At 29.3% G+C, this 248,473-nt stretch overlaps 7 protein-coding genes and 2 pseudogenes across 15 annotated transcripts; 3 read left to right on the top strand and 6 right to left on the bottom strand.

Moving 5' to 3' along the window:
• Positions 1-2,718: 2,718 nt before the first annotated feature.
• On the bottom strand, positions 2,719-4,757 carry LOC149056458 (uncharacterized; annotated as a pseudogene).
• Positions 4,758-34,223: 29,466 nt separating this feature from the next.
• Positions 34,224-146,850, bottom strand: LOC107165948 (lachesin-like). Of its 3 annotated transcripts, none has more exons than XM_089226675.1 (9): positions 146,832-146,850; positions 107,797-107,904; positions 82,333-82,442; positions 75,394-75,579; positions 73,908-74,100; positions 60,666-60,794; positions 46,221-46,340; positions 39,885-40,055; positions 34,224-36,118 (listed from the first exon to the last, which is right to left on the bottom strand). In XM_089226675.1, the coding sequence occupies exons 2-9, from the start codon at positions 107,834-107,836 to the stop codon at positions 35,859-35,861; spliced, it is 1,209 nt and encodes a 402-aa protein (XP_089082801.1). In that variant the 5' UTR covers positions 107,837-107,904; positions 146,832-146,850; the 3' UTR covers positions 34,224-35,858. The 3 variants fall into 3 exon arrangements, with proteins under 3 accessions (XP_089082801.1, XP_089082800.1, XP_089082799.1); XM_089226674.1 differs by lacking the exon at positions 146,832-146,850 and adding an exon at positions 129,100-129,236; XM_089226673.1 differs by lacking the exons at positions 107,797-107,904; positions 146,832-146,850 and adding an exon at positions 129,100-129,224.
• Positions 146,851-150,882: 4,032 nt separating this feature from the next.
• LOC107165956 (JIL-1 anchoring and stabilizing protein) lies at positions 150,883-157,506 on the bottom strand. The gene is made up of 4 exons (XM_015514414.2): positions 157,048-157,506; positions 155,876-156,553; positions 152,877-153,219; positions 150,883-152,197 (listed from the first exon to the last, which is right to left on the bottom strand). Exons 2-4 carry the CDS (start codon positions 156,539-156,541, stop codon positions 151,539-151,541), a joined length of 1,668 nt encoding a protein of 555 aa, XP_015369900.1. The 5' UTR covers positions 156,542-156,553; positions 157,048-157,506; the 3' UTR covers positions 150,883-151,538.
• Positions 157,507-160,292: 2,786 nt separating this feature from the next.
• Positions 160,293-167,505, top strand: LOC107165949 (lipase member H-B-like). Of its 2 annotated transcripts, XM_089225312.1 has the most exons (8): positions 160,293-160,446; positions 160,787-160,901; positions 163,283-163,437; positions 164,441-164,692; positions 164,765-164,788; positions 165,749-165,952; positions 166,478-166,634; positions 167,269-167,505. In XM_089225312.1, exons 1-8 carry the CDS (start codon positions 160,392-160,394, stop codon positions 167,324-167,326), a joined length of 1,020 nt encoding a protein of 339 aa, XP_089081438.1. In that variant the 5' UTR covers positions 160,293-160,391; the 3' UTR covers positions 167,327-167,505. The 2 variants fall into 2 exon arrangements, with proteins under 2 accessions (XP_089081438.1, XP_089081439.1); XM_089225313.1 differs by lacking the exon at positions 164,765-164,788.
• Positions 167,506-175,620: 8,115 nt separating this feature from the next.
• On the top strand, positions 175,621-182,185 carry LOC149056457 (lipase member H-B-like). The gene is made up of 7 exons (XM_089225310.1): positions 175,621-175,774; positions 176,097-176,220; positions 177,875-178,026; positions 179,023-179,274; positions 180,409-180,612; positions 181,159-181,315; positions 181,952-182,185. Exons 1-7 carry the CDS (start codon positions 175,720-175,722, stop codon positions 182,007-182,009), a joined length of 1,002 nt encoding a protein of 333 aa, XP_089081436.1. The 5' UTR covers positions 175,621-175,719; the 3' UTR covers positions 182,010-182,185.
• A 3,058-nt stretch (positions 182,186-185,243) lies between these two features.
• On the top strand, positions 185,244-194,834 carry LOC107165953 (lipoprotein lipase-like). 2 transcript variants are annotated; one of them, XM_089225308.1, is made up of 7 exons: positions 185,244-186,199; positions 187,536-187,662; positions 189,386-189,537; positions 190,183-190,434; positions 190,520-190,735; positions 192,594-192,750; positions 194,264-194,834. In XM_089225308.1, exons 1-7 carry the CDS (start codon positions 186,145-186,147, stop codon positions 194,340-194,342), a joined length of 1,038 nt encoding a protein of 345 aa, XP_089081434.1. In that variant the 5' UTR covers positions 185,244-186,144; the 3' UTR covers positions 194,343-194,834. The 2 variants fall into 2 exon arrangements, with proteins under 2 accessions (XP_089081434.1, XP_089081435.1); XM_089225309.1 differs by lacking the exon at positions 185,244-186,199 and having other exon boundaries at positions 187,535-187,666.
• A 1,854-nt stretch (positions 194,835-196,688) lies between these two features.
• On the bottom strand, positions 196,689-211,253 carry LOC107165955 (ATP-binding cassette subfamily G member 4-like). Of its 5 annotated transcripts, none has more exons than XM_089225304.1 (11): positions 211,101-211,253; positions 208,660-209,074; positions 204,322-204,439; positions 202,963-203,298; positions 201,695-201,936; positions 201,167-201,310; positions 200,928-201,061; positions 199,401-199,569; positions 198,580-198,680; positions 198,285-198,440; positions 196,689-197,214 (listed from the first exon to the last, which is right to left on the bottom strand). In XM_089225304.1, the coding sequence occupies exons 2-11, from the start codon at positions 208,826-208,828 to the stop codon at positions 196,873-196,875; spliced, it is 1,911 nt and encodes a 636-aa protein (XP_089081430.1). In that variant the 5' UTR covers positions 208,829-209,074; positions 211,101-211,253; the 3' UTR covers positions 196,689-196,872. The 5 variants fall into 5 exon arrangements, with proteins under 5 accessions (XP_089081430.1, XP_089081431.1, XP_089081429.1 ...); XM_089225305.1 differs by lacking the exon at positions 211,101-211,253 and adding an exon at positions 209,381-209,460; XM_089225303.1 differs by lacking the exon at positions 211,101-211,253 and having other exon boundaries at positions 208,660-209,463.
• Positions 211,254-213,782: 2,529 nt separating this feature from the next.
• LOC149056456 (uncharacterized) lies at positions 213,783-217,278 on the bottom strand (annotated as a pseudogene).
• Positions 217,279-217,431: 153 nt separating this feature from the next.
• LOC107165951 (ATP-binding cassette sub-family G member 1) lies at positions 217,432-244,534 on the bottom strand. Its single transcript, XM_089226373.1, has 10 exons — positions 243,837-244,534; positions 227,190-227,307; positions 223,825-224,160; positions 221,898-222,139; positions 221,262-221,396; positions 221,052-221,185; positions 220,281-220,449; positions 220,103-220,203; positions 218,894-219,049; positions 217,432-218,391 (listed from the first exon to the last, which is right to left on the bottom strand). Exons 1-10 carry the CDS (start codon positions 243,985-243,987, stop codon positions 218,050-218,052), a joined length of 1,884 nt encoding a protein of 627 aa, XP_089082499.1. The 5' UTR covers positions 243,988-244,534; the 3' UTR covers positions 217,432-218,049.
• Between the last annotated feature and the right edge of the window lie 3,939 nt (positions 244,535-248,473).

Below are 248,473 nucleotides of genomic sequence, written 5' to 3'. Positions count from 1 at the left end.
CAGGTATATAATAGTATACAATAGTACCTACACGTCAAAATAAAATATTTCTTAAGGTAGTAAAGCAATGAGAGATAGACACTCAATCCCCTCCCCCAACCCATCGACGCTATTGGTAAATCTATAGCGGCCAGTGTGCATAATAGCTGAATTACTCAGGCGTAAGCTATAGTTCTATTTACGAATAAATCGGTGACACGATCTGTGAGCACGTTGTAATTAATCGATTAATTAAATAAAATGAATATCGTTCATATACAATTTCGTGTCGTAGATAGTATTTACTATTTTATAGAACACGCACTACTGTCTGAGTAGAAAATCGGAATGGGGATTAATGAAACGGGATTAAACAACAGCTGCAGGTGTTAAAAAGGCTCGGAGGCATCACCAGACTATTGCAGTAGAGGAGAAAAATCAAAATACAAAGTGTATCTATAAACATCCTATTGTACACAGTATGTTTGAATTATGTGAAACGGAATAATGTGTCAATTTATTTTATATTATTATTGAAAAAACACGCAGTTTTTATTGAAGATATTATGATGAATTTTTTACTAATGTTCACAACGCTCCGAATGAAGCATTGTAAAAACTGTTTTGCAAATATAAACTATTGTATACGTACAGAAATGAACCCATCGTAAAAGTGTTTTTTTTTAGTCTTCGTTCATTTTTATGATCAAATCATTTATAGTTTAGTTCATATACATATTTATCTGAATACTTATCAGCATTAAAATTCTATGGATATAGTTTTTATTAAAACAAATTGTCAAATTGTTATTTATTTGTAGTTTCCTTTTTTTTTTTTTTACCAATTTTGATGACCCACACATTTTGTGTTTTAATTTTTGAAAATTGAACACAATGATTTATTAAAATCACATTTTGCCCGCAAGTGCATTTGGTTACAAGCATATTTGATTTTGAATTATTTATAAAAATTGAAAAAAAAAATATTTAGTTTATTCAAAAGAATAATGAATACGAAAGTCATCATCAATAAACAAAATTATCCTGTTTAACATGGCATTATGTTCAATTAAACGTAATAGTATAATCGTTTTTGAACACGGCGCTATGTATAGGCAAAATAGGTACTCATTATACAATAATATATTTTTGACACGACATTCAGCGGAAATCGATGGGTACGGTAACTGCCCGACCGATCGACATCAAAGCGCTATGGAGCAGTTGGGAGGGGTTTCCTCTAAACCATATTGATGTGTTTGGATTGGTGACGGTGGATGATGCGGAAAAGAACCAGTGGGTTTCCCGAATCCTCGACGACCGTCAATGACGTAGCGATCATATTATATACAGAGAAATTCATATTCCAGTCGATTCTTAATAAGTTTATGTGTAAGCCACACAAAGCCCGTTGGTTAGTGAAACCACCGAAGCCGAATTACGCGTATAATAATTCAATTAAACTGCCTTTTATCCTACCCACATGCATGTGCAGGTCGTGTATGGGAATTCTCAGCTTCCCCTGTTTGCATGACAATATGTCATAATATTATTATAATATTATTGTGTGAGCTACACTACTGTTTAAGACGCAGGCGTTAAGGTTGACAATACGGAAGTGTGCGATCTCATGACGACGTTGCCACCGCTGAATTCGTTGGGTAATATAAATTTTCGTAGACGTTCCGATCACTCTGTATATGGATAATGGTATAGACGAGACGGTATAACGATGCTGTGATATACAGCCCATTGTGTGTGTGTTCGATCCGGTCGAGTCGATGAAAAAAAGTTACCTAAGTAAGACGCAGCATTAATAATTTCAACTAACAATGATTTACGTTCCAGAATCTATTATTGATACTTTTGACTTTCCAAATTAAAGAATACGATGTAAATATTATAGAAAAATAAAATGTGTATTCGTGTTTATATTTGAGTATATATGTATATATATTTTTAAAATAGTTTATTGAGGCTTCAGCAACACAGGTTTTTAGCCTACTTTAATCAAATGTTAAACAAGTAAAAGAATATACAAGGTGTCCCGCGAGGATTTACCCATTGCGATATCTCCCGAAATAATGGTGGTATCGAAATTCTGGTATTTTAATAAGACTCACAGAGATAAGAACTACAATTATTTCATATTTTAATGTTTTGTTAAAAAAGTAAAAAATGTATTTTCTTATTTAATTATCTCCAAAAAAAATTAAAGATAGCCATTTTGTAGACTTTATTTTTTTTTTAATATTGACATTTCATAATTTTATTTTCATTATTTTTAGATTTTTAATATTTTTTCTAGTTTTGAAGAAATAAAATATGATTATAAATTTATAACTATTAGGAATACGGAAAATATTCTGCCGGCGGTATGGGAATGCGCGTGGCGCGGTGTGTCACATGTTTGATAAAATTACGGTGTTAAATAATTCGCAATTTTTCTCGAAACTAAAAAAAATATTAAAAATCGGGAAATAAATGAATATAACATTTTGAAACGTCAATATTTTCAGAAAAATAAACTGTAAAAAATTGCTATCTCTAGTTTTTTTGGAAATAATTAAAGAAGAAAATACATTTTTTTACTTTTTTACCAAAACATTAAAATATGAATTAATTGTAGTTTTTATCTCTGTGAGTCTTATTAAAAAATCAGAATTTCGATATCACCATTATTTCGGGAGATATCGCAATGGGTAAATCCTCACGAGACACCATAATTATTATTATTATTTACAATGGATATATATTAGTGCTTATATTATGGAAAAATGTACCGATTGCAGCTGTGTTCTCATCTTTGAAGGCTTAGTGAAGAGAAACAGGATTTCGAAATATCTTGCGCGCATCTGCGTATTTTGGGCAGGTGATAACAATGTGCTCAATCGTTAATGATGTGTTGCAAGTATCACATATTGGTGCTGGTCTTTTTTCTTTTTAGATATACATACATGGGTTAAGCGGAGATGACCTATTTTGACTCGAGTGACGGTTACTTCTTCTCTTCTTCTTGTGCCGGGAGGGTAAATGAATTTCTAAACGAATAATTTTGTATTTCTCGGTTTGTTAGTGAGGCGAATATTTTCCCGAAAAAGTTGCTATTCTTCAATTATTTTTCGATGGATTATGCCAAAGATTTCGAATGAGAAAGAAGAGTTGGTTTGGATGGATTGTGGAGGTGTAATGGCTTCGAGGGCTGATGTGTCTGCCTTTTCGTTTCCGGGTATCCCAATGTGTAAGGGAATCCACATGAAACATGTGATGGTGCTTATTTCAGGTATTGTTTTCTGAATGTGTTGGGTAAGTTCGTTTTTTTGTTAGGGGTTAGAGATGGCAGGAGGGCACTCAAGGAGTCACTGATGATTATGTGGGAGTTTGTTGAGTTTAAAGATGATATAATTGATAGTGCTTGGTAAACAGTATGAGTTTCAGCTATATATATACTTAAGGACTATGGTATTTGTTTGCAGTCAACATCGGGAATTTTTTTTACCAATATTATACTCGAGATTAGAGGTCTATAAATAATGCACTTTTACGAGATTGAGTGTTGTTTTTTTAACAATTTTCATAAACCAATCTATAAGTAATTATTCCAATAACATTTTGAGATGAAATAACAATTTGTTCAACCTAGTAATGTGTTATTATTAAAATGTAGGTAGGTAGGGACGTACATGAATTACTCGTTAACGCATAATTATGATATATTTAAATATCATTTTGTATTGTAGGGAATTCGTGTTAGTGTAGTTAAGCTCTAAGTCCCTATGTTAATTGTTTAGCTAGTTATCAAAAAATAAAACTATTGTGTTTATGAAAAAAGTGTGCGAACGATTCGGTGGCATTTTGCGTTGATAAAATTTTTTTTGATTATATAGAAGAGTGTCGGGTAAGGTGTTGTGTTGATTGCCTCTAATAGAATTTATTTTGTCCCATATAATATTTGAGTTTATTAAACATATAAAAATAAAATCAAATCAGAATGACAAAATATGCAGTTGTATGTTGTTTTTTGTATAATTTACATTCGAAATATTACAATGAACAAAAATAATATCGATACTATTATAATTTTTATAACGAAACATTAATGTTTAAAATTTAAATATTATTTGTGTTATTTACTAAAACAACTTATTTATAATTAATAGTTGTTTATTAGACATACAATACACTTAAGCATCAAATGATTATTGATGAGCGAATATCATACTTAAAATAAAATTTAAATACATTCAGTATTATCAGTATTATTAAACCCTGCACGTTAAAAATAATTTAACAAGTTAATAAGTTTGCAGTATCTCGTGTAGTATTAGGAATTTTTTTCAAGTTCTTACTTAAGTTCGTATTTTTTTATTTATTTTTTTGTCAGTGTAGTCTCAATATCCAAAATCGTATAAAACGGCATAATATATAATATGCCATTTCGCAGTTTAGAATGTTGAATGGTGAAGCTAAAATATATAGATATGTTTTTTTTTTAAATAGAAAGTACCTCGCCCGACCTCACATCCCCTTCACACTACATATTCTAGCCATCGCTGTTTACATACAACGTTGGTCCCATTCCATTCGTTCTCCTGTATGAAATATAATATAATATAATATGCGCGACCGCTAGAAAAAATACCGAAAAATCCGTATACCCACGTGTTCTTAGAATTTGACCGGACTTCGTTTCCGCAACGCCGGACAGAAACGATCGGTGTAGTCGATATGTGGTGATTGAAATATAATGTAATGCGTTTATAACAATATTACGTCATAATGTCACATATATATTTTATTATATACATTTTTTATTTATTATTGTGTTATTATATACGTAGTATGAATGGAGTGCAGTCGACCGGTGGCGGCACGGCGAGAAATGAAGTTTACACGGGTGAAGGGGTACTTAGGCGCACATTATATACGATCGTATAAACATATTATATTTCACGTGTGGTGCAATATTTTTATTTTTTTATTCCATTTCATTGACAACGTGTTACGTGCGTCGTGAAAAGATTTGACGATGCGTTTTATTTTGACGCGGTTGTGGTCCGTGTCGAAAACTATTCACTATAATTTTTATTTTTCTATTGAAAATTAAGACTTCGATAACTAAGTCATTAGCCCACAATTATATTTAGTTTTCATTTTAACACAATTAATTGATTATGGTCATTTGATTAGCTAAATTACAGTTTTGTGTTTGTACATTTTTTTTTTATGTTATTAACAATATATGTTTATAAATATTTATCTTACCTTGTTTTAATTTTTGGTATCGATATTGGTGGTTTTTAAAAAGTTGTTAATTTAATGAGCGTTATAATATTGCCCTTCTTCCATAGTTGAAGAGTGTTTGAGAATGATTCTTGCGGTTTAATGTCTGAACGCCGAGAGGTATTGCAGGCGGCTAGGTGTAGTCGGTACAACATTTGCTTATTTTAGATTTTTATTTCTTTATGTTTATTAGTGATTGGTATTGTATCCCAAAATAAGTATACTTATATATTTATTTAAGTTTTGTTGTTATCATGCAGGAGAAGTGATCGATTTGCTTAGTAGTGCGTCTACTTGTTCATTACCAAGACGATTCCTGTAGAAGAGAGACAACATCATAATCAAAATGCACATTGGCAGACGTTTTCAAGACGCCATATATGAAAATAACAAATTATTTTTGGTGTCGTCACGCTATTATACGTGATCGCCGTCGAGTCATTACTTTCATGATTATATTGTACTATAAAAATCGATTGACAATAATGTATTTATCATAAACAGCAGCAGCTGCAGCAACCGTCGTCGTCATCCTCGTCCGAACCAAACGAATAATTATGTGAAATCGTGTGATGATATACATATACTCATATTAATAATAATAATAATGAAGTTAATATATTATACATGTACGGTCGAACATAAAACGACATTATTCGCTATAGTTTTCGAGTTTATATTTTATTCGTGTGAAAGTTATTACACCAGACACAGAAACACACACATATATATATACAATAATATTATGTATTCGAACACGGTGGGCGTAGGTCGGTATAGGTATAGGTACGTTTCGCATAATATATAGTAGAATACGAGCTTTGATAATAATAATACGACACAACATACATAATATCGTGTGGATACGTCAAAACGTAATAATAACGATGATTAAAATAAAACATCAACAAATATATTTACATTCATGCACACGATAATAATAATACACGTTCATGTATACATAACAACTACAATACAACGGACGAGCGCCGTTCGTAATGGATATTACAAAATTACATCGGAACCTATAGTACCGCGAAAACGGTGTGTGACAAAATCAACTCGCCCCGTTTCCACGCCGTATATACACTATACAGCCACCACGGTGTATAACAATATTATTATTATTATTATTATATTGCTATATTATTATTATTATCTCCCTCAACGCAATATCATCGTAACCTCTCTACGGCTGCAGTGTTTTTAGTGGCATACCCGGAATTCTCTCCGGGACGTGCCGACGAGGAGCAGTTGTAGGTATATAGTTGTGTTGTATTCAAAATTATAGCTACGAATAAATCGCATTATTACGTATATAAATATACATCATATATACCTGGCGATTCCGTAATCAACGAATACCCGTTAGGTATTTGAAAAATTACAAATGTTTTTGAAATAAAAATTTACATGGTTTCTAGTCGTTAAAAAAATACAAATTATTAAAACATTACATTATACAACATCACTAGCTGGATAACGTAGTGTTGCCCGTTTATTGTAACAACCAGATATTAAAGTGTGTATTTTATAGTACCTATTTTAAAGACAAATTCTAAGAGACATTTCTTTTATCGAAGAAATCATAGATGTGATTATTCTGTCGCTCAAAAATTAAATTAAGTAACTGATTGTATTATTGTAACAATATCATACAATATGTAGCAACGTAATTTTAATGTCTCGTTATAATTTTTAAATTTAAATATTGAATTTATATCAAAATTTGAACCCCATTTCTCAACAAACAAAATAAATAATTGCATTTTACCACTGTACAATATTAAATAACATGTCCTGATTTTTATTTTTTTAAACGACAGTATATAGTTTTAATTTCATATTAAATAGCAGAACATTTTTCTAAGTATTTCGATATATAAAATTCAATTTAAGGACGGGTTCGTCATTCATGAGTTACAAGTATTTAAAGTTTAGATGAGCGGAGTGAAAAGGTACGTGCAGGTTACCTCGGAAAATGTTGGTCCACTACTAAACTATGGTCATCAAAACTTTAAATACTTTTTACTCATAAACTACTAATCCTGTAGTCCGTGACATGAAAAGTGGACCCTGACCGTCACGAATCTACCAATGGTTCACCTCAATGAACCCCAATCTCACGGCATGGCAACAGCCTTGAGGTGTGCGATAATAAAATATATATGTTGAGAACCCACGGCTAACGGGTAGTGTAAGCAGCGTGGGTCGTGGTACTCAATGGCCACTATTTTCATGTCGTGGACTATAAATTCGATTTTTATGCATCGAAATACTCAGAAATATTTTGTGCTTTTGACGATAAAATAAAAAATTCATGTTGTAATTCAAATAAAGTAAAAAACTATTGGTAAGTATAAAATATTTAAAAATTAATTTTTTTTATCATTATCGTCATTGCAATAAAGACTTAAAAACGTCATGCAAAAAATTAGTATTTTATTGAACATTATTAATATATGAATAATGAGCGTTTTACGTTTAAAGAATCACCTTTCATTTAATATACACATTACATGCACAATAAATTACACGACGGTGCGGTGTATCTCGAGAGCTTGTAAAACGTGATTCATAACGAAGCGTGACGGTGGTGCATTCGATAGTGTGAAACGATAACAATAATCATCAATATCCGATAATAAAGAAAAATACTAATGTCTGTTAAACGTATCCTGTTTCTGTATAAAAAAAAAAAAAAATGATAAAATAACAAATATTTAAATATTGTTTAATAAAATATTATATTAAAAATTATTTCATGGAAAAATAAACATTGAGTGGTTATATACTACGCATAATAATGCTTCAAGTATCAAAAAAAAAAATGTTTTTTCATACACAGCACGGAAGATAGAATTGAAATTATTCAACACAGAAAAATATCCCGTCAATATTATATATATTTTATTGTTTTATTTTATGTGATGTAATTTTTATTATTAGCCGCGTCGTCTTGATACGATTTTTTTTTTTGTTATGTAGTTCGACTTAAACGATCATTTGTTCTTTTCTTTTACATGACTCAGTGTCTCGCAACGCGTTTTACGTTCAGAGGAAAACGTTATATCACGGTTTCCCAGTACATGAAAAATATTTTAAAAATGTTCGAGTTGCAATTTAAAAACGTAAGAAACCTGAAGAATCTAATCTAATATAAATTAATGTGACGATTAGAAACTAATGGAATATACGAATAATTCGGATGATTTGATGACGACTGATATAAAATCGAAGTAGAATTTGATATAATTGTGTTCTCACACAGAGAACCGATAATGGTATAAAACGATCATTCAATTTATTATATTATATGTATACAATATCGTCAATTGTAATACACGCGACTGCTTACCGATACGTCATATTATATTTTGTGCATCGATTATTTCCGGTATTTTAGAGCGGATTTTCCTCCCTTGCCCATCACCCAAACAAAATCACCGATACACATTCCGCATATTGAAATGCGATCTGTTATCAGCAATCTGGTTCGTATCCACGTGAAGTGTTTTCTTTGAAAATGTTTTGCGCCAACTATCGAGTTACTTAGAGCCTATACATATTATATAGAGCCGATATTATACAGCTGTAATGAAAAAAAAACAAAAAAAAAAAACTTGCTCTCAGAATTTCGTTGAGAGGTCGAATGCTGCGTTGAATTGGATAAAATCGTGACACGGTCCGAATCGTAAAATTCACGTTAAAACGCGTGTCATCCATCGGACAAGACCTTTTGTGAACCATACCGTATCCATTAAAAACAAAAAAAAATAAAAATAAAACATGATATTCGAAGATCAAAGTAGGTATATACGCTCGTTTTCACTGTATATATAATAGTGTTCGCTTAGTTAAACAAATATTTGCACATCGAGTGCATGTAAATACGCTCGGTGGTCAAAGGGCGACAGCGATTTCGGTAGACCTATATACACAGTGTATACCTATAGTACCATCTACCTGTATATTGGTACTGCACATAGCCACATGACTGTACTACTGGACCATTCGAAGTCTCGCTTCGTTTGCCTCCGTAGGATATTATAATAATGTATTCCCGCGAGAATCACGTTTTGGGTAGGTACCGGATGAGCGGAGAATTTTTTTTTTTCAAATTCGAAAACGATTTATTGCCATTTCGAATAACACTCCGGACCGGAACTCAATGTGTTACGAATTTTGATCGGGTTTGGTGTTTTTTTTTTTTTTACTACAAAAAAAAAAATTAGAAGTGTACAGCTAGCGATTTATTGTTACTTATATTTTAACCTTTAATGGCGCACGTAGGCAATAGGCATACGCCGTATATGCCACGTTGGCTAGTTATTCTCCGTTAAAATAAAAATCTTTTAAAATTAAATTTCATTGATAAAATTTACTACGTATAATTACATCATAAATTATGAAAAAAAAAACGTTATTTAAAAAAGATGTACGACAGTTTAGTGGTTGTATGATGGTATTGACCATAATAAGATAGCTAGACTCACACGAGTGTGATAATAACTACAATTCACTAGATCATTTATAGAATATCACAATTAGTTTTGGTAAATAGCAATTATTAATCAGAAATCGAAATTAAGTCAGTAAGAACTTGACAGTATTATAGTTTATTGAATTTTCAGTTGTTTCATAGCCAAAACGTAAGAGAAAAAAATAATAATTACTAAAATGAGAGCTATATTACTTTCATCGAGTTTTATCGAGTTGATTATTGTCATCTGCAGCGGATCTCAAGAATAAAAGAATTCACGCTCTAATAGAGTTGTACTGTATTGTATTAATTTTCACGATTTTCACATTTCTCAATCATTTTTTGCAAAAAAAAATTTAAAAAAATTATAATATTATAATTAAAGCGAACAAGACGTATAGGCGTGAACGTCATAATATTATATCTATATACTATAAACGCGATAAAGAAAAATTCAAAATAACATCACTACCATATTATTACATAATATATTATGATACCACATTATTATATTTTATACGTATATACAGCCGATTCCCCCATATATTGGATTGGCGCAAAGGATGTGGAATTTTACGATTCGTTGTACAATACCCGCAAAATTCGTAATATCACGGGCACAGATGCCGAAGCGTGTTTTTTTCTTATGGTAAATACTTTTTTTTTATTAAAAAAAAAATAATATACATACATACCTACATATATTTGAAATAAAAATAAATAAACGATTAAATTCATAAACTATATGTATATATACCTATACGTACGATATACGCCATAACAATTCAAACTAATACAATAAAAGGTTTTTGTTTTTAATTTGAACAAAGACAGACATGCTGATTCGGTAGTAATATACAATATTATGATGTCGGTGACGGACGAAAGTATTACGATGTACATACGAAACTGCGTGCGGCGTACGTCACTTTTCACGGCCGTCTATCTGCGGGGTGGTTACGAATTCGAAAAAAAGCCACAAAACAAAAAGCACGAACAGATTGAAAAAAGTTTCGAGTTCTGATTGCATATTGACGTAGGTATAAATAACTTTTGCTAGACGGGTACGGTATTTTCCGTAAAGGGGTGAACATGGTCGTGAAATATTATGATCACAAAATGACGTGGAGTTTAGCGGGAAATCGTTTTCGTATAGGTACACGTAGCATAATATGTACGCTGCGCCAATAAGTTCCACTCGCAGTGCAAAATACTACGTCGACTAACACGGCCGTGTCCATAATGCCGTCGAAACGCACGTCATAATAATCATAATTATTTTAACCGTTATTGACTGATTTGGAGGGAAAAAATAGAAAGGGAATGCAAAAATATTTTACTATACTTATTATAATATATTATATTATTTTTTTATTTTATAAGATTTTGTGGCTTGGGGAGATGGGGTCAGAACGTCGCTCGTCGCGATACATTTTAGGATGCTCTGAGTAATGCGTCCTTTTATGAAACAGAGTATACATGTTTAATGTTTATATGTATTACGTTTAGTCTATAGCTAAAACGTGGGAATCGAATAATAATATAATTAGTGTCTGAAAATTTCATGGAATTTAAAAAAATGAAATATTTTTGTAGTTTTGGCTTGTAAAATATCAAATAATCTAAATAAATTAAATACCTCATTAGTCATTGACACACATTTTGTTCTCAGTTTCAATGTATAATGTAATAATACGTTGTATTTTTTTGCTATACCTATTATTTGATGTAAAAATGTAAAATAAATAAGGAATAGGTAGGTATCGTATATTGTATATGTACCATGAACGTGGTTACTTATATAGTTATATACTAAATACTTATATGTTAAAAATCGGATCATAGTTTTCTTGATCATGAATTTTTATGACATTTATTTGTATAGAAAACCAGTACTTAGGTATATATTATAAAGATCGTAGTTTTCTTACTAATAATAAACATGTAATTATATAATTAAATATAACAAAAAACATGATAAAAATATTAAATATAATAATTAATAAATATTAAAAAGAAACATTAAAGCCCTAATTTTTAGGAAACCAGTACTTAGGTATATTAGTATATATTATAAAGATCATAGTTTTTTTGCTAATGAACTTGAAATAATATAAATTATAATTACTGTAATAAAGTTATCTCCTAAATTGGCGGGAAGATAAAATTGATAATGCAGTAGGGCCAAATAGTGAAATAATTAATAAAAATCAAATATTTCACAACTTGGTGAAATATTTCTCATACTTCAAACACTAAATATAATATATTATATATGTATTTAAAAATATCACTCCAATAAGTTGTTATACAATGTGTAACGCGTATTTATTTATAATATAATATGATACTTATATACTTGTATGGATGGTGTTTTACAGACACCCAAAACACTCTCCCTTAACTGACTGCACCTCAGCAGAAGGCGCTTATTGTTTAAAAGTATATAATTTATTTTAATGATTATAATTTATAGTATACAATTGTATTATACTTAATACATTACATTTTAATAGTTAATAAAAATTTGATACAGAATTTTATTAGACATATGGGCAGATGATATGGTAAGTTAGAAAGTGTTATGCCTAAATAACATTGAATTGAATATTTAAATTGTCAACATTATATTGAAAAAACGAAGAAAATTACATAATGATATACGGAATTGAATATCGTTGTAAGATTATAATATATTTTAACCACTATTTATCATTATGTACAAAAATATACTAATAGTATCATCAAATGAAATGAATTTAACACACAATATGAACTATGGACCATAAAAGAGATAGAATTTTTAACGGGCTACGAAGTGCACGGGTTCAGCTAGTATATATATATATATATATATATATATATATATTACTATGTACTAATAATCAGAGCCGTGTCGTTAATATTTGGTGGCCAGGGTAAAATTAAAAATATTCGCCCTCTTAAAGTTTAAAATATTATTTAAAAAATTGTTGGCGCCCCTTTAAACGATGCCCCTAGTTCTCCCTCTCACGGTACGGCTCTGCTGATAATTATTCTTTATTCAATTGGCGACTGTCATTATTATCTGTTATTATTGTCATTATCAACGACAATAATAAGATTAGTTATGGAGAGAGTTGAACTTCATACATTTTACGATACCAATTATTGCAGCGTCGGTTCGGTTTTACACAGTTAAATACAAAAATATTATTATTATGATAATATGTACATTACTATCACATATAATATTGTAATGTGGGGTGAGACTTGGCTTTGCTTCGGCCGTTTTTCACGATGTCATATTATTATTATTGTGATATCGTTGTCGTCATATCTCGCACATATTACCTATATGGCCGTATATAGTAGTTAAAATATCATATATTCTGCCCCATCGGATCTATACGCCGAACGGCGGAGACGGAAATACGTTCGGAAATTGCATTGCAAGCGCCTGCATTATATATAGGTGTAATATTCGTATAATCATGACACATATAATTTAATAATATTGTGTGTATGCAGGGATGTGGGTGTACGCCGGTGGATGACCGTGGCGAGCCAGCGACAGCTCTCTGCGGACACACGTCAACGTCAACTCACACACGCACGCACCAGTGCATACACGCACACATGCACACTCGGCTTAGTTCCTATATGAATATAAGAGCGTGACTTACGATCAGATATACGACTCACGTTTATACGAGGTATACACGTCACAGGACTATATTGCTATATGTGCGCGCTCCGGTTCAGAATGAAATTACCATCGGCGTATTGCGTGTACGTACTCTCGTTTGTGCCGAAGCCCGGAGAGTGATTCCATATTACGTGGTAGGAGAGACGAATGCATACAAACTAAAGCACCATGAGAGAGTGAGAGTGATATGTGAGGGTGTGGAAGAGATTCTTGAGTCATATGGATGGAGATCTAGACGGAGATCGAGGTAGATCGAAAAGTAATGGACCAAACCTACGAGAGAATAATAATATTATTCGGCTGGATTATCGTCGATGGACGCGTTTTTTATACACCAAACTCAATAATACCTAACCCTTATTCACTACGCACTATATTCATCACTCGTTTATTAAAGCATAATTAGGATTATTTTTTTTTGCTTTTATGTCCTATTATTTAAACAGAGCCACGGAAAAATACACTCCCTCTCCTACCACATCTCTCAACATTATGTGGACTATTTAAAATGATTTAATCGTATAATGAGATTTTGACTAGGTATAGGCATTTAACTTCAGAAATATGTCCATGGGAGTACCTTTTCATTTAAATTGTATAGAGGAAAAATGATGACGATTTCCGAATGAAATATTTAAAATTTGAATTCATTTCAGGTCTTGAAATAAAAATAAAGGCTGCAAGCACGCTTTTGAACTGAAATGTTCAATATAGGTACCTAATTCTTGAATAGGCCGCTTTTAACTTTCAAAAGAGTGTAAAATTCGAAGGCAGATATAATAATGACTTGGGAATAATAACCCTAATAATGGTGTTGCACAATTATTATTATTATTATATTATTGTTATCTATTATTGTTTTTCATTTTATCGGACGACCGATCGGTTAGGTATATCGTTAGAGAGTGACGAGACGAAAAACATCGACATAAAATAATTGATCGTAAGTCGATGCTGCAGAAATGCCGTTATCATGTACCCGAAGGACGGTCGAGTTCACTCTGGAAACGGCCGGTCACTGCGAAAACGTCACAGCCATCGGCGCAAACACGCAGTCGCCGCCCATGAAATGTAATGTGTAACCGTATACCGGGTAAGCTTTACCACGATACCGTACGGTCGGTTTTGGACGTTCTCCAGGCAACGATTAACGTGCGCGTATTGTCTGCGACGCGCGCGAAACGATGTGTCTCGTTACTCCGCTCCTCTGCTTCGGACCAATATGCACACCCGTGTCGTGTACCCACACCCACAGGGCCTCATCGCGATTCCTAAATAATAATAATAATAATAATACAATGTCGCGAGGCGCGTCGTCGGAGATTCCGTGCGATTAAAATATTTTACGTACAAAGTGCGTACTATAATGCTATTATTATTATTATTATTACTATTATAACACGGGTTGACGGTTCGAAGATGTTTGTGAGGATTTTTGAACTTTGCGATGCTGATGACGATAATAATAAAATAATAAAACCGTTCGAACGTGGAATGGAGGGTTGGCGGCAGTTATTCATCAATTTGGCTTTGGAACATTTAACGTCGTCGTTTCGGCAGAGACTTTGGCAATGTCGCGCCGACCGCGGAGAGAACGCTTCTGTTGTCGCGGCGGCAGTCGTGCGCTGCTTAACCGTCTGGCACGGGCCCAAAGGAAATTGAATGAGTCTTGCGGTTTTCCGTACCCGATACAGTTGTTGTGTTCGGTTTGCCATTTTTTTTTTTTTTTTTTGAATAATAATAATTCTCGGCCGAGAAAATAGATAAGGCGCACCGCGGCCATATCAACGGAGGCGAATGTGAGTTATTGTCGTCCGCCCTACATAATATACGGTCGCCATAGATGGTTAGGGTGGCAGAGACGACACCACACCGAGCGGGCACGTTAGACCGCGAAATAAGTCGATTCCGATTTTATTGTAATATATTATTTGTATCGTGCGCAATATTGCTGTCACGGAGGTGCATATGGGCACCTGCGCGCGAATGAGGTTTACAGCTGTTGCGCGATCACCGAACGCGTCGTAATATCTTGCCTGATACAATGCGTATTTTTATTTATTCATTGTCACCTCGACGGTAATATTATGATGTACGAAACAAATTGTATACTAAATAAATTAACTCAGGACCATACAGAGATATTCATTAAGCTTGCTCGCCTCCATCGATAGTTATATCGTATTATATTTGAATTCTGATTTTTGAATTTTTAAGCACACTTATCGAAGATGAAATTTTTAAATTTCTAATAGTTTTCTACTACTTAAGGAATAAGGAGTGTCTTGTTACGACGCAATGAATGAATCAGGTAGTATTAAAGGATAATTAATAAAGTATAAACAAAAGAGTACAATTAGGTATTTATCGCACCTATACAATGTAAACACAAATGCAACAAACGTTTATATTCAGAGTTAGAATTAAAGTCAAAATCATCGAAACTGTTACAAAACCAATAAAAATCATAATATGGCTTTTTGTTTAGCGTGAAATGACTCATAGAAAGTAACTCATTGATCTGGTATAAAAAGGCAGAATCGACCAAAACTTTTCGAACCAATTTTTTTTTCAACTATTTTATGGAAAAAATATTATTCAACATTTATAACGATAAAAAAGATTATTACCTATAGTATTTACATCTAGAAGAAAATGTTTGTAGGCTTAATGGCTAGGTTAGTTTCATTGTGATTTATTTCCATTTCATTTTTATTATAATAATGGATAATACGAAATTTGTTTCCCAATCAAATTAATTATACAAATTAGTTCCCGATAAAAGGCTATAGTCATTATACTGCAACTATTCAAATTGGTTTCCGTGTGTGCTTGGAACTTACGATACGTCAAACATATATGTTGTAAATTTATACCATTGAATATTCTTCATTGCAATTAACCGTCAATTAATGAAAATGTGATACCATAATATGGACATTCATATATGTATAATATATTACATAATATGGAAATTTCGTATTGGTCATCGAAATGCCACACGAAATAAATAAATATAAGTATCAATAATTCACCGAGTACCACACGACACGACGTCTACTTGACGTTTTCGAACCTATAACCTGTAACACATAAAACACAAAAAAAATTCCTATTTTCAAGAAGAGAAAATTGTTTTTCCACGAATACAAAATATAATATATACTTTTCCATAGTGTTTTCGCAATCAGTAACCGTAACAATATATTCTCATAATTGTAATAACTACAATACTTTATACGTGCAAAACGGGTAGGCGCACGCGCGTGATTGACGGTTAGTACATTGTGTACGTATAATATGTTTGCTTGTGATTTAGTTTCATGACAACTATAAAATAATACTCTGTGGGTACTCAACATGATGCGCTAGTCCAATATTAACAACGCGACGTCTCTACATCGTATGACGCGGTGTTCAAAGGTAGCTGGTAGGTACTATATAGAATGACGCAATCGTATTCGAACTCGTCCATCAGGTCGGCCGAACAACGGCGGACGACACCTCTCGTATTTTCTTTGACCAGGACGCCGATTCATCACGGCTCTCATTTAGTTCACCGTCCTTAACATTTCCGTCACTAATCTTTCGGACCAGCAGGCAAATTTCGATTTTATGGCCTCCCGAACACATATATTATAATCGCAGCTGACGTGGCCTCATACGACGCTGTGCGAGTCTCGCTCACCGTTGCGGCCGATCGACGAGCTCAGTTGAACATTCAATCAAAACGGATTTCCCTGCAAACCCACAGAGAATCTCGTCTAAGTTATAACCCCCCCCCCCCCCCCCCCATTACCCTCGCACCCACCTCGTGTGAGAAACGAATCGACTTCGTCAACAAATTGTATCGCAGTGGTCTCTCGTAGTCCAATAGTACTCTCGCCCGAATGTTTATGTATATGTTTGTATTAGTTTGCGCGTGTCGAAATGGACGTTTACGTTTTTATTTTATTTTATTTTCGTATATTTTACCGTTGCCCATATCCATCTCTGTGGTGAGGAATAACGTGAATAAAAAAATTTATGTTTTTCGACGTTATAAAACGATGCGTCAATTATGATGCTAAATGTCGATTGTGTGGTAAAACAAGTCACCAGCTGTTTTACCACACAATCGACATTTAGCATCATAATTGACGCATCGTTTTATAACGTCGAAAAACATAAACCAAAAATAATTATCACAGTTATATAAAGAAATGAACGCTACACGTGTATATACGATCAATAATTATTATTCATTAGTCTTGTATTTTATGAGTTGTTAGATTGTGTTGTTCCGTTTCACATCACTAATAGTATAACACCATATCCCATTCCCCGTATGACGCGTCCAGTGAATGAGCACATAAATTTATTTTACAATTATTATTATAATCACTACCATCTGCTACACTATTTATTTTTTTCGTTTTTATTTCTTGTATGTTGTTAATTCATTAATTGTGCGTTTTATGATTCAATTGCTATCACTTCGTGGGTGGTGGGTGACTGCTATAGTAAGTTACACTGTATATAGTCGTGTCTTACTGTTATGTTTCATTGTTATTATGGCCGTTAAAAAATTATTATGACATAATGCCATCAGTAATCGCATCGTTCAGCATTATGGCGCTGATAATTAATATTCCTATCTTATTGTTTTTACTTAAAAATTAGAAAAATATAAAAGCGGTAAATGCTATATAATATGTAATTAAGATGAAGAAATAAATAAATATTTGTATTTTCATTGTGAAGTATTCTAGTTTAAATAGAATACTAAAACTGACTAATTATTGTTGACACATTTTTGCACAGTGACTTTAATAGATTTTTATTATTTCACTTTGCCTTATTCTGCAAAGTATATCTATTTATATACCTATATTAGATAATTAATTACATAACTAATAAGTCAAATAATATTATACTATTAGTATGGTCTTACTTATCGCAGATTCGTGGGTATTAACATAACGCTAGGTAGATTATTATTTTTTGAGTAAGTTCCGGAGTACAGCTGAAAATGTACAATTTTTATAGACACTTGTTTGTAGTACCATTTTATACTAATCCACATTGTTATTTTATTTTAAAATATCGATAAAATTTCAATAATTTTACGCCATACATCAGTCCATGGCATACCTACTGTAAACGCGGAATGATCAAATATTTGAATACGTCCATGTTAGGTACTACTTTTTGAACGCCAGCATCGATTATTATTTTCCAAATTAAATTTTTAGAAATTAATTTTATCAATATGTATTAGTGATATTTAACTACAGTTGAGTTATTCCTACATAGATTCACTTATACATAATATTGATAAAATTATTTTCTACAAATTTAATTGGGAAAATAATAATTGATGCTGGCGTTCAAAAAGTAGTACCTAATATAGACGGATTAAAATATTTGATCATTCCGCGTTTACAGTAGGTACGCCATGGACTGATGTATGGCTTAAAATTATTGCGATTGTATCGATATTTTAAAATAAAATAAGTAGGAATAATATTTAACTTTAGTTAAATATCTATATTATATGCTATATAAATTCGCTTCAAACAATTTAATGAGCTACCTATCCAGTTGTGAGTCGTGCATGATTACACGTAAATTACAGTTAGTAGTTGTTACGGTCATAAAATACATTTTAAATTTCTGTTCACCATTTGTCTTAGTTTTTTTTTTTTTGGTCTAGTTGCTGTGCTTGTATAAAAGTCGACATCCCTTCACATAATTTATACGCCTGTGGTTTAAACTGTTTAAAGTAATTTTATTCGTCTAATGTTATATTCGCATATGTATACATAATGCATATCAAGAGGATCCTATAACTTATATATTATATTTACTTTTCATGTTTTATATGTATATATATATACGATTGTCGTTTTGAAACGTCCACGTTTATAATATTAAAGTAAAAGTTGTATATTTCTCATGGTTATATACCTACAGATACTGTTATTTCATTTTATTTTATAACTTAGAGTTGAGATGTTTATTTATACATTAAAATGTAAAATATTGTCGTAGGCTGTGATTATTCATTCCAAACCTGCAGCTATTGATCTTGTCGCTATGATAATATAACATCTCCCCAAGGCATAACAAAACTAATAATTGGAATTGTCTGCGATCAATTTGATCAAAACCATAAACAATACAAATTTTTTTTTATGATTCCTGCAACGATGATATGCCCGTTGAGCGCACAGCTAACCAAACGCCTTTATATTCGATTATCCGAGCTTAAGATAGATAACCCGCTTTTCTCAAAAGATCAAGATAAAATAGTATATTATGTACAATAAAAAAACATTCATTATGCCAAAAGTCTTACAAACTTGAATATCCTGTATCACATTAGTTCATAAATATACACTATACATTATCCGCAGTAATTGGCACCAATTAAATTTAACAGGGGTTTTTTACTTTTACGATTATTTACATACGTAGTAATCTTTAAATAGTTCCATTGCTGTATGCAATTACAATAATGAAATTATGTAAATAATATGAATTACATATTGATATTTAATTAATATATTTTTCTGAGAGTTGAATACACAATAAACACGTCCAGAAAAGCTGCAATTGCATTTTAATATCTCAATAATGATACTCTTGGATTTGCGTAAAAAGCTTACATTTTCATTTAATGCAATTTATTATGTTCTTATACACTAATACACATTGCGTAATAACTATTAAAACTCATAAATCATCCAACTCCAATTAGGAAATTATTAATTTTAACTAGATCTGAAATGATTATTTAAGGAAGGTAAACTGCTAAGATATACTTTTGAAATATAAGGATTTGGTTATCATTTAAATTTGGATGCTTATTTAATGATTCTAAAAGTAAAATAACTATTTTAATCCTATATATTTGTTGAAAAATAGCGTACAAACTAATAAAATGTATAACAAGATGACTTAATAAGAAAAAAAACATTATTATGATTTTAATATATCTAGAAAAAAAAACTATGAAAATATCGTCAAAAGCAATCATCATGTATTTAAAAATAGATAATATAAAGTGGGCAAGTGGTTATAGGTTTGCTGTACAGTAGAGATGGAGAGTATGTCACTATAATGGATGTCTTAAATTTGAATACAATGACAGGTATCATTGTAAATGAAAAACGATTCTGGACAGAGATGATTTGTCAGTATAGGATATAGGTACGTATTATATTAGGTACCTATATTTAAATTATAATATATTTTTATACGCTCACAAAATGTTTTCCACATTGACTATGAGGTTATTTTTTCAAAGTTATTTGAAGAAAAAGTTATGGAGAACCTTGTGTTGAGTTTTTTAACCTTAGGTATAAATCACGATAGTTTTATGAACTTTAAACTTCATAATTCCATGCAAATTTTTGCGATTTTGACATATTTCGTAAACATTTGAATTTTAAATGCTTATGAACGGGAGTTATATATGTAATTAATACGAATTATAAAAAACCTCGTATTAAATATAAAAGATTTTTTGGATAGCCAAATTTCTTATATAAGTATTTCAACAAAAATGACTTAGAAAAATAGAAAATGACAATTGTCTATAAATAGCTTTAAAAAAGTCAAAATATTTTGAAAATTTAATCGTAAATAAATAATGCTAATATAAACATTTGGCGAAAATTACTAGTATGTACAATGATTCGTTTTTAAATTTACTACAAAATAAAAAAATCATTTTGACGAAAACTGATTATTCATAAAAAATTCCAGTTTTTTCGTTACTTTTTTAGAGTTTTTTCATGATGATGACGCTTTTGAAACTAGAAATAACTTAGAAAACTAGAATTTTTTTACTTTTTATAATTTTACTATAAATTTTTCTTTTCAAAAAGGGGCTGAAGTCAAAAATCAAAGCATTATTTCTACTCCAAAACACGATAACAGACACAAAAAAAAAAAAATAATAATAACATGTAACATTGTAAAATCAATTCATTTCTCACTTCGTTCAGAGTCTAAAACAAATTATACAAATGAAAATGTTATAAAGATGAAAATACAATTATATTTATTATTTTTTACATAATAGAAAAACATAATATATAAACAACATCTATATTGTGATTTCCATATTATTATTTTAAATGATTCAAAGTTAATATTGTAAATTATAATTTTTTTAAAAACAATTATAATAAATATATTCCGAAAATCTAGAAACCATCATCAATTCTATGAAAAAGTATAGCACATAAATTGTTTTTAGCGTACTTTTTTTGTCTTTAATGTTTTTTCTGAATTTTTATAAAAATACTTGTAACTATATCATTAAATTTGATTTCCTTGTAAGTTGCAACGAATAATAAAATGCTGGAAACCTTTGAATTCTCCAAACTACACTAAAAATTGTAATTTTAATGTGTTTGTAATGTACCTATAAAGTTTCTGACAGACAACAGTGATCTCATTGTGTTCTTTATTCAATGTTTATTTTTTATGTATATATAAAGCTAAAATATTGACATAATACATAATAATATGCTATATATTGCTTATAGAATCCGAGTTTTCAGTGTAATTTTTCTTCAACAGATGTTTCCACTGTATGATACGAAAAAATTAAATATTAAATCAAATAAATTACTATCAATGAATTATAATTACCTTTTGTATTATATTATGTTTGAATTTCGATCGTTAATAGTTTGCGATAATAAAAAAAAAGTTAAACCTACAAAAGTAATGCAAATAAAATAATATAAAGCATACAAAAATATTATTATAAAAAAGATTTGAACTTTAATAATCGGTGTTATTTTAATTTCTCATCAAAAATAAATGACTATATAGAACGTATATACATACATTGATGATTTTTTTTTGGGCAACTATATACTTTGGCCGAGATTTTTGTTATTTGTTTTATTTATCAAAAACCTACCACAGTTTTCAGTTATTTTTTCAGCCAAATTATCAATTTTACCATAAACTTAACACAGGAGAGTTTGTACTTTTTAATGATATGTGAATATGGTTTTATAACTTGATTTAACAAATATATCTAACCAATAGATTTTTTTTTCGTTCATGTTTACAGAGAAACGCATTTCAAAATGATATTATATCGCATTATACCTATATAATCAAAATACCTTCTCTCATGGATAAGTAAACACAGTATAGTTGCCTATATATACCGACTCGCTTTGTAGAATAATTGTGATTTTATTTTTTAATGTTGTCTGTGCCATAGATGTCGCTGAATTCTAAATTCAAAAGAGTTTTGTATAATATAATATATACATATTATTATTTAATTGGTTTGTATTGTATACGTGCGGTAATAACGATATGGGTTTTATATTTGCCATCACTTTCAATTGTATAATTTCACAAACGTAGTTAACGGTTATGGGTAAGTACTTTTAGTAGGTACCAATATTATTTCATCTTAAAGTCGGGTGACTAGAAAAATCGGATCGGGCCGACTTGCCAGCAGCATTGATCTTATTAAATTGAACATAACCGTCTATATGGGTCCGTATTGTAGTTTATATTTATTGTAGTATAATTTCAAATATCAATATCGCGTACGAAAATAATTGGATTTTCGATGTATCCTTATAACTATACGTCATAAACTATGAACGTCACTCAGAATTTAAACGACATAATGACATTATTATACGACATCGCAGTACGTGGCTTACGCGTCAATGAAATATTAAAGTCGCACAAAGTACGTTACGATTATCAAAATGATATGATAAGTTTGCCGACGCGCGTATGTCGTGTGCCGGAAGTGAGGTCATGCTCTCGGTTTCAGAAAAATGCACCGGTGCAGTGGCAGCGATATCGGTGTATCGCAGCAATAATTATTATACGTATAGTTCACGATATTAACTGCAGTTCCGTGGTCAGTGACGTATTTGTGGAGGGTGGCGAGAGGGGGCAATCGCCGCGGGCATCAAATTTTCAAGGGTCATCAAGTTTTTATTCGAAAAAGTGTTAATAATAATTTTAATAATGTTACATAATACGTTATTCGTGCTTACTGCCTCAATTATTATATAAATAATACTCAACCAATAATGCGGAATTTCAGAAATAAAAATTGGTTATTTATAAAGCTAAAAACACAATAGTGGTTGTAGTTGTAGCGATGACTTTATCTAAGATAATGTGATATGCATTGTACACTAATACACATAATGATATTATTTTACGAGAAATTCATTAAACTTGGTAGGGGAATATGCTGCTAATTGTTGTACACTTGGCACTGAATTTTTCAATTTTCCTCAAACTTTATGCACATTTGTTTTTGCATCTACCATATCGTTGTGAAATATTGAGTAACCGCCTGACTAAATCCATAAACAAAACAGTAAAAAGATTATCCGATACTCGATGGGCAGCTAGACACGAAACTTGTTTAAGTCTTTATCAAAACTGGAAAAATCTGAAATTAATGAATACGAAGTTGCCAAAAAAAGAAAAGATAAGTAGCGATGAGTCATGTCAATGCGATACATCATTTGAAGCTAGAGAATCATTTAAAATAAACACATATTTTGTCATAATATATTCATTACATTCAGGGTTGAGAAAACGTAAAAACTCATTTGATTATATTAATATTTAATACTACGTTCAGATTTTTTTCAAACATGTTTGATTTGCCAGTAACTGAAGTGAGAAGCAAAGCTACTAGATTACAGAGTCAATATCCTTATGATCTCGATGGATCATGTATAAATGAATGTATTAATTTTCATGGATACTTAAAAAGTTTTCCATTGGAAATGTATCATCATAATAAATTTTAGAATTGAGCAAAATCATCGAAGATCACAAAATATCAGATGTCTACTCATATATAGATATTGCGTTATGCATGTATTTATGCTGTCTGGTTTCTGATACTTCAGCTGAACGGTCATTTAGTGTTTTGAAAAGAGTGAAATAATACTTAAGATCTTCAATGAACGACAATCGCTTAAACAATTTGGCGATTTTAAGTATAGTATGTGAGATAACTAAATCAATTAGTTATAATAATGAGGTCATTGAAGATTTTTCTGTCCAAAAATCTCATCTTAAAATATAAAAGTTTATGTTTCTTTTTTTAAATTAAATATTTTAATGTATTTTATTTTATTTTGGCTTTTAGTATAACTATTACAACTCGACAATTATATTATATGTTTTAATGTATATTATGCTCTGTATTTTATTATGTTTTATACTTCTATAAATAGTTATAAATGTATGTATGATTTTGTTGTTATGTTGTTGTGTAATCTTGAAATATTTTTTTAATTATCTTAAAAAAAATGGTAAATAAGTGCTTAAATGTTTGAGGCAACAAATTATATGTACCAAGGGCATCAAATTTCTAAATACACCACTGTAAGTGGTGGCTGTGGATATTAGCATACAAATGCGTTTCGTCACCGCCATCGGTTAACCTCAACCGTACATCTATACGACGTTTATTATTATCATTATTACTACTAATACTGCAGGTACCACACGACAGTCGGTTCGAGTGGAAAACGAGGGACAATAGTTACCTGACTGGGTGAGGCCACCGCCTTGTGTAAACACTCGTACTTACGCGGATAAGTGATCTCGACTCCGAGTGCTCAGCCGATGGATGCCAAGTGTCTACCTCGATGTTCGGTGGTAATTTTTTAAATTTTTATTACGAATCGCGTTCGCAAGACGTGGACACCACAGCAGCACCGTCGCCGTCCAAAACAACATAATAATCTCTCTGCGACGACGAAAGGCGAACGACAGGAGATTTGAAGTGTAATAGAAGGTACTCACCTACATTATTTTAATTTTTTTCCATTGATACAGTTAAACACAATTTACATGCACAACTACCTCGACGCTGACTAAAACTGGGTCGTCCTCACGACCTTCTTGGTTAGCCATTCATCTGCTCAGTTAAAACTTTCAATTTCCATTATGTAAAACACAATTATCTACTATTATTTTATTATTATTATTACTATAATTGTATCACACATAATTTTTTACTACTATTATCTTCTTACTGTATAAAAACCATCGATTGTTACTATTATTTATTTTTTATTTTTTTTTATCATATTAAACAGTCAAAACTTAATAATATAAAACATGCATAGATGTAAATATCCTAGGCTAGGAACATCTTAAAAATAGTTTCAAAAGAAAGTTATTATTTAATATTTAACCTCTCTCTCTCTCCCTCCCTTTCAAACTAAAAAAAATCGATTCTATCATATTATAATGTAATTTTTTTAATATTATAATTATACTTATAAGTTATACGTTATGTATATCTATTATAAATAAATAAAATGAAGAATCGTATTCGTGCGTTGTATTAAGTTACACATACAATGCATCGTATACTGCAGTGAAATATTTATATAACGGACAACATAAGGGAATTAATACATGTGCCCACAATCATTAGCGTGACAGAGGGAGTGCTATGGGCCTTTACCACCAAAGGTTAAATTAGATGAAAATTAGCACCATAAAAAAATTGTTTAAAAAGTCAGGTCCAATCAAGTCACAAAAAACCTAGAGATTAAGCATCCGTTTGTTCAAATATATAGTTTTGCCGTTGTCCACAATTCGCAAGAGACTCCTTTTCCGTCAGAATTGAAAAGTGTCCGCTATTAAGGGGTGTCTATATACAGTGGTTTTGACATATATCTCAAATACTTATATAATATGATGTCTCAATATTTAATTTTTTTTTTTTATTGGTAACGAGATCAGTAAAAATGTTTACTGTTCAGACTTAAAACTCCCATTATATTATATGGTTGTCATAATTTTCGAGAGCTTTAAAATAATTCTTTGTTTTTTATTATGTCGTTGACAATAGTCTTACCTTACAATATATTATATTGATCTTTTCTCGCGGAAAACACTCATATAAACAAAATGAATATAATAATAATAAAAAAAATTTTAAATAAAAGTTATTATAATAATATAAACTGTTATAATATGCTTATAGCTTATGAATAATGTTGTCAAACAAAATTTTAATATATATGTTATGATGTTATGAAATGAGTATTAAATAGGCATTATAATATAACCACTAAAATTTGTAGGTAGATATGATAATTGATAACGTATAATAAAACAATGTCTTACCAGAATCAAAATTACAATAATTTGTATTGGGTGGCATTTCGTGAACATCAGATTAAATTCAAAAGGAAATTAAACTCATAATATCTGTGTTGGAATTGAAAAAAAATATGTATAATTTATTATATTAACGATCTTTCTAGGCCAGTACAGCCCGTTAATCGCTGATAATATGATTATAAATTTATAAATATGTATAAATACTCATACCACAATGTCATAGTTTTGCACATAAGGTCAGCAGGGTATGTTCTTACGGCCCCTTAACGGTTAAAATAGATTTGTAAGGACCGAATAGGTCCAAACTCGGTTACTGTATAATGCTCAATAAAAAATAATTTCGTTTTTCCATAAAGTGTATTGAATTACCAAGCTACATTATTATAAACGTTTAATATGACTTATAATATCTAGTTTAATTGATCGAAGGTCAGGAAAACTAACTAGATTTCTCGTGACCCATCATAACGATGATGTATCGATACTAATATAATCGGATTTCACCGTTCTCCCGGGTCATGCGAACCTATGAATCGTTTATATAAAAAATGAGCCAATTAAAATGATCTATGCACTTGACTTGAAATTTGCACACACTTATGCATAACGTCTTTAACTGCCGCAATGCACATGCTAAACTGAAGTCAATAAGTCAATTTATTATCAAACAAACTGGATTGTTTTTTTTAATAGTTAAAAGTGTTTTTTTGCCCATCATATGTTGCCGTTTATCAGTTTCTAAAATAAAATAGATTTACGGATACTTTGAATATATAAATGTGTATTCGTAACAGAGAGCTACTTTAATCCACTAAGCAAGTAATTAGCAGTCGATGCTATTCGTTGATAACATCATAAATGTATCATACCTTTTATGTTTTGTATAATTATTATAATGAAGAGCTTTAAATTAATTGTATCGGAAAATTGCTTATATAGGTTAACATCGAAAGCGGCGAAAAACATTATAATGTATATTTTATAAATACAGAAATAATAATAAAGGCAATAGATTGAGATCTAGCTATGCAATGTAAATGTGACCAACGATATGGTAAAGTTCAAACAAAAACTCTACTAAAATAATCGAAAAAATACGTTTCAAGCAGTCGATTTCCGAGATTCAAATGCGCACCAACAAAATGATTAAAACCAATATTTATATCAGGTATCTGATGTAGAATAGCGACATTTATATCTGCGTGTCGTCAAAAATAAAACAGTAATAACTAAGTTATTAGTTGCTGGGACCTCTTCTTATCACTGTCATCCCAAGTCCAAACAAAATCATATTAGTCTCATTCGTTGGCGATCACGGTAACGTCATATAACTATATAAGTACTATGGACTCTTTTAATTATTATTATTCTTTGTTAATAAAACCTTACCTTAATTTGTAATTTGTAATTTGTCATTAAATGTTATGTTATTTAAATATTTAAACGTTTTACTAACGATTTAATAATAGATGACTCTCATTCCATTCCAATCACCTAATGTCAAATTTAGCTACTCGAACAATTTCGGTCAATCCCCCAGGCGTTTGAAAAAAAATTGGTGTCGTGGTTTACTCAAAGAATAATCAAAAACAAAAAAAAAACAAATAGGTAATACTTACTGGATAGCTTTTTCCTCAAATGGTTTCATGTTATAAATTATCACTCATCATATATTTTTATTGTGCCCAAGGGCAACATTGTCATGATGTATATTTATTTTAAAACAAAAAAAAGTTAGCTCAATAGACCTTTAGGTTTGACATAGGTAATGTTAGTTGACTTTTGTTCCAAAAAAAAAAATTTAAATCGACAAAAAATTGTTTATAGATGGTGGTACATAACACATTTAAAAAATTAAATCATACAGAAATGTAAACTGTAATTGAAAACTTGAAAATATTCATCTTTTCAAATCATAATTAAAATTAAAACGGAAAACGTTTCATACGATCCACAGAAATTTTCTGCTAAATTGAAATATTTATTCAAAATCAAAATCAGACAACGAGCTTTTAGAAATACCTTTTTGACTGAAGATATCAACTCGTCAACTTTTGTAAATATTTTGATCGTTAAGTTTTTACAATTCGGTGAAATTCGTTTGATAAGCACGTTAAGTGGATTATTTTTGGGAAAAAAGCATTTAATTCTTTAACGGCTTTTACCTGGCGCGGCATAAGATAAAAAATAATAATACATTCTCATGCATATCTATATCGGGCCATAATATAATCATAAAATTATTAAAAACTCTTGTAACAGTTTGGTGGTTGCATTTTGCATTTATCTAATTGTTCACAGTTTAACAAAAAAAGCTTAGATTTACTGTAATTTAATTTTCCAATAGTAATATTTGCAATAAATCTACCATCTACATAGGTTGTCTCGTCGATTGATACCCATATGGATCCATCACCAATTTAATTTCTATAATAGACACAAGAGTTTCTTTGTTTTTAAATTGGTTGAATATAATTTTTTCTTAGAGTGCTCTCATCGGGAATCGATTGTGCAGTATATCTTTCCAAGGATGATTTTAAATTAGAATTTTTAAGTTTTGGTAGTGCAATGTCAGTTTTAATAAAAGCTCGACATAAATCGATATTGAATGTATCAGAAACTGAGGAAGACGTAGATGACAAAAAATGTTGTTAGAATATCAGCTTTATATTTTTGTTCTTTTTATTCTTATTAGTTTGTAAATGTTGTGTTACCTGAAATCGTTGTTTAATTGTTATTGATTTTCCACATGCAGCACAATATAAAATGTGACCGTCACTTTGTAAATGTTCATTTGGATATTCAGAAACATATTTTGTTGCTTTACAAGTTTTAGACGATCGTACTTTCGGCATTATTGGTAATTTACACGTAAATAACGAACAACGATCACAAATTGAACCCACGAAATTAAAACACGGCCCGTTCGTTAATATAACTATACTGACCCACTGTCAGTAGTTCAAATGCAAACATGTATTAATAAATCGTTATTTATCGTTTATTGAGCTCATAAATTTCGACATAATATTATATCTCCGTAGATTAAGTTTAATAATTAGTATTACTTTTTTACTATTCTGTACTTTGGAAACACGGGAAATGCGAAAAAAAATTGAAAAATACGATCGTATACAAAATAATTACTAATAAATAATAAAATATCGTAAATGAAAAAATTTCCGAAATGTGTAGGAAAAAATGGAATTATTGAGAAATATGCAAAAATATGTACTTATGGAAACATATGTAAAAACATTTAAAATAAAATATAGTTCATTTCATTGGAAATCTCTTGAAACACTTACCTAAATTATTTTATCAATTCACAGCAAAAATATATATTTACATGTTATATTATGTAAATCGGAACCGTAGTGACCACCAAAATACAACGAATTAACTTGCAGGGTTGAGATTAAGATTTAAATTAAATCGTCGAAAAGTGTGACTATAGTAATATCATAATAGTTTTAACAGGTAGAAATCATTAATCTTATTAAATATAATGTGCCATAAAAACACAATATCGTAATGGGCAAGAATACACGAACAATTTTCCAACGTTGTACTTCTCTGTGTTAAGGTTCGAAGTCTACCCGTTCATGAGTTACAATTTCTATGATAACTATATTTTTATAATGGGCTATATTATGTATTCAACTGATATTATTGTTATAACGATCTAAACTACATTAAAATATTGTTCGATTGAAAATTGTTTGTTAACTTTCTTTTCTATCTTTGATGGCATATAACAACATTATAATATTATATTATCGTTGCATTATATATTATAATATTAAAAAAATATAGTTTATATATTATATTATAGTTGTATAATTGTTCGACTTCGCCGGGTTGAAAATTAAACTTATGTTTCTATCGTCTGCGATTTTACTTCAATTGAAGATATATCATATCATAAAGCAATCGATAATACTAACTTGTGGCTTGGTGCGGCTCGGCATCTAGCTTCAGTCATTTATGTGCAGAACCGGTGACACTAGTCCCTGGATGGGTGATCGCCCAAGTTGTTAGTGGTAAATTCTTGCCACACACATGTATTAAGAATAAGCAAAAAAAAATAATGACCGGTTTTCTTCACCCATCAAAATATGTTTACCGATTATTATAAAAGAAACATTTCACTCAAAAATTTAACAAAATTTACTTTTAACTGTATGCATATTTTGAATCCTTTCGGATCTCGAGTTTTCGATAAGTCATATTTGATTTTCGATCACTCGAGAATTCGAGATAGCTTAGTACATAAACTGAGCTTTTGTCATGTACACACGACACGCCGAGAACTTGAGATGGCGTTTTTGACAATTAAGTTATTTTTATCCTTTTTTTTTCCCTCCCGTTCAAAAATAAAACAAGGAACGGGTGGGAAATGTTTAGCACAATACTGCCACTAAGTTATTTTTATCCTATAAAATTCAAAAATCAACTGATAATGCAAAACACCTGCAGTTCGAGGAGTTTTGTTGCGCGGCTTGTTGGCGAAACGACATAAACGTTACACGCGAAGTGTTAACGACGAGTAGATAAAAATAAATACAGTCCACGAGAGATGTACGGGTATTAAATTTAATAGTTTTCGACAACTTAAAGTTTTTTTTTTTTGTTTTCGGAAATATCACTTTACGGGTTTGCTCTACTGCTCTCGTTGCACTGACGATGTTATATGATCAATTTCCATAATTTTATAACGGTTTCAAAGACATCCTTGTTACAAGCGTCTAGAAGAGAAAATGTGTCGAACATAATGGAGATGTAATAATATTAATTCTTATTTCTCGAGCCTTTGATACTTTTTAATGGCAGTCTAATTGCGCAGTACACAATATTTTAAATATACTTATCAACACATTTTAACTTTAAAACATCAACAGTATTCACTCTGTATATTAAATTTTAAACCGTTATTGGACATCGAACAATATGCGCTAAGCAAGGAGATTCTCTCAACATCATAATACCTGCGCCTTACGTATAAATAGTATATATTATATATATATAAACATGATTTATAAAACAAACAATCACGTTCTGTATGATAATGGAATATTCTTGTGAGAGGCATAATGTTTATATATATATGTGTGTGCGTGTGTGTGTGTGGCGATACAGCGAACCACTCACGTAAATATAAATTGAATGCTTTATATTTTAAAGAGTTTGAAGCGTATTTTTATATATTAATATATAAGAAACAACAACAGCAGTCTGCGTATTAGTGGATTGTGCACAGTTTGGCGGGGATGGGCAAAAGTTTGGAGATCAGTATTATTCATTTTAAGTGTGGTGTTTATATGAGAATCACGTTTGTATGTTTTAGAAGATAATATCCCGTACTTAGGCTTTGAATTGAATATGTACCCACAATCGTGTGTGGAAAGCTTTTTCAGACACAACCCAATTGAAAATGTCAATGCTTTCACTCGGTAATCGTTCATTTGGTTTTATGGAAATTCCGAAGTCGTGCGTTTTAGAAAATCTCATTTAACAGTAAGCTCAGATTGTGACTGAATTTATGAGGGTTAAGCTCGTTTCATGGAATTCCGATGTATTATTTCGTGTGTCGAATTCACACTGATAATAACAGCAATAACAAAACAAATAAAAATAATATAATGCGAACAGTAACGAGGAGAACAGCATTTTGCCATTGTTATTATTATATAAGTTTGGTATAATCTAAATCTGACGTGTGTCGAGTAGACGATTAAACCTATTACAGTGTTGAATATAAGTATAATATTTTTTTTTCATAAGAGGTAATAATAATAATTACGAAACTATAATACTTAAAAAATAATGACAATAAACTGATTTTCAAAACATATTATTATATTCATTTATCTTTAATTAAATTTTTTTTCCAGCAAAAATATTTAATATCAAATTATAATTATTACCTAACGAAATGTGAGTGATAATGTTATTTTTAAAATTAAATTACAACGAAATTAATCAAATCCATGTTATTGTTCCATAATTTCAGGAATTTAAATCTATTTAAAATAAAAATTTTGATGTTTCAAGTTTTTTATGTCAATATAATAAAACATCGTATTCTTTTATATTTTTCCACAATAAGTGTACTGGCATATATTTCAATTATATAAAAAAAAAAAAATGCAAGATAAATTTGAAAATACTAGATTAAAATGTCATTAATAATATTATATTAGTGTGTGGTATTATTCATCATAGCAAACGAGAGTGTTTTAGTGCTTTCGTATTAAGCACTTTCGAAAAACAAGAATAGTTTAAAATTAAATGACACGATAATACCACAGTGGTCAAACATTAGTTTAAAAAGAGTACTTACTTCGGACGAAAATTATCTTTGAAATGCACAACCGGCGTCGGCTGTTTTCTACTGAGTACTAATACACGCCATATAGTATATAATGTCAGCATCGTCGTTGAAGATTCGCTTAAATAAAATTTTCCTAGAAAAACAATGATTAATAACGATAAGACGCGACGGGACGATTTAAAACAAATTGCGAACCACATTAAATCGAAACAAACAAGTCATCACATACGGTCGTCTATGGTAAAGGAAGGAATGCTCAATCAAGATTTCTCAGAGATAATTACACTTGGCAATTCTTATGAATAGGTTCGGGGTGATATTTTGGGGAAAATTGTTATCTCTAAAAGTTCAATTTAAAAGAAACGCGAAAATGTTAAATGTATCCTTACTATTGTAATGTACGTTTTTGTTATGCAGAGTTAAATTGCACTGTAGATTTGACAGTGAGGAGAAAATAATATCTCTCGCCCTTTTCACTTGATGCATTATATTTTTTTAAATGAAAAATAAACGTTTTATTATGCCACGTGTATTGTTAAATAAATTTGAACTTCTTAAGAGTACATTAAAAAAAAAACGCTAATACTATAGAAAGAAGCCAAGCTATAAATATCTTTTGATAATCATTGAAATATATTAATAAATTAATAATCAAATATGAATTAATTTTCCTAAATGTTAAATATTTAGAAAAATTAATTTTGTGTACAGCTCTGTAAAGGTCCGGCAAGAATTATTTTAGTGATTGGTTACAAAGATGCTTTTTTAATCATTTTAAAAGTCAATTGAAAACCGTATCAATAGACCATTTATATAATTTATAAGCCGGCAATAGCATAATAATATAATACCTTAACTTAAAGAGTGTTGGAGATTACCCGATACCTGTAATTTTACGATTCAGTATGTTACTTGACTGAAAATCGCCTCATATCATGACAAGAATATTTAAAAACCGATGAGGTTTTTATCATGCCCGCCGAAATGTATAGAGAAAAACGAGTGTCGAAGTCATAAAAGTGGAGAATATGGTCTTTAACACGACTATCTTATAGGTACACATTTATGCGTTTTGGCGCTGGTGGTTTTACAGATGACTATAATATTATAATAAAAAAAGTAACATCGTAGTTTTAATGAGTGCAACATAAATGCTTAATGAAAAGCAACCACCATTAGCTAACATTTTTAATTTTAACGTACATTTTATGGATGATTGGGTGGACTAGTCGTTTTGATGCTATAGTTTTAATGACACGATAACAAGGACTCCATAAATATAACAAAGATGTACAATTTATGGAAATTGTGTTATCTTATATTTTATTTTCAAACAACCGTATAATATCAATTATTTATCTTTTAAGTATTCATAATAATATATTCTATTTTTTAAGTTATAATTTATTTAATTAAACACATAATCATAATAATAATCATAATACAAATAATTATATTGATAATAATAGTTATATGTTATTATATTAATCATCATCTTAATAATGAGTATTCACAACAAATTGTTTAATATTACATAATAATATTATGTTATTGTTATTCATACCTGTGTAAGAGGAACAGGGAGTCTGGAGACCAGGATAACTGCATTAAGACTCTTGAGATATAGGTGCCTAAATTACATTATTGTTGTTAATATTAAAATAATAACGCCGGGTTGTGGGGGGGGGGGGGGGCAGGAAACAGCACCACAGCGTTTTTCGTTGTGGGGTCGGCAATATTTGGGGTCTTTCATAAAAATGCATAAAATGTAAAAAATAACTTTAAAATTTTTTGAATACCACGACATACGAAATGTGTTCAAAAAATATCCATAAAGACAAATGTGTAATTATTATTTGTATTTGAAACTTATGGACTGGATGGGTCGCCTTCAAAACAATATTGTCTTTTAGCTTCAATACAGGTCTTCTAACGCGGTCCTGAAATCCTTTGAAAAGGTCTTTGTGTTCCCGCTAAAGTTATAACAACTTTAATCTCTCTCATCACATCACGAACGGTCTCATTAACTTCTTCAAATCCTTAGCCTTTGAGGGTTGTTTTAAACTTGGAAATAATAAAAAGTTGTAATCATCGTCCAAGTCAGGTGAATATAGTGGGATTTTATAAAATTTTAGGTTGTAGGATTAACTTGATCTAATAAAAAGTTTAAGGATGACTTAAAGAATTATCTTCAAAATTCAAACATTTTCCATGGATTTTTTATTGATTTTTAGACATAAATAAATTCTTTCTCGTGTATCGTTTAATTATTATATTGTTGTATAATTTGTTCTGAAAATCGCGTTTTGTGCAATACGTCTAAGGGCCGGTTTGAGAAATTGATTTTAATTATTTATAAACTCACACACACAATCATGTCTTAATTATTTCGATATAAATAATTAGCCGACAGTAGCATACATCTTATATAACTAGGTAAATCTAGGTTTTGTCTTGATATATTTTAAGCACACTTCGTATACAAATTTATTTAGAATCAAAATATTGCAAGATTTCACGGTTTTGTTTTCTCGAAATTGAGAGCTTAAATTTTTAAACAGTCTAGTCTTGCACAGTGCCACATTTCTGCTGGTAGAGGTCTAAGTTTCGTTAATGGAAAATCGGTAGGAAATCTAGTAGGAAAGTCGGTATAAAATAGGTACAAGGTAGTAAGGCGGAAGATTTAACGCGAATCTGACAGATGCAAAATGTGGGTCTAAAAATAATAATAATTTTTAAAGTTTTATTATTTATTATAATATTATATATTTTATTATTATCGCGATCTCGTTGATCCTGATCGGTGACACCAACGCAATTGTAAAGTGTACTTGCGGCTTATTCGTATCAGTGTCGATGGACGCTGGTTAGGAAGAACCACGTGCACCACGCTCGTCTGGTAGTCGCTCATCACGCGCTTACCAGGCGAGAACCACGTGTCAGAGGTACTCAAAAGTCCGATAGAACGGTGGAACAAATCGGGTGGATGCACTTGGGCTGGGTGTGGGTGGATACGCATCCATGTGGTGTCTGTGCTTTGTCCGGTTCCTGTAGTCACCTACTCCATTTCCGCCAATTCCACCGCTTCCACCACCACCACCAGCACCATAGACATGGTGGGTCTCCGTGTATGATTCCGAATAGAGGTCTGACAGATCACCGATATCGTCCTCTTCATTCTCGTCCAAACCTCGGATCTCTGTGAACGAAAATAATATTCACGGTATTCGACGATTTATAACTCAAGTAAATATTATTCGAACCACCGAACCCAAACGATGTTTAGAGCCAATCACTATATTTTTTCGAGTGCAGTGTTGGCTGATAACCGAAATGTTTTTCCACTCATCGAGTATTAATATAAAAATAGTGTTAATTTGATTCTTTGAATCTATTAGTCTACGAAGTCTACGACACTATATATACGTCCCCCTAATATAAACAAAGCAATGCTTAACCCTTCTCTGCGCGGATATCACCATTGTGATTATTACTGTTCCTCTCTATACTTAATACTGAAAACGAATAATTGACACGTAATTTGGATTTCGAAAATGGCACAAAACAATACATCAAATACACTGGTTATAACGTACACCGTTACTTAACCTGCTAATTTAAAAAAAAAATACTAAGTGACTAAACTTAAAAAATAACTATATTCGGTAATATTTCTAGAAGTTACACTGGTTGTTGAAGATATATATGAAACCTCAATTTAATGTTTAAGTCTAAATTTTCCTTACACTTCTTATTATATTTTCTTTAAATCCTATTTAAGCCAATGTCTTTTGCTCTCAAGTCAAGTTGAGAACTAACCGTATTTCCTCAGTATTAGCTGTTATTTACCAATGAACAGTCGCACCGCGTATAGGCCCTAAGACCAAGTTGGTTGAACTTGTAGGTTTTCTACACGAATTGACAAACTGAATGTCGATGATTTATTTATTGGGGAAAAGAGGCTACGCTAAAATAATGATTAACCCTTAAATGCATGATTTTTTTAAATTAAAAAAAAAAAAATGTTTTTAAACTAAATTTGAGGTGTGGAATCTGGAAAAAATAATTAAAAAAATGTACAACAATTTTTTTTTGATAAAAAAATCATAATTTTATATTATTTATATTTTATATCATATTATTTGAGTTCTGGTAGTCAGTTCATTTATATTTTACAAGAAAAAATTATATTTAAGTTGTTCAATTTAATAATAATAATAAGGTAAATTTGACATTAATAATTTTAACATTAGAATATAATAATTTCGGTACCTCAGTAAGTGAATAATCTGAAGTGTTTCGGCACATGGCAAATAGGAACATTTTATTGTCGCAAATTACGTTGCTAGAAACTAATTTAAATGTTCTTTTCTGTTTTTTTCTTTATATAAAATACGAGATAGTAACTTGACCCACGGGAAACAGTCGGTCACATTGTTCTGAGACGACTACTCACAAGGTTACCGTATTTTGTGGATAATTGACAATACCGCCATTACGGCGGTTAGCTTGCGACAGCCAGAGTTAATTTTAGAAGAAAAATAAGTGAGAGGAGAAGAAAAATTGGACGCACGTCTTGCGACGTCTTAATTATCGTGTTTTACCAGGGAGGGACAGAATAATAATATATTACGAAATTACGGTGTTGCAGCAGAGTGGTGTTGTTGAAATCGCCGGACCGAGTAGACTTTGCCCAACAATGGGCCAGATCGGTGTCCTTAGCCCATCATGGCAGATTGGACATACGGTGTGTAAAGACGGAAAGTTTTTATGTCTGTAGATGATCACGAGGTTGTGTCATAGCGAACCGGAAACGTTGTTTAGCTGGCAGTGTATCTTTAAGAAAAACGTCTTGACCAGTGGAATGTAGGGAAAAAAAGTGAAAAGTCGTCGTCGTGACCGAGCTTGGCCTGTGGCGTAGGCGTAGGCTTCGGTATCGTTAGGTAAGGTTAGGGGTTGAGCAATGTCGTTGTAATGCAGTGGGGCTTTACAATAATTGGAGTTGGGAACGTTGTTCTGCTGGCGTACCACCGTCAGGCATGATGGACGCACCGACGGCCGTGGGTGGCGGTGACTGGACACCGAACACTGCAGGTTGTAGGGGACGGACAACAGTGATTACATAATGCTGTGATCGCTTATGCATTAACGTGCGATAACGATAACAATAAAATAATCACGATAGGCTCATTCGTATCGCAAATGGGGACAGGTAAGCTCATTGTAATAATATTGTTGAAAAATTCCATAATGTTACAATACATTATCACGTTATGCCAATAAATAAAAAATAGGACAGATAATATAAATAAAATACTTATAGATCTAAATATTCCAAATAAAATACCTACTCAGATAAGCAACTAATACCTATCCATATACATTATATATACATATCTCACACTTCCAAAATAACAGAAACAGACAAAAGCTTTATTTCAAATTTAAGAACTCTCTTTAAAACCATAGTTGTTATCACCACGTATTCATGATTTTTAACAAACTTTATTCTCTCCTTTTCTCCACTCTAGAATATTCTGGTGACAATGACCCTAACATCTATTTTAATAACAAAAACCATATCACACAAATTCACGATGAATTGCCGTCACTAGATATTTTTTCCTTAAACAATTTAACTGAATAAAAATAAATAATTAATAAATGCAATCACTTAATATATATATACTTTTTGTACCATATAATATTAAGTACATATTGTGGAATTTTAAAAATAAAAATATTTACACACATTAATAGCGTAAGAACTGACCACCATTAATTATGCAGTTACCTGCTAGTTAATTACTAATATCAGTTTTTATGGGCGTCACCCGAATGTGTCCCGTTTTCAAAATTGTACCTATTTAATTGCCGAAGTGCGCCCCTAGTGTTATCGCTCGCTAATATGTTTTTCGTAGAGCCCTGTGACTCCGTCTAACTGCACAATTCAATTCGTAACTTTTATTTACTTCAATCGGACTATACTTATTTTTAGAAATATAAATTTCAAATCTATACTTAATGAACCAGAAAAAATTACACTATATACGATGATAATATCAGAAAATTCAAAACGCAGATAATTGATTTTGTGTAGATGTAATTCACATCATTACAAAAATCAATCAAAAACTTTCACAAACATTTGCGATGTGATAATAAACATAAAAAAAAAAAAAAATACTAGAATATGAAATTCACAAAACTATTGAAAACAATGAAAACCATATTTTAACGTTTCAAAAGCGAAATCCCAAACGAGTTTTAAAAATGTAATCCAATATGTACCTGCTCGTAGTGCATCCAGGGAAATGTAGTTCGTTCATACTGAGACGCACGTGTTTGCGTGTATGATACAATATAAAAATAATTTTTAGTTTAGGACGCATTTGGTTCATACCTTTTTCTTTTAGACGTATCCTTAAAATTATACTGTATCATTTTAGGACGTACCTGGAAGATCCTCGTATTCTAATACGTCCTGGTACCTATAACTCGTTTTTTGGTCCCAAAGTATTGCACCACGAGGTCGGCTCGTCATTTTCGAAACGAAACTTGTATATAAATCTCATAAAATTATTAGTCATGGTTAAAATTTTAATAACACCCTGAATACGAAACGCGACTACATTATAACATCACATCGTATTATTTGACTAAAAAGCAACAGGAGAGATACGTCTAATAGATAGCAGTAGAGACGTCTCGATGGTATTTGATTAAATAAGATGCAGACGACCCAAAAGTTTTCGTGCAACAGGACGCTGGTCGTTTATTCATACGTTAATGCAGAAAAATGATTTTTTTTTTTTGTCATATCAGCGCTAACGGGTGAATTTCAGAGAATAGACAGTAAATACGTGTCCCACCCTACCTACACACCGCCAGACGAATATAAGTCCGTCAGCTATTCGCCGTTTCTATTTACTGACATCGTTTCTCTCTAGTCATAGACTACTTACCGTACAATCTGATGTTACTCTCCACTTCGCCGAGAGAATTCTTCGCTATGCATCTGTACGATCCTAAATCGTATTTCTCTACCGATCGAATGGTCAACACCATCTGGTCCTCGAATATAGACTTGATCGTGCTATTTGTCTGATATTTGTCACTAGTTATTACCATATCACCTACAGAAAAAAATTAATTAATCAATCCTTCGTCGATAAAAGTACCTATTTTATTACATTATTATGTTTTAATAATTTTTACGAATTTAATAATGATAAATATTTAATATTCGGCAATGGAAAAATTAAGACAAAACACACTATGTAATCAATATAAATACTTATTATTGATGGTTATAGATAATGATAATAAGTTTAGAAAATGGCAATCAAACAATAGGAAATCGAGGCTCCCGTTTCAATCGTACGGTCTGACTGAAGATTATATTATTTGTATAGCTAAACATAATATTAAGACGGTGCATTGTATAGGCAATTTAGTTGCATTACTGCGCCCATTTATGAAATCTGTTATAATACCACAACTGTTTTTTTCAGTAGACTCAAAATTTTTTTCCCGAGAGAATTTAAACGGTTAAACTTTTACTTTGGAAATATAAATATAAAATTAAGACAATTAATGTCAATATAATTCTATCGTTACATGCTTTTTTTAAAAGAGAGGGAATATGAAAAGTATAATCAGTACAACGGCTCATTAATGCTGTTTCCCACCTCTCTTCTTACGTGCACGTTGGCTCGATGCTTTTAAGCGTTCACAGTTTCAAAGCTATTTAAACGTAACTATATTATAATACCTAAACAACGGAGTCCAAGCACGATTACTACTCATTTTTTATTGCGCCTAAGAAATTGTTAAGAAAATCGTGGTGACGACAACGGCGGCTATGCAGCACAGGTCCCAAGACGATGTATTCCGCCGTCGTCACGATGGACGGAGAATATCACCGAAGCCATGTGGTGTATTGTGCGTTATTATAAACCACACCACAAAACTGTAATAAAACCAAACCAGATGCAAAAAGCGAACACGAGAAACATCCCGGGGGGGTTTTATTGTTTGTCGTATACAACAACATCCCGGCGTCGTTCGTCTGCAGTTTTGCTGTACTAGGATTATAATACCGCGCGTGACGGGGACCTCTTTGGACTTTCGACAAAAACCAACCCATCTACCCACCCACACCCACACACAAACACGCAAACATGCACGTAAGATAAGAATTACAAAATCCACACAATCAGAAGTACGCACATCTCTTGTTTTCCGGTCTACGACCACTGGTGTGGGTGTGATGTATCTTATAAATTAATAAAATATAGTATCAAACATATAAAATTATTCTACATATTATCGTATAATTTATATGCTGTACCGCAGTGAGGACGATACCCGATAACAAGTAAACTGTGTAGTGCACGAGACTTGATCACAGTGAGACACCTAGAAACGCGGCAGCGTTTATTTTTATAATACTATATATTCAGTCGAATACCGTCAAACACGCTCATTGTATTATGCAGTCGTAAGACACATTTCATTTGATTAAATTCGCTGCAAAATATATAAAAAATGTTTCGATCGACTACTGTGTTTATATCAAATGATGCAGCACAAAGACTTTTAAAAATACGTCACGTATGTATGTGTGTGTGCAACGTGGGCACGCAGTTGTTTATCGTATTTATTGTGCAGATGCGTATTTATGTTCATTTATATATATATGATATATCTTATATTATTAATATTTGAATGAATGTGTTGGAATTTGGAGTGCATTGAAAAATGTATATGTGTAGACTGCTATACATAATATTATGAAATATAATATTCAGTACAGCATTCATGTTAAGGAAAACAACTTTAAATGTTTAAAATATTTATAAGAAAAGTGAACTATTTTTAAACATTTGAGTGAACAAAGTTTACAACAGAAGTATTCGTATTAACACGATACTAAGAAAAATCGAAGAAATTTTTGCAAGGCTCATAGTTTATTATTGTATAATGTGTTATACTTATGAGCTGTAATTAAATTATAATTTTTTTTTTTAATGTATTATCTTCAATCGATTGTGTTTAATTTTTAATCAACAGGAACACAGTGAAATGTTGAGTTCGATAGCAAGCAGTTTTAGCATATTAAATGACTAAGTTAATAATTCATAGTAGGTATATTGACAAATTATAAATTGAGCAATGGTTTTCTCATTTTAATTGTATATAAAATAAAATTACAATATAAATTTAAAATATAAATCTAAAACTCTATCAAATTTAATTTTTAATAAAAACCATATAACACCAGAGTGTTGAATTAAAATTTAATTAAAATGGCAGTGATCAATATTGTTACTTGTTATTTGCATTTTATTGCGTTCGGTACATAGAGAATTTATTATAGAATGGCATTTTATTAGCTTTATCGTTATTTATTACATTTTGAGGTAATTAACTACTACATATTTAAAATTAAATAATACATTTTAATGGTTAAAGGTCGACCAATTTATCGGGACAGTAATATATAGATATATGTTAACACAATATTTAGTTCAAATACAGGGGTGAATAAACGCGTCAACAACTTCTTTTTAGTGCGCGGAGTATAAATAATGTGTTAGATAAGATAATAATATCGCATATATGTGTAATGGCATACGTTTATTGTATTATCTATGGCTAAATGCCAATTTCTAAAGGTTACCGATATTGTTCAGGACTTTAGGTATTTTGCACAAGGAATACGTTTGTGGTTCAACTATTCACCGGGAACAGATATATATGTATAGATATTCACGATATAATAACGGCCAAGAAATAACCAAAGTCTGAAATTCGTGTAAATTGTAAAATACTCCATAATCCCTACTAACATAGAGTTGTAGCTATTTGAAGCAGTGCATTGGTGTTTGATTTCATTATAAAAAAAAGTAGTGACGAGATAATGTCACAGCACGATCTGAATAGAGAATCCTTAATGAAAATCAATGTTTGACGGTACCAATAGCAAACCAAAATGTACTGTCATAATAATGACGCGACGTTCATAAGCAACTTAAAAATATGTATGAATAACTGAGTGATAATTAAGTATGTCGCCAAATGTAACATAAAACTCTCTATGACTATATTACAAGATAACAATAATGTTACCAATACTTATTGTCTTTAAGTGGTGTCGATATCATCAATAGCTATATAGAAATGTGTGAGTTGTAAATGTTAACTGTCTCATAAAATATTTTTTGTATAGTATAAAAAATATATAAACAAAGGATGATTCGAAAGTCAAGACATCCCAAAGTTTCACTGTTTCACTTCTTAAGTATATTATCTTTGTGAGGCCACAACATATAAATATATTTAAATCTCGTTATTTTCGCGTAAAGAAAACTGTAATTCGATGATTAACGCGGATAACTGTTGGAAAAACAACAGTTTTATGTCATAATATAGATTTACCGTCATAGTAGTAAAATCAAACTTTAAGTCTATTATAGGTATACAAGATAAAGTAATATTACCAACAATTTTGATTAAGTATTGTAGATGCCATCAAGCTATACATATATATTTTAGTATATTTAGATATGTTATAGAGTTTTTTACTGAGATGTTAACGGTCTTACTAAATACGTACTTTTAACAGTATTTTTAAATGTCCTATACTATTTCTATGAGGTCGTGATAAGTTAAAATATTTATACGCCGGTTTTTTAACGGTGTAAAAAGATTGTAATCTAATGGAATACATTGTTTATGGAAAAATCACTGTTAACTAAATATAATTATCATAATATTGAGTTGCCGCTGAGATAATTATAACGATGCGCTGGTCCACATAAAATTATATACCTATCGGCAGAATTATGTGTATCACAAACTGACAATAAAAGAGTGCTATACTCAGTGAAGACAAAACACGGAACATTTTTTTTTAAAACCTAATATTGACGTCCCGACTCTTAAAGTAATTTATATTATTTCACATATTTTTTTTTTATTTTTTATTTATTATTGTTACGATATTGTTATGATGCTACCGAACGAGTGCGAAGACGTCGGGTGGAAAATAAAAAGAAAAAACAATGGAGTCGGTATAGTAACCGACGTATCTCTCTTTTATCTCTCTTACTCCCACTCAAACTTGACTGAATCTGAAGCGACAAAAATATTAATAAAATATTCTTGGCTTCAATAATTAAACAGGGAGAGTCAGGCGGGCGTGAGCTTACTTAATATTCCTACGGCGGTGTGAGGTCGATTAAAAACATGACCGAGGGTATTTTGGCAAAGCCATAAATGAACTAGGGAAGGAGGACTGGTTTTTAGCCAAGAAGCTGTCATCGCCAGTCCCTTAACCACTTTCTCGGCCAAATAAATACAAATACAATAATATATATATAATAAATATATAAATATTAAAACAAACTTTCTCTTATTTGCCCAAAATTTTGTTCACAAGCTTCACTCTCTTATCCGCCACGACCATATAAAAACAAATCTGCGAAAAACTGATAAATCGATAAAAATAAAAAATAATAATTTATTTTATTTGAGTGGCTTATAAAAATACACAATCACCAGCTTTCGGCATTGCCAGCGGTATCAAAAAATATTCTGTGTTATTGTAATATAGAGATTTTTATTCATTATAAAACGCATTCATAATTTTAATACGGCAGTGAACTCCCCGCGGACGATGACACGAATAAAAACAATTCAAAATTCCATTTTATTAGCATAGCATTGGAATAAAAAAACTTTTTTTTTATGATGTTTAAATGCAGTCAAACTGTGATTAAAATACGCGAAAGAAAAAATATAATTTATAACTTTTAATTCGTAGTTTCGAAATAAAATCATAACTTTTAATTATTCCCGTATTAAGTGTTTGTAATTTATTGTTTACCATTACCTACTGTAATATTATAACATCAAGAATATCACCACAACAATTCTGCAATATTTAAGTAGGCATATTGTGATGCTTATTGAGCGGGCACTATTTATATTTCAACGAAACTGTTTTGATACGATTTAGTTATTAACATTTAGGTAAATTGTATTTATCAAACATATTTCACTTAAACAAAATAATTTATACTCGGATCCTAAGAGTCTGGTGTTATATTATCCGAACATTAATCTGAATTAAGTTTTCTATTTAAACTGTGAAATTTAATATGACAAGTTAGGTAGGTACATATTTGTCATTTAATCATTATTATTAACAGATTCTGGAAAGTTTCGTATACGTACGTTTACGGTTTTTTCGAAATCACGCGTTCTTAAATAAATTATGAAATCTAATTATAAATAATGCAAATTAAAAAATAATTTATTTACCATTTATGCAAGTATGCTGAACATATTTAACGAACACTTGATGGGTAGGGAAGGTGATCAAAGACAAAATCATAAAAATTTTGAGAATCAAAAAATATTTTATTTTTATTTAGAGTACTTCACTCGTTGTATAAAATAAATAATAATAAATGCAACTGTTCGTCCAATAAATCACAAGTATTTTATTAAAAACCTAACTATTAAAAGATACTGTTTAAAGACAAAAATCAGATGATTTATTTTACCATTTAAATATTTTTATTAAAAACTAAATTAAGAATGAAAAACTTTCAAACGCTTAAAGTGTTAATATATTATACTGAAATTACCTTGTATCATATATAATGTATTTTTTTTATTTAAAAATAAATATATTTTTGTTTACAGCTAGTCGTACCCAATCATTGATTATGCAAACTAAACATTTAGCCAGTTAATTTTTCAATTTATTTTAAAGAAAAATTATGAAAATCCTGTTGAAAATAAACGCATCACACATATTTATCTATAATACGCTAAGATACACGCGTACGTATGAAAATTATTTGAAATACATTTGTACATTAAATTTGCGCTTAATTTAATGTCCGGAAGGATTATTTTTAATTTTGAGAATGGGAACGTTCACAAAGTTCCTTCGATTTATTTGAAAGCAATTCTCGTCGTTATAATACGAATGGGACCGTGGACCGTATAGCTAGAACGTTTTGGGAACCGTGGCCTTTTTGAACCCAGATTAAGACCCTAAGGATTATGCCAAAAACCAATGTAATCAATTAATTTGGCTTTTTCAAGCCGATTCACGAGATACAATTTGTTTTTCGGTTTCAAATAGCATACCACACAATATAATAGTTTAATGATGTACTATGTGTTCAACATAAACTGACATAACTGTATTGCATGAAATGGAAAAATAATAATGATAAATATCAATGCGATTGAAATAGTTGAAACTATTATACACTTACCACTTTCTCGAACCCAGTAATTTATGGATTTTGGGAATGCTTCGACATTACATTCTAACTTGACTTCGGTGCCTTTTGGAGCGCCGACCAATTGACTAGGCGAAGAAATTACTGGATGAACTGTAAAATACAAAATTAATATAATATTATAATAATATATTAGTTCGTTGGGTTTCTCTGTTTTCAAGTTTATTTTTAACAATTGGTAGTGCTAAACAAATTTAAATTTAAATGTATAAATTAATATAAAACAGTGAATGAATACAATTTTAAAATATTTATTTAAATAATCAGACGATGTTTAGTAATTAATACCAATTATTATTAGGTAATCACGATGACGTCACAAATTAAATATCATCGTAACGTGACAATAACAACATTTTTGGTGTGTTATAGGTAATAAAATCGATATATATATATATATATAATTTTAATACAGAACGATTAGTAAGTACCATAAACGAGTAGTATAAAACCATGTGAGTACCGGACATACGCCCAGACACTGTCGTGTATGTTCCGGCCGTATCATAATATTAATTATTATATCTTACACACATTTTACAATAATAAACTATAATCTTCGGGACGAATCAATTATTCGGCTATGAGGGCATGTCTCTATTATATAATATGCGATGGTGTTTTAAGACGAATCTCGTAAGTGACGCAATTCCATTATTTTTTCTTTTCGACGATAACGAGTAAACTCTCATTATATAAGAAAAAATCAAACGGTGTCAAGTCTCAAGATGGCCAAAATTGGCGGCCTTCTCAAGGCTCGTTATTTTTTTTAGACATCTCATATTAATAAATATACCTTACACGAGATTCGGAATGTTAACATAATACATGGTATCCCGCGAAGATTTACACATTACGATATCTCACGAAATAATGGGGATACCAAAATTCTGGTTTTATAATAAGATTCACAGAGATAAGAACTAAAATTATTTTATTTTAAAGTTTTTGTAAAAAAAGTAAAAAATATATTTTCTTATTTAATTATTTCCAAAAAAATTTAAGATAGCCATTTTGTAGAGTTTATTTTTCTGTAAATATTGACGTTTCAAAATTTTATTTTCATTAATTTTGTGATTTTTAATAGTTTTTAATGTTTTTATAGTTTTGAAGAAATAAAATATGATTATAACTATTAAGAACACTGATAGTATTTGGCCGGCCGTATGGGAATGCGCGAGGCGCGGCTGGTCACATTTTGATAACATTACAGTGTTAAAATAATTCGTAATTTTTCTCGAAACTAAAAAATATTAAAAATCAGGAAATTAATGAAAATTAAATTTTGAAACGTCAATATTTTCAGAAAAATTAACTCTACAAAATGACTATCTTTAAATTTTTTGGAAATCACTAAACAAAAAAATTTATTTTTAAAATTTTTTACAAAAACATTAAAATAAATTAAAATTTTATGAAATAATTGTAGTTCTTATGCCTGTGAGTCTTATTACGAATCAGAATCTCGACATCATCTTTAATTCGGGAGGTATATCAATGGGTAAATCTTCATGTGACACTCTGTATATTCCACAGAATCGGATGATATTCGGACGAATTAATTATTTGGTCTCGTGCAAGTCCCTACGCCGCGGAGAGGTGGGTTCAAGACGATTTCCGTTTTTCACTGACGACTAGTGTCAACTGTATGCGTATGTATGTATTATACGTGTAGGTACCTAAGACGTAAATGTGTATGTGTGTGTGTGTGTGTGTGTGTGTGTGTGTGTGTGTGTAACTAATACAATGATAATATACGACGTGTATACCTAAAACTATGCGTAAGCACTCACGCGTCGTCAACCTCGTCGGTAAAAGATTCATCCCCTCGCATATACTCCCCTCCCCCACCCAAAAAACCATTACCAGAGTTGATCGAGATAATAGAGTGAGGGTGGGGGTGGGGGTGGATAAAGTTTTAGCTCGCGTAGAGCAAATCGCCGTGGAACAAAACTTTTTGGATTTTCGATTGACTTACTCCCCTCTACTCACACCACGTATATTAACCCCACGAGCGAAACTTTGTTCGTCGGTACCGATTAAACAGTAATGAAGGTCGTCGTCGTATCGGTGGCAGAGAATAAATATAAGAGTTAACCCTTTGGGAGGGGGTGATGGCGGCGGCGGTGGTGGTGGTGGTGAAACAACAAAAGCATAAGTAAGTATATGCACACACTACGCGTTTACGCGGAGTTGACTTAAAAGTGGCGAATGAAAAAAATAAAAACATTATCGTTATATTGTTATTACCTGCATTGTACGTGGTTCACAAAGACAAAAAATAATCTCAACCGTCCGCGAATCTCGTCAATGGGGTTAAGAAAATGAAAATAACACAAACAAAAATCCAAGAATACTATACCACCGAGAAGATGAATATATTTAAATATTGTGTATGAAACATATATATGTATATATTTTAGCAAAATAATATTTTCTCGAAATTAGTTTTGTGGGCACATGACGGCTGTATACTATGGCGAAAACAGTGTTTAATTTGAAGTTCCCGTCGATCCAACGAAACTTCAAAAGTTTCCGACAAACAGCATTATAACTTTTATCTCTTAAGGTTTTAATAGAGCTATTATGGTAAATTTAAAAAGATTCGACAAAGTTTTCCCTTGACGTTTATCCTTTTGTTGTTTACACGCGGTTTTGACTATTTAATCAAAACCAGTTTTACGAATTTTTAATAACTTTAATATGAGAACAGCCATCTCGAAACACGAAGGCAGGCACCTATAAACAACGACGGTCTCGAACGTTAATGTGAACGTTTGCCGGCGGGTAAAAATACTTTTCCATGCCCGTTTTACCTTAATAATATGGCTCTGTAGTGTTAACGTTTTGTTTTACAGTCAGAAACTGATTATCGAGTTAAAATTACGGAACGCATCCCATTAACTTTTAGAACAACAAAATTTACATATATTAGATCAACACGACATTGTGTCTCAGAATGAGTTTTAGATTCTGAGTTTACGTATTTCAAGTTTTACCATGCTGTTTTTTTTTAAATCTATAAATCGCCTTTTTATAAGAGCAGTGATAAATTTTGTTCTTCAGAGATTAAACTAAAAGAGCGGTTTCCATTATAGATAATTATTATATCTAGTGTTGTACTTTTTATGGTTAAACGCTAAAAATGAAAAAACTAATCTAAATAATCTGGAAAAAAACAATAACTGTAAACCGAGATTAATTACTTTAAAAAAAAAGATAATTCTTTTTAAATATATAGACTTAACTTCCAAAGGTTTTAGTTAATATCGTCTTGTACCTAATTCGGAAATATTAATCGTAAAGCATTGTAATGATTTAGCGTTTCGCAGGTATATTATAATTTTCTTGAATTTAGAAATTAAATTTCTTAGAATGATACGACCTATATAAGGTGATTGTATACATTCGTGATTACACGAAAAATAATCTATTGATAAATTTTCTTTTTTTTCGTAAATATGATAAAAATTTGAGTTTCACAAAAAGTAAAACATTTATGTATATATTTAATACCATCGTCCAATTTCTTGTGCATGGCATATAATATAATTCGTATGCAATTTGAAAACAACACGGGTTTAAAAAAGTTATCAGCTGTTTTTTGTACTTACTCCGTGACTGTAGTGAAATGGATTAACAAAGTTCAGAACCTTGACTGATACGAATGATACGGAGCCGTCTGTTAATATATAGTTATTAATATTTTGTAAGCGGGGATTCTTGTAAAAGAAATTGTTTTCTTCCTCTGCAATAAGAGTTACCGTTTATGATGTATACAATTACAATGCGCTTCTATCACTTTTGATTAGGGAAAACAAAATGCGGCGTCGGTATCACATCGGGCCATACTACTTATCGTTTATTCTACTTACGAGATGAAAATCCGGAAATCCTGTTGGTCATCGCCAACAACATTTTTTATAGTTACCTAAGGTTTATGTTTAATCTTTAAGTAGTCGTACAGATATCGTGAAGATATCTCCCAAAGGACCTAATGTCGACAAAGAATTTTTTTTTCAAAGTGTACCGTATTCTTTTTTGAATGAATGAAAAAAAAGTTGTTCCCGTCATCAGTAACTGTTGTACAGATATTTCAACGATAATTACTATTTTTATCTATAAAAAAAAAACACCCTTTTCATCAAGATTTTACGATTTTTTACGTTTTCACTGGAATTACAATCAATATTTTTGATAATTTCACTGTGGACAGAACATAATACTGCAGCGTATACACAGAATATAACGGTTCGTATATTATTTTTCAGCTATATTTATACTACTGTGTCCAACAAATTTCTGTGAACAGGTCGGTGGATTAAATAGAACAAAGATAGGTCATCAGACTAATTATCGTGTGTAATGATAATAATATGTCAACAAGCGATATTATAATATGCAGTACAGACATATTATAGCTAATAACGTGCCGAAATCGTTTTTCATATAACGATAAATAAACGGTATCGGGAAAATTAACTATACCTATAATAATAATACGTATAAAATTAAACCAGCGATTTAATATCAACACAACCGGCACGATATTTAATATCTATACCGTCGAAGTAACGGGGTCGCGGACCTATATATCATATTCATATAGTATACAATATAGCAATAATATTATGATAACGATATAAACGGCCGGCGGCGTACTGCTCACTGCAGCTTTCGATCGACGAACGGTTCATATTGCCCATATTTCATTATTTCGGGCGATGACGTCGGTCGATCGTGTCTGTGGAATTTCAACTTAATCGATTGGGCGTCGGTCACTGCTGTTGCAGGATGCACTTTACGGGAGATTGCGTTTTTCCAATTTTCTGTCGAGTCAACTCGGGTTGGTCGGTGGGACCGCATGAAAGTAGTCAGATGTTTAACTCGCACCTCGGTAACCACGGTTAGGTTAGAAAACCCCTCGTTCTTCGGGTTAGCATGCACACGCTCACATCGCGATACCTATAATATTATATTATATTACAATAGTCGTATTAATATATTGCCGGCTGTAACGCCGTGTGCGGCGGTGGCGTGTTTAATGCGGTAATTTGACATAGCGCCGTTTAATTATTAACGTGGCGGTGTGGCGATGCACCGCGTGGGACGAGTCGCGGATACGACGAATTAAGTCTTATTCGTCTCCTCTCCGCACCCCTCGCCGACAGACCGAAACCGAGGCGAAAGTGCGGCGCCCGTCTCTTGCCCGTCTTACCAACAATTTATCAATTCGCCCGATCCTCCGACCCCGTTCCACAAACCACAGTGTTCCTTGTCCAGCACCGCCGCAAAGATAATATATATACATTATGTACACCACAGCGATGGTATTACGCGCACACACGCACTACTGTATACAATAACTGTACATACGTACGAATTTGTATGTTGGTGTGTGTGTGTGCCTGTGTGTATTAGAGGGGTGAATGAAATATCTGACGTGCGGGCGCCGGCGAAACCGAGACCATTCATAACGGGCCGTGACGCGCGCGACCCACTCCGCAAATCCTCCAAGGGCGTAATAAAACGACGACTTCGGTGGAGGTGGTGCCATACTAGACCACCTGACTAAACGCCGCCTAGCACATATCCGTATGAGCAGCTCTCCGATGTGTATACACTATACATTAAATTATATCAGTATATCATAATGTGCATAAATATATAAATAATATTGTTACTTTTTATGCGCCATAATTTTTTATTATTTTTTTTTTTCATAAGGTTCGGAACACGAAAATGAGAGAAAAAAAGAAATAACCTCACCGAACATTATATACGGTAAACGTATGTAGTGAGTGTGTAATCGACACACACTTGTTGTCCACGACACGAACTGGGACTCCATATGCAGCAGTCACCGCTAGTTGGACTCAGTGGCGTATATAGGAATTAATTTCGGGGGGGGGGGGGGTTTATAAAAAAATGTATATAAGTATTATTATAAATTAACTTTATTTTAATAACAAATTATTTCTTTTATTTATATTATTCATTTTTGTTTTATCCCGTGTTGCGCTGTTCGGTTTTAGTTGATACATTGATTAAACAAATTCGTAAGTGCCGTACTAACAAAAAATTTCGGGGGGGTTGAACCCCTAACCCCCCCCCTATATACGCCACTAGTTGGACTTATTTGGAACCAGAGTATTTTTACTGTTTTAGTGTCTATATTCCAACCGAGTGAGTCGGTAATTCCGAGAGGTCCAAGAATAAAACGATATGCGTATTTTATAACGTAGTAAAAATAATTAAGTTTATCTACGCACTGGTAAATAGTTATAATTATTATTTTATTTGTGTGCATTTAAAAAATGTTCGCGTGTTTTCATTTATAAAGTAAAATAACATAATAAACATTGAGAACGATAAAAATGACATTTTTTTTCCTTCGAATGAGTCCATATTCAGCGCGGGCCACTCACTGCTAAAATAATTGCAGTGAGTTATGGCTTTTGAACAAACACTCGCACTCGACTCCACTGTACCCATGTCGACGTTTAATTAGGAGGACATCTGCGGTTGGTTGGTGTATATTAACAGGCGATCGACGTGAAAACAAGATACGTCGACCGTATGGAGATATTCATCGACATAATCGCTAACGATAACTGCACAGTAATTATACAACAATACGTAAAACTCGGTAATACGGTTACGCATTTCGACGATGAAACACGCGCGCACGTCTTAAACGATCAGAGTTTATAATATGGGTGCACACGCGACACCGCGATATACAGCATCGAAAACCCTACAGTTGCTGTGCTGGCACGGGGGGGAGGGGGTGAGATTCACGTTTCAAGAAAACAACTACGAGACTCACTGGTGAACAAGTCCCACCCGGCACCGTATATTCACAGGTATACATATGTATAATACGCGCATATTATCGTACATACGGGCGTTAACAATTAAATATAACTAACACGTAAATCTTTTTAACGTTCACGAAACGTAAGTGGATCACGGAGCACGGATTCTTGGAATATGTATAGGGACCGTGAGTGGACGCACAGAGTATTCGTCGTCGTCGCCGTAGGAGCACGTGCGGGGGGTACCCTCCGGCCCCACACCCACCTTAGACCATCGTGTCGGAGAGGCGTTTAACGGCACGAAAAAAGTTTTTCACTGCGCCGCCGGAGTACCGACGCTAATTGACCCGACTGCAAACACCCCCTGGGGCTAACGTGATTAAGAATTGCGATACTCCAACCCCCCCTCCCCACCCACCACAACACACACACACACACACACACGCACGCACGCACGCACGCACGCGCGCGCCTCTCGAGATCCTCAAGCGAATCTTAGCGAATATCAGGCTGTCTGTTATTATGTAAATTTTAACCATCGTGTTCGAGTTTGTGTACATACAAAGTACCCGTTTAACCAGTCACTATCTTTTTAAATGTTAAGTTAAAAAATATATCATAAATTTAGCGAATTGATATGGTTAATAATGAAAGTAATAAAAATAAGTACAATATTAATTTAAGTTTCCATTAGGTATAGTGATGGTTGTGGTAGTAAGCACCGTGCCAATAATTTCCATCGTACACAAAAAAAATTGTCGTCCATAATAAACACAATGATGTACTTGCTCATGTTTTTAGGGTTCCGTACTTCAAAAGAAAAAAACGGAACCCTTATAACATCACTTTGTTGTCCGTCCGTCCGTCCGTCTGTCAAGAGCGTTTTACTCAGGAACGCGTGGAGGTATCAAACTGAAATTTGTATATGATACTCAGGTCTACTGTCCCTGGAAGCTGTAGAAAAATCAACCTTCTAAGCCAACGCAATCAAAAGATACAGCCATTTAGGCCGCAAATTTCCGCAAATTTTCGAAACTCGCACGGGAATCAAAACCTACAGGGTACTTCCCGTGAACTTAGAATCTTGAAATTTCGTACGAAGTCACGTCATATAGTACAGATATAGGAAAAATTACGAAAACCGTAAATTTTTAGTTTCATCATATAAAAAAAAAAAATATTTTTGAAAAATATTTTTGACAATTTTGAAAATTTCAAGTTACTACTCCTTATCTCATGAACGCGTTGAGGTATTAAATTAAAATTCATATTAAATACTTAAGTCTATAATACCTTTAAACTGTAACAAAATCAAACTTTTATGTCAACGCAATCGAAAGAAATAATAACAATTTAAGCCGCATATCGTCCGTCCGTCTGTCAAATTTTCGAAACTCGCACGGGAATCAAAACCTACAGGGTACTTCCTGTGAACTTAGAATCTTGAAGTTTCGTACGAAGTCACGTCTTATAGTACAGATATAGGAAAAATTACGAAAACCGTAAATTTTTAGTTTCATCATATAAAAAAAAAAAATATTTTTGAAAAATATTTTTGACAATTTTGAAAATTTCAAGTTACTACTCCTTATCTCATGAACGCGTTGAGGTATTAAATTAAAATTCATATTAAATACTTAAGTCTATAATACCTTTAAACTGTAACAAAATCAAACTTTTATGTCAACGCAATCGAAAGAAATAATAACAATTTAAGCCGCATATCGTCCGTCCGTCTGTCAAATTTTCGAAACTCGCACGGGAATCAAAACCTACAGGGTACTTCCTGTGAACTTAGAATCTTGAAGTTTCGTACGAAGTCACGTCTTATAGTACAGATATAGGAAAAATTACGAAAACCGTAAATTTTTAGTTTCATCATATAAAAAAAAAAAATATTTTTGAAAAATATTTTTGACAATTTTGAAAATTTCAAGTTACTACTCCTTATCTCATGAACGCGTTGAGGTATTAAATTAAAATTCATATTAAATACTTAAGTCTATAATACCTTTAAACTGTAACAAAATCAAACTTTTATGTCAACGCAATCGAAAGAAATAATAACAATTTAAGCCGCATATTTTCAAACTCGTGACTACTTGCGAGGGAATCATAACCTATAGGGTACTTCAAGTCGATTTTGAATCTCGAAATTCGACATGAAGCAATGTTTTATCGCACATATAACAGAAAAATTCCGAAAACCTTAAATTTTTAGTTAGATCACATATTTTTTTTTTCAAATAATTTTAAACTTCTAATCCTTTTCCTCATGAACGCGTATTTATGATCCTCCAGCTTTCCATATTTTTATGTTATAAATTTCATTTTGCAATAAAAATACCATAACTATGACTCGATTGTCGTGATGGGTAAACTTTTACTTATATACCTACAGGTTTGTACGGAACCCTCGGTGCGCGAGTCCAACTCGCACTTGACCGGTTTTTTTTTGTTACACGCGTTGTTTTCGTAACTAAATAATAATATTCCCATACCAACAGCATGGATCATCCACATTGATGGAGACACCTATTCACCCGTGTACCGAAATTACCTATACAATGCGCCGTTCAAATACTATGAACATATTATATTATTACTATTAATCTTTAACACATACAACCCGTATTCGTCGATTTTTTTTTTTTTTTTTTTTTTTTTAACGTTTATTTAAATATACACAATCTGTAAATGTTGTTTTACAATAAGTGCATGTGATGGAGGTGATATGGTTTTTGAGAGGCTGGAAATAAGAAACCGCCCATTGGAGGCACTTAAGGTTAGGATTTTAGGCTAGGATTTTAGTTTGCTAGTAGGAGAGGGTGTGATTACAAAATTAAGGGAGATAGAGGTATAAACAATTTTAGATTAGTAGGTCACGACACCAGGTACGTTTTAGACGCCTTCTGGGGTCACCAGGAATAGTGTTGGTAGATAGTTCGGAAATCAGGGGATTACGATGGCTGTGGAACTTGGAGTGTGTGCGTTTGTAGAAGGTTTTTGCGACGTTTTGAACTGTTGGAATAGCTAGATCTTATATTCGTCGATTTAAGTATAAATTTAGACTATGGGTTTTTAGGTCGTCCAAGTAAGAATAATTAATCAATTAAATGTTATTTTATGGAAACTAAGTATCTAATAAAACAATGTAATAAATATCATAACAATTTTTTTTTTTACAATTCATATTTTAACTATATCACCAATAGCTAAATTTTAAATCATATAGTAATTTTTCAAATATATATTTTGTAATAAACTCGTCGAATAATTATTTAAATAGGCACTTATATATTAGAATATAAGATATTATGTTGTATAGAAAGTATTAGAAAGTATAGTGATTAAACACATAATAACCAATTAAATACTGTTATAACTACGTAATTAAATGAATTCGTGCAGCAATCTTATTACATATATTTAACTCATTGTGTGGTGTAGAATTAAAAAAAAATTTGATGTATGCTGCCGGCATGTAAAATTATATTATTCTCTCTGTGTTTGTTCAAGTTTTGTAACTCGTTTGCCTCAACCAAAAACTTTCTTTCTGAGGTAAATCAAGCAAACTTTTTTATTTAAATATATAATGTTATATATTTTATTTTATAACATTTTTGATCTAATTAATGAAAAAAATATAATTATCCGTGTTTGAAATGAACACGTTTTAAGAACTATGAGCTAAATATAATTGATTACACAAATATTAAACACGTACGTAATTACAGATATTTGATAACCAAGTCAATTTATCGCGTTTGAACCTATGTTTTAATGACTTACATATAGGTACATTAGTAGAAAAATAAATAACAATTTTAGTGATACATTAACTTTTTTAAATGATGTGTGACGCAATTCGCAATTTTGAAGTCCGATCGTAGTTTTAACGCTTTTCTAAAATGTTCTTACTCTACTAAAGAATTTTCCATTTGAATCCGACCCGATTCAGTTATACATTTTTGAAACCAGTAGAAAGTTTCTCATGCATAAGCTATATTTCAATAACTATCTTTGAACAATCTCAAATTATTGTATGAATATTATAAATTATTTTAATAATTTAAAGTATTGTACAACATTCGTGAGATATTTTCTTCCGCTTCTTAGTATTATGCGTAGGCGTTGAAGTGAATATTTATAACTACCGTTCTTAAACTATTTGAATAGTTCTTATTTCTAAAGACAGTTCAAACATTTTAATTTCAAAACAAAACAAAAAACTAGGTATGTGAACATTTCAATGGATTTTTTTATGAAAACTTTAATTAAAAATAATATTTCATAATATAATGAATAATTTAAAAAATAAAATAGTAATGTTTCCAAATTTTAGCGTAGGTATAATTATTATTATTACATCTTTTAGTCAACAATTTTCACATGAAAGATTTGAATTAAAAACGTAATTTTTTTTATCTTATAAGTAACATAATCAAGAAGTTATCCAAAAATAAAAATTAACAATGTACTACTTCAATCATTTGCATGTTATTTACCATGATATATTATTGCTATACGAACCAATTTTACAAATTGTACATTATTATTAATATTTTGTTCTTTTCAATAAAATAAAAATATTGATTATAATCTTAAAAAGTTAATTGGAAATAATCTGAAAACTGAATATGTAATTCTAATAACTAAAAATATTATTTGACAATATTATTACATTATTTGATATTTTTCATTTTTGACGATTCTCGAATTGATTAAACTATAGGTACAGTTAATATTATTGGAATGGGTAGGTACCTATGTTTATGTTTAATTAAAATACACTTTAACTATTCTACATAACTTATAATCGATAATTGTTAGGATTCGAAAACTTTAAACTAGTCGTGACTAACTGTCGACAACCACAAATTTCCCAATGTTATTCAGTAGACGATTGACTGTTGGTCTTCACGTATTGGGCCACCTTAATAGATATCCTTATTATTCAAATTACATAATATTAAAAATAAATCAGTAAACAACAATGTTACAAATTATTTGCATACAAAATGTATCAAACGATATACAATATTTGAGTCTAGATAGAAAATATACTGTTGTGAGTTTGGGACTATGCAACAATTTACAGTAATCTATTATAAATTTATATAAGTAATTAAACATTTATTACCGAAACAGTGTGACTAGAAACTAGAAACCATAAATAGCAACGATAACAGTCGTATTAATAATTTAATATCGTAACGCGTGTAATATTTTCTATATTTGCTGCCGTCATAAAGTCTGTCCAACCTTCATCGCCCACCCAAACTACTCGCGCTTCGCGATACTGCATCGACGACGACGAAGGATGAAAAAATCGAGACCCATCCGTTACGCGACGAAATTCGCGGGCGCAATAAGTCTATTTTTCGTAAGTCGTCGACGACGATGAGGAAATAATAAATTATCCGAATCCCTCTCGACGGGTATTCGTTTTAATTTTGTCCCGCACCATTATCCGAGCGGCGGTGCGGGTCCATATTATACTTAACGAGGTCTCGTATAAACTTTCTAATTGCACCGCACAACATCCGACTTCTTATTCTCGATCACTGTGTAGGGGGCGGTTTCTTATAATACGCATTGTACGCGCGTCGAAGACTGTGGGCGGATTGTGCGTGTGTGCATACAATAAATAGCGTATGTATACATATATTATATACAAGCGACTTGCGGTGGCCGGTCCGCGTCATTAATTCAACGTCCCCGAGCGGTCTTGCTCGCCCACCCATCGGACGAGAAGTGCATCGAAAGCACCCGTACACGTGCACTCGTATATTATATTATAAATTATACAACGTCCCTAGAACGGATGTTCCGAAATAGGTTTGGATATATATTTTTTTTGTTCTTTTGTTTCCGTTCAAGTCTCCCGATTCACAAGTACACGCCGTATATACGCCTGTTTTGGTGGTGTGTGGAGGTGGGGGGGAATGGTTGTATTATAGTCATTACTAGGGCTGGGATTTGTATGTAAATACATATTTTTAGTAAAACATCTTATATTAGTTATTGCAAATGATAAATTCGTTTCACGTAATTTGCAATAAAATAAGACATATTTTTACATACTTTGTAAAATTCTCGCTTTTTTTTACATATTTCGTATATTTTTACAATTTCCGTTGTTTAGTAATATTTTACATTTATATTTCGATAATAGTACTCGGAAAATTGTAAGTGTATAATAATCACGGTTTAAGATAGTATGGTTGCGTAACGAAACGAGAAAAAATGTGTTGTGAATGTTCTTACCAAATACCTAAGATCATAGAGCGCTCCCAGCGGATTTATATACTAACCAAATGACAAATAATTATTATGTTAACAACATAGATAACAATATTTAATATATTTTTAAAAATGAGAGTTATTAATTATTACAAATTACAATATTACCTAAGATAATCTAAACTCAAAGCCGTGGTTATTACTGTGTTATTAGTTAATAATTATTAATTATTACTTATTTTTTTTTATTCACTAATATCAGTATTTATAGCTGAATTAATAGCACGACTATCTATAAGTACCTACGTCCTACATTGATATTATGAATTGTGATTTATGGAAATTATATTCTTTTTGGCGGCATCTTTTGAATATCAAATAATTATAATATAATATAATATATTTATATAAAATATTCAAATATTCAAATATTGATAGTATAAAACCTATGATAAAACTATAAGGTTTTATAAATTAACTGATAGATGGCACTGCAGAATCTTAGGTAAAATCAGCTGATTTTATAAGAACATTTGTGCAACATAAACTTCTTGCCGTAAGTAATACACCGTAACTTAATGATCTTAGATTATACTTTATGTTCAACAATTATGTGACAAAATATATTTAGAATTTACAAAAGTGCCTATCAGACTACCAGTCTTTATGTTCACGTGGTTATGAAAACATCTTCACCTAACGTACATTTAGTTTTGAAAATTTAAAACAATATATAGTTTGTCATTGTTTCACTTTAAATTAATTAAACATCAATTGTATTTCAATTTAACAACGTATTTTTTTATTTTTTACCACAAATCATTATATTTTTTAAATTAAATTGATTAGACATAAAAAACAATAAATTGTATTGTCCAAAAATTATTTAGAATCGTATAGGTAAATATTTTTTATTTTATACTACATATTTTGGCAATTTTAATTATATATAAATCCCAGCCCTAGTCATTACACTGTAGTTGCGTCATAATCGTCCGTAAACGGAATGCGCTTTACAGAGTATGATAACATAAGTGAAATCTGTCCCCTGACCGAACGAGTTTCTGCCTTTAAGATATAATATTATTATCGAGCACTATAATCGCATCGAGTGTGTAAAATAATAAAAAGAAGAATTTATTTTTTTATCAAACGAAATATACCTACCCTCAGCGACATAGGCCATTAGGTTAGAACTACATATTTTATTTTGATTGTTGACGTGAAAACTGCACCTTATTTACCCGACGGATATTTAATGTTATGATTTCCGGATGTTATAATAAATAACTGATCATCCAAAGTGTAATGCGTAACTAAACAACAACTACTCTGCCCATATAAATATACTTACAGTGGACGCTGACCGTGATGCGTTTACTAACAGACGGCGGCACTCCGTTTGACCCAATGCACAGGTAAGCTCCCATCTCAGATCTGCTGACCTTGGTCAACCGCAACACTTCTCCCTGGTACGTGGTAACTGAAACACATTTAAATAATAATGTACTCACGGCTTCTGTACACTGTTTAAATATAATATATTACGTGTAACTACGCCATACATTTATCACGGTTTGAGTAGATAGATAAACCAATATAAATCAAACATGGCAAAATTAAGATTCAGAGAATGAAAATAATTCGTTCCAAGAAGGTTTCGTTCAGTAAATATATACAACCCATTTACGATAAAATATTTTCGAAACCTTCATATCGATTTTTGAAAAATCACTCCGCGTAAATTTTATATTTTTGAAAACACACCGTTTCGTGTTTCATGTTTATTGTCTAAACACGCACCTATTAAAAAAAAAAAAAAAGGTGTTGAATAAAATCCAAATGCGATCCGTAAAGATGAATTCAATATAATATTGCCGGTCATATTGTGCACTCATAACGATTGACTCGGCAAAACTCGAATCCATTTAAAAAATAAAAAATACCGATATGTCGTGTACGGTTTTTAAAGGTTTCGTTCAACATCAAAGATTTAACAGTTATAGTTTGGGAAAAATTGCGTGTCCACAACAATATATTTTCGATAAAAAATCGAAATGGTGTGAGAATAAAAACCATTATTTTTTTCTTTTGATGCATCGAGTTCAAAAAACACATCTTCTTCAATTCTATAGTTTTGTGTCTGCTTAAATAAATAGAATTTAACTTTCTCTCTGTATCTGTTTCGTATGAACTTTGAAGACAAGGGAAATCCGACACCCACCAAGGTAAATTCGTTTTTATTTTTTTCCGCGACATATCCAAAAAAATGATTTGAAAAACCTGTTACCGAACTGTTAAGCTGCTTACAAATGTTCTGTATTATATTAAATCAGGTTTGGTCTTTGCTTACAAACTGACCAGACTGATATTGATATTGGATTGTCGTAGAAAATAATGATGTTATTCTGTATCGTATTTTCTATATCAAAGTATTATTATTTCTCTACAATATTACGACGTTAATATACAGTTCAAAGAGGAGATCTCCAAATAGATTATTTGGTCCACAATATAACACAATTGCCAAACTGTACACATTTAATGTCTGTTACAACTATTTATGGTTCATCTGAAGTCAAATTAATTTTGATTTGACAATATTATTAGTTTTGATTTATTAGGAATAAAATAATGATTAATTTAGATGGAAACAATGATTTTTTTTCTACCAATACAAACTGAACAATAAACGTTATTTATATGCATGCGGAAAAGTTTTCAAGAATTTTAATAATTTATATTTTTTATATTATAATAATAACACAAATTATTATTTTTAAAGTCAACATCTAGGTAGCAATATTATATTGTAGCAGCAATTACAGTAATTAGGTAGTTACGGTTGAGTAACGATTTATAAGCGACTATCCTTAAAGTCTTATCAACCACTAGTAGCGCGGTGGACGATGTTTTATGACGCCTAGGCATCATAATGGTGGACATTTTTTTTTTTTTTTTTATGAGGGTGGGATAGTTGAATATATTATGTTAATCAATAAAATAAATATAAATTTATTTATTTATGGTCACATAATAACCACATTATAATATGTTGTGTATTATAATAAAAGGGACAAAGAGTGGATAGGTACTGACATATTTTATGTGCATCGTGGTTTATAAATGTTTAGTACGCCATTTTCAACCACTATCCATAAACTATCATGTAACAGTAGTAAATATCGAGTCTTTCGTGTATAAAAAAGAATATTTTATTGTTTTGCATCACGAGTACCTAAGCCCTAAGTACCTTAGCCATTCGGCTAACGTTTATTTCAAAAAGCAAAATATAGGTATATTAATATATCATACGTCATTATCATTTTTTACATATACAAGTTATATAATTATTACAACTCAAATCATTAATTTAGGTAATGTATTTTATTTTTTTTGGTGTCTGTTTTGACATCTGTAAGCTTAACAGCGATCTCGATAATATTTATAAAGTATATTTGCATAAAATGAAATTAAAAAAAAAAAAAATGGGAGAACTTATTAATAATTAATTTATCTGTATATTTTATAACATATACTTATCTCGCATCTATAAAATATCACACGATTTTCACGGAATCAATGTTACTCGTAGCTGCACCTTTTTATAATGACACATAATTGTATGATTTATATTTTATATACATTACTATTATATTATGTAATAATTTCAACGTTCGAGAAACTAGATTTACGCAAAATTTGCAACATACGGGAAAATAATGTTTTTAAATATTTTATCAGACTTTAAAAGGGATTTTAAAATAATAACAAACAACAATTTCTATCTCCCGGTTTAAAAAACGGTTTATTTGATATTCATTCGAATCGAAAACATCAAACACAGACGTTTATCTTTTTCGTTGGTATTTCAAATCTAAATCCGTTGTTCTAACAAGTTCTACAACAATGAAAAAACGTATTTTATAAAGAGATAAAAAGTGCCATAATAACAAGGTAAAAGGAGATCACATGTTTAGTTCTTTACTAGGTGTATATTTATATATTATATACCTATGTTTACGTGTTCATATTATGTGTATCTTGTTACCATAAACCACTGTAAAATAATCTACTCATGTTTTGTTTCGAATCGATATCGAGTCAAAAATGAACATGCCACTAATATTATAAATCCGTTGAGCCGTACCTATTGTATTGTATAGTGTGGGTTGTTTGTAATGTATTACATCCGATTTTTTGCCTATCTCTTGATTGTACACTTTAATATTGTTATGAATAACAATTATTAAAAGTGTATAGAAACTAATTACTGATTTCAATATTAATTAATAGTTCTGCTGACGACGGCAGTTACTTAAACTATAGTTATACTGCGCGTGGATTGGATTTCCGTGAATGTGTGTCAAATGCAAAGATGACGAGATAATAAAATCGAAATTTTCGTTAGATCCGTCGATAAACCATTACGCAAGCCTATAATAATATTATGATCAGATATAAACCCCCCCCCCCCCCACACACACACAAAGCATCACGTGGACCGGATAACAATATTAAATTATTGGGTACGATCAAGACGACTCGTCGACGGAGTTGGGCTAAAATAATATAATATGTACATAATATATGCGTATGTGTATATATGAATACGTATGTTTTTGAGAGAGAGTATGGATAACTTTTTGAAAGGAGTTTGGTGAAGATTACTGAACTGTGAAACCCATTAAAATTACCTATCCAACATCCATATAGTTTATGTTATTTTCCTGGTAGTAGTTTTAATTAAGCTGCTTACATTCCAAGATATACCCGTTCATTTGCGAATCAACGGCTTCCTAGCCCGATTTTCCTCACAACTTTTCCAGTTTTCCACTGTATTATCTACGTCATTACGCAGTTTTAATAAGTAGTTGTCTAGTAGTATATTAGTAGTAATTATAGCAATAACAAAGTAGGTATAATAGCAGGTCGGCGATTCCGTGATAGAACAAGAAGGTTATAGTTGGATAAATATAATGCTACTATAGTATATTACCACCATAATATGCAGCTATTCCTCGCCTCCTCCCCGTGCACCATAGATTTAAGGGTAGCTAACGCCTATAGAATGTTGTCCACTGGAGCGATTTTAGTAATAACCCATATTGGGTTAATGATATCACCCAGTTCTTGATGGGTAGCGGCTACTTGCATGCCTACCTTCAAATATTTGCGTGGGTGACGAAACCGGATTGTTCGATATCTGGGGACCAGTTGGACAACGCAGAACATACGTTCTTCAGATACGATTGATGGGCGAAAATAAGCATGTTACTAGAGATGACAGTGGCCGATGACGTTATACCAGCTAAGAGAATTGGTAAAACAGTACATTATTCTATTAATGTGCATAAAAGAAAATGAGGAACAGCAGAGTTAACTGTGGCACGCGAATCACTGATAAATCAATTCAAAGACGCTGAAAACGACCATCATTTGTAAATTATTGTAACAATAATATCTGTAATTTTGTACATTCTTATTGTAATAATATTTTACTCGATTTTATCGTACATAGTCTATAACGTTGTATAAATAAATAATGGTGGTTCAGTGGAAGAGCAAAATGCGTAGGCAATCCTTTCACAGACGATTCGATATAAAAAAAAGAAAAAGAAAGTAGAAGCAATAGGAGCAACAAAAGTAAGAATTGTATTCTCAGGCCTTCAAAGTTAAAGCCGTAAACATCATCAAATGTATATTTATACAGATTTGATTGAAATAGAAACGACAGCCTTTGGTCCCTGCAGATCTCGCCATGGCTGTGTCCTTCGTTTTTACCCGTACGTTTTACCTCCCCCCTTGACCAAAAAAATCCTTATATCACGCTCGTCTCCAATTGTCTGATTTTCTAAACATCTTATCCTGGGTCACACAATAAACTATACTTAATCTGCATGGACCTATATGAGCATTAGGATATTAAAACATACTCCATACAATAACTTAAAACTACATCAATAAAAATTTGTACATTTATTAAATAGATGCTAACGGTTCACTGTAATTATGTCATTTGATTTCAATGCAGCATTCAAATTTAAACGAAATGGTTTATTAATTATGAAATATAAATAGTTTATAAACAATTTGTAACTTTGCTCTTTTGGATTTATGCTGAGTTTTTGCGATCGTATTATTGCCAATTGAATTTAATGGTCAATTGATATCAAATCGCATTGGAATATAACAAAGTTCTGTAAAAGAGAGAACAGACACAGAAGGTCGCAATTATATAGTTAATACATTTTTTTGAAATTTATATTTTGATTAACTCGTGTCATAACGATGAAATTCTTATCTATAAACTGTACTCGTCATATTTTGTTTAGATGAGTTTTGGTGAAGATGGATCAAAACATATTTTGAAGTGAAGTCGACTGATACGCGACAAAATATTTTATAGATAATTAAAAATAAATATTTACTAAACAGTTACGAAAATGACAATTGATAAAGATAAAATTACAATTGTAATTATACTAAGTTAAAAAAACAAATATAAAATACAAACCGTAAATTCAAAAAAAATTATAATTAATTAATTTAATAAATTAAAAATATATTAACTGTTTGGATAAACAATAAATAATAATATTTAAGTTGCGAAAATGTAAAACGATTTATCTACAATATAAAGACGTTTATATTTCATTTTATCGAGTCACAGAATCAATTTGTTAGCTTATATAGTCTGTCATATTTTTTAATTTTGTATAAATATTTTAAAACGATACTCATATTTGATATATAAAAATGTTAATTACATTTATTACAATGTAGTATTAATGTAGTATAAATTCTAACTAAGTAAAATTTTAATATTGATTAGAAATGTTATTGAATGAAAGCAGTTTAATTAATTTTCGTTATGTTTACAATGTAACAATACATTTCAACAGATACAGATCTGTGCGCTCAAGTACCTACTTCAGTTTCAGTGGAGTAACTAGCGAGACGTGGAGGGATGTATTTTTAAGAATCGAACAGCTTTTGTTGAAGTATGTGATCGTAACGTTTATTATATTCGTATTTAAGAATTTTAAGATTGATTCACAACGACATATAACATATTGTCAGATGGAAATAATAATTTTATATCACACATCTATCACGAGTGTAAATATATACTTTCGAGTATAAGATATTAATATAATAGCATGCATTTTTTTTACATACAATTTTTTTTTTACTTTTAACGCTTTTCTCGTTAAGGAACAATGGAACAAATGTTGAACATACATTTTGATTCTAAAGACACGCAATTTATTAGTCCGATAATCAAAAATCAAACAATTTATTGATTAAAAATCTAGGTGATTTTATTTCAGAATAGTTTAAAAATAATATACAAACAAAACTATTGCACGCCCTTTCAAATATTCAGTAATAAAAAAAAATATATATATATCCAATACATTTTTTACTATGATATCAAACATATGAAGTATTCCTTCAAACTTAAGTTTTAATTGTGAATATAATGTCCTTAAACTTTTGGTTTACCTACTTGTGTGTGTATAGAAATAAGTAAATACGATATATTGTGTAATCTGCCTAGGAAATAAAAATGTATCAGATATTTTATAAATTAGTTAATAGAAATACATTATACTTGAATAAGTGAACACAAAAAAATATTTAATATGGTTAAAAAAAAACAATTACAGTTATATGCATTAAATTATAAATAAGCGTTTTAGTCAAAATATCCTATTGTGATTGAATAGAGAGGGGTTAGAAGCAGAGCAAGCAAACTGGGGGTAAATTCCATTAGTATTTTATATATTTATTCAATTTAATTTAATTACACTTCGAGTAATAAATACCAAAAGCACATTAGGTTTCAAGTAAAGTTTTGCTATCAAAATAATTATTTAATTAATTACATGAAAAATCTTATAAATTATACGAGGCTACTGCTGTATAGTATTATGCACGTTAAAGGCAGATCGATTGAATTACATTTTTCATATATAATAAAATAAAAAAATGATGGGAATGAAGTCATAATATCTGTGAAAAGGCAAAGTTTTCCAATGAAAACTTTTTACTAGCCTGTACGTCAAAATTTAGAAATTTTCATATATAATAACATAACTTTACGTTAATGCTCCAGTGACATAATATAATGTAGTGAACACATATTAGGTATAATATAAAGAATATAGGAACGAAATAATGTTTTATGTATTGATGAACAGTATTTTCTTTTATTCTTTCATAAAAACCTGACTGCAGAATGCAAACAAAGTTATATTGGTAATAGTTTTACTTGTTTTCATTCAGCCATTCACCATTGTAAAATACTAAGATAAATGACACCAACTTTTAAACATTAAAGAGCTAACTTCGACCATTAACGGGGGGTTGAAGAATGTTCATTAGGAGTAAAACAATAATTGTAAACCCTAAATAAATTGTTTTTGGTTTCATTACAATTAATTGTAAATAATACCGTTGTTTAACGAACAACCTATTTTCAGATAAAACAAAAGTACCATAGTTATATTATACATCTTACAAATGAAAATTAATTTTTTTTATTAAAAAAAAATTGATACACGAAAAAATATTTGTACTTATGTTTGTCTATTTTATGTGTTGAACTATTCCAACAAGTAAATTAATTCATCATATAGGCACTGTATTTATAAATAAATTAAAATTTAGTTATAGTAGTAATTTAAGTACATATTAAATTTATTGCGTGTAATATAACACTGAGAAACATACAACGATATTATTAATTGAAAATAATTGATAATAAATAGGTGAAGCATTTATGATTTCCGTAAAGTGTATTAAAATGTATTGATGTAAAAAGCGATACTATTAATAATAATAATAAAAATAATATATCAATAAAATGCTTTTTGTTAAGAAATAAAACATAATTAAAAATGACAACTGACACCTGTAATTTAAAAAAAAATAGATAGAAATAAGAATTGAACAAAGCCGGGTCTCTTTTATGTACCCAACTGTATATATTTATTTTAACTATACAGAATTTCATATAATATGTTCTATGATGGCTAATCAAATATTTCCAAATACCAAAAAAAAAAAAAACAGTCGTAATACGCACGAGAAATGTTCTAAGTAACTTATATAGTTAGACTCAAATAAAACGGCCGATTGGATTGCATGACGACGGTATACTAATTGGTTATTTGGTTTTACTATAGAACTAAAACCAACCACAAATATTTATGAAAGCATTTTTCTGTTCCTAGTCTTAATACATTTTACAAAGACTAATAAGTAATTCTATAACATATTTTCAGACAACTTAACCTAGACATGACAATACCAAGTTAATATACATGTATATCAATTACATAAAAGGAAGAGATGAAGTCAAAACGTTGAAACACGGATAAACTTAAATACATCTCAACATCCCTCCGACTTGCTCTCGGCGAAGACAACACAGAAGCAATTTACACATTATTTTTTTATTATTTTCATTTAAACCGCGAATTTTAAATATCTCTGAATACTACATTCCTGTTTACGCTTGTTACAATTGTAGGCTATATTATAACCACAAGATGTTGAAACCTTTATCTTATAATTAAAAAAAAAAATTCTGTAATAAAACACAATGTTTATAATATAAATATAACTGGATTAAAAATATAATAATTGAATCGTGATAATAGTATGTCGAAGAGATACAAATTGTATCATGTAATTATGAATCAATGGTGTATTTTTAGAAGTGAGCTTATAAACATATATAGTGTCCCGCGAGAATTTATTCATTGCCATATCTCCCGAAATAATGGAGATATTGAAATCCTGGTTTTGTGATAAAACTAACAGGGATAAGAACTACGATTATTTTATATTTTAATGTATTTAAATGTTTTAGTAAAAAAGTTAAAAAAATATATTTAAATATTTCCAAAATAATAAAAAAGAATGATAGCCATTTTATAGAGTTTATTTTTCTGAAAATATTGACGTTTCAAAATTTTATTTTTATTATTTCCCTGATTTTTAATTTTTTTTTCTAGTTTTGAAGAAATAAAATATGATTATAACTAGATAATATACTGAAAGTGTTCGGTCGGCCGTACGAGAACGCACGCGACGCGGCGGGTCACATGTTTGATAACACTACGGTGTTAAATAATTCACAATTTTTCTCGAAACTAAAAAAAAAAATTAAAGATCAGGAAATCAATGAAAATACAATTTTGAAATGTCATTATTTTCAGAAAACAAACTCTACAAAATGGCTAGAGTGAATTTTTGAAAATAATTAAATAAAAAAATATATTTTTCAAACTTTTTTACCAAAACATTAAAATATGAAAAAAATTTAATTCTTACACCTGTCCCAGGGTTAGGTTAGGTCACAAGAATTAGGTATCAGAATTTTGATATCTCCATTATTTCGGGAGATATAGCAATGGGTAAACCTCGTGGGACACACTGAATATATATAATATTTGTAATTATTATGTATACCTAAATAAATTCTGTTTAAAATGTTATTTGTGGCTTGGCGTGGCGCGATTTCTTCAATCATTCAAGCAACGTATTTAAGAGTACGCACCACTCGTCACCACTAGTTTCCCGGATGGGTGACCACCCGGGTACTTAGGAGCGCAAAAACCGTTCCACATATAAACGTATTGTCAACCTACCGTACCAACCGTACTAACCCCAACCATAACCTCCGAAAAAGCTGATGGCCATAGTTACCGGGCTCAAAATCAATAATTAAAAGAAAATTGTTATTTATACATAACTGTTCTTTTCATTCATACGACTTGGATTTATTATCAGAAGGAATGCTTAAAACAATTTGATACTTTTTTGAGCAAAACTGCGTAATATAAAGTATAATATTATAAGGAGAAAATTAAAAATAATGCTACCTATTTTTTTATTAACACACACACACACACACACACACACACACACACACACACACACACACACACACACACACACACACACACACACACACACACACACACACACACACACACACACACACACACACACACACACACACACACACACACACACACACACACACACACACACACACACACACACACACACACACACACACACACATTTTTTTTTTTAAGTATCACATTATATATAAATAGGTACTTTTAATTTATTTTGATAATATTTTAATATCTTATCAAAAGAAATAAAAATGCATCTTTTTCATTTTAAAAGGCAGTACAGGGATATAAAATTTGGTATTTTTTTTAAGTGCCTAGTATTTTAGTATTCAGCAGTATCAAGTCACGTGTTCTAAAAAGATTCTGGATAACAATAGGACGTTGTGGGTTCGATTAAGATCGAGAGGAAGCAAAATAAAAAATAATCACAAAAAATGTTAATGATGACATTGAGTTATTTTTTTTTCTCCCACTCCCAAACTCTGGCGAGGGTTGAAAGCGAAGTCCGAACCGTCTGATCCATACTTTTACCCTATCTCGGTTGCATCGGGCCCCATTGTTTTTGCCAACTGGCCATATATTTTTTTGTTTCTCTGCATTTCAATAAGCCTTTGGTGAGTAAAACGAAGAGCGGAAGAAACTTTTATCTGAAGTTTAAAACTGGGATTAAGAGGAATCGATTATTTTCTTCTCCTTATTATTTTTTTTCATTCATATTCATTTTCAAACTAGAGTTTCAAACATAGTTTTTTATTATTATTATTTTCTTTTTATTTTAGATATTCAGAGGAGAGCGAAGCACGTCTGGTGTCTACGAAGTGATGACAATAGGACCATTGTGGCTGCATCAAGGAGCAACTGCCATTCGCAAAAACGTACGTTTTTGACAGAGACGGTAGCGTGGTGGCAGGTAACAACTAGCTTATTAGTCGAAGAGTTTGACATAACAAATTTAACAAAACGCAAAGTTCGTCCAGTAGAATTTAACAAAAAATCAGTATAGAAATTAATTTTTAAGAGCAAAAATTATTACGTATTCAACATAGTATTATATTTTCGATTATTGAAATGTAAACAGAACCGATGAGATCGCTGAACTATGGATATAACATTCAGTTCATTGGATGAAATGTAGTTGACAAACTATAAGCCCATTAATATTGAGTTTCATCCAAATTGAATTCATAATCAATAATCAGTAATTAATATATTACGCTCGGAAAGTATTAAAATAAAATAATGTTAACATAAAAGTTTGCATGTATGGTAAATGCGTTTCATTGACAAGTGATATATTTTTTTTAAATTCATTTAATTTACCAAACTACTTTTTTTTTTTAAACAATAAGGGTTTTTTTTAAGTTTAACATATGTATCGATTTTTACATATTAACACGATAAACACTAAATTCTAAAACAATTTGATTCTAAATATTAATATACGGAATGGGATAGATAATATTTTTTTCTCCCCGAATCAAATATTAAAATATATATGAATGCATGTGTATTATTAAAGAGGAAAATAATTTTTTAACGTTTCGTTGAATTTGAATGACTGAATAGAAGAATTTTAAATGAAACCTAACCGATATTGATTACAGTTTTTTTATGACTTAAATAAATCAAGTGATACTTAAGAGACATTTTACAAGATTTATAAGTAAAAGTAATAGTTATTAAACATGAAGAACAATTTTAGACATTTTACATTTATATTTGTGTGTAATAGCAAGATGTTTTTTTATAATAAACGTGACGAAATATATGAGCAGTAAAATTTAAGCAAAATGAAGGAACATGTTGATGTTAGGAGTTCTAAGCGTCCGTTTTTATTAATTTATATAACTTGATCACGGTGTTGGCAATGTTTTCTAGAGACTGAAGTTCTATGTATATTGGTTTGTTAGTAGTGGTTTGAATTCTCAAATTGTTGGTATATCAAACTGGTTAAAATGGTAAATGGTGACCTAAGAGAAAGAACTTTAAAGGTACTAAAGGCTGTTTGGTAGTTTGGAAATAAAGATGCAGAGGAAATCTGAGCGTTTACTTGAGAACGAGGATTATTGAGTTGGGCCAAAGAAGAAGAGAATTTTGATTAGTTTGGAAGACATAATATATAAAAAAATTGTCCACGATGGTTGCTGGTTCGGCTGCCACATTCAAGATGTTTATCATTGATTTTTCCGCTAGGTATGAATGTTTGGCCTAGTTGTTTTAAAAAAGTGTTAAAATTGACCAGTTGTTAGTTTATTATGTTCATTAATAATGGAAAGTATGTGAGTATGTCAGAACTATTTATTATAGTGGGGAAATAATATAGTAGGTATGTCGTCATATAGATTTCACACGATTGTAAATATTTTTGTAATTATTATAAAGATGATGTAGGTAATAGAATAATTGTACGGATAGAAATGCAGAGGCAGTACCATTTGGACGATTGGATGTAATTTATTTATAAACAAAAATATTCAATTTTGAGTGATTGACAAATTAAAATCCTAAAACAATAATTATAGGCTATGCTATATTTGTAATATTTCAGTTAGTTCAATAATATGTTTTGAATTTTGTTTCAGTTTTAGAAGAGAACAAATATAAAAATATATTTAACAAACCAAACCCATTAATATACGTAAACGCCGTAAATATATGGTACTTCATCTGGATGTGTTGGTACCTATGTATTACAACTGACAAAGTGAATACGAAAGGCAAATAGAAAATCAATGTTAACGGAGCACAAACGACGACTATTTATCGAAAATTATATTTATATATTTAAATTAAAATAGTATTTTAATAAGTTTATTTTGAAAACCAAAATCCATTAAATTAAATCATAATATTTATTGGTCCTTGAATCATATGTATTGCGTGAGTCAATTAATTTCCTGCGATATCGCGGAAGTACTAAACTAAATCAACTTCTAGTTTGAAATTGATAAAACTACTGTCAACAAAACAGGTAAGTACTGCAGTCAAAGAAATGAATTTACAATGGTGATATATAAGTTCATCTCATATATAAACTCAAAAGTGGTTTTTGGAGATTTTCACAATGATTATGAGGGTTTGAATGACAACACACCCATATATTATAATCCGTATAAAGTTTGAATGTCATCTTACACCCTTTTCTCTCTCTCTCTCCATCTCTCTATCACTAGAGGCATTATATCATATCAGATTTTATCATAAATTTAATTAAATTTCGTATTTTTTTTTTACCAATTTTATCTAATTTTGTTGTACTTAACACTGGACGTCGTACACTACATTTCGAATAAAAAAATTGACAAATGTTTAAGAAAGTAAATTAATGATTATCAAACGTTACGACGAAATAAATATTTAAAAAATATATTATGAACCAAAACTATTAATAAAATGTTCACAAAACAATAACCCGCAAGTTCGTATTATATAATTGAGGAAAACGTTATTTTTGTGATTTAGAATTCTCAATTATTTATTAATCAAATATTAAAATTACTAAAACTCAGTTTTTTAATATGTTTGGGTAAAATGATATAACTATAAGATATAAGTATTTAACAAGTGATGTCAGACGCGTTATCACATATCCACATTTTTTTTTCCAAATCATCTTAATAATCGTATATATAGACAAAACAAACATAATATCTAACCTTTAGTTTTAGTGCTACTTGCGTCTTTGATAACTATTTCTCGTCCGTCTTCTCTTCTCCACAAGACGTGTGGTTTCGGGTAGCCTTTGGCTCTGCATGTTAACTTCACAGTTCCTCCTTCAGGTACCATTACATCTCCTGAAGTGTCTTCATAAATAATATCGGGAGGTATCACTACATCCAAATATCCCATCTAATAAACAAAACTAAATGTTAACGATTTTGATATTATGTATTTTTTTTTTTAATTTTGGAGGAAAAATTGTACTGTCAATCGTGATAATGGAATTCTATGCATCATAACGTTCCTGTTCATTGGTCTGTGGGGAATTGTTTTGCCTGGAGTTCTACTTTCATCGAAAATAACATTTTATTTCAAAATGTATGATATATTAGTAAATAAAGAACGAAAAAATAAATAAACCTATCAGAAGAGCTAATAATAACACTCTTTTTACCAAATCGTTTTCTCCGTTAGCTATAGTAGTGAATAAACCAAGTGTAAAGATTAGCAGTTTTAATGAAATCTTTCAACACAACAAGAAAATATTATTGTGGGGCTCGAAAATAAGTAAAAATAATGTTAATTTAGTTCATTTCTATCACCCTACATTGAACTTAAGTTATAATAGAATCCGGAAGTCATTATTTTTCTTCTTTTATTTAAAAATAAATTATAACCAAAAAAATGTTAAACTGCTATAATTAAAAAATATAAAATCATAAATGTATAAAAAATTAACCTTTAATCGGGTATAATTATATTCAAAAGACGTAATTAAAATTAAAATGTACATGTGTAATTCATTCATAAAATATGTCAAACACCTTTTATAATATTTAGTAATATAAAATAAGTGCTTCAATTCATATTATTATTAATATTACTTCAAAACCATGATAATTTTTAATAAAACTGATCTGTATTTTGTAGTATAATATTAATATTAAATAATTTTATTAAACAAAACTTTATTAAAATATATATATATATATATATATTTAAACAAGAAATAGATAAATTTATTTTTTTCCCATTATTTATTTTTTTTTTTTTTATTTTTTATTTGAGTTAAACAATCTATACAAGTTATGTATAATAAGCTTAAGTGTTAACAAATTAAGATTACAGCCAGAAAAATATGAAGGAGAAGCCACCCACTGGTGACACTCCAGGTCAGAGTCGTAAGGTTAAATTATAAAAGTAGGTCCCGGCACCATTTTCTTTTCAATCTTTTGGGAGGGTTGCCAGGCATTGGATTGGTTAAATTTTTAGCTAGGATGTTAGGGTGGTCGAAGAGAGAGTTGTGGTAACAAGAGTAAGACTTGGTAGCGGTTTCTGACACTGTGTTCATTATTTTTCCCATTATTAAATATATAAAGGTAACAAACGCTTCATAATTAATAAAACACATTATTTGATAAAATCATATCAAGTTCTTTTGACTTATAATAAGTACTATATAACTAGTACAAAACGAATTACTTGACTTATCATCGGATCAGTATTTATTTGACACATATATTGACCACGATCTTCTTCTTGTACATTTTTTATATGTAAATTCCACGTTGAATCATCTGTATGAGAAACGGATACTCTAGCATTGTGTGTAATCACGTGGTCGTGTATAGCTTGAATGGCTTTTGTATCGGCTTTCACCCAGCCAACCTAAAATAATTAAATAGACAATTATGATAATTGCGCATGGGAATATATAAAATATTAAAAATTATTCAATTGCGCATGTTATATAGCCAACAACACAGTGTACATCTTATTCACTGTTGTATACAGTAGTTTTTACTGTTATTATGTTACAAATTACGAAACCAAACGATTCAACAATATTATTTCGATCTTTGAGGGAAAAAAGCCGGTAGGTAAGTATCTATATATACACTATAGACCAGTGATTGAGAAGAACATATTCAAGGAACTCAAATGATTTCGTTCAATTTTTAGCAACATAACGAGAACATAGTTCCTCTTCCGTATGAAAGAATATATTTATATTTCGTTAATTTTTTAGAGGAACTTAAACAATATTGTATTTGTTTAATCTTTAATTGGACGTTAATTTAATTTTAAATAAAAAGAATTAAGTCAATAATGGTGGGGTGGTCTTATCGGTCTCAACTTAAATATAACAAACAATTTAAACATTTTAAAAACAAACAAAATAGATACCAATCTATTAAAGAATTTATAATTAGAAATTATATTATACAGTTTTAAAACCATTGAGGTACAGTAATAATGTTCTTTATTAGGGAACGAGGAAAGGACTAGTTCCTAAAGCTAGGAACGAGAAATTATAGAGTTTTTAAATTTATTTAAAATCTTTTTTACAATTTGAACGGTAATAATACCATTTTAAAGGAACTTTGATACTGCTGCACTACACAAAATGTATAGATAAAAATAATACTGATGTATACTTGAATTTTTAAAGTGTATCTAGTGTCTAGTCATTGGGTATATAAATCATTGTATGCAATGAAAAACGATTTTAGCGGAGATCATCTTCCAGCAATTATATATCAAAGGATCCTTTGTGGTATACATAATATATATATATATATATTAGTGTTGGTAATTAATTATTTTTTCTTAATAATACGCAGTCATATGACTCATATGTAATGAACCAAAATTTACCCTAAAAGCATAATATTATATTATATAGTAATCGTTCCAATTTTATTTCGTTTAAATTACTAGCTTTTGTTCACTTACTGGATAATTCCTACCTACTGTAGAAATATGTGTGAATATATTCGTGATATAAATAGATTGTAATTAATCCAAATATTAAGAGAATATCATTATATAAAATATATTAGATACACAGTGACAGCAAACTTTCTAGTCTCTTTCAATAATGTTTTTTGAAATACAAAATAGCTAAAACTGTTATGGTTTGATAATAATATAATACAAATATACAGTTTTTATTTACGTGTTCACCAAATTTGCTTATTTTAAACAAGCTATAGGTTGTAAATTTTTATTTTAAATTAAAAAAAAAAATATATATATATATATACAATTGGATATTTATAATTTCGTAAAAATTTGAATTATCAATAAAAAAAAATGTATCTTAAAAGTCAAAAATTTCAAAAGTCTAAAAATAGAACAAAAAGTTGAGAGATATTTCAAAATAATAACATGAAGATTTGGTGAAAATTTCAAAGTTAGTAGTTAACTATAAAAAATGTATATGATGGTAGAAAACATGTTTTATATAAGATTTCAATTTTTTTCTGATTAAAAACCTACAAGGAATTATGTAGGTATTAAAAGCATCAAAATAGATAGTAATAGATTTTTTTAACAGAAACCCTTCTCAAATTGATGATTCAAAGGTTCTTACTGCTCTGAAATGTGATGATAGACACAAATAAAAAACACACTCACACATCATAGTAAAATCAATTCATACATATATCACTTTATTCATGTATCTATGGTATTACATTGGCTGCGAAAATATGTACAATTAAATAGTTCACAATGATAATAACTAATAGATGAAACAATTAATCTATACGAAAATCTGAAAATTTAGAAAACTTATTGTCTTGTAAATAAAAAAAAATCATACCTAACAAAGTATCATAATGATATTGAAATATTAGATTAAATTTAAAGGGTTAAAAAAATCGAATTATCAAAAACTAAGATATAAAAATGAAAGATCTAAACCATCAGATTTCAGTCAAACTTATGGAAGTTCTGTACTAAAGGTGAAGCCTTCGGTTTCGTTAAACTTTCGAGAACAATCAGCACGTCTTTTGTCGAACAGATCTTTGAACAATCCTTAAAGTTTAACAAATGGTTGACCGAGTAGAAAGGACATTTAAGGAGACTTACACTATCATTTGGAGAATGGTTGAAAGTGATATGTAATAAGCCTTACCAACAATGTGTGGTTGTATTGACCAATGCCCGTATTTATTTTGATTATTACTTAATAATATTATATGACGTATTCATTCATGTTTTCTACACTCATTTGGACACTATTATAGAACAGTACTACACTAATTAGCGATGAATTATTAAACAAAAATACTGAGCTTACAATATTATTTCATAAAGTTTATAATTATATTTTTATAAATATGTGCAAAAAACAATTATTGTCCATGTTTAATATTATTATATAATAGTTTTAAATTACCATACATAGATTAATTGAATTTTGATTTTCATAATAAGCTTTGGAAAATTCAAAGAAATTGTTGTACGATTTAAATAATGCGTTGCTTTAGAAAAATAAAATTATTAAAAAAAAAAAGGTGATTTTAAAAATAAACCAGGGAAATCCGCTTCTGCTGTATAATTTGATTAAAAAGTGTAAGTAGCTTTATTGTCTAGTATAAATGTGATGTGTTAAATTTAATTCAATCAAAAATCATTTAATATTCAAAAAAAGATTCCAAACAAAATAGATTTGCGTTTATTTTTATAATTTAATGTTATATCTAATACATTTCTATAAATATTTTATTCTGTATAAAACATTCAAGATATGTAACTGATGTATAATTTAAAAAATTAAAAGTCTCTATAAGTAATATTTTTTTGAATTATAACAAAATAACTAAAAACTATTTGAGATATTTTCGTTAAAATTGTTACCTTTTTCCTAGGTAAATAATAAGTATCTTTATCCTATAAAGTTCCTATACAAATATGTCCCTATGTACCTTTAGTATTTTCAAATGTCTATAAAAACAACTTTCGAGAATATTCGTATTCGATTTTTAATGTTTAGGTATATAAATAAAAACCTTATAAGCAGCAAAATTATTTGGATTTCTTTAATTCAACTGAATTCAATTTTTTTATCAAAATTTAAATTTTCAAACGCAATTAAATGTAAAAATATATTATAAATATTTTTTCTTTGATATAAAAAAAACTGATGGAGTTCTTATGTATTATATTTTCATATTTTTCTTCTAAAAAACAAGACACAAAATTGATTTAGTCTAAAACTGGTGTTTCATTAATATTTTTATTTTCCCAATGTTTTTTGATATTTTATCTCTAGTATAATAATAGATAATATAATAATCTCGTTATAATAAGTATATTTTACAATTTTGATTTCTCATTGTATGCATCAATAAGTTCAAATATTTACTACTTGAACCTACTCTCAACGTTGTTGATTAAAAAACATTTTCCTCACTCAAAATTCAAGTATCATTGTCTAGCTAGTTAGGATCCAATTAGAATCTAGAATACAAATTACTCAGTCACATTTTCAATTGTTTCTAACAAGTTACAAGCGTGTATACATTATACCGTATTAAATGTATCATGTTTAAACAATGCACTACATTTTTTGAAGTTTGTTGATAGCATAATAAATGGAGATTTATGCTTTAAAATAATTTTTGAATAGCCAGGTCACTGATGTATACTCAACTAACACGCAATCTGTCATTTGTTGGTTACAACACATCATCCACCCTCAACACGCTCTGACAAAACACTTATTTTGTAAAACTTTATTTTTCATAATTTGTCCAATCTTTAAATTAGACTCAACATATATCAACCAAATAAAAAATGAATAATATAAACTGTTTGCTATCATGAATTTTTGTAAAATAAATAGCCCGAACCTAGCTTTAAGTTTTTAGACAAAAATTGTAGTAACATTAAAATTGTGAAATTCAACTTAAACATGGAGCAAGTCCTTCACTTATTTAAGGTAACTGAATGCATAACCAATAAGAAATCAATTTAGATTTGTATATAAATTATTTACAATAAATTATATTAAATAGTGTGTGCTTGGTTTTTATTATTTCAATACTTTTAAAAAAAAATTTAATTATCATGTTATAATGTTAAAACTATTACTATTAAAACTGTCAAATATCCCTAGATTTAGATAGCCTTAGGCTAGGAATGTCTTACGTTTAAAAAAAAAAAAAATATTTCAATAATTATTTGGTGTACACCAGTCCGATTGGTAATCAGTATTTGTGTACTAGAATCGAAATTATATCCATGTATTATATAAACGTATTAATAGTTTATAGAAGATGGGATTTTCTATTGTAATAGTAATCTAATTTAAAAAATACTTACTAAACATAATTAATCAAATTAATTCAATTCCTCAACTAATAACAATAAAAAAAACGCACAACCTAGTGTTGATTTAGCCGTTTATGTTGAGAATCTTTAAAGCGTTTTTTCTTGACGATCAAAAACAGTTAAATATTAATAATAGTAATAATCTGTTGGATGACAAATCAATATGACAAAAACATTTTAATTATATTTTATGTATATTATTATATACATATAGATCAACTCTGGTAATTTTTTTTATCTGAAAATCTCTTTCGAACAATAAAGATGTTATGCGTTGTCGACGAACACTAGTACTATATAGACGTCGAGACACGCGATAGTCACAATGGTGCGGAGTGTGGATTCTATATCTGATAGTTAATTGGCTTTGCCCCGGCCAGAGCGTTAATCCAATTAAAATTATCTCATTTCAGAGTCAGAACCCTAAAGACATATTGTACTGCCGTCTATATCTATGATTAAAATCAATAATACTATGCATTTTGCCGAAGGACTGTAGGTAGCTTATCGATGTTAAAAACAATTCGATTAATTCCACGAGGCTCACTTGGTGTACAGAACATCGACTACAGGTTCTCTCTGAAACGAGTGCCTATTTATTCGAAGACACCCGAATCCGATTGTCAACAAAAACTCATCCGTTTTATCCGTATCGAGCGCGTAATTTTATATCAATTTAACAAACGTTTGTACAGTCGTTGCCATAAAAGTGTCATAAATCACTGGCGGGTTGCATTCGAATTGCTTTTCCGGTTGTATCCTCGCAATGGGTGCAGTATACACATTCGACTACACTACCGCCTACCGGCCACCCACCCACCCACCGACCACGCCGTGTGCGCACATGTGAGGCTATTTTGGTATTCAAGGAAGCTAGCACAGTAGTATTCAGAATTTTGTCTCCGGATATTCCAATCGTTTGCCATGCAAAACAGGCCCACTATGAAATAATAATAACTACCTGGTCTCCGCAATAATATCTCCGACCCACCGCTATATTACACGTGTTACTTGTCCCGCTTTATTATTGGTTTAACGTCTCTCTCACTGCCTCTCCCGCCTCATCTCTCTATCTCTCCCTGACTAGCTCGCTGCGTGTTTTCTTCGCCGCAGGCTAAAATCACTTTTCCACCAATTGTTACCCTACTGAGAGAAAAACTCGGGAAAACGTTCTCATATTATACGCAGCTTGTAATGTACGATAACATTTTCCTTTATACTGTAAATATTTACTCAATCTATTCTGTCGTTCATATTATAATATTCAACTTCAAATTTATTTTGCACGTATCAGGACAGGAGCGGCAATCATTTTTTATAATATTATGTACATTGTACACATTTCCAATATTGCGTTATGTTAGGTTAGGTCGTCCATCAAATTCAATAGTACAACTATTCGATGAAGGTAGTTATTTGATATAATTTTTCCCGCAACAATTATAGCTAAAAAGCTATAGATAATCAAACAAATCATTGTCTGCGCGTATGTGTTTAAATAAAAATCATCTAAATCTGAAATTTTAATAAAACGTAAAATAAAAGTTTATAAAGCAGTACAATATAATTTATTTCATTAATTTAGTTAGCATATTTGATGCAAATTTAGTAAGACGGTCCAGAGCAGTTCACAGACCCGGTTAGATTATGAAAAATATTTTAAATATTGACAAATAAACAGCAAAAATAATATAAATTCAATTCATTGACTAGGTATCGACTGTAAATCATCCCTTATTTAGCACTAAACAAATTTACCGCGAGTAATTGTTATTTCTAATAACTTATTAAGTATAGAATCACCAGTCGTAGACCAAACAAATCATCAGTCAATCATCACAAATTATTGTTTTGTATATACTGTGTACATCGATTATTATGATTTCGAACCGCAGAATAAGTAATAACACTAAGTCGGTAAAGTTCCAAGACGATTCTTTAAAGTATATTATTATATTATATAATAAAACGCTTTGAATTAACCGAAGAAATAAATATTTTTGGTTGGAGGGATTTTCAGAAATAAATGGTCATGTACATCGTACACTAAATAGAAATTTATTGCATAGTATTTTATGGAATTCATTAATTGCGCATTGAATAACTTGAGAACATTAAAAGAGTATCCAACTAGACATTTTAATGAATCTAAGAGATAGCTAAGAATTTGCAATTCTACATAACGTTATTTGCAAAACTGGGATTAATTACGAAAACCTGAAGAATTCCTAATTCAATAATTTTTACGTGCCCAATGAAAATATAATTATATCACACAAATAAAAAAATAATACTCACCCTATAACCACCTAAGCTGTGAACGTAACACGTAAACATAGCTTCTCGGCCGACCGGCACGGTGATGTTGCCAATGGGTTCGGTGAATTTTGGCTGATATCCATAACACCCTATGGAAATAAATTATATTTTATAAATAATGTATCGTCAAAAAATATTATAATTTTTATGGCCAATAATTATAACGTTATTCATTGTTAACGTCCAAATTATTAATCTGCAAATGTCTCGGTTTTGTTTAAACCAAATAAATAATATTAATATTCTTAATGAAGTAGTAATATATTTTAATAACTTTTAATGTTTACTTATATTATACAAAAACTCAACGGTCATCAGAATCAACTATTTCAACATTTAACATAATTTATTAACTGTCATTAATGTGTACATATATTTTTCTGTAAAAATACTATGAATATCTATATTTTATTTATATCAAATAACTCAACGTTTTCTACATTTTCCAGTTCTATTGAACGCTTTGACAAAATAAAGATTGATAAATTACCTCGAATATTTGCTATTAGTTAAGAGGTTAAAATATAATTTAAGTAACACCTATATAAGCCTATAATATCCAATTTTACAATCACCGAAAAATCTTTAACATGCAATATATTTTAACTACCTACTAAATTATTGCATAAAATAACACAGAATTTTCGATTAAATGGAATTTTTGAGTATGTTTTTAAAATCACTCTGTATATTATAATGTCATCACAAGTTCTTATTTTAAATTATTATTTATGATTGTACTTTTTCCAAAATAATAACGAAAAAATACATTGTTCAAGATCCGATTAATAAAATAAATTAGATACTTGTGTTATCATTAAATTGGGACTGGGAATAAGTAAAGAAAATCACTAAAATTCGAAAAATAGTATCTGACTAATTATAGGTACATCATAAATCAGTAAATCTTTATCAACATCATAATTTATTCTAAGATACAACATTGACACATTATAAAATAAACTATATTTTTCTGATAAATGCAAAATGTTTATATTTTATACAAAGGGTGAAATATTCGTGGCAATGACGTTTTCTCAACAAAATCGTATTAAATTTTTTGGAAAATATTGGCAACGTTTCAAACACGATTTAATTTCTAACAACTTATGATTTATTTAATGACGTTAGATACCTCTACCGTATGATACAATTATATTATAACAATTCAAATTTTTGTACCTTTATACAACAAGTTTAAAAAAAAAACCCTAAAATAATATTAGAAAAGTACATTTGATGAAATGTATAATAATTAATATAAATTATAGTCCACGATCGTTTTTAACTTTTCTATATTGATTTAAATCCACGATTATTGCAATAATAGACAAAACTTTTATGTTTAGTTTTGTAACGAAAGTATCTTTTTAGAAGACTTGTAAATTTCACTTATTACCGCTTAAATATTGTCAACATAATTCTATCGTTCATCCAATGAATGAAAATCAAGTTCTAAAAAATATATAGTAAATTACTGATTCGATATTTCCAGGATTCATATCAAAGAAATTAGCCCACCCGTATATCACCGTCTAGGGTATTTTGAAATAAAAATAGGGGTATAGGCGGTATAGCACAACCCTCTTAATTGCTGTATAAATAAAAGATAAAAGTAAATAAACTAATAGTTTAGATGAAATTTTTGATGATCAAGTACTTATTCTAGTTTATGAAGAATAGAGTGAACTCCTATAGTTGTTATATAACTTTCATTGTATGGTACATAATGGCATAATTTATTTGATTAATAAAATAATAAATATACTTAATTACATGTTTATTAATTTTTTTTTTTAATTTCAATTTCAATCATTTTCCAATCATTAATTAAATAGAATTTATTTCAATTATATACTTAGCTATTATTAATTTAAATTCTTAATGAAGTAATGTATTGTCAATTTTACAATGATGTGAGTGTGTATGTACATGCATGTGTGTGGATAGGTGGGTAGGTGAGTGTATACTCATTTTACACTAGAAAAAAATGATTTGATATTCAATTTTAATATATTTCCTGGAAGTGAATCTAACTGGTACTTTTGAACGGTTGAAATTAAAAACAACCAGTTTACGTACATTACAAAATAATGGGAAAAACAAAAAAAAACTGAAATTTTTATACAAAACTAGTTTTTCACAAAATCAATTTGTTTACTATGTACTGTTATTCAAAAATAAATAACCATAAAGAGTCGATAATTTAATTTTCGCCAAAGCTTTATAATGGCATATCAAAATCTTTTAATTTTTTTGTGCTATTTATAAATCTTTGACATCTACAAATTGTATTTAATACATGATTTTTATAAGTAGTTCATAATTTAACTAAAAAATAAAAATAAATATATAAATAAAATTTATATGGTTTACGGAATTGTAAGATCTATACATATTACTATAATATCAGTATAAGTGATGAATATATTATCATCAAATAAATTTTTAATAATATAATTCGTAGCCACCCAATCCTAGAATCATTTTTCATTTGTAAAGATTTATAATTAAATTAAAATTTCACACTTGCATCTTAATCACTTTTCAGTGACAAGGTAGTAGGTACACTCAAATCCATTGTACAACAGGTTACCTTCCTTCCAATTATTTTTGAGTTTTATTTTTACAGTTTCAGTTGTTTTGTTGTATATATTTATAATACCTACTTATGTTTCAAAATATAATTCATCAATATAATCTTTATATGAATCTGAGTGCCTACTAACTTTTCCATAAAAATACAAATACAAAATGAATAAATGTTTATGAGTAATTGTTGACAAAACATTGAATAACAGAAGAATTTTAATTTAAACGATCTACAGTGATGTAGCTCAGATACATATTGTGTGCATTTTTTTATAGTTATTTTTTTAATTCAATAACTGAACTTAAATTTATAATATCAAATATCGAATGGCGTATAATTCGAAATATAATACGAAACATAAATAGGTATCAAAAAGAAAAAAACTATATATTTGCAATCAGCGGGAAACAATAGTCAATAAACGATGCAATGGAACGAACAAAACATATTGAATTGTTTTTAACTATTTGATATTTTACATAACAAAAGTATTATTTAAATTTCAAGTAAACTGGGTATTTTTTTAGTATTTTTTTTCACGTCACTATTGATTTCGATTGAATCAAAAATCCAGAAACATAATAAGGCAGGTGCCATTCAAATCCAATTAAACAACGAGTCCGTTGAAGGGTGACATTATCGGTTACAAATCGCTGCTGATTAATATCCGTAAACTAATATTCGACGATTTAAGAGAATATAATGATATATAGTTGTCTGGCTGCTTTTATATTTAAATCTAAAGTCATAATATATATTTTCGCGGTATAGGTGCATACGCAATTAACATCAACGACGTGAAATCGATCTTACAACAATGTCTGACAACGGACTGTCGTAAAAATGGTTATTTCTATTATTTTTGAGAACGATAATAATATATTGTTATAAATTGGTTTCGAATGAGACACAAAAACGAGATAAGATATATATAGCTTATTTCCAATTGTCGTCATCGACGGGGCAGCCGCTGTTGAAATAATTACAAAAGGACTTCTCTCCACCCTCGATGTTATTAATGGCAAATTAATGTCAACGTTTTTTTTATCAAATATTATTTTCAATAAAAATGATATAATAAAAAGGGTTGTCCCACCCACCGCTCCTTTATAATAATATTATTGCTGTACACCTAAAAAGTAAATATACAGTTTGTGGACCACTTATGTTTTCTTCGTTCAATTATGCAAAACAGGCTGTTTTCCACTGACAATACATTTTAATATAACCAACGCGCGAGGGTCTCCCATTCAAATCGACACTTTTTTTTTATCATCTAAAATGGAATTTCTTTTGATTGTGTATATATATATATGTATATGTATATCAATAAAGAAATAAAAAAAAGTGGTAACAGATTGCCAATTGCTTGCGATTGAATTTCGAAAACTTTTCTATCTTTGTTATGGTAATATCGTCAAACTGGAGGTTCTCCGTTGACACTGTAGTTGTAGAGCGTAGCGGCAGTTAACGAGTCGGCCGCAACGCACTTCCGGTTTATTTACCATCAAGAGGAGCATTTAATTTTTATAATTCATTTGGAAATATTCGTCGCTCGAGACGCTTGTAGTTGGTGAGGTGTAATGTAGTCGAACATCTGTTGTCCGGAAGTGAGCATGACTACAGGAATGCGTATATTATGTGACCAGCCAGCACCTACAACCACCAGTGATATTTTAATACCGTATATAGCCGTCTCACGTATCCTTATATCGATTTGGCTGAGGGACACAATAAGCTAACATTATGGTTTTTGTCTTGGCGAGATTTATTTGTTCAGGACATTTCCTGCTGGGCTTAAATTAATGGACTCCACCGGACCTTGACCATATAAGAGTGCCGTTTGGACACGGTGCGACGACTTTTAGCCGGAAAGCGACAGACGGGGAGTAGAAGAGGACGAATAGCAACTAATTTCCCGGTTTAAATGGAACCATGTCAACTTGCCCATAACAACATAACAAAGTAATCGAACTTTGGTTCTTTATTTATTTCTATTTGAAATATATATATATATATATATATATAATATGCTATATCTTAACATGGTCATTAAACCACAGACTATAAAGCCTGCTTCGGAAAACCGTATTTAATGATGTGCAAGTCTTCTGAAAAAACTCAAAACCAATGTTTTAAAAAATACTAATATATATTAGGTATTACATTTTGAAAATACACTCGTATATTATATTATGATCAATTATTGGTTAGTCATTTTTTTTTTCTTTGACTGAAAGTTGGTGTTTTTATCAAATAATAAAAATGTATTGTAAACCTAAAGCCTTATTAGGTGAATATTTTATTTCGACATTTTAAATATGCTACTTATGATCATAAGCTACTTACGTATAATGATGTTATCTGCATGTAACTATTATATATTTTGTATTTTTGTACAATATAATTCAATGTTGTTCTTTGGCATCACATAAACACCTGCCTTTTATTTGTACTTTGTACAATAATATACTAAAAGTAACCATAACCGTAGAAAAAATGTTAAATAGAGATTTTTAAAAGGAATATTTATTTAAACAAATATACAATACTATGTTTCAAAAGGTATATTATTAGAATAAATGTTTTTTTTCCTAAACACCAGATCATAATAAATAGACAAGAAGAAAATATACAGACATTATAATATAATATTATAAGTACCCTGATATAAATATCAAACAATAGTTTTTAACATAGGTAGTTTAGTTTGAATAAAATATCGTGGTTGGGCTGTTTTACTACAAAACATCAAATAGATTGATTTTTAAATGCGTAAAATTATATACATTTATTTATATAATATTTATAAATTTATAAAAATAGATATATAATATCAATAATAATGATAATCAATGATAATCAATGATTATATATTCACAATTGAAACGGTTCTTGCGTTATTATAATACTGATAAGAATGGCAGCACAAAACTCACGTTCAAAAAACAACATTCCAAAATATTGTTTTACCGTTGAAAAAAATTAACAATTCAATAATTCTGATAATTTACGGTATTGCTGCCACAAATATAATACGGTTTCAAGAATTTAAATGCGCAATTTCATATAGCATAACTCGGCATGTTGTCCGTACCCATTGTTCAGTGTAATCTGTCATGAAGTTATTATAAAAATGTTCGCATATAAATATAAACATATGTGAAATTGTACAGGGTCAGAGTTCATAATTTTAACAGGATCAATTTTTTTTTATGTCGCCCCTGGGACTACTAACCACATGTATTTGTGAAACTCTCATAAATCGGTCCAATATTTTATGAAATATATTTTATTGAGATAGTTTCTGACAGACATAAAACATGACTTGATACATCTTAAAAACATAATATTAATTAGTATTCATGATGCATATAACATTATAAATTACGATCAAATTAAATTTTAACTTATTAATATTTTTCTGATCAATATTACTCATAATGAATGAAATATATTTAAGAATTAAATGTGCATTTTTTTTTTTTTTATTCTAATGACAATGGGAATAAATAATTACTTCTGAAGTTTTAATACCAAACTTAAAGTGAAAGCTAATAATTTTTAAGACTATTTTTATGTTTCGAACACATAAATTATTAATAATTGACATTATAATTTTCGTTAGAGTACCTATATACTTTTTAAAATAAAATGAGTCATCTTATTTTATAGCACCCTGTGGGTATAAGTAGGTATTATATAATGATCGTAAATAATGTTTGTTTTAAATAGTAGTAACATTTTGAAAATAACTAAGGGGCTTCAAGAAGAAAATGAATAATGTTTATCTCGGTAAAAACGTGAATTTGTTTTCATATAAAACCAAAAAAGGTTAAGCATCGTAAAAATGTCTTTATTCAAAACATGACTTGTTAAAATACTTATTTAAATAACAACAATATTAATTAATAGGTATATTCCATTGCTATAATTAATACAAAATTAGTTTGGATGAAGATTTAAGATTAAAATAATAATTTGTCAAAGGTAATAAAAATTGAAATTATTAACCGTATATATAAATCGTGTAGGTGCCGGTGGAAACCTATGAATAAAAAAAATCTTTCAAATTGCACCAATCACAGAAATGTGAATTTTCGAAGAGAAACAAAAATAAAGTGAACTTTGTGTGTTTGTAACTTACTATAAAGTATAAACTGAATTATTATTTTCTTTTAGCGATTTATATGAAAAATCCAGCACAGTGGTCCGCCTTCAAATCTTCATCCATTGCCTCCAAAAGTGCTTAAGAATTATTTATGATACAACAATTTCAGTAAACCACGGAATTTGTTTTATACGTTTTGCTTTACAATCCTTTTTAGTAATTTAGTATCATTTCATATGAAACAAATCATTTTTGAACTTCTAACTAGTACATTATGTACAAAACATGTTTCTTAAACTGAAAATTGTTTTGAAATAATATTAATTTCAATAACACGTAGATTACGAGAATAATAACCACATTTTAAATGGGCGTTATAGTTAATATTATAGTATTATAATCAATTCGTTAGCGGAATGAAGATTACTGAAAAATAAATAGCCGAATAGAGTGTTTAAATAATTATATGAAGGTAGGTATCAAGCTAAGAAACTGAAATAGGTTAACCACAGTTTATAATGGTAAATATCTAATGGTTATAAAACTGAAAATAAAGTAAATTAATTAAAAAATATCACATGTTATTAATATTTCCATCCATGCATACACCATAAAACATAAATTCACCATATTATAATTAATATAATATTCACTAGTTATTATATTACATACATATAATTGATGTAAAATGTTTGTATCTAAAATAATAGCCTAATCATTATTTTAAAATACAGTAGAAGTTACCCACAGTTTTAATTTTATATTATATAGTTATAACTTTGAGTGTCATTAGTGGATGACTTCTCACGTCAAGCGTATCATGTTGTAAATTCTCTAACCATATAAACTTATTGTGCCCCTAAGGTATAGATTGTTTATCTCAAATAAAGAAAAAAAATAAAAAAAATATAGTTATAATTAAATACATTAAAACTACAAATCTTTCCTATTACAATCCCTGAAATTGATTTCATAGTAAACCGAGTGTTATTTTTGTAATTCTGTTTTCTAATATTTATATATGATACAATATGTTGGAAAAAATTAAATCCGTATTTTCATATTTAAATTATGTAAAAACATCATTTTTATGAAGAAGATGTTATAGTATTAAAATACTATGATATATTAAGTTACCAATCACCCAAAGGTATTTTGTTTTTCCTATGAAAGGAAATAATTTTAGAATGGTACAATTTTTAAATGTAGATTATAATCATAATAAAAATTATAGTATAAATCAATTTTTATAAAATAATATCGATTTTTCACGGTACTATGTAAATCATATTTCGTACAATAATACATAGTGGAATGGTAGATTTGTATATTAAAGTACACCGATCTAAGCAATACGAAATATAAATTGTAATGTAAAAAAAAAGTACGAAATGCAAATAAAATATTGTTGTTATAAGTACGATTTATATTATTTTATAGTAGGTAGCTTTGTTTTATATTTATATACATACCTGCATAATAAACATGGGGTATAGATAAATTTATTGTACCACTGGCAAAAATGGTTTACAGCGCGTATGATAAAAAAAAAAAACCAAGCAAAATATTCTTTGTCTGTAGATTTCTCTGAATCGGTAAATCATCACTTTTTCCGAGAATCATATTTTTAGAATCATATATAGGATTATAAAATAAAATATGTCACGTTATCGTGTAATTATTACGATTGAAACAAAAGGAAAATAAAATTCCAATCCACATAGACGATATTATGAAAAATAATACGATTGTATCAATAGGTAGGTACGCTACAATTCATACACACACAAACGCGGGGTCAATTATAATAATATTTATTGCATTCGTTCATTTAAAATTTTACGGATAAAAACAAAAAACAATAAAATCAATATAAAATATGATACTATAATAGTAATTTATAGCAGTCTAATTCTACACTGAGGAGTCGGGAGACGTTAGAATTAAGAAAACTTAATAGGAATACCATCATCATCGGTATAGAACGCGACATGACCTAACTCGCGAATATTTGCTGCTGGAACGGTGGACGTAATGATATTGGATACATTCAATGAGGATTCGTCCTGCACTTTAATGGCGACGGCTGCTGCAATAAGACAATTCGAGGACTTCGCGCACCTGCCCCGCCGCCGGTAATGTCATCCGCTGACTCTAATAATTGTGACCCGAATGCACATCTTACACGACGTTTGCGCAACACTGTGACCGTGTCAATCTACAACCAACCGCGGTCACCAATTACGCCTCGACGACGACAAAAGAGCTCGTTTTGAAGTAAAACATAATATTATAATATATATAAAATATAAAGTCACGCCATACCAATGTCACAAACGTTTCATCGAGCACTACGCGCACTTACAACACGACATTGGCTCATTAATCAACCATAATAAAGCCACCAAATGTCTGCAAGGCAGTTCTGAGGCTATTTTATTTAATACCGAATAAAACAACTGCAAAAGGTAAACATATTTTACCGATATTACTAAAGTAAACGGGTATCGACAATCACTATTAACACATTTTTCTTATTTTTCCATATCTCTGATGCGTTACACACGTCTACTACCTCCCTAATTGTGTTTCAGAATTTATTCAATTAAGACAAGTTATGTATGGATCAAAAAAGTAAAAAAAAAAACAAATTGTATAATGCATACTTACGTCTCGATATACTTTTTAAAATTATTTTTATGCACTTAGTATTAATATAATAATATGCGATATATCTATCTAATTATGTAGTACCTACTAATTGTATACTTACAACAATTATAATACACAGAAATATAAAAATAAACTTTGATTACCTATTCCACCCCCCCCCCCCCATTTAAGTCTAAACGTAATTAACGGCCATTAAATATAAAATAAATAGCAATTAACGCACATATTTTGTACTTTTACTATAAGTTTTGTTAATTTATTAACTTGTTACTTCATATAATATTGATAAATAAAATTTTAACATTAACTGTAAAATATATTTTTCATCATTACATAAACAGAACATATTACATAATTTACCAGAAAAGAATTTTACTTTAAATGGCAATTGATAATAATAAACTAATAAACAAGTCATAAAAAAGCAATAATACGAATTCCGAATGAAATTTCGTGACTGTACCAAGTCTGACACGATAGTGAACATTTCAATTTTTGAGTGTAACGCACTTGTTGAAAAAACAAAAGAATGTTCAAAAAAAGTCAATAACAAATTACAAAAAACTTAAAAAAATCCAAAATGAAAAATGCAATTACGTCTTTAGCTACAATAAGTGAAGTATAAACATGCCAATTTATATGAAGAATAAATAAAAACAGGTTTTAAGTCACAACAGAATGAAATAAAAATGTATCAATCTAATCCTTTTTAACTTTGTTGATCACATACCTACGCGTGTGCTTTAGACCAACGTCGTTGAACAGATTTTTATGCTAATTTAAATTAATTCAAATATTCTTATTAATGGTATTATATTTTCATAAGCGTCAAATCTGTCACAAATAAAATATGGATTTTGCCACTACATGTGGATATCTGTGAATAATAATGTGTCAGGGGGATCTTATATTCTCTGATGATGTAGGCAAACATTTAACAATGATGTACTTGCGAGTAACTAAAAATATATATCTCACACATTTTCTACAATAAATTAAATTTAAGATGAACATATTATGTTGTACATTAATTATCAATTTGATTACTATTTTAAAATCTCTTATTGTATCTTTGGGTATACCAACACAGGTATAGTCAAGTTATAGAACAGACAAATCTCTGACTGGTTAACGACTATAAAACGGGAAAATTAATAGTCATAAGAAAACAACTGAAATATTACACATAAGCATAATAATATTAGACACTTCGAGATAAATTCTAGAAATCAAGGCTTCTTACCACACAACTGATATTAAACAAAATATGCATTTGGTTATTATTATTATTTTTTAATGTAGAAATATATTGCGACGGTAAAAACTCACAACGTGATAAAAAAAAAATATATATATATAATAATAATAATACCTAATAATAATAAAGGTTCTACGTTGCCACCGCGAGTCCATAACAACGCGTATCTGTTGTGCGCAGACGGACTTTTAACGAGAACGTTATCGCTGGAACAGCGGTTTCCTTCCGAAACACATCGGTAAGAAATGTGTTTTTTTACTTAATGCTCTACGACCAAATTCACAGATAAGATACGTTTCACACCATCTCCCAATCTCCATCTAATTTCAAACGAAATGTACAAAAATGTTGCTTTCGCTGGTTGGTTACGAAGGTGGAAAATATGAGAAATATATCACGGAATGCAATAACGCACAACACCGCTCACACACGCGGCACCCAGTTGTTTCTACACTTCTAATTGGACGCATGAAAAACAAGGAAAACTTTCTTTATCATTTTTTTTTTCTTCCCGTCGACGACCTCTCCCCACAAAACTTCTTTCTATTTCGTTTAATCGAACGCCTCGCACCAAGGTGTGGTATAAAATTTCGCCAGCCGGCGCTGCTCGAGGAATTTCAAAGATGACGTACCGGACTTGAAAACGATTTTTTTAAATTGAGAAATTCTCGAGAATCCTTCGGGTGTAGAAATCTTTTGTTTTGGTAAAACGCGCGAAAAGAGGAAGAGAAAAACTTTTGATATAATAATAATGTAATGACGGAGTTTCCTTCGAAGTCGGAACGTTGTCGCTCGAAAAAGTTCATTATTGATTAAAATAGTTGTTCAGCCTAAGAATTTTTTTTTTTTTAATCCAGTCGTAAATATCCAATAAAGAATGTCACCCGGAGTAAACGAAAAATCCTTTCTTGTCATTAATATTTAAAACAAAAACTTGCAATCAGTTCGCCACGTCCGTCAACTTGAAATTGTGTAAAAATTTGTATGGGTACTACAAGAAAGTAAGAACTTGGAGTGTAACATTTAATATTAATATTTCAAGTTGCTATAAATAATTTCACATTGTCATGAAGTTACATGAAAAGCACATTCGTCAATTTTTAAATAACGACAAGTTAACAGATAGTTAAAAACTGTAGACAATCAAAGTATACTATTTAATTTATTTTTTCATAACACTGTATGTTTTTTTTTTTAAAGTTATAGGTACATTCAATAAAAAATAGTTTAAATAAATATATTACATCCTACAGTTCATTATACATCAAAAATTAACAACTGCATAAATAACTGTTTACTGATATTAACTATCATATGCATTCTTGTGGTGTGGAATGTGTGTATATGGTCATTAATGTAATGACCGGAGATGTATCGGCGAACGGATGGAACGTAACCGTGGTTTAATTGGAAAAGTTTATACGGAAAAACAATAAGTTTTGACGGGAAACTATGATAATTAAATATTATATAGCTAATATATAACTAATTTTAAATAATTGTGTTCGGGATAAATTATAATACGTATTACATGGACTTAAACTATACAAATTATACGTCATTTGAATGCAATATTAGTAGCATATAAACTAACATAAATATTGAATATTATAACCGATAACCAACCGTGTAGTTATTAATTGTACAAAGGTAGGTGCGTCCATGTGACCATGTCACTCCCAATTTTTGTTATGAAAATAAGAAAAATATCGGATACCTTTAGATCCCAAATCGTACAGTTTTACATAATATACATGCATTTATTAATATGTAATAATATTATTTATAAATTAATAAAACAGATTCAGTTTAATAACGCAAATAATTTCAAATTATGTTGCAATACAATTAAGTGAATGATTGAAATTTCATCGAAAAATCTTTGAATGTTTGTCTTATACCCAAGTTGGTGATATATAATATATTATGAATTATTCGTCGATAACATTTATTTTCAGAATTTTTATTTCATATTTTATTCTGAAGTCAAAAAAATGGCTACAATAACCGACTGACAAAAAAATGTATATGAACACTTATGCATTTGATTTGCATTGTGAATATCGTAAAAACGTGAAAAACCTGTGCTGCATTAAATTACAGTAACTATAATAATACTATAGATGAATTGATTATTATCGACCATTTACGGACACACTAAAGTTGACATACACGCCATAAACATGCAGACTTCACTGAAAAATCATTATTTATTATGTATACACATAGATGTTTGTTGTATGTAAAAAACAAAAAAAAAACTGACATCACTTTACAAAGTGAAGGAGAGGATATACATTTTAATTAATGAACATAAACAACAATATGAGCAACAACAAAAACACCCGAGTTAACCCTACAGGATCCCATAACAGATAGTGAACGGTTTCTGCAAAGTTTTTCCTAGAGCTTCATTATAATTTTCACACGAGTTTTGGTTAACTTACCAAACCAATTACCAGTTAACCGAAAAATCTAATTAGTTTATAAATTAACATTAATTAAAAATATTATCCAGACGAGTTGTAACTAAATAACATAATATATTATAACCGGTATCTATAAACGAACAAACATAATATTACTTGTGAATTTTTATACAGATAGGATTACCAAAAAAAAAAAAATCACAAACCATAAGTTATTAGTTATAATATGATTATATTGGCATTAATTATATAATGTATAGTTACAGTATTATAATTACGAATACAATAAAGTTATGACATTATTTGGATATTCATGTCAAAAATATACACCGATGACGTTAAATAACAAATACATTGGTAATAATGCGAAATTTGCCCCAAAAAGTGATGGCAGACCCACAAAAATAAATTTTTTTAGCTGCACGCATCATCATTGTAAAATCAAAACATCGTAAAATGTAAAGTGATAAAATTATTTATTAAAGTGAAAGGTCTAAAATGAGTTCTATACGATAGTTGGATATATCGATGGACGTATCCGAAATGTAAACATCTGCAGATACTTGACAATAACCTCGTAGATACTTATACCTATAGATTGTTCTATTGACAGAATAAGGTTATGCGTGGTAATAGTGTACGAATAGCAACTGTTCATACTGCGCAGTTGCAATATTAACCCATTTGTCTATTATAATAATACTAAATTACATTTTACTCAAATAGGTGCTAGCAGATAACTTAGTGATACAAAAGTAGGTGAATCACCTTCAACGATTATGGTATCATAATAAAAGACAAGTGGGCTGCTTATCGTTCTGCCAGACCGGTTAAAACGTGTGTTGGACCATTAATACAACCTTACGATTTTAAATATAGGAAATCATTTGAGTATTTTCGAGATTTTAACGAAATTTTATCAACATTTATAGCTTCAGACACTAAAAAAAAAAAAAAAAAATGTTTATAATTCTACTTTATTTCTATGGTGTTTATGAATGGTGACAGATAAAACTTATAGAAATCTTAATAATTAATATTTTTAAGCTCATTGACCGGGAGAAAAAGTATTGTTAACATGTTAAAGTAAGAGATACAAAAGAGTTTTTCGAGAATATCTGAACTCTGATGATATCCAGAGATCCGTTTAAAAGAAAATTAATAAGCTGTTAGTCAACTTCGATGGGCCTTAAGGTTTAGGGAATAGGTAATCATATTATTATTTTTTTTTTTTTTATTGATCTATTTGTTACCACCCGGCGTGAAATCATATTATTGTATATTCTGAAACTATTTTGAATAAATTTAAAGCGAAGATGTTGTTTCACGATTAAGAAAACTTTATATTTTTTTAAATATGATTCTATCTAACAATACATGACACACTTTTGAAATCCAATATAAATGCATTTTATGAACTTTTGAAATTATTTGAATAATATAGAAATATACTCTATAAAAGGTTATTCATATTATATATTTAAAAAAAAATGTGTAAGTAATTATAAACAACATTAATAAATAAACAATAACAATGTATCTACAAAACAATAAACTTTTGAAATATAAGGTTAAAACGTATCTTTAATTCTTAAATATTTGGTATGTTATTCATGAGTGTATTTAGTATTTATAATCTATCTACCAAATAATAGTTCAACGGTTCATTAAATACGTGTACGTGGGTTATGCAAATAATAGAACCCTGGAAACAAATTAGTTATAAGACAAACAACTTTCGTTTCCTAGAGAAATGATACGCATTATTAAGTTGGTGGAAATTAAACAAGAAAACCAATATTAATTAGTAGAGATCATCCATGATTTTAAAATAAAACTAATTAATTTATACAAAATTAATTATTTTATGGTTTATAAACTAAATATTATAATATTATAACCTAAAATACATTATATAACTAGATTAATTTTTTATAGATTATCGCCACTTAAAATGTGATATTACAGGAAATCATTTCGTCATTTAATCCAATAAATTTAAGTTTGATAGTAATTAAACTCAATTTTTAAGAATACAATACATTAGAATCCTAATATTCTTGAATAACTAGAAATTTAATTTCCATATCGTTCAAGTGTCATGTACAGTATGTAATTTGAAAACATATTCTGAGTATAAGAATTACCTACAAAACTAAATATTACATTAATTTATGTAAATCTATGCTTAAGAATTTTCATCTACCTATTGCACATATTTAAATAATCTCAAAACTGATATTTCAAATTCCAATTTAGATATAAATCAATATTTAAAAAAAAGTTATCCAAATAACAATTTACTAGCATTTTTGAATGATATTCATAAATAAAAAAATATAAATTGCTGTAACAGGACATTTATTATCTCAATACGATTTAAAAATATGGCCATTCAATGCGTTTAGAAATTCCGAAAATCAGAGTTAATTTAGCGATTATAGAGTGATTCCATGAAACTATACTGTTAAACCATTTATTATTTTTTTTTATGATTTATATACTTGAGAACTATAAACACGACAGTTTAAACTATTGATAGTTAATTATTTAATAATTTTAAACTATTTGAATATTTAGTTAACGGATAAATATTATCTGAATAAATAAAATCAAACTTGAAGTAGCAGTAATTTTACTATCTACCCCTTTTATGTAGTCCGTTAAATGTTTATGAATCAAAGTCGCATATTACATTTTTTATAATACATTAAAAATGTTTTATTTACCATCTGCCAATAGCCTTTTTTGAAAATAAATTTCGAATTTGAAAACTGTTAAGCTAAGCAACTTTAATAAGTATATGGAATAAAACGATATTGTACGCCATCTGAAGAAAAACAAAATACGTTTTTGTTTTTTTCGTAAAAGTTTCATTAATATATTTTATTTTCTGTTTTCTATTTTAAAACTTCAAAAGAAAAAAATACAAAGATTAAATAATCCACGATAGTCTAACGTCATTGATTGCATATAATGAATTCCTTAGAAAAAATATAGACTCAGTGATTAGGACAGTATTTTTAATTTAAACTCCGTTTGAAGTTGTTAAATTTGAATGTGTTGTGTCAAAGGGATTTTAGAATAAATTTACTACTAATAGTAAGTTAATAATAAAATATAAAAAAATGTAATAATTAAAATAGCCAAATAAGATATATGGGTTTTTGGGTACCCAAAAACATAAATTATAATATAGATATTGTTTATTTGATTCTATTTACATGATTTTACACAAAAATGATTTTAATCAAAATTTAATACATTAATAATATATGTAACATTACACGCTTTATGAATGAGATTTATTTTTGAGTAAGATAATATAACATTACTTAAAACAAAATCATTGACTTCCATTAAAAAAAATCAATGTCAAATTAAATATAGCATTTTAATTAAGTGTTATATCGTATTACTTTTCAATACAAATATTATTTTTTTCCTATAATTTTTAAAACAAATAAATAATCTTAAAAATATAAAGGTTATTATTATAAATACAAAATTCATGTTTTATTATTTTAACAAATCAACTCGCATTTCGAGAATTTCGTCTTATGAGGATTGACTTATACAAACCAAAGAAATAAAATAGGTTACCACATCGATGTAATAAATACCCATTAATACGACTAAAAACATCGATAGGGAATACTATTCTTACATACAACGAATGAGTTTGAAATGAGTTCTAACTCACAAACCGTTCATCAAAATTTAGACGAAGAAGTTGAAGAATCATACGATTGGCTTTCGGTAGGTAGTGTTATATTTATATTTGTCTGTATAAACGAAACGTCCTACCTTCTCTATAGGAAAGAGGTCGAATAAAAACAAAAAAATATTACGCCACCAACACCCGTCGCTCGGTGGTATAACAAACGGTTAAAAGTTGCAGAGATTGTATCCATTGGTTAAAAACATCCTTTAGTGTTATCGAGCGTCTTATCTCGTTGTCAACTGTGTCCTCTCCCCAAGTCCCTTAACATATCAATTTCTAACGTTTCCGAATACCCATGTTTATTTACTCTGTGGATGGATGACAGAATACTGAGGAAAACAACATGGAACAGTTTTTTTAACAGCCATGTCACATTACAACCATTATTAATCTTCGTTTACATTTTTAACTTTTTTTTTTTGTGAATCAAATGGTTTAACGGAAATAGATAAATGGTGTTTTTCGTATGTATAGTTAATAAATAAAAAACATAATACAAAATAATATATAATAACTGATCGGCCCGAGGAGTATTAAGGATCAAGGTCCCATTCTTAAGAAACTTTATGTATAGTGTCAGCCACCTAGTTTTATACGACACAAATACTACCAAGTTTAATCCACGATTTTTTTTTTCATTTTAACACATTACAATATTGCTAAAAACTTTTGCTCCTCTCATATAAGTCGATCCAAAAAGTTATCACGGACGGACGGATTCCATATGAATTTTTTCCCGTCGAACGTCGACGCGTACACTGAAAAAAGTGGCGCACAGAAACTGAGACAGAAATGAAAAACAAAAAACAAAAATAAAAAATAGGAAAGAAAATTACGGAGATACTTTTTAAGATGAAAAATAAAATAACACAGTGAGAAAGGTCGTTTGGGAGTTGAGAGATTGAATTATCCATGTGGTGTGGAGCACGTGATTTCACCGTGTAACTCGCTTATAATATAACGCATTACGCAGTCTAGTGTGTTGTTCTACATATTATATAGTTATACACTGAAGCGATGAAGACCTGAGAAAAGAAAAATTAACAATGTCTCGTAGTGCTCGACTAAACGTTCATTACAATACGATCAAATGGCATAATAATTGATTTTTTGTTTTTTTATCATTCAAGACGACCACATAAACTATAACGCGAACATAATAACCATTCACACATAAGCCTGACAAATATGAATAAAAGCTAGTCAAATATTGAATAAAGTAGCTAGATACCAGCTATATACTTTTAGAGAATCCGTTGTATGTATTATTGAACACCTATTTCTAATGTATCTATATATTATATGAATCAAATCGATTTTGTAACAAATACTCGATAAAATGAATAAATAAATACATAGAAAAAGGTTTAGAGTAAATTACAGCCTGTATAGGTATAAAGACTTACCTATTTCGTTTAAAACGATTACATCTTAATAAATAATAATTTCGTTTTCCGAGGGTTCGAAATGTAAACTGCAAAAGCAATGTAGAACATGAATTCTAATAAAATAAACACAGTCAGACAAACGCTCGATCTTATTCAAATTATTTAAGTTTTAAAACAAATGTTAATCATTCAAACAGGTACTCATGCAAGTATTATATTAATAAGCGAGAAAATTTCGACAGTTTTTAAGTATAATATCAAAAATGAATCAAATGTTTTTGAGCAAAACAAAATTTAATGTATACTACATGAGATATTTATATATAATATATAATACATAATATCATTCAACATCTTTGTAAATCAGCTCAACGTCAATGTAATTATAAACGAGCTATTTAGTTTTAAAAAAGCATTGGTTGTATTATATGTAATAATATTATAATCGTTAAAAAATATGGGTAATAGACTGCAGCGTATAGTGGTATACATTTATCTAGAAAAATAAAATTATTGTCCTTTAAATACATAATCGTCGTTAATACTGAAATAACAATAAAAAAAAAAAGAATTATATAAATAAAAATGTATAAACACTAACAAATTTAAAAAATAAATTGAATAGTTGACCGTAAAATATGATACAAAATACCCATCTAATTCACCTGAAGTTGCATACTGAAATTCGTAATTAAATTAATTATATTATATATATTTATCAGTTATGATATTATAGTATAGAAAACAATATACCAAATTTATATAAAATAATAGTACAGGTATTAAAATCAAAAGCCAAAAGGACATAACTGAAGTCGATTCATTTTAATGATATATTTTGTTTGTGAATGGGTAATAGGCTTAATTAGTTTGGCTATTTTTTATTTATAATGCATACAATATTAAACAGGTAGATTGAATTTCTATAAAAATGTTATTAATTTTTGCAAAAATGTAATATAATTTCCTTCATAAATTATTGTTATATGTATACCTAGATTAACATATTATTTATTATTATATGTTATTATATATAGTACCTATAATTTTGTTATAAGCGTTTTAAGCCTAAGTTTTGAAAAAAATTCATAAAAACTACAAAACATTTTGTAATTTTAAATGTACAAAATATTCTATTTTTATCGCTTTCAACAATGTAATTTAAGTTTTCTTAAATAACTGGAACCAAAAATTTTAAAATATATATACAAACACAATTATTTTTATGCATTTTAAATCGTTAATATTTGAACGGAAATAGATATTAAATCAAAGAATAATTATTTTAGTTATATATGCATGTGTAATTCTTTTAATATTTATCTGTGGGATCTTGAAAATGAGACTATTAAATATTTTTGTATACACGATTACTTTTTCAAATCATTTAGACTAATTTTATTATATTGTCTACACCGACCGTTTAAGTAAAATATTATAATAAAACGTTTTTGAAGAAAAATATTTCTACCTATTAGGTAGTACCTAATAGTACCGTGCAATTAAAAGCAAGATAAATAACTTTTTTTACTATTTATCTAAAACTGTCTATGAAATATAAAAAAGCTATCACTTTGCAAAGACCACAGTTAATACAGAATTAAATTATTGTAAATACGAATGTTTTCCCTAGATTCCTCAAAATGTGTTATTATTTGCGTGATTTGTTTAGTAAATAATAATATTATACCACAACTTTCAAGCCTATCACAGCGGAAAAACTGCAAAATAAAATATAAAAACTGTATAAATAATAAATTTGTTGATATAAATAATGTAAAAAAATTGTAACCCAGTAGGCTACTGGTATGTCGCCGAGGGTGAAAAAAAATTACATACCTAACCTAACCTAACCTGTTTATTTTCAACGGCTTAAATAATATTTTGGTTATAATACCTATTTTACACTTAACACCGACGACATCTTGTAAAACGATTTAGACGGTATAAACGAGGTTAAACTTTAACGTCGTTTTACGAACGACGACACTTAAACAGTTGCACATATATATATATATATATATATACGGTAGGTATGATAAGGCGTATTATCACAGCATAACACAGCAATCTTCACCGCCGAAACGATAAAATTCGTGCCCGTAACATGTATTCACGTATATTTTCTGCGGCAGCGTGGTTTAATAATTAAAACGAAATCAAACGGTCGTTTGGAAGGATTTTAACGGGTTTTTTTTCTATAGGCCTCGCGAATATCGCGTCTTCCTCGTCATCGTCGTCGTCGACGCCTTCTCCAACCCCATCCATTCATATCTTTACCGTGAAACCAAAAAAAAAAAACAAAACGAGCGGCGGCGGCGTCTCTCCGACTCTCGTCCGCTGCACGGCGTTCCAACATCTGTTGCGGCGCCGCCAGCGATGGTTGGAAATTAATAATAAAACTCGAGACCGTTGCCACGTTAAGTGGCCTCCACCGCCTCGCCATCGCGTCATCTCTCAATCCTAATAATTTAATTGCCACAGCGGTCCCCATAATTCTCCGTCCGTCCGTCTCACTCCCACCCCTTCGTCGTTCGAGATATCTTTACGCGTCACACTTCGTCGTCAACGTTTTCTCCTCATTCGGGTTCGACGGTGGCGGGTAATATTTCGCCAACACCACCGCCAACCGACCCTCGCCGTCTAGTGTGCTATACCTACTATACGACCACATCTGTCAGTAATATCTCTCTTCTTTTTACCGAAAAGACGCCGAGCGACGGGTTTTAATTGCCACCCCCTCCTCCCCCGGCGCAGCCATGCCGTTCCGAAAATATTACTCGAAACGTTTTTAATGGTTACACAAGTACACTGCACAACAACGAAATCGTTCAAACACGCATGCGCACCCTCGTTTGGGGTAAATTATAGAAACGTCCGTAGTGCATGACGTGCATGTGTGTGTGTGTGTGTGTGTGTGTGTGTGTGTGTGTGTGTGTGTGTGTGTGTGTGTGTGTGTGTGTGTGTGTGTGTGTGTGTGTGTGTGTGTGTGTGTGTGTGTGTGTGTGTGTGTGTGTGTGTGAGGGGGAGGGGGAGGAGAAAAGAGAAATCGGCTTTTCGAAACTTTCCGACGGATTTCCACGGAAAATCGCTTTAATCTCGTTATGCGTGCCGTACTATATACAGACGAACGTCACGGACGAAACTGAGAAAGCGATCATGTGTGACGAGTAACATTATGTACATTGCACACACACACATGTACATATTATTATGTTAAATGCGTATTTAATCATATACTCGTGGGCCGACCGATTGGTATGAAAATATTATACACGCTTGAGAAAAAAAAAACAAGACGATGAATGAAGAGAGCGAGATATTCTTCGACGCCAAACGACTTATTGTTCACGACGATCGTCACCGCCACTGCAGAGTGTATCAACACCGGCGCTGACTTTCGCCTACAATATTATGTGTGGCACAAAACAATAGTTTTATTTTTTTTTTTTTTTTTAAATAAAAAAAACACTCATCCCCTTCCCTCAACGGTCAACGGCTATCGTAATATTAAGAGCAGCTGATTATCAAACGGCTGTGTGAAGGCCACTAATAACTGGGTTGCAGACGATTTTTTTTTTTATTACTTAACGATAACCTAACACTGTACGAGATTTTTCCTCGAGAGACGCGTTATCTCATTGGAACATTCGTTTGTGCGCTTTCCGTCTGTGTGAGATCCACACTAATGTACGATTGCTCGCGACTCAAGTTATCATATGACGTTACCTATTGTTGTATCATGCATAATATATAAGAAATATTACAATTAGAACTATTAACTAGGTTAAGTCGTTAAGTAAACAATCGTATGTAACTGCCAACTGGTAAAATACTAAAACAATTAAGTAATGGCGTAGTACAATAACAATTAGTATAATTTTAAGCTTAGTCAGTAAGTATAATGTAACTAGGTTAAACTCAATATCGATTTTACGCGATAGTGTTTCGATTGTAAAACTTATATTTAAGGAATATGTGAAGACAGAAAAGAGGTCAGTTGGCGGTAGTCGTGTGACTCGATTACCACTGACCACCAGTGTCAGAGCCAGGTGGTGATCGTGTGACTCGATCGCCACTGGACGTCAAAGTGTTCAATAAAAGTGCTTATAATTAATTTGTTCGTTTATTTGTGTACGTTCGAGTAATCGGCATGTACGACACTATATACAGACGTTTTACATTAAATAATAATAATATAAAGATATATCACATTGCATTATTAATACCTACATAAAAACAGCAGCAACAACGCATTGAGTTATTTTTTGAATCGATACGCCCCCTTCCTCTCTACAACCTCGGACGGGGAAGAGTGACATAACAATGCGTTCAAAATCATCTCGATTGAATGTATTTGGTTCTTTCACTTTTTTTTTTTTTTTATCTCAAATCGGTTACAAACATATGATCAACTTTTAGAAAACGTACTTAATGACCTGGTTGCGCTTAGATAGGAACACTCCTGCGTATCGGTGTTTTGATTTTATTCACCTACTTTTGAACTGACGCTCTGTTATCAATAGATCATTTAATGAACCGACTACATCAAAGGTAGTTCAACGATGGGACTAATTAATATTTTACTGTCATCTTCTGGAAACTATAACAAATGACTTTAAAATACTAAGTAGATATTAAACGAAAAAAATACTTGAAAAAAGGACATTGTCGATCATATATCCAATCGAATTCAAGAAAATAAAAACAATGCTAAGTTATGGTCAACTCTAACATTACATACGGAAATTTTTATTTTTATTTTTTTTTTTACAAGAAATAAACAATCTGTATCATAAATTATATCTAGACACAATAGGATTATATGCTAAAAGTTAACAGGTCATGAAATGTTGTTAAAAGGAGCCACCCATTGATGACACTTTCTGTTAGCTTGAATAGTTTACTTTAAACATACGGAAATATCATATTTTTCCAATAAGGATGCTCTTCGTTATTTCCAAATTTCACACTCATATTACCTTTCATCCACGACTCCGTATCCTGTTAATAAGAACTCCCGAACAACTTAAATCTAATATATATATAATATACATTATACATAGAATTTCTCAAAAAATTAGTCATATTTTATTGCTGTTATTGGATCATTTTCAACCCAAAAGTTAAGTTAGTATTCAAACTGAAGTCGGTCACAATTCATCAAATGATTTTTAAAAGAGGATTTACTATCTCCAAAACACTCGTTCAAACAACTTTAACGACTTTACGGCGGTTTAACGATTGCCGAACATTTTATTATCTTCATAACGCGCATAAGCTTGGCTGAATTTTACTACCCCCTCGACAAATTATATAAGTCAGCCCATATACCATTAAAACATGTTATTTCATCACATTATTTTTGTTTGCTATTGGAGTCTAACGAATCAAAATTACTCTATAAAAGTTTTTACTTAAATATATAAAAATATACTATAATTGTAACACGTAACCCTGAGGTTTACACTGCAATCTAAATGGCTTAAATATAGCGCTGAAAAATTTAGTATAGTAACCTGAATCAATAAAACATAACCAAAAAAGCAATATAACAAATAAATCCAAAAAGTATAATTGATTACATTAAGAATAAGTCTTAACAATATTTAGGTTTGTATTTTGTTATTATTTTATATTTGAGAATTTTTTAGTCGTCATAATTTTAAATATTTGTCTAATAGTTGTTTAACGATTTAACACGAGTTGTGTACAGTATATTATATTTTTGAAAATAGCTGCACTTAGGTAAAATATTTATTATTTCGAACTTGAACTAAGATTATCATATTAAAAAACTGTATATTAAACCTTCGAGTCTTGTATGAGACCATAACTTATTTTAATGGTTTTCGTTATGAATAATTTATCACAGTGACAACCGATGCTCAAAAACAATTTTGATATTAATTTAAATTAATGATATTGTTTGGAAATTGTTACAACTTTTATAAAGAAGACAAAAGTCAAACATTTAAGCTTTGACTCGAGGAAAATAAACATAACCAAACATTTGTCAGTTTACTTATGTAATGTAATATGTTACCTACATTACATAATGTACACTATGTGTGTATAGCTACTGAAAAAAACATCATACCTAAAGTGAAAACTAATAATTTTTGTTAACATAATATGAAATGAATAAAATGTTATAGTTTTTGGAATAACTGAGTATTTTAATTTATATTGGAGGTATTAATAAATAGTAATAAACATGTAATGATAAGACAAAATAAAAATACCACTAATCCATATATCTTATTATTATATTCTTTGATTTTTTTCTCTTTTTCTGTATATTCAATATTATTATGATTTAATATTGTATTAATAGTTTAACTACAATGTATATAATATAACTGTTAAGCTGTAATAGTTATACTAAAAGCTAATAAAAAATAAATGTGTATATGTATATTAATATAAAAATACCTACAAATATTTTTTTAAGCTTATTAAATAAAATTTATATAAAACAATCAATGGTTCAAAAAATAAATGATCAAGTCTCAATATTCTTTATTCTAGTATCCTAATAAGTGCCTATAACAACGAACTAAAATTAATATTTGTTGATATAACTCCTTTGTTTATTAATTCAAAAATAAAAGTGGGATTTTTGTATTGTTGTCAATAATCTCAATTTGTCGTTACATTTCTATTCAATGTATAATGGTATAACATCAGTGGATATTTAATGCATATTTAAAAAAAATATTATAGAACATTTTTTAATATTTCAGATTGATGTAAATAAATTAAAATATTTAGTGTTAAGTAAAATCTTTACATCTTGATTAAAATATTAATGATTAGGTAAGCTCATCATTCATTTTTTAACACCTCCGATGATACCATAAACACTACACCTTAAAAGTATATGCTATAAGCTATATTTGTTTCATAAATTCTCAAGATGAAATTATTTTTTACCCTCATAATAATATGTATTATTTAAAATATTACAAATTTTGATTCGTTTGATCTTGGTGTTTACACTCTGTTGAGTACACTTTCAGAATGTACCTACGATCCGGTCGGCGTTGATAGCTTCCAGATCGGTGACCACCCGGAAAGAAATTTAGCAATAAAATCTTTGCTACACGTAAGATACGTGTTTCAAACCAACTGTCCCTACCCCTCTGCAAACAGCTAATGGTAATATTTTCCGGGCTTAGGATCAATAAAAAAAATATTTGATTCAACGATTAATGTAAATATGGATGAATACTAAATAACGACTTATTAATAAATAACGACTTACCGTTTAATGCGAACAAAAGAACAACTGAGATCCAAAACATTTTTTTGTTTTTAGAATATGACCTCCAAATGTGATTATTGTTAGATTGTATGAATCGCGTAAATCATCCTGTAATAAGAACAAATCTATGAAAGAAAGTTAACAATAGGAACTGGTAAAATAAATCCTATTAGATTATATTCATGTCTGTTTCTTGAAGTAATTAAATTATTATGAATTTGAATTTATAAATTACATCATTACAATAATAAATGACCTTAAATAATTGTATTATGTTATTTTTTCATTTATGATAATTAAAGTACAGTGTTACGTATATTATAATATTAAATTGGTTTTCAGTTAAGTAGTCGTTGATTTTCCAAAATCTAAAAATCCCGTTTTATTCCATTACCATATTAAGACATATTTGTATGATATAATATTATAATGCTGTCGCTTGGCGTGGCGCGTTGGCTGCTACCAATCGTGGAATGCGATGGGGAGTAAGCAACGGTCACAGCTAATAGCTCCCGGATGGGTGACCACCCGGGTTCGTATAGTAGTTAAAAACCTTGCCACACATACACGTGTTTGCTACCTACCGTAACAACCGTAAAAACAACATACCGTACCAAAACCTTACCCCTACCACAGTTCATAACCCCGACAATATCTAATGGCCTTAGTCGCCGGGCTTAAGATCAATAAAAAATAAATAAAAATATATTACAATGAATGTTATTTTATTTTTTAGATAATGACTTTATATAATTAAGCATCCAGAATTATATTCATAGGTATATATTATTATATTAATATATACAATATATTGCCTAGAATATTATGTTTCAATATCATAATGTATCGTAATATACCTACATAGGTTAAGTTAGGAAAATATATTTTCTACTGAAGTGGTTATTTTATTTTCGTCGCTGTTCATGACGAGAGTGCGTGTTAATAGATAATACTTTAGTGTCATACAACGATTAAAATTTTTAATATTTATGTATAGATAACCGATAATAATTTATATTTTACTTATTTGCATTTGTATATAACTAGCATGTTTAGTATGATATGTATTGCCTGTACGCTTTTTCATATAAAAACTATTTAAACTGCATATGTGTTGGTAATTTTATTTTATAAATGTTTCTAAAATTATTTCAATTTTTTAGTTTGGACGTTTAATCAATAATTATCTCTAAATAATTAACACAATAAATATATTAACAAAATGTTTGCAAGCATAAGTTTCGTGGATATATACATATAACAGTTATAAGTTAGTACTTTTAATTCTGTTATATTAAAATATTACATCTAGATCCTAAGAGATAAAATATGTAACTTTGTTCAGTATTATAAATATTATTCCCCAGAAATACTGGTCAAAATTATGATATAATACTGTTTATTTAATGCGTGTAATATTTAACACATTGAGAGGCTAATCCCCTCCCCTAACCATAATATAGTTACGCCGGTGCTAATTTTATAGGTCGATGGTAATTAATTCAAACATCATTCTCAAAATAAATATTTTCTTCAACAATCATTTTATTTATTTTATTTTAAAATATTGACTTTATCACTAAAAATATTCTACTTTTATTCCTATAGTAAATAGGTACCTTTACCTTTAGAAATTATTCGTTTATTATTGTTCAATTAAAATTAGAAATTAAAGACACAAATCAATCTATAAAAAATTAATAATACTCTATGTATAAGAATTCAAACTTGTTATGATAATATAAAAATAAACCGTAAAATAATATACCACGAGTATATAAATTGTCAAAATATCAGAAATAAAATAGAATTAAGAAGTGTTTAAAGCTACATTTTGCAATAATATTCGGTCTCATTAGTAAAACTTTTAAACTTTTGAATTCACCGAGACCTGTACATAATATTATATTATCTTAACGATATGCTTAATTCGATTTTAATTATCCAGTTATTTTCAACAAGTCTGTTTTTCATACCGTTTCTGTATTAATCGACAATATCCGATTTCCTTTCTCTTTTAATCAGTATAATTTATATTATCGGGGATTAATAAATTAGTATATCAGATCATTAAATCTAACACACATCAGTATCCGCAAAAATATGGTAAGTTTATTTTAATTAAATTTGTACCAATAATTGATAATACAATTACATATTTATAATTATACACCAATCACTTTTATAACTGAACTTGTTAAACATACAGACCTTATCCAATATCTGTAATTCAAAAAAGTTGATATGAAAATTATAAATGAAATTTATTCTCAAAAATTCAAATATAGTTGTTTACCATTTATTTATTTTTTAGTCATAATAAATTGTTAAAACACATTATAGGCTATAAGTTTATAATAATTTATAACATTAAGTACTCAAATTAATACTTAAGGTATGCTTTTCGCCTTCAAGGTGTTAAAATCTCTACACAGATAAAAATTGGTTACCAATAAATTATGTGGACTAGAGTTAAGAAGTATAATGTTAAAATACAACTAAAAGTGACAAAAATATCCAACAAAAGTTATTGATTTCCAAAACGTACGAATTAATATGCAACATATAAATATTGCTAGATACCATATATACCGTTTTAGTATATTATAGATTGGAAAATTAAAAAATGAACACATCGTAAAATTTTTATTTATTTTGGAATATATTATAACGAATTAAATATAAATATTCATAACATGATATTTTATAACATGTTCTTCAATTTTAAAACTTTATTTTTGTGTGCCTATTAGCAATGATAATATCGTTTTTTTTTTAAATATTTATATATTAAATAAATAAAGTTTAGTCTTGATATTTCAATAAAATAAAACTTTTTTTCTTTTATCAGCCAATTAGCTATAATGGTCGCAATTATAGCGATGTATTCAATAAATATAAAAATACAAAGGAACACAACTTTATCAAATTCCAATAATAAATAATAATAACACGCCATTATTTAAAGATTCTATATAAACCTAAATGAGTTTGAAATATTTCAGTTTCGAATTGATTAGACTAATTTTATTTTATTTGTATACCATTTTACAGACCTAATTTTTTTATTTATATTTTATATACAAGTAACGAAAGAAAAATACGTATTTTTTTCTGAAAATCGAAAACACGTATTGGTGGCTACGTCGATTTCAAATTCGTGATCAGAATACCGTAATTGTGACATTTCAAAAAAATCGACTTTACATATTCACTAGTCTTCAAAGATGCATGTACGAAAAGAAATTCATCGTGAAAAAAGAGAGAGGAGGGAGTAAAAACACGTTGCTGAACTCGTCTAAAAATTGAAAAACGTATTAAATCGATTTCAATTCAATGTTCGAGAGTAGATGACCTTATAGCAAATATTCTAATGCGAAATAAAAGATACCCGTGGAAAATGTCAAATGCGCTGAGTATGCGCTGAGTACAAATCACAATAAAAAGTGTATACCTATATTATGTAGGGATACATAATAGTCGGTAAGGTAAAGGACATAAAAAAACTATCATCAATGAGTTTACGAACGCTAAAAAAAAACATAACTTACGACAATAACGATGAGTGAAAAGTCACATCGCCGTTATCAGCACTATCGTATGATAATGAATTATGACATAATTATACTGCAATAATTGTATTATTAAATACTATATAAAATTTACAAGAAATTAAATTATTACAAACATGCTATTCATTATTGTTTATTTATATCTAATTCTAAATACATGTACCATTAATTTGCATAGTATGTTATTAATAATTATGGAATTCATAATAATAAGTTAATCAAATGTTTTCAGAGGTAAGGAACAGCGATCTAAAATCCATAAAATACATTAAATATTTCTCTTAAAAATGTTATTTAAACAAATCTAATAAATAATGATAGTTATTCCTATTGAATTATTAGTTGTCTACATAGTAAAAATAATCACGAAATTAATGTATTTCCAATAACGAGATTATTATAATTTTGAATTACGCTAATGTCCTATCCAAATTTAAAAAAGATACAAAAACAGTTAAAAAAAAAAAGAAAGCATGTCAAGTATACGTGACTTGCGTATGAAAAATTATAACTATGTTTAAACATCAAAGGAACATCTTTTCCATAGTCAGTAATTGTAGTAGGATAAACCAGATACATACTTGGTTTTACAAAAGATTGAATAGACATTGTGTATTTATTATTTATTTGCGCATAATACATGATATAAGAAGAAGTTCCATTGTAATTGTTGAGCTAGATTTATAATAAAAAGCTGATAAAAAAAAAAAGTAGAAGTTCCAGAATATGTGATTATCGAACAAAATTTTTTCCCCTACAAATAATTAATCATTAGTTACAACAAAATTGGATGTAATATTTTTCTAACAAAATATTACATCCAATTTTGGTAATTTTTCCTACCAATTGAAATATATACACGCAGAAAAAACAGCGTATGTTACTTATTTTTGAGATTTCCAGGTTACTTACTATATAAGAATAACTACGATCAATCTCATCCTGAATATATGTTTTCATTTCGCCAGTAACGATTATTTTATATTAATAATACGTAACTATACATATTTTGAAAAATTTAGTGCATTGATTAGGTAATTAATTACATTATTATAACTCAGTAAACTGTATTTATTAAAAACCCATCAAATTTAACAACATTATAAAACAAAAATATTAAAGTACAAGGTAAATGAAAAATATCAAACTCAATACTTTATCATACATTTTAATCACAACCGAAACCTATAATTAAATTCCGCTATCTTCATCGAGCTAAACACTAGATCACTATCTTTTTCACAGCAAAATTAAAAACTCTTACCATGTTAATAATCTAATGGTTTAATATTTGTTATTTTACTACTAATATTATAGGTATTTGATTCTGCATAGTATATAAGTATAATGTACTGTAATATAATTTTTTCTAAGAATTTAATATCAGAACAAAATTTAAAAAAAAAAATAATAATCAATACACTAAACACATTGGTACATATAATACAACTAGGTTAGATCATTAAACAAGGTTAGGATTATTTAATTGCATTAGTAAATAATTAAAAATAAATTGGTATTTTTCAATCATTTTTTAATGTCAAATTAATGAAAAAATAAAAATTATTACTGCGTATAAAAGGTTGGTCCTTACATAAGTGGTCATAAATAATATCTAAAATCCAAGATTTTTTTACACTACATATTGTTTACAACACATACATTGTATAAAACACACAAAATATCGAATTTTTATTGCTGATTTATAACGTACTTACATTAGGCAAAATATATTTAGTAAGAAAACTTGAATAATAAAAAAAAATTCTTCGAAGATTTATTAATCTGATATAGCTATTATTATATAGCTATTAACTATAACTATTCACCACGAACTATAAAATAATAATAATGATTAATTTAAAATCAATTAATTAATTAATAATGGCACTTCGGTTCCTTGGGTACAATGTTTTCTTAGAATAATAATATAGGTATTTAAAATTTAAATATTACTTTGAAAAAAGCAGACGTGAACAACTTTTAAGTTTCTCATGCTATTTATTACTATAAAATAAATATGAATTATTTGGCTGAGACAAAATTATTATCATTGTAGAAGAGGGTATTGTGTTTTGGGGCCTTCCCGTTTGTTTTGGCCGTGAAATATTATTTATTATCGCCCAGTGTCTGTGGCCACGTAATAACCCGTAGACGAATCCAATGGCTGCGAAAAAATTCAGTTCGGTTGCCAAAAAAAAAAAAAACCAAGGGATAAAACAGAATAGGTGAGCATGGTGGGGAAAACAAAAACTCGGAATCAAAAACTTATATCTTTATAACCAAATTAAACTCTGGGCGCGCCCTGATTAAATTTTTTTCAGACTTTAGGACGTAATAAATATTGCACACAGCACCGCCAAAACTAATGATAAGTAATAATAAAGAAATATATTAATAAATATATACATTAATAGTTCACACAAAAAGTTTAAAAATGTGAACAGAGTTTTTCTTTGACAGGATTTTTCGCGAGCTTAAAGTATTCTACTGAAGCTATGTGATATTCCTCGCCAGCCTCAATCCAACTATATTATTAAGTTGTTATCGTTTTTTTTCATTTAACAAAGTTAAGCAACTTTTTCCTTTGCAAAAAGGATGGCAAACACCATTGTCGTGAAGTTTTTCCTTTAAAATAGAGTTATCGTTGGTCTTTATGAAGTCGTTGAATAAGATGATATCCGTCCAATACGATTATTTAATGAAGTCCAGAAAGAAATGCAAATTTGTTGTTATGATAACCTCAATGAATACTATAACGTCATTTATATTCAACAATATACTATTGTGATGAATACACACTGTAGTGTAGATTTATCAACATCGATTGCAGACTGTCGGGCTTATGAATTTTTTCTGTTTTTTAAACCAGTTATGTATGAATTAAAATAATTTTTAATTAGAGGCAGATCGATTTCTTGTGAATTCTCAGGCCGATCTCAAATGTACTATTAATTTATACCTATATAATATTTTAGTGTCTCGCGGTCGTCGAGTAACAGAATTTCATTCGAATCGTTTTCATAGTGAGGTCTTCGTTAAATTATATTTTATACAATATGTATTTATATATATAAATAATAAATAGTAAAGTCTCCTCGTCGTTTTCCTGCAAGCGTCCGTTAATCTGCACTAACTACGGCTGGAAAATTCCTGACCGACACAAGATGGCCGCAAGTTAGCTATAATTGTTGTACGATGTGTACTAAAAAAATATTAGATAAGATCACAAATAATTTATTTAAATTTTAGTATGAAATAGTATCTATATAATAAATTAAATGATTTGATTTTTTCTAAGAACAGATAATTCGAAACCAGCATTTGTAAAATGACATTTTTTCTATAAATATTTAAGTATATATTACTTATATTAGTAAATATTCACACTCATAAGTAAGTGTGTTTTAAATGCGTCTAAAAATCAAAGAATCTAAGAATAAACAATATACTACAAAATAACTACCTAGATGAAGAAAACATGCGTGATAAATATGTCATAAATAGCTAAAAGAGGAAGTTCGTAAAAATCGTGAATGTTAAAATCTGGACTTAAAACATGGACAGCAGAAATCTGGACTGTAAAAATCTGAACGTCAAAGTCTATAATACCAAAATTTGAGCCGTAAACATCCAACCTTGCCCTAACCTCGCCGATATGGGTCTCGCCAAGGTGGCTAAACACAACCAGTCAATGGATATTTTTGATTTTAAAGATCTGAAAAGAATAAATTCATATTAAATGGTTACAGAGGTTTCGATCGTGAGGGATAAATTTGACAATATACTATATTATAGTGAGTGGTAAAGATTTTTAAGGATTTTGAATGTTAAATTTCCAGACTTTTACTGTGTTCAGAAATTTGAAATTAAAACCAAATAAATGGTAAAAGCTTAAATGATTAACAGCCTTCCACACAAAAAATGTTGATACAAAAATATGATCTGTCACAGAAAAAAAAAATACTTAGACAATAATATTGATTAATTGATAAGTTTTGCATAACCATTATTTCATTCGAATAGATTAATAAATAGCTGATACTTTGTATATTATTAACCATAGTATCTATATATAATATTATTATCCACTGCGCAGTTAAAACGATAAATATTTTTATCCAGACAGTGCACGACGCCGGGCATAGGCACCTGCCTATAATATATTATAATAAGACGTTGTGTTTGACAAGAAACAAGAAAACCTGCTGGAATAAACAGAGTCATATATGTACTTGTTAATTGAACGCTGTTCGGCGACAATATATCAACTTGTGACTGCGGCCTCTGCGCCTCTCGGTATATTGACGATGCTGTTCGCCTTTTTTTTTTCACGCACGTCACGGCGCCAAGCAAGCGGCGGTGAATTTCACGGGGAGACCCGCAAATTGGAAGCGTATATCAAGTGCTCACACCCGCGGGACTCGTCCCACCCGCGCCAAAGACACGCCGCCGCCACACATCACGCGCGCGACATTGGATGTGCAGCGTCGTCGGTGGATTTATTTACCAAACCGAAGTCGATGTCCGAATGATATATTTACGAACGGTAATTGGACGCGGGGAAACGCCGCGGGAACGCAGAGAACTGTAATGTGTAAAGACCGCAAGGGCACGGGGGAAAACTCGCGTCCGTCGCGGGCCAATAAAAAGAAGAAAATTCACTGCCGTCGGGGGGCTTTTCTTCTCGTCGGTCGCATCCGCGAGGTTATAATATATTAGGCGTGCTACACATATCATACGAGTAGATTCCGAACAATTTAATGGTGATTCACCAAACGAACGAGCTCCCTCTTCTCCAATAATCCACTATTATAGTACCTGCCCAATGTATTCAAAATCTAATTTTTGGAATTTTTAAATATACTTATACGTTCATACCATATTTTACAATCGTTGATACTTTTTGTAGGTACTATACACAAATATAGGATTGTCTTGAGGTGAAACTAATTAAATTTTACAAACATGTAATAACAACCTCCCTCCTTTCTACCGTAAATTATAAAGCAGCTCATTTTTCTGAAAATATGGTCTAGAAGTCAAAATTTGAACTCGTGGTTAAGGATAATAGGTTTAGAATAATTAAGCTATTTAGGTGTCCTAACAATTTAATTAATTAATATTAAACCATCAATATATTTTATAATTTGTAAAAATGGTCCAAGTTAATAAATACAAAAGCAATATTACATCTATTTTATATTTTTGTAAAACCCTTTAGATGGGCACTAACCCTAGTAAATAGTAGATATGTATTAACATCTAAAAAACTACTCGTTGAACTTAAGAATTAGGAACAAACAAATTAAAAAAAAAAAAAAAATGATCCACTTAATAATTTACAACAAAAGTGGACAGAGGTTATCATTTGAAAAAAAGTGGTTTCACCACGAGACACTCTATGAGCAGTAAAAAAAATCAAGTATTTTATAAAATGGTCTTTAAATACATAACATTTAAGTAACAAGTCAGACTTTTAATACCTGCACTATTGCAGAAAAGGGGGAGACATGCTTGGGAAAACACTACATATTATTTATTATAGTAAACTACGTTCCACATAATATTATTATTGTTATTAATATATTATTATAATATAATTATTTTGGTTTCGAATTTTATGAATTATAAATATTGTAACAACCATAAATTTTAAAAAAACATAATAAACATAACATGTCTCTCATATAGAACACGGTTCTCCTAAATACTGTATTTTCCATTATTCCATAATTACAATTATAATTTAAGTTTTTAATATTTTACAGTAACTGTTATTTTAGATAATGATAAAAATTAAAGATATAACATTTTTGAGAAAATACTGTACATAAAAAATTAAAATACCATATAAGTAATACGGGACTATCTTGTTTAAAGTCAAAAGTAACCACATAATATTAAGTATTCAAAAACCTTTTATTTTTGTAACTCGCCTTTTTTTCCTCTAGAAGATTAGACTTTAGGAACGAATGATATTATTTTACATTAAAAATGTAAAATACTGAAATGGACCCAAAACCAAAAGTAAAGTAACTTCTTATTTCAAAGGTGTATTTAAACTAAATATCTTATAAGGAGTATTATTCTAACATGATATATAGGACATTGATACCTAATAAATTCTTTTTTTATCTTTATAAATACCATTTTTATTTAACGAAAATAGAACCCGAAACTTATTTTTCCAAACAAATCAATATTTTCTGAATATACACTTTAAACTATGAAATTATAAAACAATCTTTGTTGGCTAGGTTAGCACATTAAGTGATTGACAAGTTTTAAAACGCAAAAAAACCATTAATGTTTGGTAACCTACGATTACAGGACAGACCAAAAACCATATATTTATAAAGCTATACTAAGTAGGTACTACACACACACGATATCGAAAAAGTTATTACCATTTGGTCCTTATTTATTAATATTCATAGAGGATTTCTTTATTCTATACACATTGAAGTAGTGTTATACTAAAAACTCTCTTATATTGAGTCACCGCGTCTATATTTATTATATTTATCTATTGAGTATCGTATGTAAAATACAAAATTCTAATTAAAAAAAAATAAGATTTTAAAACTTAGGAAGTAATTTATTGATTTACTGTTTCATTTAAAAAAAATATTAGACATTCTGATTTACATTCATTAACTTCCATTGATATGCGTATTGAAAACCAAAGTTTAATAGATTATTATTTTGTTTTTTTTTTTTTTTTTTTTTTTGGGGGGGGGGGGGGGCTACGACTCAGCAGTTGAATAGGATATTTATTAATTTCAATATTTGAATAAAAAACATTTTTTTCTTTTAAATACATCTTTAATACAAACTAAAACTTTCTTTATGCATTTCATTGTATTATTATTAATATAATTATAATAAACCAATTTATATTGTGTATTCTTATTTTAAATATGTAAGTATAGCATTTATATGAATTGTATTCCAACTTATAACTCAATCTTTTTTTAACAATTCCAGATGTAAATAGACCAACTATAGGAAAATATCACAGGAACAACGAATGTCAGATTAAAATTAGAAATTAAATCAAAGGGACTCTGTACAAAAAACCATATCATTTACAGCACATAAAAACGATAATGATATACAATTACAAACCAAATAGATATTTTAAATGCAACACAATACCTATGTTAGAGCTGTGAGTGGGTGATTTTAAATTGTAATACTCAACAACAATAATATTATACACCTTCAATACGAACAAAGAAGAAAAACTACATACCGACCTGGGCGAAAGATTGATCAAACAATGAAATAATAAAATGTCTAAAAATAAAATAAAGAAATCGTATGGAAAATATTGATATTGTAAATATCTTTTCAATAACATTTAAACCACATTAAGGTCGTAAAAAGTTCAAAACAAAAAAAATAAAAATATTGTATTGTATTTTATAAATTTAGATAAATGTAAATATTGTACTTAGTTATGTAAAATAGTATAAATATTATCGTTATCTAGTAAAGAGGGATTATTTTAGTTGTTTTCGGTGACTTAATTTGTCAAAAGGCACGACATATATTTATATTTCAACCATAGTGCTTTAATATTAAATAACATAAATCAATAACAATGGTATTATAACATTGTTTTTAGACAAATGAGATATGCATCCCATTAGCAGAAACATAAAGTTAAAAATAATTTATAAAATATTCGTGGACATTCTAAATGCAATTTTGACAAGTTGTCTCGTAATTTGATATAAGTATGCAAGTTGACTGTTGATATTATAACAATTAACCAACATCTACCGTCGCCTTAAAAACGTTTGACAGACGTCACTTTATTACTATTTATGATTACTTAAATTAGTAAAATGCATTCATTTTAATATTATTATGATCCCAGAATTTGAAAAGAAATCCAATGAAAACATTAACGAACATTTTTTTTTAAATAATAAAATCAAAACCATAATTAGGTACGTTGAAATTTAAAGTAATAAACGTAATTAAAATATAAATTTAATTCTTCTCTAATTACCTTAAAGATTAATATTACTAAAGTTACCAATTGATTTTTATTTAACATTATAACAAAATATTTCATCTTCGTGTAAAACAACTTCTACAATATTTCATTTTACTTTTTGAAAATCAGTTGGGAAACTATATTGTACAAAAAGATTTGTCTCAATAAAGGAGAGTACAATTTCATCCTGTAATTATTATCTTACGTATATTTAGAATCTATGTTCAGCTCTGTAATCTTACTCGTATTTCTATTTTCACAGCCAACGCCTAATAATTAGCTGACCACCAGGCTGATAAGACAGACCATAAAACACAGTCACCCTCTTTAATGATACAATTTTTGAAACATAAAACCCGTCTTTGGTTTAAGGCAAATTAGGAAATTACTATAGATGTATAAAAAAAAACAACTTTGCAACTTTAAAACCAAATACCTCACGCATTACGCCGATAATCTGTTGAAAACTTTTTATGAAACTATGCTACCTCCTTAGTCGTGTTTTTAAGTTTTTTATTATTCTACAACAGAGTTCAAAATATAGTTTAGCCATGATCCACAGTAAATCCCTTTTTGAGGTAAACGATAATCTTGACTAAGCTATAGACTAAGTTTGACAAAATGTCCGTTAAGTTCATATTGAGATTTAAACAGTGGAAATCATATAAATACTTCAAACTTATAAAAATATATAGATATAGGTAGTAGATAGAATGTACGAAACATAATTCAAATTTGTCCAAAAAATATAGTGATACAATATTATAATAATGTATAACGTGTAAATATTTTAATTATTTGAAGTTTTGATCGTAATTATTATATAATAGGAAATTCGAATATTAGTTCTTAAATACTTCTTTCATAAACTTCTATAAAAACAACCATTTTAAATCGAAACCTTAATATTGTGTAAATTAAATGAAATAACTTAAATATCTATTCAAAAAACGATTTTTATAAATATACATTATTATATTTAATGAATCATTCTATGTTATTGTTATATACCTAGTGATGGTTTCATTGGAAAATTTGAATTGTTGTGAATATGACTGTTTGAAGAAGTAACAAAAAGTCAAAGGTTTATGTTGAAGAGATATGAAAAAAAAACTATTAACAAAACAAAATTGAAAATTATTAGTAAAATAAACTGAATTTCAGATGATGTGTTACAGTGGTATAAAGTTAGTATAGAAATATCATTAAGCAATGGTATTATTATTTCAACAAACGAAGTAGTTATATACAATTATTATACAAAAAAAAAACATAAAAAGACAGGTTAAGGGTTTTTCGTTTGCTTTTACCACCTTAAAATGACAAAAATTGACTTGTTTCTATTTTTTACATTTTCTCCGTATAGGCTATATCTAAAGTCGGCCAATTACCGAACGTATCGGAAAATACCGGACAACAACTCGTTACTTCAAACCAAAATCGTCTAATACAAATATAACAGTGAGATTTTTTTTTCCGTCAATTATTAACTCAATTCGAAGAAGGAAATCTAAAAGCAACACACAAAGTCACCGTTGTAAGCATAGAATTATATTTAATAGCATTAATTAGCTTTAAGGCTTGTATTACAAAAATTAATTACGTATTGCATATTAGTTATTAGTTACAATTTTATTATAGCTATATCAATAAATACCAATGGATTTTATAAACACACAATATTCCTAATATTATCATTCATTAAAAATATAATAAATCTAATAAATAATTATAACAATGCACGAATTTAATGAATTTATAGTTCATAATATATTAATATGTATTAAAATGTGTAGTGTATAGGATATAATGTAATAATAACTTAAAGCTATGCATTAAGCTAATTAGTTAATGAAAACACAAATATATGCAAATTTTCGGAGTAGAAATGTGCATAGGTATATACATAATGTTCTAGATTTTTGTTCAATAATAGTATAGAACAATTTATATAATAAAACTGATAATATTTGCACAATTAAAAAATTGTCTTGTTGCGTATTATTATTTTGTAATTTTAGTTATATTTAATGTTACTATAAAGTAACCATAACCAAATTGATTGTTATAATATGTATACAAAGACCTAATAATATTCATTGTTTTTAGATTATTGATCACGAATCTGTCGAGAAATACAAAGTTTTTAGTATACGTTGATATTATGTTCACAAATCAAAACTTTTATTCTGAATATCTATATTCATTAAATTCAATGAATCTTTAAAACAAGAACTTACTCATTGTCCTTATAATATTTATCTCTTCAGATATTATTGTGCTTGAGTACAATTGTCCAAGAAAAAGAAATTGACAAATAAAAATAACATAAAATTACATAAGTTAATCAATTATTATTTTATTGGAAAGTCTAAGCTCGTATTCAAAATCATGTTGTAAGCTATAAACTAATATAGTTGTATAAAATATGAATTAGTTATTTAAATATTAAAATCACTATTTAAGTATACACACACGATGAAGAAAATAACTTCTATTAAAATTTAAATATACATAATTTTTTTTTTTTTTTATTAATGATACCCTCGGAAAAATATACATAATTATTTATATTTGTATCACTATATCTATAAAGCATATTGTAAGTATTTTATAAAGACAATAGTCTACACACAACACAACTACCTATTTCAAGTGATTGTTGATATATGTTTATCTTACAATTCTAAAATGGCGAGTGGCTTACACTCCTTTCATAATAAATAAATATACGTATATAGTGATAAACAATAAATAATATACTATTTATTTGTTAAACTGAGCATTATCAAGTCAAGAAGTTAAAGTTAGGTAACTTTTAACTAAGTTAAACAATTGGTTACTTTAAAAAAAAAAAATTATAAATTAACAAATTTATTTTTGTCCATAATATGCAGTTTTTAATCACATTGACTTTATTATAACATTAAATTAATTTTTCTTAATATAACTATGATATGGATTTAAAATTAATTTTGGTTTTAGGTATGTACAACATTAATATTTTTTATTATAGAAAAAGAAAGCTAATAACATAAACTGAAGTATTAGGTATTTATAGTTTTAAATTATGTATTGAAAATTGAACATAAATACTTAACAGTAAACTGTCGAGACGTTGAATACATTATTTCTGAATTTAAATATGGATCAAAATACGTATACAATTAATACAAGTTTATACAGTAGTCACTCGATAATTCAAAAACTCCATAAATTGAACTAAAAGCTTAGTACCCACTCACCTGAGCAAAACCTCTATAATTAGAAGAAAATACATGTATTCCGGACCCATCGATAATTCGAAATGTCTGTCGGTGGGACACACTACAATTCGAATTTCTTTATACGCGATTATATAATATGTTCATATGTTTAAAGATTATATACAATCTATTTGATGTACTCGTAATAAAACTAATAACTATACGATGATTAAAATATATTATCGCGTACTTAACCTACCTAATCTAGAGTTTAATCGTACCATTTTGCTAAAATAAACCTCTGCAATGGGTAAACAGTTGTTGAAATCTAATAAACGTATTCAGTCGGAATATGGCCATGGGTTCCGTAAAGTATAAGTGTTTGTCGATCGCCGCAAAAAAAAAAGTGATCGCGCCAGTTGAAGCAGATGAAAATAACATACAATTGTTCACCTCTCTTTAATTCGAATTAATTTTGTTTCACAGAATTATTTGAACACTCGGTAAATAGAAAACCTCAATAAATCGAATTTGAAACTCGGTGTCCTGAATTTCGAATTATCGATTGACTACTGTATAAAATTAAAATCTCGCAAAAACACATTAGTTTAAAATCTCTCAACAATAATATTACAAAATAACCCATTTCGACATATAAAGAGACGTTAGTGCCGTAATCTCTTTAAAAAATAACCCAAATAAGGTCTATCTATCAAATATTATTTTATATTTATTACTTGAAATGTATTATTTTTTTTAAATGTTTTGATTGCACTACATTTATTATAAATATTCAGAAAAAATTTTCACTAATATTCAACTAAACGAAATTATTAATATTATTATATTCTGTTAAACTTACGAATCTTTAATATAATCGAAACTTATATTTTTAATATTTACTTTACTGAGCAAACCAATTCTGAATTTTTTGCTATATCTATATAAATATGTATGTTTGAACTACTTTGAAAAATGATTAACATATCACTATCGTTAAAACATCTTACTCGTTAAAATATTGTGAATTAAACTATAAGTCTTAGTATAATGAATTACAACGAACCAAACCATCTGATACCCGAAATTATAAATCTTCTCTCAAGGGGAGTTGTTGACGAACACATTTCCAACAAAAGCTCCAGAAAATATTATATAAATTTTTTCATAGTCCCAAACGCCTCGTAACATAGTGTTACCGGTGGTATTACATAGTAGGGATTTTCCTATAGAGTATAACATAAACATATCTTGCTCAAAGCTGTACTATCAACTAATCTACATCAAAGCTATAATTCTTTATCAAAAATGAAAAACATGTCCAATAAATATCGACATAATAATAATATAAGTATTTCTACTTATATTGTGCATGCAATATTACAATTTGTTAAGTTAATTGTTGAATAAAATGGTTTTTTTTATAAATATTTAAAAAAAAAATATAAACACAAAATACGTGTACGAATTTTATGAAAATATTCTTTGAAAAATGAATGATAACTTACAAGATTTATTTTAATAATATTTACTCACACTTATAAGTATAATATTGTACTACCAAAATATAATAAAATATCTTAAAATATCTTAGTTAAAATTGAATCAGCTCAGGTAGCATAATGAAAATCTAATTTTGTATAGCATAGTTCTTAAACAAAACTCTTTCTTTAATTTAAAAAATATATAAATAAACCAAAGTTAGTTATATTTTTTTATAAAATGGCACGAATATCTCAAATTAAGGTAATAAATAAAAATACAATATGTTTGTTTTTTATTGTAATCAGTATACTGAGTTACAAAATCAATAAATACCTAATACAACCTTATTGAATATATTGTCCTAATGTACGTGATAAATTACTAGTAAATTATACAATAAAATGATTGAAATAATAGTTTTTATCAATATATTAATAGTTTAAAGGCTCGGCCATAAGAACCTATCCAATTGACCAAATAATAATGTAATCACAAAGATGAAAAGAAATTGGTGTTAGTCAAACACAGTGTGAGAATATAAGACTTCAATTCATAATAAAGTGATTCAATCTTACATTCATACACGATATACATTAGACATAAAAATATATCGTGTGTTTTAATAATCATATGCACCCACTATCGAGACAAGTAAAAAACTCCTCAATTTCGTCAACTTAACAGAACTGCGTCAACTGATTTGAATATTCTAACATAGATTAAAATGTAAATCTTTAAACATAGGTAATAAGTAGAAATTAAGCAAGTATGTAAAAAATTAATGTAAATTTAATATGTAACGCAATAACGCCGGCTAATAACCACGCAGTTGATGCCACAAACAATTAATAATATTAAAAAAAAATCATATGACAGTGTTTTTTTTCTAATTAAAAAGTACCTTCGAGTCTCTCAAATAACTTAAACTATTTTTTTGTCTCTAAAATGATCACAATATGTTTAAATTTATACTCCCACTCCCCACCCACACAGTTTAAATTTGAGCTATCGAGACTCATCTTTATAACAATAACATCAATAAGTATACGATTTATATTCGTATTTCGTTTACTAATATAAGCATAATATAGAGAACCAGTGGACATAATACGCATGTGTCTTTTTTTTATTATTATCTGCATTGAAAATACTACATAATAATAAAGATGAATCACAATAGTCTGATTTTAACATTCAGTAAACGGTAAAATATGATCAATGGCCACAATCATGGAAATATTAAATATATACGTAATAATATAATAAGATATATTCAGATAGAATCGGCATATTTTTGAAAAAAAATTCACACACCATTACTTTTAAGCTATGTATATACTATCCTAAATTTAACACGTATGACATATATACTTTAGGTTGCAATAATTGTACACTTAAAATATATTCGTTTAAGTCAAAAATAATATTTATATTACTATTTTATATCATAAATAATATAATATACAATATACGAATTAAATTAGAAAATCAATAAATATAACGAACTAATTTGAAATGATATACCTGCGACCATTTAAATTATGAATAAACGCACCGAAGATTTGTTGTTTTTTATAGTGTAATAGGGAAACATGATAGTTTATTTAAAAATGTTGATTCATTAGTTTTTTCTAGTTTTATATATCTTAAACTATATACTCAAGTTTATTTTTTTTTAAACTATGTACATTTGTATCACTGAGTGTTATTTTCAAAATTTAATCGCCCAACCAAAATGTGTTAATATTTTTTACACCCCAGTGCTTTTGAATCTGTTAGGTATATAAAAGAGCGCTAAACCAAGAATACATCTCGTTATGCCACCGACATTGTATACAACCTCAGCCTTCTTATCACCGGTGCTGTGTAATATTTTCACCAGCGAGATAAGCCGTTCTATTGTCAAGCTGCCCAAAATGACAAAAGGCAAAAAGAGAAGAAAAAAAGACGCGTTACCAACGTCAATGATGAGAAGCCTAAGTGGATATGTTTTTTTTTCCACTTTTATTGTTATTATTAGTTTACACATTTTTGTGGTTTCCAATGGTGACGTGAAAACTCGGACACACAAAAGAGACACGGGGAAACACAAGTTTAACTCGAGGCAGGGAATTACTACAAAGATGGTTGTCGACGGATTAAATTGAGTTTGTCCGTTGACACCGCAACATCGGAAGAATGATGACATTTCAACATTGTTTTCTTCGGACGCTCCGAAAAATGACGAGAATAATTCGGTAAGAAAAATCGCTTATTGCCGTTAGACCAGATGGGGTCTCCTACCCGAATAACAAATTATAATTGTTATTTGTCCCAGTTGAATGATTGTCTGTCCGATTTGTCGGTTCGAACATTAAATTTAAAAAATCTCAACAAATATAATAATATCGATTATCGTCTACTAAAAGAGCTGTATAAGAGCATCTATGATTCAATTTGAAATTTAAAAAAAAAATCCGAACACTAAGCCAGAGTATAATTGATTTCATTCAATTGTTTTATAACAAAATTATTTAAGTTAATAAAACTTAATTGTAAATTCCGAAAATACCTTCAATAAATCCTGATAGAACTATGACTATTGCCCTACAATAGGTCTAATATAAAAAAATGCATTTATTTATTTACAGTTATAGTTTATTAAATGAAACTTGATCATATACAAAACCATCAAAATGAAAATTAATCTAAACAAACAAAAAGGTTCTTCAATATACATTAGAGCTTATTTCACATAATCTGTATTTAAATGTATAACATTTATTTTAAGTAGGTACTTATATTTTAAATAAAAAGACATAATTATAAATAAATTATAATAGTTAAAATACATGTGGTCATGCCCGAATTTAAAGAATATAACATAAATATTATATATAATTATTATTCTATAAAAAATCTTAAAAATATTTACCATTAAAAAAAAAAAACTGTGTAGGTACCTTTTTTTAACACAAGATTAGGTTATGTTAAGTATAACCTGTATCAAGATATCATTCAACAGAGATACTGTAGGTGCAACATTTTCAGAATTTCGTTATTAACCTGGAAGGCAAAACGTATTACTGGAGTATACTCGGAACGTCGAATAAATCATAATTTACCGTTTTTTCCTCTATTGTAACTGAGATATTTTTACCATAAATATTACCAAACTGTTATTTAAGTAACAAAGGTACATAATAATAAATTATTGAATCAAGCTTATTAAAATTATTTAAAAATGTATTTTTTCATTCTTTTATTTAAAATCTACAATGTTTTATTAGTTGGATATATATATATATATACGAGTATTCATACATATTTATGCATGTAAAAAAAAATGTTTTGTTATTTATCTGAAAACACAAAACAATTAGTTGTTTGTGTTGCTGTTAAAACATTTAAATTGTATTTAATTTATTTTATAAGAAACATTGTTCAAACAAACCACCTGTAAATATTTATCAATGGAGCTAGGGAATTCCGTAATTAACTTAGATTTTACACAAACATGTGCAATATAACACCATTGTCAGTTTTACCATAACAAATATTGGCAATGTTTTGTATAATATTAGGTATTTCTACAACGTCTCGAAATAATTAATAATCTAAAAATAATGAGAAATTTTTGTTATTATTTAACCAACCAACGCTCATTTTAATATTTTTCATTCTTCATTATTAACGGAACCCAAGATAAAAATTTTTCTGGAATACTGATTAATGGTGATTACCGCTCACATTTATTACATCTCCAATCACAATAATCATAATAAAATAATTTATTAAAAATAAGAAACAATAAAAAAATGATGAGATTCTATAAAATGTTTTATTGTTTTATTATTGTCTATTGAATTACTGTATTTTAAAATAATTATCAAAATTTCATTCGATATTGTACTATACCTACATACTTTCTTGATCTCTTAATATCTAATATATTGAATGTTATTAAATATTTAAAACCTCAATGGTGCATTATTCATATGCTTATGTGTTTACAACCTGCGAACATTTTGAAATTGTGCGGCCAACTTCAGGGACCTCCAAATCTGAACACATATCGATGAAGTGATAATTGAAACTCATCTTGGATACAAACATCAAAATCATACAAAACATATAACCTAATTTTACTTGACAAAAAAAAATTTTCACATTACAATACATTTCACGTCTTATGTTTGAAAGTACTCGTTATACATAGACTTGATGTGGGATACACACACTACTGTAAAAATAAATATCTATCGATCGACATCCTTAAGAGGACGCTACACCCGCATAATATGTTGTCTCCGTCTTTCAAGTGCGTAACATAGCAAATCACGTTTAGCTCCATTAGTTTAAAATTTAGAGTTAATTGACCTCTTTCATAAATTAAAGGTAACATTATTATTGAGGGCATCTCGTAGGCTTTTTATTATATTTTAATTTTAAAGTGAGTTATGTGTATTTTAAAATTGTAAATTGTTTGTATATCTTAAAATACTCATAACTCACTTTAAAATTAAAATATAATAAAAAGCCTACGAGATGTCCTCAATAATAATGTTACCTTTAATTTTTGTAACAGGTCAATTTACTGTAAATATTAAACTAATGGAGCTAAACGTGATCTGATGAGCATAAAATTTGCTACGTTACACGTTTGTAAGACGAAGACAACATATGCAGGTGTAGCGTCCACTTAAAAGTTGTTATTTATTATTATCGGAGATCGTGAAAAAATGTATTAACGTTGCAATTTAATTCGCCTGTCGTTCTACCGTCATCGGTGATGTACCTACTAACCCATGGTACGAGGAAATCACATATCTCTGCTAAATGCTGATAAATATTTTATACAATAATATTATGTTATATCCTTAATATTATTATCATTATTATTATTATTATTATTATTACTCGAATTCGACACTATAACACGTTACATTGTATGACTATAGGAGTTTTTTTTTTTTATTATATTATGTAATTTTATCAATTCGCACGGATTATAAAGCATAATAATATAATATTCGAACGGGCACCATACCTTGAAACGTCCATGGTGTGATATCCGCGCGACTTGGACCACGTGACGGGTTAAAGATTCGATCAGCGGAGCGCATTGCCGACTAGTGCACAATCACGACGGCCGGGCGTCACTGCGGGCGGTTATGTGCAACGTGCCGCGGTAGCCATGTGACGACGACGGCGGGCGCGAGCGCCGCCTACACGTAAACACGCCCTCGCGCCGATCAACCACCTCCTCGCGATTAGGTAGATGGTTACACGGCGGTTGCGACCTAAGACAAGGCCTACAATTCTAGGAAAAACCCATTTGCTTTTTGATTATTTACTATTTTTTAACATTCTTCGAATTTTTTTCGGTTATGCGTGTCATTCCATAATATTATATGGCAGTAGATCAGAACGATCAGAACGGCCTGCAAACACAATCAACATATTATTTTTAAACGACAAATATATATAATTATGACTCATAGTAAGTTTTTTAAATACACGTGCATGCCAAAACGTGTTGTTCAGACAAGTTTAACTCTTATAAATATTAATATTCTACTACTCATAATATTACAATAGAATTACGTACACTGCAGTTCTTACATCAATAAAATCTGTACTGCCATTGAATTACATTATACCTACGTTGTAACAATCATCTAAAATTTAAAATATTCATCAAACGCGTCGCACATTATAACGACTGTGGCGTGAACGTCGAACAAATTAAATGATTTTCTCACCCAGCTGTTTCACATCACCTAATCTTACACATATAACTATCAGTTAAGTCGTAGCATCCGAAATCAGGAGATGCTCTAATTACTTGTGAAAAACATGAATATTTTTAACCAAAAAACTTAGTTTACTAAATCATAATACTTTGGTTAAGTAAATCTAAATAATCTTATCGCATTTAAAATTAATTTGATATGTACATTAAACATCATAATAGTATAATGTATTATGACAATATTCGGATATATGGAAAACCGAATAATTAAGAAACTATAAATACTAAATCGTGCCTATGCATAGATTATCCCTATGTAAACAATTACAGTTACCTAATTATTAAATATATAGCTGCGTCCACTCCTAACAAACGTTTGGGGAAACATTGTTTGTCAAACATATGTCGAACGTTTGAAAAACATTTGTCGAACGTTTGTCAAACATTTTATTAATGACAACAAACGTTTGTTTATAATTTGATGTTCGCTATATGTTTGCCAACAGTCGCGACCATATCAGATATAGAACAAGTCGCATGCTGCATTGGCGCTGCTGCGTTTGTTATAATGCGTAATAAATATCAAAAAAATAAAAATAATAATAAAAAAAGAAGGTGGTGGGAAAGACAACTTTTTCAGAGAAGAAAGACTTACAGTGGTGAGAATTTCATTTTAGATTTACATGAAAGTGATTTATTTAGTAATTTTACCAGAATGTCAAGTATTGATTTCGAATTTTTAATTAATTTAATTGGCCCAAAAGTCACAAAAGAAAACACTAATTTTCGTGAAAATATTTCTGTGGCAGTGCGTTTAGCAATAACTTTACGATTTTTATCAAGTGGTGATTCATATCATTCTCTAATGTATACGTTCAAAATATCAAAGCAGTCAATATCACAGATTGTACCTGAAGTATGCGAAGCATTAATAACTGGCCTTCACACTTCTATAATGGTAATAAAATACACTTTTTTACTATATATATAATATATTATAGGTATATGCCTACAGTGTGTTCACGTTAAGAGGTACCACTGAATATCTCAGCTGACTGTATAATATAATATATAATATACTAAATTTTATTCTACTTGATTTTTTTTTAGACACCATCAGATACAAACAGTTGGCTGAAAGTTGCTTTTGATTTCGAAGATAAATGGAACTTTCCTCACTGCATAGGCGCCCTTGACGGAAAACATATTTTATTGCAAGCTCTGTTTAAGACCGGAACTGAGTTTTTTAATTATAAAGGCCACTTCAGTATAGTATTAATGGCACTTGTTGACGCGAACTACTCGTTCACATACGTAAATGTTGGCTGTCGGGGACGTATTTCCGATGGGAGTGTGTTCAAAAACACTGACTTATGGAAAAGTTTGGTAAACAAATCTCTAAATCTACCTCAGCCTAAATGTTTACCTGGTAGAGATATTTCTATACCATACATTATAATGGCTGATGATGCATTTTCACTCAGTGAGAATATACTAAAACCATATCCAGGACACCAAATGAAAGGAAGTAAAGAAAGAATTTTTAATCATCGATTAAGCAGAGCACGTAGAGTATCCGAAAATGATTTTGGCATTATGAGTTCTATATTTAGAGTACTTAGAAAACCCATGTTACTAAGTCCAGATAATGCAACGTCAGTTACCCTTGCATGCGTTTACTTACACAATTTTCTTCGGGCTAGTAAAACCTCTAAAAACTCTTAAACTCCACAAGGAAGTCTTGATGTCGAAAATGAATCAGGAGAAGAAATTATACCAGGGACATGGAGAACACATTCAGAAAATACATCATGTTTACCTCTTTCACGTATTGGACGCAAGTCAGGAGGAAACCCAAAAGCTATAAGAGACGAACTTACGACGTATTTTACAAGTGAACATGGAAGTATTCCTTGGCAAGATGAATACGTTTAATTATAAAAATTATATGTATATATAATGTAGTTTTAGTAAATAACATATTGTTTGTAATTGTTCAAGTATCACTTTATTAAATTAATTTTCCTATTCATATTAAATAAATAAATTAAAGTTAAATAAGTCGGCAACTTGCGCGTGAATTTATATATGTTAAAAAAAAATTATAACTTACATCATTCTATACAAATATAATAATATATAAAGTAGGAAAATGAATAACAAATGAATATTACTTCTCAAAAATATTAAATATAACATACTTTAATAAAATTGTACATAATCTTGCATATTGAAGTTTTGTAATTGTGGAGATTCTCTCGCCTGTTTTGTAGAAGTAGAAGGAGTAGAAGGTGGTTGTGGTGATGGTAAATTCTGTTCTAATGGCTGAGGTACCGAAGCATCGTGTGTATATTGGTCCATTTCGGTTTTAAATAATAGGTTGTCTATCTGATTTTTAAGTAAACACACAGATATTGTGTTTTTAATTTTCCTTAATCTAAATTCAACTGATTCCCCATGCACTTTAAACTCATCCCTTTGTTGGTCCTCTTGTATTTTTGAATAACAAGATTTCATAATTGCATATGCTTCTTTCGTTTGATCATCATCTTCATTATTTATTTTTGGCATTTTTGGGCGTTTGGGCGATAAAAAAAGTTTCTTTTTTTTTATCTAAATTTGCTACACTTTGCTCAACATTTTTAGAATGATTTTCAATTTCAACAGAATTAAGTTCACTGATAGTATCCTCATTGCCCGATTCTGATTTAAGTAAATCAGAATCCAATAAATTACTTTCACCATCTTCACTGGTATTAGATCGCGTAATTCTTGGTGTATTTTTATTAGATAAAAAGTAGAAATATTTATATGCATACCAAGGTGTTTTTATATCATCGGCCTAGACATACCAGGTTTTAAAATCAAAGCCTTTTTTTCTCTGCGATACTGAGTTAGAAGAGATTCAATTTTTTTTCTTACCTTTTGTTCCTCAGCGTTAAGTTTGTTAGCAATATCAATAAATGCATCAGTACGTCTTATCTTATTTTTATAATCGGGAGATTTTGTGTTCCATAAGCAACTGGCATTCTCATATAATTGAATTAAATCGATTATTTTCTCTTTAGACCACTTTTCATTCATTTTGTGACTCGGAAGTCGGTATATTAACACTGAATAAAAAAATAGAAAGAATAAAAGATACCACTATCCATGTGTGGTGTACTGGGTCACGTGCAAACTGAATACTGGTTTTCTTGATAATTAAATTAATTAAAATTAATATTAGTTCAATAAACAATACTACATATATGTATATAACAGAATATTTATATATAAACGCGCGATATTACCGCATTATCTCGCTATAGTCTGGAATATCACAAAATAATAATTTAAAAATAGTATATTGTTTAAATAGTCTATCACGTATTGACACATCACCTCACGTTTGTATCCGTTCAGAATTTAAAATTATTAAATTACATTAATAAACATTTAATTAAATAATTAAATAATATAAATTATTATTATTATTATTTAAATTAATATTATATTATTTATATAATTTACAAACATACATTCAAAATGTTCGCTTAGTGAGCGAACATTTTTGTTTGGGTTATTGACAAACAAATTTTTTTGGAAACACGTCTACCTCAAACAAACGTTCGAAAAACATTCGTCAAACGTTTGCTAGATATTTTTGGTGTTCGGCGAACGTTCGACAAACGTTTTTCTAATTGTTTGTTAGGTGTGGACGCAGCTTATGAATTAATTTCAAATTAAATATGTATAAATTTGTCTAATATGTATTTAGATCAACAAAAACAACATTCCTCTATTTTTTATGTAATTTTCAGCTAAACAAATTTATAAAACTATACTAATTTTAAAATATCACGCACAACTTTTAAATGAAACCATCTGTGCTTTAAAAATAACCAACTGCTCTTTCAAATTCAGAGATTTCTCCCTTGGTAAACAAAAATTGGACTTTTGGGTGTACTAGTCAAAGTTTTCCTTCTTATCATGTAAATCGACCAAGTTTATTCACCATGAAAAGCATTCCACATTAATTCGTATTAGAAAATAAAAAACCACACTACTGAAAACTGATTAATTAAATATTATATTGTAATTACCACACGTTTTCGCATCTATAAGACAAATAAATATTTTTAACCTACTTAAATATATATTTATTTTTTAAGTCTATTTAATAAGTATTAATAATCGTAGTTATTGTAATCCACCGTTACACGGATTAGTTATGTTAGGATTTTATAGTTTTAAGTATTTGATTGATAAATAAGGTCTAAAACAGTGCAAAGAGCTTAACTATTACAAGCTTTTTTTTTCATAAAACTTTGACAGTTTAATTATAGGATATTATTCCATATTGCATTCCTTGACTTTACGGAAAAAGATCGCTAAAATAATTAAAATACTCTCTTACTTAATAACTTTTTCTTTTATAAAAAAAAAAATAAAAAATACTTCAATGATAACGATTATAAAGTTTTAAAATCCTCTTAGACAATCTAGTTATTATACTATTAATAATTTTTGGAAAATCTTATGAAAGGGTTTAATTCATTTTAGAAAATAAAGCGATTAGTTTTGGTATATTTATTTTTTAAATGAAACCTTCAAGTATTCAGGATGTACTATCTATGTATACTACAACCAAAAAGATTTGACATTTTAAGATTGTGTACCTATAAAAATGTTAATCATGACTCATGATTGACCAATACTGACTTTGGAGATAACCCTCTTGAAGGATTATTAACTTGAAAATTGGAAATTTGAAGTTTTAATTAATTGTTCGTTAAAAATTCAAATATTTTTTAAATAATCTTCGATCTATTCCTTTCTTTATTTTTATTATAATATTTAATAGTTTTAAATAAGAAAACAAATTAGTTCATTAAAACTAATTCGAATAAGTTTCCGGTTGAACAATAATGTTGTAGGTATATTTTTAAATTTTTTTAGTGACATTTTTTTGTTGGCCGGCGTGTTGTATAGGCAATCTCAGTGCATTATTGGTAGCATGGTCTTTCGTACAAGCTTCAAACAAGAACGTCATATTATTTTTTTCATGGTTGTATTTACACTTATATAAGTATTTTTCTATCGTCATAATTTTTACCAATTTATACATAGGTTTTCCTACTTAATTTAATAAATGATTAGGTCTACCAAGTACATACGTATATAAAATGTTGTATAATATGCTAGCTGTATCATTCAGAGCTGCTTGGGGAATAAATGAAACTGAAATGAACAATCTACCAGCGGTGAATGGTGATAAATAATTTTTTTCTCTCGTAAATCATTATTTATAAACAGAAATAAACGAATATTCAGTTGTTATAATATTATTTTATTTTATAAATTTATATTATAATTATTATTTTATACCGGATAGCCAACCTGCAATAACTGGTTTAATTTATAACTATCCAAGCCTTCCTTGAATCATCAAAATTGGTCAATTCATTTTTTCCCCTTTATTGTTATATACACAATCTGTAACTCATGGGTGCAATAATAGTATTAGCCGAGATAAATAAAATACATAAATAAGATTGATAAAAGCAGCCACCCAGTGATGACACTTATAAATTGAGGTTATACATTAATTTATATATGTATATATGAATTTATTTATTTGTTTTTTTTTATATATATTATAATATTAATATTAAGTTAGCATTAATTCATTTTTAACTCTGTAAACCTTAACAATACTCTATCACTTTTTATATTATATAATATAGCTGTTAGCCGTGACTTTTATAAAATGTAATATACTGACGACCCGTCTGAAATTCTAAATTATGCATACCTAAGCAAAATTTAGCGTCAATTGGTCAAAAACTGTGGACATGTTTAATTTAGTTTTATAACATGACGAATATTATTGTATTCCAATATGCTACACATGTAACGTGAATCTATCGATTGACCACATTGTTACGAAATTCCCAAAATACACCGAAGCACGGACAATCTTCGAGAACTCATGATCCCTCCATCTTGCTTTCAACGAAGATAACATTGAAGCAATCTACAAATTATTGTATTATACTAATTTACACCATAAACTATAAATATTTTTAAATATTTTATTCCTGTTCTCATTTGTTACAATTGTAAGCTAATAACCTCAAGCTGTTGAAGCCTTTATGGCTTTATTCTAAATAAAAAATAAATAATAAATATCTGTGTTAGAAAACTATCTATTATTTGAGTTTTGCTTCAATTTATCAAAATTGACTAATTATTATTTTAAGTATATATACTTTAAAGTTTAAATTTTGCCTCTACTAAAATTATTTGATTGAAAATAGTTATAGTCATAATAAATTATTGTCATCAAATAATATGCGAATAAAATTTTAAATAATATAAAATATTTATTGTTGTCCTAAATGGAATATAGATATTATATCTGCGCCAATCTGGGCAGGGGCATTGGTGTATGCTAACAATGTCGAAGGATTGGAAAGTCCTCAGCGGAAAATTACACTGAGATGCATTATGGCATATAGAACGGTGTCTACCGCAGCAGCTCTGGTAGTTAGCGGAATGATCCCCGCCATTGGACAATGATCCCCAGCATTGGAGAATCAAAAAAGATTTACGAACAAGAGGCAGGGAAGAATTTTTGAAGAAGCAGTTGAATGTGCAATCACAATAGACAAATGGCAGAAGGAATGGATGGACTCCAAGAAGGGAAAATGGACGTCCAGACTTATACCAAATGTCAAACCTTGGATCGAGAGGAGGTTCGGGGATTGCGATTTCCATCTGACGCAGATGCTTACTGGTCATGGGTGCTTCGGTAAATACCTGGAGAGATTCAAGAAGCGCCAAAGCCCGGAATGTGTGGTCTGCGGAGCAAAGGAAGACGATGCCGAACACACGTTATTCGTCTGCGACAGGTGGTGGCAGACAAAGAGTGAGGTATGTGTGACACTTGGAGCGGATCTGGAGCCAGACACCGTCGTCTCAAAAATGTTGGAGAGCCGGGAAAACTGGACCCTTGTTAAGCAGTACATAACCAAAGTGCTCTCCACGAAGGAGGAAGAAGAAAGGGCATTGCAAAGAGCATCGCAAAGACACATTAGTTAAGCAAAATATATTGTGCGCCAACGGCGAAAGTTGGAGGGGTAGAACCCTACAGTGCATGTAAAGGCTACCGCCTTAGTTAAGTATAATTGCTGTAATCTGTTGTATTTGTCATGTAAATATATGATACAGATACAGGGGGAAGGACGACACAACCAGGTGAAGTATCCCCCTGTAGCGCCGTGGTTCCAACACACACAAAAAAAAATGGAATATTAGATATTATATTGAATATAATAAGTAGTCAATTCCAAAAATGTTAAATCAACTAATAGGTAGGGAAGGGGTTGCGACTGGCATAATATAGGAGATTCAAAAACTGTAATTTTATTGGCTATTCGATAAGCCACTTGTATGAGGATGATATTATATTATTATGATATACACTCGAATGCATTATTATTAATATTTGTAAAATATAAACGTTCTTTTTCAGAGTATTTTTTTAACGATTTTCAAGTATAATATTGTTTATTCGTTACATTAAAAACGTTTATATCTTTATATAAACCTACTATATGTCTATTTTATTTGATATTTTATATACATAAACTAAATTTTATTTTTGTTTAGTAATTTATTCGTACCGTGCTCGCTCCAAAAATCCTGTAGGTCATCAACCGCGGAAACCAATACACGCTGGGTAAATAGTATCAACATTTTGATAACTGTTGCGTACACACACACAAATTTATAACTATTTGATATTTGTGTGTGTTGAGTATATATTTATATATATATATGGTATTTGCTCGGGTGAAAAAGTGGCTGGTTCGAGAGATAAAAATAGGAAGAGAGAGAGAGAGAGAGTGAGTGAGAGAGATGGTTTTAATAATATTTTCGTTTTTCGCAATTCACGGACCGTGGGTATCTACGCAATGTGGTCCATTACGTACGTGTATTTACAGTGCAAACATTTTATAACACATACATACACATCGTATCAAATAATAATAATTAGAGACCCATAACGCAGCCCAATGACAACGATTTATAATAATATACATGCATATATTATATACCTATGTATATACATATTTATCCAAATATCGACTCAACGACGCCGCTGTAAGGTTTGATGTGGTACCTAAACCAGCCCAAATACCGAAATACCTAGAGTTTATATATATATATATATATAGTTATATATTGTATATATATATATAATGCTCTCGGTCAGCGCATAAATCGCTTTGAAACAAAAGACTAGTAAACAAACAGTTTTATATATACATACATATCGATATATGTGTATGTGTGTATTATTTGCATACCAATACCGATGAAACAGTCACAATGAAGCTTTTAACCACTTATACCACTTATCCGAGACCAGACCACCCCCCCCCCTCACCCGGATAAACAACTAACTCATCTTCGCTATATTCTCTTCGATCGCTTTTTAACATTTTTACCGCCGTCCGGGCTTGTTCGACTGCTGACGGTTTAAGCACTGGTCAACGTGATATATTATAGCGTGATATACCACGCGATATATTTAAAAAAAACTACAGAAAATCAATATTCAAATTAAATATTATATTGTATATTAATTATTTTTATTCCGATACTGCAGTTTGTAGCTTTGTGATTATTTTTATTTTTTAACTGATGTGATTTTCGTTATGATTTATTCATATAGCATTAAACAAATAGTAGGGACTATATACAATACACAGTCAAAACACGGCTGTTATGAACGGGTGCCACGTGTGCAAAGGATAAATATGATGACCAAAAACTGCACTTTTGATAAACTGTATAACTACTAAATGCACATATTGCAACAACTGCAGTCTGATTAATTTTACTCAATAATCACATGTTTGACTTTCGAACATATAAATTATAAAGTTCGTAAACGTATTTTATAAAAAATTAATTAAAGTTTCATTTGGTTTTAATCTACTTACATAATTATTTATGATCTACATCATGAATATCTTCTATTTTAGTACAAAAATCATAATTTTATAATACCTATTGTCATATTAAAAATAATATCAATTATTTTCTTATTTTCTGTTTACAAGGATTTAACGATGAACACAGAAAATGCAATGCACACATGCACATGCATCAAGCAGATATGTTTTATTGAAATTCATTAATTATAAATAAATGTATGTAATGTATATAATATATATCATTAATAAGTACGAGTTCTTAAAGTAATGTATTATTACTGTCCAAAATGATATGTAGGTAATTAGTAATAGCTTATACAATGTATGAGCTGAAATTTTTAATCCATACAATTTGTATTCAACATTTCAAGCATTTATGTAATACAACTAGTGATTAAGTTGAGGTAATATGATATATAGACTTATTCTTGACAATACTCATTGAAATTATAAGATAAACTCTTTAATTATAAAAATGAGGATTTGTTGAAACTTAAAATGGTTTATGTAAACTTTAAAGTATACTAGGTCAAATTTCCAATCTATGAACAAGTTATGAGTAACTTTGAGAAAACTTTTAGTTCTAAAAAGTGTATTACGAAAAAGATGACATCATATAAAAATTATTTGCTAGGAGTTTCAAATTAAAATTGTAAATGTATATTTTAATCATAGATGCTCGTCGATAAGTCAATAAATAATTAATGAACAGTTTTTATTTTAGATATATAGAACAATATGTATCTGTTAACTATTTAAACATATTTATTATTATTTATTACATAATTTTAATTTTAAGCAAATTGTTAAATTGTTTTTACAATTAGGTTAAAAGAACGCTGAAAATATTTTATTCTTATACAGTTGTCATAAATTAATCATTTGAAGAGATATTAATTATTGAACAGTGGGTGGATAAAATAATTAGTATAATGGAAAAGCTCATAAAAATAAACTTTGCGATGAGTGAGTATGAAAATATATTAAATCAATATTAAATATTTAAAATAAATAGTTTTTTTGTTTATCCAACCGCTTGTATGGATTAAAGAACGAACTAATATTATAGCTATTAATAAAATGATGAATTCGAGTTTATTTTATATTTTAATTTTTTAATTTTAAAAAAACTCGGGCAATGGATATTTAATTGCTCTTCACTAAGAGTCACTGTAATGGATGTGTTATTATATAATTATTAAAAAATCACACATCACAAAGAAAAAAATGATCTTAAAATTATTATTAAAGCTAAACCATGGTAGTCAGAATTACTAAAAACGATTATGTCAAAATTAAATTTAAATAAAAGTATTAATTAAGGATGTATCTAGGAATAACCACGTGACATTACATTATTGGGACGAGCTCAGAATAATCGCCTATATTATCTTACTCGTGTAAAAGTCACTCGCATAACAAAATTCATTATCAACGCAAACATTTTATTTTTGATGTTTGTTTTATGTAGAAATAAGTAATTTTTGTTTATTTAAAATGCTAATAAGTGATATTTTTGTTACGAACATAGTGTAGTTACAACGGAGCAGCGCGTCGATTTATTTTGATAAACATTTTGAATATTTCAAACAAAAACTAAACACTTAAGAAAAATTCTGTTCCACTAACCTTTTTAGTACATAAGACTTTATACATAGGTAAGTAGTTTTCTCGTCTAAATTTGAGATTTTAACTACTTATTCGTGTAAATATTATCTGCTTCACATAATAATTTATCTACTTTTAAAGTATATTTTCAAAATGTTGTCGTATATATGTGGCATGATATACGACAACATTTTGAAAATATACTTTAAAAGTAGATAAATTATTATGTGAAGCAGATAATATTTACACGAATAAGTAGTTAAAATCTCAAATTTAGACGAGAAAACTACTTACCTATGTATAAAGTTTTCCAAGAAAGCTCAAATTGTTCTTCAATGCTCGTCTTAAACGACAATAGACTATAAAAGATAGAAGCATCCGAAGTCATTTCGTCGGTCCTAATGGTCGGGCGTGATTTATTATAATAATACAATACATAGGTACAATACAATATTCAAAAGTCGTTTTATGTCTAGAACTGAATTTATAAACGAACTGCATGCATTCGGGCTGTGTGCTAGGTGGACGATGGGGGTACGGCCCGCGATGGTCGTGTTGCGATGGTGGTGTTGTGGGTGGTGGTTGCGCAGGGTCGTCGGTGAACAGAAAACCTTATATCCCACTACAGGTGGATAGCTGAGGGGTGGTGTGTATTTAATGTGAGTGGCGCAACGGCAACGGAAACGTTCTTAGAGCTTTGTCTCACTCGTCCTACACACACCTACCCCGACTACGGAGATCGAGGACGTGACGAAGCAAGCCGCGAGGGGGGGGGGCAGCAAACCGAAAGCGTACAATACATACATAGGTATCCACTCGGCACGGGGTCTTTTGTATTATTCGAAAACAGCGACGATACCTTTAAGCTCTCCCTCTCTCTCTCTCTCTGCAGCGAAACGAACAAGACTAGCATCATGGGCACCAACAATATCCATCCTGCAGCCAACCAAGCCCGAACAGATGCCAACCGGCTACAGAACGATCGCGCGCAGAGCGGACGGGGTAGAAACGCGAGCGCACGCACGTCGTGTTAAGGAGCGGCACAGGTGGTGGAGACGGTGGTTGTGGAGGCGATGGCGATGGTAGTGGTACGGGGAGAAAGAGCAAGACTCGACGGATAAATGTCTGTCTGCACAATATAACCTCATTAGCGTCCCTTGTAATCGCCTGATGAGCGCAAGGCATTGTCTTTTGTTACGATTTGCCATTTCCTGATGAGTGTTAACCACCGTTCGCGAAGGCTTATCGAAAAAACCCCATATATGCGCACCAAAGACTTTGGAAACACAAAAGACGCGTTTGGTATTCATTCAACCGCGCACTATACGAAAGCGTGTTCTTGATGTACACACACATTATAGTAATATATAATATCATCGCGTATACATAGCTTATATAATGTACAACATATAAATATAACACACATATTATCATTAAGTATATACATAGTATATATCACACTGAGACTTGTGTATACAATATTAAAAAAATATTATAATATATTATATACCATATATATTATATAGAATATAGATGCTATAGCGTAGGCGGCCCATCGAAAATACATATCTAAGTATTATTATATTTTCGTATGTACCAAACTATCACAGAATAATATAATTACCTATATATTATTATTACACAATATACGTATTGTGCACCCCGACGACACATTTTTTTAACCGACGTCGAGTTTCCCGCGCGCAATCCACCCGCCGCTTTTTAAAGTTTTATCGCATTGTTATTTCCCGCCCTCTCCGCCGGGCTGCAGCACAACATTCGTGAATAACAAACGAGCAGCTATATAATACAACCAGATCGGAGACTCGCTGATGATGTTGCCGGGTATAATAATAATAATAATATGCACTAATGTGGGGGGCGGAATCCTATACTAATGTCGAGTGAATTATCCGATAGAGACGATTTACTGTTTGTATAATATGCTTAATATTATAATGATATTGTAATATATTATTATAAGTATTAACTACAACCGTGTGCTTGTATTTACCATTCCGTGAATTTTTTTACGAATTATTATTGTATGTTTATGAAATATTCACCGGGAATAATAACACGGTTTAACGCCTAAATAGAATACGTGAGAATGACGGTCGAAAAATAATTAATATCTTCGTGTCTGTGATGTAGTTTTTTGCCACATACTGGAATTAGAATATTATAATGTTCTGTTAAGGAATATACATATAGTAAGACCTGTCTATAACGGACCCTCTATTAACAGAGTCCTTCTTATAACGGAAAATGTCAATAGTCCCGGTGCAAATAATAAATGCAATTTCTACCCTTCTGCGACGGAAAACTCTTTATAACGGAAAAATATTTGGTCCCAAGCGATTCCATTATAGAAAGGTTTTACTGTATATATGTATTCATATCATAATTATTACTATATTAATTATATTTATATTAATCGACTAGATTGTTGCGGTTATTTTAAATGGCTCAATTTTTAATGTGAGATGCATTAGTATTTTTACACTTTAACTTTACCTATAATGATCAACGCGTTTCCACATACGACATATTTTAATAGTCTATATTAAAATTTTTTTTTTTTATTGATATTGAAATTTACATAACTAAATTTCCTCTTCGACAACACAGGCCACTAGTGTTACATTTTTAGTAAAATACAATTATATAATAATAAATATGGTATATAATTTAAATAATTTTACAATATATGTAGAACGTAGGTATTATATTTAATATATAACATTGAATTTAAAATTTTTTTGTTCATATTAACAAAACTAACCTACACCTAAGATATGATAATAATAATAATAATCGATGTTATGGTTTAAAATATTCAAATATATAGTAAATAAAATAAATAGTAAAAGTGAACGTTTGTTTTTTGATTCATTCAATTTCAACAAAACAATACATTATTTATTAGATCTCTTTTGGGGGTCAGAAGTATCATACAATTATATTTATAATTGATGTCAGATTAACAATGGTATATTAAGGTACCTTATAGTGGATCCCATAATCCCTGACACCTAGAGTATCACAGACACTGGCATTAATAAGATAACATGCCTATAAGGTTTTTGTACCTTTGTAATATTATAGAAGTAACCCTGGTCCTTTTATATTGATTAAAATATCGGATAGGCACATCAAATATAAATCATATAGATACAAATTATAACTTATTTCAATTTCAAATAACACCCGACTAAAATTCAATAACTAACTAGTTTTAATTATCTATCTAACTCTGAAAACACAACGTTTTAATTTTACAGATATTATAATGGATGATTGAATGAACGACAACGGACAAGTGATGTACTTATAAGTACACCTAAATATGAAGTTGAAGAAAATTACATATTTTTTAAACAGACAATTATAGAACCGATCATGATAATGTTTATTGCTCTGTTAACGTTTTAATATATTAATAAATAAAACGAAAAATATAAGCAATTTAATATATTTATATAAAATAAAATATGTGACAGAATATTTTAAAAATGTCAATTGATTTAAATATAATTTATATCTACTTAGTTAAATATGCTAATTTGATTAATATGATCGATAATACACTTTATAAATAAATAAATATATATATATATTTAATATTTATATATTTATACATAGGTACTTGGACAATACATTAGAAAATTTGCTTTGATCGATTGTGCGATAACATACATACAGCGGGACTTAATGGAGCATGATGTCATACTGCGAATTTTAATAAAAATAATGGTTTGTGTAAAACAAAGAGGAAAAAATGCGTCACAAAACGAGGACTTGTAGCTGTCAGTTATTCCGTGATGTATTGCGGGCTATCGTGACGTGTCGTCCAACGATCCGCGAAACTATAAACATATACTACCTACTTATTTCACCACTACATCTCGAATATTAAGGACACGAAGCTTTGAGATTTGAAAACAGTCAAAATAAATGTTTCTTAAAAACAAATAAAGTGTGATAATTTGTCAAAGAACAAAAGACATAATATATGTAAACAAAACCTTAATATTGACAAAATAAGAGAAACACAGGTGCAATTAATGTTAAACTTAACTCTTGAACAAAACCACATAATCACAGAATACTCCCCTACACAGACCAAATCAGCAGCCTCGACTTATCCATCACCTTAGACTCGGACCCGATGCGGAAACCACTACAATAATTTTTAAATTTTTAAAAATTACCAAATACAAAAAAAAAAAATGTAACTAACGCCCATTACCACCGATTTTAATAGAGAACAATAGGAACTGCAAAGAAAAAATTTATTGCCCGCCAATTTCACCTAATTTCCAATGCTTATTTACTTCATAGTAATTGGCGTCAGTAGACAGTTTGTGTTAAATACATTTTCACATTCTAACTTAAATATTTAATCAATTAAATACAATTACATATATAAATATGCCTCGATGGATTTCTCATACATATTGTGAACAATTAAAGTGTTTAATCAGAATACAAAGTTTGGAGTTAAATTTTAGGAAGTATTGTTGGAATTAGAATTGTCTATTTGAGTGAAAAATAAACGTATATCAATGTATTTAGATTTTAAATGTGTTTCTTAGTTACTTATAGGTATTGTTTTTCTAAATTATTATCGCTTAAAACCTCATTATTATTATGACATATTGAAGCTTACTACAATAATTATAGGGGAAAGCAACAAAGTGCAATACGACAGACAATATCGAAAATCATTTGCAGTAATTTCAAAATGCATGTTTTACGATTTTTAGATTATTTTTGCACATTTTTTAAAATATTTTAAGGCATTCAAACATTTCAAACTCAAGTCTTAATTATAATTTATTTTAAATGTACATAAATCAGAAAATTAATTTATGGTATCAGAAATTGATATATTTTTTTATATTTTATATGAAATATTTGAATAGACGAAGGTATAGAAACTTATCATTACGGTGGCGCAGAAATTTGAATATACCTATACCTGCAATGACTTGTGTCTCTGGGGTATATAGGTACAATTATTGGTATGCGATATATAATTTGAAATATGGGATATTATAATATAGTAAAACAGTCGTAAAAAGTACGTATATCCGGACGCTTGTTTCGATCGTGGTCGTAAAATAAACAGCGAGTCCGTGCAATAATAAACCCATGTAAATATACTGCTATACAGTCTATACATTAACCGGTTATATTACGTTATCCATCAATCTTTTACAATCCAATCTACGGATAGTCAAAATTAAAATTATAACCATAAAATCACAGCACACATGTTATATGGGTATAACAATAATATTAAATTATCATGTAGTTAGAGTAGGTTTCTATCATCTACCTATAGGCATTAATATAATGCCGCCATATTAATATGTAACAGCTTCTGTTAAACCGAGTTGATTGGAAATCGTTAAATGAACGTAATAATAATAATATATTATAAAGTGAAAAACTCTACTCTGAAGTCTGTATTAGCTACCTACATATTATATATGAGAGTAAGCCAACACGATTAAAAAAATAACTCTCCACCGAAAAAAAAATGAAATTCTGAGTTAAATACTTAATCATTTTAACAATATTTCAATTTGTTTTAATTAATTATATCAATAGACATTTTAAATCCTGCAGAGTATAATGAGTCATTGCTAATGACTACGACTAACCCCATCCCTTTAGATCTTCTGTTACACCCACAAAAAGAATTATAATAAAATATTATTTTTATTATTTTCTTTCGTTTTCAAAATATATACAATTATTTCCTACGACCAAGAAATAGAAATATGTGCTTGGCTTAATGTACACATCACAAAGCCTGGAAAACATAAGTTCACTAATAAATAATAGAGTGGCAAGAACGTACAAAAAAAAATAAAGAGGCTGAGGGAGTGGTACAAATCATAAACAATATAAATAACGAATTAAAAGTTAAAATGTATAGGTAGATATGTAAAAAAAAGTTTTCATAACTACAACATTTTTAGGGGTTGGTATACTCGTAATTTATAAATATACAAATATTCATAAATATAGCTACGTAGGTATAGGTATATACCTAATTCGTAAGTTAAACTTGACATTTTAATTTACCTAATTTAATAACCATTTTTGTTTCATTTTACAATTTTTTGCCATATTATGTTGTTATACCTAATTGAATTCATAAAATGCATTATATCCAGATTATGACACATAAAAAAAATTATTTTCATTGGTACATTGATTGACTGAAATGTCATTAAATATATTTGTTTTACTTGTATCCTGAAATGTTAACAACTATATTACAACCATTCGTGAATGACTAACACCATGTCCATGAGTCAAAAAAAGAAACCTGTCTCAGATTCAACAGTAAATCCTACTCATATAAACTAATGTATATTGTCACTTAAGTCTGCGTAAACTTTAAATACTGACCTTTTCTCAATTACTGATGTTGAATCTCCTGTGTTACCAGTTAATATTCGGATCACGGTTCAACCTCGAAGTTAAGATCGTAATTTATTGTTCTCAACTAATTAAACACAATATGGATGGATAGGACGCATAATATTATTATTAATGTTTAGGATACAACCATAAAAGTGGTAAACAGGTCTATCAAATAATTAGATAGCCAAATATCAGTGTCGCCAGTCAACCTGGCGTAAAATTATCTATAAAATATTTGTTTTAAGTATTTTCATCCATAAAAATCAGCTTATTCCCTTTGACCCACACACCAGTAATTTATAATTAAAACAAAATAGGTAATAATAAAATTAATTTTTCAATAATATTATTAAAAGTATTGCGTAGGATAGCCCCTCCACCACTTAATATTCTGTTCCAAGTCCGCCAATGCATTCACCAACAATATAAGAAGGAACATACAAATAATTATATAGGTACCAATAATTAACTAAAAGTAGGTTCCTACTTACTTACATTTTAACATTTTGAAATTGTAAATGGGTACCATTTTATATTTATATATATTTATGTTGATCTGAAATTTTAGATCTTGTTTCTCAAAATGATTATTTAAAAAAACAACAACAAAATGTCACATCAAAAAATATAAATTGAATAGGTAACGGCGACCTTCTTATTCAATACCTTTGCAGATTAAGATAAATTGATACCAATTTGAATAATATCTACCTATTTAACATAAACAATATGTATTTATAACATAAATTTGAAACTCAACAATTAATACAATCAACACAGAACGGTGACATCTAAAACCAGGTCTATATTACCTAATCTATCTACCAGGTAGAATAGTTGGATAGTTAAGTGCCTACCATGGACTGAGATACGTATATTATACTTTAATATCTTAGTCCGTGGCGCCAACTTCTCTTCTTTCCATCATTCGTTATGCCGGACGGCATGAAGATGGAAACAGTAGGTACCTACATACGCGATAAGAGTAGGTACCTATCTACCATAAAACTTACGACGATGTTAATCTGTTGACTTTTGTGGTAAAATATTTAATTGTATTTATTTATAATTCTATAATAATGAGAACAAGAATAAAAACAAACCGTAGGCAAACGGTGTACATTAGATTCTTGGTACACCGAAATCTTTGTATAGGTAATCATTTAATTATTATTCTGCATATAATATTATCATATTATGTTTAGTTAAAGGGTTGAAATGTATGTCGAAAGAAGGGCAACCAAAGAGATGAATATTTCTGCAGTCGTAAATCTTTTTTAATTACAAGCCACCCTTCCTTAAAATAATTTCCGTCATCTAACCAAAATTACAGTTTCCGTTTGCTGTGTGTGTGTGTTTTTTTATGCAACATTTTCCCTCCTTAACGAGTCAATTTCATAATACCCATCGTGCCATTAAGCCTCTTAATTAGTTTCTTTTTTGAGTCCATTATTCATTTTTTTTTTTTTATGAAATTCCAAGCCGTCGGTCCAAGGAAATATTAAATAAAAATATATTATAATATAGAAAACTTACTTTTTTTATAAACAAACCCTTCACAACTTCTTGATCAACGGGTATTTATCTATTTTATTGTTTATTTTGATGAATGAAAATCAAACGGCATCCGTAATATTGTTCAAAAACAAAGTTTAATTTAGTTTAGGTTTTGAATGAAGAATGAAGCCGTTGTAATACCTGACTATTTGTTTTACAATGGAGTATTTAATATTTTTGAATTTAATTCTTAAAATAATTGTTATGGGTAGAATTTATAATATTAGATCTAATACGTATCTAATAGGCATATATTCAACTATTTATTTAGTCAGTCAATTATTTTATAAACATATTACATAATATATACCTAGGTATTAAAATTACGGAACAGTTTTAATTATAAATGAAATGTCTACTAGTCATTTTAATTTAGAAGTTTAACAAAATTCTTAAAGACCAATTAAATTTTCTAATTGTTTTGGAGTTTAAAATGTATTCAATTTTTAATTGTAATATCTAGTATCAGTTTCGACTCGAAAGAAATTTATATTTATATTTGAATCTCGTGATTCGCAAGAAATATTAATGAATGGGTTGGTGTCCTACAGGCACGACGTGAGAAGAGGAGCTGGTGCTGCAGTTCCGGGGCTCGGAGCTTAGAGAGGGCTCGTAGCAAACTCCACCGGCTCTTATTTTTAATGTGGAACCGATATCATGTTATAAATGAGTCTTCAATGTGATTCGTGCTAATGACCTATCTAAATAACATTATATCGTACTATGCAGTAGGTAGTAATAACAAGTCTAGCTGCGATAGTGCCGGCGCTATATAATTTGCGAGGCCTTGGACTTAAATCCAAATCATCATATTTAATTTGTAAATACATACCTAATTATAATATTTTGGCATTGTGTAATTAATAACAAAACATTTTTTTTTAAATTTCAATTCATACTTATATTTTTTATAATTTCATAAAGGATGGGACCATGGGAGGTCAAAAAATTTAGAACATTACCTATATAAATTTGCAAAATATCGTAGTAAATACAGGAAAAACATAAAAAAAATTCACCGTACAAGCGACCCATAACCAAGGAGGGCGGATGGATACTGGATGGCGATTGGGAGCGGATTTGCATATTATATTGTAAGGCTATACGACCGGTCGCCCTCACAAAGTCACAACGTTTGTCGATGACGTTTACACAACTGGTCACATGATGGGCGGACGAGTATCGAGACGGAATTTGCGGTGACCGCTGCACGTGGATAAGCGAACCGGCCGACGTGGGATTACCGGCCGCGGGACGAAACGGTGTGAACCAGCGGACTGCAGAGCGAGCCGCGTGCGCGTTGATCCTTGACAGTCGGTAATTTTCGCGCTGGCGTTGTCGTCCCATCCCTTTGTCTTCTGCGTCAATCGGCGCCGCCGAGTCGCAATCTCCGTCGGCCGTCGGGGCGAAATCGTTGCCCGCGCGATCGTACTGCAGCCGGTCGCCAGAGGGTCTCGTGCGTCGTCGACGATGATCGAGCGCACACCAACCGCAAACGGCGCAAACTAGCCACTTCGTGTATGGTCAGTAAACGTGTAGGGTCGACCTCCCCCCTTATTTTCCATTGACGTTTTCGACACTTTCCGGCCCGTGTAACATTTTTCGACGGTTATAATAATATTATTCCTAGTCCGGAATTCCGGATCCGGATCTTCGGGGTCTCTTATAACGGCGTCATCAATAATAGGGATCCACTCTCTACCAGTTTTTGCCGTTTTACCAATAAACTAAAAAAAAATGAATTAAAATCATAAACTAAATGAAAATAAAATGTTGAAAGGTCAACATTTTCAACAAAATAAACTCTATAAAATAGGGATCTTTATTTTTTCAACATTAAACAGTAATTTTTTTTAACTTTTTTACCTAAGAATTTCTAATTAAAAAATAAAATACATATGTATCCCTTGTCTATGCGAGTCTAATAAAAAAGATTTATGATATAAATATTACCTCCTCAGGAGATATCGCAACTGGTAAATCTTTGTGGGATACCCTGTATTTTACTTTGAAAAAAACTTGTACCAAAATAGTACATAAAATTTTGATAATTTGGAACTTAAGAACCATTGCTAAAACGCCTAAATCCAAGTGTTTCTTGAAATTGTTATCGTTTAATCCAGAGGCGTCAAATAAGATTAAAACTGACAGATCAAATATCTTGATTGGCCCCATCAGATTTCTGTGTAATGGGCTTAAATTATTATACATAAATTATTTTATGAACTTCTTGTTAATATTTTACCTAGTAACCCAACCTATTTTTAAGGCAGTTCAATTGAACTATCTGATGTACATGTTGAATCCAAACAAATTGGTATGATAATACTATGAGCCTATTCAATTTAATCATGCTAAAATTGCTTAAATAAATAATTAGGTAAATATTAAATAAAATATAAAAAAGTCTTACATTATATTGTAACAATATTTAATCTGTATATTGCTATACGCGATACGCCACACTTCATTTATTTATACAATGTGCTAATCTTAAACATATATTTTACTAGTATAATGATACACAATATTATGTCACTGTCTTAAACAAATACAATATAAATATTTATTATAATTCATTTAAGTCATTTTTAAGTTATAATGAGATAAATTATTTTTATTATATGAATACTTTTAAACAACATAATTATTATTTAAGCTGAAAACTGAAAAAAAAAAAACAACCTTATAGTACAAAATACTTAATTGTCCCATAACTATTTAAAATGTAAATAGTATTTTTCATCACATGTTCAAAATATTGATACTATGTGATTAATAACAATACATTTAAAATATTGTTTTTTGTCTGAATAGAATTGTATTGCAATATGCAAAATTAAATTAATTTAAAAATAACAAAATCGATACAACATATAATATTAAATCGTTTTCCAAAAATAAAAAACAATAAAATTTATAATATTCTCAATCCTGTACTAAAAAATTACCATGGTATACATTTTTTTTTTTTTTTTTTGGTTTTAAACAAGATGTAACTTGAATTTTACAACTATTGTAGGTAGTTACAATTAAAAACTAATATTGGATGCAAAATTGTATATAATAAATATTTATAGATAACTAAAAAAATAGCAAATTATTGTTACAACTTGAACATGTTTGCAGAAGAAATTATTTGTACAATTTATCTGTAGTACAACCATAAATCTGATCATTGGTCAAATGTTGAGTCTTTTCCATAAACACATTAACTTCATGGTTGTATACCTCTTCGAATGTTTGTCCATCAAGTACAGTGAATAATGATATACATTTATGTAATACTTTTTGAGCCTTGCATCGAATTTGGTTTGCTTTATCAAAATGTTCAATAGTTTCTTGTTTGCTTAAGGACCAGTTATTTACATCACCTACATACTTTGTTACTTTTGTAATTTTATCAACAATACATCTATGTTTTATTAACATAAGAGCATTAAATTGTAATTCACTGATCTGTTCCAATGACTTCAATGCCATTTCATAACTTAATTTGCTATAGTTAATTGATAAAGCTGAACTTAATTTATAAACACAATCAAGCAAATTTACTTCTGTCAGTAGTAAATTAACTTGATGTGCTTTACTTGATTCCATTTTTTTCCACTCAACTTCTACATTTGGTAGAGAACCCATGACATTTTTGATAAGATTATTTGGTGGATTTCTCCGGTGACAATTGCTGTTTTGTACACTTATTTCTTTAGATACGCTATCAAGCGAACATGGTATTGATACGGGTATAGATATTACATTACTTTTCAAATTCTTCATTGCTTTTGTACTTGGATCTGAAATTATGAAAATAAAAAATAAAGCATTTTTTTATGATGAAAAAGTGCAGACAACATATTTTACCTGAATGACAATAAAAAAAAGATAATATTAGTCTTAGTATTTTTAATTTTACTGTATAAGTTCATCAATGCAAAATAATGCTATATTGTGTTATAAATAATAAATCAAGATTAAAGGGTGCATAAAAAAACAGTGTAGTTTTGAATATTAGTACTTTTGTTTGGTCCACGGAAGTTAAACTTTTTTCAATAGTGAAGAAGCTCGCTTTCATCTCAGTGGAATGGTAATGAAGTAAATTTTCAGGTACTGGGTGGAAAATGACCCAAAGCAATTTCACAAGAGAACTCATCACTCTCCAAAAGTAGTAATGCAGTGTGTGATTTCAAAAATTAGTGTGATTTTGGGAGTTATATATTAGAGAACGGGCAAACCATGATTGACAACACCAATGTTATATTTCCTCATTTTGGAGAATTTTTAGTACACTAAGATCTAAGAAGTAATGGTACATAATTTATAATTTTAATGTTGAGGAAAAGAAAATCCATTTTTTACCCATAGGAAAATTAATTTCTATAAAGGTAGATATTATATTCTAGCTTAGGTGGTACTTTTAGTTAACATAAGCAAATTGTTATACATACACAATACACAAAAAAATCAATGTTTTACCTCTGGTTTTGACATTTTGTTTTGAAAAATCAGCAGTTTCATTATTGTCAGGATTAAGAGTTTTCAAACTTTTGGAATCTGCTTTCTTAAACTTCAATTTTTTTGGAACTTTGGTGACAATATCATGGTCAGACAGTCTGTTTAACTTGATTTTACGACCAAAGCGTGATATACGTCCTATATCTGACTGAATACTATCATTCATTTTTATTGGTTCTGCAATTGCACAGTTATCTAATGTGGTGTCACTGGTTTCAAGTACAGATTTAGTAGTATTATTATTAAGTGTTTCAATAATTTGTTCATTGGCAGCAGCAACATTTTTATCAGCAGTTTTAAATTTCTGTAAATTATAATATATTAACAGTTATTATTAAATTAATATTTTCAAATTACAACTAAAACATACACAGGTACTAAAATAATACTCCGAATAATACTATACCCTTAAATAAAAAAAATAAAAAAATAATGCTTAAGTTTAATATTATCCAAAGTACCTATACTAATGTTATGACCTCTACTTTTTCAATGCAAATATAATAATATGATATAGTATTAAAAAACGACCAAGTTTTAGATGGTAAGCATTCAGAAAATTACATAGATAATCAAACCAATGAATTTGAGAATAAAGTAAATAAATTAGTTAATATGTTATAAATATTATAGTTGAAAAAAATGTATATGAAGTACCTACCTAGATAAATCAATAAATAAAATACATTCATTGCTCCCCTTAGAATCTAAAATGTAGATATAAACAATTTGTTTCATTATCTTAAGAAAAGTTATTTTTGTGTTAGATGTTGATAGTGTGAAGGATAAATTATAGAGTATTATAAAGTAGGCATGTTGTTAAATAACCAAATTTCTATAGAAAAGTAAATATTATAATAAATAATATATATATATAATATAATATAATATATATATATATATTTATACATAAATGTATGTATAATAAAATATATGGTATTATTATAGTATATAACATTTAATGTTGTTAAAAAAACTGTAGGTAGCGGAAGGTAGGTACTTATCTGAGTAACATGAAAGTTTTTAAACTATGTAGAATGTAGGTACAAAAAAAAGAATTGTGTTAAAGTAAATAATGTCATCATAATATGTATTTGATACCTATAGAATAAATATATTGATGTATTACTATCAATTTTTAAAATGTACTTATGGTACTAATTATTGTCAAAAAAAACAATACGGTTGTGTATTTATACAACACTTTGGTATGAAATAGTATCTCCGTATTAATTTCTGTATACATTTAATTAATAATTATTAATAAAATACTCCCAAAGTTAAATAAAAAATATTATGACTTGTTTTTGCGATGTAAACTATTATTCTTACATTAATTTTAAGTTAGTAGGTAATGGTTTTAAATTTTTTTTTGATTAGATATTTAGATATTGTCTTGGATATTTTACTCAATATTGTAGGTAGGCATAAATATTTGAGGTTGTATGCAAGTTTATTTTTAGATATTTAAAATGTTTCTTTTATATACAATAATACACTATATAGATAAACACTAGTGGTCATTAATTATAAGTCAAATTGAAATAGGTAAGTACTAACAATGCACATTTTCAGAGAAATTTCTTAAGAAATATGTTTTATTAAAATAAATACTTTGTTCTACTCTTTTTCTAAAATTTGAATGCATCTGATGTAAATTTAAGTACATATTCATTACAGCTTTTATGTTAAAATTCATAATTAAATATTACCACTTGAATGATTTTAATGAATACATGATTAGGCGTAGGTAGATAATATTTAGGTATTTGGTTTCATTAAAGATATATTAATCCTTTACCAGATGAAACAAAATGGTTTCATATTCTTGTTACTTATGTACCTACAAAAATAACTTGGACTTAATTAGTTTGTAATCCATAATTGCCTGATTATTTTGAGAGATTTGTTCCTCACCCTATTTTAACATAAATTAATTAATAGATAATCATATTTATGATAATTTAATAATCATTATGAATTATGATCAACAAGGGTATCATTCACAAACACCTAACAATGTTATCAGAATGTCAGAAATGCTTAGCTGAAGCACCTACCATTGGACTATTTTTATTATTCTAAATTACTTAAATATCAGTTAAAAGATATAACTAAATGTATTAATTGTAGACTGTACTAATACAGAATGGATTAAATTTATTTTTACTCAGAAGTTGTTCATAATTACAACCTCAGAAGCATTATTGTCAAAATAGCATCCATTATAAAAAAACACAGAACTTGCCACCGTAAATAGCACAAAATGAAACTATTTTTGAAATTTTAAAGAACTGATTATAAAAAGAAACTTAACAGATACCTATGACAAATAATTAACCTTATAATTCATAACAGAAAACTAATAATCATTATTTAAGTATAGAAGTGCCCTCGGAAATACCTATCATGTACCTAGTATTAGGCTAGACTGAGAGCTTGAAACAGGAGAACAAAAAATTAATTTTGGCCACAACGGCCAATGGGCCGATAATGGTTCCCACTAGCCATTATAATTACTAGTTTTGAACATTTTACTTAAGCGCTGCCATTACATTATTTTACATCTATTATAAAAATAAAGGTAGCCCGATGATATGAAAATAAAAATAAAATAACACATATTATATTATAAGCAATTTGATATTTCTACAAAATATAAGAGTTTATAATTTAGATAGGTAGGTACCAATATCCAAAAAAATGTTGCTTGGTTCGTGAAGGGTTTATTCAATGCACACTTCTATGGTAAGTATATAGACCTTATGTCTAGAAATGAAAATACAATTATCTAATTAGATATGCAACAAAAATAAATCTACCCAAATATTTATATAATATGCCCGATAATATGTATAATATCCTATTGAATAATTATTAAGATAATTTTTAAAATTATATTTAACAACGCTGTCTTTTCCTATCTAGTTCATCTTAAAAATAAATATAATGTAACTAACCTGTTTTTCACTCAATTTTTTTTCTAAATAAGCACTCTTTAATGGTTCTAACAATACTATAGGTTGAACATCTATAGGGTTGAAACTTTTTGATGTTTTTAGCTTCTTCAGTACTTCTTCGTGTGTGGCATCAGTTAGTTTTCTTTTTAAATCTGTAGAATTGGATATCCTTTTTCTTAAAGAAACAACTCTTATACCTTTGGATACACTTGGGTCATTAAATGACTTTACTTCCTCATTTTTTTCACTTGTGGGATTTAATTCACTTTGATTTTTGATTTTATCCAAATTTTTGGATTTATCTTCTAAAGATAATTCTTGATTAACGTTTGTTGTTGAAATTGGTGGCACAAATACTCCAACATTTTTGTCAGAGATAAAATCACTTTTGGAATCATTTTCTATTTGTATGAGAGCTTCAACCAATTGTTTTAATTTCTTTTGTTTTCTTCGGGGCTTACCTAGCTTATACTTGTTTTCTTCGTAAAGACATAGTAATTCTGGTTTACATTCTCCGTAGTTACCAGTTCCATAAAAATATACAGTATAAACTAGTTCCGATTCAGGGTTAGCTTTAATACCAATTATTAAGGCAGGCCAAGCAGGATATCCTCGTCGTTTTACAAAGACCTTGTCTTTGACAGCAAATGGTTTTTTTGAAGACATTGATGATTGAACCTAGATAAAAGGAATACAAATTAATAAATTAGTTGATTCAGTTCTAAGCTTAAACAATGTACCTTGGTAGCCATTCAACATTTAGATAGGACGACTTTGAGCGTCAACTCCATGTCAAAAAATTTATTAGCTTACCTAAATAGCTAAATAGATACCAGAGTACTTAAATAATATGTTGTAGCAGTATCTGGTTAAATAAAATAAGTATTATCATAGGTAAACTTGTTCATATAATGTATAATTTACAGTGAAAACTATATATAACGGACACAATTGGTTGCTGAAATTGTATACGCTATTCAGAGGGTTAAGTTTGTGCAAAGAGTGAAATTGTGGGTAAGTGTATGTTATTTGAAAGTGTCCAAGGGAGGTTTCACTGCATATTATATTAGAACATTATCAGATAATATATCATCCAGTAAAGACCGAGAGCCTTACAACCTACATCGATCAGGACCGCGTCTGTAATACATTGTGTGGATTAGGTTACTTACTTAGTGGTTTGGGTGTACGCGATCGTTCGCAAAAAACGTCTTATAAAATCGAGGAGACGAACGGCCAAAAAAACAAGTAAATCGGTAAGGACTTTGGCCTAACCGACAAATCGTTGGCACACTAACACGCGGCGACGAATGTCGAATGACTACACAGCACACTAATGTCTAATACACTATCTTCGTAGCTTCGCAAAATAGCGAATATCGATGGGTGTACACTGTACGAGACTACGTCGTGATCGGAGGGCAATCGATTGCGAGAACCGGTTGACGAAAAGACATTAAACGGAGTCCAAAAATAAAAACAAATTGTAGTAATTGTACAAAATTAATAATATTACGATGAGAATAAGAATAACAGGTAAATGAAGAAAACGACATCAAACAGATAATAATAATAATAACAACAACAAAAGCGATGTCGACTGGATAGGACAGGTCGCGCGTCGGGTGGACCGGATGGACTGTGACCACTGAGGCACTGACCAACGAGACCCTAAACGGTTTCGCCGACTGCCGTCCGGTCTAATTTTATCCGCAATGCCAAAATAGTAATTCGTAATTTATAAAAACAAACAATCAAAATAGTACAACGGTCGCGGGCCACGGTGATGCCTCAGTGTTGCCACATCACGGATAATCATCCGGAAAGGGGAAGTGGCACCACGCAGTCGTAGTAGACCACCACCACCAGCTTGCTGCTGACCACGATTTAAGATATATCTTAAATCGTGCTGCTGACCACGTGCGTCTTGAAAGCCTTACAACGTTACAAGGTTACAACTGGCAACTGCAGTCTGCAGCCAATAGCCATTACTACGTCTTGTGCAAAGCGCGTGAATATCAGTTCTCGCGAGTCGGCAGAATTGCAGAATTGAGTTCAGCGGTTCCCAAATTGTGCACCGTGATGCACTTGGTGCACGGTGAACACATTCTATGGACACCGCGGTCTATACGGCTCATGATAAATAGTATTAAAAATGTATAGAATTCTTTTTTTCGAAAATTCGTTATTAATGAGTATTTTGTTGTCCTTTATTATACAGTAAAATCTCGCAACATTTCTATGGACTTGCGTCCCGCATCGCTTAGTTCACGGTCAACTATAGAGTGGTGGCGGCAGGGGGGGGTGGCTAGGCGGATCACGCCCCCCCCTTAAATTGGTCTTGGCCCGCCTTGACCACCCAACCAGAAGAGAAAAAAAATTTTCATTAAAAGAACAGATTATAAAATTGAAATTCTATACTTCTCTATGACTATATGGCAACATTTTTTTTTTTGACCGAATAAAATATGAATAATTATGATAATGGTCCTCACAATATTTACAAAATTTTGTAATTAAATCGAATAATTGTAGTTATAAATTATTATTATTATTATTATAAGACCGTACGAGCTAAGGCAAATAAACATTGTGTATTTTTTTAAATTTAAATTTAAATGTATTAACTCATAAACAAATGTAATTTGTGCATTATATTATAATAAAGTACACATTTCCAATGTAAATTTGTTGAAAATGATATCTGATGTTTAAGTGTGTAAATAATAAACCTATATAGGTATGATATTTATAATCGATTAAAATGAAAACCAATAATTATGTGAAAACTTAGTATTATGCAACACAATCTTACAATATATAGAGTGTAAGCCCTCTACCCTTATTTATATTAAAATTGGAAGAAAGACCACGGATTGCGACTTTTTTTGGCCCTACCAAATTTTCAAAAACCCCAATAAGTCCCCCCCCCCCCCAAGATGAAATTCCTGGCGATGCCACTGAACTATAGGTTATATATATATATATATATATTATGTAAATACCGCATTACCGCCTGGGTAGAATACCATACCAAGCGGACAGATAAGGTATCGATAGTTGAGATATCTATACCATCTATGAGTTTATCTGTTATCACCTAACATTATTCTCAGTCGCTGAACAACCTGTGGACGCAACTCGTATATGTGACGAGAAACCCACGGACGCAACTCGGATGTGTGTCGTGACAAAATCGCGGACGCAATTCGAATGCGCCATATATTATGACACACACATCCACGCACGTCGCACACAACATATTATTTGTTTATATTTAAATTATAATATTGTGTTAATTTTCATTATAATTGTATTTAATTGTGTTGAGTAGTTGAGTTATATAATAAGTAAAACCGATCCCTGACGGGCGACGGCTCGCCACTCTATGCACGAAGATTTATCACGGCCGCCGTCATGTCTCGTACCGTACGTCCGTACGTTGTTCCGACACCATATCATCGCGTACTTAATAATATTATTTTAAGTTTTTATTCAAAGGTTGTTTACCATCATTGTTTTTTTTTTTTATATAATTTTCACGCCAGAAGGGCCTTACACTATAACTATTGTTTTTTCTTGGTGCTAATTATACTAAAGGCATTTTATATTTATATTATTTTACTATTGTAAGCCACAAAGGCCAAATATTACTATAATATTATCGTTATCATTGCTGTGTATTATGTTATATTATTTTAGCTCAGGACCGGCTTGGCCGCCAGTCTGCGCTCCAAAAATTGTGAGTTTTTATTATTTTTAGTATTTATTATTCACTTATACGATTTAATTTGTCGAGCCAAAAGGGCCACAAGTATTTGTTAATTGTATTTTGTTTTAAATACTAAAATTTTTCTATGCAAGCTTACAGCTCTAACATCTACCTAATGATGTATATATTTTATTCGGTTTGGTCAAAAGGGCCGTAGTTAAATTGTTATATTCTGATTAGCCATAAGGGCGACGCATTAATTTATATTATATTCGTTTCAGTCACTAGGGCTGCTATTCATTATGTTATATTTTCAACTATACTATTGTGTTGCTGTGATTTTTATACATTTTTTTTGTAAATTTATTATTGTTGATATAGTGTATTATAATACAGCAACTAATTATCCACCTGAAACGTGTTACCATTTTGTTATTAACTATCTGTAAACACACTCACACACTCACACATCTAACACACCACCACACCACATAGCTCACTAGTATTTCCGCGGCGAACCCAACCAACTCTAGTTGAGCTATAACACACATTCACAAATTTACACAAGTCGGTCGGTGTGTGAGTACCTATATTAGCGTACGAAATATATTATACGGTGACGGGCACGCGTAACATTGCTGCTCGCTCCCGGCCCGCACATACCTATGTAAATATAACAATCGCGCTTGTCAGCTATACAACCGGTGCCGTGACTCCGTTATATTGCACAAATTATTTAAGTATAGATTTAGTATTATATTCACAGTATTCGGTGTCGGACATTTTCGTTTTGATGATAATAATATGAACGTATCCGCTGCAACAGTCCTGTTGTTTGTGTTTCTGTTGATCCAATACGGTCTGTATGATAATTAATACCTAATATGACCCTATTAGATCACACTCGTATTCGATTGCACGTTTGGCACATAATATTGTGCCGGTAGACAGTATTGTGATAACCGTAAGAATGTATTACAAATTTACGACTGTCGATCACGATCTGATCGTTATTATAATATGATGACAATATATAGATAACTATTATATATAAATATGAGACTTGTTTAATGCAATATATGATTATAGATTTATAGATCGAAGAAATCGTTTGTGATTTTTTTTTTCATCAACAGAAAATACCTTATTTTTAAAAATATTTTATGACATATATATTATTATCATTTATCACATTCTAGCTCAGTTCAAACAAAATAATGATGACACTTCGAATAATCACAATGACACTTCTCGAGAAGAGAACGATACATTATATGACGTTGGATCAGAATTGGATTTCCTCTATTGTAACTCGTACGTATACATGCACTTAGGTGTAGTTGTGTTTAATTTTAACACGTTATATCACGTTTATAATGTCAAAACGAAAAAAAAACTAGGTATTCAATAATATAATGATATCAAAATTAAACAAATTTAAAAATCTACTATCTGCAGTATATAGGTGGGCACTTTTTCACGAGAAAATTACAACTTACAACATGTTGTTAATTTATATTTTATAAATTTATTATTTTGTTAGTTTTGAATTGTCTTCTATTAGAACTATAGCTTCTAGGTTTGCATACATAAATTGTTACATTATTATTCATTAGGTACATGATATGCAATATAACCTTAAAAGATATGTAAAAAAATTGAACGACACACTAGTGTTATTTTTCATTATATTGTTAATAATTGTTATATTATGTAGGTACGCAATATAACATTCGAAAAACCTTTAACTATATTTAGTCTAGACGACATTTATTGAATTTGAAAATATAAAACAGAAGTTCCCAAACTTTTTTCCCCTTAGACTATGTGCCAATTTTTTCCATTTTCGTAGACCCCTAAAATTAAATTTTTACAAATTCGACTAGGTGATTTTTATAGCTTGACGTTTTACGGAGAAGTTATAAAAATTTTATATTATAAAACATGATCAGTATTATAATACAATATCAGTTCTACAGTTATATTATACGCATTATATATAATGTATTTATATATACACATTATAATTATTATACACACACGATTTGATCATTTAAACAGCCAACAGCTTATGGTAACCACAATAAATAAAATTACCTAATATTAAAAATTGTAGGACTCAAATGTCATCCTCTCACACTATAAAATAACGTCTAGTTTTTCAACTAAGTTTGTTGGAAATGTTCAAAATCGAAAATTAAGTATCATTATAATATTTGTTACGGCTAATCAACTAAGCATCACACTCAATCAATACCAAATATCATCCAGTTCATTACAGTCGCCAACCTCTAAACAAAAATATAATTAACACTTTTTTATTATTTTAATTAAGACATTCCTAGCTAGAATAGCTATCAAAACCTACTGATATAAACAATTTTTACAGTTTTTTTTTAACAATTTTTCTTTCATACATAATTGCGATATAATAATTAAATATTAAATATTAAGTAGTAGGTTTAAGCTAGTAATTTTCTGGCATGATGCATTCGATATTGCGGTAATTAGTGGTAGATGTCATTTTCTGCGGTCGTGGGGTTTTCCTCTCTTGAGACGACGTATTATTGGAGGGATTTCGTGTAAGTTATAGTGAACAGCACCATTTGAGTTCGTAAGTGAGTGAAATAATCTGTTTGCTATATGGTTTATGTGCTCATTGATAGTAGGGATTTTCAAGTCATTATGCAAACCTTTGTTGCGTACAAACTAGGGAGCATCTGTTATTATGCGGAGTATTTTGTTTTGATAAATTTGAATTTTATTTGAGTGGCTTTTAGCACAACTGTCCCATATAGGACTTTCGTATAAAAGTAAAGGTCTCAGAACTTGCTTATATATAATAAGTGAACATTTTTTTTAAATAGTTGATTTCCTATTTAAAATTGGAAAGAGAACCTCTAGTCGTTGGTATGTTTGCCGGAGTTTAGCCGATAGATGAGGCCACCAATTAAGTTTCTTATCGAGGATAACGCCTAAGAATAACACTTAGATTTAGTAACTACTCGATTAATATGCAATTACATAATCCTTTTGCCTTAAGCCCAATGGACTTTTTTGTCGAGGGTTCACCCGTATCTTGGGCTGGCACTGGGTACAAGAAACCACACCCAAATGTGAACATCGAAGACTTTTCTTTTATAATTGTGGACCTACATACGCACACAAAAAAGACATAGGAACATCATTGTAAACTCAATACATTCATCGCTCCACCGATAATCCAAAATCTATTGTGTCTTTCAAAAAAGTTTTAACACGACAACGATAAAAAGCAGGAAAGTGGATGTCGCTCTGCTGTACAGTAGATTACTTTTTTTTAAAGTTACACCAAACCTAAAATCGATTTTGTCGAAAACTGATTGTGCGTTAAATTTCCAGTTTTTTCCTTAATTTTAGTTTGTTTATCCCGGTTACTTAGAAAAATATTGAAAATTTTTTACTTTTGACCCACGAAGTACCGACTATATTCACTTTCTGATCGAACGAGGTACTAAAGTCAAAAATCGAAGCACTTTTACTGCCCCAAAACGTAATGACAGACACAAAAAAAAATAATAATAAATATACCCACATCATGGTAAAATCACTCCGCTCAGAATTTAAAATAAAAATATTATTTATTTTCAATGTTTTATTTTTAATTTTTTTTTTTACAATGTTTTGATAATAGACTTTTTATGTATCTAAAACAGTATTCTTGGAAATAATAAATCAATAGAAATCAAATTTGGTAACGAATCAAGTGTACTCGATCATTGGATTGATGATTTACCTTTAAAAGTTATTACCCACGGATGGTATCGCGGGTCACGCAATAATTTCACTGGAGTGTTTATCATTAAGACCGGTACGTTGTATGCCAATAAGGGGATTCGATACCGCGATTTCTGTCTTTGTCTAACACACACGTGATATAGGATTTTAAACGTGTTCTTTGCCAAACATACCGATCGATCTAAGAAATGATAAAAATTCTAAAAAAAATTTGAACATGTTGTCAAGACTTCTTGAGATTGATTTCTTCACGTTTTTGATATTATCCTCAGTATTCCCAAAACTGTTTTTTTAAACAAGACTATAGATATTTAAAAAAATTGGAATGCTTCAATTTTTGGAGAAATTAAAATCAAAACAAAAAAATGTGGGAATATCTATTTCAAGCGAACTTTCAAATCTGTTTTCAGAATTTTCTATATTTTCCTTTTCACCATATCAATATTGGCAAATAACACGGCTGCCGTGCATGTGTTCGACATAGGTAGAAAATCACGGTATTAAATCCGCTTCAGGCAAGCCCAAACGCACAATTTGGCATAATATTCTAAGAATAATTCTTATTCTTATTATTATTACGGTATAAATGATGAACCATATTTAAATATTGAATTAATTATGAGTTATCAGGTGTACAACGAAGTAAACTAATACAAAAATATGTTTCCTTTGCTATAAACACTGCAGTTTGTACAAAAAATGTTATATAATCTGTAGTGCTATGTGTAAGGTAGTATTACAGTGGCGTTCGCAGGGGCAGGGTTCTAGGGTTCTGACCCACCCTGGAATTTTTACATTTTATAAAAAAATCTGATTTACAACCATTTTAATACACAGAGTCAATAAATAGTTGGTAACTTTTAATAATAGATATAAATTAAATAATTAATTTATAATTTGTTACAACCAATCATAAAAAACTTTTAACGGAATTATTTAAATTATTTATTATTATTAAAATGACTTCCTCATGTAAATCCTGCCTACGCTATACTGGGAGCTTACCTATAAATTACAATATTCTAAACTATGCGATAATAATAGCTGTTGACTATATGTTTGCATTATATTTATAGCTTATATCGATACTGGAGGGTACAACGTGATTTCGGTGCAATGGAACAGAATCGCAGGAAATAAAAATTACATCAAACAGGCTATCCTGACCCTATCTATCGGTAAAGCGATCGCCGAATTTTTGGACAATATGATCACACACACGGGGACAAAAGCGTCGGACATACATTTAATTGGTCACAGTCTCGGTGCCCACGTCATGGGGTCGTGTAGTTCCTATTTTAAGTCAGGAAAAATCGGCAGGATCACTGGTGAGCAGACTGGATGAATGTAATAAGTTACTAGCAATTAAAAAAAATACATAATATTTTTGTTCCTAAAAGGCAGAAGATATGAGATAATATTTTGTAAGTATTAGTCCTTACACAGTAGAAAAAGTGGAAGATATGTGTAAAATCCTATATCGTAAAAAAATTGATTACCGTAAGTTATCAAGATACTTTTCTTAAAAAAAATAAAAAAATCATAATAATATAATATGTGCATCTCATACATTTTATTATAATTCAGCCAATTTCGCTGCAGTATTAACGTTTTATATTCCAATAATAACCAAAGATAAACAATCGATTTAACAGTGTAAAATTAGCGTACGATTGGCATAGAAGCTTAAAAATTACGCGTTACATTTTTTTATCGTGTAAGAACTTATACGTATCTCATTTTTACATTTGTGTAGAAATGTATAGATTTCATATGTGTAGGAATTAACTATGTAATTTTATACCTGCTACTCTCGTTAACTTGCGGTTCCTCAGTAGATTAGACGATACTATAATACATAAAATAACGTTCGAGTAATTTATTATTGTAACCATCATAAATGTTTGATCCTAACAATTCACTCAAAGTAAATATTGATCAACGTTTAATTATTAATTACTACTACATGTATATAGTGTATTTTATTTCATCAAAACTATATAGATAAAATATAATTCAAAATAAAATAATGTTAAATGAGGTTTTTATTCGAAAAACGAGAGATTTATTTTTGATTATACAGCGTATGATTGTGTCAATGATTGTCATTAATCAGTTTTGATAACGATTATTTTATTTGTCAAATATCTATTGTAAGACCGGTGAATTTTAATTAATTATACCTATATATTAGACTGGCAGTGTTCATTGTATAAACTTATAAATCATTATTATAAAATATGGAGTACTTAATATACATATTTTTTTTAAATATATATTTATATCATAACGCATCATGTGCGTAATCACTGAATAAAGTTCAAATTTACAGTTCAGGTGAGCGTAGTGTATAATATATATTTTATACCACTGTTGTTCAATAGGTCTAGATCCAGCTTCCATAGGGTTTGAGTGTATTCCTATCCAGAAAGAACGCTTGAATATAGACGATGCCGAGTTTGTGGACGTGATACACACAGCCTTAGGGATTCTTGGCTATATGGAGAGAATGGGCCACGTAGATTTCTATCCAAATGGTGGAGTAGCACCACAACCCGGATATAAACTTTTAAAGTTAGCTGAGTCATGTAAGTACCTATCAGCTACCAGCTGTCAAATCAAAGCGCTTAATTATTGCGAGCACGTTATCAACGAAAAATTAGTTTGTCTATTCATGTGTATCGTCGAAAAACAATAACTATAATGATATTGTTTTGTCAAAAATTAATAAATCGTATACTAAGTTAATATTGCCCAGTTGTTCAACTATGAGTTTGAAATAAAATATTTAAACTAATTTTTGTAATAATTAATAAATGTGTCATATCTGATATTTTCAATATAGATATCATACAAATATATATACAATTTAAGATTTTTGTCTAATGTATGGTAACTGTTATGTACCTATTTAAGTAGTACCTACTTATACTAAAAATAAATGCAGACGAATACATTTCACACCTCAAAGTCATGGAAATGTATACATATTCAAATTAATGTACCTATAACCTATGTATCACGATAATTTAAATATTGACAAATTAATTGTATAGAAAAGAACATTTACACTACATTTTTCAATAATGATACTATTATTAAATTGATTACAGTTTCTGGCAGTCATTCGAGATCGTACTTTCTCTATGCTGACTCATTGTACTATAGAAATTCTTTCGTCGCGACACAATGTGATTCTTGGTCGGACTTTAATTCGAATAAGTGTGAAAACAACACTAAAATTCTAATGGGACATGACACAATAACCAGGTGAATTTATTATAAGGTGACATGGTTCTTGCCGTTCGACGTTTGGTTTTTGAACAGGAAAAATAATGGTGAATTTGTCATATCCAAAAAGGACATAAGCTGTCGGAATTCTAATTTATAATGGTCAATATAATTATTGCCAACAATTTAATTTTAATTGTTAATCTAATGTACCTAAATCAATTTTTAATGAATATTGTACAAATTTGAAATCTATACCTAAGTATTATATTATAGTATAATATTTATCTTAAATTATAAATTTTATCAAACATATTATAATTAGTTGAATAACTAATTATACTGTGTTTGATACCATCATTGGTTACACTATATACGTACTTGTATTGAAAATAATGGTAGGCTCTGTTTTAAATTTTTCATAGATAAATTTTAACTATTTTAGTATTTTGATCACAACTTTTATCAAACGATAATAAATTATTACAAATAGGTACCTACCTTTATTGTTTCATAAACAAGTATGTATAGTATGCAACTTTTTTAATTATTTACACAAGTACCTATGATGCCCAGTTTTCCATATTTTTTATATTTCAATATAAATACATTGTAACAAGGCATATTGTGTCAATAATAGGTTTAAGGACTAATTGTTGTTGCTATTTTCTAGCGCTCGGGGTAAATTCTACTTGAAGACCGAAAAATCGAGTCCTTTTGGAATTTATTAAGCTGATAAATATGACTACGTAGTATATAGATAGTATAAAAAATATGCACTACCTATATATTCATATGATATCACTCATAACCCTAACCTATGGATGCGTTCGAACTTCAAAAGATAATGTCATATTATAATAATTACTTGTAAAGATACATGCGATAAATAAATTTTTTTTTCGTTATTTATACATAGTTATTCATCAATAGAATGTATAGGTGAATAATAATGAATAAGTAATGATGGTTATCAATAACGAATAGTAAAAATGGACCTATGTACTATTCAGTTAGTTTACATTGCATAAATGTACGAGATTAATTTATATTAAATATTTCAGAACAGCGTGATCGAGACGTTCACAGAGACCCAAACTAATAAAAAACTATATTTAAGAAGGCCTTATAAATTTGGAGAATGTTTTATGTTTACTTGGAAAATTGGAAGTGGGAATTTAATTCCCCTTCTTATAAACAATTTTTTCGGTTTTTATGATCCTTCCAAATTATTACCTAGTCCTAAATATAAAATTCTTAAAAAATATTTAATAATATGTTGGTTATACATTACTCATCATAAGATATTTGATGATATAGGTATAATACTATAGTATTATACGATAATTCGTACCTATATTCAAAGTTTAATGTAATTTATACTATATGATTTTCATAATAAGACAGTTACCTATCTATGTATTAATGATAAAAAAAAAAAAACATTAACAAATAACATATATAATAGACAGCAAATACTCTAGACAAATAATTTATATGCTATTTATAACACATTTATTAATATAAAATAGTTATCATTGAGAGACAGTGATGATAGTGTACCAAAGTATATCAAAGTATACTTTGATAGTTAACAACAAGCTTCGACAGTTAGGTATTAGAGTTTAATAGTCCTTGGAAATTCCAATTTTTAGGTTCTAAACGGAGTGATGAATGTATTGATTCTATCATGATGTGTGTTTTTTATTATTATAATTTTATTTTTATTTTTGTGTCTGTCATCACGTTTTGGGGCAGTAAGTGTGCTTCCATTTTCGACTTCAGTACCGTGTTCGATTAGAAAGTGAAACTAGTTGGTACTTTGGGGAGTCAAAAGTAAATAATTCTCAATACATTTCTAAACAATCGGGAAAAACAAACTAAAAATTAAGGAAAAAACGGGAATTTTAACGCACAATCAGTTTTCGACAAAATCAATTTTGGTTTTTGATGTAACTTTACAACAAATGACTATAGATACATTAAATTTTCACCGAATGTTTATATTAGTATATTCTATCCACAGTACAAAATTTCGACTTAAGTTGAACTATTTATAGGCGTATGCAAGTTTCGATCATTATTAGTTTTATTTAAATTAATATCGATAAAAATGTATTCATTGGGTAGTAAAACTTGAAAATTTAATACAAGGCTTCTAACATATTTTTACAATAGCAGTTGAAAAATTAAAGAAATACATAGTCACAACTTCTTTTTATAAGTATTCAAAGTTTGACTTTTGATAAATCACATAAAAATCACGAAAATTCGCAAATAATTTTAAGCTAGAAATTCATAAAAAAATTCATTTTTAAATCTAAGATTTGAAAATTTAATACAAGGTTTTTTATAAGTTTGTCAAAGTTTATTATAGTTTATTATAAAAATATCCACCAGAAAGTCAAATTAAGTTTTTTATGAGCGTTTGAAGTTTAAATTTTTATTACATTGGATTTTCACTAGATTTCTCATTTAGCGATTTTCTTATTTTAGTGTAACTCTAAAACAAATGACCGCAGATAGGTACTTGAAATATTCACTGAATGTTTATATAGGCATTTTCTATATTTGATAAGATTTTCAATTTTTTTTTTTTTGATTAGGTTAGAGATGTTTACTGACATTTTAATTTTTCAACTTGTAACGATTGTTTCATACATATATTATATTAACATGATATGTACAATAGAAACCTATATACTATATATATATGTATATATGACATATGTATATCATATACATAACATAAATATTATGCTGAATTTATATTAAGCCCTTCCTGTTCGTAATATAAATATTATTGTAAGGCTACGGCCAAATAGGCCAAATATGAATATTTAGGAGAAAGTCAGTTATCCGCGATTATCATCACCCGCACCTGAACTCCGTACAATCCCACATTTTTGGTAACTTTGTTCGTAAACCGTAAGTAATAATAAATTTGTTTGTATTAATAATAATTTAGACCAATCGTTATTTATTTGTAATATTAAGATCCTAATACCATTCATGCTACGGTGAAAATATATTCAAAAGAACTATAACTTCTTCCTGAATATCTTATATTTTACGGGTCATCCCCGACCACGTTACAAACTTTTTTGGTTTTTTTTTTTTTCATAAATATCGATACAATTTTAGTGGTTGGGTCAAGGTTAGGTTAGGTTAGGTTATCCGGAATCAATCTCCTCGTCCACGCCGCCTTCGTAGTGAGGTTCCACAGGCTCTGCCATTCGCGCACTGTAACCTCTCGTTCCTGCCTCCTGATGACTGCTGTCGTTGTGGCCTCTTGCTTGCGACCCTCAATTCTGCTCCGCTCAACTGCCAGAAGGTGCGCAGAGGGCATCCTAGCTAGGACCTGGGCATCCATGTCGGACACGGTCCTATGACACCTCGCTACTCGAATAGCGGTCCATCTTTGGGCCTGACTGAGGGACATCTTATTACGGTGCGTCCCTATTACGATGCCGTTAGAAATAATTACATCACAATTTGTATTTATTCAACCACATAACCCATACTTAGCAGTCTCACTAGACAAACATAAATTCATTTCTTTAACAGAGAACGACTATGCTAATTGTAATACTCTAGGTCAAACAAAATATTTTTTACTAACAAATGTTGTATATTTCAAAACATACCCAATATGTGAGATTCAGCTTTTCAATTCAGATACTTTAATAAAGTCACCAGAAAACGGCGAAGTACGACATGGTTACTTCAATAACGCCCATTTTGAAAAATTACTACGTAATAATTTTGTTATTTTCTGGACAACGAATAAAATTGTAACCACCATGGTATTTACAACATCAACAACGTTTTATACTTTACACGGCACAGGTATTTTAAAAATACCTAAAGACTGCACAGTATACACATCATCCACAATACTAACACCACTAAAAGAAACGAACGGAACAGTGTTTACAGATTATTATCCAGATTTTAACCTTGTAAATTTAGAACAGTTAACAAATAAAATCAAAATAATCCAATCATCAAAGATATCTTATAACTTACAAAAATTAAAAATCTCAAATCTCAAAGATCTTAAAGAATCTACCAATACATTATATTATGTAGTGACAGAAATAGAGAAACAAAATGAAAATAATTATACTATTTCAAACAATATTATTCATCAGTATGGAATATGTATATGCGATTTTATACTAAGTTATATAATTACCCATTATTAACCATAAAAAAACTTATGTTATACAGGGGAAACAAATCAAGAATTTATTAAAAACAAAAGGATAAGGTGTCGAGATAGAATAGTGTAATGATATCAATTATTAATCATATATGTATTATTTTTTTAGCATAGAGATAATTTAAGTCCCCCCCCCCCTATAAAAGATAAAAAAAAAAATAGTGAGGAAATTTATAAGCTGAGGCAACCACCCACGACAGTACCAATTTATGACCATTTCCACGAATCATAAGCACCAAACCCAAACATACGGCGGCCACTATCAGTCAAGTCATCAAGTTCATACTCAGTCTATATCACTACACTGATGAAGTCATAACAGCACACCAACCCGCGGGGCGAACAACGAACAACTTGCCAACCTGATTCAACACTAGATGAGGGATCGGTGACGTTTCTAATCAGACAACGGAACTGAGATACAGAAAAATAAGTCAGAATACAGATGTCGGATGATAATATAAATATACTGTAAATGTATGGTAGGATATATGTATATACGTATATAGATATATATGGTAAAAAAAGATAAACAAAAATAGATACGATGTCATTAAATAAAAAACACTTTAACTTTAAAAATTTTAAAAAGGCTTTAAACTGGTTGAAATTTTACAGAAACAAAAACAATTAACAAAAAACACGTGATTGACAATCAAAAAATATTATGTAGATTTAGCTAATCATTATAGATACATACATACACTATTGTCAAAAAATAATGAATAGAACAAAAAATATGGGACTCTCTTAATAATAAACATATAACATACGTATGATCGCATTTGTGAGGCCAAACAAAGCAAAAAAATATTAATAACTGGACATATATATTTATTTGTATAAGTTCAGTGTATGATGTAAGATGTATTACACGTATCACCTAAGTTAAATATTAGTCAATATTTCATAGTGGTGGAAAATAATAAACTCTAGTAAAATTTCAATCAATTAAACCATAAAAAAAGGAAGGTAGTATTTAAATAATAAAAAAAACGAATTACAGTGAATATTGTTTAGGATGGCAATATGTCATATTGAAAATGTTTAAAAAAAGGAAGGGGGTAATGTAACGATTGTTACATACATATATTGTATTAACATGATATGAACAATAGAAACCTATATTATACTATATAATATATATCAATATCATATACATAACATAAATATTATGCTGAATATATATTAAGCCTTTCCTGTTCCGTAATATAAATAATAAAATATATTCAAAAGAACTATAACTTCTTCCTAAATATCTTATATTTAACGGATCATCCCCGACCACGTTACAAACTTTTTTGGTTTTTTTTTTTCCATAAATATCGATACAATTTTAGTGGTTGGTTCAAGGTTAGGTTAGATTATATTATCCGGTTTCATGACTTTCCATCTGACACAGTTGCTCAGTGGTCATGATGGGTGCTTCGGAACATTCCTACAGAGAATTGGCAAGGAATCGACAACAGTATGCCATCACTGTGGAGATGAGACGGATGACGCTGAGCGCACAATTGTTCCTATGCACGAGTTGGGAAGAGGAGCGAGCCGAGGTGGTACGCGTTATCTGTGAATTTGATCCAGAATCCGTGATCGGAAAGATGCTAGCCGCTCCCGAATGCTGGAAAGTGGCGTCCAGATATGCAACCAGAGTCATGCTACAGAAGGAGGATGCAGAACGTATAAGGAGGGGAGAACCTCAGCGCGGCGCTACAACTTAATTAAGTGTATTTTACTGTGGCCCGAAGGGCAATATAGAAGGGATATAGCCCTTCATGATTGTTAATTTGTTGTTATTGTCTTTTGAGGACAAGTGAGCGGGAGATTGGTCTGCCTCTGTCCAGCTATATTATATTGTATGGTTATTTATTTATAAACGGCACTCGGAGAATCAATCTCCTCGTCCACGCCGCCTTCGTAGTGAGGTTCCACAGGCTCTGCCATTCGCGCACTGTAACCTCTCGTTCCTGCCTCCTGGTGACTGCTGTCGTCGTGGCCTCTTGCTTGTGACCCTCAAATCTTAGTCCGTGCTATTTACTACAACCATCACCTAATAATAATAATAATATTGAATTGTGTTAGCTGTAACCGTGGTATAATCCGCCTAATTAACCAAAAAGTCATTATACCCATTCTATATTTCTTTCTGTCAAAAAATACACAAGTCTCAAATTTAATGTACAGTACTAGTGTACTACAGTGTGCATCGCCATCGTGGTTTGTAAATTGTATTTCCGAAGTCGTATTTCACGTTTCGTTTATGTTTTTTTTAGTGCTGTTCATATTACGCCGTTCAAACTGCTACTTAATAATGTTATAATCGTTGGCTATATTGTCTAACAAACTTGAAAAGGTTTGCTAAATATGACTACAGGTAATAACGTTATACATATTTATTACCTAACAATAAACTATTATTACTATTTATTATATTTTATAAATCTAGTTTAATATTTAAAAAATTTTTTTAAATTTTTTTCATTCTAACCAATATTATTATTTTTAGTTATCAATTGTTATTTTTAAATAATTAAGTAAATGTTTGTACATCTTAAAAAAAACATAACTTACCTTAAAATTAAAATATAATAAAACGCTTACGAGATGCCTAGATATAATAATTTATGTCTTATAATAATGTTACCTTTAATTTTTATAACAGGTCATTCCACTTTAGTTTGAGAAATTAATATGGTTCTAATCATTGTTGTGAACATAAACTTTTTTATGTTGCGTGTGGGTCAAAGAGAGAGGGATAACAAATACTACGCAAATATCCTCTTAATTATTTAATTTGTGGTATACCTAATTTGTTAAAAATTGAATTTTTTAGTATAATATGTTCATTTTTAACTTTGGTGTCTATAGTTTTGCTAAATATTTAAAAAATCAAAGCATAGGTTGTAAATAAGCTTTCTGTTTGATTAATTAATTGCATTTGTGTTTAAAAGTAATTTAAAATATTGGCCACCTATATCTATTATTGCATTTTAAATTTGATTCTTTTTTTAAATTTTTTCAATATTCAATTATTGTGTCGGGAATTATCTTGTTTTTAGGATACCCAGACCTTTTTCTAAATTCCATAAACTATCAAACAGAAGTAAAAGAAGGCGTGTAGTGGTCGAAAATCAGGATTGTTCTTATATTTCTTCAGATAGCAATAATTCTTCAAATAATGATAACAATAAACAATTAAATACTTCAAATGAACAGGATGTTATAAATGTACCTATAAATTTACTCAACCAGACACTTTCAAATTATTGTACTAACCAAAAAGTGAAGTTCTCACATCGTTAAAAAATTGTTACAATATACAATATACATAGAACATTATAGGTATACTAGACCTAATTATTAACTATTATTTTAACAATTTGAAAGTACCCCAAAATATTTGAAAATATTAAATGGATTAATCTTTTAACATGGTAAATGACTAGGTAATATTTTACCAATTCATGGTTTAAAATATTACCATTACCTAAATATATTAGAAATCAATAATCCTGTACCTAGTCCTACAATTATCAATAATCAGTCAGTACGTCTCTAATCATATACCTCAGTACACAAATAATTAATATCGTTCCATCTTTTATATAACACTATTTAATAATCAGATACATAGATATGTATAATATCAATATTTTAGTAACCAAAATATATAATATATATTTCTATTACCGAATCAAACATTTTTTATAATATTACAACACCACTATGATGTCAGCTAGCAGCTTAATGATGGAAAGTTATCTAATTCAATCGATGGAATGGATCACGATGTAGAGAAAAGGAAGTAGGTATTAGAACATATTATATTTTTATACTTTCAGGAAATGTATCGATGGGATGGGGAGAGACAAGGTTGGAGATGTATGTGATAGACATTGAGGGCAGGGTATGATATGGTATGTAATAGGCATAGGCATAGGCATATATGAATAGATAAGAACCGGGGGGGGGGTATGTAACTTATAGGTATGGATGGGAGGGTAGGGGCAGGGCACGTAACTGATAGGCATGGATCGGATTGGAGGGGGCACGGCCGATCATGGTCGCGAAAGCATAGCTCTATAGGCTGGGATTTATGGGATTTGTGGGGTACATAGAACCGACCAAAACATACTACTTATATTACCTACATAATATCTCGATTGCAATATAGTACAATATTAAAATGTATGTTTTGAATTGGTAATGAGTCGGGTGGATGATTTTTTACAAACTTTTTTAAATCGTTGTATGAAATGATCGTTATTAGAAAAAAATATATAATTTCACAATAGGTACACGACGAATGACGACGACGGTTTAGTATGCGTTTAACGTATATTTTATAATAGGTATACATTTGTTTAGGTACACAATAATAATGTGTAAAGTACATTCAATAAATTATAAACACGAAAATCTGCAATGACTAAAACAAACACACACCACTTGCTAAATACGTTGAGTGTATTTATACTTTATAGGTTTCGTAATTGATCGTTATAAGTATTCCAAGAATAGGACGTTGTTAAATTTGTTTGGTTGGTCTGTTTTCACAATTACGGTCGTCGAGTGCAGGTTGATTGCAATAAGTATAACGAGTCGATCCGGACATATGCAAACAGAAATGTAGTACACACATGATCAAGCAGAGTAAATTGTCCTAAGTCCTTCTGAAAAAAAAAAAACCGAACGAATAATAATAACATAATCAAAAGATTAGCAAATGTTTGTGGGTAAATCTAATTTAAATAGTTAATCATATGTAAATAACAATCGCGCTTGTCAGTTATACAACGGTGCCGTGACTCCGTTATATTGCACAAATTATTTAAGTATAGATGTAGTATTATATTCACAGTATTCGGTGTCGAACATTTTCTTTTTGATGATACTAATATGAACGTATCCGCTGCAACAGTCCTGCTGTTTGTGTTTCAGTTGATCCATTACGGTCTGTATAATAATTAATACCTAATATGACCTATTAGAACACACTCGTATTCGATTTCACATCTGACACATAATATTGTGTCGATAGACAGTATCGTGATAACCGTAAGAATGTATTACGGATTTCGATCACGATTTGATCGTTACGATAATATGATGACATATAGATAACTATTATACATAAATATGAGACTTGTTTAATGCAATATATGATTATAGATCGAAGAAATCGTTTGTGATTTTTTCTTTTATCAAAAGAAAACACCTTATTTAAAAAAAATATTTTATGACATTTAATATTATTATCATTTATCACATTCTAGCTCAGTTTCTAATATTCAAACAAAAAAATGACGACACTTCGAATGATCTGAATGACAGTTCTCGAGAAGAGAATGAAACATTATTTATCAATGGATCAAAATTGGATTTCCTCTATTGTAACTCGTACGTATACATGCACTTAGGTGTAGTTGTGTTTAATTTTAACACGTTATATCACGTTTATAATGTCAAAACGAAAAAAAAAACTAGGTACACAATAATATAATGATATCAAAATTAAACAAATTTAAAAATCTACTATCTGCAGTATATAGGTGGTGGGCCCTTTTTCACGAGAAAATTACAACTTACAACACGTTGTTAATTCATATTTTATAAATTTATTATTTTGTTAGTTTTGAATTGTCTTCTATTAGAACTATAGCTTCTAGGTTTGCATACATAAATTGTTACATTATTATCCATTAGGTACATGATATGCAATATAACCTTAAAAGATATGTAAAAAAATTGAACGACACACTAGTGTTATTTTTCATTATATTGTTAATAATTGTTATATTATGTAGGTACGCAATATAACATTCGAAAACCCTTTAACTATATTTAGTCTAGACGACATTTATTGAATTTGAAAACATAAAACAGAAGTTCCCAAACTTTTTTTCCCCTTAGACTATGTGCAAATTTTTTCCATTTTCGGAGACCCCTAAAAATTAAATTTTTACAAATTCGACTAGGTGATTTTTATTGCTTGACGTTTTACGGAGAAGTTATAAAAATTTTATATTATAAAACATGATCAGTATTATAATACAATATCAGTTCTACAGTTATATTATACGCATTATATTTATATATAATGTATTTATATATACACATTATAATTATTATACACACACGATTTGATCATTTAAACAGCCAACAGCTTATGGTAACCACAATAAATAAAATTACCTAATATTAAAAATTGTAGGACTCAAATGTCATCCTCTCACACTATAAAATAACGTCTAGTTTTTCAACTAGTTTTTTTGAAATGTTCAAAATCGAAAATTAAGTATCGTCATAATATTTGTTACGGTTAATCAACGCATATATGCCTTAAATCTCAGGTAAAATGTGAAACTATTATAGATGGCTGACTTTCCTATACAGTCACACAGCCAAGGTATTACATTGGAGTTGGGCACCACAAAATTCTGTGATGGGTTTGCTTTCATCTGTTATCACATACTAATCACAGCATAATATAATTTCACAGTGATAATTCCAAATATTAAATGTAAAAGTTTTTAATTGCCCTCAAATTCGGTTGTCCAATTGTAATCGCAATGTGCATAATGCAAACAATATTAAAATTCGATGTCATAACAACTAGACTCAGAATCGGCAACACTCAAATTTTTTACAGCTTCCTTATGGCCAAGAAAGAAATGATGTTTCAATCATGCGGTGTCCAAGTCACCATCATCCACATCCTCACAGAATGCCAAACATTTTACTACAATATCCGAACAAGACATAACCGTACTAAATCACTACCAGAAACACTAAGCAATCACACTCAATCAATACCAAATATCATCCTGTTCATTACAGTTGCCAACCTCCAAACAAAAATATAATTAACACTTAGATTTAGTAACTACACAATTAATATGTAATTACATAATTATTTTTCCTTAAGCCCAATGGACTTTTTTGCCTTATATGTACAATTAAAAAAAATATATATTTATAATCAATGTTTTATATTTTTTATTTTATTTTTTTACAATGTTTTGATAATAGACTTTTTATGTATCTAAAACAGTATTCTTGGAAATAATAAATCAATAGAAATCAAATTTGGTAACGAATCAAGTGTACTCGATTATTGGATTGATGATTACCCCTTAAAAGTTATTACTCACGGATGGCTTGCGTCAGACAATAATTTCACTGGAGTGTTTATCATTAAGACCGGTACGTTGAATGCCAATAAGGGGATTCGACACCGCGATTTCTGTCTTTGTCTAACACAAACGTGATATAGGATTTTAAACGTGTTCTTTGCCAAACATACCGATCGATCTAAGAAATGATAAGAATTCTATAAACAAATTTGAACTTGTTGTCAAGACTCTTGAGATTGATTTCCTCACGTTTTGATAGTATCCTGAGTATTCCAAAAACTGTTTTTTTAAACAAGGCTATAGATATTTAAAAAATTGGAATACTTCAATTTTTGGAGAAGTTAAAATCAAAACAACAAAAAATGTGGGAATATCTATTTCAAGCAGACTTAACAAAAAATTCAAATATGTTTTCAGAATTTTCTATATTTTCCTTTTCACCATATCAATATTGGCAAAGAACACGGCTGCCGTGCATGTGTTCGACATAGGCAGAAAATCACGGTATTAAATCCGCTTCAGGCAAGCCCACACGCACAATTTGGCATTATATTCTAAGAATCACGATATAAATTATGAACCATATTTAAATATTGAATTAATTATGAGTTGATCAGGTGTACAAAGAAGTAAACTAATACAAAAATATGTTTCCTTTGCTATAAACACTGCAGTTTGTACAAAAATGTTATATAATCTGTATATAGTGCTATGTGTGGGGTAGTATTCAGTGGTGTTCGCAGGGGTAGGGTTCTAGGGTTCTGACCCACCCTGAAATTTTTTTATTTTATAAAAAAGATCTGATTTACAACCATTTTAATACACAGAGTCGATAAAATGTTGGTAACTTTTAATAATAGATATAAATTAAATTATTAATTTATAATTTGTTACAACCAATCATACAAAAACTGTTAACGGAATTATTTAAATTATTTATTATTATTAAAATGATTTACTCATGTAATCCTGCCTACGCTATACTGGGAGCTTACCTATAAATTACAATATTCTAAACTATGCGATAGTAATAGCTGTTGACAATATGTTTGCATAATATTTATAGCTTATGTCGATATTGGAGGGTACAACGTGATTTCGGTGGATTGGAGCCATATCGCAGAAAATATCATTTACTACAAACCGGCTATCCTGACCGTATCTGTTGGTAAAGTGATCGCCGAATTTTTGGACAATATGATCACACACACGGGGACAAAAGCGTCGGACATACATTTAATTGGTCACAGTCTCGGTGCCCACGTCATGGGATCGTGTGGTTCTAATTTTAAGTCAGGAAAAATCGGCAGGATCACCGGTGAGCAGATTAGGTGAATGTAATAAGTTCCTAGCAAGTAAAAAATATACATAATATGATGGTTCCTAAAAGGCAGAAGATATGAGATAATATTTTGTAAGTATTAGTCCTTACACAGTAGACAAAGTGGAAGATATGTGTAAAATCCTATATCGTAAAAAAATTGATTACCGTAAGTTATCAAGATACTTTTCTTAAAAAAATCAAAAAATCATAATAATATAATATGTGCATCTCATACATTTTATTATAATTCAGCCAATTTCGCTGCAGTATTAACGTTTTATATTCCAATAATAACCAAAGATAAACAATCGATTTAACAGTGTAAAATTAGCGTACGATTGGCATAGAAGCTTAAAAATTACGCGTTACATTTTTTTATCGTGTAAGAATTTATACATATCTTATTTTTACATTCGTGTAAAAATGTATACATTTCATATGTGTAGGAATTAACTATGTAATTTTATAGCTGCTACTCTCGTGAACTTGCGGTTCCCCAGCAGATTAGACGATACCATAATGCATAAAATAACGTTCGAGTAATTTATTATTGTAACCATCATAATTGTTTGATCCTAACAATACACTCAATGTAAATATTGATTAAGATTTATTAATAAGATTTAAAAAAAAAATTATGACTTTCAAGGGTTGTACAAAAACCCGCTGCATTGATTAAAAATGAATATTTTGTGTAAATAAAGTATAAAAGAGCCGTTAATGTACATTTAAAGTATTTTATAATGTGTTAATGAACATTCGACTGTACGTAGGTACTAGTGATGGGAATTGTCTGTCGTTAATAATTCGAATATTCGATTATACAGCGTTTGATTGTGTCAATGATTGTCATTAATCAGTTTTGATAACGATTATTTTATTTGTCAAATATCTATTGTAAGACCGGTGAATTTTAATTAATTATACCTATATATTAGACTGGCAGTGTTCATTGTATAAACTTATAAATCATTATTATAAAATATGGGGTACTTAATATACATATTTTTTTTAAATATATATTTATATCATAACGCATCATGTGCGTAATCACTGAATAAAGTTCAAATTTACAGTTCAGGTGAGCGTAGTGTATAATATATATTTTATACCACTGTGGTTCAATAGGTCTAGATCCAGCTTCCCCAGGGTTTGAGTGTATTCCTATCCAGAAAGAACGCTTGGACAAAGACGATGCCGAGTTTGTGGACGTGATACACACAGCCGCAGGGACTCTTGGCTGTATGGATAGATTGGGCCACGTAGATTTCTATCCAAATGGTGGAGTAGCGCCACAACCCGGATATAATCTCTTCAGGGCGGTGGATGCAAGTAAATACCTATCAGCTACCAGCTGTCAAATCAAAACGCTTAATTATTGCGAGCACGTTATCAACGAAAAATTAGATGATCTAATCATGTGTATCGTCGAAAAACAATAATTATAATGATATTGTTTTGTCAAAAATTAATAAATCGTATACTAAGTTAATATTGCCCAGTTGTTCAACTATGAGTTTGAAATAAAATATTTAAACTAATTTTTGTAATAATTAATAAATGTTTCATATCTGATATTTTCAATATATATATCATACATCAAATCTAATAGAAATTATAGCAATATACAATTTAAAATTTTTGTCTAATGTATGGTGACTGTTATGTACCTAATAAAGTAGTACTTATACTTATACTAAAAATAAATGCAGACGAATACATTTCACACCTCAAAGTCATGGAAATGTATACATATTCAAATTAATGTACCTATAACCTATGTATCACGATAATTTAAATGTTGACAAATTAATTGTATAGAAAAGAACATTTACACTACATTTTTCAATAATGATACTATTATTAAATTGATTACAGTTTCTGGCAGTCATTCGAGAGCGTACATTCTCTATGCTGACTCATTGTACTATAGAAAATCTTTCGTCGCGACACAATGTGATTCGTGGTTGGACTTTAAGTCGAATAAGTGTGAAAACAACACCAAAATTCTAATGGGACATGACACAATAACCAGGTGAATTTATTATAAGGTGACATGGTTCTTGCCGTTCAACGTTCATGGTTTTTGAACAGGAAAAATAATGGTGAATTTGTCATATCCAAAAAGGATATAAGCTGTCGGAATTCTAATTTATAATGGTCAATATAATTATTGCCAACAATTTAATTTTAATTGTTAATTTAATGTACCTAAATCGATTTTTAATGAATATTGTACAAATTTGAAATCTATACCTAAGTATTATATTATAGTATAATATTTATCTTAAATTATAAATTTTATCAAACATATTATAATTAGTTGAATAACTAATTATAATGTGTTTGATACCATCATTGGTTACACTATATACGTACTTGTATTGAAAATAATGGTAGGCTCTGTTTTAAATTTTTTATAGATAAATTTTAACTTTTTTAATATTTTGATCACAACTTTTATAAAATGATATTAAATTATTACAAATAGGTACCTACCTTTATTGTTTCATAAACAAGTATGTATAGTATGCAACTTTTTTAATTATTTACACAAGTACCTATGATGCCCAGTTTTCCATATTTTTTATATTTCAATATAAATACATTGTAACAAGGCATATTGTGTCAATAATAGGTTTAAGGACTAATTGTTGTTGCTATTTTCTAGTGATCGGGGTGAATTCTACATGAAGACCGAAAAATCGAGTCCTTTTGGAATTGATTAAGCTGATAAATATGACTACGTAGTATATAGTATAAAAAATATGCACTACCTATATATTCATATGATATCACTCATAACCCTAACCTATGGATGCGTTCGAACTTCAAAAGATAATGTCATATTATAATAATTACTTGTAAAGATACATGCGATAAATAAATTTTTTTTCGTTATTAATACATAGTTATTCATCAACAGATTGTATAGGTGAATAATAATGAATAAGTAATGATGGTTATCAATAACGAATAGTAAAAATGGACCTATGTACTATGCAGTTAGTTTACATTGCATAAATGTACGAGATTAATTTATATTAAATATTTCAGAACAGCGTGATCGAGACGTTCACAGAGACCCAAATTAATAAAAAACTATATTTAAGAAGGCCTTATAAATTTGGAGAATGTTTTATGTTTACTTGGAAAATTGGAAGTGGGAATTTAATTCCCCTTCTTATAAACAATTTTTTCGGTTTTTATGATCCTTCCAAATTATTACCTAGTCCTAAATATAAAATTCTTAAAAAATATTTAATAATATGTTGGTTATACATTACTCATCATAAGATATTTGATGATATAGGTATAATACTATAGTATTATACGATAATTCGTACCTATATTCAAAATTTAATGTAATTTATACTATATGACTTTCATATTAAGACAGTTACATTTTAAAATAATATTTACTAAACCTTTCAAAGAGAAACTATGTGTTAATGATAAAAAAAATAAAAACATTGACAAATAACATACATAATAGATAACAAATACTCTAGACAAATAATTTATATGCTATTTATAACACATTTATTATTATAAAATAGTTATCATTGAGAGGCAGTGATGATAGCATACCAAAGTATATCAAAGTATACCTACTTTGATAGTCAAAAACAAGTTTCGACAGTTAGGTATTAGAGTCTAATAGTACTTGGAAATTCCAATTTTCAGATTCTGAACGTAGTGATGAATATATTGATTTTACAATGATGTGTGTTTTTTTATTATTATTATTTTTGTGTCTGACGCCACGTTTTGGGGAGGTAAAAGTCCACTATAATGATTCTATATTCTTATATCAGTATCTATTCTAAAAATGAGACAATAATTGTGTAAAGGATTTATTGAAGATTTTAGATTTATATAGCTGATATAATAAGGCTAACTCTGAATAATTTATATGATATAGTTAATAGGAAGATTTTTTGAGAGGAGGATTTTAAAAATGGACCAATTTTAAACTTTCAGAAAGGGTTTTGGATGTAAATTGGCCTTAGATTTGTGCTTTGAGAGAATACATTTTCGAACGTTTCAAAATGTATTTAGGAAAAACAAAAAAAAAAAATACAATAAAAACCGGGAATGTTGCGAAACCAATTATTGTCAAAATCGGTTTTGTTTTTCTGTAATTCAAAAACAAATAACAGTGAATAAAAAATGATCGAAAAGGTAAATTACAAGGAGATCACAGGATTTTCTCATACAGTTATTTAAAAAAAAACAGCGTACATCCACATGCATGATATTTCTTGACCTTTTGGATTTAATACTAAAACATATCTTTAGATAATGAAATTTACGAGCATCCTATATTCCGAATCGTTTTTCATCGTTTACCATGATTTATCATAGAATTGAAATTGAATACATTCGTTATACAGTGACGTATACGCGTCTTGTACTTAATTATGACGAGACACACGTTGAACACCTGCTATACTGCGGAGCAAGTTCTATTATTATTTTTAAAATTGTAATGCGATTAAATTATTATTATTCGTTTATATTACCTATAGCGTATGGAAGGCAAATAAACGTAATACGAACAGTGATTATTGATTTACTCTTACTTTTATGAAAAGCATTTTAATTTATGCCTGGCTATACTAAAAAAAACTGATTAGGTAATTTATAATGATCCAATAAAATTTAATAGATTATCCAATCGATTATGTACACACTACTGCTTACTAATCGTATTCAATGACATATTGTTTTATTCAATTTTATAAATGTATTAAATATTTAGAGAACGTTTGTGCACAATTCGGTAATATTGCAGTGAAATTATAATTAACTAGATACCTATCTACAATACAGTTTGTAAATATTAAAACAATTTTTTATTCCTCAAAACTTTGTGGTTTTCGTTTGCGTCGGGGTACCTCGCACCACCGCCGACTATTTATCCAACTTTTATTTATTTGAACCGACCTAAAAATACAGTACACTCTCCCCCTTCTACAGGGTTACCGACAAGTGACGTAAGTTACCCGACGGGTTGTGTATTGGCCGCCACGCGATTATAGAACGAATGAAAAACTACTCGTTCGAATTGTGAATTAGGAACCAACATTAAGAATACGTAACAGTGGTATTTGTTGTCTCCGTCTTACCAGTGTGTAATATAGCAAATTTACGCTCAGCAGAACACTTGTAGCTCATTTAGTTTAAAAATTACAATGAATCGACCTATTATGAAAGTGTATGGTAAGTATATTATTTGTGTTTGTACGTTGGTTTTGTACGATAATTCAATTTTTAAGTGAGTTATGAGAAACATCTTGTACTCTTAACATCTTGAAATTAATATGTATCGAATAATTTACAATGAAAAAGTGAATAATCATATTGAAAACAGAAATTTCTATCACCTCAGGACAATCCTTAAGTAGAACAAAATACATCAACAATTTTAATAATATATGGTTAGATATATTTACTATTTAGTATACTAGAAAATTAAAGATACAAAATTTGAACAAAGTCGTTGTTAAATGAAACAATGAGGGTAGGCATGCTCGATGAACCATCCTATACATTAAACGCGTCTTTTAAAATTTAATAAATGATAATCGCTGTTATAGTATCGCATCGCCGTTTGATTGAGAAATAATTATTACCGCATCGCGTAAAGCATATCGACTGTACCGAACTACATTCATTGCCCAGTTGATTGCTGATTGCCTAAACGATTTGGATGACGAACGCACGTTATACAGCAGTACCTAACTGCTATCTCGGACCATAAAATGTATGTATGTATTTATACATTATTATTGCTTTAATTATAGCAATAAATAATAATATAATAATTTTCTGTCGATAAACTTATAATATAATATAATTTTCTAGACAGTCGGCCACTGCAGCGGCAGTGACGATATAGGGCTCGGGCTGTCGAGCGTTTCATGTTTTTGCAGTTCGTTATTGCTTATTAGTTATTACAATATATTTTCATCAATACGAGTAATGCGACCAATGGACCAATACCTACTTAATTACGTTTCGTCGTCGACAACACGTCTAATATGATATTGGTTTAATATTATCGGTCATCATAATAATTGTTGTTGAGATAAACGGACGTGGCGTACCAGAAAAAGAAAATTAACCGAATATATTCGTTCCTCCCGAATGTTATGCCACGCGGCGCGGCGTCGGCGGTGTTCTACATAATAATATAATATCATATTATCGAGTTCGGCAAACGCCACGGAATGATAATTATTGTCTTGTTATAATCAATCGTTATCGTACTGTGCGTTGCGGTAATGTGTGAAATATTATATTATTACAATATTCACGTTGCTCGCGCACACTGCTGCAGACGTCACGCAAATGTAAAATCCGAACGAGCAGTGCCTACACCGATCCCGCCGTAATGCGTTGAAATAATAAAAAATTATAATAATAATGCAATAATAGTAATATGTGTCGTTCGAATGTGTTTTCGCCCATTATAATATTGCGTTCTGTCGGGTTAAGTGACGACACACAATGATACGACTGCTGCAACACTAACACACCATATACAGACCGCCGAACCGTATATGTTATACCTATAATATAGGTAATCGCTGTCGTTGTACTACGCCAGCGGGCTACGGATTGTTATTAATAATAATAATATTTTTTTTTTTTTTCGTAAAAAACGATATTAACGCCGGAAACAATAATAATGATATGTTCGAAACGACTACGACAAAACCGTTCACGTACATCGGGCATTCGTGCTAGAGCCGTCGGTTTCGTGCGCTCAGACACAAATATTATTTTTTAGATGGTGTATGTTTTAGTATCGTATCCGATTTTCGATCACACTTGTTGCTATCGCCTCGTTGAACAATGCTGCTCAACATCACCACGACAATCCTCGTGCTCGTGATCCAACAGAACAACGGTAAATCAGCGTAAAACGGGTCGGACAGAAAAATATAATATAGTTATTCGCATCGTATTTAAATTATATTTAATATTATGCTTATACGTAGACAACGATGGCCTAGTGCCTATAATAATCGTATAGGTATCAGAACGTCGTGATGATCATAGGCACAAATAGGGGGGCTTAGGGGATATTAGCACCCCCAATTTTAAAATTAGCACCCTCAAATAATGATCGTGCTTATGTATCAAAAACTTCTTCTTTCAAAAAAAAAAAACTAAAATGACAAAATGTATAGCATAAGCACCCTTAGTTTTTTTTTATTGAAATTGCGCCTATGGTGATGATCACTACGCATAATATTGTCGTCATATCGATTAGATTTTGCCGTTTTGGTTTTAGAGTTGTATACAATGAATGATAAATGTTATTATACGTGGTGACGTAATTTCAGTTTTTTGACTGGAGAGATAAAAGTTTTTACCAGACCGCATATGATAATTTATATTGTAATCGAACAGAACATCGGTCGCCAGTCATTTTCCGCTTAATTACGTTTATTTTCATAAGTTATAATATAATTCCTGTCACACATATTCTTTATTATACGAGTCGTATTTGGCAAAAGAGTATCATAGTTGTTTAGCAAAAGATATAAGTTGCGGCCTATAGTAATATGGCGCCTACTTTAGATGTGGCATTTTAGATTTTTCCAGACCTATCAAATAAATTAACATATTATGCCTTTTTAAAAGATAATAATATAATATACTCAAAAAAATTAAGAATTATTAGTTGTTTTTTTTTTCGAAATCAAGGATATGAATATTTAACTGTGATTGCTTATTGTTTTTAGCACTTTTTTTTTTTTATTCATCGGTTAATATACCCAAAGTGTATCAGAAATAGGTACCTGAATAATAATACAAAAATAATACTATAGTTAAACCGCGTATAATACACTGTACTCATAATATTTATATTAACTGTATATTACCAGCATAAATTCCAGTGTGTTAATTCCATAGACAAATATAAACATTGTTTATATACTTATGTATATGGTTAATTCACAGCTATGCCGTGTCGTGCCGATCATATCGTATTGTGATTAGACATTGCTTTTTTTTTGGTATCATGTGTTGCAAACTCGCACAACCGAGTACCTATGCAATGGTCCATAGGGATTAGCCATCACAGATCAACTTCTAAACCATATTGGTTATCAACCAATAGGCTAACCTAACCTAACCATATACTTACTATACGCACTCTCGCGACATGACACGTCGTATCTGTGAATCCGATTTAAAAATTTTTCAAGTATTCTATGTGTGTTTGTCCACTCTAGCATGTTTAGTGAAGAGCACTTTGCGTTTCGTTCAAAAAGCGGTCGTCAGATGGGATGGGTTTAATGTGAAATACTTACAAACGTTGTCCATCAACGATAAAAACGTGGACATCAGATATTGGAATTCGTATGTAATACCCCGACGTAATAATGTTAACAATAATAATATTAGCATTAGTATAAGCCAGTGGTTCTTAAACTTTTGATGTACGCGTACCCTCGATGAAAACGTCTTAAAATCACGGGACGCCTTCCTAATTTTCTTCCGATTAACTTTTTATCATTACATTTATTACGATAAATCACAATCATAACACCGATTGCCTTTGGTCGGAGTCACTGATGGCGCCGCGAACTTCCGACACGAGTGTCATGGACCCCCGGGGCGAGGGTCAACAAATGTCGACAGCTTAAGAACCACTGATAAACACTAAGCGGTGGCGCCGAACAGAAATTCAGCCGGTTCAATATTGAACGGGTAAAACTCACAAGGCAGATAAAATATATATATATAATTATATACCTATGCATCAGATATAGAAACAACTAACTTAATTATGTTGATGCTTATTATTACGTGTCAGTTGATAGTTATGCGTCAAAAAGTGAGATATAATGATCTTTATACGAGTAAAATTGTGCAAGGTAAAATATACTTCGGTGCCACTGTACATGTTTTTTAATCATATATTATACATTTTTGATGTTAAGTACTCGTTAAAATGCTGTTTTCTATGATTTGCAATGATTTGCAATGACTTGTAATGTTATGGTACATACAACAGCATAAACAATAATAATACCATATCATGTCGGCACGATACAAATAAAAATATTGAAGCTAATTCAGGAGTTGAGTGGGCCGTGATGGGTGTGTAACACTGTAGTAACGATGATATTAATTTTGAAAACGATGGATTAAGATAATATATCTAATGCATAACCACATAATCTACTCTGAGGGCAAATCAAACGCTTCGTGCTTAATGGTTTATAATCCGTAAATTGATTATATTTATTTTACCATAACTGACTAACTTCAGCGTTCGACAACACTGAGATTCAAAAATAATAACTATTTTATCAATTTCGTTGACTTCTTGGTGACCTATGTCAAATCTATTATTGTCATTATTTTTAATTATGGCAAAATGCAATTATAGATTTACGTTAGAATACAGTGATAGGATGACTTAAAATTTTAATATAATACTAAATAGGTACTGATTAAGTACTAATTTCAATATACTTACCATATCAAAACGTATCGGTGCAGTTTCAACAATCAACCCGCGCGTCATTCCTCGATGAGGATCAACATTTAAGTGTAACATCACGAATTGGAAGTTCGAATCTCCAATTATTATAGATTGGGTTTTCTTGATCCGTCATAACAGCTGACCAATAAAATCTTCAAAATTCACGTAGGTACTCCTCAACGAAATCAAACATAGTTTGCACGGTGTATTTGTAAACACTTATATGGGTAGTTTACTAATTTCAAATGAAATAAAAATAGAATTTTTGTTTTTGATAGAAATTATTTACAATCTGTATACAAAAAATACATTAAGTAATTGTGTTGAGATTTATTTATTTTAAATACAATTTAAGATAATTTTTAGTTTAGACTGATGATAATATTCAACATAGGTAGGAATGTATTAGGTATAATATTATAAAATTAAATCGACGCTGCGGATAATTAATATAGATTGGTTTGAAATACGTATTTTTAATACAATATTACTATACAAATAATAATCATTACAATAATAAAATAATTATAATATGAGAAAAGTGTTTGTATCGATATAGAAGTTAAGATTAATCATGGCCATTGATTTTAGGATAATTGGTAACCATAAATCAATAAAAATAAAATCCAATCACGAGTACGAAATATTAGAACACTGGATTCCGAATTTGCCTTTAAAAGTGATCATACATGGATGGCTCGACTCCATTATACACGAGGATAGCGTGTCTTGTATCAAAACCGGTAAGATGTATTATATTTTTTTAAAGTCTTTCGGTCGGTTAGAAAATTTCTTACAATTTTACTTCAATTATTCTGAATGTAATTAGAAATAAAATCTTTATATTTTATTTTATAAAATTTTTTGAATGCAAATAATGTTAAGTAACGAATCAAATGAGTTCGAATATATAATGTTGGTCAACTAAATATCTAAAGATCATGATAAAATATTTATTGTATGTCTCATTAATTTAAGACGTGTTGTTATAGTGAGTACTGAGCGCTAAAAAACCTACCTTGCGCTAAAAACACAAAATTGGCATGGTAATAGGTTGTACCTACCGATATAAATGTATTTCTTCAATTCGTTTTTATGGGAAAGTCGATTTCGGAAATATTGTGACGTTCAGCTGCTGAAAGTGTAACGTAACGCTGCCAGCGTTACACCAATTTTTTATGTAGAAATGTTTCTCGACAAAAAGACAAAATTATTACCAATCGATTTGTTGTCGTACACGCTATATATACACGTCATTACAAACATAAATTTATTCTTCTTGTGTGGTGCCAAATTTATGTACTTATTAAGTAGGAATTCAGTCGGCCCGGTGGCTGACGCAATGTGAATATAATACATTTAGGTATATTTTGACATTTATCAAACAGCTTACTTAAAAGTCGGCGGATATAACGTGATAACCGTGGACTGGGGTGGCATAGCGGCATTCCGGAATTATTTGCTACCGGTGTTGATGACGTCAAAAATAGGTGCCAAACTGGCCAGGGTGTTGGACAACATCGTGAACCTTGACGTCATCGAACCGGAGGACATACACTTGATCGGGCACAGTCTCGGTGCCCACATCGCCGGTGTGTGTGGGTCACTGATGAAATCGAGAAAAATCGGCCGGATAACGGGTGAGCAACGAGCAGGAATTGATATGTTATTATAGCTGATCATCGATGTTCGAATGAGCATTTAGAAAATAACGTCTCGCCTTAGGTCTCGATCCAGCCGGACCGGGCTTTGAGGTTGCAAAGCTGCAGAAAAAAGGGCTGAAAAAAGCGGACGCTCTGTTCGTGGACATCATACACACTTCCGGTGGATCAACTGGCATTTATAACTCGGCGGGGCACGCGGATTTCTTCCCGAATGGCGGCAGCGTACCTCAACCGGGCTGCTACGATGGTATAAACCTCGATAGGTTATTTGGACTCGGTGAGTACCAACCTGTTTGCCTATAAATATAGCACATAAATTATCTAAATTATTTATACATATATATATATTTTTTTTTATGAGGATTTTTATTTTTTAAGTTTGTTATACCTTTTTTTTCTATTCGATTCAACTTTCAAGTTCTATTTGTAAAACCCTCAGGACGAGGTCTCATAGTACCTATATGTACCTATATGCAGCCTTGCGAAATAATGGTCGCACAATAGTCGACCGCGACGTCGTCGTTCTACGGCCGTGGCTCATATTTATGTATAATTCATTGTTACTTTACTTACTCTGTATATAACTTGGTTGTTGGTACGCTCAAGATTTTGTTCGTAGTTCATTGTTCATCGCAAGAGTAGATTTAAATATTATATAGATAAGTTATAACTATATTTCGTATCTGACATCAAATAATTTATTGCATCATATTAAATATAGGTGTATGTTTGTATAATAGTTGTAGAATAATTTAATATAATAATACATTTAGTTAAAACTATAATAATTATTAATTGTATAACTACACATAGACACCAAGTAATAAACAAATAACTATATATTATTTTCAATGTTAATAATTATTTAAATTGTAAATTTAATTTGATAATTGTTTAGCTATCATTTTGAATTTTTATGTAAAGTATTTAAAACTGGTTAAAAACTCAATATCTTAAAAAAAAAGTTATATAATATAATGTTAAAAATTATGATTGGGTATACTAAACAAAAAGGAGATTGTACTTACTTATTTTCTGTTTCAAAATTAGTAAATAAAAGAAAATAATTTCAAAGGAAATAGATCATAATGATATATTATGCCTAATCTAATATTATTTTATTTACAACAAAATTTTAATTTTATAATTAGGTATGAAGCTTCAAATTGTGAAGTTATTTTAAACGGTAAAATACGATTGAGAACGCTCGATATTTTTATTTTATTTTCAACGTTGCCAAATTTAATCGAACAATAATTTAAGCACGATAATCGACTATCGAACGATTAAAAACGTTATAACTTTTTGACTGAACGATTAATACAGTTGATTTTTAATATTTATATCGGATGATTATCGAATTAACTGTATGTTATTTGTAACTTTTATACCAGATATACGACAGAATGACTTTAGGCGTTTTAGTCGTCGCATAAACGTCAACGAAGTATTCGTATTATAGACGGTTAAAAATAGCAACAATGGAACAGGGTAAAAAAAGGAAAAATTTATTAATATTCATATATATAATACATATTCCTATAATTCTACATTTTTTTCATTTTTAAACATATTTATATTACATATGATTTTCTTCAACAATATTTGTTAAATGATAAATAATAAATGATATGGTAACGTTGCACGTAAATTCGTTCTCAATCGTATCCTTTTTTGGGGTCAGCGGTAAGTTCTTTGTTATTTTTAAGTGTTCTCAATCGTTCGGCCAAAAAGGTAAAATGTTCTCAATCGTTCAATAGCCATTTTAAATTATCTGTTTTTATCTAGATGAATTCGGTTATCTTTTATCCATTATCTAGTTAAGTACTTTAAGTTTTATGTATTTATCTTATCGAGATAGTTTTTTGGTTATCTTTGTACAACACTGATCGCGGTAGTTATACCAGAAGACGATTTAAAATTGTATTGGCATAGTCTTCGGTCGATTCTCAAACAGTCATTTCCATACATAGGTGTCGGTTTAGAAAATACCACAGGACCTTAAGAATATAAAACTTGTGACGTACCTACCTATACCCAATGCGTATGACGGAATATAATAATACCAAAAATCAAAATATTATACCACATCCCGTCTTCACTCACTGACAATTAATATTGTCTTTCTAATGCAGTTGGATGCAGCCACTCGAGGGCGTATATCCTTTACGAAGACTCTGTGTACAACCCTGGTTCGATGATGGGGTATAAGTGCAGTACCTGGAATGATTACGTGGAGCGAAATTGCGACGACGACGATAAAACGCCGATGGGACACAACGCTTCGGCCAAGTTAGTAGAAATCACAAGGCGTTTAATATAATTTATTTCATTTTTTAGATAGCTTAGAATCTATTATGTCTTTATAATATAGTTATTACAGTTTAATAATGTGTATAAACGTAAAAATAGACGTTGGCATATGCGAGATTAATTGATCAATAGACTCAAAAACCTTTTTTCAATATAACTAATATAATTGATATCAATAGATTATACTGAGACTAGGTTTGGTATTTATAGCTTATTATTTTTTTTTTTTTTTTTTTATTTAAACACATTAAGATGGAAACCAATCTTAACGATATTAGAATCATGTCACGCGTCGGCTTTGAAGCATTTGTTGGATTTGCCTCCAGTTTTTTGCGTCGAATAAAATCATTAAAAATCAATAATTTCAATCGTGTTTGTATGATACTATAAAAAATATAGATCGATATAAGGATAGAATCCAGGTGAAGTCAAATTATAAGAATAATGTAATATACATATTACATATATAATGTATGCTAGATTGCTAGGCCTAGATTATGAAGTAGTTGTTCAAAAATCCATCCTCTAAGATTTCTTTAAAAAGTTGGTTCAATCCGTAAGCTATTTAGAATCTCATATTAGTAAAGTTGGCTTCTCATTTTTATCTGATAAATTTCAAACCTTTACAAACATGTCAATAATTTACAAATGTATTTTTGGAATTTTCAATTCCTTTTTAATGTAAGCTAAGGAAGTTATTTCAAAATTTGGGGAGAGGCAACATCATGTAGCCCCCCCCCCCCACCACGTCATCCGATAGATCCCGGACCGGTGTCAATAATTTTCAAAAAGTTTGTTTTAATTGGTATTTCAGTTTCAGAATTTGTAAATCAATGTTTTTTTGTCACTCATCTGCCACACATCTCAACCGATCGATTCCGCACTGATTCTCATTAAAGCTTTTTACGGATTGGGTAACCAACTGTTTTAAGTGGTAAATATAAATAGTTTTGAAATCTGAAAGTGTGGATTTTTAAATAATTACTTCATAATCTAGGCGTAACATAGATTAAATATTTATATACGTATATCATACTATCTAATTCATCCAATTTCACCTTGGTTCGATGCTCGTATTGTTCTACGTTTCTTCCAGTTAAAATATGTGAATATGTTACAAACACAATTGAGATGATTAATTTTATTAATTCTGAATTAATTTTTTATGCAAATGGAAAATACTTAAGACAGATTAAACGAATCTCGCAATTTATAATCAAAATCCATAACCAAATGCATTGTTTTTTATTCGATTATAAACAATTGTAAGCGGAGACTGTTCGTCAATTTTTATAAATATTTTTTAGTATTTATAATACATGTTTTATTATATCTACTATAAGTATTTTTTCTTTTAATAATTTGGTAGGTTTAATCAATTTTTATCATAAACATTGAATGTTTTTTGTTTTCTCCGTCTTACAACATTGTACATTTTACGCTAACAATAATGCGTTTAACACAACATAAGAGAGATTTCTACTGTTTTCAGGGCAAGAGGTGATTACTATTTGCGCACCAAAAGTGTTGCTCCTTTCGACATACCGTATGAATTGAAAGAAGACCTCTGAAGTTATATCCTCTTTAGTCTTTACACTAATAACAAAGTTAAGTCACGGAGTACAGACTCTGAAGAAATTCCATTTATTGACACTTTAAGTTATGATTAACAGTTAATCTTAGCAATATTATATTAATTTGTGATTAGCACTAAAAATAAACTTTCTATATTTTTGTGTTAAGTTTCAAGGAACCAAATATTTTAGTCACATGTTAAATTGATTTTACTTATTCTTAATTGTGTTATAATTTATTATTTTTAATGTAATTAATATTATGTATATTGTTAAAATTAAATTATTTACATTATTATTATTTTTGAAAAATATATTGTGGATGTACACAAGATGTTATAAATGCGAGTATAACGAAATTTCTATCGTGTTTTTAATACATTCAGGAGACTTAGTACAATTTAATTTTACGTTCTGATACAGCACGCGACCAGAACACTTGGGATACTACCTATGTATTCTAAAATAAATAGTCACACGAATAATTTATATATGGCTTATTTTCATTCGCACACATAACTATTTGGTGTTGTCCTTTGAGGAGAGCTCTACACAGTGGCGATGGCGCCGAAGTCCTAAAAATCTAGTAGGGTGAAAAATATTTCAAGAGGCCCAACATCTTAATATCGGAAAAAATTGCATTCCGTGGAGAGGAAAATGGTCAATATGAGGCGGCCCTATCTTTCATTTTCAAAATATGTCGGGTCATGGCCTGACCTTAACATAGGGTTCGGCGCCACTGGCTCTACAAGTGAGTAGCACCCTTAACTATAGTACCTCAACAGTGTTCTGAATATTACGATCATGAAATTGTTCAACTTAATCAATTTTTTACTTCAATTGGGACACCCTTGAATTATTTAAAACGCTTTGTAACAATAAAACACTACAGAATAATAATATGATATAATATGACGTTATGTATACAGAAAAAAAGGTGGCGTGCAAAAAAATTGTCAATAACACCACGTCATAACAATTTATAAATTGTGTATTGTAAAATAGAACGTCATGTAGTTTGGTGGGATAGAAAAATGTACTTAATTAATTTTATACTCGTTCTGAACACTTTTAATAATAATATTAAAACAATATAAAACACAGGTTTTTAGGAAAACGATTACATTATTATGAATATTAACCTATAGTGGAGCAGCAACAGTTGGCGAACATTGCAATGAAAAGTGTAAAAAAATATACAAATTAAGCTTTTGATGGCAGAAGCCACCCATTGGTGATACTACATATTACCAATTATTTAGTGTTTTATTGTATTAACTTTATTTATACAATATTTTTTTAGTAATCAGGAGAATATCTCGACACCAGTGGAGTTGTAGTACTAATAGCTTTTCAAAGGATTTCACCGAGTGGAAAGGGATGATTGTTTTTAATAAAAAATTGAGTAGGTAGGTTAGATCAGGGGTTCCAAAACTGTGTACCGCGGGCACATTCTAAAGGCACCGCGGTCTTCGGCTCATAATAAAAAATTTTTTTTTTCGAAAATTCGTTATTAATGAGTTTTTTTTGTTCTGAACACTTATGGTGTTCACATTTCACAGCAAGGCGCCACGGCTATATTTAGTCCAAAAAAGTGCACCGTGGAGAAACTGAACCACGGAACCACTGGGTTAGATTATCGTGACTTATTTTATAAAAAAAAACGTAACTTCATCTGCGGTACTGGTATTATTTTTATATCTTTAGAGTGTCTTGTTGGACTGTTAAAATAAGGGACGTAAATTAGTTTTCTGTTTTTTTAAGTTGTGTACTTTATTAACAATGGATTTTTAGCCAGAATAGTTTTTAAAAGGACGCTACCCATACATTTGTTGTCTTCGTCTTATTGTACACATATGACATGGGACATTTCCATCCACTAGTTTCAATAGTCTACTGTTAGTTTTCATGTTATAGTGAATTAAATTATTATTAAACCTTTAGGTCAGAACATTATCTAGGCTTAAGCGTTGACAATTTTTTCAATTTTTTAATTTTCAAATAAAATATGATGGGTAAGTGAAATATCACAAATCAAAAATGATTTTAATCTAAGCTAAGCTTTTAACCTTGCTAGAAAATTAAAATATCGAAAAAAATCACTATTGTTTATAAGCACAGATAATATTCTTAACTAAAAGTTTGATAAAAGGTTAATTCATAATTATATTGAATCTAATAGCATACTATTGAAACTAGTGAACGAAAATTTGTTATTTAAGTCGTACGTTTTTAAGGCGAAGACAACAAACACATGACTAGCATCCTCTTGAAAGGGTTTTCGGTTTTGTAAATAAATTAATGACATGATCTTCAAATTAAGATACATACATAGATGCCTAGTTAAATGTGTTCAAATAATTTATATTTTTGTGACATAATAAAATAATTGCATTAAAAAGTGACATCACATATAAATAAATACAATATATAATACCTAATATAATATATGATGATACATTTCAGAAAAAACCACTTTTGTGACGGATAATCCGACGATTCTCGGTTTGGTGGTTTTGAGTGAAATCTAACGTTTGTTCAGTCTGTACCATATGACAGTTGATGTCAGCATGTAAGTACACAGGCAAAAAAAGCATATGTAGACAAATTCGGGATAAATGTTAACTCGGGCGAAATCCATTTCGTTGAGAAACTTAACTGGATTCTTGTAGTGGCAATACATCTCGTCAGAACACGGTAAAATGCCCCTGTCAAGGCCGTACAGTGAGTACATGATACTCTGAAACGATGCTCTGATGAAACTGAAATGGTGGAGCCACACGTACATGGAAGGTACATCCGGAAACCTTATGGCAAATCCAAACACGGAGAGTAACACCACAAATACTGGTCCAACGAACACAGAAATCTGAAATTAATTTTAAATACCTACATAACCAAATTAATTATTTTCCGATGTATTTATTCGCGTCACTTCATGTTTGATTTGTAATTATATAGTGTATATATGTGTTATAATATGGTTTCTGATTTTTAGAATTTTTAAATACACTTAAATACCATACTTGAGATCTATTGTGCCACTTAAAGATGATACTGTGCCAATACAAACTTCTGTTTTTCTTTTAGGAACTATTCACTTTTAATTACTCATCAGATATTTTTTAAGGTTTATAAATGTATGTACAATCAAAATTTAAGAGAATAGTTTTTAGTTATATAACTTTATGTACTAGAATAATAGAATGTGTATGGTAGTGGCCAATGGGTTAAGTGGATGTGGAGGCTTTGACAATTTGAAAATGTTGGTAATTACTATTTATTACTGATTTACCAATAAAAATAATTTAGAAATTGATCCAAGTATAATAAATACAAAATATTACAAGTTATATTAAGTTAATTAACATAATATTATAGCTTATATTTTTGTAAAACCATATTTTTTAAGGATTATTATCGTAAGTATATAAACATTTTAATATCGCTGCAGTAACTACTCAATTACTACTTCGATTTATATGCATCAACGTTTTCAAGAAAATCATCAGCTAAATAATTTGCAGGAAAAAGAAAGGCTTCTCTTTGAAAAATATAAGTTTGTATTATCACAATACACTCCTTGAGTTGTACAAAAGAATATTTCAAATCTTAAGATATGTTCTTTAGGTGTTATATGTGTTTAATAATGCTAAAAATCAGAACTTGAATTTTAGTATTGAATTAAATATTGAAAAATCGGTATGGGCATGCTTTGCCATCCTTTGTAGACACCGTGCTGACATTTAATTTATTTAAACAATAAAAGTCTATAAAGGTATGGACATTCACATGTTTCACACGCAAGACAAAATAAGCTTCAATGCTCTGTTATAGATTTAAATGTTTCAAACTACATGGCAATCAAGCATATAAGGTAATGAACGACCAATGTTCGATCGCAGAGTATCATAGAACTACGGTGGTATGGAAACAGACCTTCAACGGCATGGTTGCACCGCACAAGAATCCTGCACTCTGTGACGTCATGGAAGTGGCAATCAGGAAAACGGCGAAGTAACCAAATCGCATAAGTTCAAACGGTTGGCTAGTGATTGCATACGCCGGTACGATGTAGACGATACAACACAATATCTGCGACGAAAAATAAAAACAAAATAATAATCCAATTTAACTGGTGAGCGTCTGCGACGATCGGAATGGAGTTTCTCGAATACGATCGTTGAGGGGAGATGGAGATGTTTGGTAATGTATTGTTTGGTAACCTCCTCACCTGTAGCGGTATTTCGACCATCAATATGGATACGATGTACGGGAAAAGCGTGTACCAACTGTTGAAGTGTTCCCTCTTCACGACCATAAACTCTAATGGGACTGGACATCGCACCCAATGACGTCGGTGCGTTTAAAAAGAATATATAATTAATAAGTATACATAGTGATATATTTTAGTATAATATTATACAAGTTTGCAAGAGTTTAATGTAATTTAATACGCGACAATATTGAATAATAATAATTGTATCGTGTAATATCATTATTTGGGCCCGGAACTTGATGATCTAAAAATACATAAAAATGCATAAAATGACGTAAAAATATCTAAAAATGACACACAAAAAAAAATTTTAAATGTTTATATTACTGTAAAAAATGATAAATATTGTTTCGATACAAAAATTATTAAAATTATTTTTATTTAATTAAATAAAACTATACATATTAAAAAATATTACTTTTACTAAAATTTATTTTTTTGTCGAATTTCTTGTTTTCATGACATAAAAAAAAGACAATGAATGTTGATAATCGACAAGCTAATGGAAACTGCATGCATGCCAATTGGGTAATTTTCAACAAGAAAAATGCTATTATATGTAAAAGTAAAGTGCGAAAATGAATAAAATGCACCAAAAATACTAAAAAATTAACGTAAAGCATAAAATTCCTTAAAAATGCAAAAAATAAAAAATAAAAATTGTATACTTCAAAAATGAAATTTCTGTATAGACGAGAATTGAATGTGGACATTAGAAAAAAATATGCATGTGGATCAAGTTCCGGGCCCTAATCATTATGTTATTATATGCTTACAAGAAACGATGACGGACATCAAACCGGTGTAGACCAAAAACAAATTAGAGGCGTATACGAATTTCATGTTGATGAACACTCGAGCCGCATCGTTGCCTGATCCACGGTACATATAACTAATTATGAGGGCTACGGCTAAATGGATGACGATCCGCAACAGCAGGTAAGTCTGAAAAGTTTTCCAATCAAGGTTATCAAATTTTTATCGTGAACACTGAAGGTCAAGACTCGAGAATGGCCGTTTCGAGGTGGATCTTTTATAATGGGCTTTAAATTTGAACATTTTTAATTTTTTTACTAAAAAATAAAACATTGTCAAGATTTTGTGAAAATGTAAGTTTTAAATAATTATTTAAAAAAAAAATCTTTTATAACTACTTATGAAAAATCTTGTCATAAAATTTCAAGCTTTTTGACCAAATGATTGACATTAGGACAAAAAACTAAAAAAATTTAAATTTAAAATGTCTGCTACAGTAACTCAAAAAGAGTCAACATATTTTGAAAGTATTATCATACACGGAATTTGATGAAAATTACAGACTACCAGGTCCTTACGTTTAATAGTTTTTGAATTATAACAAAATATGAAAATCTTTGCATAAATATTTGTTAGTTAATAGGTGAATATCCAATGTCTAACTTCAAAGGCCTATAAAAAATCTATTGTACTTTTCATACAATTTTTTTAACTATTGAAAAACTTATAGGGAAACTTGTATACAAATTTCAAATCTTAGATGTACATAAAACATTTTTATGAATTTCTAAAATATGTAAATTTCTGAATGATTTTGTAAATTTACGTAATTTTAAACGCTCATTAAAAATTATCATGGATTTTATGGAAAACTTATAAAGAACCTTGTATAAAATGTTCAAGTTTTCTGACCGAGCAAAATTTTTTTTTACCAATTATAATTTTTAAAAAAACTAATGAAAGTTTGTATTTTTTTATGTCTATAGATAATTTAAAAATTGTCATGAAGTTTTGATTTTTTTTTTATATACAGAAAATTTCTTTCTAGAATGAACACTTTGTTATTTTGGCTATAAAGTAAGTTAGATCTAATATAATATCTAAATAATATATAGAAATTATTCTAATCGATCTTGTGCCTCATGGGCAACTTCAGAGTCTCAGCATCGTTAAATAAATACGACAAACCGAACTATATCAGACTCACATAGATCTTGTTTCAAATATGGGATGATTCATGCCTACGACTAAATTTATATATTTTATAAATCATATAATAAGTAGTAAGCACACCGTACATCGTCCGCGAAATGACAACAATGAGAAATGTGCTGTCCTTATACACGCAACTTTTTACCGAATTTACATATAGGCACTTAATATTAGTCTACTATAATGGTCAACGACTCGTGAGTCATTGTTGTTTTATCAAAACCCGATAATATCCACTTAATAATATTAATGTCTTATTTCATTGCACATTAAAAATACAATATTTATCATATTCTTATACCGACAACGTTATTAAAATATTATTGTTTACTCACTTTGTTGCGTTTGTACATGGTTATGTTTCGCATATATAAATGATAGATCTGTACATAAAACCTAGGCTTATTTGAAAGTTCTATTTTATACGATAATCGTTCGTCATTGGTATTGTTGTCTTCCTGGCACGTGTCTACAAAACGAATAGATTTGCATTGCTCTTTATTAATATCATCGTACCTATTATAGTTATATAATTAAATTGAATGTGTTATATTAAATTGAAAAGGAAACACACCAATTTCTAATTCTATTTGTTCGTGGTCTTCGTCAGAAATTGTATGACACTTGTTGCGGCCATTTGTGTTCGTGATTTTTGTTGTATCGAACAATTCAACGAGTACGTCATCAGTAACATATTCACCTATGGCCACTTCGATCACTAAGGGAAAAAATATAATATAGTATAATAATATATATCCTCAATAGTTTTGTTTAACATAAATTTGAAAATTGTGATAGGAATAATTGCCATTTTACATTTTTTTTTTCACAAAATGTCATGAATTAAAATGATTGGTTGACTATTACATAATTTATTATTTAAACTTTGAAACTAAATAGTTAAATATATTTGATAAGACGTGTATTATTGACATTAATTGTTCTCATGAGATTGGTAGTTGAAGGTTGTTTAATTAATAACTTTTTTCTCAATATCTACCAATTTTTAGTCATACACGATTATCATCGTCATAATTGATACAGCAAAAAATTAATAAAACCATAATTGTATTATATAACGTAATATTATACTCGTACTCACAAAAATCAGCTGGATTATGGTAAGGTGGACATACGACTAACCGTTCGGCAAAGTAAGGAATAACTAAGTTGGGTGGTCCTTGGTAGATGCACCGGCCCGAGCTTAACGCATAAACTTGGTCAAACTTTTCGAACAGTAAAGCACTAGGCTGGTGTAGTGTGCACACCATGGTACGATTTTGGTGGTGAGCTAGGTCAGCCATCAGTGATACGAATTGGCTACAAGATTGACTGTCCAATCCACTATACGGTAAAATATTTATATTTAATATATATATATATTATCACATCATATTTATTATTATTATTTTTGTTGTTTTTATGACAATAAAATGTTGTCATACATATTTTTAATGAGTACAATTTGTATAAAATATGTTTTATAATATATAAAATGGGCGGAGAGATAAACAAGAGGATTTGATTTACTTGATCGAAGAAACCATTCAGTAATAGAAAGATATTATGATCGAAAAATTAAATACGTTTATTGATAAATTATATTTTTGGATATGTTTATGTTAAATGTTAAGAAAATGTCTACACCCATGGGTCTTTTGAACGTTTCATACGTCATAACAAATTCGAATTTAGAAAAACCTATTTTGTGATGAATGTAATTTAGCATTGAGTGAGTTATCAAACTATAAAGGGTAAAAACATTATTTGTATATAGTTTATTAATTTCTAAACTAGGCATAATGATTTTAAAATTGAAATATTTTAAATACTGATGAGTGATGACTAACCTGAAAATAGATAAATTCACTATAATAATGACACTAAATAAACACAAATATGGTTATTCTTATTTTTATTACATTTTGTTTTATTGTATGTTTGTAAAACAGGGACAAGACAAGCAAGTGTGGTTCTCTATATTAGGAACATTTTATAAAAACACATTCTATAATGTAAATGAAAAGAAATTTAAGTCACGTATTCTGATCACGTAATAGGGATTTAGGAGAAAATATCATATAACTTAATAACTTTTTAGTTTTCAAACAACTTTAATGAGCTCAAAAATGTTGAACAAATAATAAATGTGTTTTGTAATGTGTACTTATCCAAAATAAAACGATCAAAAACGCCTAAGTCGGTTCGTTATATTTGTTTCAACAGTACAACCGAACGAATTTCTTCACTTTGGCACATATCAAAAGTGATATTTAGTTACCTCAAGAGGGTGTCTTATTGGATTTTAGTAAATTATTAAGATTTATACCATCATCCGAATAATATTATATATATTTATCCGGTACTCACGAGGTGGGCTCGTCCAGAAATAATATCGACGGGTTTGTAATGAGTTCTAAAGCGATGGACAGTCTCTTTTTCTGGCCCCCGGAGAGATGTTTGGTAACGGTGTCTCCGTGGAAAGACAGACCTAATGCGTTCAGCAGGTCCTCCACTTGGTTGGCTTTCGATATCGCCGACACGGTTGTCGGTAACTTGAGGTGGGCTGCCACAGTCATCGATTCCCTGACGGTCAACAGGTCGCGCACGTAATCGTCCTGTTGTATGTAACAGCTGATGTTCGCCATTTGTTTTTCATCTCGCAACGAGTCGTTCAAATACACTTGGCCCGAACTTCCACTTATCCTGCAACGAAAATCAGGTCAGCCAAACACTGACATATTCACTGTATAGTGTTTCGAAATCATGACAATGAAATATCAAGAGCAAAAGACCTAGGTATTCGTTAGAATAAGTTACTTAATATATAGGTAACTAACATACATTCAAGTACAAAATCACTCGCCATACAGTGTGTTCACGATATAAGGTAAGTATTAAATATTTCATTTGAATGACCTTGGATTGAAATGAAGTATGAAGTTTTCGGGATGTGATAGGGTGTATCAACACTTTCAATATATTTTCAGGTGAATTTAAGATTTATAACTCTATTGATACGTGCAAGCACAACTTATTTTTGTTTTTAATGGTAATAACTCCAATTTTTTTTCTAGAACGGATTCAAGTAGAGTTCCTATTCTTTTATAAACGATTTTGTGTAAAAAGTTTTTTCTAACTATAAAATTGGCAATCTAAGAGTATGATCAAATTTAATATTTTTGAATAATCAGTTTTTAATAGCATTGCAAACGGACACTGTATTATTACAACCAAATTATAATTTTTTTGTAAATCATACCGATGGACCTGATAACACGATACGACTACTGAAAACTAATTTGAATTTTTTAATACGTCTACTTCAGATTGATCGAGGCGCCATCATTTTAACAATTTGTTCCTTAACTCCAATACATTTTGTTTGAACCTTTAAAATTTACTAAAATCTAAATGTTGGTTTTTCGAAAATTAAATTAAATATCTTAAAATGTAGCTTGATCACAAAAGTACACACAACAAGTCAATTTTCAAGTTTTCAGTCATAACGCGTTATCAGATTCATCGGTTGGATTCACAACAATTACAAGAAGTAAATTAAAAATTCCAGCGATGACTCCGTTATAAAATTTTGATTTTTAAAATGTCATTAAAAGCAGCTAAATTATTCAAAAACATTAAATTTGAATACGTATTCTATTGTATTCTATTACACACCAAAGTACATTACTACGTTTATTTAAACTTTATTACTGAATGTATACTCACGAGTATCCGGCGAGGACGTTGAGTAATGTGCTCTTACCACATCCCGACGGTCCCATGATGGCCGTTAGTTGTCCGGACCGGAAACTGCCACCGATACCGTGCAAAATCTCCTTTTTTACTTAAAAAACAAAACAATTACCAATGGTTAGACACTTGGGTAATTGCCATCATTAAATCAATATTGTTGTTTAAATAGATGATAAAATATGTTGTTCGACGATAAAAATGATTATATATTATTATTGTTATTATTATTAAGTATGCACACAACACTGCAGCTTGCGAGTGACCATCAACGTGCGTGTGTGTATATATATACGTATAGGAAGTATAATATTCATCACTCCAGCTACAATCTGATAAAGTATTCATGCACATTGCACATTACATAATATACCTTCGTTATTAGAGACCATATTAAACATTGTTTTTTAACAAGTCAATGTATTATATTAAAATAAGGGAAATTTGCTACAAATATATAGTTATACACATTATATTTATATTATTATATTATATTAGTACTCCATCATGATGATATCAATGTCTGGGACAATTATGATATAATTATTATATTATATAATATATTATAACTATATTATATTGTTAATTAAGTACTATTCGAAAAATGACGCATATTATACGATGTACGCCAAAATATAAAAAATGAAACAATCGTTTCCATTAATATCAAAAAAAGTCAATTCCTGTTTCTACTCTACAGTATAATATGATCATTAATATAGGTTCAAAGTGTTCAAGCATCAGGCTCACCATGTTTAACAACAAATACATGCGCACTTATTCTAATATTTTTGAATTCATAGAAAAATCAAAATTATTTCTAATAGAAATTTATTTTAAATTAAATACATAGTGTATTAGATTAGTTATTAAAGTATAAATAGGTATTTGGTAATAAGTAACGATAGGTTTTTTATATTAAATATTCGAAAAAGAAAAATATATATATATTATTAATTGGAATAATCATAAATATATTGTTAGTTTATGCAAATTATAAATTAGTTAATAACAATATATTGTTTACATTTTTGAATAAATAGAAAGTTAACATACACATATAGGTACTTATCTCCTATACAAGACATTATTACGACTAAATAGTGATAAGCGTTATAAGTTATAACAATTAAATTATTCTCTCAAATAAGTGTAAATGATTGAAACAAATAATTACAAAATATTATATATATACATACATATATACATTTTATGTACTTTTATAAAAACAATGGCAGATAAGAAAATAATGCATAAACATAATAAAACATATGTTTTATAATACCTTATTTAGTAATTGCGTGGACAGAGGTAATATTGAAGTACCTATTTCATTTTTTACAACTTGTTATTCATATGGAATTTTTTTTATTTAAAAAATTTAAAATGGACATGAAAATTGAAAACAAATTGTTCAAACTTTAAAACTGGTCATTGGTTCCTTTTGTGATTTTAATAAGTTATTAATTAAAATGAATTACCTTATTATCATCTATTGTGGATTATAGGAGAATTCCTTAGCTATTTATAATCATGTATAATTTATCTTCCCTTAGCTACATTTGAATTTATGGAAGACTTCAAAAATCATAGACAATTCATTAGGTAATACACCTACCTTATGAGATAATTATTATACAAATTGAAATGTTATGTAATGCGTTTATAATTTTACGTTTACTGTTTAAACAAGTACATTTAAATGTGTGTGTGTTTAACTTTGAGGGGGATGAAGAGTATTGTGAAATTGATGAAACTGGGAATGATTTGAAGATTTTCAAATATTTAAGTTTTTAGAATCTGAGCGAACCCGAAGCTATTAGTGTATTATGTCGCGTTTTATCAAAACCTAAAAATATAGAATATATACAAACATATTTTTTGTAGGCATGTCATGTTTTTTATATGGTTGTAATTCAAATACTAATCACTGTAAATACTTTTTTAATTTGCAAGAAATTAGACATATTTACGAAAGACAACGTTTTTAGATTTTTTGTTGTATAGTTAAAAACATTTTTCATGGGAATTAAACGTTTTAAAATATTATAGTAGGCTTGCTATAATGTTTTGTATAGACAATGACATTTAAAAAACATTTAATAGCATTAAATACATTTTATGTTATCGCCTATTTATGCAACGAACTCATTCACCTTTTACGGTAAGTCGGTTGTCTATTGACTAAAAGGTTAATAGAAATATAATATTATGTGATCTAAAAATGTATATTTTACTATATTAATAAATTTTACTATTGTAATTATTTAATGGATTTCATATTTCATCAAAATTTCAACTTGAACAACTCATAAAATATTCACTGCAGAGGGTATAACGCCGAAAATTTGTAACGAAATTATGTTCACAACACGAAAATTCCATGACAATGACAAATAAATAAAATATAAATTATATACGTAAATCTGATTATTATTATTATCATTATAATAATTATTATTATTATTATTATTACGTAACCTATCTACCTATCTATTTAGATATTTAATAATTAGTGTGTAATAGTGAGATGGAACCGTTTTAATATACCTAGTTAGTTGCATTTATACTTAGGTATTTAATAATCACGTGTATGATAATGATTAAAATAATATATTTTATTATTATATTTTTAATACATTTGCTGGTATGCACCATCAAATAGTTCCAATAAAGATTATTTAATTTGAACTTAAAACTTAACAGAAAAAATATGTGTAAAATCTATAATCTATGATGAAAATATGAAATGATAGTAAATAAAACAAAAAGAATAAATTAAAATAGTCAAACAAATAATATTTTTATATCATGAACTTGAACCTATCAGATAATCCACACACCGGTAATCCTATCAGGTCATGCAAGACTTTGCTGAGAGAGTGTGTTTATTTTCAGAAAATCTATATATCATTAAAAATACGGAAGAAGTCTCACTTAACACGCGCATGCTTGCACACATACAAGTCTTTATTTTTTTTATTTCCAGTAAATAAAGTTAAGAGTTATGAGTTATGAGAAATCTTGTACCTAATTTTTAAAACCTCAAATAAATTATATTAATTAAATATTTTATGAATTTTATATGAAGACTAATAACGTTTTCCTAAAATGGTCGTGATTTTGATGAATTTCATAAAAATTTGAGCTATGAATGCTTCTAAAAAATTTTTTTGACTAATTTGAGGTTTTTAATTTTTTTGTGAAAAAATATAAAAACCTGATGTTAAATTTTCAAAGTTTGTTGCAAGCAATCGATAATGATATTACTCATAAACTGAAAAAACATAGTTGTTAGTTAAACAAAAAAAAGCGGGTAAGTGGAAGTCGTTCTGCTGTACAGTAGGTTACAAGTGGGTTACTGTAATGGATGGTATTAAATATATATTCAATTAATACTATAGTATACGAAAAACAATTCTAAGCGGAGACGGTTTGTCTGTCTAGGACATTTTATAGTTTTATACTATATAAATTAAATTGCTATTATTTCAAAAAAAAATATAGGAACCTATGTATTTTAAATATTTTCCAATTGCTATTATATAAACTTATGGGGAACCTTGTATTACATTTTCAAGTTTTTTGACCCAATGAATTCTATTTTATTGATATTTATAGAATACAAAATTAAAAAAACTAAAAATTTCAAATGTTTATAAATAACTTAACAATTGTTGAAATATTTTGTAAATTTTATCAAGTATATAAAATGGCATTGTAAACATTCAGTGGAAATTGCATGTGTAATCATGTGTATCATTTCTGTGGTAATTTGTTTTAGAGTTACACCAATATCAAAATTTGATTTTCTCAAAAAAATTATTTTGTGTATACTCCCGTTTTCCTTAATTGTTTTTTTTTTGTTTTCCTGGTGCTTTTCAAAACTACTAGGGATTTTTAAATTTTACCTCCCAATTGCACCAAACAGATGCACTTTCCGACCTGAAAAGCTACTGAAGTTGAAAATCGAAGCATTATTTTGACAACTTATCGTGTACACACACACACACAAAACACAACATTATAAAATCAATACATTCAGCGGATCGCTCATAATTTAAAATTACCATTATTTCCTATCTAGTAAATACTAATGTGATTATTTTAGTGAAAAAGTTAATTAAAAATTTTTATTATTTTTACCTCTGTATTTTGTGCAAGTATAGCTAGCCTTTATATTTTTGGAAAACATTATTTTAATATGAGACCTGGTAACTGCATACCTACCTATACTATCTAGCCACCTCTAGGTATGTATGTATTACATACTATGTAGTATAATATTAGTATGTATACAATACAATATTATACCTTTTTTCAACTTTCTGTAAGTGTTCACGGTGTAGGTGAGACTTTCGAACGATAAGTGGACTTTGGGCTTTTTCGGAAACGATTGCAGCGCCAGCCCGGTCGTGGTCTGTAGCCGCACGTCTTCGTTGTTGTTATTGGACCAGCGACATTTGGCGTCGTCGTCGTCCATTTCGGCTGGTGAGATTCACGTGGAGACAATGAAAAAATCGAAATCTAATAGAATCGCTACAACATCAGACCGGCGCCACGCGGTCTGGAGCAGATGAGCTCGCGAACCTTACACTTGTATGACGGACGACGATATTATTATTATTATTGTTGTTGTTGTTATTTCAGAAACACGACGCTCCGGAAGTACCACCGATGGCTGCAATAAACGATGTGTGCCTCCTGTGTACAATATCACGAGTCTGCCCTGCGGAGTCCGAACATGTAGGTTAATTATATAATAATATTATATTAAAATGGGCGCTTTGCGGACGAGCTGGCAGGCAGGCAGGTTGGTGCACGCGTAATTATATTAATTATATAATATATAAACGAGAACGGAACGACAACTACAAGAATGACGAAAAAAATCGATTTCCACCGAAAACACGCGAGTTGTATAATATTATTATTATTGTGATGTTTTTATAATGTGTTCGGTCGGCGTGCGCAAGTTTTCTGCGACAGCGTGCAAGTCGCCAGCCCGGCCAGCGGGGAATACGTTAAAACGAACTTTTCGGTTGAAAAAAGAAAAGAAAAGAAAAACGCCAACGCGATGATCGACCGTCCACCGTCGCGCCACTCGGCTGTATAATAAATAATAATATTACTATGTGGAGTTGGTTGTCGATCGCGTATTTTGCTATTATTATGTTACTGTACTGCAGTAATGTTATCGCACATTTATATCGATGTGTTATTATTATTATCATTATTATTATTATTATTATTATTATTATTATTATTATTATATTGTTACACAGCGTGTACTGTATATAATAATAGCAACACAGCACACCACGCTCCACGCGTCGAGACCTTTGACGTGGATGACGCCTAAATTAATAATTATAAGTAGTAGTACGTGAATAATCAATGATATGTCAATATTATAATAATATAAAATACGTGAGTGTTCAGTGTCCAAACGGTAAAAATAATTACAGTAATTATATTATTGACGATTTATTATTATAATATGTTTGTAACGATCCCGCCCGGAGACTTCTGCGCAGCGTTTTCACCAAATTTCAGGCGATCAAGTAAGCGGTTGACCTGTCTATAACGTTGTTTAATGAGTTGGGGCCGGAGTCCGAGTAATAATCGATTAAATGATTTTCGGTTTTGATCGGAAAAGATTAACTTGACACTTGTATCGCAAAAATTTCGTAACAAAATATGTTAGGGTACCTATGCCATAATAACACGATATTCCTGCCAGACTACTTATTTAATTGTATTCTACATCGACATTTGTCATCCTATCGTTGGATTCCATCAAATTTAAAAAAATGCTTTTTAAAATTATCTCCTTAAAATATGATGGTTTAGATTAACACTGATCACAACCTTGCAGAGTGAGTTGTTTCCCCAACTTATTTATTACTTACGCAATATTGCTATTTTCTATATTAGCTGTGTATACCCGAGAATATAGTATATTATGTAACGTACAGTCACTGAACTGAATAAGTACACAGAACGCGTATTGTTCAAAGAGTTAAATACGAAAAGTGTCCACCTACAGAGGAAACCATTTTCAGTACATCAATGTTCTATTCTTTGATTTTTAATCGTTAAAACTATTTCATTAGCTAACCTTACACCTAAAATTAGTGATATGCTATAAAGTGGTATCCACGGTTAATCTTTCAACCACGATTTAAGATATAATACATTATTGCTAACAGGTATATATCAACTTAAATCATGCTTTTGACTAAAAGTGATATCTTAGTTATGTTCAATTCTTTATTCCACGACAAGACTGTCAAAAACTCAAAATAGCAGCCTACTAAGGCGATGAGACCATTTTCAGACCAAAAACGCCATATATATGTTCCATATTGGTATTCAATTCAGTGTCTTCGTCCTACAGTACCTAATAAAATATAATTTTTCTGTGGAACCGAATTAAATCAAAATTATTTGGGAATTCGCCGCACAATATTCGAATTAACCTACTCCTATCAATACGGCACAGTAATAACGAATGAAATCCAAATTTGATGTTCAGCAAATTGCGAATTTGATCAGCGATAGAAACGACAAAATTTTTTTGGACTGCCTGCGTAAACTTAAAAATAATTTAAGCCTGCTAATATACGATAAAATTGTAATAATACTATCAGAATTGTATTATAGTTATTTATTTTATTCACTAAAATAATATGTAACTTTAATTTTCCAAATTAGTATTTATCTTTCAACGAAATACGGGTAGAGGTACTTACCAATGTTGCATTTACAATGATAATCGATCTTTATTGCTCGCTTCCTAATCATATTATTGTCATGTGTGAGAAGTGTGTTCCACGTGAATAAACGGTCGTTAGTTGCGTAATCGTGTGTGTACTTATACCACGATTTAAGATATACAGGTTGCCCATCGACCTATACCGAAATGTTTAAAAGTATGAAGATGAGATTGACTCACAGCTGTAGAAAACGACGCTAGCGCCCTCTACTATCACAATTTAAATCTCGAACTAATTATCAGTTTATCACACTAAATATTTAATAATTTGAATTTATGGTATATTGGTATATGCCATATGGCCATATTGGTAGGGTAATAGGTATGGAATATTGGAATTATTATAGATTCTATTCCACGATTTAAGATACATACATATAAATATACTTTAAGTACTTACTACTACTACTACTTAGTCGCAATCTCAAACAAAACTTTGTTATTTTGTATAAATCAAGCAAATAAAAAACAGTGCCGAACTAAAAAAAAGTTGTCAAAATTAGTTAAATCATGATTAAAAAGGTAATAAGTAGCTAGTACCTAAATGTAAAAAGTGTATAAATTAATTAGTTCATAAATAAATATATAGCTTGATAATTATAATAAAATAATAAAATCTATATAACTTACATTATAATTTATAATATATTATTACTGTTATACTTGTACAGCTTGAAAGCAGACTTCAATAAAATCTTAAATGTTTGGAAAATAATATAAAATTTTAAAATTAAATTAGTAAAAAGAATAATTCTTTTGTAATCATTATTTATGACACAAAACTGAAAATAGAAAATTTAAAATTCAGCAGGCAACCGGCAGCGATACGGTAGTTAACTTTTCTCTCACATGGAGCGCTTACTGTAATTTCCAGCACCACAATGAACTCAATTTGGTTCTCACCTTATCATATGCCGATGCGCAACCTGTATATCTTAAATCGTGACATACCTAGGTATATATGATAATTATTTATTTATTTCACCATATTTTTTTTTAAGAAAAAATAAAAAATTCCAAGAATAATAATATTATTTGTCAACAAATTCGTGTAAATATTATTACGGATTGTTCTGAAAAATATTTCCGCAGTGCTACAATGCTACAAAATATTATACTTTTCGAAAATTGTATTGATCAATATTGAAAGAACGTTTTACTGATCAGTGATCATAAACAATTTTATCATCGTTATACTTATTTCTACCAAATGAGTTTATAAAGAAGTTAATAGAGACAATATGGGCAAGTGACTTTGATTTGTACTTAATTTTTTTTTTTAAATTTGGATTCATTACCTATTAATCGAGGAGTTATTTCTTTAGAAAAGTAAATGCAGGTCGGATAAATCCATATTGAACGACATATCGAGATCCGTGAACATATTTTATCTATATCCTAAAGCTTTTTTCATACATTTCATTTTTATTAAAATGTTTGATGACTTAACTATTGACAATGATTTAAAACAATTATACCTATCATATTTTTTAAACTTGGTATATAACATAGTAATTATTTTTATCCATATGATTTTTAAATAATTAAAAATGATTAATACATATTATATTTATTTTTTTCTACACTGTTCTAACAATACTTACGTAACTGTATACGTTGTCCACATAGACAAGCAATAAGACAAAACATGTAAAATATTGAATTATAGTTTTGACACACTCTGAAATCCTAAATACTATCCAATTTAATTGAAATAACAAGGTATAAGTATCCTATTATCAGTATTTATCATATTTGTTTCATAAAATATATTTTTGTATTATTTACTAATTATTAATTAAGTAAATTATTGTAATTGTTGAGCTAGATTTAAAATAAAAAGCTACAAAAAAAGATTAAGTAAATTAAGACTACATATTGTACGTCTGTAAACAATTTCAAATTCACAATTCTTCCGTTGTTACTATTGTAGTTTCAGTTACCGGCACTGTTCATTTGCACGGCATACAATATCGTCTTTTTATATTTTGAACTCTTTCCCGACCAATCACCATTCACCACTAAACAGTGCAAAGTTTCAACTAATCTTTCTTAATCAAATTAAAATATGATATATATATAATGTGATAATTACTACAGTGATAATTATTTTCTGACGCTTAAAGGTACATATATCAGCTTTTCAAAAATTTAACTCAACGATAAGACTCCTTATAATAAAAACACGTAGCGTTACAGATGGTTCCACGCCTTTTATCTGGTTTGTCGTTGATGCATATTGTTTGCTACTTATATATGTTGGCTTTATTTGATGCTAGAATCAAAATATCATTGATGTAACGGCATAAACATATCTAGGTGATGAGAAAGACATCAAATTCAAAATAAATCACTTGGGCATAAACACTACACGCCTGCACATCTCACGAAAAGAAGCCATCCAAAACATACTATTATTCTTGTAAATATTAAATTGTACAATTTAGTTTAAGTACCTGTGTAAAACAAGCCAATGGTTTCGTCATCGAGGCTTGTTTTTCCTTAATAAAAAAATAAAATAAAATTCAAAACACAACATTTTTACTTTTAAACAATATCTTTTGGTATATTAATAATAATAATCTATTAATAAACAACTACCTAATACAAACTAATAACTATAATCATAGTCAAAACTTATCATAGTATTAAACTCAGAAGCGCTGTTAAATGTAATTATCTACGCGACCTATTATATAATTAAGAGTAGTCAAGTGCGATACACAAACTCTATTTATTTATGTGGATCCTAAATTTTATAATCTTAAAATCATTTATTATTTTTGTTTCATCGTTTCTGACTATTGGTATTTGGTTATCTAAATACAATATGCTGTTAATGCTTTGGCATATTAATAATAACGAATATTGATTCAGGTGTCCAACTGTATTGTTTTGTAAGTATATATAATACAATTTATATCTTACCCGTAAAGTGATTTTCTACGTTTCCAAGTGTTCTAAACAAATTTTCTATAGTCTCGATCTCGAATACACAATATATCTATAATCCATATGGCAGGCGATTGAAATAAGAAGTATATATCGAACATAAAGTGTAGAATGAGCCCAAACAATGAGTATTGTAAGACGTACCTAATAAAATGTATTAGACGCTGGATAAGCTTAGATAGGTAATTATGTTTGAATATGATGGCGACGGTAATTCATATTTCTCGTCTCTGCTATTAAATAATTCTGATCACCGGACGGTGTCAAAATGCTATGAAAACTGCAGTCCCGCAAAACTATAGAACGTATCGAAAACAAAACCGATTTCTTTCGACCAACTTCAAGCGTGTGTCTGCTGTAATACTCGAAGCCCAACTATTCGATGCGGACGTCAAATGTAAACAACGCCATATGGTGTTTGACTAACTAATCGTGTAACAATGTTTAAAAGTTAGAACTGAAACTATTGTTAAATAACTATTGTCGTAAAACATACTATCTCGTCGCCCTATGGTCTATGACCTATGTCTCTAAGGCAGTGGAAAACGTTAAATAATTCACGCAAATACTGCTGCGATGATGAGAATAAAACGCTTCGATTACAGCTATACATTCAGAAATATGGTAAGCAACCACTTTTGGATTTCTGACCAATCGTTTTAAATAATTTTATGTTCACTATTAATTTATAGTGCTTGTTTTTTCAGTACCATATCATAGTCATGGTATAGTGTTAATAAATAAACACGTGCGTGCCAGTACGCACGCCAGAAGTGTATACGAGAATGGAAACGGTGGAAATGGTTTAATCGATCTATTATAAAATGCAAACGTTGTAATAGTACAAATACGGTAGTTGCCGTACACCTGCAATTTACATGTGCCTGTTACTGCAAACTACCGGAGTCCATTGGCGTATATATGGAAATTAATCTTGGGGGGGGAGGGGGGTTGGAGAGTGAACACCCCCAAACTCCCTCTAAATACGTCACTGCAGGAGTCCATAGGCGTGCGCAGACGCATTGCTTGCAGGCGGTGCATTCCAATTTTATTATTTATCACTATTTTTGTCATCATCCGAAATATTGAAAATGCTTGGTATATGGTTTCACTTAAGCTAATTTCTTTCATAGCGAATTGGTATCGAATGGTTGTCACTTATCAGATTTTAAAAAATATTAAGAGAAATAATCAATTAAATTCGATTTCGTCGTCATGTTTGATATAGATAAGTAAAATCAAATATATATTCTCTCATTACTCTACATTTTGTTCACGTTATTTTTCCTATCTATACTTTACGGGCCATTTAGCTGCCAGGCCACCACCGGGAATTTTCCCGTGATCCCGGTGCGCCACTCTGCCGCTGATTCAAAAAGATTTACTAATAGTAACATACATGAAAAAAAAAAATGTGTTCTATAACAAGCACCAGACCGTAAAGCCGCACTTGCATATACGCTGCACCACCAGTGCAAAAATAATACCAAGGTAAACAAGAAACATACTAAATATAAATAATTATTATATAAAATATAAGTACGTATATATAAGACTATACAATAGGCGAGAGTTTGGGTTTAACTATCTGCGTTCAACGGTTCGCGGTCGCCTATAAAATATTCACTTAAAAAAATTACGGTTTCGTTTTTGGGCCTCGGCTTACCAGATTTCTTAACTTTTTTTTAATGATTTTAAATTATAATAACACATAAAAATATGAATTACTACAAAGTATACATAATATGATTCTTTGGCGTTTCGTAAACACCACTAAAACCTAACAGATCACCATATTACCATTGGAACTATAGTTGAACTACTATGAGATATTAAATAATATTATACAACCATCTAAAGTGATCATTTAAATTGCCTATACAATACCCCGTAAAAATTGTTGTCGTTATTTATGTGTTATAGTACATAATAATAAAATGCTCATTTCCCATGCGAGTTATAAAATATATTAAATTTAGAAAAGAACAAAAGTAGTTTCGTTTTTCAGATAAACATTTAAATATGATGAAAAAAATAAAAATATGTGAATTATTTTCGTCAAAATTTTATAATCCTAATAATAATAAACATAAAACATGTATTAGTTTTAAAATGTGTTAAGATATTATAAGTTATGTTTTAGAATTTATAAATTATGACTTAGTTATGTGTTATGACAATGAGATAACGTTGCAGTTATGTTTCAATTATTTTATATAGTTTACAATACAATAAGCCATGAGGTACTTTCTGTGTTGTATATCTTGTAATATGTAAATAGTTTTATACATTGTTTTGTTTCATGCAATAAACATAATATACTTTTTAAAATGTCCATTCATTTCGAATATAATGTAATTCGATAGATATTAATACAATATTTTTGAATTTAGTTTTAAACTGATTTTTATTTTTGTAAGACAAATGAATTAATATTTCTATAAAATAAATTGCATTAAATCCTTTGAAATAAGTGCAGCCGCATAAGGATGTATTTTCATTGTATTGAACCAGATTATAAAAATAAAAAAATAAACAGAACACCGTCTCTGCAACGTATGCGCGTGATTAGCGTGGCTTTAGTTTCTCCATAAAAATAATAAAACAACTTGAAAATAAAATTGCAGCCCGTCAATCATATTATACACGTAACCTGGACGTTTCGAAAACGGTCAAAACCGAAGGTTTTTTTGTTGTCAAGTGTTTTTTTTTTGCGAAATAATAATATTGTAAGACGCGCACCTGCTAAATTATACACGTGACCCACTACAAACCTCTTTACGTTTGAGTGCGGTGTCTATGGCGAGAACTCGACATACGTTGAGAATGTTGAGATATTATTATTATAATAATGATGTATTAAAATCATCTCGACAGCTGATATTGTCATATCATCGGGAAGAACATTGATGTATGATAACTAAAAAATATCTTTGTTTTGAGTATAAAGATTGATTTTTTTAGGTATGATAAAAGTTATGTTAGGTATCGAGAAAATTATCAAATATGCACGTCATGATGAATATTTGTGTATGTTTTATAAATTACAATGTGTAGCCAGGTAGCCTTAAGAGTAAATGTGGTGTCCAAGTTATAAAATTTGATTGCAAAATACATATTATTGTAATATTATATTTAGCATTGTGTTAAGTCTTTGAAATCGATTATCTCAACAAATACTGAAGTAGGATAAAATATATAGGTAAATAAAGTTGCGCTGGTTCACTGCAAATAATCATGCATAATGAATAATGATCATACTATCGAGTCCATCGGCTAGTCACATTTTACTCGAAGGACATAATATTAATATACGTATATGTATACGAGTAGAAACATCAACAAACGCTTTGACATAAAACTTAATAATAGTGTGTATTATAAAAATAGACGGCGAGTAAAAAAAAAAAACATTACAATTATAACAAGTATATCATCAAACGGTATTTAAAGACTTAACGTATTTGTGACAAACGAAAAAAAAAATGCCATAAGTACGTTCCTAAATAAAACATTTTCTTATAAGAAAACAAAATAAAACAATTGTCTAGGAACTTAATTACGAGATGAGTGTTACTCTATATATATATAGGTACTTATAATACAGAGCAACGTCATTGTAACAAACATACCAAGGGTAAACAATATAAACCTCAAGTATTATCAGTTATCACAATAATTTATCTTTGTATTGTACATAACAATAATAATTATATCAATAGAAGCCTATTATGTAATATTATACTATACAGTATACACATATCTGTAATTTATAAAATATGTATTATTATTATACATATTATAATAAAAACATTAATATATTAATCATCATCGTACACTATATACACATAACACATATCAAATAAAACGTTTTACCAAGTAATTTAAAATAATATATACACATATAGGTGTAATGATTATCTGCGGTTTAAGGCACATCAATCTAATCGTTGGTTTTTATGTCATAATATTATCTACCGCTTGTTCAGCCTGTACCATATGACCGTTGTAGTCAACACGTAAGTGCACAGGAAAAAGAAACATATGTAGAAAAATTCGGGATAGATGTTCACCTGGGCGAATTCCATTTCGGTGAGAAACTTTATGGGGTTCTTGTAGTGACAGTACATCTCGTCGGAGCACGGCAAGACGCCCCTGCTGAAGCCGTACAGCGTGTACACGAGACTCTGGAACGATCCTCGTACAAAACTGAAATAGTGAAGCCACACATAGATGGCGGGTATGTCCGTAAATCGTATTGCGAAACCAAACACGGACAAGAGCACCATAAACACCGGTCCGACGAATACAGACACCTGAAACGTAAATTCATTAGGCATCATGACCTTACATTTGTATATATAGATATATTTCCGATTATATATTATTTAAATATAGCCGCGTATTTAATGGTTTCACATTATGATTTTGGATAAATTACGTTAAGTACCATGACGTGGTACAAATGTACAATCGAAAAACATTAAATTCAGAAAGAAAAAAAAAATATTTGAATAACAATTAAATTTTAGACATTATTATCATTTTGAGATATGAATTCTATATCAATACGTTCGTAATTTATTGATTAATTTATATATATATATATATATATATATATATATATTAATATATAAGTATTTATACCGTGTTAAAGCATTTTGATAATATTTAATTTACACTAAGATAGGAATATTTTTTATAGGCATAATATAATACATAATGTGTGATTAAATATCCCTCAGGTAATTAAAAAGGATTGACATTATTATAATTATATTATTATAATATAATTATTAGAATAAGTAACAAACTTACTTTGACTGGCAGAGTAGCGCCGCACAAGAATCCAGTACTCTGTGACGTCAGGGAAGTTACAACCAGAAATAGAGTGAAATAACTGAATCGCATCAATTCCAATGGTTGGCTGGTCATGATATACGAAGGCACGATGTAGACGAGGCAACAAAGTATCTACGATAAAACAATAATAATTAATATTAGAACTAGAATTATCATACAGCACGCGTTTTTTTTTTAATTGATTTTCAAAAAAGCAACCACCTATTGAATAAAAAAAATTGTACTTTGAGTTCCACCTAATGTAAAAACTGCTTTATAAACAACTCACTAATTGGGATCAAAAAATAAAAACTCAATCCAAATTTAAGACTATTGTGGAAATAAATTACGTTACAGCCAAGTACAGTCTACCACTTCAATATTGATAGTTTTTTTTTAATAATATAAATTGTTTCAATAGTAATGTATATATACAGGGCGATTTTTTTATCATGAACCACTCATTATTTCAAAAAGTATCAATGTTTTTGAAAATATTTTTTTACAAAGTTTCATGTTGTTAAAAAAACAATGTTTTTATGAAAAAATTATATTTTTTAATACTTTTTATCTTTATAATTTTTTAAGTTTTTTACTTTTTTGAATGGCAACCTAGAGTTTTAATTTCATATTCCAAAGCAGAATATTTTTCTAAGTATTTTGATACGTAAAAGTTGAATTTTGGACGAGTAGTTTATGAGTTATAAGTATTTAAAGTTTAGATTGGCGGAGTGGTGTGGTACGGGGTTACCCTGCAAAATGTTTGTCCACTACTCCGCTTGTCTAAACTTTAAATACTTATCTCATAAACTACTCGTCCAAAATTCGATTTTTACGTATCAAAATACTTAGAAAAATATTCTGCTTTGGAATATGAAATTAAAATTCTAGGTTGTCATTCAAAAAAGTAAAAAACTTAAAAAATTATAAGGATAAAAAATATTAAAAAATATAATTTTTTCATAAAAACATTGTTTTTATAACAACATGAAACTTTGTAAAAAATTATTTTCAAAAACATTGATACTTTTTGAAATAATGAGGGGTTCATGATAAAAAAAATCACCCTGTATATATATATATGATAACATGCGAAAATTAATGATACTGAACAAATCATGATTTGTGGATTCAATCGATTGATTAAATCCATTAAGCATAACTCGCTGTATTTAGTAACCTCACCTGAAATGGTATTTCAACCAGTAGTATGGATATCATGTACGGAAAAAGTTTGAACCAACTGTTGAAGTGTTCCCGCTTCAACACCTTGTACTCTAATGGAACTGGAAAAACGAAAAAATAGTAATTTATAAATATTCAAAACAAAGAATGCAGATATAATTATTAAGATAATACTCACAAGACACGATAACGGCCATCTGACCAGTGTAAACCAAAAACAAATTGGTGCCGTACACAAACACCATATTGCTGATCATCACCGATGCATCGTTGCCCACGCCACGATATAGGTATCCAAAAATAATGGCAATGACGAAGTGTGCGAAGATCCGCAACATAAGGTTTGACTGAAATTTTTAAACCATGCGTGTCAACACAACTATAAAGTGGATGGAAAATTTTTCCGGAACTTCAAAGTCTTAGTCTATTATAATACGTGAAGTTGACACCACACTGATGACTGATGCCAGACTTCCACCAAATACATTTAACAATAATCATATAATTTTTAAAAGGTTATATAACCTGTTAAACTTAACTATCCGAGTTATGAATTTCTGGGACCAATTTTACATATTGTACCAGACCATAGCTTCGAAGTAGGTAACGGAAAATGATATCAAAAAACTCTTATAAACTTGTTAGGTTTTGTTAGAAATGTTTAGCACCAGTGCACCACATGTCTACAATTCGGTAAGTGATGTCCAATAAGCACCAAATATGCTTGTTGGCCAAGTTTAAGGGTACAATACGCACGCTATCAGTAGGTAAGTATATTATGGTGTCAACTTCCTGCAGGTATTTTTTTTCCTCAAATTACTTCGATTAACATTATATTTTTTTGCTATGATTATGCACAGCCTAATTTCATAAATATTGTACATATTTGTTTTACCAAATTTAATCGTGCATTGCAGTTCGTTGACAATTGGATACATATTTTACTCACTTTGTTACGTTTGTACATGATTACATTTCGCAAATATAAATGATAAGCTTGTAAATAATATGGAGGTTTGTTTAAAATCTTGCTTTTGAGTGGCTGTTTCTTGACAACAATATTATTGTTTTTCAAACATGTGCCTGAATACCAAATACATTTTCACATAAATTAACATCATCATAATTCTTCATTACAATAAATATAAAGTAAACGCACCATTTTCTAGTTGTAATTCTTGGTCACCGGAAATTAAATGACAGTTATTGTGTTTCTTAATGTATATGGTTTTTGTTGTATCAGCCAGTTTGGCCAGTACATCAGTACCATATTCGCCTATTGCTACTTCGATTACTAATATTAATAAACAAAAAATAAAAATACGATTAATTTTAAGTACAAAATAATCAATTACTCAAATGATAAAATAAGTCCTAACAACATTTCACTAAGTTTTTATCTCATAATAAATAAAATGCAATATTATTTAATTAGTATTTTAACTTTAACGTTTTATTTACAGATAGATGCATAAACTCTAGATACAAGTGATAACTATTTGAACTTATACATTCCGAAATAATTCAAGGTAGAAATTATAGTTATCTTTTACAATATCATGGATTTCATTCGATAAAAATTGTAAACATGGATGTTTAAAAAATATAAAGGCTAATAAGTTAAAATATAATACTTTTTGTAAAATATTATTTCTTATATTGCATAACTGAATAATTGAATAACAATTTCAAAATCATATATTTAATTTTAAATTTGTATAATAAACATAATTTTTTTGAGAAATCCTGCGAAAAAAACTTAACTACTTAAACCTAAATAATTTTATATACTTACAGAAGTCTGCAGGATTGTGGTAAGGTGGACATACGATGGTTCGTTCGGCAAAGTAAGGAATAACTAAGTTGGGAGGTCCTTGGTAGATGCACTGGCCTGTACTCAATGCATAAATTTGGTCGAACTTTTCGAACAGTAAAGCACTGGGCTGGTGCAGTGTGCACACCATGGTACGACTTTGGTTGTGAGCTAGGTCAGCCATCAGGGTTACGAACTGGCTGCAAGATTGGCTGTCTAAACCACTGTGAAAATTAAGTTATCGTCTCATTATAATATAAATTTCATTTATAATATCTGTAGTATAATATAATGTTATATGCATGGGATTTTAATTTAACTCATAAAAGTTATGTATATTTTTATGCAACAAATAAATAATATAATAAGTTGATTTACGTGTAAACATAATTGCATTCACTGTTTAATTATGGACAATATACCAATAACGCGTTAATAGTCGTACTACAAATATATTTGTATCAACAAATATGTTGTGTATAGTAATAAGTTATACAATGGAAACAAATAGAACGATTTTGTTTTAAATAGAACTCAAAGTTCTAAAATATACATGACCATAATTATATAGGTACCTCGTTGGACCAATCACAATTTAAATATATTAATATATCGATTTTCATCAAGGTGTTGATGACACAAATGAAAAAAATATCTGTCGATTTATTGATGAAATGTAGCCAATTGGAAAGTCTCAATGTCATAAGATAAAAACATATTAGGAACTGTTTTGAGATCTCCACTAACGTTCTGGATGACGTCATAATGAATGAATCAGAGTAATTACAAAGAAAATAATGATAATAATATACGATGAAGGCATTGTTCCGTGTTAAACAACAAAACTGGTCCAACGGTTTTGTACCGTAATAAATAATAATAAATCAACAAAAAGTATACGTAAGGTTACGTAATAGGTTCTAAACGATCATTTTATAATAACCTGTACGTATTCTTGGAGTTTTATTCTTCTTAAGAGAATATTTATTCGGGTTTCATACTTCTTTTGTGTGTATTTTTACTGTAATCATTTATCAAACACTAAAGACAACACATATACCAGCTAAACGAATGTAACGTTAGGAAAGTGTGACCTTCAAAAAGTCACGTCATAACTGATCTGTGAAAAGTGTTTTTTTTAAATCCATTGACGATCATAGATATGTGTATTTATATAGTCATATTACTATATTACATATGCATAATGGATTTATTGTACATATGTATTAGTGATTTGAAAAATTGAATCGAAATCAAATAATTGTTAATTAAAATGTCTTCTTAAATGAATGAACAAACTGACAATTGGTGAAAATTTTTTTTTCATAAATTCATTTAAAAATGTTTCGTACAATGGGAAACATATTATACCGAAGTATATTAGTTGATAATAGTACACAATAATTCAATACTTATAAGTTATAAACTTATAACTTATAACTATATCATAAATAAGAAAAACATACACAAATTTGGGATTGCACAGTACTCCCAAATTGTTCACACAATGTGTAACAAAATAGCTGACAAATATTATTACTGACCATGTTATAACGGTTTGTTTAAAATTAAACTTTAAATCAATAAAAAAAAATGTGATTAAAATATTATGATTTAAAAAAAAACATCAACTCTTAGAATACCTATATTAATAATTAGTAAAGCATTTAATGTAACTATAATTTATAAGTATATTATAATAGGTACCTAATGTAAATTTATTGTAAGTGTCTATAATTATTAATTTCCATTCTATATTTTAAAAAAAAATTTTTTATTCACATTTATCTAATTAAAATAATCATACACCTAATATACATAATGTGAGAAACGAAAGATTATTTACTAAATTACATAATATTTTCACCTAATACTTCATGATGTGTATCGTAAAATGTGTGTTACTCACGTGGTTGGCTCGTCTAGGAATAATATCGACGGATTGGTTATAAGTTCTAAAGCGATTGACAGTCTCTTTTTCTGGCCTCCGGAGAGCCGTTTGGTAATGGTGTCTCCGTGGATGGACAGACCCAACGCATCCAGCAGGTCCTCCACTTGGCCGGCCTTTGATGTCGCCGACACGGTTGTCGGTAACTTGAGGTGGGCTGCCACCGTCATCGATTCCCTGACGGTCAACAGGTCGCGCACGTAATCGTCCTGTTGTATGTAACAGCTGATGTTCGCCATTTGTTTTTCATCTCGCAACGAGTCGTTCAAATACACTTGGCCCGAACTTCCACTTATCCTGCAAAGTACGTTTAAATCGAGTCATCCAATATTATATTATATTCAAAATCGTATTTCTAAACCATAAAATATACGATTTTAAATACTATAAATTTTCACAAGCTTTTGTTATTGTTATCAAATTTGTTTTAAGAAACGAAATTTATAAACGAAATTCAATGCACCCTGTAAAAAATTATCCAAATTAGACCACTCTACTATGGGTGAGAGTTTTTCTGTAAAGTTTGTTTTTAGTAAAAAATTATGTTTTCATTTTTGGTTGGCGGTGCCGTTGACACATGCGAGCGTGCAGCGTATGGGTAGATAGCCTGGTACCCACATACAATCGCGTTCACACACTCACACTAATCATCATTGAGACAACTAACACAAAATATTCAATAGGTGGTGGCAGATAAAATTGATATTACTTAAATATTGCCCCTTAATAAATACACACGATCAGGCTCCTTAAAATGTTATTTCTTGTCTAAAAAACAATAATACATAACAAATTCAAACACAGTTTTTCTATAACAGAAAATTAAATACTTATTAATAGAATAAATATTTATTTTGTTTCTGGGATGAGACGGGTCCGATTAAGGATTAAAATTTTGGTCATCAAAAATAGTCAAAAATAAAATTTAATTTGATTATTTTTAAATATTTAAATAAAAAATTGTCCAACATATTACAAGTTTTAAAATAATAATACTCATTGAGCATAAAAGTATTGTGAGGGGCTTCTTTAATAATATGACCTAGCCCCCCGTTCAATTGAAATTTACAATTAAATTATAGTTAATATTTAATATACATTATAGGTATGTAACAATACGTGTTATGTGATTATTATCATATTGTATCATTGAATAATTCACCAATAAAATATTGCGGAAATATTAAGTTGTTCCTCTTTGTAACTGGCAATTTAAGTGCAGATGTTGTCCGAACTACTTAAAAAATGCAGTGTGCGTTGCCTCCGAGACGTGTGATTTTAATTGGCCACGCTGTCGTTCACGGAAATCACATGTAGTTCCAATTATTGATATTATCATATAAGTAAAGTATGCACATCTTTTTGTAACGATTAATAAAAATACGTTAAATTGGTTCTTTATAATATGTATTTAACTACCTAGGTACTTACTTAATAAATAAATTGAGACATTGAGTACACCTGCCTATGGGTATTATTTCTTTCAGACAAAATAAAATAAGCATTTAAAAATCATATTTTTTCCATTTAAAATTGAATAGGTAAATATTGTAAAAATTCACTTTAAAGTCATTTATTATATAGAATATTAATTATAGGGATCTAATTAGTTTATCTAGTTATTAAATATATTCTTCATCCACGTCAATTTTTCCAACATGAACTGTATATGTTTTGGATGTTCTACCATCTTTAAAGGTGCATACTACTAAAACAATGAGTTAACGAGGGTTATTCTAAAAGTATTTCAAGTAAAAATTAAAATGATTAACAAACGTATTTGAGCATTTTTTAAATTATTTGTAACTTGTATAAGTAGTTACATATACTTGTCTTGTAGAAATAAAATAACTGAGTCCAAAATACATAAGTATAATTTATTAATTTATGATAAGGTGATTAACTAATTGTTGATTTGAAAAATGTATACATAAAATATTACACGTGGCTTACTATTCACGTGCCTTAGTGTTTACTTGCATGTTTATCATGCAGATCTTGAACAAAACACAATAAAATGGCTATTGTTTATTGATACTTTTATTCGAAATCATATTAATTCATCAAAATACAAATCATTTAATAATTAATTCTTATAACATAATTGAATTTGTTCTTAAAATGTTAAAAATTATGTAAAGGTACACATCAAACTATCTTGGTTCATGTTTACATTTATAACTAACCAATCAAATAATTATTTAAACTGGAGTAAACAGTACACAAATTTGTTTGTACAGGTGCTAAATTACTATATTGTTATTCTATGAGATTTAAAAAACTATACAATTATTGCATTTTTATTTGTATTTGTTTTAACAATAACAATATGATCAACTGACAATTATTGTCATGATTGTAATTAAATAATAAAAGTTAGTGAGAAATTGCTATTTGATTATATCTATTTATTTGATTTATATAATCTATACAAATTTTGTATAATGAGTGTATATGATACTAAAAATGATCCAACACTGAAAAACAACTTGATTTGGAGAAGTTATTACTGACGACACTCGTTTTTTAGATGCAAATAATAATGTAGGAATAAGATACGATATCAGTTTCTTTTTAACTTCTTGGGGATAAGAATTTATTGAAATAAGTTTTTGCTAGGATCTGTGGGTGGGCATTTAAATAATTATGATAGCTAGTGTAAAATGTTTTAACTGTTTTTGCAATTTCTTTTATTTGTAAGTATGCATTTAAGATTTGATTTTGAACATAAATAAGTAGTGCATTTGTGATTGGTTGGAACTTTTTTTTTAGTTATTTAAAAATGTATTTAAGTCGGATTATTTAAACGGTTAGTAAGTTTAGACAGGGTTAATAAATAGCTTATAAAGATAACGTTTTTTAAGAAATATTATTTTTACTTTAAGTAGATAAATTGTTTAAACAAATACAAATGCGAGAAATCATATTTTTTTATTTAACGACACTGACACATTTTAAACAATTGATTAGAATTACGAGAAGTAAATGTATATCTATCTTATTGTATAATATGTGTCTAAGCGTTGGTGATAATTTTAATAACTAAACCAAATCATATGGTCAAAATGCCCTATATATCCATGGGTATCTAGAACATAAATTTTTGTCACCTTAAGGTCGCATGGATACAACGTTAAGTGACAACCAAAATACTCGGTTGTCTTGTTTTACAAAAATTACATTTCCTACTTAGATTTTTTACTCAAAGAAAACAATAGCCCGTGAGCTAGCATTTATTAATAGTCGATTTTAATGTATTCATAATTCTTGGTTACATACCACGGTACACGACACTTATTAAAATATTATTGTTTTAATGCACTCACGAGTATCCGGCGAGAACGTTCAGTAATGTGCTCTTGCCGCAACCTGACGGCCCCATGATGGCTGTTAGTTCTCCAGACCGGAAACAGCCGTTGATGCCGTGCAAAATCTCTTTTTTTACTAAAAACGAAAAACAAATATTTACCGACCATGACACTTTAATTATACCTATTTTGGTACCTAACTTAAGTAAATCATTATAATTATTTAAATACCCATAGATCATTTGTAAATTAGGTTAATTATAACAAATAATATGTCTGTATGCAAACTGCAAACGTAACACACGTGCAGTATTATAGTCAATATTTTACGGTGTTAGGTACACTTCACTCGACGCTGTCGATTACATAAACACAATAATATAATATTTAGAGAAATTAAGTATAAGGATTTAAATAGACATCAGATAACAGATAACGGTTTGAGAAACTTTTGTATTTAACAAGCCTAATATGACTCAACATACACTTCAATAATATAATATATTATAGTCTATAAATATTGTCGAAAGTTGAAGCATATAGTTTGATCATTTGATGACAAATAAATAAGTGTAGGTATATGATTATAATTATTTTATACAACATTTAATAAAATCCAATATATTTAAAAAAATAATTAAATATCATTGAATTCGAGTTCTATTGGAAAACTGCGACTTGTTTTAATTGTAGAATACTATTACGATTATATTTATTTTCTATTTCGTATTTTAAATTACAAATTAAATTTAAAGTTCTAATTTAATCAGTTTTTATTTCGTACATTTTTTTCGAACCAATTTTAAAACATATTATCTTATTATGAGTAGCTAGGTATATTAAGCAATACGCCAATACTTTTCTAGTTGGATAAAAATCGGAGATCAACAATATTCGTTTGACACGAAAATATTTGATATGAGGCACGAGCATTGATTATAAAATAGACCATAATGATACGAGTGATTCGTGAAACACATAGAGTAGGCATACAATTCTATAATGTTTTACGTGGTCATAATGTAGGTATTTATTTTGTGTTCAATCGTATTGTGAAAAAACTGTCTGACAAAAAAAGCCGAGCTCAACCAAGTACCACTGGTACAACTAATAATTTATCTGATACCACCCATTATCTTGATTCATCACCCACCCGGGCCTAAAGCTTAATTAAAAAAAAAAAAAACAATCAACACGTCCACCGTAATTTTTTTTCTAGAGTAGTCAAAGGTTGTTTTTGATTTGTAGAACATCAATGTCACCGAAGAACGTAACGTAACGACTACCTTGTTGGATTGACGATCCGTTGTGACGGAAACGAATTTCAAGGCGGAAATCACTTGTTATTTCATTTTATATTATGTATGGTTGTTTCACTGTCAAATCAGATAGATAGTTTTGACTAAAAATTGTATTCTACTCGCAGGTTTTCTTTTATTTACATTGCACATTTCAAGGCTACAACCACAGGCGACGATACACATCACATATCTCTGATTATTATTAAATTTTTTTTTCTGCTCCGATAAGTATAATTGGAAAATTTTTTTACACGGTTATATTGAAATATTTTTGTCACGATGAAGTTGTATCATTAATAATCAATGGTATTAAATAATAAATATGTATATATTACAAGTGAATGAAAAAATAATAAAACATGATAGGTACACGAGTGAAATAGAGGCATGTTATATTTTTTATTTTTTAAGTATTTCCGTACAATTTTACGAATTTTACTCTTCATCGGCGCATCTACATAACATGGCATTTAATAAACAAGATATTTTTTTCGTTTTCTTCAATGGACAATAATATTATATCATATTATGATATAACATAAAACATCCAATCAATTATCGCAGATCGTACATGAAAATAATTTGGGTCATTCGATGGCCGTGACACTCAACTTGCCCGCATTATGTTTTACTGTATGCCTCCTCCTTATGTGTATATTATTATATTGTTCGGATCGAAGGCCGTAGACGGCGGTAACGCTTATCCCGAGATTATTCTGCTACCAGCAACTAGGATTCGTAAATAAACATTATACAATGAAATAAATAATATCCTAATTGAATAGTAAAACTCCAGTAGGATAATAATATTGTTTACGGTTAATAGTTTACAGTATAATAGCGTGTCTTCTTCACCAGTAACCATACAACTAGGTGACCTAGTCTAGGTCTTGGTGTGTAATATTTTATATTAAACGAAAGGAAAAAAATCTATAACTACCTATATGGGCTTAGGATTTTTAAATATTATGATCACCATCGCACGTCACCAAATATGATAAGCAGCACACTGAGAATTTATAATAATATTATCAATAATACTATGATATTATTAAGATTTTTTTTATTGTTTCAACAAAACATTAAATTTTTATCGAGTACCGCATATTATAACTCTCTTTATTAAAATAAAGTAAACACACAGTACAACTTACACAGACATATGAAATATTTTTACAGAGCGTACTGCGTATTAAGTTAGAATATATTTAAAAAATAATATAAACACAAATACATAATGTTTAGAGATTTCGAAGTAATTTGATAAGTTATATCCATAGCAAATAAAACCATTACAATAACGTTTATCACCAATAGTTTATTTACGGAAACGGCTTTGGAAAAATAGAATCAGAATATAATACATATTAAACTATAAAAATTGTATGTATGAGTACGATAACATTTTATATATTCAATTAACATGTTTGTGCATATATTATAGATTAGGTACATTATATCCTTTATTATGTCTATATATTATACGAATAAGAAAAAGCAGCAAACACTAGTATCATGGAATTATATCAAATACCATATAGTCTCGTTACGACAGCGACGTACTAAAATTAGCGATTAGATTTTAATTAATTGTATTTTTTATTATAAATAATACAATTTTTTAGTTTAAACCAATTATGCTAAAATATACATTTCATAATATAGTTTTGGTAATAATCAAGAAACAATTCCCATAATACAATTACAACATGTCAACATAATGATATTGGAAACCATCTGAAATTCTAAAACATCGTATACCCACTACCCTGCAGATACCTATATATTATCGTTCGCAACCAATTTTATAAAAATGTTAATATATTTAATAATATGAAAAAAAATATTATAAGTTTCATTATCAAAAATAAATTTTGCAAATTTAGGTCTAAACGACTCATTACAATTTATAATTCTGAACCAAATAAAATATTTTTAATATTCAATCACATAATGTAAGTACTTAATAGTTACTACTCACGTCAAATTTATGAAGTTGCAATTATAAATAGTAAAATACGTATTTTGTAAGAATTTTAAGTCTACTTTCGTTTTTCAGTAATTGTTTAAATCATATCATTCACTTTACACTATTCTTGGTTGACTGTACAAAGATGAAAGTATCATCATACTCGATTTGAAAGCAACTATAATCGCATTAAATACATATTGACCATATTGTACACATTATATATAAACATAATGGAGACATAGAGTTCTTCTATGTAAAAATTGAATGTTCACTGAATAAAAAAATTGTATAACCAATATTATCATTACGCATAGCTTAGATAGGTAGGTACTCTCAAAATCTAAAAGTGAATTGGTTAGGTTAGATAATAAATAAATTTTATAAAACGATGTCTAATACATTATGGTAGTAAAATCATTTATGAATAATATTTATAGGAATAAGTTATATAATTACATTTTAATCAATATACATTTTATTGGGAATCTTCAATATACAATTCTCATAATTTACTTAAGATATAAAAATTAAAAATGTATTTTATTGATATTATTTAGCAATGCAATACATATAACATTCCTATTACCTATAGGCTATAATATCATTAAAGTATTCATAGAACTTAATCTCTTTAACACAGTGCCAATAATTGGAAAATATATAAAATTTTCTTCTAATTCTAACCTTTACCATTAATTTCGTAAAATTATATAATTTTGATAAATGGCCGATTAAGTATAAGTGTTATTTACGAACATCTTTATAATACTTTTCTTTCGTGTATTTAAGAAGCAATTACTACGTGTATGTGATGGCGTTAAAACGGTTTAAAAAATGTAAACCATTTTAAAAGTTAAAACGATAATACTACGTAGTTTATGAATTAATAACCGATTTAACGCCATTATATAAACTTAGTAAATGATAGAAGCAGGAACAGAGATAAAAGTTTATTGAATTGAAAATGCGGGAATAATAAATTTGAGAAGTAGAAAGGTTATTAATAATAACTTGCTATTTTATCAATATTATAATTTATAATATTTTTAAATGTTATATATCAGTTAATTCTTCAAACCTGTTAGTATGCTATTAGAGTGTTTAAATGTTTTAATTTAATTAATTAAACTATAACTATTATCACTTTTCAAAATTCATAAACTTTAGTCACTCTGTTCAAAAAAATCCAATGATGTTAATGCTAGGTATGGTACACAATAGAAATATAATATAGATTTCAAAATATTAATGATTTCTAGTAACCCTGTGATACGTTTAAACATATACATAACTTTTCATAAAATATTAAATCGTTTATTATTATTTAATTATTGTTATTACTTTTAGGTAATATATTCTTATGAAAGCATCTGTCATAAAAAAACAGATATTTTATTCTATATTTCTATACTAATATACTCGTAATATACCTCAATCATCATTATTATTTATTTATATGATATACTATCTACATGAAAATAGAATTGTTTGAATTAAAAATCTAGTTAAGACATTAAATAATTGAAATAGAACAATTCAAAACGTAAAACCATAATATAAATAATGAGATAGGTACACGATATAATAATTTACCAGAAAGTTATATGTAGGTAGGTAGTTTAATTGTTTAGAAACATTTAAATACGTTTTCTAACATAATATGTTACTCAAGATAATTTTAGAATTATTTTTGGCATGAAGCTCCAGGGATTTGAATTAGTTGGCTTAATACCACATCATCTACAACACTATTTACGAACAACAATTATTAATAGCCAATAAGAAGGGGTTAGACGACAGCCAATATGTCTTTATTGATTATAATTTATATGCTTATCAACCAACAAGTTTCAACAGTATAACATATATGTATATAGATACAAAATAAAATATTGTTTTAAATCCAATAAAACTCGGAAGTCTGAGATTTATCTCTTGTATTATATGTATAGTATTATTACATAATACCTCATTATTATACAGACTTTCGATTATTATTGTTAGTCGGCCATTGACATTACAGAAAGCAAACCGGTTCAAGGTTACCGAGACTCCAGTTTGCCACATTAATTAATTAATAATTAATAATTAATTTCATAATTTCAATTTGTATAAAATATTGCTAATTACTTGGTTATGACGTTTAATTAATTTTAAATGCATATCTATTTTAAAAGTCATATTATGGAATGTACTATTTGCAAACATTATCATGTATTCCATATTTTTAACCATATACGTAGGTCATAGGCATTATGATCCATATATTTCGACTGAATGCGTAATTAGTATTCTAATAGAATCATTTCCCCCAATGGCGTGTCCTGAACTTTTTTTGTGGATGGGCCACACAAATTAAGTTCAGAATGGTTTTACCCCCTCCTTATACTAAAATTTGATCAATTTATAAGTTTTAGTATTTCTATTCTATATAAGTACTAATTATATAAAAATGTGGGTGGGCACATGCCCACCGGACCCACCCTCTAAACACGCAACTGATTTCCCTAAGCTAAATAATTTACTAAGAACTAAATAGTTACTAATTAACAACATAAAAATAAATTATAATTAACTAAATAAGTCAAATATTTAGTCAATAACGTTAATCTAAAATGGGGAGGTGTAGTTTATTCTCCAAATCCAGGAATATTCTAGTTTAATATATGAAAAAAACAGTATTGGAATCTTAGTATTTCTTATTGTCTAATCGTTTACCATTCTAAAACTTTAAAACTTTTTTTTTTAGGTACTTGATGGTGCCAAATTAATTTTATTTAGAATATAACTTGATATAGTTTGATACTAAGTAATTCTCAAATAGGTAGTTATAAAGTAAAATACATGTATCAATACTTAATTTTTTATTTTCTTTAAAATAAAATAATTAATAAAATGAATAAACAGTGATTCATAAATGTATATACTTAATTTATTACAGCATAAAAGTTTTTTTTAGTTTTCTTTTCATATTAGAATGTATTGTTTTTCTAAAAATGTATGTTGGCCGTAAAACGTTTTCTATTGATATGTATAATGACTTAATTATTACATAAGGTGTGTTACAGAGGTTATTATAATTTCAAGGTCAAAAGCACTAATTGAAAGATGTTATACTCATTGGAACATGTTTAGTATTCGTTCTATAAGTTCGGAAATATAATCGTATTTCAGTATTTTCGGAAGACCACATCTACTACAATAGGTAAAATTAATTTTTTTTTATAAGAAAATTTTTTTAAAGGATGGCAATAACAATACGACAAATGGGAACCGATTTTTTAAATCGCATGCGTCACGTGGAATGATGGGATCAAAAAAAAAATCACAAACAAAAACCAGAAGTGACAATGAAAACTACGTCTACCAAAATTATTACCATAGTGTATGTCGCGCTTCATGGTAATATATATCATGTGCATTGTCCGTTCCGTATAGACGTCACACACGCATCTGCGCGATACGCGCCGACCATATCAAAATATCGTACGTGTCATCGGCGCCGGCGTAGGTGGTGATACGTAGAGTTATTATTTTGAATCACACAAATATGATTTATATCCTAACAATGATAAAAACTAATATCACAACTAATACAATATTATTGTACGGTGTTATTATCAAGGACGATTAATCGCCAGAACAGGAAGGAGAGTATACCACTTCCTCTTATAACTCAGACGTAAGCTATTGGTGTTTACGTATGGGCGTATTTCGGTAGGTGTATATATAATATATATATAATATTGAAATTTTTTTCACTATTTATCGAAAACCGTCACGTATCACTTTTATCCGTTGTTCTGTGAATATTATAATATTTTAATATACAATTATTCTAGAGTGTGGCCAAACACAGAGATACTAGTATACGTTATCATATAGTTACCCTAATTTTAGTTTTGGTACACAATTCAAAAATCACGATTGTTAACATATATATTAACTATTATTTAGTTAAAAAATATAGACTATAATTATAACAAATATAAATCGCGCATTAGTCACAAAAAGTAAAGAAAATCTTTTACACCCAGAAAAATAACTCTATTTCCATCACTAGCTATTTGAAAAATTGTTATAATATATAGCCATAATATAATAGTCATTATAAAAAAATATACTGTACGAACATTAAAATGACTTGTGTAATTTCAATTTCAATGATGTTTAATTATAATCATTATTTTTAAAGATTTAATTTACCTATTAACTTTTTAGCTAAATCAAAATTATAATCTTTTACAGTTATTAAGAAAAAAATATTATTCACAACATGCTCGTAAAATGTAAATATAACTATATATGTATATTTAAAAAAATACATCTTTTATGAATAAAAAATGTCTGTAGGTACTATGGATTCTTAGGTGGAACTAATACTTTGATATTAAAATGTTTATTGAATAGAAAAAAAGCTTTCATACTTTTTATTCGACGTCTATGGCATGTGGATTAGACTTAATACTTTAGTTCCTTATTGACTTAAATGATGGATGTAGTACAAGTGACAAGTTATATAGTTGTAAATGACAGATGGCCCAACAAACAAAAATCAAAAAATTATGCTCATGCAAATGATATCCACAAAGACAGATGATCCAATTGTGTTATGTAATACGCACGGCGATTCGTGTGCATACATAGGTGCAGAGAGATGACGAAGAAACACATCATCACTCAATCGACGTCTTAACAGTGACACATTAGAATTCGAGTATTACTTGTATGATTCATTTTAGTGTGTATGTAAGTACTAAACATTTTCTGACAAAATCCAAATTTACTTTACCTAATCATTAACTGATATTTGTTTTGATCTCAAACATTGACGTAATATAATTTTGTTAAAACGATTCACGCCGCCATTCGATTTTTATACGTACAAAACGTGAAGTACATGAAAAACGTTATACTATACCCCAAAGACTTCAGTTACCAAAATCACTTGTTTGACATTTGAAATAGATATTATACTCTCAAACCATTATATGAATATTTTAATTTTAAAAAACATAAGCCAAGTCCTAACCTTGAAAATTGATAACTATACATTAAAAAGACTAAAGAGTAAGTAAAATATGCTCGTGATAAATTTAAAAATATTTACATACAGAAAAACACGAAAATGAATAATACAATATTTAAACATCATCTTTTATTATTAACGTATTGTAGTATATAGGCACTTGAAATATTTAAATACGATTTGGAAATCAACAAAGAATTTAAAAGTTCAAATAACACGTATCTATATGCATAATTATATACTTATATTCAATTATCATGTCAAATACAAAATAAATTGAAAATAACATTTAAAAAAAAAATATTTTATAAAAAAAAATCGTGCTTATAAATCGTGCTGAGTATAAATTAAATTAATTATAATTTAAACTACTGATTTGAACTCTTTAAATAAATTGTTGACATTCAAAATCTACTGAACAACAAAATGATAATTTCGAAATCATAATGATCTAAAATAATTTAAACCAACCCACGGATACTGAGAATTGTGATACTATGAGATATTAAATTAGAAGTAATAAGTAATTAAAAGTGTGTATAACAGGACGTAACTTGTTGTTACAATTATGTAAGTACCCACATATAATATATATATGTATGTATATATTGAGAAATTTTTTTTTAAATTTTTTTTAATTTTTTTTATTAATTTATCAAATTTTACATTTCATATTATGATAATTTATATGAAAAATTACAGCTTGATTAATTAACCCAATAAACAAAGCTTGTGGCGGATTAAATGAGTTACAGTATACAATGACTAGTGAATAATAAATTAATTGTACATGTTGACATATTATATCACTAAAAATAAGTTTACACATAACATATTATAATAAAGTTTGCATTTATACAAATTCACTTAATAACCAATTTTTAACAATTGTTTTAATTAATTTAATATTATAACATTTTGGATTACAATTATCAAAAATATTTTTTTTAATATTTAAAGGTAAAGAGTTATACATAACTGGACCTAAGTAATCAATAAATCTTTGGCTGAATTGTTTATTTGTGTACTTAATACCAACATCATATGCCCTGAATTCTCTTTTGTTTTCAGATTTATGTATACACTGTTTAGAGATATTAACAATTGCAAAAAACTTATACAGCACTTTAACTGGCAACACTCTTAAAGTTTTGATGAGCCTTGTCTCTCTTTTTTATCTAAACATATTCTAACCGCTGAGTTCTGTTGTACTATTAGAGGTCTTATTGCATTATCCGTACATCCTCCCCAGATTATTAAACCATATTGAATAATAGACTTATAGAGTGCCTCATATACAGTACGCATGACTTCCATAGGTAGAATTTTGTTCAATTTATAGAGTTTGAAAATTACAGATCTCAAGCGCATTACTGTATTTTCAACATGTATATTCCATCTCAAAATAGAATCTATAATAACACCCAAATACTTTGTACAAGTTACCCTTATTATTTCTTGACATTTGCAAGTATTAGAGTTAATATTACCACATGTATGTATAAGAATATTATTTATGGGAATTAAGGTGTTATTGATAGAGAAAGCAATAAAATTGGTTTTTTTTAATGTTTAAGGTTAGTTTTTTTACTGTTTAGCTCTTGGAATATTCTATTTAAACCTATTGTAGTTTTCTCCTTTACTGTTTCCCAAGACTTTCCGGAAAAAAGAAGGCAAGTGTCATCAGCATAGGTAACCACTAATCCACCTGTATTTAAGTCGCAAATAGTATTAATATATAAGATAAATAAAATTGGTCCTAAAACACTGCCCTGTGGGACACCACAATCAATTTTCTTTTTATTACTTAATTCGTTATTTACTGAAACTAACTGTGTTCTATTCTCCAGATAGCTAGAGAACCAGTTTAGACTTTCCTCATTTATTCCAAAACCTGGCAAAATATTAATTAATTCACCATGGTCTACGGTATCGAAAGCTTTAGCCAAGTCCAAAAATATTGCTATAACTTTTTCACTATTTTCTAATTTTTCATAAATAAATTGTATTGTTGAATATAAAGCATATATGGTACTCCTGCCCGGTCGAAAGCCAAACTGAAATTGGGATAAAAGTTTATATTTTTCTAAGTAAGAGATTAGTCTAGACTTTACTATTTTTTCAAGAATCTTAGAGAAATTGCAAAGCATATAGATATTGGTCTGTAATTAGACATGTTATCTTTACTTCCTGATTTATACAATGGTTTAACTATAGCTGTTTTAAATTTGTTCGGGAAGTAGCCATGCTTTATACATAAATTGAGTATGAACAGTAGTGGCTCTGCAACATGATTTTCAATTTTTTTTATTATTTTAACTGATATTTTATCAAAGCCAGATGCTGTTTTATCTTTTAGATTTTTTATTATATTTTTTATCTCATCTTTATTTATACAATGCCTATTGCATATATTAATTCATTATTTTAAAATTTAATTCAATGTTGTTTAACTGATTTTTAAAACAATACAATATCAGATAAAATGATTTTTATACTCAAAAAACAATTTCAAAAAAAAAAAAGTAAAGAAATTTAATTGCAACAAGTGACTGCAATCGTCACAGAGGCTCATAAAAATCGTCCCGTAAACTGTTTAAACCTTTAGACTTTAGAACTTTGGCACATTTTAATGTTGTATGTTATTACTCATTAGATATATATATATATGTGTGTGTGTGTTATATCGATCAGGTTCACTAGAGTTCAACGACACAATTAAGTCTTTATAATGATAAAATATTATTTGAACGTATAACACTATTTTGATCTAAAATAATAAATAATAATTGATAAACACATACCATGAGTAAGTTAATATTATATTATAAAGTGTCTTTCAAATTCTGTACTCGAGTTTAATAATATGAATCACTGAACAAAGCTTTAAACAAATCCTATATATTTTTTAGAAAATATTATTATTGTACATATTCTACGTTTTAAAATTTATTACTAAATCCATAGTCTGAAAAATATATTAACAGGTACTCGGTAAATAGTATATAATATTATTCAATCAGATATTTAATAATAGTTTGCTATAATTAGAATTTCAAGTTTAGATTAAAAGAGTAGAGTGGCAGTTAACACTTTTCCCCAACAAGTTTTATTACTGCACTAAAACATTCATGTACATTGAACAGTATAATATTATAATATTATCTAAAATGTAATCTAATAAAGTGTAACTAATTACGTTAGGTTAGATATTAGTAATAAAAAAAAAATGTGGAATACCAATAATAATTCATAGTTCTATCAAGTTATAAAATTACATACAAAAAATATCTATTAATAATATATATAAAATGCAGACAACGCAGTCATCGCGTCTTCATAAAATATAAATAACGACAGCTGATGACAATATATATCCTTACACCCACCACCAACTTCACCTGTCACCTTCGTGTAATTTAATCATTAAAATGGTTACATTAAAATTACTTATCATCCAGCATAAGATTTTAAGCAGAGCGACAATGAGTGTATTGATTTTTCAATGATGCAATTTTTATTTTTATGTTTGTCATCATATTTTTGCGCAGTAAGCATATGCGTAGGTTTTCAACTATATTTTCTGATAGGAAAGTGAATCTAGTTGATACTTTGAGAAGTCAAAAGTAAAAAGTTCCAAAAATAAAAATAAAAATAGGATAAAAAGAGAATTTTTGTTTTTTTTTTTTCGGAAACAAATAACCATAGATACTTGAAATTTCACCAAATGTTGATATAATGTCTTCTAAACATGGTAGGTACTGATATATTTTGAATTAACCATGGACATTTAAAGATTGTTTTTTTTTTATATATGCATGTAGATAAAAAAATTTTGTTAGGTCAAAATGCAAGAAAATCTAATACAAAGTTTCTCATATTAATTCGTATGTAGTACCTTTTATTATTATTTCCTACGATTTTTTCAGTGCACAGTGCAAAGACTTACATTTATATATATTTATTTATAAGATAAGTTGACATGCCCTAAAGAAATCTCTAAATTTGCATAATCACTACATCAATTATAAAATATACATTAAAAACCGAAATATTTTAATTACCATATGATAACGTCGGATAGGAAATTGAGGACCAGGGTGGCCGACCCCAAATGGTTGGGAGAGAAGGCGAAGGAAAAGAAGAAGATATGATAACGTCGGTATCAATAAGAAAAATATTTTTACTAGTTTTTTTTTTATTATTATTTAAAGGTTTCCTGACAGAAGTAATATACAGAAGTAAGTTTTCGACATTTTGTAAATCAGATCATGATTGATATAAGAAAGAACTTTATTTGATGCACAGGAAAAAAAATTATCACATTACATTTTTATTAGTAAAATTAATAATTCATGTTATTAAAAATCCTAACATAAGTTAGGGAAAACTAAAACCAACAACAATAACCATAAATCATTAAGATTTAAAATATCTATAACATTGACAAGCTGACACCAATTGGTGAAATCATCATCACTTTATCAGTAAATTAATTATATACAATATAGGTTTGGAATGTGTGAAGATATATCGATAGTATATAATGTAGGCCACAAATTAATATAAATCAAATATCTATTCAGGCATATCATTTTTTTACCTTATATATACATATATATAAATAAAATATTCATTAAAACGTATGTTTATGTGAATATTAAAATTTGAATATAATACATAAAAAATAGTCAAACATGCAAAATATATAACAAAAGTTAGACTCCTGGTATTATGAAAACATTTTCTAATCACAAAGCTCAATATGGATGAGCTGAGAAGGCATGTAAACTTGTCCCTATAAGTATTAATAGTTACAAAAGATACAAAATATCTTTAATAAATACTTAACTAAAAATTAAAATAATCAAATTAAATATAAACGGCATACCATAAATATCTTGTAAATGCTTTAAGTCCTTCATTCTACAATCTAAATCTTTTCAAATAATTGTGTTTTACTAAAATAGTATACGAAACTAATAACTTAAGTAATTATTTAAGAGTACGTTATTTGATTATTATTTTATATTATAAAAATCATCATTTTTATTCTAGCTCAATCGTGATATTTTATATTTTTATTTTAAAGCTAAACAGTTTATAAGAGATAACTAATGTCGGAATACAGAATACAGTTACATTGTGCAAATTAAATATTTAAATGTTAAAATAATAATATAAATCTAGGACAGGATACAGATTATAGTTGTTATATGATAATGTATCTTTAGGCTACAATATATTCAATACTATGCTAGTTTAATTATTTCGATTCACGTCGGTATAGGAAAGTGGTTTATTTGTCGTATGATTGAATTTTGAAAGCAAAGTTATTAGAAATAATCGAATTTTAAAAATACTACAGCTTTCAAACTATCACAAATGCATAATACCTACTGTTAATTTTCTGATATGAATAATATAAGGTAATTATGAAGTTGATATATTTCCTAACTCGTATGTATAGGTAGTTGGTACTTATTTCATTAATGAGCTATCAATAAAACTTGACCTCTACAACCTTGGTTACGGAAATATTTAAAATAATGATTATTCATATTATATTGTTTATTTTATTATAACTTATGGAAGTTATGACAAAATATAAGTACAATATAATATAATATATAATACTAACCTCATGAGTATAATCAATAAATTTTCGTATGTATATTGTAATTTATAAGAGTAAAATATTATTATTTATTAGTATTAAATCAAAAAAATCAATAACCGTAGAAATATTATGATTTAAACTGATAAAAACCGTTTAAAGTTTACAAAAATTACTCCAAAAATTACTTACAAGACTACAAAGGTTAAAACTAAAGATTTTGCTAAAACTTGTTTAGATTATACCTATAAATTATAAGCTAGTCATAGACTTTATTTAAAGTGATGAATCACAGATAATCCATATAACTACAAAGAAATATAGAAATTTAAAAATATCAAAATTATAGAATAATAATTTAACCTTGGAATTTATAAATTATTGTATTGACAAAGAACATCGAATTAAATGTATTAGTATATAAATATTTATTAAGCAACTAGTACACTTCCTAAACCATTGAGAATTATAACGCATTATTTATTATATTTATTTAATGTTTGATAAAATTAAAAAAATAATTTTTTTTGAGCCCATAAACATCGTGGAAATTACACTACGTATACTTTTAAAGGTTATCCGTTAGATATATAGGTGTCATAATTTTTTTAATGGCTAATCAAATTAAACTTTTAAACCAAATACTATTCCTATTTGCAAATATGTATCCCAATGTGTATTTAGTAGATTAAATTATTCGAAAATATTAAATTTGTGTGGGTATTCATAATGGAAAACTATAATGATAAATCCTCGAATGCATTCCAAAAAATGATAATGAGCGGAACTCTATATAAATATATCAAACGAAAAACAACAAAAACGTTATAAATAATAATAATAATTGTTTAGGAATAGGATGTAATATATTTTTACTAAAAATAAAATGTATACTATATGTGGTGGATTGAATTTATTTTTTATTTTTCTAAATCAGATTATTTATAATTATATCGATCATACTGGACGATAGAGTACCTGGCCTAGTTAATATCCTATAGTTAACATTTGAATACAATATCACAGTATTATACATATCATATTATATTGTTAATTCGTCTAATGGCCACAGTTGCTGCGGACTGTTTTTCTTGAAATAATAAAAAAATAATTGCGTTACTATATTCTACACATTTTGAACGAGCAGCTTAAAAGTTATAAACGTTCTTTAATTTATGGACGTTATAAGCCGACAAGTTTCATTCAGAATCGTTTTTTGAAACGATATAATTTTAAGCGCCTAACAAATAATAATATTACGCTACCTACTATCTTACTCTAGGATGATAACAAAGCGTAGTAAGTGACCATCACGTAGCTTATGTATCCTTACTAGCTTTGTAATAATGTATTTGATACATTATAACAAAGTGCTTTTTTTATCAGCTCCTCAGCCCATAGGCCATAACTACAAATAATCAGAGTTTGACCTTTTTTTTTAACTGTACCTACCTATATTACTATTTATATTATTCCTATAAACTTGACCCCGTATTTTACCTTGACAATCATTTTTAAATTTTTTTTTATAAAAATAATTTTTTCCTATTAAATATGATCCACAGTTTACATATCATATTATAAATACAATATAATATTGTGTATTATTTTATTTTATTTCTTACTAAAAGTCTGAGAACTAATTTATTGTACACCCGTATGGCCGTATGTGTATTACCTCCTTATTTACTATTTAGTATATAAGCAAGATGTATAATATGTTCTGTAATATACCTCCTATAGGCTATAAGTATAATTCTGTATACTTAACTCGATACCTAATGAAATTAATAACCATTATTAATAACTATTATAATTAACTTTTAATACAATGAATTTAAATTTTAAATTCTGCTTCATTAATTCCTTACGTCCATAGAAATTTATAGTTTTTTTCCTATATTCTTAGAACATTATATTTAATATTCAATGTTGGTTCTACCAAATAGTTCTCAAAAAAAAAAAAAAAAAAACTATTCTATACAATACAAATATAAAATGCATAATTAAGTGCACATATTTTATACGTACCTACTTAGCCCTAATAGTTATATTTGACCTGTAACAATGTAACAATATTAATAACCATTATATTTAAAGACACGTTACAACCAACATTTCTCGAAAGTCTCGTTAAAAATATTTCACTTCCTCCGAACATTGATTTTTAAATATAGTTTTCGGTTATATAACCGTCGTTTTATCACACGTTCCACTAGTGGATCTAAAAACAATGATAACAATAGTAAACACATTATACTATTAATATGATGTGTTCATTTGTGTGAAAATCAGTTGATTTTGAGATACTATTAAACCCTACTATCTGCACAAGCCATCGTTATCATTTTTTCGTGTAAATAATTGACTAATATAACGCTAAAATAAAACTGATTCAATAAATTATAGGCAGGTAGGTACTACACAACTTTTAATTGTACAACTAACGCAGTACCTAACTGTATACACACAGTTGCATTATAATATAACAAGTACATTGACATATTATTGTAAGTAGTTACTATATGGGTATTAGGAACTTATACCATGAAGAACCGGTGATTTCCTATGTACATATTACACCATGATTTTATTGTTTAATGGTAGGTGCCTTAATAATATACTATAATAGGTAGTATAATATTATTGGCATATTGCCTATTATTCATACCTACTAATTCCGTCAATATATTAAAATAATACTAGAACATAAGATGTGATATAGTGGCGCAAAACCGACACTAACCTTTCTTGAACTTGCTGAACGTATTTACGGTGTAGGTGAGATTTTCGAACGACAAGTCGACTTCGGCCTTTTTTAGGAATAATTGCGCTTTTTTTCCGGTCACGTTGTTGTTGGACGCGTCATCGGTCCTGTATTTGACGTCGGTCGCCATAGCTTCTCCGTATGCGAGACACGCGTATTGGATAATATTATTCCGATGCACTTACCAAGCGGCGCGAGCTTATTATGTCGTGCAAGAAAACCGACAATCGGGTGGGGTGTGCGTGTGTGTGTGCTTATACTATAATGTTTTGATGATAAAATATTACGACAACTGAGGTGTATCACGTCCGGACGTGATAAAGATACGTCATATTCACGATACTTTGTCCGTGGTCTGTACAATATTATGCACAATTCGCGCGGCGTTTTGTCGCACACGAGACGGGTTTGGGGAACAGAACAAAAAACTTAATCGATAACTCAAAAACTAATTTTATTCCCGTCGGGGCGAGAACCAACGTTTTTGATGTTGTATGATCAGTATTATTACGACGGGATTTCGATCGTTGTCGACGGTTCCGTTCAACTGCCATGCGGAGCCATAAAATATCGGAAAAACTATAATTTCTGTAAGGGAAAAAAACGCAAAACACTAACGACGGACGACCGACCGCTGTCACTACTGGTGAACAGTAGTGTGGCGCAGCTAGTGCGTTCGGCGTGGAGTTCGGTATATTATTATTATTATTATCATCATTACTCCGTGCCCTCCGCCGCCGCCGCCGCCCACCACTCCCCTTTTTTAGGACCGACGCCGACAGCGTGTGTCGCATGCAGTAAATGCCGCCGAGTTCCGCTGCAGATGCGCACCGAGCCGTACTATTATCATTATTGAGGGCTACGGCCGGCGCGCATGCGCACCCTTCCGAAACGGGGTGCGCAGGGACCGTATCTGACGACGAGCGTGCGTCATACAGGCTGAGCTTCGCAACCACGGTCGAATGGTCTGTGTTAATAATAATAATAATAATACGTTGACTACTTTTCCCGCGCAATTTCGTTTAAATCGTGGCATTAGCATTGTCTTATATGCGATGTAGTTGGGTTGTTGCTGAGCATCAGGGGCATAATCAAGGGGCGATGAGGGGGATAGATTCACCCCCCCCCCCCAAATAACTTTCATTTTTCTGCAAAACAATTTATATTTGATGGGGTAGGTTATTGTATGAGGCTTACAGATTTTGCTAAAAACATAATATAATCCTTCCTCAACCAAATTCCTAATTACGCCACTGCTGAGCATGGCTGGAGCAACAACAACAGCAGTCCACAATATTATAATAAAATATGATCAAACCGCAGACATGCAGTTAATGGTAACTTACTAACTTTCTCTCTCCTTCGTCCGCAGTGCACACAACGTAATTATTAAATTATTATATTTTATCGCTAAAGACGTATTTTCTATAACTCTGGCATCCGCTTAATTTTCGTTCTATAGCCGTTGACCACCTGCTCAAACTACGTCTGTCTTCAGCAACTGTTCGCGAATGTGCTCGATACTTTTTTAAGCGTAAGGTAACTACGTACAAGTCCGACACTCATATTTTTCATTGTTGTTGAATTGGATGCTCCCTATCGAGTTTAATTCAAATTAACAAATAACAGGAAATAGAGGAAAATATTAAATTACTTATATATGATGAAATTTTTTCCGCAGATAGCACGGTACATATCTTATGAAGTTGAACTTCAAAGGTATCTAATCATTCTGAATTATAACTATATTATTAAAATGTATAGACAATTTGAATATCATGATTCATGAAAACCCATTTCTAAAGGATAATATATCATTATGCCAAAATAGAGTAATCGTATAAAATGAATATAATATTATTAAAGTATAACTGTATCTCTGCATAATTGATGGCCGATAAGGTGATAACAATAATATATTACCATGGTAAAGTATTATAAATTTAAATTTTTAATTCGCCGAAAATCATAAATCAGTATGTTAATTTTGTAGGAAGTAGACGCATATTATATATAAGATTAAGTTATATTGTAATAATTTAATATAAATTACGTTCAACATTAGATTTAAATACCGTGCACCAACAAAAATGTATATTGTGGACTTTAATTAAATCATAAATAATAATTATTATTTGATGACTAGACGTTTATATATAAAACTTAATTTCAATAATAATGTTATCTCATAAAGTTGTTGTGAAAAACGTGCAAATTTTTTTTCAAGATAAAATATTGATTTGTTTTGATTAAATTCAAACAAAGATAATAAATTAAATAATTTAAGTATTAAAATTATAATAATAAAAAAGCTGGTTAGTTGTGGATGTCGCTCTGCTGTACAGTAGGTTACAAGTGGGTTGCTGTAATGAATGGAATTAAATTTGAATCCAATGATATTATATCATTGTAGACGAAAAACGGTTCTGAGCGGAGACGGTTTATATGTCTAGGATATAATATATTATGGATTATTATTACTATTATTATTAATACTTATTATACCTAATGGAATCTTGAATTAAACTTTTAAATCTTAGATTTAAAAAGAAAAATTTTTATGAATTTTTATCTAAGATAATATGAACATTGCCTAATTTCCACATATTTAGTAAAAATTTGAACTTTAAATGCTTATAAAAAATAATCGTGGCTATGTATTATTAATATTTTTCAACCGCTATTGAAACAATAAGTTGGAAACTTATATAAAATTTTGAAGATTTTGACCCAACCACTAAAATTGTATTGACATTAATAGAAAAAAAACTAAAAAAGTTGAAAAATTAAAATGTCAGTAAACAGCTCAAAACTAATCAAAATATTTTGAAAATTTTATCAAATATATAAAATGCCTATATAAACATTCAGTCAAAATGTCAAGTATCTACGGTCATTTGTTTTAGAGTTACACCAAAATAAGAAAATCGCTAAATGCGATATCTAGTGAAAATCCAATGTTGTAAAAATTTAAATTTCAAACGTTCATAAAAACTTAATTTGACTTTCTGGTGGATATTTTTTGTATGATAAACTTTGACAAACTTATAAAGAACCTTGTAATACATTTTCAAATCTCAGATTAAAAAAGGAAATTTTTTATGAATTTCTAGCTTAAAATAATTTGCGAATTTTCGTGATTTAAACGAACTTTAAATGTTTATAAAAAAAAGTTTTGAGTATTCATTTATTTTATTTTTCAACTGCTATTGTAGAAATATGTTAGGAGTCTTGTATTAAATTGTCAAGCTTTTTTACCCAACAAATAATTTTTTATCGATATTAATTTTAAAAAAACTAATAATGATTGAAAATTGCATATGCCTATAAAAAGTTCAACTTAAGTCGAAATTTGTTGAAAATTTCATGGTAGATAGAATATACTTATATAAACATTCGGTGAAAATTTCATGTATCTATAGTCATTTGTTGTAAAGTTACATCAAAAACCAAAATCGATTTTGTCGAAAACTGATTGTGCTTAAAATTTTCTGTTTTTTCCATAATTTTTAGATTCTGAACGGAGTGATTTTTTGTGTTTTTTTTTTATATATATTTATTTTTTTTTGTGTCAGTCATCACATTTTGGGGCAGTTCGATTTTCGTCTTCAGTACCTAGTTCGATCAGAAAGTGATCTAGTTGGTACTTTGAGGGGTCAAAAGTAAAAATTTTCAATATTTTTGTAAATAATCGGGATAAACAAACTAAAAATTAAGGGAAAAACGGCAAATTTTACGCACAATCAGTTTTCGACAAAATCAATTTTGGTTTTTGATATAACTTTAAAACAAATGATCATAGATCCATCATAAAATTTTCAACAAATTTCAACTTAATTATTTATAGGCATATGCAATTTTCGATCATTATTAGTTTTTTTTAAATTAATATCGATAAAAATGTATTTGTTAGGTAAAAAGGCTTGAAAATTGATTACAAGGCTCCTAACATATCGTTACAATAGCAGTTGAAAAATAAAATAAATACATATTAGTCACAACTTTTTTTATAAACATTCAAAGTTTGAATTTTGACAAAATTCATAAAATCACGAAAATTCGCAAATTATTTTAAGCTAGAAATTCATAAAAAATTTCCTTTTTAAATCTAAGATTTTAAAATTTTTAATCATCTATAATATATCCTAGACAGATAAACCGTCTCCGCTCAGAATCGTTGATCGTATACAATGATATAATATCATTGGATTCAAATTTAATTACATCCATTACAGTAACCAACTGTACAGCAGAGCGACATCCACGACTTACCCGCTTTTTTCCGTTTAAAACTATTGGTATTTAATTTCAAAATTGCTTATACTATACCTTATCCTCATATACTATTACTGTACAGTGTACCTACCATGTAAAGATGTAAAGTGCATTTCATTGTTAGAACAGTAATAACTGATAAAAGAAATAAAAATAAAACTAAATAACAAATGTTTTTACCATTATAATAATGTACAGGATATAATAATGTATATTTTTGCTTCTGGTCGTTAAATAATGCACAGATCCGTGCCGGACACCACAAGAATATTGTATCTTCATAACTGTGTGTTGTTATAAGCAAAAGTTTAACATCAATTATGCAGCTAAAATGTTAATTT

This window comes from Diuraphis noxia, unplaced genomic scaffold, assembly GCF_037042655.1.
Source record: "Diuraphis noxia isolate RWA-SAM2 unplaced genomic scaffold, SU_Dnox_SAM2 contig0004, whole genome shotgun sequence".
In the NCBI taxonomy this organism is placed as follows: Eukaryota; Metazoa; Arthropoda; class Insecta; order Hemiptera; family Aphididae; genus Diuraphis; species Diuraphis noxia.
The sequence above is the reverse complement of the archived record's forward strand: the minus strand, read 5'-3'. Positions and strand labels throughout refer to the sequence as shown.

Excerpts from the sequence above, each read along its gene's own strand:
- LOC107165948 (XM_089226673.1), bottom strand. The coding sequence starts at position 129,175 with ATGCGCTCCGCTGATCGAATCTTTAACCCGTCACGTGGTCCAAGTCGC. Across the intron at positions 40,056-46,220 it reads TTACTGGGTTCGAGAAAGTG|GTGATATGGTAATAACTAGT; the intron begins GTAAGTGTATAA and ends TTTTTTCTGTAG. Across the intron at positions 36,119-39,884 it reads GAGTAACATCAGATTGTACG|AGATCCGAGGTTTGGACGAG; the intron begins GTAAGTAGTCTA and ends TTTCGTTCACAG.
- LOC107165956 (XM_015514414.2), bottom strand. The coding sequence starts at position 156,541 with ATGTCTTCAAAAAAACCATTTGCTGTCAAAGACAAGGTCTTTGTAAAA. Across the intron at positions 153,220-155,875 it reads AAAAATTGAGTGAAAAACAG|AAATTTAAAACTGCTGATAA; the intron begins GTTAGTTACATT and ends TATAATTTACAG. Across the intron at positions 152,198-152,876 it reads ACAAAATGTCAAAACCAGAG|ATCCAAGTACAAAAGCAATG; the intron begins GTAAAACATTGA and ends TCATAATTTCAG.
- LOC107165949 (XM_089225312.1), top strand. The coding sequence starts at position 160,392 with ATGAACGTATCCGCTGCAACAGTCCTGTTGTTTGTGTTTCTGTTGATC. Across the intron at positions 160,902-163,282 it reads GATTTCCTCTATTGTAACTC|TATTCTTGGAAATAATAAAT; the intron begins GTACGTATACAT and ends TATCTAAAACAG. Across the intron at positions 163,438-164,440 it reads AGTGTTTATCATTAAGACCG|CTTATATCGATACTGGAGGG; the intron begins GTACGTTGTATG and ends TTATATTTATAG.
- LOC149056457 (XM_089225310.1), top strand. The coding sequence starts at position 175,720 with ATGAACGTATCCGCTGCAACAGTCCTGCTGTTTGTGTTTCAGTTGATC. Across the intron at positions 179,275-180,408 it reads AAAAATCGGCAGGATCACCG|GTCTAGATCCAGCTTCCCCA; the intron begins GTGAGCAGATTA and ends GTGGTTCAATAG. Across the intron at positions 181,316-181,951 it reads GGACATGACACAATAACCAG|TGATCGGGGTGAATTCTACA; the intron begins GTGAATTTATTA and ends GCTATTTTCTAG.
- LOC107165953 (XM_089225308.1), top strand. The coding sequence starts at position 186,145 with ATGCTGCTCAACATCACCACGACAATCCTCGTGCTCGTGATCCAACAG. Across the intron at positions 186,200-187,535 it reads CGTGATCCAACAGAACAACG|CATGTTTAGTGAAGAGCACT; the intron begins GTAAATCAGCGT and ends TGTCCACTCTAG. Across the intron at positions 190,736-192,593 it reads CGATAGGTTATTTGGACTCG|TTGGATGCAGCCACTCGAGG; the intron begins GTGAGTACCAAC and ends TTTCTAATGCAG.
- LOC107165955 (XM_089225304.1), bottom strand. The coding sequence starts at position 208,828 with ATGGACGACGACGACGCCAAATGTCGCTGGTCCAATAACAACAACGAA. Across the intron at positions 204,440-208,659 it reads TTACAGAAAGTTGAAAAAAG|TAAAAAAGGAGATTTTGCAC; the intron begins GTATAATATTGT and ends TTGTTTTTTAAG. Across the intron at positions 203,299-204,321 it reads AACGTCCTCGCCGGATACTC|GATAAGTGGAAGTTCGGGCC; the intron begins GTGAGTATACAT and ends TTTTCGTTGCAG.
- LOC107165951 (XM_089226373.1), bottom strand. The coding sequence starts at position 243,987 with ATGGCGACCGACGTCAAATACAGGACCGATGACGCGTCCAACAACAAC. Across the intron at positions 222,140-223,824 it reads TTCCTAGACGAGCCAACCAC|TGGTTTAGACAGCCAATCTT; the intron begins GTGAGTAACACA and ends TAATTTTCACAG. Across the intron at positions 220,450-221,051 it reads TCATGTACAAACGTAACAAA|TCAAACCTTATGTTGCGGAT; the intron begins GTGAGTAAAATA and ends TAAAAATTTCAG.